A 260,255-nucleotide genomic window follows, 5' to 3' on the forward strand; every position below is an offset into this window, starting at 1 on the left:
GGGACATTACAGAATTGTGTTTTCTTTTTGCTAACAAAACAGTTGCTGGCAGTGTAAGCACTTTATGTAATCCACCATATACATAATTTGACCAACCTGTAGAAGTTCGAGATCGATCGGCCATCTGGGTCACAAGATAAACATGAAAAACCAATTACAAATTTTGCGTTGCATCGATGCCAAAACAAAAATGAATAAAACGCTTACTGAGCGATAAACTCAAAACGCGAACTTAGGTATTTCTCATCAAAATATGAAATTTCAGACAAAAATATTTCAATGGGTGTTTTCATCTATCATCATCATTAGACCGTGTAAGTTTTATGTAAATCTGTGATCTCCACGATTTGTGTTTCTTACCAACTCTGTAACGTTCCTTTAAGTATATGTTCATGTACTGAATAGGGTAGATGGCATTAGCTTTCGATCCGAACTGGACCTTATTTTTAAACGTTTATTTTTCGCTTTTCTTCTTGGACGTTTCATTGTACCAGCTGACAATAAATCATGTTCGATTTCAACAAATATAACTTTGCGTGGTGGGTGTGTTAGATTTATAAGTCTCTCTTTCTGTAATGTAACAACAACAACAACAACAAAAAGCCGACAATGTTTAAATAATAGGCCTTCTCCGAGCTTCCATTGATGAAAATTGCATTAAAGAGAATGATCGCCCCCCACTTTTTGAGCACAAAATACCACGATGAATCCAAAAGCGATAAAATTACTACTAATATTTATTGAGTCCAATATTCAACTATCATGTTGAGAACTTGCGTCTGTATATACAGAGAAGATAAAGGCACTGATAGCTTTCTGCTTATCTCGACAATCAGTGTGTGTTCAGTGGTCTTTGAGGAAGTCGCAGTATTAACAAGATGTATAACGGTTGTTTGGATTCGTTAAAATTATCAAAACGTCTTGTGTCAACTAAAATACAATTACAAAGGATGTTATTTTGTTTTGTTCCAACTGCAAAACTGATTTATGAACCGGGCACAATTTCGTCACCACATCCCTGTCGCAGTCAGCTCTACCAGAGGGGCGTGCTTAAAGTGTGTCATTGAACCACCTCATCAAATGACGGGTCTATTTTTAAAGGCAGTAAACACTATTGGTAATTGTCAAAGACTAGCCTTCACAGTTGGTGTATCTCACCATATGCATAAAATAACAAACCTGTGAAAATTTGAGCTCAATCGGTCATCGAACTTGCGAGATAATAATGAAAGAAAAAAAAAACACCCTTGTCACACGAAGATGTGTGCATTCAGATGGCATGATTTCGAGACCTCAAGTTCTAAATCTGGGGTCTCGAAATCAAATTCGTGGAAAATTACGTCTTTCTCGAAAACTACGTCGCTTCAGAGGGAGCCGTTTCTCACAATGTTTTATACTATCAACCTCTCCCCATTACTCGTCACCAATAAAGGTTTTATGATAATAATTAGTTTGAGTAATTACCAATAGTGTCCACTTCCTTTAAGCAAAATATATTGCATACAATTTTTGTTCTGGGCAAACATAGGCACGATACCAGTCAGAAATTATAGTTATGACACGGAAGTTTGGCTGATGAGATTATTCATGGGAAGCATACTGTTGTTGTGCTTTGCTTATTATTGTGTCCTCAATCAGCTTTCTGAAATTGAACCCAGGTTAAAGCCATTGAACCCTTTCGGTAAACAGTATTGTCCAAGGCCCACACTTCGTGTATCACAACTTATATATCAAATAACAAACCTGTGAAAATTTAGGCTCAATCGGTCATTGGAGTCGGGAGAAAATAACGGGAAAACACACCCTCGCCGTTTCGCCGTGTCATGACATGTGTTTAAAATAAATCCGTAATTCTCGACAACGAGAATTGATATTGTTTTACTGTTTTCTCAAAAAGTAAAGCATTTCATGGAATAATATTTCAAGAGAAGTCTTTCACCACTACCTTCTGTAAACCCTGTAAGTTATTTGTAAATCTGTGAACTTTTTTTTGTTTCTGTACCGAAAGGGTCCAATGGCTTTAAATGAACTCATCTCACTCAATCGTGTACTTGTTAGTGTGGTCTTTTGCGTAACAATGCTATAATATGCGTGAGATGGTATGATGGAACACTATACTGCTATTTTCTCCCATATAGCAGAACTTACATTTTGTTACCTGGGCCCAATTTCATAGAAGTGCTAAGCACAATAATTTGCTTAGCATGAGATTTCTTCCTTAATAAAAACAAGATTACCAACCAAATTTCCGTTTGTTGCATATTGCTTGTTACTGATTCAGCTGCTGAACATCACGTGAAAATTGGTTGGCAATCCTGTTTTTATCAAAGCAAACATTTCATGCTGAGCAAATTTTTGTGTTGAGCAGCTCTATGAAAATGTTACCTGGTGCACCCCTTGTTGAATAGCCTAAACAAAAATTAATGTAGAACCGCCCTCTAGATCACAGTCAACAAAGATTCCTGCATCATCGTCGGGTTTATCGAGCAGCTTCATTTAACCGTTTCGTGTTAATTGTTCTGTTGATCTATATTTTATAACATCTCAGAAATTCTACCTTAATGCGTTTTACAATATTGTGTCGTTTCAATATTTGGCTTAACAAATAAGAAGAAATGGCTCAAAACCAAGAAATCAAAGTCAACGAATTGTTCTTGAAAAGGGCAGCCATTTTAAGAGAGAGGTGACTTATACCAACCTATTAGAGATTCAAATTTGACAAAGACATCAGTTATAGCATGCATTAGAAAGATCGTAATTGTTAAACTTGTCGAATTCATATTGTGACAATAATATGAATCATTGAGATGAGACTCCTTCTCTTTAATGAACTTGCGGAATCAGACCAGTCTATTAATTGCCCACAATCTCGACTTGGTCATTAGTTAACCTACGTTGATTTGCATGAGAGATGAATGGCGTGATGTGTTAATTAACCACAAACTTAGACCAACATAAATCAAACTAAACACAAGTTTGAGATTATATTAATAGCTTTCGTTAAATTGTAACTGGAAATGTCGAGACTATTGCGGTTCGTCTGTGGGTACAGTATCGCCAAAATCAACAGTTGGTGAACCCTTCCTTTAAAGGAGCAACCCTACGAAAATTGAATAGATGAGCCACAAGCATGGGTGAAGTTTTTGTTACAAAGACACCAAATAAACAACAGATAATTGTTGAGCAACTATTTGCAGATCTTGTATTCGACAAATTCAACAACTTTTCATCATCGACACAGTGATTGTTAAGAATGATAATTAACATAACTAATACGTCACTGGTTCTAAACATAATGTTCCGATGGTCACAACACAAAACAAATGTTACCCAAGATTGCGGCTATTCATATGTTATTATTTGGTCTATATTTACAAAACTCACATACTATAGTAATTGTATCTTTATTTTTATATGGTTTATGTCAACTCGAATGCGGAACTGATATCGAAGGACACGATGTCCAAATTGTTTATAGAGGAACCATGATCGTGTTTATAAGAACATTGGTATCCCGTCACTCCAGGATCAGGAGACGTACTTGGTGTTTTTGGAATCAATCCAACTATACGATAAACTTAAAACAATGTTAATTATAATGTGTTGGCAGAGCAAGCAAGACAATTTTCCATATTTGGGGATGAGGGTGTTTCTTTATTTTAAGACAAGGACTGAGACTTGAAGTCACTTCTATTTTAATACTCCACCAGCAAGTCAATCATGGCGGGTTTGTTTCATGCACGACTCGGGTTCCTCGTCGTTCTTATTGGACTTGTTGAAGGTATGTTCATCTGACTAAAATTCAAAAGTATTTGTTGCTTGCTCTACCTTTCTTCTTGATAAGGAATACTTCGAAGTAACTTTTAAGGCAGTGGACACTATTGGTAATTGACTAGCCTTCACAGTTGGTGTATCTCAACATATGCATAAAATAATAAACCTGTGGAAATTTGAGCTCAATCGGTCAACGAACTTGCGAGATAATAATGAAAGAAAAAAACACCCATGTCACACGATTTTTTGTGTGTTTATGGTTGATTTCGAGACCCCAAGTTCTAAATTTGAGGTCTTGAAATCAAATTCGTGGAAAATTACTTCTTTCTCGAAAACTATGGCACTTCAGAGGGAGCCGTTTCTCACAATGTTTTATACCATCAACCTCTCCCTATTACTCGTCACCAAGAAAGGTTTTATGCTAATAATTATTTTGAGTAATTACCAATAGTGTCCACTGCCTTTAATTGTGGTTGACAACCATAAGCTTCTGTGAGCTCTGGTGGTTCTTAAAAGAACCAGAACTGAGAAACAGTTTCGGAATAACACTGCTGGTTTTCCAGCGGACAAACACACACATGCTTAAATCGCCCACTTGGTTTTCAGCAGTAGGCCATACTTGTTACTTTAGTTTTGTGTTTATACCTACACTGAGCCAAGCTTTAAGTCGTATTTTATTTACATGATAGTTTGTGCAGAACGTTGAAGCATGTTCAATGTATTTTCAACAAAACATTATTAGTGCAGTTTTCACGTTAACAAGATTCATTGTAATGCAAATGAACTTCATTTATTTTATCCCCAATGTATCCCCACGATAAGGCAAACTTGTCAATATAATACAAAATACTGTTGTTGTTGGTGTGTGTTTTTTTTTTGCGCGCATATCCGTCACACAGTGACGCTCTGGGCGCCTGCAAGGTTTGTGGGACTATACGTTAGACTTAGAAATGTAATCCTTGTTCAATAGCACCATGTAATGGTTTACAAAGTGTTTTGGCGCAATATGATGCCGATCATCAAACCAGGAACACCGGGCGAACCCCTTCCCTTTTCGATTAAAGTGCACTGAGTTTTATTTTAGGTGCGTAACAAAACACACGTGACTATTACGGCCTTAAGTCCCATCCGAAGGACGAAGCATCATGGCTAAGTGTCTTGCTTAATGACACAGGTGTCACGACTGGGACTCGAACCATGATATATTTCTAAGTCATGTTTTACAGAAGAAAACAAATGATTTTAAACAATATTGTATTGAGGGTTAGTTTATGATCTTGTGCGAAATCACATCAGCCTAAAATTGACAATTACAACACTCAACATGAGCAGCGATGTTCCTCTTAGCATTTCAGAAAGAATCGTTTCGGAGCAGGTTTTTGTTTATTTTCCATTTTGTTGTCTTCTTTACAACTATACTGAAGCTTACAGTCTTTGAGGTACTCTCGAAATTTGACATATTATTGTTATTCCAACGACTTGCAATAAATAAGTAAATACAAAATGAATAAAAAAAACAGAACATAGTAATTGTTATCGGTTAAGTCGTGCAATGAAACTAGTCATGGGGGAAATGTAAGAGAAAATAAAAGCCTGTCAACAATGGGTTTTACATTGAAATTAAATATGATCCAAACTAGTAACATGCTTTTACAGTTTCTTTAATATAATAATCATTCCACTGGCGATTTAAAACCTGTATAGTATTATCGTTATCGTCACACCAAGTTTGCCAATATAACCTTGTGCATCACAGTTTTTAGAAAGCTCTTACGTTAAACCTGTATTGTGAATCTCACATTGCAAAACAAAATATGTTAAAGGGACACACCGGCCGAATTGGGCTATTTGGGCTACAAAATAGACTAAGATATGACTTCAACGGTCTTCCAGGAATGAAGAAGAACAGTCCTTTTTTTGAGCATTTTAAGACAAAAACGCAGGTCGCGTGATTGTTCTAACCAAAAAGTGATACAAACAATCACGTGACCTTCCGGGCTAGTTTTACTTTCAGCCGTCTAAAAGTAACTTACTTAACCAAATTTAAATCTTTTTTTTTACAAAATTATTTACGAATAATTGACGAAAAAGATCATGTATTCAAATTATCGCTACAAAATGTAAATAATGGTGAAAAGTCTAACGTAAGATTCACATTCAAAGAGTGCGTGCATTGGAAGCTTGTTATGGCCGCTTTGGTTTTTTAAAATCATTTTTCGCTAAATACGTGACATTTTGATGATTTTTTTTACAGCAACCATCTATAAAAACATTATTTATGATTCTACACCCCTAAATTGCGTAAACGATGAGCCGGTGTGTCCCTTTAAATTGAACAAAATAATACAAAATAAACAAATGGGGTTTTGTTAAGCGACATGAAATTGGGCATAAATGGTTAGGTCTCTAGCAAAGTTGTTGTTTCTCGTTGCAAAACTGTGTAGAGATAGTCGTCAATGAGTGTTGTGGTAATATGAAGATGTCCCCCCTCCCCTTTTTATTGTACATTGGAAATACTATGTTAAATTTATTGTTCACAATTTTTATGAAAGGGAACGTTTGTTAAAATTTGTCTTCCATTTAGAACTGGCAACATTCACACTGTGAACCTGTTTTGTTTTAATTGATTGTCATATAAGGGCTATTCACGAGAATGATGGTCCACGGGCAGATTTGTTTCATTTGTGGTCAGTTCCACAGCGGCAGACAAAAAAATGTTTTCCGGCTTGGATAGGAAATTGGGTAGAAAATACTTTCCTGTATAAGCAGGAAAATGTAAAATGCACATGAAAAAGGGCCATAACAGCAACCCGCTGTGGGGCAGACTATACGTAAAAAAATCAAAAATCAGAATTCATCAATGCTTTAATAATGCGTGATTATAGCCCATGCGTGCTATCGGGTTTTACGTCGTATAAGCATAAGCAGACCAGTTTACAGTTTTTTATTGGCTTTTTATCAGAAGCAAGAGTGAAAAGACATCGCTTTGGAATAGATCGTGGATTTTTACCCCTGTCTTTTGCTGCTATTTCACCCGTCTATGTTGACCCCCTGTTTCCGTATAATACCGACCTGCTCCATGGAGGATTCAAAATTTACAAACCAAGTTTGACAAAACAAACTACTGTTTACATAGAGCTACCTCGATCGAGTGTGATGGTTAATTAAAAGTTGACAGATTTTACTCGAACCCAGGCTGGTCGACCATCAGGAACCAGCCTGGGGCCAACGTTAAAGGAACACGTTGCCTTGGATCGGACGAGTTTGTCTATAAAAAGCGTTTGCAACCGTTTGTTATGAAATGCACATGGTTAGAAAGATGTTTTAAAAGTAGAATACAATGATCCACACAAATTTGCCTCGAAATTCCGTGGTTTTCCTTTTACTTTGCGAACTAACACGGTCGGCCTTTTATGGGAGCATGATAGGAGTAACAAATTTAACTCGAACTTGCTCACGGTGATTGTGTGCATTATGTGAAAGATGGTTTTCAAGGATTCTCGCAGAGCCCTCTCACTGTTCAGCAGTGATCGACGCCCTTGCCGCGAGTAAAAAAAAAATGTGATGGACATGCTAGCTAAGTCCATTGCGAAGAATCAAACCGTTTTTCGTATTTTATATAGGTACTCTAGCTTTTTCAGACTTCACTGGCGTGACAATGTCAGATGCAGCCAACATGCGTACTTACATCGCTGGCTACATCATACTGGATACAGATACAAGACTTACTAATAATCAACTTGCATGGTCACAGGCAGTAGAAGGGGGCAAAGGAGTTGGTAATATTCAAGGATGGGAAGATGCTGATGAGCTCATGTCTGCATCGTTGCCGGACAATGCCAAGATGGAAATTAAAACATCGATGGACAGTCATAAAAGGAGTATCGGTGCTTTCAAGTGGAAGTTCGGTGCTGAATCAGTCACGATGGTCAGTTTGAACCACTCAGGTGAGAATTTAAAAAGAAATGTGTACAATTTGCTCAAATAATTGAATCACTATTATAAAAATTAGCTACCATGCCTGTCTATGCGAGCCTTGATGTATTTCAACCAAAATGTATTGACCATTATGAACGATTTTTTAAATAATTATCATCATTACTTATTTACTTATTTATTTATTATTATTTTTTTCTCCTTTTTTGTTTGCGTGCACGAAAGCAAAACTTAATGTATTGAAATAAAAATAAGCCCTTGTTTGAGTGGATTTTGTGAAAATACTTGAATTTGAATGCGCGTTAGTGAACATGAATGAGTTGTTGGCCGGTAAAACCTATAAAATAACCATTAGAAAAAATATGATGGATCAAATTTCACATTAGCATTCACTGATAACTGGTCAACAAATATCCTCAAATTTCGTTAATAATTTTGTTGAGAGGTCGCTTAACATCACAAGACCGGAATGCCATTTAAATGTGTTCTTTGATTACTTATGGTTGAGAGGACTTTGTCCGATTTTCCCTGTTTCCCTCCGCACTCACAAATACGTGGATCTTGAGCGAAATGAATTATCTTGTGTCATAGAGTGGCAGACTTCAATAGCTGCTTGCTGGATGATACGGCTGGAGTTGGTGACATTTAGGGACATTGGGTGCAGGAAAACTATTGTGAGCAAGTGAAAGCAATCATAATTATGCCCAAAGTTCTTGAATGAAAATAATTAAAATAATATCAGCGTTTGATAATGTTTCTCTACAGCTGTCCTTCAACCGACGATCTTAAGTAGAACGATTAACATTTATGAGTCTGTGACTATGGAGGTTGGCAGTTTAACGGGTAAATCCAATGAAACTCGCTGGAAGAAAGATGGTGAACGATTAACAACGGCAAATGGTGGCTTGACTTTCACTATCGAAAACGCACAAGAAAACGATGGTGGTGTGTACGAGTGTCATTTCATGCATCACCGTGGATATGGAGGACAAGCGATCATGAAGCTTAATGTCAGAGGTGAGAAATAACTAAATCTTATTTTGGCAATAAGACTTCTCGAACGGATTTGTTATTAAATCAACGTCATTCTACCATACATAATAAGATTTTAATTCAATTTAGTTCATTTTTAATCCAATCAACATTTAATTGTATTTACATATTGGTCAAAAAGGGAGAACAAACAAATCAAGTGCAATTATTTAAGTCAAAAACAGTCAAGAACAGATCAAGAATATAATTGATGAAAACAAAATGGACAAAATATTATTTAATGGATACGGGGCAAAAGATTACTTTGAAACGTCCAAGTTGATACGGTCGGTTGCACTTTTCTATTTTCTATTATCTATGAAGGCACGCAAGTTACGCACGTATTGCTTTTATATCAATCAATCAATCATTGGTAGATATTCTCTGTTGTGGTTGGTCAATGGTCTTATGATTAAGGATCAAACTTCTTGTTGGATAAAATAATATCAACTTGCATGTTCATGCAATTATAAAATGACTTCCTTCTTTTCATAGGATGCGCAAAAGACATGTGGGGTTCAGTATGTAATGAAGACTGTCCCATCTGTTTTAACGGCGGAGTTTGTGATGACGTCAGTGGTGAGTGTATTTGTGGCCCAGGTTTCAGCGGCACTTTCTGTGAGATATGTAAGTAGTCACCTGTTAATCTCTAAACCCCTTCCCATCCAAACGTGAGACGGCCCAGCTCAGTGACCTTCTGAGTAATTGTTCTTAACCTATTGCTGTGACGATTTGAAAACAATGAAACACTTTTAGTTTAGTTTTGTGTATTGTTACCTTTCTCTTGACCTTTATGTAGGCCTATTGTGCGTCAGTTTGCAGACTTCGTACTTGTTCACCTCACTCACTAAGAAAATGGGAAGAGTGTCACTCAGTAAATAGGAAAATGTTGCAACGTAAAAAAAAAGTTGCACTGACTTTATGTTGTTATCATTTTGTCTTACGCACAGTGCTTGGTCCTAACCGCTTTGGTCAGAATGGAAGCCTATGCTGTGATTCTGTGGGACTGCCTTCACGAGGTTCTACTTGTAGAGGAATGCTGTTCTGTTTACCAGATCCCTACGGTTGCAGCTGTGCCGCTGGGTACCAGGGACTTAACTGCAGCGAAGGTAACATTTGAGATTGCGTTTGGCTTTGTTTTGATAATTTTTACACGATCCCCCAGCTGAGTGTAGGTCCGTGTTGTGATTGAAACGGGGTGATTCTGGAAACTACATACAACAATGTGAGATCAATATTTGAAAAGTATTTCCTGCACTTATTTTCTCAGGGGAGTGTAAACGGTTCTTCGTATGGATACTCAAGTAAAATGGAAGTGTGCAGCGAGGCGATGGTGTCAGAGTGAAGACCGAGCCTGCTCAGTTCAGAGAATGATGGTGGCCGCTTGGCCCATCTGATTTATTTTTTATTTATTTTTTTGCAAAAGGAGTTTGTTACATTTTGTGTGGGTTTGACTCAATTAACTTGTACGTAGAGCTAAACAAAAATCGGACTTACAGTTTTAAGAACTATATGGCCTTTTTTAAAGTTCTGGACTATGCTTAGGTGTCACATGCGCCAGGGTCAATTGTATACAACCTATAGGGTCCGACAAAGTTTTATAAGCCAAGTGTGTCTTGATTTATTGTTGTTATAATTGAGTCCCGCAGAATGTGAAGACGGAACATTCGGAGTGAACTGTGCACAGACATGTCATTGCAGCGAGGGGAGTGACTGTAATAAAACAACAGGGCGGTGCACGGGCGGTTGTGCTACCGGCTACAGAGGCATCAACTGCCAAAGTGGTAACTTGAACATTAGTAGTTCCTTTGAAAAAGTTTTATTTCTCAACATACTTAGCTAATACTAAATCATTAGAACAGTTTTGGGAAGTCAGACCACACCCAAAGTGACATCCATATTTTAAATTGGGATTCGCTGGAATTGTATCTTGCAATGCATAACATCACCTTCTCGAAATGACATTTAAAATAACTGACGCCTGTGTTGAACTTCAATGCATGACACACGGAAGGTATTGTGACAGTTCTTACGGAAACATTAAATAATGTATTTGTTTATTTTTTATTTTTCAGGTTGTAGAACACCTGGCATGAATGGTTTACAATGCGCAACACAGTGCACAGGTCTGTGAATTGAACTTGCTTGATGAACAAAATGGGTTTTTCTGAAAAATAATGTACAGCCGTACCAAATGACACCATAATAACACGATTTCCAATGTTTCTTTCTCATTGATCGAAGTAGGCATATACTTTACTATTAAATTCGTGTTACCGGTATAAGTTTTAGCTATTATGAAGCGGTGTGAGCCTTGGGCCTTTTTAACAAAAGATGTTGGCACTCCAACTGCTTATCACCCATCATATACCCTCCATCTAAACTTCTTATAAGTTCTCATTACGTTTATAGACGTTTGAGTAATATCCCTACTTTAGATAACCCAAAGCAGCCCTCGCTAGAATACTCTCCAAGCCCTATGATATTATTGAGTTCTGCTTCATCTGTTTCTATCTACTGTACTCTTATTCAGAGTTGTTTAAGTATAACAGCTTAGTAACAATTATGTGTGGGCCAAAAATGTACTAAAGTCCCGATGACGTCATCGGTCGTCACATGTCAAGTATTTGATTTTGTTATTTTTCAATTATTAACGTGCGGTTCTTCTGAAAATCTGTGATAGAAATGTAGGAGTGTACCACTGTACTGACATTATGGTAGAGATGTTGTCATAAGGTAAACCAAAATGGTTTTTATTCGTGTACAAAGGCTGCGTTTTTCAACTTGTCACATTGCCACATCAGCACTTTAAAACCGTTGCGCTATTGATTGTTGTGCTACTTTATTATTCGAGGGTGTGAATAATAATTTAGAAAACATGTTTATCTTTGCCATTGATTAAATTTGGTTCCATAGCTCCATCAAGTGTTACTCTGTTTCGTGATGTAGCACCATCGACCTACCCAACTCAGATTCATCTGGCCTGGAAGTTTGTCAGCAATCTATGTGCAGTGGAACGTTACCAAATTGAATACGAATTGACCAATCAAGACCAGTGCAAGGAAATCCCCCCGCAACGAGTTAAAGTAACATCAGGTATTTCTCTCTTGAATTCTTGATTTGTAAAGCTTTGGCTGCTTAAAACTAAGTCTTTGTTCTTGTTTATGCAAGACATCAGAACACTAAATTAATGACAATTAATGGGGCAATGCAATAGGCAAAAGCCGACCACGATGTACATAGGCAGTTGGGAGTTTGTTTCTCGGGGTCTCGTCTTATTTTGTTTACTGTAAGGAGTGATCTTCAAGAGTAAAACAAAAAACAGTTTTCAAGACTCCCCTGCGGGGTTTTCATCAACTAAGTTGTAACCCCTGTTTACGTGCCTGACATGGCAAATAGAAGAACACGTGTTTAAATGCCTATGGTCAGATAAATTTAGAGAAAAAAAAATATAAACTTTGCCGAAGAGAGAAGCCGTAACAAATATAAACGTTTTGCAATTTTATGAACTCCCTCAAATGGAATAACTTGGTAAGTGTCTGGTACATTGATCTATTGAGTTTGTGTCTCTCTCGGTATGCATAGATTTATACGCAGAGAGTGTGATCATATCAAGCGACCTACTACTACCATTCTCTCGTTACACTGTGTACATCAAGGCTTGGAATGAGCATGGTGCTGGACCCGAAACCTCTATCCCAGTCATTACAGGGGAGAGTGGTGAGTCTAAAATCAATTAAAATCAAGAATGAAATGTTGTTTTCAAATAGTACTTGTATGCACATTGTGGATGAAATTGTATTTTTATGTTATACACGATTTCAACTCAGTCGATGACGTCTCATTGTACGGAAATCAATTTTACTCCTCATAAAACAATTGTCATTACGAATGTTGGTTTGCAAGACAGAAGGGAAATATACAAAAAAAAGGCTTCGAATTTGTAACAATATAACAATACAAAATAATGGTGTAGGTGGCTTCTTATAAAGCGCTCAGGTCCGTCATGCTGTGACGCTCATGGCGCTTCAACTATAATTACCCCTGGTCAATTGGCCTTAGCGAACAAAGCCAATCACTCACAAGAACAATCTCTGCCCTTACAGTATACCCATTTACCCCTAGGTGGAGAGAAGCATTTATAGTTAAGTTACGTTAAGTTAAGTTAAGTTAAGTGGCATGACCGGGATTCGAACCCACACTAATGCTGAACAGAAACACCGAGCTTGAAAAACCGGTGCTCTTATCCGAGGGAAAAGTTAAAATTTCAATGAAATAAAATGGTAGTTCGAGGGAAAGAATTACCATTAAAAGGGAACGTATTACATGGTTTATTTGTTTGTTTTTTCTCAAACCTGCCCATTTAGAAGCTCCCTGGAACAATACTAGTATCGTTTTATTTAGTTCCAGAAGTTGCTCCTGTTTTAAACCGCACTGATCCTTCAAGTAATAGCATCCAGGTATTCTGGGACCGTATTCCCTGTGGAAACAGACGCGGTACAATTACCTATTACGAGTGCAAAGTTGAAGATGATGCAAGGAGTGTGACCACTAAAAACGTCACTGCGGGAGCTGCAGCAGTTGAGTCAGTTACGTTTACTGGTCTTTCACCGTGCACGTCTTACACCGTGCAGGTCAGGGCTGGAGGAGGACCGTGGATGGAACCTGCACTTCTTAAGACGTCTGCTCAAGGTACTCAAACAAACTACAATGCAGCAGTTATCATAATGTTTCATGTTAACTTTTACCAGTGGTTTTTAAACCGTTCGTAAATCCTTATAAGTGTTAATAATCAAAACGACCTGAGAAAATTTAATTTCAAGGTTACTACCGCATAAATGACTCAAATGCTTTATACAATCGAAAGCTGTTGTAAGCATACTCCTATTACCGAGTAGGTTTTCAATGATGCCAATATTTTAAGAGTGGTTAGCAAACGTAGAGCCCTTTAACCAACCTGTTGACTGTGGCAACTCGTTATTATTGGCTTAAAGATCCCCAATTGGTATGGGGCAGGGGTATCGAGTATCCATAATATTTTTACGCGTTCACTTTTTCGAATAGTGCACTTGATATTATTTCAGCCAAAGCATTCCTGTTCTTCAAGCCTTTTTTAACAACTGGGTATGTAATATTGTAACTGTTGTAACAATTGATATTGTGATCAAGAGTTAAACCAAATTGTGTCTAACTACCAACACAGATTAACTTTCACGCTAAATTGATATACACATTTCTGTTTCGTATTTCAGAGCCAGTCATTGTTGTCGATCCGAAAGCAACTCCGTCACTTCCTACTGAAATACTTGTCACTTGGAGCTGGCAAGATCCCAATAACAACGATTGCATGGCAGATGAACTCCACATAGAGTATCAATTGAAGAATCAGTGAGTTAATTGAAATGTCATCATTGCACTACATGGACAATTAAAGGAACACGTTGCCTTGGATCGGTCGAGCTGGTCTTTGTAAAGCGTTTGTAACCGTTCTTTATAAAATGCATATGGGCAGAAAGATGTTATAAAAATAGAATACAATGATCCCCACAAACATGCCTCGAAATTGCGTGGTTTTTGTTTTACCTCGTTGACTAACACGGTCGGCCATTTATGTGAGTCAAATTGTTGATTCCCATAAATGGCTGACCGTGTTAGTTCGCATAGTAAAAGGGAAACCACGCAATTTCGAGGCAAACTTGTGTGGATCATTGTATTCTACTCAACCGTATGCATTTTATAGAAAACGGTTACAAACGCTTCTTATAGACCAACTCGTCCGATCCAAGGCAACGTGTTCCTTTAACATCACACAATTTGTAGTCCTGCAGCGAATCAGTTATTTGCATGTATATTTGCACATAAACGGTTTTCACGAACTAGTAGTCTGTGTAAACGAATCAGTAGTCTGCACGTGTTATAGTTGTCATTTTAATGAGCGAATATAGAATGCAATAGTCAAGTGGTTTAAAGCATTAACTTCAAGTTGTGGTGTTTTGGTCATTGCGGTGATGCATTAGGGCGTGGGTTCGAATCCCGGTCTTGAGACTTGTGTTATTGAGCAAGACAATTCACTATTCTAGTATTGCTTCTCTTCACCCATGAGTATAAAATGGGTGCTTTCGAGGGTAGAGATTGATATTGTGTTGGGAAAACGCCCTCGGAGCACGGCAGCCTAGGGCTGTTTACTTCCAGAAAGCTGGGAAAGATTAAGGATTGTTATTGGCTCAATGACCAGGGCACTAATGTAAAGCGCATTGATACGTTAAATGCGCTACATTGTTTTTATTATACATTGCTTTGATTTATTATTCAAACAGAATCATGACTTGAATACCTCGTCACGTTATTATTTGTTTAGTTTAACTTTCAAAGAATGTTCATGACCACCAGTGACCAATGCAATGGAAAAACACTTCCTCAAGACCGGCAAATGTGGCAGAGTGTCGACGTTTCGTCAACTCAGACGACCATCACTGGACTTGAACCATACTCCACCTACCGCGTGTACATCACGTCACTAAGTGCCGGTGAAGAACACGAAAGCTCAGTAAAAGTCACCACACTTGGAACTGGTACGTATTGATCTGCAGTAGGATGATCATGAGTATGACATATGGCCATTTGAGTGTGTCATCAGATGTGCTCACATTAGACTTACGAAAACAGTTTCAGTCTGCACTACACCTTTTCTTCACAAAGTCCACAATTCATAGAGCGGCTTAAGCAGAAACTATTTGGAACATATAAGCATACTGAGCAGGAAACCGGCCACAAGGTATCAGTCTACGTGGTAGTTTGGCTGGTAACCTAGTGTTTGCTATTAACATATTGGAAGCTAAATCGCAGGACTCAAATGTTTTGTTTTTACTTTTCTTCAGAGAGGAATACGTGTAACATTTCTCCGTATGCTGGATTATTGAAAAACAATGTCGTGTAGCGCTATTATTCGTAAGGATTTTTGTTTCCCCATTTTTTAAATTATGGTGTTTTGTCATTGAAATTGTGCTATCTTTGGTTTTTCAGAACCTAGTGGTCCCCCAACGGTTGTTACGCCCAGTGAAGTTACTGACACAGCGATATCTTTTTCTTGGGATCTACCAGAGTGTGGTCAGCGTCACGGCAACATAACAAAGTATAATTACACACTTCGTGGAGGTGAAGGCAGTGTGCCGAGAGAGGGCACCATCCAAAATACTTTGGTGGATATCGTAGACCTTGTGCCTTTAACATCGTACACCTTTACTGTGTCTGCTTTAAATGAGTTTGGTTCCGGGCCTGAAGCTTCAATAACAGTTCAAACATTAGGGAAGGGTAAGCAGATCTTACAAATTGAGTTGTTTTATCTTTATTACTGTTACATTATTATTGTGTATCGAAACATTTGGTTATGATTGCGGTTTTGTTCTTGTATGATGAACTGCTAGAATGTAATTGGAAAGTTATAATTCATTGACCAAACCAATAAACACTCTGTCTTTCTCTTCCCCTAACGTTCACAACTATGAAGTCTCGGGAAAAAAATAGGCCCGTCTCACTATGATTGTTTCAAACTCTCCGTACAGTAAACGGTGGCCGCGTTGGTAGTCTGTCAGGCGATTTGTTTTTGTATGTATTTATTTTATGTGTTTATTAATAGTTAATTGTTGGTAAACAATTTTGCCATGGCAAACCTCGGTCGAATTACAGAAAATTATACAAAGATTACACAATTTAAAAATAAGACACAATTACAAATGCGACATCGGTTTAGGGCGGGGAAATTTACATACAATAAAACAAAATTGTCTGAAAGATTTGTGAGCAATATTTGGTTAACAAAATAATCTGCTTGTCTGTTTGCCTCTTTATGGTGCGATAAATGGTGCGAAAAAAACATAATTACCATCAAAATGCCTACAGTTACAACCTCATCTCTCCTCATGATTATTTCCTCACTTGTTATTTTGTTGTGGTATTTTTTTGCGCCTTGGGAGCAAGAAGTGTTACGGACATTTCGAAGTGTGCTGGTTTCAACTTCATCAGGCTATTTTAATTTTTTTTTTTTCGATTATAATTTGAATATTCTACAGGCAAGGTTAACGGTGGTAACTCGGATTCTAGCGATGGCAACTCGGGTTCTAGCGATGACAACTCGGGTTCCAGTGACGGTAACTCGGGTTCTAGCAGTGGTGCAGTCGTGGGGGTAATTTTTACCCTTCTCGTCATCGTCGTGGCCGCTGTGTTGGTCGTTATTTTCATGTAAGATATATCAATGTAAAAACAATCTCCAGGTCATTGACCCAACGAAGGATCCATGTGCATGGCTATATAGTAACAATCACACACAAACAAAAAACGAAGGAATGTCTGCCAATGTGTATCACCTAATTTATCAAAATTGTGTTTCTCAATTTTACTACCAAATTATATGTTATATTGACTGTTTGATCCCACGACTTGTCGTTTTTAAACGAACTAATAAACATTGGTCTGCATTAAAGTTAAGTCAATCAATCAATTATAAATCCGTCAACAATCTGTTAAGGTGGTTCTTCCGTTTGTTGTTTAAATCAGTAGTTAACACGGTTATCAAATTTAACTTCATTTGAAAATCCAAGCAATTCCAAGCGGTTGTAAGAGTATGAACAACAGTATATCTAAATGAATTGTAGGAATGATTCAAGAGAAAGTGATTTCATAGAAATTATCACAATATTAAAGCAAAGCATGTTATATTTTTCAGGAGGAAACGGCAGCATAACCAGCAGAATAACAAGAGGCAATCTCAAACAGCACGTTTTTCTCACACTAGCTCAAGTGTCAAAGGTAAGTCAAGCATTCTGTTTTAGAAACCTCAATTCATCAGCAAATTTCCGCTGGCTTACAATTACATTAAATATAATTGTTAACTTTTCTTTTAGGATATTTCACATATAAATGGCCTACAGTACCAACCTCACCACTCGGATATTTCACGTTCTAGCACGGATGCCACTTTAACGAGTTCATGGTACTCCATGCAGCCCAAGTACAACAGTATAGTCTCTCAAAAACCATTAAATTTACTTCGAAACAAAGATCAAATCTTAGATGTACAGCCGAGTATACACAGCTTTAACTGCCATTAAGGTGATGTACTAGCTGTCTCCAGCACTTTACCAAATGGTTTAAAGTGGTTCATCGTCTTCTTTTAAAGATCGCCAGTTTTCTAAGAAATCTTTCGTTAGGGTTATTTTCAGAGTTGGTAAAAGGGAAATTATCACCAATTTCAGCTTGTTAATATACATTATGTTTTTGTTTTTTTTATAAGAAATAGGGGGTAATTATTTTATTTTATTATTATGTTGTTATCAAACCATAAGGGAAACTGACTGGGTAAATTTTGAAATGATTTTGGGGGTTAAACAAAGAATTGTTATTATGTTTTTGTCTAAAGTGGATCTTCAAAATGTCCAACCAACACTATCGTCAACGAAGATACATTCCGCTGGCGGTTCATTCGCCGAAACGTATAAGCCAAGTGCATCCCCAAGCGATTCAACAAGCAAGCCATCCAAATCAACAGAAACAGGCTCTCCAATCAACCATTCTACAGCTGACACATCTACCTCCACCAAGGCTCCAACCAAACCAAAACCTTACAATAAATCGCAACACAAAGTGCATGGTACTGCAAAGAGTGCATCTGCCGCCTTTACTTGGCCCGTCGCAATGGCGGAACTTGCGGGGTACATAAAGAGCCGGAAGACGGGGAAAATCAGCGGGTTCCAACAAGACTTCGAGGTTGGTAAACAATGATACTAGCAGCAGAATGGATACAAAAAATACAATCCTTTTTTTATTTAATGCACTAATTATTAACAAGTGAAGAATGTGTGGGGACATGATTTGAAACCTGCGAATGTTTCTGGTGTTTTCAATCAAAATGAGTATACATGACCTACTTATTTGTTGCAACGTTATATAAACGTGTATGTTAAGAAAAAAATAGGTTTTCGCGTTCTCAAAAGATGTGGTAATTAAAGGTTTGTGTGTGCCATAACTCTCCTCAGATTTCATCAAAGCAGTGATAATACTGCGCAAGTGCAAAGTGGTAAATTCGAAGACCCCTAAACAATTTTGGTTTTGTTTTTCTCTTTAAAAGACCTTTTCCACTGAGCCTACCAAACCTCAGGTTGTCGCCAAAAAGGACGAAAATAAGAAGAAGAACAGATATAACAATATCTTGCCCTGTAAGTATTGATTTGTCCATAAAACGAGGAACGGGTACTGATAGCAATGGTATAAGGTCACGGTTATGGTTGTGTCTGTCAACCGACGTTGACCGGCAGCATGTCCGAACCATTGTGTCTGACAAACCATTATTCCTAAACCCATTGTATCTGACCAATTGAACTCGACAAACCATAATGTTACAGTGTCATTGTTTTTTGGATACATCTTTTGGACATGGACGATTTACTGGACACTGGAGTTGCATGTAAACGGATAAAGACCCCTGACGAAACCCTAACCTTTAAAGCGGTAAGCCGTTCTTTTTGAAAAAGGCAAGTGTTCCTGTTGTCAAGTTATTGAGGACGATTAATATATCCATGTTTGGAGGCTTTTTAAAAAAGCTTTAAAAAGCTTGAACAGTTCCTATAAACATATTATGTAAACTTTGTTATGATTTGATTGTTTATATTGTTATGATTTGACTGTTTATATTCAAGATGACCACTCACGCGTTACTTTGGACATTCTTGATGGCGACCCCACCTCAGACTACATCAATGCAAACTATATTAACGTAAGTTGTGTCAAGGAAAGTCATGAAAGATACTTCAAATTATAAGAAGTAAATTTATAAAAATACTTTGTTTGATATATATGACTGATTTTTTCTTCTTCTCCGAATAGGGATACAAGAAAGAGTCAAAGTACATTGCCTGCCAGGGTAAGGACATTACATATCATTATTTATAAATGAAAACTACTTTTTATTTATTAATTTTGTTTCAAATGTATATAGACTTCACATAATAGCCTCGGTGACCCTCAAGGCGCTTTAACATTCGACTCTTAGTAAAAGTGGAAACCATAATAATATTGATACAGGAATTTTGAAAACAGAATATTTTTGTTAATTTTGTAAAGACCTATTATGTTAAGCTTTTCATAAACTGCTAAAAATGCACACAAACTGTGAAACATAGTTTCAAAGTTAGCACTAGTATCACAGGTGAAAGTAATATGTTGTTATTAATATAATATGCTAAATTTGCATCAGGGATAAAGACTATTCATTTTTTGCGTGTTTTCCCCCCTATACACCGATGTGTGTAAGCACTGTATACTCATTTCTTTCCCGAGTCATGTGAACAAAACCACAGGCATTATACTCGGTAGGATTCGAACCCACGACCCTTTCAATTATATTTGCAGTATATTGTATATCAATATAGTCTTACCTTACTTAAGACGCTGGGTACATATATCATGGCGTCCATAACAAATTGTTTCTGTTGTCCCCAATTTAACCGTTTCCAGGTCCCAATCAGACTTCGTTGAACGACATGTGGCGCATGATATGGCAGGAGCGAGTAGGGAAGATCGTCATGCTAACTAACATTATAGAAAAGGCAAAGGTTAGTCACGCTGGGTGTAGGTTATTTAAAGGCAGAGGACACTATTGGTACACGTAATGGGGAGGGGTGTATGGAATAAAACATTGTGAGAAACGGCTCCCTCTGAAGTGAAGTAGATTTCGAGAAAGAAGTTATTTTCCACGACTTTGATTTCGAGACCTCAGATTTAGAACATGAGGTCTCGAAATCAACCATCTAAACGCACACAACTTCGTGTGACAAGGGTGTTTTCTTCTTTCATTATTATCTCGCAACTTTGATGACCGATTGAGCTCAAATTTTCACAGGTTAGTTATTTTATGCAAATGTTGAGATACACCAACTGTGAAAGCTAGTATTTGACAATTACCAATAGTGTCCACTGCCTTTTATTTCAAATAGTCATTTTTGCCCAGACGTTTCAATTGTTAGCAGAAATCCAGTTTAATATCAGCAGAATGGAGAAAGTTGCAGCCACCAAGCAAAAAGGGGCACTCTCTTTTCACGTTTAAATTGTATGACGTTATGGATTTGGAAACAGTTTGATGGATACTCATATAGTATCTAATTGAACTAGTCTTCATCATATACATCTCAACCTAAAATGCAAAGTTGTATAATACAGACTTGTTTAATTGTTGCCCTTATGACAGCAGTGCAATATAGACAGTATATTGAGATATCAGTATTTACAACATGAGCTTAAATTACTACAATAAATTAACTGTGAAATAAATTAAATATTACACCACCGAATTGACTTGAAACGGGAGCCTTATAATTTCAAAAGGGGTTGTCAATACACATGATAAATAAAACAGGAGATTGGACTTTCTTGTTGATGCTATGGTTGTTACTAATGTTGTTTTTAGGAGAAGTGTGTTCAGTACTGGCCCGAGGAATATTCGCAAGATTATGGTGATTTCCTAGTCATAAAATCCGATGAGAAAGTCAGCCTGAATTTCGTTTTGCGGAGCTTTGACGTGTCGAGGGTATGATACACATTTCTTTGATTTGTGCAATCCCCCTGCAAAGTTTTCATTTTCATTCGAGAGTGATTTCACATGTTTTCTTTTAAAGGTTTCTGATACTTTTTCAAATTGTCCACAGATTTACATTAAACTTACAGGGTTTGAAGATAATGATGGTGAAGAGCTTCCCTTCAAATATTACTAACTAAGGTTGTGTAGTTTTTGAGAAATGAGTAAAACAAGTCACAAAATAGTTTTGGTTTCATGAGACCGAAACTATTTAAGCATGTAAAATCCCTTTAAGCAGTTATGATGTTAGGAAAAAGTACATAATACCCTTTAAAGGCAGTGGACAAAACTGGTATATTACTCAAAATAATTATTAGCATAAAACCTTTCTTGGTGACGAGTAATGGGGACAGGTTGATGGTATAAAACATTGTGAGAAACGGCTCCCTCTGAAGTGACATAGTTTCCGAGAAAGAAGTAATTTTCCACGAATTTGATTTCGAGACCTCAGATTTAGAACTTGAGGTCTCGAAATCAACCATCTAAACGCACACAACTTCGTGTGACAAGTGTGTTTTCTCTTTCATTATTATCTCGCAAGTTCGATGAGCGCGAATTTTCACAGGTTTGTTATTTTATGCATATGTTGAGATACACCCACTGTGAAGGCTATTCTTTGACAATTACCAATAGTGTCAACTGCATTTAAAAGTATATATCTAAAATAGTTATAATCAAAGAAAAAAACAAAATTGTTTTTATTCTATTTTTTATTTTATTTTTTCTGAAAGTCTGTTAATATTATAACAACTATACCCAACTTTATTTAAAGTTTTGTGGTGTGTGTTTATTTATTTTTTAGATAAGTGATCCTGATGGTGAATATCGCAAGATTGTCCAGTTTCACTACACTACATGGCCTGATATGAAGCCACCAGAGTCCTCGTCTCTATTGCAGTTTATCCGACAAGTTCAGATATCTGAAAGCTCGCAGGATGGACCAATCATAGTGCATTGCAGGTAGTGTTTTTGTTTTCAAATATTCATTGGTATCTGTCCTTGCACGCTTGAAAAGCACTGTAAAATCTTCAATGACTCTAAAATCACGGAACTGCTTTTGAACAGTATTATCTGGGTACTCGTTGAGAACTCACTCCGCGGCAGTGAAATTTGAGAGGTTCCCTGGATCCATGATAAGGTAGTAGTCCTGGCCGATTTCCTACCTTATGCCCAGGGTGGGTGTTAAAAAAGCTTTAGTTGATGTTTATTGCTAATATAAAATGTTTACTATTATTATTTGTTTTGTCATAGTGCTGGAGTTGGTCGTACAGGAACCTACATTGCCTTGGACGCCATGTTGGAACAGGCCCGGGCTGAAGGACAGGTTGATGTACTCAACTTTGTTCGCGAGATGAGAGACAAGCGATACTTGATGGTGCAGACACAGGTAAGATTTAAAACTCAATTCTTGATAAAGCTAATTGTTGAGAGATATTTTCATTGGGATATTATGACTACTACTTGGATGGATACAGTTCTTTCAATCCAAAAACAAGAAAGGGCAAAATAACTGCCTAGTTGCTTTTGGTCCAGAGTGGGAGTCTTTGGGACAGGGGTGACGATAGACTTGATTCAAGTCCCATTCTCGTGTGAGAGGTCCTTAAGCAAGTCACCCCAACGTACTTTAAAACAACACATAGCATCAGTACAGTGCGCGCTCGCCGTCAAAATGTGGTATCGAGAACAGGTTGTGAAAGCAGAGCATCACACAACAGTAGTTTCCTGGGGGTGGCACGGGCTTGGGACTGAGTCAAGTCTAGGGTGACGATTGCACAGCTTGATTGAGCTCAGAGAGAGACCGACAAATGAGAGAAACATTAACAATGTGACACAGGATTATTGGAATGTTTTGGTAGGTAGTTGATGGAGTGACCTTTGAGGTTCAGTAGACCTAATGCTTGTTGGTTGGCGATTATATTAAAAAGAATCATCTTGTATGTAGTGCCGATCTAGATTTTGCAATTACTTTGATGAATATTTCGGCAATCTCTTTTTCAACCCGACATATCCCCACATTTTCAGGCTCAGTTCAAGTTCATCTATGAGGCTTTGCTCGAGTCCAGCCTGTCCGAGAATACCGCCATCTCAGTGGATCGATTCCGGCAGGATTATGCCAAGCTGAAAAAGCGTGATAAGAAAACCGGAACAAATGGCATGGAAGACCAATTCCAGGTATGTTGCGTCAAACTGGTGGGAGCCACACTGCACACCAGCCAAAATAAGCCTATCCAAAACTAACAACTACGATGTCTTGTTGACTTTTTACAAATATAAACAATTTGAAATACGGTCTGAGTGTTTGAATGCTCAGGCTAAATATCGGGTAATTAGCCACAAGGGAAACTGGCAAAGCTTCTGACTGGGCACAACACCCTCGAACAAATGATGACAAAATAAGAAGACCTCCAACATTTGACTCGATCGTACAATTCGTAAAAACACCGGCACGTAAATAATAGTTTAAATAGTTCATCCCCAAATTATTTGTTTTAATCACAGAATCTGATTCTTGATTGTCAGACATATCAAAATGAAGCACTGTGCAGTGGTCTCCCACGACAAACTCCATCTAGAAGACGATCAGAGCATACTGATCGAAACGTCGAGTTAATCCAACGGTTCGTTTCAGAGCCACCCCAACTTATTTAGAGATTGTTATTACATGGTGTTACCGCAAACTCTTCTATATCTTATTTCCACCATGCAAAGTTTAAAATCCTACTTAAACTCCTTCTAATGATTTGATATTTCTGTAAACTTAAACTGTGTAATTTTGTTAAGACATTATACATTTTGGTCCTTTATGTTTTTTGTTTTATTTTATTTCAGATGTTAGAAACCTTCACAGCATCAATGGGTGATGATCAGTGCGCTGGGGCGAAGCACCCTGCTAACGTGGACAAAAACAGATTTCAGAAATGTGTTCCAAGTAGGTCCAACCTCATTAACTGATGCATGAAATTTGGCATGGTATATCTATCTTTCTATTGTTTACCCGTGAAAACAGCTCATTCTGAAGTACGAAAAAGAAGTAATTTTCCACGAATTTGATTTCGAGACCTCAGATTTAGAATTTGAGGTTTCGAAATCAACCATCTAAACGCACACAACTTCGTGTGACAAAGGTGTTTTTTTATTTCAGTATTATCTCGCAACTTTAACGACCAATTGGGCTCAAGTTTTCACAGGCATGATATATCCAACCTTATACATAAGCCTTTTTCGAAACTACGACTTCGGCTTTAGATTCGGCTTCAAGGCTACGTCCTCTCGTCTGATACCCTGGGCGCATTTACGCGAAGCACGCGCAAATTTTCAAACCAACCGCGGGGCCAGGCTAGCCTGAGCCGAATCCGAAGCCAAATCCAGTCGTTTGGAAAAGGGTACTAATATTCCATAAAAGGGAAGTCATTCTTTGTACAAAATATCAACACAACATTACAGTGGACAGAATCCCCCACTTGTTAATATCACAAGTAGCCTCAATGTATGTTTACATTATTTGTAATGAAGAGAGCAAAATTGTGAGAAAATTAACCCAAATCTACAATATTAACTTTGACGGTTAAAGGAACACGTTGCCTTGGATCGGACGAGTTGATCTATAAAAAGCGTTTTGTAACCATTTCTTATAAAATGCATATGGTTGGAAAGATGTTTTAAAAGTAGAATACAATGGTTCACACATATTTGTCTCGAAATTGTGTTGTTTTCCTTTAACTTTGCGAACTAACACGGTCGGCCATTTATGGGAGTCAAAAATTTGACTCCCATAAATGGCCGACCGTGTTTGACGACGAGGTAAGAGGGAAAACCACAAAATATGCATTTTATAACAAATGGTTACAAACGTTTTTCAAAGACCAACTCGACCGATCCAAGGCAACGTGTTCCTTTAAGTACATTAATATTCACCTACGGTGCAAATATGTTATAACAAAAACTTCTGAATGCAAACAATACAAACAAAAAAACGGTCTTATTTTTTTATGTTTACAGAGGACGGTACACGACCTTATCTGATGACAGAGGGTGACACAGGTAGTACAAACTACATCAATGCAACGTTCTTAGATGTAAGTTTTCTTGAGAAATCATTAAGTGATGAACTTTGTTATGAATACATTCCGTAAAACAAAAGACATCTATACGTCTGAAGAGAAACTTTGTCTCGATGCAAACTTAATGGAAATTTAATTTTACAGAAATCAAATTATTAAAAAAAAATTATGAGGCTATAGATCCTAGACCATGGAAACGTCTTTAAAAATGGATTTTCATAATTACAAAGATTCTAAAAGTTGATATTATGCGTAGCCGGCGCTGCATGCTTATTGTTGGGAGCACGTATTGTTTGTTTTACACAATGTTGTGTGTACATTTTTCGAAATGATTTCATAGTATAAATAAAGCGCTTTGTTGATGTCTCTTTTGGAATAGCGCTACATAAGCACTGTTTATGGTTGGGTTCACTTAATTTTTTTCACAATCACTAGGACTAACTAAGTCTTACTTGTCAATTGAGTAACATTGTGTGGTAAGTTTGAATTGTAACAGGCACTCATTTTGAAAGATGAATCGCACAAAATTGTAAATTGTTTATATATATGTATGTTTTTGTACAACAGGGGTCAAAAGGCAAGCACTCTTACATAGCCACCCAAGCTCCTCTCCCCTGTACGTTGGATGACATCTGGCGACTGGTGTTTGACTACAAATCATATTGCATTATCATGCTCAACTCCTTGGAATCGGTATGTAAATCGGGTTGACTTTGGGAAACAGCACAGAGCAACTTTGTTTTCTACTATTGATTGGCCTTAACTATAACAATGATTAAATTAATGTATTCTCACCCAAGACTGGTTTACTTCATCTGGACAGTGTTCTCCTGTTGCATCTGACCATAGTCTGACAAACTGTTTGAACTTCCCTCATCCCATGAAAAAAATATTCTCTTGAAAAAAAAAAAACAGTTGGATCTCATTGAAAAATTGAATGGGGTTCAAGTGATTCAATTGGATTTGTGTGGTATTTGGGTCATATTTAATGGGATCCACAGGGAGTCCCATTGGATCCCATTCAAAATATCGATGTGACTCAATGGGATTCAATAGGAATTGTTTTCCTCATCATGAAGTATAAAAAAAAAGTGTTGTATTGTCATAATGAGACTCATTGAATAACAAAATGTCCCCTCGATTCACTCAGCGAAATTAAAGTCCTGGCCGATTTCCGATCGCGCAAGAAAGTACTTCTTGAATAGGAATTTTTGTTTACCCAAAAAAGTCTCCCGAGTACCAAAATCTACCACTCGACACTAGCCTTATAGCAAGACACGTTCTCAAAAACTAGTCTACACAGAGAATATGGTGTTACCGCAATAAAGAGAAAGCCATTAGGGTCAGCTATTTTATTATGGTTTTTGAGGCATTGGTAATCTACAATATTATGGTTTTTGAGGCATTGGTAATCCACAATATTATGGTTTTTGAGGCATTGGTAATCCACAATATTATGGTTTTTGAGGCATTGGTAATCCGCAACATTATGGTTTTTGAGGCATTGGTAGACCACAATATTATGGTTTTTGAGGCATTGGTAATCCACAATATTATGGTTTTTGAGGCATTGGTAATCCACAATATTATGGTTTTTGAGGCATTTGTAATCCACAATATTATGGTTTTTGAGGCATTGGTAATCCACAATATTATGGTTTTTGAGGCATTTGTAATCCACAATATTATGGTTTTTGAGGCATTGGTAATCCACAGTGTTATGGTTTTTGAGGCATTGGTAATCCACAATTATTGTGGATTACCAATGCCTCAAAAAACCATAATATAGCTGACCCTAATGGCTTGCTCATGGGAGAGTGAGCTATTGTTTGGTAATCTCTGCTATAAAAAGGCATTCAAACAAACTATGGTTTATTTCATACCCATACTAACCTAATGAATTACACACTTTGTTATGGTAATTACATGTAGAATGTCCCCCAGTATTGGCCAGAGGAGGATACTGAAATCCAGGTGGGGCCTTTAACCGTCAAATTGAAGAGTGTGGATCAACAAACCGACGATATGATCGTGCGGCAGTTTACCATCTTCAAGAAGGTCAGTCACTTCTAAATATATTTCGACATGACAGTCAAACTCAATCCCAAATTCTTTCGACCTCACTCGTAGTCAATCTTACGAGTCCATAATGCATTCCTCCAATGCTGTTACACAAACCGAATTGAACCAATTGTATTTTTGAGTCGGATTTAAAGTATATTTTACTGTACACTCTCTTCTTGGAATATTGGTTTACCTTTAAAAGCTGAGCAGTGTATACATGCGATAAATTATTAAACAAGGGGAACTGTCCCTTAGTTCAGATAAACCATAAAATAAACAAATGATATTGAAATATTAGGAGCTTGTGTAGAATGAGGTGCCTGTGTAGAGTTACTGGGTTTCCGTAGGAGCAAATTTCGGTGCAACCCTTTGGATGAGTGGCAATATGACTATTGGATTTCTTGGTAACTTGAAGTGTTTTGTTATCAGAGTGAAGAGATGCAGACTGTATGCCACATCCAGTTCATGAAGTGGCCATCAGGGAAGGATATCCCAAGTTCACCACCCAGTCTACTCAAGGTGTTGGCTACAGTCAAGATGTGGGCCCAAGAGCACCCCGATGGACCACTTACTGTACAATGCATGTAAGTATCTACGAAAACCTGAGATACTTGTGTCATTTTTATCTATGTACTAAAAAAATGGGCTCGGCACTTCGTTTTGTGTTGCTCAGCAGAATCAATTCACTGGTTTGTTTCCCAAGAAGTTAAAATAAGACATACGCAAAGATTGGTCTAGATTGGAAACTTTACAGTTTTAATGGAGATAACATATTTTGGGGTTTGTTTAAACATTATGATGACTATAAATTAGTGTTGATTAGAGCTGTTGGTTTGATAAATTAAAAACTCTTGGTGCCAAAAAACGCCTGTTTATCGTTCAATGTTTTTGTTTTTTTAATAAGAGAGTTATAGGTATTTTGTATGTTGTGTTAATTATTTGAACAAAGAGGAAAGAGTCCATGTTAAAGGAACACGTTGCCTTGGATCGGTCGAGTTGGTCTTTGAAAAGCGTTTGTAACCGTTTTTTATAAAATGCATATGGGTAGAAAGATGTTGTAAAAGTAGAATACAATGATCCACACAAACATGCCTCAAAATTGCGTGGTTTTCCTTTTACCTTGTCGACTAACACGTCGGCCATTTATGGGGGTCAAAATTTTGACTCCCATAAATGGCCGACCATGTTAGTTCGCACAGTAGAAGGAAAACCACGCAATTTCGAGGCAAACTTGTGTGGATCATTGTATTCTACTTTTAAAACATCTTTCCAACCATATGCATTTTATAAAAAACGGTTACAAACGCTTTTGTTTTTACCAACTCGTCCGATCCAAGGCAACGTGTTCCTTTAATGTAGAGCTCAGAATTCAAAAACAATATGGCTAATAAAATAATCCCCCAAGTTTTGGCTTTTTATTTGTTAATTTTATTTTTTACAAAGATTACATAATATTATGTCGTAAAACTATTATCCTAAATGTTCCCATATTGGTCTTGCCTAGTGACGGAGAGGGTTGCAGTGGGACATTCTGCACCCTGGTCACCCTCTTAGATCGACTAGAGCAGGATGGGGTCATTGACGTCTTCCAGGCAGTTAAGAAACTCCGCTCAACTCGAGCTGGAATGGTCAAGACATTGGTGAGCTAATTTCTGTTTATGTTTTTATGTGTGCATGGTCCAGAAATAAATGATCAGCTAATAATTAAATAGGGTATCTTGAACTCTTATTTCAACGAACATCAAAATGTGAAGTACTTGAAATCATGTTCCCAATTCGCCGTGAATTGTAACTTGGAAACTTTCTTGATTGCATTAACATTCATATACAATATAATATAAAAAATATATATTTTTTCAGCATGTGGCACTTAACAATAGATCTCCATTACTCGTTACCAAAAGGAGGTTTTCATGTCAACAATTGTTTTGAGTAACTATGTATATTGTCCACTGCCTGTAACAATCGCCAATCATTGTCTGTACACACTGCGTGGGAATGTGATATCCGCATGACCAGAAACCAGAATGAGGCATGCCAGTGTGCCCAATGGCCCTGATAAGCTAATAATTTAAATCTGGTTAACTTGCAGGCGCAGTACCAACTATGTTATCAGCTCATCAAGTTACATCTCGACTCAGCATCATCTTCTTCCATCTACGAAAACCTGGGCCTACATCGTTAAAGCCATTGGACCCTTTCGGTTCAGAAAAAAAAAAAAAAAAAAAAAAAAAAGTTCACAGATTTACAAACAACTTACAGGGTTTACAGACGGCAAAGGTGAAAGACTTCTCTTGAAATATTATTCCATGAAATGCTTTACTTTTTGAGAAAACAGCAAAACAATATAAATTCTCTTTAACGAAAATTACGGATTTATTTTAAACACATGTCATGACACGACGAAACGCGCGGAAATAAGGGTGGGTTTTTCCGTTGTTTTCTCCCGACTCCGATGACCGATTGAGCCTAAATTTTCACATGTTTGTTATTTGATATAGAAGTTGTGGTACACAATGTGTGGGCCTTGGACAACACTGTTTACCGAAAGGGTCCAATGGCATTAAAACCCTTCTCACGCAGTGACACTTGTGTTCAAAGCAAGACACTTAACCATTGCTTCGTCTTCGGATGAGATGTAAAGCCGTTGGTCCCATGTGTTGTGTAGTGCATGTAAAAGAACCCAGTGCACCTATTGAATAGAGAATGGGTTCGCCCCGGTGTTCATGGCTGTGGCTGCTGTATGCGCTGTGGCACCTTGTTAACCCCTATAAGATGCTAAATAATTGGATCTCAGAATTCATCACTGTAATAAATCATCTTTCTGAAGTTTGTAATACTCAGCGCCTTGAGTACCTTGTTTGGTAGATACGTGCGCTATATAAGACTTCGATATTATTGTAATTATTATATACCAGTTTTCTTTACAATGTGCCCATAATTATATTGCACGGATCCTTTGTTTACCTTAAAAACCTAACCTTCAATAATTAAAATGCATCTCAATTCGGCATCATCTTCATCCATCTACGAAAACCTACATCGCCAAAAACCCTTCTCAGATGCACTATGTGAACGCATTTCCCTTAAATCGGTTTACTTTACAATGTGCCATAGATTGCACATACTCTTTGTTTGCAACAACAAAAAGAGACTGACTGCGAAATTCAAATTCGTAATGTCCACTTAAATTTAAGAGCTTTAAAGCTCAGTATTAAACAATTATATTAATACTGATATTTAGTTTAGTCGGAAATCTTTGCGTATACGGTGCCTTATTATTACAAGTATTTATTACTTATCTAAAGCAAACATAAGCAGAATTTAGGGCTATTGCTGCTCAAGATGTTATCATTAATTTATAAAATTCAGTAATCGTCCTCAGTCTTAGATAATGTTTTCTTTATTTTGTTGGCAGGGGATCGTTTAGACGTTTCTCGTCACAGGGCCCCTGTAGTAATAATATAAATTCTGAGGAATATTTAGAACTACTTCCCAAAATCCCGTTAATATTTGTATGGAAAATCCATAACTTTGTATTATTGATTAGTTTACTTGAAAACTTGTCAGGACAACTGAGGGTGCTGTGGCATAATGTCATTCTTTAGGGTGACACTTCCCTTTGTGCTGCGGAATTCTAGTTACCACATTTATATTTCTGACTGACATAATTTAAAATTTTTGCTCGTGAAAATGGAATTAATAATAATAGATGCACTATGTTTAGGATTATAGGAAAACACACTAGGGTGTCGGAAAATAGAAAAGTCGGACCATTGGGTTGTAAGCATTATTTAAAATTAAACTATAATAATATTTACAAATCAGTATAGTGAATTTTGATGTAAGGATAAACCATCGTGTTCAGTGTGTGCTAATTTGAACCCGATGAACATTAATTATCATCACAACAATCACCAGCTGTACGATAGTTTATTAAATAAGTTATTACTCAGAATAAACATGAAAGAAGCCAGTATCACTTTCACTATAGACGATGTGACCTATGTTTACACTCAAACCGCCCTCTGTTGAAAAAAAAACACTGTTTACGTCATGTTTCGCCGGGCAAAAAGACACGTAGTCATGGTAAGATTGCACACTTTCCAGCTGGTTGCCAAAACATAAAGGTTTTGCCCGGCGGTATGCGCGCGAATCATGTTATGGTTTTCGTGTGACGTCAGAGGTCACATCGTCTATTTAATATTGTTAAAATGATAAAGAAAAATTGTTTAAGCCTAACGTGTCATTTGAGTGATAATGTTGTTTATGTTGAACAATGGATAACAAACCCACCCCCTTTCTAGTGTAACTGTGTTTAGGGACAAAGTAAAACAAAATATCCCTCGTTTTGTTAAAGACACTGGACACAATACTGGTTGTTGCCAAAGACTAGTCTACACAGTTGGTGTATCTCAACATTATGCATAAAATAACAAACCTGTGAAAACTTGAGCTCAATCTGTTGTCGAAGTTGCGAGATATTAATGAATGAAAAAAAAACACCCTTGTCGCACGAAGTTGTGTGCTTTCAGATGCTTGATTTCGAGACCTCAAATTCTAAATCTGAGGTCTCGAAAAGTAAATTCGTGGAAAACTACTTCTTTCTCGAAAATTTAGTCACTTCAGATGGAGCTGTTTCTCACAATGTTTTATTATATCAACAGCAGCTCCCCATTACTCTTGATCAAGAAAGGTTTTATGATAATTATTTTGAGTAATTGCCAATAGTGTCCACTGCTTTTAAGCTTGGTTTGAGGAGCAACGGATAGCAAAAATAGTTATCCCTTTACTAAACAAAATTATTGCCACCTGATCCACATGGACTCTTAACGCATTTTTTCATTGATAGGTGTATGTATTTCTTTTCAAATGATAAAAGAAAAACTATTTTTATAGTAAGTTTTGCTGGTTTTATTCTATAGAATCGTAGATTTATACAATAAATAATTATCTGTGAAAATGTCATTAAACATTTTTTATTCACATTTTAAAGATTTCGCAAACATTCCCAAACAGGGTGGCTTTTGTGACTGTCCATCGGGAAACTTAAAGTCACCTGGAAGTGGTATTTTTTCAAAATAAAGCTTTTGTCAGTAATATAATGTGTTTTGATGAGTGGAACGTGAATAAACAGTTAACTAAGGTTTAAAAAAATCAGTTCTTATGTTATTTACAAATTTAAGAGTAGACCCCGACCCGAGAGGGCGCTGTTCGTGACGTCAATCGAGGTAGACTTTGCCTGTAATGCGTAGAGTAAACACAATTGCAAAGTACATGTACGGACCAAGTCGTGAGTTTGTACGTTTCAAAAAAAGATTTTTTTTTTTCCGGCAATGCCGACCAGGTGTATTGCTGCTGAATGCAGAAAAACACTTTTTGAAACGTACCAACTCACGACTTGGACGTATAATGTACTTTGCACGTGTGTTTACTATACGCATTGCAGGCAAAGTCTGCCTCGATTGACGTCACAAAAGGGGTAGGTGGAGTCAGCCCCCCAAACAACTTTATGTATTTTTTAAACATATAAATCGTGACAAACGATTACTAAAAAAAATGTTTTATTGTTCGTAAGCATATACTCTTATGTTTGAAAGAAAAAAAAATATGTCCAGGTGACTTTAAGCATAGGCCCCCTAATCCGTAATTTAATTACACAATTTGAAAAAAGCATCTGGCAGTAATATTTCTCAGATTGAATTTTTGAAAAGCAAAAATGATGTAATTTTCCATAGTTACCTACATTTTTCTCGATCTTCCAGACGGTTTGTGTCCCGCGGGTGCACTACACTAACCGTGCACTACACTAACCCCCCCCCCCTAGTAACCAGTGCTAAATGCAATTGTAAAAAACATACTCGACCACAATATTATTTAACGTCCCTCTTGAGAACCAATCATTATTTTTAGCCAACAAAACTTCAGATTTCTTTAAAATGTTGGGTAGGTCAGCCGTTTTGAATTGTTGCTATTTACCCATGAAAAACAACCCGAAGAAAATAAAAGAACGTGCTTTTTTCCAAACCGACTCGCTGCCAGTTTCCATAAGGCAGTCCCGCCATATTAAATCTACAAATATTTATAAAAATCTCACCTCAATGAGATGAAACCATAGTAGGTTGAAACACAGAGCCTCGGGTTGTGATACATTGTTGTAAATTGCATGACCCCAAAAAACGTTATTACTCCAAAGATTTTGATTAGGGCCTACACTAATGTATTATCATATATGAGCTTGGAGCAAGAATTGTTGCATTAAAGTGTGGCAGTGAGCACAGACATAAAGAACCCCAAGTTCTTATTATCTGTGGGCGTGAGTGCGGTTCATGGTTGAAAGCGCCCTCTCGTGTGGAAAAACGTCACACTGCCGTTTTTAGTCTGGTACTAAGCGAGCCGACTGACCATACATACCCCCATACACATACAAACGCTTAGTCGAAGAGTCCAGGAGTAAGACCCAACTCACAACAGTTCAAAGGTCACCAAGATGGCAGCTTCCATGGACACAAAAATGTTGGTGTTCGGTGGCTTGTGTTTTCTACTTGTTTTCTTGTTTCTCAGACTGGTAGTAGTGCTAAGAGGTCTCGGCAAACAAAGATGTATGACGCACAGTAATTTAAGACAACTAAAAATTATGATAATTACGGGATCAGGTAAGATTGACTCCTCCGTTTTGACAGGGATGTATACAAATATGTCAATGGAATACCTTCTGTGGACATTGTGTTTTGTGTGAGAAAACAAAATACCCATATTATATTATTAGGCACTGGACACTATATAATTAGGTAATTACTCAGAATAATTGTTGGCATAAAAACTTACTTGTTAGCGAGCAATGGGGAGTTTTTTTTGTTTGTAGTATGAAACATTCATTGTGAGAAACGGCTCCCTCTGAAGTAGCATAGTTTTTGAGAAGGAAGTAATTTCTCAGTAAAATACTTGAATTGATTTCGAGACCTCACACGCAAGGTCTCACAATCAAGCATGAAAGCACACAACTTTGTGTAACAAGGGTTTCTCTTCCATTATTATCTCGCAACGACCAATTGAGTTCAAATGTTCACAGGTTTGTTATTTTGTGCATATATGTTGAGATACACCAAGTGAGAAGACTGGTCTTTGACAACTACCAATAGTGTCCAATGTCTTAAACCTCTAAAACACATCACCAGCAATATGAAAACCCCATATCTTATCTACCAGTAAAATTCTGTTGGTTATTTACATTCCCAAATATTGCTTCCCCTTTCTGCTTCGATGAATGTGACATCATGGAGGAAGAAAATCAAATTATAAAGCTTAAAGACTTTTATTTATTTATTTATTTAGTTTTTTAACATAGAGACAAAAATTTAATAACAATAAATACTATGTTTGACCTTTTTACTTTAGGAGGACACACAACAGAGATTTTAAGGCTGATGGGAAGTCTGAGTGATGCCTACTCCCCTAGGATTTATATCCTCGCCGATACAGACAAACTGAGTGAGGAAAAAATCAAACATTTTGAGTCAGGAAGAAAAAAAGAGGGACGGAACTCACAGGTTAGTTGGAAATAGTTCAAAAGTAAATTGTTTAATAATTATGATATTGAACGATTAAATTTTAGAATTAATGACAAATGACGTATCAGTGTTTTTATCTAATTGATTTTTGTGAAGAGGGATCTTGACAAGTTTTAGCGGTAGAATTGTTTGCCAATGGCGCACTCCCTGAATGGTATGAAGTTTCTGCAGACTATTCTGCTTTAAGAAAATGTAGTTTCGCTCAAGTTGACTATTTACAGAGTTTACTTTGAATAGGGGGCCTATGATTTGTTGTTTTCCCAACAATTATGCAATGCAATGGGTAAGATTTATTATAGCTTTGCATAGTAGATGAAGTTAGTAAGAACAGCATGATACATGATGACACCATTGTACAAATACAAAGCTATTTCAACAAAGAAGCGGTGGCTATGGAAAAATAATATAAAAAATAAAGCTCAACATTTTGAACAGTAAAGGCTACATAAAAAGTTTTATTTCAAAAACAAAAACGTATTCTTCTGGTTAGCAAGCAAAGTGCAATCAATTAAAGCCATTGGACACCTTTCGGTACAGAAAAAAAAAGTTCACACATTACAAATAATTTACAGGGTTTACAGAAGGTAATGGTGAAAGACTTCTCTTGAAATATTATTCCATGAAATGCTTTACTTTTTGAGAAAACATTAAAACAATATCAATTCTCGATAGCAAAAATTACCGACTTATTTTAAACACATGTCATGACACGGCGAAACGTGCGGAAACAAGAGTGGGTTTCTCGTTATTTTGTCCCGACTCCGATGATCGATTGAGCCTAAATTTTCACAGGTTTGTTATTTTATATATAAGTTGTGATACACGAAGTGTGGGACTTGGACAATACTGTTTACCGAAAGTGTCCAATGGCTTTAAGTCTATTTTCGTGACACACCAAGCTGCTGATACAATTTGCCCTCAGGTCGTAGTCAGGTCAAGTTTAATGCGGAGGTATGTTTTCTAGCAATTAACAGCACATTGTAAACAATTACATGGTGCTATGTTAAAGGAGTAGGTCTCATAATTCAATATGTAGTCCCACACAAGATACCTTGCAGAAAATACAGTATGTTAAAGCGCCTTGAACGTCACTGAGTGACATATTATTATATGCGCACTATATAAGAAGCCACTATTATTGTTATTATTCTTAAACCCTAGTTCAGCCTGGAAAGGATACCTAGAAGTCGTGAAGTGAGGCAGTCTTACATCACAAGTGTGGCCTCGACGCTCTATGCCTCTCTCTATTCCTTCCCACTTGTCTTCAGACATTCCCCTGATTTGGTAAGTAAGGATTAGTGGTCCTTAAACCCGGTTCATAGTCCTGTGAATGCAATTGCAAAGCAAATTTTGACATGACTGGTCCGTTTTTGCTTTTTGCAGCAAACCAATTAAAACAGGTTTAGTGTGTCATTACTCTACCAACTGAGCTACATATTTAGCCCTTTGTTTGCAGTCTCTCCATTTTTGTTAATATCTTTGTCCGGGGTGCCAGTCAGAAGCCATGAAGCCAGTGGCTGCAGTTTAGCCAGGGATCACACCCAAGTTTACAATGAAACCTGAAAAGCGGCAGCCAGGGGATAACACTAAAGTTGATGCACTTTTACGCCTGGCTCTCTACCAAGTGAGCTATCTAGCCCTATGTTGGCAGTCTCCCCATATTCACAGTCTAAGGCTGAAGGTGTACAACTCTTAGAACAGTACGTCTACTGCCTCTAACACTCAAGAAAGCACACACCCCCTTTTAGTGTGTAAGTTGTGAAATGTGAAGTAGTTCTAATTTTCTGACACTTATAAACTCACATGTTGTTTACCCATGTGTGTCAATTGTCTTTTCCCGTAGATACTTTGCAATGGCCCCGGAACATGTATACCAATTTGTGCAGCTGGATTCACAATGAGGGTGAGTATCCTGATTTATAACAGAAGACATTTGTTTGTATTATTGAATGGTCTGAACTACAGTATGTTCAAATGATCAAAGTTGTCCAGACATTTTGTGAACCATCATTTTAGTGCCAACATCAGCAGATACTTTTTAAAGAGCCCCTTGATCATTTCAATATGCAATCTTTGCGAAACATACACCGTAACAACATCATGTGAAAATTTTATAAAATATGGTGGTTACATTTTACGCAAACTATTCAGAGAGGTAACTTCTCACTCAGATACTTTGAGCTGAGAAAGACTCTAGGCCCTGAAGCCTTTTTTGTTATTATTAAAGGCATCTGAGAGCACACACGATGCTTGAGCCCACATTTATACAGACTGGATACACATGTTGGCGTACATCAGGTGAGAATACTGGTCTTTGACAACTACCAAACATGTCTAGTGTTTTTGTTTCGTGTCTTTAAACTAAAAGATTCTAACTAAATTTTTGAAATGTCTTTTTCTGAAATGCAGTTCCTTGGGATGAAAGATGTTCAACAAGTGTACGTAGAGAGTGTGTGCAGAGTGCAAACAATGTCCCTGTCTGGTCGAATCATGTACCTCTTTGCTGATCATCTCTTAGTGCACTGGCAAAGTCTAAAGGAGAAGTACCCCAAATCAATCTATTTGGGACGAGTGGTTTAATAGTAAAGCTGAAATATTTAAAATAGGTTTGTTAAAGCCATTGGACCCTTTCGGTACAGAAAAAAAAAAAAAAAGTTCACAGATTTACAAATAACTTACAGGGTTTACAGAAGGTAGTGGTGAAATACTTCTCTTGAAATATTAGCCCATGAAATGCTTTACTTTTTGAGAAAACAGTAAAACAATATCAATTCTCGTTAACGAGAATTAAGGATTTATTTTAAACGCATGTCATGACATGGCGAAACGCGCGGATACAAGGGTGGGTTTTCCCGTTATTTTCTCCCGACTCCGATGACCGATTAAGCCCAAATTTTCACAGGTTTGTTATTTGATGTAGAAGTTGTGATACATGAAGTGTGGGCCTTGGACAATACTGTTTACCGAAAGGGTCCAATGGCTTTAAGAATGGTATATTGCTCAAAGCAATGATAACGTTGGTTTGAAACTTTGCATGGTGGAAGTATTTAAAAGAGATGGTTTGCAATTACACCATGTGGATATCTTTGATGGGTAGTGTTGGTTCTGTTCTGAACCACCGGTTCTTTTTCAGAACAAACACTAGTGTTACTGCAAACCTATTTTAATTAAAGCTATGATTGTAAAGTAATTAAAAGGGATTATGAAAGCAATAATAATAATGAAATAAATAAAAAGTGAAGAAAACAAAACTGTTTATCAAAGTAATCTGTGGTCAAGACGGGCATCAATATGCATTTGAGAAGGACTCTGCTAGACTTGAAAACAGGAAATAATACCACATTTTATAAAAATAACAAATTCATATGAAATATTGTTTTAGGATTGTTTCAAGTAAACAAAATAAACAACAAATGTTTTTGGAGCCAGGGCCCAGTTCCAAAGAATTGATTAAGCACAAAAAAAGACCCAAACCCTAAGCACTGAAGAATTGTTTTCAATACAATACAATACAATAAAACAACACAATAAACACTCGCTGATGTTATTACTGGTTCTTTACATAAATTGAAGTGGGTTTTTATCGGGATCAAAGATTTCGAAGACATTTATGCAAATAATTGTATAGAGTGCATTAAATTAAGGTCATCGCATAGACATGACATTGTGTTCAGTGAAAAGTCCAAAGTATTCCAATTTGAGGACAGCATTATCCCTTGTGTTTACCTTAGTTCAACTGCCCCCTCTTCTCTGGTAATATCATGTCATTAATAATTAAATTCCAATTTAAAGCGATAATCCATCAAGAGTTGCTTGAAGTTCCAACTGAAGATTTATTACGCTTTTAGTAATACTAGACTCGGCTCAAGTCGGGTCCGACCCTTGATCTGTAATGTGTACACATCCGACATGTACATTTGCTGTAATGCGGACGCCTGTTTAAAAATTTCGACTTGAGTGAAGACTATAACAAAAGCTTGCCTGTCTGTGTGTGGATTGTCCCGATCTTGGGTGTCCTATCCGTCAATTTTTCGCAAACGTTTTAAAGTGTTATAATTAATCGATTGTCAGATAAACGTTAATTATTGAAAATAAAGGTGCTAAAAAGATGTAAAAACGTGTCATTTGTCATCTATGTTTGTATGGTTAGCCATTAAAAATGACCCTCTGAATAATATTATACGGGTTACTTGTGTCTTCTGAGTCTCTTTCTCACTTCTGCTTTTAAGGCAGTGGACATTATTGGTAATTACTCAAAGTAATTATTGGCAAAAAACCTTTCTTAGTGACGAGTAATGGGGAGAGGTTGATGGTATAAAACATCGTGAGAAATGGCTCCCTCTGAAGTGACGTGGTTTTCGAGAAAGAAGTAATTTTCCATGAATTTGATTTCGAGACCTCTAGTTTAGAACTTGTCACACGAAGTTCTGTGCGTTTAGATGGTTGATTTCGAGACCTTAAGTTCAAACTTGAGGTCTCGAAATCAACCATCTATACGCACAGAACTTCGTGTGACATTGGTGTTTTTCTGTCATTATCTCGCAAGTTCGATGACCGATTGAGCTCAAATTTTCACAGGTTTGTTATTTTATGCATATGTTGAGATACAACAACTGTGAAGGCAATTTTTTGACAATTACCAATAGTGTCCACTGGCTTTAAAAAGTTTGTGCACTGAGTGTTAAGATTACTAACTGGACACTATTGGTAATAATAGTTGTCAAAGACCAGTCTTCTCACTTGCTGTATCTCAACATATGCATAAAATAACAATTTGAGCTCAATTGGTCCTCAAAATTGCGAGATAATAATGAAAGAAAGAACATCCTTGTCACACGAAGTTGGGTGCTTTCAGATGCTTGATTTCGAGGTCTCAAACAAAAACTTCTTTCTCGAAAACAACGTCACTTCAGAGGGAACCGTTTCTCACAATGATTTATACTATCAACCTCTCCCCATCACTCGTTACCAAGTAAGGTTTTATGCTGATACATGTACTTGTTTTGAGTATTTGCCAATAGTGTCCCTAATAGTAACCCTGACCCTGACCCTAACACAAACAAACGCTCACACATAAAGTGTGACCATGGTGGAAACTTCACTTGATATTTGCCTTTAAAGGCAGTCGACACTCTTGGTAATTACTCGAAATAATTATTAGCATAAAACCTTTCTTGGTGACGAGTAATGGGGAGAGGTTGGTGGTATAAAACATCGTGAGAAATGGCTCCCTCTGAAGTGCCAAAGTTTTCGAGAAAGAAGTAATTTTCCACGAATTTGATTTCGAGACCTCAGATTTAGAACTTGAGGTCTCGAAATCAACCATCTAAACGCACACAATTTCGTGTGACCTGGGTATTTTTTCTTTCATTATTATCTCGCAAGTTCTATGACCGATTGAGCTCAAATTTTCACAGGTTTGTTATTTTATGCATATGTTGAGATACACCAACTGTTCAGGCTAGTCTTTGACAATTACCAATAGTGTCCACTGCCTTTAAATATTGTTTGAAATGATATGGTTTTTGAGAAAAAATTAAAACAAACTAGTATTGGTCTTGCGAGTCGAACCCCAGATGCAGTGAAATTTTAGAAGATGGTTACCTATTGGATTTAAGAGACAAGGTTGGCGAACAAAAATGGTTAATCAGCGAGACGAGCAACGCATCACTCATTGTCCGATTGACAAGTCATTTCCTGAACTACTCGTCTCACAGCTAATGGGGTCGAATGTTCTTGTTAACATCAATATTGTCAGAAACGGAGGGTACCACTTTATTAATAGCCTACAGGCGCCTACACTAATGATAGGGGAGCTAATGGTAGCACTTCAAGACTATCTAAAAACACTGCATGAGCTTTCCAAGCAACAACTATACATGAAGTTTAAACAGACAGCACAAAAAAAATAGTTGAAAAAATCAAGCATCCCTAACAAAAAACAAACCCCCAAAATGGTTGGCGTGAGACATTTTGTAAGCCAGGCTGTGGTGTATTACCACTCTTAAATGAATTTGTTTTGCCAAAGGTACCAGCAGATCTCACAAAACAAGTCCCTTTTTATTCAGGAGTGTGATAACATTCATAATTATCTTCCTAATGTTTCTTTTTACGATGTCTTCTTACAGTTAACAAAAAGGTTAAATCGACAATAAGCTATCAAGATTTTCATTTCCCATCCAAAACCTTAACACATCCATGGCACGCTATTACGCTAATCTGATATGAATATTCATATCAAGCAAGCAATTGACTATCAACCAATAGGGAGCATCTCCTAAGGATGACGTGCTTCTGACGTCAGTCTTCTGCATCTGTTTCAATTTAACCCACGTTTCATCCCAATACAGTCCGTATTTAGTACATTCATTGTTGAGTTTATGCATGCAGTCTAATTCTACCTCCATGGTTTATGTTTGGTTTTATTTGACTCAAGCTTTGGGGAATTTTACAATTTTGAATTTTCGATACCAATTTTAACTCATGTATTTTTGGTGCCCACCACCACTCTACGCTGGGTGAATCTTGAATTGTTTTATAAGATAATAGGAACACGATGGGGAGCTTGGTGGCGATTTACTGGTTTGTGGTTTTCTTCATCACTTTGTCTGTGCATGGTTTTGCTTTCAACGTGACAGTTAAACCGACGAGCACTACATCGAACTCTAGGCCTACTCATGAGAATGACGGTAAGTCATGTGTAAATTATTTAGTGTATAATCGTGATATTATTACCGGGATCGGACATGTCGCGTCGCCAGTTGAAAATAGTATTTGGAAATTTTTATGCTAAACATTATTATTATTTTTTTTTCAGAAATGGGAAAGCCAGAAAAGTCATCCGAGCATAAACTCATGGTTTTCTTATCAACATCGCTTGGTGTTATGGTAGTCATCTGGATTACCACTCTTGGAATATGCCGGAGAAAATTGAGAACTCAAAGGTAAGCACTTTCGTCATTTTATATAATATTCAGCTGGGATGACAGAAAATGAAAAACGGTTCAATGAGGGTTGGTTGCAGTTTGTGGGGGTAGGGGGGGGGCCTGAATTTTCCCCCTGTGGTTCAGAATTACCCTCCTCAAAAAAAAAATGCCTGATTTTTTTTATTGAAGGATTTCCTTTTCTGAATCGAGTTAACCCATGGCAATCACCATAGCAGCGGTAAATGGTGTATAGAAAAAAAAAAAATATTTGTTGGGGCGCGTACTTGCCTGTGCCCCTCATGGATATGTCGCTGTGTTTAACCCTCGGCAAAGCCGGGGGAGACCAGCTTCATACTTTTGTAAAAAAAAAAAAAAAAAAATTTTGAACTACCCTAAAATATCACTCTTCCACTTTAGTGATTTATTGGTGCGGGTAACCTCAGAGGTTGACAAAGTGGGGGATGGCAGATTAGTCTGTTGATGTGCACGCAGTAATCCTATTGTCTAACCAATACAGCACCACAACTCCCCGTTATTATTCAGAATGATTCAATCTTTAGTGTGTGGGTCCAGGGAAACATCTATTCATCTTTTCTGACCATTAGTCTAAGATGTGTGCCCCCAAAACCCAGTTATTTACCCGTAATACAAATTTGCCTTCCGAATGTCCGAAGTTTGACACTATGCATGGTGTTACTATGTCTGTTATCCATGGTGTTTGGATACATGACCCAAATTGAGAAGGGAAATTGATAAACCCAAGGTGCAAATACTAGAACAGTTTACTGTTATTTGTTGTATTCAGGTATTACAGTTTGTATGCTGTAACACTAACTTGCTACTAATGCAATAAGATATACTATTGCAACAAGGGGGTTGATATATTTTTTTGGTTTTTACCCATATACACCGAGGTCTGTTAGCACTGTATATTCAGTACTTACCCGAGTTCTGTGAAATAAATACAGGCACATTACTCGGGTGGGATTCGAACCCACGACCTTTGCAATTCTAGAGCAGTGTTATAGAAAACAAGACGTCCACATAATAAAACAAAATATTGTTTGAAACCACCAGTCGTAACTGTCACTGCAAACATAGCGATAACGAAGGGTTCCGGTTACCCAGTCTACCGAGTACGGATGCACCACAACCTCCCAAGAGGCACATCCCTCCCCACCCATCACCCTCCCTAGATACCATCTCGGCAAGCCTTACTGTCTCCCAACAACCAACCACAGCGCCCTCCAACGGTGGCCAGGAGACCAATGGTAAGACAGTGGATATGATGTACGAGTACGTAGAACCTAAGACCGATAATTTCTACCTGGAGATTACGTCTTAGGCCAAGAAAATTATGTATTCTTTATTTCTCGTCAATTTCTCATCAACGTCTTTATGGGTGAAATTATTCATAGTTTATTTATTCCATTGTCAAACGTTAAATACAAACATGTTTCAATTGGTGTTTCTGCTGCATAATTTACGAGCTTAAAAATTACTGTGAGTCGGTAACTTTGTCCATCAAGACGCAACTGCTGCGAAAATATGGACCGAAGGAACTAAAATTTTTGTCAACCAATTTTAAGTACTCTATCCTAAAAAAAACAAAAAACTTAAAGATATAAAGATTAACTCAGAACGAAATCACTCAAAATAATTTGATTACTTATGTTTTTGTGTTTTAAGTATGAAGTTTTCCTCCCTATAATTTTGTTGAATTGAATCGGGAAAACTAGTTCCCCTCCCCCCTTCGATTTTTGAAGAACTGTTTTCCGCCGTTGGCTGCGCCCTACAAGGTTTCCAGCAAAGACCCACCCATCACATAGAACATTGCGGCATGTGTTTGTAAACTTACAAGTTAGGGCAGGATTGGGGCTGGGGTTGGGGTTAGTTTATGGTTGGAATTTCGGATTGGTGAATCCAATACTAAGAATTATATATAAAAGACAACTTACATTTTTCCAACTGGCAAGTATAATTCCAAGATGTTGAGATACACACCCGAGTCAAATGAATCTCGCTATAGCACAGCACGCGCGATGCAGACCGGCTTGACTTTCTTTACTAAGGAATGTGCGCGCAAATCGTTGTTGTCCACTGAATCGCTCAAGCATAGCTTATTTGCATATAGGTTGTAGGGAAGTAAATTAACATAATAATTTGCATAATAGCGCGTATTCTTCCCCTGGGGGCAAACATCTTTACAATTCTAGACTACCAGACTAAACTTAACAAATGGAACAATATCAAAAAGGGATAAGTTATCTTTGGCAAATTTGACATCACCGTTAATTGTTACTTTACCATTGAAGTTTTATCTTACTGTGTTAAGATCTTCTTGGAATGGGTGTTTGCAGCTGAATGATTGATTTTGAAAACCAATTCATTATTAGTTACCACCTGACATCACATTTACGCACAAAACGTAAACTGTTTGAATGTTAACACAATGACCCAAATAAATAACGTGGGAGTAGCCACAAAAATCACGAACACTCATACAAAGCAAGCCTTGTTTATTAAGTTAGCTTTAATTATTCCACGATGATTTTACTTAATATTGCATTAGTGCCTTCAAAATATGTATTATACAACTATTTAATAATTTATGTTATTGTTATGTATACAAATACCCAGTGAGTCATATTCAGATAATATTCCAGCATATACTTAGATGTAAACAAGTATGTACATTTTTTATTGGTAGTTACTTTTTAATTCATTTTCAAATAAATAGCTCTTAAGGTGTGAAAATTATGTACTTGTTAATTAAGTTTACTTTTATACTATTGGTTTACAACAAATTTGCGCATGATGAAACTAGCAATTCCAACATCTCTTAGAAATATTCCCGATGTGGCCTTTTACTTGACCCCCCCCCCCCCATCCAAGCCTCACCCCTTCCGCAACCACAATCTTCACGTGACCAGTACGCGTGATTGTATGGGTGCGTTCGTCATAGCTTCCTGGGTCGACCCCGGTGTGTGGCTGTTTATGTTCCCAGGACAAACATGGGTAATTATCCGCACACGTTTGTCTTGGAAAAAGACCCCGTCACACACCGGGGTCGACCCAGGGAAGCTAAACGAACGCACCCTATGTTTCACCTTTTATAAAATCATAATAACAATGAAAACAAAATAAAATCCACAATTATCAAAAACCTCTCGGATGTCTAAAGGAATCTTTTAAATCCTTTTGGAAATTGTAAAGGAATGTGTGCATACATTTTCAATATGAATCATTACTATCAATACTAGCCGCAGGTATATACTCAACTAGGATCTGGCCCCACGTTCACAAAGCAGCTTAAGCACAAACAAGATAACTAAATTGTGCTAACCAGAATATGCTTACCAGCCAATACCATTTCACATTATACTAGCTATACGTGGTTAATATTTTGCTAAGCAGGAAACTGATCCGCATTGTTTTTTTTTTTTCTTTTTTTTTTGTTTTTTTTTTTGCTGCTTAAAAAAAAGGCAGCTCTTTGAAATTTGACCCTGCAGGAAAGCTGTGGGGACCGTAGTCTTGGTGCAAGACATTATTAGCTGATTGGATACGCGACCTCAACTTCTAGTATAATGCAAAGTCATCACAGTTGGTCGGGGTGCATGGAAGTACGCTTACTTCAACTTGTCCCGAGACTAGAAGAAACCCCGCAGAATCATCAAGCAACACATGTGTTCAATAGCCATTCCCTTGCAGTCGTGTTAAGATATAGGCTATAGACCGTTATCACGCTGTCACCATCTTTGTCAGGTTCCATGTTTCCAATAACAGTAATGAATGCTAACATTCATTGCGCAGGGCACCAGATTATTATTTTGTCCAGCCTCAGTTTGGTTACAATGAGTTGGAATGGAGTAAAATCAAGATGACCACACAGTGATAAAATTATATAAAGTATAGCTGGTAATGTGCAAAACACTTAGTTTTGTGAATTATAGGCCTATCAATTTTACAACTGAAATCAAAATAAAACCGAATCACATTATAGCAATTTCTTTAAGAACGAATCAATGTTTTTTCTTACATTTAAAGTTAATTAAGTTATTATTATCTATTTTTTTGTCAATTAACGTTTGTTCTGTATTTTAATTTAATACCTCTGTGTGACGATAACTGTCAAACATTCCCCGAAGTATTTCAGCAATATTTGTGATTTAGCAACGCACACACGCAAGGAGAAAAGGTGTACTGGCGTTATCGCTAACACGTCAAGACTATTATTTGGCAACGTTTTTGCTCGAACCAGCAAGAATTATGTTCGATGTCGTGTTAAAGATGTGTAATTATGTTTGTCTTAGGAAAATTGTCATCACATCTTGGAGCAAATTCGAGTGTGTATATTTGTAGTCAACTATACTGACCAACATTAAAGTCACCTGGAAATAATGTTTTTTTTTCTTTCAAACATAAGAGTATATGCTTACGAACAATAAAACAATTTTTTTAGTAATTATTTGTCACGATTTATATGTTTAAAAAATATATAAAGTTGTTTGGGGGGCTGACTCCGCCTACCCCTTTTGTGACGTCAATCGAGGCAGACTTTGCCTGCAATGCGTATAGTAAACACACGTGCAAAGTACATGTACGTCCAAGTCGTGAGTTGGTAGATTTCAAAAAGTGTTTTCTGCATTCAGCAGCAATACACCTGGTCGGCATTGCCGGGAAAAAAAATTGTGTTTACTCTACGCATTACAGGCAAAGTCTGCCTCGATTGACGTCACGAACAGCGCCCTCTCGGGTCGGGGTCTACTCTTAAATTTGTAAATAACATAAGAACTGATTTTTTTAAACCTTAGTTACTGATTATTTACATTCCACTCATCAAAACATATATATTAGTGACAAAAGCTTTATTTTGAAAAAATACCACTTCCAGGTGACTTTAAGCCTACATGTACATGCCCAGTGATATCGGTACCACGGTATTTAAAGGCAGTGGACACTATCATGGTAATTACTCATAATAATTATTATCATAAAATCTTTCTTGATTACGAGTAATGGGGAGAGGTTAATAGTATAAAACATTGTGAGAAACAGCTCTCTCTGAAGTGACGTGGTTTTCGAGAAAGAAGTAATTTTCCACGAATTTGATTTCAGATGTAAAATGTGAGGTCTCGAAATCAAGCATCTGAAAGCACACAACTTCGTGTGACCATGGTGCGACAAGGGTGGGTTTTTTCCATTAATATTTCGCAACTTCGACACTGTCCTTCCTCTATGATTTAACACTCTACTTTTACATTTTCGCTATAGTGTCACTGGTTCCCTCTGCGTCTTTAATACACATGTTAGCAAGGAACATGCTATTGGGACCAGTGAAGAAACCATGGGCTCGAGGCTGGTTCCAAGTGGACGACCATAGTAGTCAACCATTGGTCGACCAGCCTGGGTTCGAGTCAAAATGGTTAACCTTTAATAGTTACCAGGGTGCACACTCGAACTTGCTCATATCACAATATCACATTCTGATGCAAGCATAGTTACCAATAGCCTCATTGTCAAGCCTCAATCTGTAGTAATGTGCACACTAATGAAACATGATTGGGCACCAGACTATCACTTCCAGCCTCAGCTTGGTTGAATGGAGTTATGGAAGAAAACCAAAAAGGCTGCATCGTGATGGAAGATACGACTAGTACACAGACTCCCCATCACACTTTTCATCAACTTCCAGTAACCGCCTCATGATATTCCTTAGTCTTGCCACGCCCTCCGAGCATCAGAAAAGCATAGTCCTTATCCTCAATGTTATCCACTTCATCCGGGACATTTCGATTTGGGGACCTAGCATTGACCCCTGAGGAACCGTCGCCGCTATTATTATGAACTTTGCTAAGCTTATCCAAAGGTACGGTTTTGTCTGAATGCTTAGTTCTGTTCTGTCGCACTGGGCCGTACTTTTCGCGATAGAGTTTCATAAAAGGTGAGTCCAAGTTTGACTGGTTGTAGATCTTGGATTTCCAGACGGGATGAAGGAACTTTATATTGTATTTCTGAGCCCAACGACCGAAGATGAATTTCTCGGTGACGAAAAGATGGCCGCTGGTCAGGCGTTCTTCACTCTTCATGTAGTAGCCACACTCGGTGCGCGTGTTGTTTCCCGTGTTGCCATAGTAATGGTATGGTGTAGCATCGTTTGGGTTTTCTCTGTATAAAAAAATAACACAATGTTTTACAAAATTGTTTTGGATAAATCAACCATTAAGTTTGTTATCATTCCTATTACAGTACGTTGAGAAACCAAAAACACAGACAAAGTCACAAAACCCGAAGAGAACCCCCCCCCCCCCCACCACCACCACCTTTCCTGGGAAAAACACACAAACAAACAAACAAACAAACAAACAAACAAACAAACAAACAAACAAACAAACAAACAAACAAACAAACAAACAAACAAACAAACAAACAAACAAACAAACAAACAAACAAACAAACAAACAAACAAACAAACAAACAAACAAACAAACAAACAAACAAACAAACAAACAAACAAACAAACAAACAAACAAACAAACAAACAAACAAACAAACAAACAAACAAACAAACAAACAAACAAACAAACAAACAAACAAACAAACAAACAAACAAACAAACAAACAAACAAACAAACAAACAAACAAACAAACAAACAAACAAACAAACAAACAAACAAACAAACAAACAAACAAACAAACAAACAAACAAACAAACAAACAAACAAACAAACAAACAAACAAACAAACAAACAAACAAACAAACAAACAAACAAACAAACAAACAAACAAACAAACAAACAAACAAACAAACAAACAAACAAACAAACAAACAAACAAACAAACAAACAAACGAAACAACAACAACACCAAAAACAAACGAAACAGCTATAAGTTTTAGTTCTATTTCGAATAAATATGGATTTGTCTCTATTTAGTGAGGTGCAAACCCTAGACTTGGTTCCAAGTCTGTGAGCGTGTGTTTCGGTGTCTGCATGACTGCCAATATCCATGAAGATTGCCTGAAATAGCGCCCCCTTGTGGCATTAAACCTATAAGTGATGTGATAAATTCATGGTTGACGCAGACAAAAGTAGCAACGAACTATCTAAGCAAATCCGACCGTAAAATCCCGTAAGTACACAGAAATCAATCTCCTGGAGAGAGTGACGCCAGTCTAATATTGAACCATCTCTTTACATGCAATTTCAGATTCTCCATCAATCATAATGTATTTTGTATTATTTCATCACGTCATCCTGAACTTAACCTGACAACAACAAAAACATAATTTTGATTGAGTAGCCTACGTAACGTTCCCATGGTTACCATGAGACTATGACGAGACTAATATTATCCAAACATCTTGAGCTACATACAAGAGAGCCATAACAACCGTGGTTACAAACAACACTCAATATATTACTGAGCCTATCCCAAAGTCATAATCATGAGAGATTTCTTAAAGATTATGTCTACGTCTCATCGAGCGATGGCATGTAGTGATTACATGGTCCCGGGGTATTATTCCTTGTGACCCGGGTGAGGAATTCATGGCGCCGTCCGTCCGTCTCGTTGTGGCTACCTCGGGCGGTTATTCCCTTCTCTAAGTTTGTTTGATTTTTTGATATCATTATATCAATATTATCCAACATAATTCACAATATTTTACTTTAAAAAATAATGTCTCACTGAACATGGAGAGCTTCAGGGGAATCCCAAGACCGAACGTGGGGTGATACATAATTATTTATTTTAATCCGACTTCCGATCGAGTCAAATGGCAAAAAAAATAATAATTAAATAAATAAACCGTACAATCTGGACATACTTATTGCAATAATGTTTTAATGTTAGTTTCATAATTATATTTAGTATGTTCTGGTATCGGGGGGGGGGGGGGGGCTAGAGTTCATTATCTCAAAGGCTTTGTAAAGTTTACAAATGATAGTCATAATGACTGTTATACGTGTTTAATATTAACTGTGTTGTATTTGCATTGTGCATGACACCTTCTGACGCTAATTTATCACAACACCTGACAACGTTTAATATCAGAGAATACAGGTTTTCTGGGTGATTGAGTTCAAGACGTATACACACTCCATATTCTGTGCTTATTTATGTTTGAATCATGGCCAGTTTTAATTTCCCCAGTGTGGGATAATAAAGTTCTTATCTTATCTTATCTTATTTTATCTTATCTTATTAAAGTGACTGTATACCTCTGGTAATTAATCCAAAAAATAATGACACCAAGAGGCTTAATGCATTGAGAGCTGTCGATGTTGGAAAACTGTGTTAAAAACGAGACCCCTTTGAAGTGTTGTAGTTTTAGAGAGAGGAGTAATTTTTCAGCAAAAACAAAAAAATGAAACTAAAAAAAGCTTCAGTCAAGAACCTCTTCTCAGGCATCTGAAACACAATTATATGCAGCATTGGTGTTTTCATCTTTTCTTGCAGCTTCGATTGAGTCAAAATGTTCACAGGGTTTGTTATTTAAGGCAATATGCTTTCACTTTTTTCTTGCAGCTTCGATGACAAGCAAATAGTAGTATTGAGTCAACATTTTAATATTTCTTTTTTTTTAGGCATGATAATGTTGGGGCACAGCAAGTGATCGGATACTGGTCTCTGACAATAATAAAACAACCAAAAGAAAACCCATCCTGTAACCATGGATGTGCTTACTAAACCAGAACAAACCATAGTGCACAGGATGTATTTCATTACCTATGACAATGCGTTTGTGCGCGTTCGCAGAGTGCCTTTTGATTCGCGTCATACTATCTGCAGGAACCACTGGCAAGTTCGCCACAGAATACAATTACAATTTTGAGATAGATCGGCCGTCTGGGTCACGACAGAATAGTGGGAAACCGATTGCATGACACTGATTAGAAAAAAAAGTACGCTCACTTAGCGATGATATCCAAACGGGAAATTTCGTCAAGTTAGAGATGCTTTCTAGATACTATCATCATCATAAGACCTTTTACGTTTTATGTAAATCTGTTATATTAGACGATTTTTGTTTTCGTACCAATGTAATGTTCCTTTAACCTGTCTGACCACATTCCATCAACCGTACTTAAAAAGAATTTTGGTTAACAAGAAGTGTGAATCATAGGATTTCACCCTGCACCGCATTCGCTTCATGCAACTACCACAGTGTCAGGATAGTGTTACACGGGGACACCATACTCTTTTCAATTATTCAGAATGGCTGAGACCTACATAGTCCGTTTCGTCTCGATTTATTTATTGACTAGTACTGTGTGACATGTTTCAAATTAACCAAGAGTGTACGACCTTTTCCTATTGCAACATTTTTGTTTGTGATGAGTCGGTAAATTTCTTGTGAGAGCTAATTTTATTTGAAGATTGTTCGTGTATGACACTAACAACCCGGCGTATAGGCCTACACTTATAATATTATCGACATAGGGTATCAAAGATACATCCAAAGCGAAGGAGTGAACTTTGAATAGACTGGCTCAGCCTCGTGGGATGAGGCCCACATTTAAATATTTGTGTATGCCTTTAGAGTCTGAAAAGATGTGTTTTAAATTATTTATTTGTTTTCCTTTTCAAAAATAGGATATCCAAAACGACACATCCGAACAGGCATATTAAAGGAACACGTTGCCTTGGATCAGTCGAGTTGGTATTTGAAAAGCGTTTATAGCCGTTTGTTATAAAATGCATATGGTTGGAAAGATGTTGTAAAAGTAGAACACAATGATCCACACAAGCATGCCTCGAAATTGCATGGTTTTCCTTTTACCTCGTCGACTAACACGGTCGGCCATTTATGGCAGTCAACATTTTGACTCCCATAAACGGCCGACCGCACAGTTTAATGAAAACCACGCAATTTTGAAGCAAACTTGTGTGGATAATTGTATTCAACTTTTAAAACATCTTTCCAACCATATGCATTTTATAACAACTGGTTACAAAACGCTTTTTATAGACCAACTCGTCCGATCCAAGGCAACGTGTTCCTTTAAAGATCCATTAAAGCGAAATGTGGGTGGAGCTTCGAATAGACTTGCACGGTTAATTTTGTGAGTTTGAAAAAAAAGATTTGATTTCTACAATTGAAGAATAAAACCTTAAACTTACAAGCAATAGTCGCCATATACCATCCCGTATACTGTGAGATCATCACACATGTCCAATGCTAATAGCATGGTGTGCCAACCAGTGGTCAACCACGTCTTAGCTTGGGTCCTGAAAAATTGATGAGAAACATTGGAGATAAGTATAACTGTGAAAATACTACATTCTGAATTTCTCATTCCCTGCTAATTAGACAAATACTGACATTAGTCACAAATTGTAAATGGGGGTGGAGGAGGGGGGAGGACACTCACACATAAAGACTAAAAATTATACAAAACGTACCGCTTGAGCTTTAGTGTACCACAACTACGTCAGATGCAATGAAGGGTACAAACTAATAATACAAGAAACAAACTTTACAATACAGTCTTGAAACAAGACTAACACTTGCCTGGTGATGCCTGTCTCGTTATGAAATACTTCATTGTTGTATCTCATCATGGCTAGAGTGTGCATGAAGAAACTAACATTCTTATACAGCTGAGAATAGTTCAGAATCAACCTATAGGCTGGATTCTTGTACACGTTGGTGTTGTACAACCACGCTATGATCACATTGTCAGACTTGGTCCTCTCGTACATAAAATGAACTTTCTGGTTGGACGGTTTGTTCTGGAAGGTGGGACGAAAGTTTGAATGGCCGACCACACGCACCGTGGTTCGTGAGCCAACATCGGCTTCAAACGCCCGCGTGGGGGCGTCGTTCATGCGAATGACGCACTCGGCAGCGTCTATGTCCTTTCCTGCATTTTTCCCCAAGAGCTGACCAGAGCTGGTGACGAGTGCGCATGTGCGACATCTGAGTTCAAATGGCTGATGGAAAAAATTAATAAAAAATATGGTTAATAATTTGGGTTGAACCAAGAAAAAAATTACTATATTTGGACTCGAACCAACGACCTCCGGATGACCGTGCCAGCGCTCTTATCTAGCCTTATGTTGGTGGTTTCCCTGGATCCACTGCAATTGGTCTATATGCCTTTGCATCCTAATGTGTGACTTTAGAAACGCTAGGTGGCAGCAGACTTCACGTAAATCTATTGGTGTCTGAAACAAGATTTGCATGCTCTTAACTACAACAACAAAGGGGAAATAAGTTTGCTGTCACCTAGTGGCCACCGAGCACAAGCTGTTCTACCCCCTTGATCTACGATTATCCTAAAACTGGTCCCCTGTCTTTATCCGCACGGGTAAAGACATGTACGTGTTTTGTTTAGGGGTGATGTGGGTGCAGGTGACCTCGGACCTTTTAAAACACAGTTAGAAAGCTTACTTTCGGTCGTCTGCATGCCTTGTGCACTGTGTAAAATACATGTATGTCTACTTGCATGAAATGTTGTTATGAATAGTAAGATGTGACTGTGTACAATGTCTCCATGTAAAATGAATGTAGGTGAAAGGTTATTGTGGACGGGGATTGACCTAGGCTAGAGGCCACTCTCTGGCGTTATTCTAGTCTTGGAGCAAGACGTTTTTCTTTTCCCTTTCACCGCCCCGTCCGTCCGGGGCGGTGAGTGGAGGTGAGTCGGTGCGGGTGCTGTCGTTGAATTGGCCGCGGTGTGACTGAAAGGGAAACGAGAAACGTCCTGCACCAAGACTAGAGTTATTCATGAGCCTCGAAGTGTGACGTCAGATGTCTGGCTACGATATCATTGGCTTACCTTATGATCTGGTACTGATATCGGCACCATCATTTGCTGTCTGTGCTTTTGAAATGTCTCATTCTTAGGAATCTTCCGTAAGAGGTGAGGGTAGCATCGTGGGAAGGGACAGGACAGTGGCCCACGGGCAAAGAAGGCAGCGCCCCCTTGCGACGCACCACCGCCAGTGGTGTCCACGTAGTAGTAGAAGAAGAAGCAGATGATGAAGGAGTAGAATGAGGCAAAGAAGAGCATGCTACATGGACCCTGGTGAGAATAAGGACATGGGTAGAAGACGTCTTAGAACAGTGGATGCAAGGAAAACAGAATTAACTTTAATCTTGGACTTATTCTCTGGCTTGTTAAAAACAGAGCGTGTCAAAACCAACACAAGTGAATTTTTCCCCAAAATGTGAAGAAAACAAAAATAATATCAACATCACATGTCAAGTGGTATTTGATCGTTTTAAACCACACATCTTATAAGAAGTCAGCTTAAAAGCTCAGTGAGTATTCATGGCGAGGAAAACAAACAATCAAAGTAAATTATTTAACCTGATTTCAATAAAAGCAGTTTGCTTCAAAAGTAAATCCATATTAGCCGGAGACGTTGTTACGAAAATGACCAGAACTAGCGGGATGCCGCGCTTCGCGCGGCACCCCGCTAGGATATAAAAATCCTTTACACAAATATTTCGAAATGTGGGTGAGGGTGTTATACGCCTCACTCAATATTTATGCATGGCGTCATAATTCTAACCCAAAATGAAGCTATTTCGCACGTCCACCACTACTTGCAGTGGCTGTACCCACCTCGTGTCACGTACCTTATGCATCTAGAAACTATAAGGCTCCCCCGTGAGCCTTATAGGGGTCTAATAAGTTGGGCCTCCCTAACGTTACACGTTTTTCAAATCAGCGTTGATAGGTGAAACTGACCGTTAGCCAGCAATAACTAAAGTTTCTTTTGTACTACACTACCAAAACTTTCTCCACACACTCAATATACATTCATAATGCTTGATTTCCTTTTTAAAAATTTCGTCAAAAATGACATTTTTACGTCCCACGATACATAGCGTTGCTACAGCACTATAAGTAAAGCGAGTTTTTGGAACATGCTGTGTGCCACAAATCTAATTTATCTACTGTTTTTTTTTCCTTTTTTTCGGGGGGGGGGCGGGGGCGGTAAGAGCGTAGGCCTCTTTTTAGTTTATTCTCATCTGAATTGGTCTTGTAAACTTTCTGGTCAATAGGCTGCATGTATAACGGGAGCACTTAACGTGAACGTCAAAAAAGTGTTTTGCAGGCAGAGATGCCAAGTCCAGAGGCCAGCTATGTGTGAGATTTTTCAAAGCTCAACCCCCATCCCCCCGGAAAAAAAATTGCCAGTTTAAGAAGGCCTTTTTAAATCGCCGCCCAACTTTTTTTTTTATCAATAAATAAAACAATGTGATTGTGGACAAAAGGTGTTTCAAAATGCATCAAAAACCTCCTCAGAATAATTAAAACTCACTTGAGGTACACAGGAGATGTTGATGGTTAATGTGGAGGTTCGATTGTGTCAGATTATATCCTTCCAAACTTGAAAAAAATAGACTAAAAATGATGTCCAAAATCAATCGCTCACTTCTTCTGCCTGTTGTGTCTTCGCTAGTGGAGCGCATTTCAACGAATTTGCTAAAAGAATCGGAACAAACTTGTGCGCAATAAGCGTTTTGCGCTCTGCCGAATTTGAGCTGAACCTACTGGATGAGCAAAAGCGTGCGCAATCTGCATATTTGCGCTCTGTTTGTACAAATTTTGTACAAAAAATGTCGTTAATTTTTTTTCCCCGATCTCGCCCCAATAATGGTTGATGTGCGTGTGAGCGTGAGACAGAGCCCAAATGCGTGAGTCTCACTCCTAATGCGTGAGACTTGGGAGGTCTGGTTTTTTTCTATTTTTTTATTGTCACTTTGGGCTTATTGCATCTCGCGAAATTTGAACGACAAACGACACAATTTCTGACCGCGTTCATGTTCACGCTGCTCTAGGAACAAACCTCCATACATCCCATATCTCTGGAACCCTATATCGTACAAACTAAATAAAAACGATAAACTCGTCCCCACTCCATTTTCTCTAACTTATTTCACTTTCAGAAAGCATGTCAAGTCATGTTTAAGGTTTGTTACGTCCAGTTTGGGTCAATAGACAAACTCCTAAAAATGTACCCCATTCAGCCGCACGAGGTCTCTTTTGTTAATATTATCTCCATGAGTAACCAACCCGACGGGCCGATGGCTAAATTAGGCTTCAAAATGGATTTGGCAAAATGTACATTCTGAGACCTGACCGACACACTGCTCTAACCAATTTTGTGAATGGACTTATTCAAAAGGAAACTTAATGTCGTTTTGCTTAACAACTTTGACCAAATGCAAAGCAAAGTTCTTTTTTTACAGCTTCAAAACATGCCTTTGACGTACGTGTATAAGTTTCACCATAGAGTAAGGAATGGTTTCACAATTCTACCTCCATGGTTAAACTCTGAAACTGCAACATTATACCTCCATGAACAGACCGTATTCTAAAACGTAATTCATGTACCCATTTGAGTTTACTGGCAAAAGGTCCAAGGTCGCCACCCACTGTCAACCTAAAGTGGTCCCACGGCGACCTTCTTCACCAAGCAACAGGTGGCCTGTCTCAAACCAGACAACACACCACTCACAATACACTGACCAGAATGGCTCTTTGTGTAAGGCCCCCCCCCCCCCTCCAACCCCAAAATGTTATTAATTGTAAAGTTCCCTTAGACACCTTCCAACCTATAGCCGGCCCTACCCAATGTTTCCAAATTATTAAGCTTCCGTTTGATCCCAACCTTGTTCATCATGATAATTCTCACGCCGTTTGGAAGTGAATGCTTTTTTATAAATATTATCCATTTAATCTTTTCAACAAATGAGTCACCCGCAGAAGGATTTCTAGTTAGTCTGATAACAACGTCGACCAGTGGTTGACACATGGTCGCCTGCGAAACATCAATCTACGGTACTTCATCCATTCAATGCAAATTCGGTCAAATTCGTGAGATTGTTTCGGGTTTGTCCTGGCACCCAGCCTCTTCAACCCTTTCGACCCTGCGCGACAATGAATGAACCAATCCGGAGAACCATGCTTAGTACAACACGAAAGTAACCTGACCAAAAAGGGCGGATCGAATGGCGGGTGGGCGGTCAAGGGGCAATGAATGAACCAATCCGGAGCACCATCTGCGAAACACTGTCCAGTGAGTCACCTGTCAGAAAGATTTCTAGGAAGTCTGGTAACAACATCGACCAGTGGTTGACGCACGGTCGCCGCCCAAACTTCCTCCAATCACATGACTTGTAAGTGCGAGTTTGGATCCGGGTTTTACAGACTTGCAACCCGACGTCTGAAACCACACAAACGTATTGAATTCCACACAAACAACCGTGTTGGATTCCACAAGGATGCCATACCACTGGACCTTCTAATTTTCAATCCAAGATGGCGCAGGTTACGCTTTTAATAGTATAGATACGCACAATATTGAGGTAGGGCGACCTGCCATTCAAACAGGTGATGTTGATTATTGTGTGACACAACCAGTATCTGGACATTCGTCTTGTAAGCTGTATGAAAGACTACTTGACCCTTAATCTTGGGGTTATTGACCTCGGGTTTGACCTTGCCATTGGCTGTGTTTGACAACGGAATGCCTGATGCGTAAACAGATCGATTTGGATTGTATCCATGGAAACGGTTTAGACCGAGACTTGATTTTATCATGAGAAGCGGTCGACATCTGCTTTGCTTGCAATTTCCACCATAAGTTGTATATCTGATAGATGGTCGTAAAGTGGAATTAGTAGTCTTGGTTCAAGGATGCGTAATATTACGTCAGCCTTGTTTCAAGATCAAACTCGACAATAGACCTATCCAGAAGGCTCCGCCCACGACGCACGTGTGAGCAAGAACACGTGGGGTTCTCCAATGCCTTTCTGCACAACTCTGCCGCGCGCACCAAGCATACGCGCACGCATGTCGGACCTTACGTTGGACCTTCGTCGCGCTGTGATTGATCAATACGCAATGGGGCGGAGCTTAATGGATCGGTCTAATTAGACTCGTCGATCGGCTATGTACAATGGTTGTGCATAAAGTACATTGTCCGTGGGCCTAGTGTTTTTGCTTTCGTTTTGAAACTAGCATCATCAGAGACAAGTTCCCTCGGAGAAAAAACACATTACTTTTTGATTAACATAAATTTCGGCAACAAATTGGGCCGGGGAACTTTGTGTAAACGTTTTATTGGCATTTTCGAAATATGAAATTATGATGGTATATCTCGAATAAAGTGAACTCTGGGTTTGGGGGATGCTCATGGCAATGCTCATTCATTTTCCCATCCATCGACTGACACCTGGAACTGGATCAGCTGTAAATGTCCCAAAAAGGATGGTACGTTTTAGGGACAGAATAATTTACTGAAAATGGGTGGAGTGAATGCTACTATTAAACTGCGAAACTACTCTTAAGTAGGCCTATTTGACATGGAAACTGGGTCAACAGGCTATCGCTATGCGTAAAATATTAATGTGGAAAGAGTTCTTTGATGGAATCACGGAAGTCTTTCCTCCATCCATGATCAAACATACTTGATGCATTTTTTTTTTTTGCCTGGGGTTTGGAGCTCGCTCTTAATGTGCAAACAGAACACTGGGAGGACTTGTACTTACGCAGCTTTTGCCGGTGAAGGGGTTTTTGAAGCACATAACTGCACCCCACTTCGTAGGGTCACCGTACAGGAACACTGACCGTGGTCATCGTAGTGGTTGGAGTGACGTGGACACCACGGTGCCATTAGGCTGTTATTGCCAGCAGGTTCGTATAACACTAGCAGAGGCAGGGTACCGTACACTTGGGGTCAGTTGAAATTAGTTCATCCGGGTTTAAGCAGAATGCGGTCAATGAAAAACCTGCAAAGGGAGAAAGACAACAATTAGTCATTATTGGTGGAATTGAACATAAAGTTGTTTTAATTGAGCGAATTTATGGTGGACTTGTTCATGAAATCAGGTCAAATGAGCGAATTGCGGGATAACATCAAGAAAGTGCCACGTCCCCTTTCTGTAAAAAGAAATAACATGTTGAATTAAAAACAGCCAAACGTTAAAGGGATACATTGCATCGGATCGGGAACCACACAATTTCGAATTGTGTGGATCATTTTAATTTTGCTCTTCTTTTAAAACATCTTTCTAACCATATGCATTTCATAGCAAACGGTTACAAAAACTTTTATAGACCAAATCGCCATATCCAAGGCAACGTGTCCCTTTAAATAGAGGAACAATGTTTCTGATCTATGATGATGATATAGACATTTTGTTTGTTCGGTCCATGTAAAATCCACAATTGGAAATGCTAAGGTAAACAATTTTCTCTCATTATGGTTAACATCAATTTGGTTGTGTATAACGCGCTAATTTTACCCAACGTTTATTATGAAAACAAACATTATATCAAGCAGGCATTATAAACCACTTCATATTCAATAGCAAGGTAATGGTAGAACATGGCAATTTATCAACTCAATTTACCATCTAATTAAACGTCAACCCAAGATACTCCCCCGGGGATTTAAAAGCGGCTCGAGATACCCCTCAGGGGATCTAAGAGCAACCTGAAATGCAAAACTAATGTCTATTGAATACGCACATTATTATGACATTGTACGGTGTATAATGTGATTGCATTCAGGTCGTAATTGCTAGGCGAGTACACATTCTGTCGTCTCCAACGGGGTTGATATATTCATAGATGAGGAAGGAAAATAGTCAGAAGGTCCGTGGAGGAGTACAGTTGCCTCTGGCCCTTTTCGCAGCCACGGCTTCGACTTTGGATTTGCCGGCTCAGGCTAGCTTTGCCCCGCGGTTGCTTTGACATCTGCGTGTGTTTTGCGTACGCGCTCAGGGCTTCAGACGAGAGAAAGGAGAGCCTGAATCCAAGTCCAAAGCCGAAACGGTGGTTCCGAAAATGGTTTATGTTTGCATCAAAGCACTCTTAGTCATACAACCAAATAGGCCTGCTCCCAGCATACAATCACAACACTTTGTCATCGCATTGTCGGTCAAATACACATCATGGTAAATTTACAGATAGTACATTGTTTGATAACTATCAGGGCCCAATTTCATAGAGCTGCTAAGCACAAAAATTTGCTTAGCATGAAATTTCTTTCTTGATAAAAAAAAAACAGGGTAACCAACCAAATCTCCATGCGTTGCATGTTGCCTTCGCATTGGTACAGCTGTTGTTTGCTTGCCCTGAAAATCAAGTGGACATTTGGTTGGCATTCCTGTTTTTTTATCAAGGGAGAAGTTTCATGCTAAACAAATTTGTGTGCTTAGCAGCGCTATGAAATTGGGCCAAGGTTGAGGGTGGTGTGTCTTAACCTAAAAGAACGAATCCTTCAGGGGAACATTGCACTCTGAAATGCTGTTCAGAGAACAACATTTTGTAAACCTTATTTACCAGATAAGAACTATAAATAATAGTAAACTTGTAGATACACTTCCCTTTTGAGGGAGTGTTGGCTCTGAAAAGAGCCGGTTTGGTCACGACGTTTCGAACAGTATAATCTGCTCGTCTTCAGAAGAAATTGGTTACCCTTCATAACTAAATAACTCTGAACGGTAATTGTTGTCTCGCGTGCCACGGCCATTTGTGTTCACATCCAAACTGTGGAACCACTCGACGGGAGGGAAGCCGGCATTTACATGTTGAAGAATGTACCTGTCAGAAAGAAATGCTATTAGGACCCGAAATAATTATGCAATGTAGCATGAACACCGAACAGCATACAGGTATAGGCTTTCCATGATATCACTTGTCAGATTGCAGAAGGCTATTAAACCGTTTTAATCAAGCGACCCATACCTTAAAGGAACACGTTGCCTTGGATCGGTCGAGTTGGTCTATAAAAAGCGTTTGAAACGCAGAATATAATGATCCACACGAGTATCACTCAAAACTGTACGGTTTTCTTTTTACGTCGCGAACTATCACGTCGGCCATTTATGGGAGTCAAAAATTTGACTCCCATAAATGGCCGATCGTGTTAGTCGACGAGGTAAAAAGAAAACCACGCAATTTAGAGGCATATTTGTGTAGATCATTGTATTCTACTTTTACAACATCTTTCTACCCATATGCATTTTATAACAAACGGTTACAGAACGCTTTTCAACGACCAACTCGACCGATCCAAGGCAACGTGTTCCTTTAATAGGGTCCCGTGGGCTTGGGATCAGTCTGATTGTGAAGTACACCAAGAGAGCCCATGGTCCACAGTGAACCGAACTGATGTAATTATAGCATAAGGGATGCATTGGAAAAAAAAAATATGATTTAATTTTACGCTGCATGAGGGACGATCCGGACGTCTTGTCAGTCATTATTGTTATGATAATTTGTACTTATTCGGATAAGAATCAATAGAAAAGTACATGTTGAAAATAAGTCCCAACTCCTAATAGAATGAGCGAGTCGGGGTAATAATATTATTTTATAAATAGGAGAGATGGGGAGGGCTGTGGCTGAGCAAATTGCATAATGGTTAAAAATATGAGAGCGGTTACGAGGCCCTGGATGCGACCTCTAGTGTTTTGATCAACAGTGTGTGGGTTCGAATCCCGGTGGTGACACCTGTGTTCTTGAGCAAGATACTTTATAATTGCTAAGACGGTCCCATGTGCTAGGATTGGTAGTGAAAACTTATTGTTGGGGAGTAGGGATTAACCCTGCAATGGATTTCACAAAGAGTTAGGACTAGTCTTATCTCGAGTTAGGACGAGATAATAGTCCTAACTTATGACTAGTTGTACGTTTTTGATATCTCTTTGGACTAGTCCTAAGTTAGGACTAGTCCTAACTCTTTGTGAAATCGACCCCAGTTGTGTCTGGTTCACATAACAAGCACCCTTGCGAGCTACAGTAGTATATAGTTAATTTACGAGGCATCCTTGGTTTCGTTGCAAGACTTTAAAGGATTTGGGTATCTTTTCAAAATGTCCATAGATTTACATAAAACTTACAGGGTTTGAAGATAATGATAGTGGAAAGCTTCCCTTCAAATATTACCTACTGAGGTGCTGTGGTTTTTGAGAAATTAGTAAAAAAATGTCATGAAAATACGTTTGTAAATGATTAAAATAATTTTCGTCTCGTGAGATGAAAACTATTTTCATGACATTGTTTTACCCATTTCCCAAAAACTACAGCAAGTAATATTTTCAGGGAAGCTTTCTACTATCATTATCTTCAAACTGTGTAAGTTTAGTGTAAATCTGGGGACATTGTGTTGTTTTTCCTACAAAAGTTACATATAAGACCCTCTAAACTGAATAAGAAAGCAGGGTAGACAACATCATTTTGTTTAGCTATTGAGGACCAAACTAGAACCCTTCGGAAAAAAAATAATATATCACCACAACTCTGATTCTCGAACGCATCTTATACATCACCCGCGTGTTAAAAGGGGATCTCCAGTAAATCACGACTCATCTAAAGCACCCTTCAAGCCTTCATTAGATTCCAAATCTCAACATCTCACCTTGTTCCCTCCTCAGGGTTTTCTGGGGGATAATCATTTGAATATTTTGGAAAGTCCTTGACGGTGGATCGTGTATGGATTACTATAAAAGTCAGCAGTTCTTCAAAAAATGTGGTCAATTCAAAGATACGGGAAAATTAGCTGTTGCAAACATATTACCAACCAAAAGGACCGATGATATAATTTCAGACAAAAAAGAAATAAGTTATTTGACCTGACGTTTCGATCCTAGCAGAGTCTTTGTCGAATTAGGCTAAATGACAACCTTCGAGAAAGGTCGAAACGTGAGGTCAATATAAAGAGATGTTACAAAAGCAGTTCGGAACACTGTGAGATTAACTTACTTACATAGCCTTTACTTTCTGGGGGAACATTTTTCACAGTACATAATGATTTTCCTAAACGGTTCAATGAGGAATCCAACCTACATCTCAATCTTCAACGTGAGACCCAATAGGTCTGCTCATACAATCACATCACTTTGTCATCGCATTGTTGGTCAAATATATACAACAATATGGTTAATGTACAGAGAGTAAGCCTATATTATTGTTTGATAATATCAGGTATGGGGAGATTTGTTCTAAAGTTTTTGCAATCTAAAGTAAAAATCCTTCAGAGGGAAATTGCACCCTGAAATATTAAATAGGGTTGCTCCAGCATAACATCTCATCTGTCGTAGACAAAGTTGGTCAATATACACAACGGTCAAGTTACAGAGAGCACAGGGACTGACGGTTCGCAGTACATAATTTTCTTTAAAGGCAGTGGACACTATTGGTAATTGTCGAAGACTAGTCTTCACAGTTGGTGTATCTCAACATATGCATAAAATAACAAATCTGTGAAAATTTGATCTCAATTAGTCATCAAACTTGCAAGATAGTAATGAAAGAAAAAACACCCATGTCACACGAAGTTGTGTGCATTTAGATGGTTGATTTCGAGACCTCTCAAGTTCTAAATCTGAGGTCTCGAAATCAAATTCGTGGAAAATTACTTCTTTCTCAAAAACTAAGGCACTTCAGAGGAAGCCATTTCTCACAATGTTTTATACTATCAACCTCTCCCCATTACTCGTCACCAAGAAAGGTTTTATGCTAATTATTTTGAGTAATTACCAATAGTGTCCACTGCCTTTAACGGGTCTTAACAAAAAATGCAAATGTAGTGTATTTTAGTTTTTTTGTACGGAGGCAACAAAGTCAGTCGCCTTCATGCCCCCTGGCCATTGCGTCCATGCCCCATGGTGGTTGCCTTGGTGCCCTTGAAGAAATGAACAATTTCCTCATAGAGTGCCCTTTTCAAGGAGCAAATGCATTTGTGCTCTTGTCCTTTCAAAGACGAAGCAAATCCAGGTTTTTATACATAAGACGCGATGTAATTTTTTCTTAGTGATACGTGACCAACTAGTCAGGTCATCGATCAAAGTGTGACTTCGTCTAAAGCTTCGTAAATTATGCACGAACGTAAGTTGATAAACTGACATGCAGTGATGTATGCGGGGCTTTGTTTGAACTTTTGACAATATCCTAGGTAAAGAAATTTAATAAATATATAAATACATAAGTAAACATGTAAATAAATGGATAAAGAAAAAAAAACAGATGTCAGCAAGTCGTCTTCATAGCTAAAAGATAGCTTTATCATTATGACGTTTAGTAAACAAATCCACTCTACAAACTCACGGTTCAGATTTTACCCGTATTTCGCGGGTAACCTCCAAAAGACAGTCCCAATCCTGGTGGCATATATCGCTTGCAAATGGCACGAGTGGTATAATTATTACGACATGTGAATTACTAATGCTATGTTTTTCACTCTAGCAATGTGCTCTCCAGTTCGAACTGCACACCGCAAAGTGTGGATTGATAACCGTCACACCATGGGGTGGTGTCACATAATATATACCCACTGGTAGAGAACACAAGTGTTGAATAACACAATGTATTTGTGTTGACAGCAATAGTTTTAAAGTCATTCAAAACGATTGTTAGCATTAAAAACGTACTTTTTTAGTACGAGCAATGGAGAGCTGTTGATAGTATACAACATTCTCACTAAAATAACTGAATTGATTTTGAGACCGTTGTTTAGGTCTCGAACTGAATGCGACAATGGTGTTTTCTTCCATTCTCGCAACTTCGTCGACCAATTGAGCTCAAATTTTTACAGGTTTGTTATTTTGTGCATATGTTGGGATACACCATTGAGATTACTGCTGTTCTTTGACAATTACCAAGCGTGTCCGTTTAAACACCATATGGTGTACATTTTAACACCCCAGTTTTTACAGTGCATACATATCAAGCTATATATTTTATCAGCAAAGCATCCCTAAAATCACACTTCAAAAATACTCCTCACCAATCTACTGTTTAGTTTTGCTTTCCTTTAAAGCCAGTGGACACTATTGGTAAACGTCAAAGACAAGTCTTCTCACTTAGTGTACCTCAACATATGCATAAAATAACCAACCTGTGAAAATTTGAGCTAAATTGGTCGGCGAAATTGCGAGATAATTATTAAAGAAAAAAACACCCTTGTCACACGAAGTTGTGTGCGTTTAGTTGGTTGATTTCGAGGCCTCAAATTCTAAACTTGAGGTCTCGAAATCAAATTCGTGGAAAATTACTTCTTCCTCGAAAACTATTCCACTTCAGAGGGAGTCGTTTCTCACAATGCTTTATACTACCAACCTCTCCCATTACTCGCTACCAAGTAAGGTCTTATGCTAATAATTGTTTTGAGTAATTACCAATAATGTCCACTGCCTTTAAAGTTTCACAGTAAACCATCTGAATGATTGATTGATTGAACACGACAAGGAATAAAGACAGTTGACAGATCGGTGGACTGCCGATGGGAAACAGGTGCAATGGGCCCCTTAAAGTTTTCCCATGATTTTATAAAACAATCATTGTATTAATCTGCCAATTGATTTAATTGGGAAAATGGATGGGGGTAAATTTGGCATGGCAGGGAAAGGGGGACGATTCCCGCACACGCTATATAGCTTTATGTATCTGATCTTCACAAAAGGCATATGTTGAGCCTGAAGATTGGGCATTTTAATCGGGACTTTTGGTTGTGGATATAGTAGTGGCACAATGCCTACTGTAAGTAGACAATTTCTACGGAGACAGGAGTGTACTTTTTAAGATTGACTTAAAGCCATTGGACACTTTCGGTAAACAGTATTGCCTAAGGCCCACACTTCGTGTATCACAACTTATAAAATAACAAACCTGAGTAGTATGTAAGGCGTATATGACCTCATTTTTGTAAGGAGGGTCATGACCCTCAGTCATGAGTGTCTTCGATCCACCCTAGCAGACTTTGGACCATCCCTTCAAGAGTGTGCGAGGCCAGTTAGCTAACCATTGTTAGCTGAGAACAATACAAACAACAACAAACGAACATTTAGAGCAGGTTCAGACACGATACGATCAAAACTTGGTAGACGACATCAACATTACTGGCCTCGCACACTCTTGAAGGGATGAGTTACTAACGACGGTTGTTTGCATCGAGAAATATCTTTTTAATTTCCTTTATCTCACCATGCTAGTTGATAATAATTAAAAACACATCAAGAACAAACAAACAAAACCAAATAAACAAACAAACAAACAAACAACCAAACAAACAAACAAACAAACAAACAAACAACCATTTTTCTAGACAAGTACACCCCTTACACATCAATCGAGCAACCCGGTCCAAAGTCTGCTAGGGTGGATCGAAGACCCTCATAACTGAGAGTCATGACCCTCCTTACAAAAAGGAGGTCATATACGCCTCACATACTACTAACCTGTGAAAATGTAGGCTCAATCGGTCATCGGAGTCAGGAGAAAATAACGGGAAAACCCACCCTTGTTTCCGCATGTTTCGCCGTGTCGCATGTTTTTAAAATAAATCCGTAATTCTCGCTATCGAGAATTGATAATTGAAAAAATTCTCAAAAAGTAAAGCATTTCATGGAATAATATTTCAAGAGAAGTCTTTCACCATTACCTTCTGTAAACCCTGTAAGTTAGTTGTAAATCTGACTGTGGACTTGTATTTATTTTTCTGTTCCGAAAGTGTATAATGGCTCTAAGAAGTTAGATCCAATTGGACAACGATTTGAAATCTAAAATTGTGAAATCCAATGCAACACGAAACAACATTTTAGTAAAATCTTCGACAGTGGAAATTCACGAAAAACGCATACATGCCAAATTCAATGCAAAACAATGAACATGTTCATGTTGAACCAAACTCAAAACCTAACAGCCTAACAAACCATAATAATAATAATATGCAATTACGACAACAAACCAAAAATCCACCCTAACCGGATTAATTTGCACCCGGATTAAGTATGATCCTAGCCACATTCAGAACAGAAGCATCGCCGTGCAATAAATATAATATCAACTCTGATCGTATCGTCCAAATCCGGAACAAGCCACATCGTTAGTTGTTATGTTGTGTTACATTATGCCATACATTTTACCAGGAACTATATTCCAGGATCTAGGTCATGTATAATGCGCACGGATTATGATATACGAACAGTGTCAAGTTTCTATTCACTATATTATAACCACGGAGGAAGAAAATTGTCTTCCTCCGTGGATCCGGGATCCGGTCCGTCACTCTCCGGAGATAAATTAGCCTCTACTCCGCTATACAAACATCGCCCTTATTTACCTTCATCTCTCACTCTGTCCACACACAGCAACCAAGAAGAATTCTTATCCGGGGGGAATCATGGTTTCATCAGCTTGAAAGAAAGAACCCACATCAACAAGAAAACTAAATCCATGCCTTCTGGATCGGAGCTACTTGACCAACTGCTGCGAGTGCGAGACTCTTTTAAAGAAAACAGACAGGCGTGCCAATCGCTTCGGGAAAACAGGTCCCTGCTCGATGCTCACACATTCTTTAAAAAGATGTTATTGAGCTTCTTATTGTTTTTAATATTTTTGTTTTCCAAAATTGCGATTTGATTTATTATCTTCCCGTTATTTGTGTGACCTTTCTCTCTGAGGAAATTACCCCCGTGAATAAATTTACTCAATCCCATGTTGTCTTTTGGTCTCAAGCTGGTTTGAAGCACAGCGTTGGTAAACATGACATGACGCTGAGTAAAGAATGATTAATTGTTGACCCCTGTTTGTTTGATACGTAGGTGGCGTTTAATGTGCATCAAAATGAAGCCTGGTAAATTCAAATCAACAACGAAAACATGAATCTGTTTGAGCAAACATACGCAACGCTGAAATGTTGTTCATGTGATATCGTCAAAAAAAAAAACATTTATATTTGTATTCTGTTATTCGAGGGAGATTAATCGAAAATCATAGTTTGTTTTCAAACGCAAAGATTACTCAAAAGTGTCAAAGCGTAGGGGACGTTCTATGTGCATCCATTTTATGAAGTCTCGTAAAATTCAAATCAGCAACCAAAACATGAAGCCCTTTGAACAAACATACGCAACACTGAAATTTTAGGTCATGTAACATCGTCAAAAAATAAAAAAACTTTTATTATTAGTCTACTATATGGCGGAGATTAATCGGAAATCACATTTTGTTTTAAAACGCAAAGGTTGGTCAAAGTTGAAAAAAGCAATATCCTGAGCTGTGTTTAAACACAGACAGAGACAGAGACAAACAAGCAAACGGCAAGGGACTGCATTATGTAGGCTGTGTTAACAACCTCTATCTCAGCCAATGTTTACGAACAGCCGTATTGTCTTAGTGCTTTATACAATGCTCGATACATAATGACTTTACCCCCGTCAGAACGACGAAGCAATTGATCTTGCTTAAGGACATGGGTGTCAAAGACCGGTGTCAGATGCAATTGTGTCCGCCATGCAATAATGTCCGCTCCGGACACTTTTGCATATGCAATCGTATCCGGGGTTATGCAAAAACCGTCCGGCGGACACGTACATGACTGTACATGTATGTAGCATGAATATTCACGTATTTTCTGATTACAGCGAATACCCAACGGCCGAACATTTCTCTAATCGTTGCGGTACCCGCTGCCAAAACATAGGATTCGAACTGCCTCTAGCTGCCGGGCAACCTCGGTAGTCTAGTTGATAAGACACTGCTCTAGAATTGCAAGGGTCGTGGGTTCGAATCCCACCCGAGTAACATGCCTGTGATCAGTGCTAACACACATCGGTGTATGGGTAAAAACCAAAATTAATATTCTTTATCCCCGATGCAAATTTAACATCTATTATATTTCTCATGTCATTCATGACATGCACTTAGCTTGTAAAAAAAATTGTTCCGTCGACCAAGGGCGTTTAATTTTTACTGCAAGGACGGTTTTGCACGGGGGCGGACTCAACTGCATATGCAAATGTGTCAGGGCGGACACAATTGCATTATGCAGCAGCGTCCGGGCGGACACGATTGCATTATGCAGAACCGTCCGGCGGACATTATTCCATATGCAATAATGTCCTCCGGTGGCATTGCATAGAGGACATAATTGCATGCGACACCGGCACTCGAACACACTCTGCTGATCAGGAAACACAAGAGCTCGAGTCGGTCACAACATACCACAAACACTTTTGGATTTTGTATTATTTGGTACAAAACTTTATATTCTTAATTTGAACCATGCCAGAAAATACTTCATATAGAGGAAAACAAAATGTGTACACATCACAAGGCAACACTTAACTGTGAACATTATTTAGGAAACGGGGTGTTCTATTAACACTCTAACCGTACGTGACTCGTATTTACTATTTTAGAGTTTCTTAAATTGGTTTAAACTTTTGTATTCTTATGACTAACATCAATATCACACTCAAACATGAACTAATTACAGTCCAAGATGTTTATAGTAAAAGTAAACATGCGAGTACTGCAAATAATCTCCTTTGAGTGAGTGTTGGCTCTGAAAAGAGCAAGTTTGGTCTCGAATTTGTTAACAGTAAACCATGCTCGTGTTCTTCCATTAACAACATGCGAAGCTTCAAACATCACTTGTTTAATATAACATGTCTCTTGGCGGTATTCTGCAAAGAAATGTGCACATCCATACTATGTATAACGTTCACATGCTCGATATTGAGATGGCACATTATTCACAAAGTTCAACCGGCCGATGATCAGACAGGCCTTAGGGCACCATTCAATGCACGTATAATGACACAATGCATCAAGAAGTAACCTTTACTGACATAGGCGCCATTTTGTTTGTCACCGCTCAACGCAAATCCATAACCTTTTACAAACCATAGCTTCCAGCAAAAATAGTCTGGTGTCCCTTCGAGAATGAAATTAGATTATCGCCAATTGTACACGGGGAGTCTGACTTAAATTGGGCAAGATGGGGTCTATAGCCTTGACGTCACATACTATGACGCGTCAGTATTCATACGGATTCACTTTATTATTGCAGCTTTCCTAATACGTAAAATTGCTGGTGAAAAATACCCAATTTCACACTGCTAAATTCCTATCATGGATGGCTGAGCAGCATGACATTATTTGATTGTCACTAGCTTTCTAGCAGCGTACCAGGGGACAACCAACAAGGGGCTCATGGATTGTTGCATAAAATGATACGATACCGCATTATGGGGACTTTGTATAACCTGGTCCTTGCTCTATGGTATAACATGAAAGTCTACAAAGTGGCTGTGTGTTGTTTGATTAAGGCACTGGGCATCAGTGTTCTTACTTGGTGTATCCATGTGTATCCAAACATTATACATGTATGTATAAAATAACAAATCTGTGAAATGTTTACTCAACTGGTAATCGAAGTTGTGAAAGAAGAAGCATCCTTTTTGCAAAAAGGCTTCAGGCCTGGCAACTTTCGGTAACCTTGATGAAGAAAACATCCCCCTTTAAGTTGGCCAGAAGTATAAACATTCCCCACCACCTCCGAGGATGGTGCACCCCCAATTTGTACATACCGTTGTTTGCTCATAATTCCCCGCCACTAAACCTGTTCACACCTGCAGTCAGTATACACAAAACTCCCACCCAAGTCACCCAAGGGCCAAAGAGCTGCGACATTCGTACCTAACACGACCCGCTCCACCTCATAAATCTATTTGTGCCATTCTTCTAGGAAAAGACAATATACGGACGCATGATTAAAAGTCATGGCACATTTTTTTCGGAAACTTGGTTGATTGTTGGTGTCAGTTTACATCGTTTTGGTGAAAACGTGTGTACCCATTTATGTGCCCCCCCCCCCCCACCATCTCCATTCGCCGCGCCCCCGTCAATTGACGCCACTGATCCCAAATCATCAAACAGGTAGCACATGTCACTGCTATTCAAAATGATTAAATTTAACCTTATCTTGTCGGACATTGCCTTGGGTAATACTAAATTACTATGCAGTTTTCATTATGGTGGGTTCTGAAAAAAAGAGCCGACGTTTTGACCAGTGGCCTGGTAGCCGTCAGCAAACTGAACTTGCCTTCAAAGTCATCAAATATACAATCAATAAAGCCAGTTTTTAAACGGTTTCTATCTTGGTCTGATCAGCACGTACTAAGTACAACATATAGCTTCTAATAGACGGGACGCTGATTTTACATCCTGAGGCAATTATTTGTAATGACTGTTGGGTTATGAAGCTTCACTGCATTTCAGAAAGACATAATAAACCAATGTATAATGGAGCTATATAATAATGCTAACCGCTGAAATGCAATATCATGCTAACAATAATATTGTACCGTCTGGTCAGTATACATAAAGATCAAAAGATCGTTACAATTTATGAATGCGTACACATTTTGTAAAACAAAAATCGTAACAATAATACTAAAACAATACCATATAAACCAGGAGCTCAAAAACATACAAAAGCAGTTTTACGAAATCCATACATATTGTTCCGAAGACTATAGTTCTGAGCAGAAGCCACATGCTATATAATGTGTGTCAAGGGAGTAATTTTACACTCAAAACAACTTGATTCGCAAACGATAAAACGGACTCAGAAGTGCAATTGCACTTCTGAGTCCGTGTTGTCACAAACCAGTAGACCGTGGGATGATCATCAAAAAGGGCTCTAGTTTTCGAGTTTTGTGGTCTACCCTCTGCAACTACCTGAATTTTTCCCCAGATGTTCTTATGGTAGTCCTGAATAACATGTGAAAGTCGTCAAGGGCAAAACTTGCACAGTAATGAGTTATTTTAATTAGAAAATAATTATAGAAAAATAGCGCCCTCTATTGGTCAAAACTGGAGAACTATGCACAAACTCTATGGGCAAATCACCAAGTGCACAAACGAATGGGGAAAATATACTGGCTTATTTATTTTGCTTTCATTTACAGGTTTTCAGCTCTTTTCTCCCAGATTAATTAATTATTTAACATCCCTGGACATCAATCATTTCCCCAATTGAGTTATTTCAATTGTTTCAAATTAATGTCACTAACAAACTTTCTGGGCCTCATTTTGGTCATTTACTAAGTTTTCAGAGCTTAGACAGGCCTTAATTAAATTGTAATCGATTGAATGAATGAACTTGACAAAAAAGGATATTGTTGACATTAAGATTTTTTTAATTTCTTCTCTTCATATCATAATGACACATTTCTAGTACAATACTCATTGTTATCATGATGAATTATGTTACTTTCTTGAAAAGGCCCTTTTAAATTCCCCCAAACAATTCAATTTAAAACAATAATAAATCCGTTTATGTGCCGTATAACCTATGCCTGGCGTATCCCCAAAAAGTCGACGTATTCTCACGTATCCACCTGTAACATACATAACTTCATTTTAAGTTAGTGATACGCTATCAATTCATTAGTCATACGCTTTGTATTCGTTCAGTACGCTATGGATGCGATTCTGGGAAGTTGGGCACTCTTGAACTTTTAAAATGCTCGAACTAGTTTCTGTAGGCCTATACGCCGGCATACGTTAAGGCGATACACCATGGTGTGACAGGGCCGTTAACAATTTCAAAGATATAAAGATTTTACAAAATTGAATGAAAATAATATAAATCTAGTTCCCAAACTGTCTTTCTGGTACCACAGTAACTGATGGGTTAATTCAATTCTCAAATATTGTTCCACATTTATTTTAAGGTTTATATTTTGGTAAGCCAAAAGCTTACTTTTTACACATTGTACTTGTGCAGAATTCTCTTCTTGTTTTTTCTACTTTTCTATTGAAAATGATGATTCAGACAACATTTTGTTTAAATTAGTTATCATCAGAATAAACATCCCCGTCCGAGTCCTTTGAAGCCACTCCGCAACTGGCACAAAAGCATAAGTCTGTGCAGGGGAAATTGATTTGTTGACAGGAACATCTGCTGTGTGATATTTTCCTTTACATACTTTCTTCTTCAATCTGCATGATACACTGTTCGGGGAGCACGTTCAGCTGAGGCGTTTCAGAATCACCAGTGTCAGAGCGTAGCAACCTTTTGATCGTGGTTCACCTTCAGTTGTCTCGTTGCTAATGGCATCACTATTCTCGCGTTCTGCAAGCGAATTATAAAAGCATACTCGATGACTGAACAGACAGTACACAAAATAAAAACAATTTGTAGGAAAAGCAAACATGTACAGTTTTGGTGAAGGTAGACCAACTCATTGTTCCTTAATTGTAGTACACATCCAATCCAAAGTTTATTTAGGCAGTATGAATTTCTCATATCCAAGTGGCATGCCCTCATACCCTAGTCAACTTGTGCCCAACTACTAAAGGTCAATCCATACAAAACGTATGATAAAGAGCACTGGAAAGCTTTTGATATAAAGAGGACATTTTTACCCAATACTTTGAACTTTTCATTATCTTGTAGCAAATTCTTGCAAAAATTTACTCAGATTTTATATATAGATTTTTTTATTTAATAGGGATACTGGTCCTGTTCACAAATACCAACAGTTAACCATATATTCATTTGAGTTTTTTCTCTCGTTTTCCTGAAAACAAAAGAAAAAAAGGTTAGAAGGTTACGCACAGTATTTCTTCTGGTGGACGAGAGTAATGAACAAGTTATTTTTTTTTACCTTCAACTTTTGTTCTTCTTTAGCTTTCTCAGATTAGTTTCTGCCTTTCTTTGTTTCTCCTACTACCTGCACGCTTCACTGTCAGCGAAAAGTGTTGATATACCACTAACCCAGAGCGGACATGTCATACTGAAAAGAAAAGAAATACAAATAAATGAGGCCCTAGTTTACTCATCTTATTTGAAAACAAAATTAGGCTTGTTCCCCTTAGTTTAAATACAAAATTTTAATTTTAATACCACATCTCAAAGAAATCTGGTTGTTTGCCTCTAGAATTTTAAGAATAAAGATGGGGATGTTATTTATTATTATTCAAGCATACTTCATCACGTGATTAGTATGGGGGTCTTGGGGTACGTGTATGTACCCTTGCCCTTCCTCCACTTCAGTGTTTAGTAAGTAAGGGCCAATTTAATTTTTCCTGAATCGTGTACATTTTTAATCGGCCTAGTGCATTGAATATTTAATGTTTTTTGATTTTTCATACTGTAGTCTGTACATGTAATTGTAATTACTAATTGTAACAGTGCATGTATGATACATACATCATATTCATACTATGAATATGATGTATGTTTTTTGTTATTAATTCAAGTATTAAGTAAATAACTAAAACCGATGTGTGTCATCATCATGATTCATCACCAAAATGTGTATCCTCATCATGTGATCGTGACTCTGATTTCGTTTCATATATTTGAGAGATCGGAGCATTTCATTTTGTTTAACTTCATGACTTGACAAAAAAAAAAAAAAAAAAAAAATGATTAACTGCTTTGCTTCGAATTGAAGCACAACTTATTCTGGAAAGAAATGTTGCCTAAATACCTTCAACTTCCACTAGTACATCCACGGTACTCCAACCAGCAGCTGCCGCTGTGCTTTCTGGTGAAATTGGATCGGAAGGTCTTGTCTTTTGTAGGTCGCTGTCATGTCATCATCCATGGCGTCCAAGCATACACATTTTCACATGTCATGATGATCATGATGTTTTTCCTAACCACTGCTGGGCCAACGAACTCCTGCCAGCGATAACTATTTTCCCGAACTAGCTCGGATTAAATTTATGTTGTTTTCATGTAACATAAAACGGGCCGATCTTCGCAACTTTCTTCCCTTCACACAGGACGAAGTTTCCTGAGAAGCGTAGACGACATCTTTCTGAAATCCTTCTCGAAACCACGGCTTCGGCTCCGCATGCTAGCTTGGCCCCGCGGTTGTTTTGGCAATTGTGCGTACTTTGCGTACGCGCTCAGTCAGGGCTTCAGACGAGATAAGGGAACCTGAAGCTGAATCCAACGCAGGCGCCGTCGTTTCGAAAAGGGCCACAAAACCACAGGACTTCGAAACAAGCTCTTTCATTGGTCCACACATCCGCATGCATGTCATATGCGCTATGATTGGCCGAGCTTATAAGTCATCTATTTTTTTGTTGCACGTTCAGCCATTTATTCTCGCTGTATTATTGTGCTTCATTTCGCGAATAAATCCATACTGTGCAAGTTTTGTGCTTGACGACTTTTTTTGGGTGGTAAGTTGAATTTTCTTCAAATTTTGAGACCAAATGTAAGTAGTTGTGTAGGGTAGAGCACTGAAAAGCAGAATTTGGAGCATCATCCCACGGTCTACAGGTTGACACAGTTTCCAGTCTACATAGTATCTACATACCGAGCAGCAGTACGGTGCACTTTGTAAGAAGTCAACTCTTGCTATTTCATCCATAATCGAATCAGTTAACAATATAGTTCATTCAAAAAGTCCACTCTCTGTTGTAAACATGCACAATTAAAATACGAAGCAATTTTCAAAGTGCTTACATTACCTCTGTTTGACATCACCACAGTGAAAGGAACGCATTCCGTCACTTCATCAGACCATTTTTTTCCTCCACGATCAGGCTGAGACCTAATTCCCAAGAGCCAAAGACAACTCGTTTTCTTATATGGAATGCTGACGATGCAATACATCAATTTGGCTTCTTGTCAGCTCTGCATAAAAGTAATTCGCCGTCTTTTATCGTCATCACATCAAAGTCACTATCACTTTAGAGACACCCAGCAATGCGTTTCCGTCCTCCCTCTACTTCAACAACCTTCCACTCACTCCATCTTGATTATCCGGTGCATGAGCTTCAAACCCAGACTCTCCCTTTCGCTATGATACTGGCTTCCCTCTCCAAACGCAAATCTGTAACATTATAGACTCGACTCGGGCGCTCGACTGCACACAGTCACTTGTCCAACCCACACAGTCACTTGTCCAACCCCCACCAGGAAGCAATCCACGATGACTTTTCAACGTGAGTACGGTTTTGACGGCAAAGACGGTCGTTTTTGTCACTCATTACTGTACCCAACAGCTGAGTGAGTCAGTGACGGCGAAAGACGGTGTTTTTTTTGTGTGTGGTTTTTTTTTTGAGAGAGAGATTGTTATTCTATACTAAACCCAACAGCTGAGTGGGTCCCCGCCCCTTGATCCTACATATCACCCGTCACAACTCGACCCCAACGACGTCTTAATTCAGGTTGTTTACTATATATAGGCTGACGTCTTGTTATGCTTTCAGTACCCGTCAGACCTTCGATTTACCGAAGCCTAAAGCCATGTCAAATTAAACAGAAAACAGACCCTTTCCCTTTACCGAGAGTAGAGCCGCGGTGAACCCCTTGCTCTCTGGTTTATCCTTAAAGTGTTCCAATTATCGTCCACTGTCACTTTCGCATCACTCGATGGGTAGGGTTAAAACCATCATTTCCAATTAAAAACTGCCTCAAGCCACAGAAGTTTATTTTTGTTTTCCTAAGTCACGGAATCCACAGCGAATTGGATTGGTGTTTATCTATTCCGGTGCTCATCCTGAAACGCGTGGACGCATACCGTTTGCCGTGAATCGCCGCTGAAACCCTGCCTAAAAACAACAGCTTTTGGTGTGACTTACGGCAGGCTGGAACCCCCGAAGTGAAGACTATTTGCACCCAGGCTGAGAACCGACGGTGTGTCGGCACGTTAGGACTCAGATTCTCTACTACTACGTAATGAATTATGTATTTTGTTCCGTTACTTCACGGCACTTTGGTCAGCACCGTAATGTAGTGAGATGAATTAAGTTGCATTCACACGAGGCGAGAGCGTAATACACTTTGCAGTTCGTGTATAGGCCACTTCTTTGAAAACGACCCTGTAGGCAAGGTGGCATTAGTAACCACCTCAATATTAAAGGGAAGTTGTTGGGGTGAGATTGAGGTTATGTAAGCTGAATTAATAATAATAATACATAATATTATGACTTGTAATGCGCACGTATCCACCCTGTTGGGTATTCAAGGCGCAGAACTGTGAACCCTGAACAAAACGCGGGACAAAAGATTCACTCACCGCTAGAAATTATCACATCGAAACCTTTCCAACATCGATATTCTCTTTATTGATTATACCAATGTCGAACTCAATTTTCTTACCGCTAGAAATGTGCCAACATCGATATGTTCTTAATGGATATACCAATGTCAACTTTAAAAGGTATGCCCTTTGCTCTAAATGCATTTCTCACTTCTATTTGTTTAGCTAATTGTCCACATAAAATTGTCTGTCTGCATCAACCTTTCTCAACATTGTTTTCTTCAATCTAATTCAATTGACCAACATTCTTATTGATATTTGAAAGAATGTCAACTAAAAAAACTATGGGATACGTTCAACCAACATGATAGACATGTGAGGCTACAAAATAAAGACAACTACTGACTGAATGGCAGCAAAGTGCCACACAGTTAAAGGAACACGTTGCCTTGGATCGGTCGAGTTGGTCTTTAAAAAGCGTTCTGTAACCGTTTGTTATAAAATGCATATGGGTAGAAAGATGTTTTAAAAGTAGAATACAATACAAGTCAAATTTTTGAAGTCAATAACTGGTCGACCGTGTTAGTTCGCGACGTAAAATGAAAACCGTGCAATTTTGAGTGATACTTTTGTGGATCATTATATTCTACTTTTAAAACATCTTTCTAACCATATGCATTTCATAACACACGTTTTCAAATGCTTTTTATGGACCAGCTTGTCCGATCCAAGGCAACGTGTTCCTTTAAACCCAAACATCCCACACACAAACAAGTGTGTCATACGCCAGCAACCGTGGACCCCCCGATTGTCCCTCTTTTATGTATACTATAACTGTTTTGCAACAGCTCCCATTGGTTTCGTACACGCTTTGTAACTGTGTACCTTTCCCGAACCGTGGCTCTTTCGTTCTAGGACCTCGGTTTGAATGTGTAATATACCTACTCACACCCGTACACACACAAACCTACATCTGCGATTCAGTTCATCATACAAAATCCAATCACGATCGGCATTTACAATGTCAAGATTGTAAAAATAAAATATAATTTAAACAAACATTGTTATATCCATTCCTTCAGTTGTATAATTCATCAAACCAAAAACCACATGGATGAGGGAACCAAAATCACACTGCACTCTCTGTTTAATATCACAGTAATATAATCCCCTTGTTGGTTTCCTTTTTAACATAATATGTAAAATCGTTTTACTCTGACTGTAAGTATAATTTATATAATTGCTCTTGTTTTCATCTTGAATACACATGACCATCACTGCGTAAAACAGCGCCGTTGTACTGAAGTTTAGGGAGAATAGTTCACCTAGATCGTAAACAATGGCTAGAATGCTCCTAATATGCACAAACAATGTTATATCAACCTTCAGTTGTATAATTACTCATCATTATTTCAACCCAAACCATGGAGAAATGAACCAAAAAACATACTGTATTCCCTGTTTTAATATCAGAATAATATTATTGAAGTAGGGGGTACTATAATTTACCTAGATCAGTAAACAAATAGCTAGAACGCGCGTAATCTACGGCTAGCGATATTCAGCACATCTCACAACTCATCTCAGACGGCGAGGCAGAAAGAAGACGAAGAAAAAAAAAACGGTGCCTTATTTTCCCTCCCGGAGCAGTATGAGCCAAATAGGAAGCTTGGCCCAGTGTTTTATTGATGACGTATTCCGGAAGACGGGATAAGAAATTTATGAAAATCCTTCTGTAGCCTATATACTACATACCCCCTGAGGCTCCGTTCGTGCCGTAGCTTTCAGATGCCCTGGCTCGGTAATTAATATAACCGCATGGAGGAAGGAATAAATACGTATGAGTTGGACGTTTACAGATTGCAGATACTTAAGAAATTACCAGATAGATAATGTGCAGAAGCAGAGCTGACTATGCGCAGTTGCACAGTTGGTGAGGAACATATTATGTAAAACGAGTAAGTATTTACAAGATAATGTGGATATCCACTTATGAAAACATTTCTAACGAATGACGACCTTTTCAAATGCATGGTTACATCATCATCTGCAAATTTCCATTGGCGACCACGGGTCGAATTACAGGAAAATATACCGAGAGTACACAATAAAATAAAAAAAAAACGCACAATAACAAAATTGAGACATCCAAATTTGTTTAGGAGAGAAACGATTGTCAATAAAAGAAAACGTTGGAAAAAAATAGTAAAAACATAGCGTGGATAAAAAATAAAGGCGCAGCCAAGTGATGAAACCTCTAGTAATTATGGCCCTACATTATGAACTAATCGAGTTTCCCCAAAAAAAAGATACTATGATCGTGTACACCTTTTTGCCCCCACATCCAAGCATCCATTCAGTTCAAACTAATGATTAGGACTCTGTACCTACACGACATAATGTAGTTCCCTTTTTGTGCAATAATTAGGACGATTGTGGCACATCACACCTCTGTATGATTTGAGTGGAGGAAAACAAAATGACACCACTGTGTAATCGGCGTGATCGGCGTGAGCAACAACAACAATGATGACAACAATAGAACGACAACGACGACGACGACGGCGACGACGACGACAACAACAACAACGACAACAACAACAACAGCAACAACAACAACAAATGTAAACAATCGTTTATCTTGTATTCCTCATAGTGGCCCTTTTGGTCTTTTGTTTGTTAATTTGTATCCAAAACAGCAACAATATCTCCAATATGTAGGCCAATATGTTTACACATTGCGCTTCATATAAGACTCTGATTAAAAACAAAGACTATCGAGACAAAATGTCAGGTTTAGCATAAGCCGCTCGCTCTAGACAGCATGTCAGTGACCCAGAGTGCTCCTCCGTCTTGCACCGTCTTGCACTCAGTAGATGTCTCCAAGCGATACTGTTCTCATCTGTTCTTAGCAACATACATCTTAAAGAGATTGCACTCCTCTGGAGAAGTCTTATACTGTGCAATTTAAAGGCACTGGATATAGTCACTATTGGTAATTGTCAAAGACCAGTATTCTCACTTGGTGTATCCCAAACATGACTGTGTATAAAATAACAAATCTGTGAAAAATTTTGCTCAGTTCGTTACCGAAGTTGTAGGAAAATAATTAAAGACAAAACACCCTCGTTGCACAAATTTGTGTTCTTTCAGATGCCTAACAAAAGGCTTCAGAACATGTATGACCAATAAATTAACATTTCTTATAATTTTTAATATTTAATAATTAGTATTAAACTTATTAAAAGGCATTAAAAAAAAAAAAAATACGATTTGAGTTGTGCTTTGAACGGTTTAATGTTATGTGAAGAGTTCCAAAGAAACATTTCAAAATGTGAAGGATATGTAAGCCCTTTTACGTCCAAACCTTTAAACCCCAAATATTTTGTGATAAAGTGTATTAAAAAGTACCCTTCAGTCTGCATCACGGGCGGTATTGATACAGAACAAAATCAGGTCCAGACTCGAGTCCCAAAGAAATTGACCAAATCACCATGGATTAATATTACTTTCGTCTCTCACGTCACCGCCAATTGGGAATTTCATGCCTATCGAAGGATGAAATTGACGCTCCTGAAAATTCAATGAACTGACCCAAGGTGCGAATAAAAATTGATGAAGACTGCCGCCGGGTCTTTTTAACCGAAATGGGTTTGAATTATAGACGGATTCAAACTAGATCTACCTCTCGTCGGATATATGAAATTGGTGTAATATCTCTCGTATCGAAATGATATAGGCCTAAGTCCGAAGCACGAGGAATTGTGGATTTCCCTTGTCATTTAAAGGAACCTTGCAGAATTGGTAAGAAAAAAACTCATCTGATATCACAGATTGAAACAAAACGTACACGGTCTAATTACCAAAACATCCCTTTTAAATATTTCTATATGAAATGTCATATTATTTTATGATAATTAAATAGAACTAGGTGTACCGATAACTGCACGTTTTAATAAAAAAAAGGGCCTTAATCGATGTCATGTCTAATCGGTTTTCACTATTTTCTCTTAACCGCATGGCTGATCGATATCAAACCAGGTTTTTCAGTTTATGGTGGATTACATTAAGTGCTTGCACTGCCATCAACTGTTTTGTTTGTAAACAAAAACAAATCTGTAGTGTTCCTTCAAATGCCACCAACTGACACAAAATCAACATCGGTGGGAGTTGGTTGGTTCTAAGAAAGTGGCTAGAGAAATACAGCTCAGTCAGACATTTTCGACAAAAATGCCACGTTCAAGTTTATAATCTAAGGTTGGTGTTTCCATGCACACGATAGGAGTTCTAGCTATGATCAAAGTTGTTATTGTCAATTCAATAATTTTGTTTAATTAATCGCTGCCAAAAATAAAAATGCATAAATTAATATCAAAACTTATCAAGACCCGAGTGGGTTTTTTTTTAGTTTTGTTTGTAACAATACTATAAATTTAGATTATTCATTCGAAAACTCGAGCTTAACACTTACTACTGTTACTAAACAAACATATCACAGCATTTAATAAATGCTTCATAGGAAAGACATATACGTATTTAAATCTGTTTAATACTTCGCAATAATTCGTAATATTGACAGCAACTATCTTTCTCATATTGCGTCTTAATTCGGTTGTTTTCGTTCAATATCCCACCGTGCAATGACGCTCTTAAATCATGGCAACTTTTTCTGTATCTAGGCCACGAGATAGACGAAATCCTGGCTGCCACACACACAGACGCATTACTCTACTTACGCCTAATATGGGGAAAGATGACTTTTTAGCCAGGGGCCTTTTCTCGACTAATTGGATTATATCACTCCGCGCTTCATCTTGGAGCGTTTTCCACACTATCATGGGGGCTGACGGAACCAGAGTAATGTTCACGACTTCATGCGGAGCGTGATTTTCTCACTGGTTAGGACCAATCAATATACCACGCATGCGCACTAATTGTGCCTAAAATCTAAGCTGTAACAACCAAGTGATTCAATAATTTCCCCGCGGTCCAGCAGCCCCCCCCCCCCATTTCAAGAGCTCGGTGACACGCCCATTGATTTCCAATGTATCGACTTAATTAAGGCTAGGGGCGAACACATGAAACACGTGACCTGTAAACCAGACTATACACCTATAGATACCCAAGTGGCTCACTCTCAAAAGTGACACGACATCGGTTTTTTAAACTCATGTATAAGTTGGTGAGTGAGCATGACATGGGTCCGAACCACTGTGCAAACACGTGCAGAAATACTTTTTTAGAAAAAGGATACCACTGGCTTGTTGTTGTTTTTTTCTAGTTTGGTATCAGCTTATTAAAGGGTACGTTGCCTTGGATCGGGCGAGTTGGTCTATAAAATCATAACGTTCAGTAGAAAGATGCTTCAAAGATAGACTATAACGATCCACACAAATATGCCTCAAAATTGCGTGGTTTTACTTATGTGTAGTGACCTAACACCGACACGCCATTTTGCGGAGTCATGTTTTTGACTCCATAAAATGGCCGCACGTCACAGTTTGCAATGTCCCTATAATTTCTTTGGTCAACCAACAAAACGAGTAGGTGTGAACAATCTGTTTGTGAAGATCTTATGATTCAAATAACATGCGCAGCTGTCCTCGAATCATACTGAACAGAACTATTTTGAGATTCATAATTTCCAGTACATTTACATCACTGAAAAGGTTTCAGATTTTAATCTTTCTGAAATTTAAGTCACAAACACAGTGGCACTGCACTTGTGTATTAAAGGCAGTGGACACTCCTGGTAATTGTCAAAGTCTAGCCTTCTCACATGGTGTATCTCATCATATGCATAAAATAACAAACCTGTGATAATTTGAGCTCAATCGGTCATCAAACTTGTGAGATAATAATGAAAGAAAAAAAAAACACGTCACACGAATTTGTGTGCGTTTAGATGGTTGATTTCGAGACCTCAAGTTCTAAACTTGAGGTCTCGAAATCAATTTCGTGGAAAACTACTTCTTCCTCCAAAACTATGGCACTTTAGAGGGAGCCGTTTCTCACAATGTTTTATACCATCAACTTCTTCCTATTATACGTCACCAAGAAAGGTTTTATGCTAATATAATTATTTTGAGTAATTACCAATAGTGTCCACTGCCTTTAAACGCTTATTTGTGGTTCAATTAACTTTATTTATTGTAATATTTAGAGACTCTGAATTATTATCAGTACATTTTTACATATCTGCAGGTATAACATTTCAATTGATTTTTGCTGATGAAGCATTTATTTTTGAGTAAATTAAAAAACACAGGGCACTGCACTTGGTAAAGGCTTACCATGTTCAGTATACTTTATCATTGTCATGTTTTGGAGACTGTAGTTATTTTTCAACACATTTTTACCTCACTGCAGCTATTTTTGGTTTAATATTGTAATCTTTCCGTTGAAGCACTTAAACCTGCGTAACAGACACGGGACACTGCACTCGTAAGGCTTATTTATAACACTCCTATGTTCAAGATATTTTATTTATTGTAACATTTTGCGAAGGGTTATTATTTCCAGTACATGTTTACATCACTGCAGCTATAACGCTTCAACGGATTCTAAACTCATGAAGCACTTATTTTCGAGTAAAAACACAGGGCACTGAACTCGTATAGTAAAAGCTTATTCATGTACACGACACCTTATTTATTGTATTAGAAGGGATGTATGCACTGTTATCAACTCCTCGCTCATGGACATTTTAATCAAATGAAAGCAAAAAAGTAATTCCTTATTGATTGTAGTTTGACTGTAGTTTGATTGATCAAATTCCAGCCCCCGCCCCCCCCCCCCTTAAAGTCAAACGGCACTCTCATATGAAAGTCAATGGGAAACATCTTTAAATATCAGTTGTGGGAGGACACCCCAAGGGTGAATGCAGAGTATTGGAAAAATTTTCAATGCAGGATTGTGGGTGTTACATCAAACAAATTATTGAACAGCAATCTGTAATAATTTCGATGTTTACTTTTGGTGACGTTGTTACGCCTACAGATCGTCCCGAGAAACAATTTGAATGGGAATTAAGTGTGAACAGTAAATAGTGTACTCGTTTACTTCTGATAAAAAGGCAAGAACATTGACGCTAATTAACGGGAAGCCTGTGTTTAGCTGGTGTCCATTACATGTTGTCAAAACTTCTGAGCTTACATTTTTATATATTGGATTTCATAGGTCTGTTCTCCTAAACACGTTTTGGTAATATTGTCAAAGACCAGTCTTCTCACTTATGCATTAAACAACAAACCTGTGTAAATTTGAACTCAATGGGCCAGATAAATAAAAACTAGCATTTGCTTTTACTATAGTCTTTTACTTAAATCCTTATAAATAAAAGTAAGGCTTAATATTGCTAGTAATTGGTCGAACTAGTAGGTAAAATCAATGCTTGAGGGACTCTTGTTATTGAGATATAAATAAAACCAACATTTTACTATTATCTGATAGTTTCACAAGATACTGGGCCGTATAAAGGCCAGCATTAACAAAATGTCGATAAGTTTAAGATCAGGCATGACAATTTGCTCAAATCTCTATAAATAACCTTTTATTGGAAAAACACCATTTACTTGAACGGATTAGTAAGTGGTCGGAGAAAAGCACAATAGCGGGGTATTCAGGAGTATAACAATAGAGGCATTGACTCATAGATCAATAGCGATTAACTGAAATGCAGGCAGGCAGTTTCCATTAGTGAAGTTGTTGATGGCGGCAGTGGCTATGAGGAAACAGCCTCTCCACGCCAGCGCTCCAGAGATTGGTTCTTTTAGAGCAATATTAAAGTACACAACAAATTTATAAGTAACATTTAAAGTTGGATCATTAGGCCAAGGTAAAAATAATCCTTAAATACTGACCCGATACCGAGCCATATATGCAACACTGTTGTGTAAGTAAAATCTCAAGCTCCTCATGCAGTAGCTTGTAAAAATATGGGTAATTGCTACATATGTTAGTAAAATGTCGTTTTTATTTATATGTCTATAAGTGAAAGGTAATCCAGCGAGCAAAATGTTCATGCCTGATATTTTACTTTTCAGTCTTCTTGCTAATGCTGAACCTTTAACTTGATAAGTAATTGCTAGTTTTTATTTATCCGGCCCAATGGGTCGTCAAAGTTGCGAGATAGTAATGAAAGAAAAAACAACCTAGTCACACGAAGTTGTGTGCTTTCAGATGCTTGATTTCGAGACCTCAAGTTCTAAATCTGAGTTCTCGAAATCATACTCGTGGAAAATTACTTCTTTCTGGAAAAGTACTCCACTACGGAGGGAGCCGTTTCTCGCACTGTTTTATATTACCAACCTCTCCCCATTACTCATTAATAAGCAAGTAAGGTTTTATACTAATAACTATTTTGAGTAATTACCAATAGCCTCTATTGTGCAAAATGTTATAACTGTCATCGAATAAACAAATATTTGCCAAGCTCATTTATTAATCCATTTGTTTTGTCTGCTTGTTTGTTTGGGTTTTTGTCTTAGGTTATGCATGCTTTCATATCTAGAATTATGTAGGCCTACGCATCAACCTTGCAGAGTGTTATATCCGACTGTATTATTAATGGGAACCACACTGCATTTTGATGCATGTTTCATGAAAGCTAATCACATGTTATGAATTGCATTGCAAGTGGGAAGGGTGCGTGTGTGTTGTAAAAACGGGGGGGGGGGCAGTGGCAGTAACCCCAACCAGGACTGGTTGTTGAACCGACTGTTGATGTATTTTTATTAGCTTTTATAACATCAATACAAATATGCTAACGTGTGATTATTATAATATGTAGGCCCCTAGTGCGTATGACATCGGTTGGACAACACGTAATTACGGCTGTAGTAGTTAGGGAAATGTTTGTTCATTTATTTGAAACTTATTATTTCAATATCCTTTTGCAGGTTTACATATACCAGCACAGGCCTTTGTGCTATTAAATGGTCATGTGTGTCTTGAAAGTGAGAATAAGGACAAATCTTACTTTCAAAAACTATACCTACAGTCATAGTAAAAAAAAAAAACATTAACAATTTTAACCTAAAAAAAAAAAAAAAAAAAAATATTAAAATGATCTTTAATTGACAATTTCAGTTACGTAACGGAGGTACATGTGTTTAAAGTGAAGGTACACGTTTGGTAATTACTAAACACAAATATTAACTTAAAAACTGACTTGGTAACGAGCATTGGAGAGATGTTGCTAGTATAAAACATTGTGTGAAACGACTCCCTCTGAAGTAACGTTTTTTTGTGGAGAAAGAGGTAATTTCTCACTAAAATAATAAAAGTCTTTTAAAAGCTAGAAGTCTTTTATTCCTATCTGAAAGCACATAAATTCGTCCAACAACGGTGTTTTTTTCTTTCATCATTTTCTCGCAACTTCGATGACCAAACACTGACAATATCTGGGTCAGGGTGACCTAGAAACTCAGTTCCTGTGTCAGTATACCCAAATCTCGGTCATTGCGACCCGAAACAGTCCTTACTATTTTTTTATCTACTTAAAAAAAAAACAAAAAAAAAAACGAGCTTATACAACAAAACCGGCGGTACCCAATATGTTCACACACAAGACAGTCAAAGATTGCTTACATCATCTACCCTCTCTTACCAAATTGTCAGTCTCCGACCATAGAGCAAGGACCAGAGCGGTCAAGTCATGAAAAATGGTTGATGCAACGTCTGAATAATTGAACCACGGTTAAATTAATTGGCGACTTGACAATTAAGTATACGGAAGATAACTGCTTCCACTGAGCATCTCTCCCATCACACGGGACGACAGACAAACAAGTTGATTCCCACAGAGGCGCTAAATCAAAGATGCATACTCACTCCCGAGCGAACATCGGCCCGCATCATCACGGGTCAGGGGGCACCTTATTGATTGACTTTTATTGACTTTGGTGTTCGAGGTTGCTCTGTTTCTTCTTCTTGCAGCCTTGCTGTGATTTCACATTGGATTGTGAGAGCGGAGCGCGCTAGATGTTTTCACTGAATACTAATCACACATGCATTAGTTGGCAATAAATTATATTATTTTGCATTACAAATGTACCAGATAAGATCGCACTTGTGGTATACAAGTGTTTTCGCCATCAGACCGAGATATGACAATGAGTGCTTCGGCCAAGATTCGCAGTTTGTTAAAAATATTATAGTGACCACCTGTGCCCAAGGCAAATAAAGACCCATGCACTATATTGATGTTTTGAAAAATGTAACGAAACAAAATCTGGATTTTTCAATAAAAGAAAATATGATACACTACGATGGAATACGAATAATATAGTAAGTGTTGTCTTGAGCAGGTTTATATTCAAGAGGTGTCGCGCTGTAGCGTTCCTTCAAAACACCTGCCTTTACACCCCTCGAAATAAATACATAATGAATTGAAATGACAAGCTAGTTCCAGTATTTTGCAAGTCTCGGACCCTCTCGCATCAGAGTGTGTAGAAATACGGTGTAACACTCGTTGGGTGAATGCGGTATTCATGTATTGTCTATTTTAGTCAACGGCAGGACCTTAAAATAGATGTGGCAAGTGCCGTTATAGGCTGGTCCCCAATAGACACTAAAAATCAATACTTATTTTGTCGTCTGACGCGACCGGAATCAGACTGGCAACATCGCGAGATACAGATGTAAAAGTGTGTGTACTTTGGATGAGTGCATGATTGGTTATAAACGAAAGAAAATGTAAGCCTCGATCTTAAAGCTCATTATATGTAAGGTTCAGCAGAATCAATCCAATGGAGAAACACTTCCATCTGAAACACTGTCAAAATGGAGCTTGCTATTATTTACTATAAATATAATTCGCAAAGCTAATTATATCGCTTGCACTTCCGAAACAACTGCGACCATAATTATGCAAACTTATGGGTAACAACCGATCAGAACACATTTAAAGGGTTGTATTATGGGTGTGATAACTGTTCACTGGAATTGATTTACTGTAAAAAATAACAACTACAGCAGCACCCCCCCCCCAAAAAAAAAAATAATAATAATAATAATAATAATAATAATAATAATAATAATAATAATAATAATAATAATAATAATAATAATAATAATAATAATAATAATAATAATAATAAAATAATTAAAAAAAAAAACCAAAAAACAACAACAACAGCAACACCAATTATAACTACAGCAAAAGCTTGTTGAAAACAGACAAGTCAACGGCGATGATTGGCGGAAAAAGCTGTGCCAAATGTATTAGTTTCGTTGAGTTTATATCTTCAGTTGAATACCCCACACAAAGAAAACATGTCTCTATAATTGTTGTATCTAAAAAATGAAATTACTATTTTGCGATATCTCAACACGCAAAACATGAAAAGTCAACAATTGTCATCGTCCAGGTAGCTCTATAACTATTTGTCCCGCAGCCTCATCAGATTGCAATACTCATTCGAAAGATCCCTGCTCGATCTTCTCAAGAGCAAGGCCATATGCTGCAGTAAGTCCTTGCTAAACCTTTGCAGTCGTTGCAAATGAAATACACTATACTCAGATAAGTATAAACAAAGCTCACTAATGAAACTGACGACTGGGGGATCACAAATATTGAATAAAATATCCAACGTATAATGTCACAAGAGCCCATGACAGTTACAACGTTGTCTTGGGAATTACTATAAGACAACTAGGTTGGACAACTGAATTACTTGTGCATTATTTGAAGTTGTTTAATTTATCTACAAGTTTACTTTTCATTTATTTATTTCCTTCTATCCTTACCTTATCGTCATTTCTACTTATTTATTTTAAATTTATGTTGTATTCTTATTATATATTTATTATTTGCTATTGGTTGTATAATTATCTGTTTTTTAATGCTTTTTGTACTACATTTATATTATGTTTAATCTATATTAATTTGATTGTGTACCCCAGATGTGGGGCAACAGATCTATGGATAATATGTATTTGCTGCTGTTGTCCCTTGCCCATCTCGGGGTATTATTGTCAATGTATTATGTTTTGTAATGTTATGGCAAATAAAATAATAATAATAATAATAACTAGGTTGACTGCGCCATAATATTCGAAATGTCACGCAGTGGTTGGTGATGCTTCCATTACCATTATTGGAAACTATGGCTGTATAATTTGTTTTAGAGAGTATTAAACGTAGATGAAGAGTATCACAAAATAGTTCGCCATCACCAGACACAACGTCATGCTGTGGTGTTTTCTGATGGCATTCCTTAAAGTGAAAAGGGGTGCGGTGCTTGCATGAAGAAGGGGGGTCCAATTGGATGTTTAATACGTCAGTCCGCTCCTGATGAACATTTTGGGTTTGTACTCCAAAAATGAATGGCCATAACAACTTACATGATAAGGAACACACACTGCAGCTGTTGGTAATTTTGTACAATTGTACAGTGTGTACAAATTTGAGAAACAATTCCCTTCCATAGAATGTGGTTTAGGTGTGAGTGGTTCCAAAACATTTTAATCTGAAAAAGATATCTGTTTGAAATTTTTCTCAGATTGTGTATTCCAATTACGGATGGATCACTTGCGAGGACTTATGTCCCGGATTTTCGGCGATATCTCGAAAATGTCACTTATATTAATGAACTACAAATTTTCACAGGTAAATTTTGCAATGGATATTTACAACTTCATTTTAAAGAGCAACTTTGTTCAACAGCTTTTAAACTGTGTACCCTATTGATATCAAGGACCTTAACAAAAGGGGATTCGGGTTGTTTTGACATAGTGAGTACGTCCTCTGTTGGTTTTCATGTAGAAAACCAATTTGGGACGTGGCTGGAAACAAAAGAACTCGTCCAAACTAATGGGGGAAAGAGAAAAGTTCTCGGTTTACTGGGTCGACAAACGTGGAATAGCCAGCAGAAGAGCAGAATCAATACCCTTTTGGTCGAGTGACCAGACTAAACAAACACAATCTCCCTGAACAACCACAAGAGAACCGACCAATATTTCTCGATCGCGGCACAGCTAGGCCTACACATCAAGTCTCTCCTGTGACTTAAAACTACTTACTGATATTGGCAACTTCAAATAATAATTGGCACCAATCAAGTTCTATCATGTTCGAACCTCACTCAATAATTACAGGAAGTAGCAAGGCCTCCTGGGTGTTGTCTTTGGCATGATGGTTTTAAAAGAGAGACTCCTCAAACATGGCGTCTCCGTCTCAGGGTTAAACCAAAAGAAACTTTATTGGAAATGCAAGCCACTGCCTCAGGAGGGTTTATAACAAAACATCAAAGTTGTATCTTGCTGCTGCATGTCTCAAATGATGTCAAGCGCCTCTGAATGTTGACTGAATCATCGTATTTGTAACCACTCACAGATACTGGCATCTTAAAAAAAAAATGCCACCAATCAAGTTCTGTCATTCTCTGACCTCACTCAATAATTACAGGAAGTAGCAAGGCCTCCTGGGTGTTTTCTTTGGCATGATGGTTATAAAGACACTGGACGCTATCGGTAATTGTCAAAGACCAATCTTCTCACTTTGTGTCTCTCAACATGCATAAAATAACAAACCTGTGAAAATTTGAGCTCAATTGGTGTTAGAAGTTGCGAGATAATAGTGACAGAAAAAACACCCTTGTCACACCTGTGACCTCAAAATCTAAATCTAACGTCTCGAAATCAAATTCGTGGAAAATTACTTCTTTCCCGAAAACTACGTTACTTCAGAGGGAGCCGTTTCTCACATTGTTTTATACTATCAACAGCTCTCCACTCATTACAAGTCATTTTTATGCTAACAAGGATTTTGAGTAATTACCAATAGTGTCCACTGCCTTTTTAAGAGAGACACTCCTCGAACCTGGCGTCTCCGTAATTTATCAGGGTTGAACAAGCTTTCTTGTAAATGAAAGCCACTACCTCGGGAGGGTTTAAAACAAACAAAATGTAAAGCTGGTTCTCGCTTGTGCGTCAAAATAATGTCCAACGTTGCAGAATTTTGACTGAATCCTCGTATTTTTACAGCAGCGCCTTTTTGTTATGAGCACCCCGAAAGATTCGCGCGATAAATACCGCGTGGTTGCCGACTTATTTTGCCTAAAGTTGACACGACGGCCAAGTCTTCCTGCTCTTGGCGTAAGGTTGTCCTATCTTGTTAATCAATCATGCAAAAGAGCTGAGGTTCAAAGAGAGCCCCTGAATCTGCTTCAAGATGCGGCACAGTATCGGTTACCCGTGCTCGTGGATGCAAGGGGGTTGGGAAATCATGCTGTGGAAAAAAAAAACGTGCAGTAGGTTTTCATCTGAAGCTCTCACGACGGAAAGATGTCAAATATTATGGATGAAACCTTAGTAAGATGAAATGTTTATAGGCTGTTTTTGTCATCATTTGGGGCCGGGGGTAGTAGTGCAGCAATCCACCCGAAGTACACAGTGCCATATCCTTCATTACTTGGTGTACATTACAGCATTAACAAGATGTTGTTTTTCAAAAGAGACTTCCGGGTTTTTTCCGGGTTTAGCCTTTAGATGCTGCCCGAAACCTTGACAAACACTTCATGATTGTTACCTGTAAATAATTCATTTAACTGTGTGCCCAAACGCGAAAGACATTTGTTTCGGGGTGTGATTTCACTCGTTAGTACTTATTTAAATGGATTGGGCTGGGATCGATTCCACAAAGAGCTCCGATTGATCTCAAAGATGTGTAATAGAGACACTTTGCCATGGATCAGGCGAGTCGGTCTATATGAAAACATCGTATAGCCCGTACCAAGCCAAGTTTAAAAACAAAAAGTAATAACTATTAAAGGTTTCTGTCAACAGATGAGCACTGTGCCATTTATATACTTGTTCATATTATGTTATGCCCAATGGTAATAAGAACAGTCCTTGCATACATTCATTCCTGCTCTCAACCCTCACATTCATTTATTTACTTCCGCAATCTTACTGTACTTTGTTTCCTCAATCAACTCTTAATTGGCGGGAACTCTTCCACTGCTGGGCTATTTTTAGAGACATTTGATTGCAATCCAGCTGATTGAAGTGAAGCGTGTGATAAAGCAACCTTCACTCCCAGGAAGAAATTTTGTTATGGAATGTTTCCGCTATTGCCAATACATGTACCTACCCACCATGCATTAAAAGGGAGTCAAAAGGAAATGCCAAACTATTAACAGCAATCAAAGTTTCCGGGAATAATTTTACGGTTAAAGTGTCAGTGCGAAGCATCAAGGTTGAACATCATTATAGTTATCAAAATGTGAACGTAATTGTGATTGTAACTGCTTATTATTGTTTCAAATGTGAACGTAACTGTGAACGTAACTGCTCATTATTGTTATCAAATGTGAACGTAACTGTGAACGTAACTGCTCATTATTGTTATCAAATGTGAACGTAACTGTGAACGTAACTGCTCATTATTTTTATCAAATGTGAACGTAACTGTGAACGTAACTGCTCATTATTGTTATCAAATGTGAACGTAACTGCTCATTATTTTTATCAAATGTGAACGTAACTGTGAACGTAACAGCTCATTAATGTTATTAAATGTGAACGTAAAATGTGCACGTTACTGCTCATTATTGTTATCAAATGTGAACGTAACTGTGAACGTAACGGCTCATTATTGTTATCAAATTTGAACGTAACTGCTGTGTATACTTGGGAGTGGGCTTCGTGGACAACTTCCCATGAAGTATTTATGAAGTAAATGTTTTAGTTCTTAAAGGAACACGTTGCCTTGGATCGGTCGAGTTGGTCTTTGAAAAGCGTTTGAAATCGTTTGTTACGAATTGCAAATAATTAGATAGATAATTTATAAGTAGAATATAATGATCCACACAAACATGCCTCAAAATTGCACGGTTTTCCTTATACGTCGCGAAGAAACACGGTCTGCCGTTTATGGGAGTCAACATTTTGACTCCCATAAATGGCCGACCGTGTTAGTGCGCGACGTAAAAGGAAAACCGTGCAATTTCGAGTGATACTTGTGTGGATTATTATATTCTACTTTTAAAATATCTTTCTAACCATATGTATTTCATAACAAACGGTTTCAACTGCTTTTAAAACACCAACTCGTCCGATCCAAGGCAACGTGTTCGTTTAAAAGAAATGAGCAAAACAATTTGTCCAAATAAAGAAATGTGGGATTTTTAAATGTTATTATTGGACTCGGACAATAGTTCAAACGGAAGAACTTCTTTTGAGGATTTGGTTATTGATATGAAGAAAACAAAGAGTGCTCTGTTCTTAATTTTAATTAGAATTATATCCATGATAATGTTGTTCTGTTTCTGTATATATAAGTGCTGCTTTCCCAAACGTGTTAATCATCCATGAACAAGAAAATTATATGATTGCTCAAACCAGTTTAAAACTGCCCTTCTATTTCTTATTATTGTTTTGATTTCTTTTTTGACAATACAAATCGAGTTGAAAAAATAAGAAAACAAGTGTTCAAATTGTTCTTGCAACCTATCCACACTCTGAAACTACAACCATCCAGCCAGAGTCACTGTTACTCCTTTCTGAAGCTACTTTTGCAGCAATCTTGTCCGTTTTGACAGTTTCTTTGCCCAATCCACATCAATCTATTTAAAGCTGTTTATTTGCTGAATTGGTTAAGAATATCATAATGTTATGAACATTGATGTGGCATTTCTTTACATCACGTGAAGTCATTATACCGTCAAACGCAAGGAATTGCATTCTGCAGTACACCCGTCATGTTGACCAATCTTCAAGAATACTGAAATTACTTTATTTAAATATTTTGTATAAGTGCAAGACGGAAATTTATTAAATTAAAACCATGACGTACCATTGTCATGTTTCCACTTAACGTCTCAATTCAACCTCGACATCCATTTTATAAATTGTTGATCTAAGATGTGGTTCCTAACAACTCGATTTATTTCAATTCAATGCAATTCAATAGAACATTTCATTCCACATTTGCATCATCCTAAAAGCCGAGGCTTGTGATGGATGTGCCCATTACAACAATACAAAACAACAAAATGTTAAATGTAAGTACTCGTCGCATCAGTCAGTAAGATACAGTGCTGTCATGTTTGATTACCTAAAAAAATAAGGCTGAGATACACGACAAATATTAATTTAGTTACATACCTCATGCACGCGTACCTTACATGACGAAATTGGCCAAAGTCCGCGTTATTATATCACACACGAAGCAAAAGCAGAAGTATCACAGATGCATTTTTGTACTTTGTTCGACAACTCCCCTGGTGCCGACAAGAAGTACGACAGTTCGACAGTATCTTGACCACTAGCCACTGTGAGCGGTTCACCATCCGTTCTGCTTGACCAGCATGATCTTAAGTGTGAGTTTGAGAACTGCTTTAGCGGAGGACGGTAGATGTTTAGACGCATCGAGTGCTCGTCTAAGATACCCAGTCTGTGTGAGACGGAGAGACAGTCAGCAGTAAATAGCATCTCTTTCAGCATGACATCTCATTATCACTCCCCCCAGAGTCTTCTAAGGAGTTGGGTGATGTGCATGATAAGACGCAATTCATTCTTAAGAAATGAAAACACAGTGTATTATTCAACCCCTTCTCATCTCACTCTACTCGATGTGTGTGTGTATTTTACGCCATTTCAATTCGGGGAGACGAGATGGTTATTATTACCTGATGTCCACCGAGAGTGGATCCCCTTGGCGAGTATAAGACGGGGGATAGCGACTGAGTGTGTGCGCATCCAACCAACGCGTCATCCCAAACAACACGACCTGAGCTCTCTCTCTCTTTCTCTCTCTCTCTCTCCGCGTTCACAAGACCGCGTTAAGCGAACGAGCGGCCAAGGCGCTCTCCAGAGGGGATCAATTCTGCGATCGTTAAAAATAGGTCTAGTAGGAGCCGTGTATATGCAGGTGTGTGTTGTCTATATAGGTTGGTTTATTCTCTCCATGCCTTACATCATTGGCTAGTAAGAGAGCGTCGTAACACCCTTACCTCCTTACCCCCCCCCCCTACCACCACCCGCCCCTCCCCCTCCAACTTTCCAACGCTGCCTAAATAATTGTACGTCACGTATTGTGCATTAGCGGTTATCAATACCTATTCTCAATAAACTAAACGGAGCCTTACTATTTTTTTTTATCTCAGCCTCGGTATGGGGAAATAATAGTTTGAATCTCCATAAAAACAAGTTCCAAACTAAAGTTCCATAAAATTATTGACCCTTCGTCAATGACCTGATGCTAGCAATGTAATCAAAGTTTAAGGTCTACACAGAAGGAACAGCACATTGAGTCGTAACGTCGTCTAATATCCCGAAGGGACAGATGCTTTCATGATTTAGGTGCAGTAAATTAATAAATATCGACTAAAACATTTTTATGAAACCTAATAAAAAATTATTTTGTGGAAACTTCGGGACACATGATCTGATTGTCCAATCATTTCAGCAGCACCACTGTTTATCTATCGTTGTTTTACAAGGATGTTTCATAAGATAATGTTACTACAAGTTGCATATTATTTCAAGTATTAATTTCAACTGATCTACAAATGGCAAACCATTTCAATGACAGTTAATAATAGTTAACTTGACATATGAATAGCAATCATCTAAAACATGCAACCAGTCAACCAAACAATAATTATGCGGCATTAGCTAGTAATGTTATGCATTATTATGATTTTAACATAAATAGCTCTCGATTACAAATAATTATTTGTATTTTTATGAAAATAGGTCACGAATGATGTTCCATCCTTTTTTCTTTTCTTTTTTTCTTCTTTTACATGTTGAGGAATACAGTTACTGTTCAGCAGCCAACAATGTTTAGTACAGTAGATCAAAATAGGCAGGTAGGCTACTACAGATCAAGAGAGGTCGATCAAAATTCCTCGAAGATGCTACAACAATGTTTATCTCCATCTTAATAAAACATCACTGTGGACTTTAAGTGTCCTTCTCACACCGGTTACAATGGAATAGAATGGATTTACTATTTAAAGATACGATCGATATGGGGGGATATGAATAGGTACAATGGAGGTATGAATAGGTACAATGGAGGTATGGATGGGTACAATGGAGGTATGAATGGGTACAATGAAACACAGGGGGGGTAATCAATAGGGTCTTAAAGATTAAACATGTTTCTTGTGTTCGCGGTGCGTGTGAGGGTTGATTTGGTTTTGTTAAGACGCTAGGCTAGATGGGGGGCACGTTGTCAACTCTGTCAAAAGTTTCTTTGTGGGAGTTTTTTTTTTTCTCAAAGAGAATGTGATACGGTGTCATTAAGACCCCGGGTTTATCAGCTATCGGTGGGGTAGAGTTCTAAATACTGCATGGTATGCTTACGGGAAAATAAAAGAGGGAAACAGGCACAAGAATAAACGCAGAGTGCTTATTATAGCTCCTAATTAAACATTCATTAATCGAGCCTAGAGGTAACACAGGGACCGCAGTGGCTGTTCACAAGGAACAAGCCAGAAGAAGTTCTTAATGGTGGAGTTAATAGAGAAACAACTAGACATTTTTGTTGACTACAAAAACTAGGTGTCCGTTTCTCACAATGTTTTACTATCAACCTATCCCTTATAACTTGTTACCGAGAAAGGTTTTATGCTAATAATTATTTTGAGTAATTATCAATAGTGTCCACTGCCTATGCAACAGCCCAATGCCGACATGTGGACGCTTTGTAAACCTTCAAATGGATTTGGTTTAATTTGCCGCCGAAAATGAGAAAAATTACAGTAATAGAGTAAGGACAGTATGTAAGGATGGTATGACAAGTGGTTTTCAGAAGAAAAATAATAGGCAGTATACTGCAGCATGTATACGCTAATACACTAAGGGGGGGGGGGTATGACACAAATCAAGGATTATTCCAAGTATGTCTATAGTTTCTTCATCAAATAAAATGTGTATGGAGCACATTATACTTTATTTCTGTTTCCGAAAATTAACGGCCGTCACTCGAGGTTTACAACATAATAATAATGCAGTTGGGGTCGATTTCACAAAGAGTTAGGACTAGTCCTAACTTAGGACTAGTCCTAAGAGATATCAAAAACATACAGCTAGTTCTAAGTTAGGACTAGTAACTCGTCCTAACTCAAGATAAGACTAGTCCTAACTCTTTGTGAAATCCACCCTTGGTCAGATAAATGAAAGAAACGTTCTCTCCTGCATGTTGGCGTCTTATCCAATCTGCATTAGTCATGTTCATTAATATTATAGTGCATTTTTTTTATTATAGGATAAACAGCGGGGGAGTTTGCATATTATGCCATTACAATCAATCCTCTCAGCCGTTGCACAAAACATCAATTATGTTTTTACCATTTTTCAGTTCCGCCCCTCCAATCCCATTCTATTAGGAACTTTAACATTTTATTTAAGTCTAGTAAATTTTATTACAACGCATGCTTCAAATGTCTATTGTGCTATTCATGCTTGCTTCAAAGAAACAAAATAATGTTTTTGTAGGCGGCTATGCGGCTGACTTCAGATTCTGAAATGTCTGCCGTTTTTCACTTAACACAAAAATGTTTTCTTTTTGTCGGTGGCTATTTACGGCTGATTTCAGAAAAAAATTCCGATCGGTTCAAGAGAACAATAAACCATAAGGGTAAATGCGAAAGTAAACGGCTGTTTCATGAGCCTCTTTAAAAGTCAGGAAGCAATTGATTGATCAGAACATCTCATGTTTCACCGTCGAGCTCTTTATAGGATGTCTTGACCTTTCGCTAATTGTTCATTGCGGGGTCAAATAATAATATTCCCTCTGCCTGTCTCCTTTCTCTTCTTGGGGGACAGAGGAACAGCACAGAGTTGAAATCGGAGGAGGGAAGACCGGGTAACTTGGGACGGGGGAATTGGGTCGTCTGTTTATGGAGAACATTGCTCAAAGAATAAATTTAAGATTGGTGTTAAAGGGATGTATGTTTGCTAATCTTTCTTAATTGATTGCTGGAAGCCTCGTATATCAGCGTTTAGTATAAAGAAAAAGCAGTTTCAAAATTATTTCACTTTGAAGTAATGTTGTAAAGTATAACAAGATTTTTATGCCCGATTTTTTTTTTAATTGAGAAGCGTTACTATACGGTAAAGCTTTTTAAATTGTGCATTCCTGGTAGAGATTATTCTTCGTTGAGCATTATTATTCGCTCCTGATTTGTGGCGGTATCTCAAAAACCTGACCATTATTTTGAAATAAAAATGTTTACATGGTTGTCTGATTGAATACATCTATACATATTTTTATATAGGATTGAATCAATCGAAAGGCTCCAAAAACCAAAAGTATTCAATGCATTCAAGCTACATCACCGTGTATTTACAATGTTGGGGAAAATCATAGAGCTGTTTACATTAACAAGAAAACGTACAGCAGCCAGCCGATTAATGGGAAGGGGGAACTCGTTGACTACATAGGCACTCCTTTTAGATCAAAAGGGAGCATGCACATATTAACATTTCCTGATTATTTCATGGTCATGAACTTGTTATCAAAGAGCAAGCATCTGCCAAGATTAGATCTCTTGAGAATGAAGTTAATTGTTGATAATTCAGAAGACAATAGCATGCCGCGAGCCTCTTTCGGAATTCCGCTCCACAAATTCACAACTCGCCCCGCCAAAGACACAGCATTACTTTTATTGAACAAACATTGAAGTATAAGTTCCCTGAATAAATTATGGTCCTGATTTTTTGATTGAGATGTAATTTACAGTATAGTTTTTATGTTGTGACGTATTGATTGGATAGTCTGGCCTATGCAATGAATACATCCACCTGTTGGTTCATCAGTGAATTAAAAATACAAATGTAGAAAGATTAACTAAATGATTAATCAAACGTCAAGTGGATCAGAGAATGAGCATCCACGTTACAAATCTAGGTTGGGGCTATCACTTCCAGCCTGTTAAATCATTGCATGACGTCACAGCGTTACCAATAATTGGTGTAAACGGTGGTTACCCGGTTATTGCTATACGCACTGCTTACAGACACTGGACACTATTGGTAATTGTCAACGACCATGACTTCTCACTTGTTTGATCTTAACATATGCATTAATTAACAAACCCGTGAAGATTTCAGCTCAAGTGGTCGTCGAAGTTGCGAGATAATAATGAAAGAAAAAACACCATTGTTACACGAAGTCGCGAGTGCTTTCTGATACTTGATTTCGAGAACTCAATTCTAAATCTGAGGTCTCGAAATCAAATTCGTGGAAAATTACTTCTTTCTCGAAAACTACGTTACTTCAGAGGGAGCCGTTTCTCATAATGTTTATACTATCAACAGCTCTCCATTACTTGTAACCAAGTAATATTGTATGCTAAACATTATTTTGAGCAATTACCAATAGTGTCCACTGCCTTTAAGTTTGATAAACAACTCAATGTTGTTTTAATGAGGAAGTGTCGGCGTCATAGGAAAATCTGTACTGGAGATTCTGTCTCCCTTATGGAAAATGTGACCCGCTCTGCAGAAAAAGGGTACTAAGGGCGATAATTATGCTAATTAACTTAAAAGGGGCGTTCAATGGTGAGATCCTGAAAATATTGTCAAACCATGATTTTGTCTTTCTTGGTGTATTGGCTTCTATTGCATAAATGCTTCCATATTTCGTTCACAGAAATATCATTTTTATTTATTGTTGTTGAAAAAAACAAAGGTTTTTGTATCAATTTTAGGTAACTTCCCTTAAATTTTGCTAGGTTTAAGATGCTGTATCTCTGAAGGCACTTTCTTTAAATTGTAAAATATGAACATGCAAATATCAGTATATCTCCAGAACGCAAAATGCCACAGGGTTCAAACATACACCAAAATAAAGCTTATAATAACAACAATTCAGCTGTGTTTGTAACTCAATTTACTTATTTTGTCTCTTGACATCCATTTTTGTAGAGCCGGTCACATATACATAGGCAGGAGGAGAAGGAGGATTCAAGAGAGGGCGCAATAACGATATACAACAATGTAACGCTGAGTAAATACTGCTGTGGTCGAATTAAGAGCGGTACGAACACACGTCTTCATTTAAAAACGCACCAGTAATGTTTCAGTCTTGATTAAAGGATAGCCGACAGAGGGCGCTACTGCTGACAAGCGTTGATCATGAGCCCCTACTCCAGATGGATTCTGGCTAGGTTGATATTACTTTTTCTTTACATCAAGTTTTTTCGAGGTCATTATTTTAGTAATTCTCCCCTTCACAGTTGACTTGTAATAATATGTCGACGCTGATGATGGTGACATAATTTAGTTCTATAGCCGAATCAAACGATCGAGTGTAAACACAGTGAACTTGGCTTCCATCATGATAATATTGTCGCAAACTAATGGCACACAAATTAATCCGTATTAAGCAATGAGCTAGAAGCATTGAAAAGCTATTGTGTTCATTTCAACCTTATTTACAAATAATCGCCTTACAAATTACATGCAGCCGTTAACCCTGCTTTAAGTGAGTTAGCCATGTTTTTATTTTGGGGCACAATTAGCGTATTTGTTAATTACTCCTGTCTTGAATGGAGTAGAAAGCCTTCCTTTCATGACTTCCTTCATTATACGTTTGAGAAACATAATGGAGAATTTGAGTTGCCTAGGTTATCGGGTTTATCTTCTACGTCCATATCAAGTGACACTGGTCCAAGGTTCCGGGGACTTCCCCATAGACATGTACTGCTGGAAAAATTGAAAATGACAGACAACAAGCTTGTCTGTCAACAGGTAGTACAGACTTGACTGTGCCAGCTGGCAAGCTTCACCAAAGCTTCCTAAGAGTTGTTTAATACTATGGTGGTCAGGGGTGGGTTGGGATGGGGGGGGGGGGCTGGGGTATTTTGTTTGACCTTTTGAATGGAGTGTCTGAAGAAAAAGGTCAATTATTGTGTTTATCCTCTTTTTGAATCGGGCATAAATGTGTTCGGTAAAGTAATGGGCTTTGAGTAACAAGATCTTTTTACTTGCCATCCTCCTTCCAACCCCCCAACCCCCCACACCTCAAAGGTGGTGGGGATGCTTAGAGTCCATTTATGCAACAGTGAATCCCCTGTTTTGGGTATATAGTGCATACCAGTGTATTAGTGTGCCATGTTTTTCCTGGCCTGCTTAAAGGGACACACCGGCTCACCGTTTACGCAATTTAGGGGTGAAGAATCATAAATAATGTTTGTATAGATGGTTGCTGTAAAAAAAAATCATCAAAATGTCACGTATTTAGCGAAAAATGATTTTAAAAAACCAAAGCGGCCATATAACAAGCTTCCGTTACACGGACTCTTTGAATGTAAATCTTACGTTAGATTTGTCACCATTATTTACATTTTGTAGCGATAATTTATTTTTATTTATTTATTTATTTATTTTAAATCTTTAGACATACACAATAGTTGCAAGTTGTACAGGGGCTGTCAAGGCTAAAACAAAAGTATAAAACTGTCATCAAAAGATGTGTAAAACCAGACCCCTGCCAACGATAAAAATATAATTATACAATATAAAAAGGTGATTGCACTGAAACATTTAAGAAAATCACACAATAGAAATCATTAAAACACAACAAAATCAGACTATAGAAAACAAAAAACTACACCCACATCAAAACACCGCAGCGATAAGAGGAAGGGACAACAATTGAAAATAATAAAAAACATAGAATGGACTAAAAAACCCCAGAAAAAATAAAATTGGCACAGAGTGCACCCTCACAGATTCATGCCAACCCACTGGGCCCGAGGACAATGATAGCAGAGAGCCTCCCCAAACACCCCCCAAAAAGCACAAAGACCCCTTAGACAATTAAAACCACTAGCACTTTTAACATACTAAAAATTCCCCCCTCAGCTTCATACGAAAGGACTTGTACCCCTCCAAAATCAAAAAATTCCTGGTATCCAAAGTGAGCTCAGAGAACATTTTAGGAAAGCGAACAATGGTAGAAAATTTATAAGCATCCGTCCTAGGTTTTAGGTGATGAAAAGTGAGCAATTCTGTGTGACGGGAGTTAACTTTAGACAGATTAGTTAAGTCATTCATAAAACTATACCGAGTGGACATCAACAGTTTTACAATAAAGCAAATGTTTAAAAAAATTCTTCTGTCAGACAGCAACATAAGACCCAGAGGCTTCAGTCTTTCTTGATAAGGCTGTTACATATATGTTTGCCGAAGTATCATCCTGCTGGCTCTGCGCTGTACCGATTCGATCGAATTGATGTGTTTTTTACGGTGAACCCACCAGACGGGTGAGCAGTAGTCTAAGATTGGCTGCACAAGAGTCTTGAACAAATGGAGCGATACGCACGAAGGACAGTTGCCAGAGATGAGGCGAATCAAACCAATCAGTCTATTACATTTTGAAGTAACAGCCTGCACTTGTAGATCCCAAGATAAGTTACTCTGGAATATACAGCCTAGAAGCTTGATGGAGTCCACACATTCCAGGGGGGAGTTTCCAAGATTGTATTCTGGTTTGCTCATACGTCGCCAAGTCAACCGTATCGATTTGCACTTGTCAGCATTTAAGCGCAAACAGTTCAATTTAGCCCAGTTAACTATAGTGTTTAGGGCCTTCTGAAGTAGAGAATCCGGCGCGTCAGTTGTAACATTTTTGAACAAAAATGTGTCATCTGCGTACTGTACAAGGTTTGAAGAAAGTTGAAGCTGAAGATCGTTCGCGTACAAAACAAAGAGCAGGGGGCCAAGTACAGAGCCCTGTGGCACTCCTGAACCGACCGGTAGCCAGTCTGAAGTAAAGCCTTTGTAGACAACTCGTTGCAGGCGGTTTGTTACAAACGACTCAATCCAGTCAAGAGCAGCACCCTTTATGTTGTAGCAAAGTTGGAGTTTCTTAACAAGAATATTGTGGCTTATAGTGTCAAACGCACGACTGAAATCTAAGGAGATTACATCCACTGCAGGTACCCGTGCGTCCAAAGCTTGAAGCCATCGAGAACTAGCTGACACCAATGCTGTAGAACAAGACCTCCCAGGAATGAACCCATGTTGCTGGTCAGCTACAAGTCCGTTGATTTGACAGTGGTCGAGAATTTGACGACACAAGATTTTTTCTAAAAGCTTGCAGATTATTGGAGTCAAAGAAACGGGTCTGTAATTGATCAAGTTGCTCTTTTCTCCTTTTTTGAAGACGGGCACTACATTAGCACGTTTCCACGCACTTGGAAGACAACCTGAAGCAAGAGTGTGGTTGTAAAAAGTTGTGAGAACAGGAACAATGGCTGGGGCAGCAAGTTTCAACATTTGGGCGCTAATACCATCAGGTCCATATGCTTTGTGTGCGGAAAGATTCCGAATCTCAGACGAAACTTGAGTTGAAGTGATGGAAAAACGTTCCAACGGGGGAAATTCCAACGTGGGAGAAGTGACACGGTCCTGGTCGGTGGATCCGGAGAAAAAACTGGCGAAAAGAGAGTTAAACTCATTTGCAATCCGAGATGGGTCACTTATATTTTCACCATTGATGAAATAAGAATTGGTAGATTGAGAAGATTTGCGTTTGGACTTCACAAAAGACCAGAAAGTTTTCCGATTATCTCTTTTCTTAAACAAATCAGTTACGAAGTCACTGTACGCCCTTTTGGAGAGATTGCGTACTTTGTTCCTTACAAGTTTAAATTGTTTCCAAGCTGTCTCAGTTCCACTTACACGAGCTCGTTTAAACAACCTTCGCTTCTCAAGGATGAGCCGATGAAGTTCCTCGGTGATCCAGGGCTTAGCTCTCTTGCTACCTTTTCGGACAGGAACACACTCCTTGACGCAATTGAGGAAGAAATCACTGAACGTATCCCAAGCATCGTTAATGTCGTTGTAGTCAATCACTCCCCAAGGAACTGCAGCTAGCAAAGTCTGGAAATGAACAAGGTCCGTTTTGTGGTATTGGAAGGTAATTTGAATACATGATCTTTTTCGTCAACTATTCGTAAATAATTTTGTAAAAAAAAGATTTAAATTTGGTTAAGTAAGTTACTTTTAGACGGCTGAAAGTAAAACTAGCCCGGAAGGTCACGTGATTGTTTGTACCACTTTTTGGTTAGAACAATCACGCGACCTGCGTTTTTGTATTAAAATGCTCAAAAACGGCTAAATTTGATGATTTTTTTAAGGACTGTTCTTCTTCATTCCTGGAAGACCGTTGAAGTCATATCTTAGTCTATTTTGTAGCCCAAATAGCCCAATTCGGCCGGTGTGTCCCTTTAACAGATAGTATTGTGTCTGCTTAGCGTGGAATGCAGGGTTAAGCAATGAGCTAGAAGCCTTGAAAAGCTATTGTGTTCATTTCAACCTTATTTACAAATAATCGCCTTACAAGTTACATGTAGCCGTTAACAAAAACACATTTATTGTTCCTTTATTCAAAGGGACTTACTTCTGAACAATTAATAATACAGAAAATAACACAATATCATTTGTACATAAACTTAAAGGAACACGTTGCCTTGGATCGGACGAGTTGGTCTATAAAAAGCGTTTGAAACCGTTTGTTATGAAATGCATATGGTTGGAAAGATGTTTTAAAAGTAGAATATAATGATCCACACAAGTATCACTCAACATTGCACGGTTTTCATTTTACGTCAACTTGACTCCCATAAATGGCCGACCGTGTTAGTCGACGAGGTAAAAAGAAAACCACGCAATTTCAAGGCATATTTGTGTAGGTCATTGTATTCTACTTTTACAACATCTTTCTAACCATATCGATTTTATAACAAACGGTTACAGAACGCTTTTCAAAGACCAACTCGACCGATCCCAGGCAACGTGTTCCTTTAAAGGAACACGTTGCCTTGGATCGGTCGAGTTGGTCTTTGAAAAGCGTTTGTAACCGTTTTTTATAAAATGCATATGGGTAGAAAGATGTTGTAAAAGTAGAATACAATGATCCACACAAACATGCCTCGAAATTGCGTGGTTTTCCTTTTACCTCGTCGACTAACACGTCGGCCATTTATGGGGGTCAAAATTTTGACTCCCATAAATGGCCGACCGTGTTAGTTCTCACAGTAGAAGGAAAACCACGCAATTTCGAGGCAAACTTGTGTGGATCATTGTATTCTACTTTTAAAACATCTTTCCAACCATATGCATTATATACAAAACGGTTACAAACGCTTTTGTTTTGACCAACTCGTCCGATCCAAGGCAACGTGTTCCTTTAAGAGTAATAGGCCTTCTATCTTTTGAAATTTGAAACCACAATTCTATAGGTAAAAATTTACTGCAAGAATCTTAAAAACTGTGGGATCTTTTCAGCAAACTCGGGCGGCGCTTCGATTATTCTGGGTGTGTTTGCTGCAAGAAGATTTGATTTATCACAGTGATGTATTTTAACCTTCATGTTCAGACTTTGACCCCATAACCATGGTTACATGCATGTTGGGGATTTACAGAGCCAAGAAACGTGTTTGCGTTATGTAGCGCATTATGACTTGCATTAAAGGCACCGGACACTCTTAAACAGAGGCAAGTGTCCTCACGTGGTGTATCCCAACATTAAAACATTACATTTTAACAAATCTGTCAAAATGTTAACTCATTGGTCATAAAAATTGTAAGAACAAAATTGTAAGAACAAAATTCAAGAAAAAAAACACCCTTGTTGCCCAAAATGTGTGTACTTTTTATTTATGACTAATGGTCTGGCCTAAAGCCTTTTAATTTGAGTAAGAAATTATCTCTGTCTCAAAAACTACGTTACTTCAGAGGGAGCCGTTTCTTACATTGTTTTATACTATCAACAGCTCTACATTGCTCGTTGACTAGAAAGTTTGTTTGATAACAATCATTTTTTAGTAAAATACCAATAGTGTGCTGTATCTTTAAGTTATTATAATATTATGTAGTGATGTGAAGTGTATAATACGGATGTACGAAGTGTTTGGGAGTGCCGGGCCCATATCAATGTTTGTAGAATCAGTAAAGCTAACAAACCATCTGATAACGCCACCAAACTCAAACACCTTTTTGCCAAATGCCGGACCTAGTACTCAGTCACCACTCGGCATGGACAGCCTAACATGAATGCCTCTTTCGGTTCGGCCAATATGTTACTTATAGGATGGAGGTAAAACTTTAAGTATTGCTGATCGAGAACATTATTTTTGAATAACTCAACATTCTTGACCCCCGAGTGGTGAACCATCGATGATAACGGGCCCAACCCCTGTGCCGGCTCGTGTAGTTCAGACTATATGGTTGCATAGATCATGCATAGGTCAATAACTTGCAATCATGAACATGAGTTTCAGTTTGTGAAATATTAATAAACATTGATTGCTTCTCGGAGTTTGGTTAAATTGCAGCTATGGTTCCTCGACGGAGTTTACGTGGTTTACTGACCATGGGTAAGTGTTTTCCTAAAGAATTACGAGTTTATGGGTTATGGAAGTACTTTGCAATAATCTTGAAAGTCGGTCTTGAAATCGCAGTCACGGGAATTGTTTCTTGAATTAATTTGCTGCACATGGCTTGCATATTGTATTGCTATGCCACCGTGTAGCTCCATGGTGCCACCATGTTCAGACTTCAGTCACAAAATGTACAACTTTTTTTGTTAAAATGCCCATGAAGTCAACCCACCGTGCACAGATCGTGGCCCAAGTATTCGGGATTCTCAAATAACAAACAGACAACAACCCCAACACGCCAGAGACAAACTTGAAGAACAAAACAATAAAACCATTATAATTAAAGTAAGTTAGATGCTTTGTTGTGTTACACAATAGTAGCATTATATTTATATTTAATGTTGTATTATTAATTGATTTTTGTTTAGCCTTTTATATATATAATCATATATAATCATTATCTAATAATTATGTCACAATAATTACATTCATAACTCCTGCATGTCACATTAGGAATTTATAATCATAGGGCTTAATTCTGAGCTTTATATCGGACAATATATAACCACTGAACCATGTAAAACCACGTCAACATTCATTCGCAATTTGAACGAACACCTGTTTTTTTTTTTGTTTTTTTTTTTTTTTTGGGGGGGGGCTAGTTGACAAACCAACTTAATTACGATTTGGTGTTAGTTTATCTGTTCCTGCAGCGGATTTCACCAAACGCTAGGATTTATCCTATCTCGAACATAGGAAGAGCATAGAGCACGTTAGTACGAGTAACCCTTTTTAACTTAGGAAGGGTTCAATGCGTCCTAACTTATATTACGGAATTTTAACTTGCCCCAAGTCCTAATGGTGATCCTGCAAGTTAGGAAGTTCGGTGAAATCGACGGCTGCGTCTGTTGTAGGAGTAAACGAAGAGAACTTGCGTGAGTTAAGGTTTGGTTGGACAAACAAAACACCTGTACAACTTGCTTCTTTGAATGGCTTTATCATGTTCCTTGCAATCAGCAAACAAAGATGACTAAGGTAATTCGGAACCGGATCTCGCCTTTGGCAATAAAGGTTATTTGCAAACAATCTGATTAAAGGTTGTTCTGGCTGCTTCAAGAGGGTCAAGTACAGGCTTACCATAGAAACGGACTGATTTGTAGACCAAACATACTACGCTGGCGGAGTTTTATCGCACAAAACCACTGCCCATCTCCCCCCCCCCCCCCCCCCCCCCACACACACACACCTTGTAGGATTGGGGTCTTATGGAATAGATGACAATGTAAGTTTATGGCGGATGTAAGTTGAATGGCACTTTACACACTATTGGTAATACTCAAAATATATATTAGCATAAAACTTACTTGGTATAACGAGCAACGGAGAGCTGTTGATAGTATAGTACAATGTGAGAACCACCTCTGAAGTAACGTAGTTTTTGAGACAGAGGCAATTTCTCACTGAATGAATAAAAAAAAACTTCTGGACGGAAGCCTTTTATTCCTATCTGATAGCACACTATTATATACAACCAGGGTGTTTTTTCTTCCGCAACTTCAATGACCAATTTATATGAGTCCAGATTTTCACAGGCTTGTCATTTTATGCATATGTTGAGATACACCAAGTGAGAATACTGGGCCCAATTTCATAGAGCTGCTTTACGGTCGATTTTGTGCTTAACGGGTGCACCTAGCAAGTGTTTCATTTCATAGCCTTGCTTAAGCAAGGTTTTTTTGCTTAAAACGGCGAGGCAAGCAAGCAAAAAGGGTCCTTAAAGCCCCATTGCTTAAGCACCCTGTTTAAGCGCCGGGCCCAGGGCCCAATTTCATAGAGCTGCTTAACGGTAAGCAAATGTTTTCGCTTAGCGTAGCAAAAATAATTGCTTAAAACCATTCGGATTACATGCTAAACGTACACGAGCTTAAGCACGTAAACAATCTGCGCGCGAAGATTTTATATCGTTTGCTTAAGCAAAACAGAAGAAGGCAGTGTATTTTGCACTGTGTGCATGGCCTAGGGCTGCTTAACGGTAAGCAAATATGTTGGCTTAACGTAGCAACAAAAATTGCTTAAGCGTAAACCTATTTCACCAGCGGTTGCTAGCTTAAGCACGTAAACAAACTGCGCGCGCAACATTTTAGATCGTTTGCTTAAGCGAAAAAGAAGAAGGTGCTGACAAAATGGCGAGCGAAATAAATGCGGAGTACACTCGAGTGGCGATAAAAAAAATTCTTCACCTTTTGTGTCTGATATGTATTATGTGTAATGGTTCAAAGTGCCCCTCGAAAGGTTTACACACTAACTTGAAAGTAAACAAGAAGATAATACATTGTACAGCATGATTCTGAAGCATTTTAGACACTCGTTTATTCGCTACACCTACCATACAAACGCACGTACAATCACCGCTGTGCCGGCACAATAACATCGTTTGCAATGAGTGTTGCAAAATGCACTGCCTTATTCTGTTTGCTTAAGCAAACGATTTAAAATCTCCGCGCGCAGATTGTTTACGTGCTTAAGCTCGTGTACGTTTAGCATGGAATCCGAATGGTTTTAAGCAATTATTTTTGCTACGTTAAGCGAAAAAAATTGCTTACCGTTAAGCAGCTCTATGAAATTGGGCCCTGGTCTTTACCAATCGTGCTCATGTGCCTTTGACCAATAACTGTTTCGGTTAGTGGTCAATGATTAACCAATAGCAAGCTCAACCGAAACAGTTAATTGGTTACACCGCGAAAAGATCGTATGAATTATGGTCGTTATGAGTTCAATTGCACAATTCACAAAATGTTAAGTATTATAAATAACCAGTGAATCAATACGCTGCACGCGTCAATTGGATACAAAGTCTTTAAAGGTCATTTTCACACGACAGCAGATTAGCGGGAGTCCCTTGCTTCACTAAAGCATGGACTGTTCAAAGTCCCTACATCTTCAATCTCAAATTTACCCCCAGTATTATGGTGAACCGTGTACAAACTTCCCCTGACAGCGCCCTCTGTTAAATCATCCCACTTCAGCCTATGCTGAGTTCCAATTACTTGGGACATGATATCTCTGGGGACAGATTTCCCGATGACACTCCGAGTGATGTTTGATCCGCACGAGAAACAATTATTACAAATAATAACATAAAAGCGTCCGAGGAAATAACTTAAAAATAACTTAAAAGTGAGGAACATAAAACGAAACCAGAGAACAACTCATCAGCTTAACAGGGTAGTTTTAACTATGAACAGATTTAGTAATAAAACTTAAATCATGATGATCCTCAAAACACGAAACTGTAACCAGATAAGGCGTTCCATATTATTAAATGATACACTTGATGGTTTGATCTTTGAGCCCATTATTTTGTTATACAACAAACTGGTTGACTTTAAAGTCACTGCGTGGTGGACAATGTGGTAATTACTAAAATAAAATAATGGTATAATGGTTGGTGTAAAAAAAAAGCTTACTCGGTAACGAGCAGTGGCGAGCTATTGATAGTCAGAACATTGAGAAACGGCTCCCTCTGGGTAACGAAGCTTTTGAGAAAACGGTAATATTTCACTCAATATTAAAATACTTCAGGTTTAAAGCCTGTTTTTTTTTTTCCATTTTTTTTTTTTTTTTTTTTTGCATCTGAAAGCACACAGTTATTTTGTGCAACCGGGGCTGTTCTTTCTTGCAAATTCGATGACAATTTGAGTCAAAATGTTCACAGATTTGATTTTGTTTGCATACAAATCCCAACATTGTTGGGATACACCAAGTGATGAGAATACTGGTCTTTGACAATTTTGACAAGGGTGTCAGATATCTTTAACTTTAATGGCAGTTTAAAGGAACACGTTGCCTTGGATCGGACGAGTTGGTCAAAACAAAAGCGTTTGTAACCGTTTTTTTAATAAAATGCGTATGGTTGGAAAGATGTTTTAAAAGTAGAATACAATGATCCACACAAGTTTGCCTCGAATATGCGTGGTTTTCCTTCTACTGTGCGAACTAACATGGTCGGCCATTTATGGGAGTCAAAATTTTGACCCCCATAAATGGCCGACGTGTTAGTCGACAAGGTAAAAGGAAAACCACGCAATTTCGAGGCATGTTTGTGTGGATCATTGTATTCTACTTTTACAACATCTTTCTACCCATATGCATTTTATAAAAAACGGTTACAAACGCTTTTCAAAGACCAACTCGACCGATCCAAGGCAACGTGTTCCTTTAATGTTGCAACATTAAACTGCCATTAAAGACAAGGCGCTCCATACTTGAACCAAGGACTTTGATCAGTGAAACCATTCGTCGCAATTCATGGATTACCACCAAGGCGTAAAGACTACACCGGATCGATACCTACGCCATACACAAAGTATAGCCTTTATTGTGTATCAGGAATAACTCTAATGATCAATAGTAACTGGTGCAGTGGGCTGCATGACAGTGAAACGAATACTTACAAGTGCATAATCGTCAACAACAACAACAACAACAACAACAACAACAACAACAACAGGAACATTCCTAGTTAAGGTTGTTCTATTTCCCTTGTTGGATGGTTTACCAATCGTCAAAGACGACATCTGGTGGATATAACTGGAAGTTTGCTCGTCGTTAAGCGCTATGTGTGGTGACTTGACTTATCATGACAGAAGGTATAGGTAATTTGTGTTTATAAGTTTGGAGCCATCTTTGTTTATCAAACTCAAATTGTAATGAGAGGTGAACATACCATAAGTAACAATCAATATGTTTATTAGAGGTTACATGCTGGGATAAATAATACTACATGTGTACAAAATGTATGGTGTTTTACCAAAACACTGATGTGTATTCCCTTTGTTCTTCAGGCAATTATCATGAGCGGCAACACGTGACTGGAGACAGGGAACATGGGTCCGGAGTGGCACAATTCGAATCCTTTTTTGTGAGTAATGTGTACTATTAATAATAATTATTATTATATATATTTAGACTGCGCATATCTGTCAATGAAGACTCCCAAGGCGCACAAAAAGGAATCGATCGGTAAGAACATAACATTATGGGTGCGTTAGTTCCCTGGGTTGACCCCGGTGTGTGGCGGGTTTTTTTTTCCAGGACGAACGTGGGTAATTATCTGCACACGGTTCGTCCTACAACAAAAAACCGCCACACACCGGGATCGACCTGGGGAAGCTAAACGAACGCACCCACAATAGTACATGCATAGGTAGTTTTTCTATTCTGACCCGCATACAATGCCCCCAAAAGATGTCGGATGTCGTACCATTGCCACCTCGTACCCTGGACACTTCGTATCTTCACTTCGTACCTTAATCAAATTGGTCACTTCATACCCGTGGTGGGGTACGAAGTGACCATCAGCGGAGTCACTTCGTACCCTCATTAAAATGTGTAGGTTTAATAAGTTAATGTGGTTGAGGTCTGGAGGCCTGACTGTAAACCGAGTCAAGATTCTTGAGCACAATGATACGACCAGAACTTTAGTTCGATAATACTTGAGTCAACTGAACGAAACTCTTTGGATTTGGATTTGGGGTCGAGTTGGTGACCCGGAGGAAAAATGGTGAAATTGGCACAAAATGTTCTGGTTGAATAAGGAAGGAACGAAAGGCCTACAGCTCTCATTGAAAACATAAATTTGAAAAGTGAGTCTGACTTTCATCGGGTAAAAGTTGGGACTAATCTCAGCTACATGACCTCCTTGATATAGGTATCTACCCGTCGAGAACATTCTGAGCTTATTTTGATGAATATTTGTAAGAGTTGGAGGGGTTTGTTACCAAAAGCCTCTCTGCCTGGTGCTTGTAGGCACTCCTGTGACCAATCAAGGTACTCAATGCGCCGAGTAGGTATACAAACTTAGATAGGTTATTAGGTTATATAAAGATAGGTTATTGCAGTGATGAATTCTGAGACCCAATTATGTAGCACTTTACAAGGGTTTTCAAGCCGCTACGGCGCATACAGCAGCCACAGCCAGGAACACCGGGCGAGCCCTTTCTCTTTTCGATAAGAGCACTGGGTGGGTTCTTTTACATGCGATACACAACACACGGAACCAACGGCTTTACGTCCCGTCCGATAGACGAAGTAAGTGTCTTGCTTAAGGACACAACTGTCACGGCTGGGGATTCGAACCCAGACTCAGCTGATCAGAAACACCATTCGGTGCTCTTAACCGCTCTCAATCTTAGAATTGACAAGCGATATATTTCGTTTCTGAACAACGTCACACTAAACTACTATTGGATTTACTTCTCTTTTCTCTTTCAGAAAGCTTATAAACTCCTGTGCCTGGTCCTAATGTATAGTGCGCTATGGACAACAATCTGTGTCGTCCTGGTCAATAGACACATACTCCCCAATTACGTTCGACAAACTGCGTATACTAATCACTGCGTACAGGCAGGGGAAGGTACTATATGCAGAGACGCACGGCTTAGTGGCAGCCCACAGGATGTGAACCCTACCACACCTACTTTGAAGACTGAGACTATAACCATCACGCCAACACCGAAACGTATTCCACAGAGATGGCTTGGACCTAAAGGATATGTCACACACGATAATAAAAGAGTGAGGCTAGCTTCTTATTCTAATTCACTTGTTAGGTGTTTGGGCCAACAGCCCGGAACACCTCTTATTTTTGTTAGTTTTTTGTTGATTTTATTGTTGATGTTGATGTTTTTGTTTTGCTTTTGTTGTTGTCATTGCTGTTGCTGCTGTTGTTGTTGTGTTTCTGTTTTGTCGCTATCATTGATGTTGTCGTTATCGTTGACGTTGTCGTTATCGTTGTCGTTGACGTTGTCGTTATCGTTGTCGTTGTCATCGACGTTGTTGTTGTCGTTGACGTTATCGTTGTCGTTGTCGTTGTCGTTGACGTTGTCGTTATCGTTGTCGTTGTCGTTGACGTTGTCGTTGTCGTTGACGTTATCGTTGTTGTCGTTGTCGTTGTCGTTGCATAACAATAACTAGTGTCATCATAACATAATTATATCAAATTTTCTATTTATAGTCGATAAAGAAGACGTGCGGCACCTGTGCAATCGTCAACAGTGCTGGTCGACTCATAGGATCCAAAGCCGGTCAGGACATCGATGAAGCGGACTGCGTCATCCGCATGAATGGCGCCCCCACGGCAACCTACGAAGCCGACGTGGGTACCAAGACAACATACAGGGTCATAGGTCACAGAAACTTTCCCAAGATGATGAAAACAATGAAGGAGAGGCGACACTACCTCGACGATGAGGCGACGAGGTCCGACCTTGTGGTCGTGTGGCATTACGGCGTCAACTGGAAGAAAAACTCCCCTGCAAGATGGAGCAAGGTGTTCTGTTCTATCTTTAAAAAGGCCACAGTCTACCTGGCGTCTGAGACGGCCATGAAACGAAACGAAGAAATGTTTTACGGAGAGCTTGACATCCAAAAGTAAGTTTTCACTTCGCGCGCAAACAACATTTCAGTTTTGTTTTTGTTTTAGGGTGAAAGTATTTGTTTGATCGTTTGTATGTTTCCCCCAATTGACCTGCTTATTAGTGTGTACATGTGATCGGCAGGTCGTAGACGACAGACGCAGTTATCGGACGTTCGATTTTTACACATTCGTGGTTTATTTAATAGAGGAAAACAGATTTAGCTTCAACAATTTCCAACAAGCTTCTTCATAAGTGTGGATCCATTAATAATTGTGAGGCTGTCAAATTATTGACTCATAATGAGTCTACGTGAACATGTATGGTAAATGAAGTTACACGCACTAAAATAAACAAAATAAACACGGAAACCTTGGGAAACTAGGCTAGCTTGTATCATTTCCAAATTGACACATTTTGTCTTATTTCCCACACTCTAGATCTAAGGTCAAAATATGGATGTCAACAGGCTGGGGAACGATGTTGTTTGCTCTTGATGTATGTGAAACCATCGATGTGTATGGGATGATCTATGAAGACTTCTGCAGGTAAAGTAGAAGAGCAAAGGTGGCTAAATCAGACAAGATAGCTGCAGTTTCATTGCTCATAAATACTGGTGCTGTTTCTGATACTGCTGCTGACATTGCTGCTTCTGCTGATGTTAGAGCTGCTGTAAATTGCTGCTGTTTATGCTGCTGCTGCTAGCTACGGTTACTCCTGCAGTTCATGTTGTTCAAGCTATTGGCGTTGCTGGTGTTGGTACTGCTGCTGTTATGTTGCTGTTTCTGACACGGATGTTTGTAGTGCTGTTGCTGGTGCATCTTATGTTGCTCATGTTACTGTTGCTTTTCTAATGTTGATGCTACTGTTGATGCTGCTGCTGCTGTTTTTATTGCAAAATTGCGTTTGGATTGGGCTGTGGTTTATTTATGTACATTATTCGTTATAATATTCCAAATATTTCGTGAGTCGGTTTCATGAGTTAGTCCTAACTTGACTAGTCCTAGGAGATTTTTAAAAACTTAAGGCTCGTCCTGAGTTGGATGAGCATTAAACTCGTCCTAACTCTAGATAAGATTAGTCTTAGGCTCTTTATGATATCATGGAGGTAGGTGAAATCCAACCAGACCAGGGCCCATTCATGACTCTGCTTACAGTAAGCACCTAATCGGCGCTTACCGAAGTAAAGAAGTGTGTGCTTATACGTCAAGCGTATTTCACGGGCTAGTGGGAATTATATGCTTAACCTACTCAGCTAGGAAGAAATTCGGTGCCTGCACGTAAGCGGAGAATGGTGATCGTATGCGCAAAATCCGACGGTAAGCAGAGCCATGAAATTTGACCCTGGTTTCCTCTCGTCAGTTCGCCAAACTAATTCACATTAACTAACCGAAAGTCACAGCCTCCTGTAATGATTGTGCTTTGTTTCGTCTTGTCCCAAACAGTGAACACCCGAATGACACCTACTCGTACCACTACTTTGACAAGGCCCGAACCGAGTGCAGCTACTACGTAAGCAGTGAACGACAAACACAAAAGGGTCATAAGTTTCTTACAGAGAAAGCTATATTCGCCAAGTGGGCCGCCATGTACGGCATTGTCTTCCACGAACCATCATGGGACGGTCACTTGAAGAATAGTGGCAATGACACTGTGGTGGACACACTGTTTAAGAGAACGTTTAGGGACTACGAAGAGCAACGGGAAAGTAACAGCACCAAGTCGTGACGAATGATAAAATGAACATCCATGCATGTGTTATTTCAATCTCGTTTTCAGGAAATTAAATGCAGCTACTACGCAAGCAGTGAACGACAAACACTAAATTGCTTCGTGTTTAACCTTCTTTTTAAATAAACGAGATTAAAAAGTTCGGCTGGCGCATCATGAGAAGACAATCAGCATTGTTGTTTACTGACTGTGACCGATAAGGTCACAATGTCCACCGAGACAGAAGTGTTGATCACGTAGAGCATGGGTTTTCTATTTTGTGAGCTGTGCGTCTATGATACTCTGTCTCATTTGAAGCAGGGGTTTTGTCACGTTGGTCTACCGTCGTCTTCCAGCCAAGGTGTGGTTGAACCTGGGCCCAATTTCATAGCGCTGCTAGGCACACAAATTTGCTTAGCATGAAATTCCTCCCTTTATAAAAACAGGAATGCCGACCAAATTTCCACGTGATTTTCAGGACTAGCAAACAACAGCTAAATACCAGTAAGAAGCAACATGCAAAGACTGGAAATTTGGATGGCATTCCTGTTTTTATCAAGGAACAAATGTCATGCTAAGCAAATGTTGGTGCTTAGCAGCGCTATGAAATTGGGTCATGGTTGAGATAGGGAGGGAGGAAAACCAAGATGGCCAGACCGTAATGAATGTCGGTTCAAAACTGTGTAGACGATTTACAATAATAATAATGATAGATAGACAGTTGGTTCTTGTTTTCCCCTTCTTTTTGCTTAAGAAAATGAATTATAATCATTAGTATGTTGATGTATAGCACGGCGAAATAATATGCCAAATCAGTCAAATTTGTTGCACGATTTTTCAAAAACTTTTTAAAACAATATAAATTGGTGACTCTTAGTCAGTAACACGAAAATCGAAAAGCTGTCATCATAATCCCCCAAAATTTGTTTTTTTAACAATTTGGTAATGTTACTCCAAATATGCATTGCCATTATCAACTCACATGGGATTGAGCGCATGGTGAGCTGTTGATATTATAAAACATTATCAGAAACCACTAACCTTTGAAAGAATGTTGCTATTTATAGAAGGGAGTACTTTTATCAAAATGGTTCTGAAAAAGGCTTCAGGCATGAAGCCTAATTTCTCCAAAGCACGCGAAGTATGATTTTTTTACTTCTTTTTTTCTAGCAACTTCGATGTCCAAATGAGCCCAACAGTCCAAATAATAAACCACAAGGGAAACTGACTGGGTACATTTTTAAATGATTTTTTTAGGATTGACCAAAGAAAAATTGACTAGAGCGGGATTTGAACCAACGACCTCCGGTTTAACGTGCCGGCGCTCTACCAACTGAGCTATCTAGCCCTATGTTGGTGGTCTCCCAATTTTGTCAATATCTTTGTTCGGGGGTGCCTGTCAGAAGCCATTAAACCGCAAACTGCCGTATAGCCAGGGATCACACCCGGGTAACGATACAACCTGAGAAGCGGCAGACAGGGGATCACCTTATTAATGCATTATATTGGGATACTCACAGAGAGGTTACTGGAAGGTCTTTGATATTATTATTAAACCCAAAACAATCACCTGCATGCATGCAATGGTAAGCAACTATAAATGTCAATGTGTTTTGGTATAGAGACCATTGTTCTTTCAATCGCCAACGTTTGAAACCGCAACCAGTAGCAACCTTGCGCCATGTTTGTACAAAGTCATAACTACAGTATTGTATGCACTATTTTAGGTAAATAAATTCAAAGTAAAGCTGACTCAAGTATAGAGATGTTTCGTCATTATCGCTCTTTTTTCCATGTCCGACTTAGCAAAACATTTACCTGATCTCCAATTTCCCTGTGTCGGTGTTGATGAAACGTGTTCAGTTGAAAATGATTGCAGTATCAAATAATAACATATTATTGTTAAAAAGGGATTTTTTTTATTTTTGGATGAGCAAAGCCCAAACTGCTAACCTACCACATTTTGGAAAAGTAAAAAAAAAAGAATTTTAGAGAATATACGTGATTTGTTTTTCATAATAGACTTGTTAAACATTATGTGAATGTTTTGTTTGTGATGTAGCATTGATCGCGATGGATGATTAAATACGTACATTGGGTCACGTACCATTCAAACGAATGTGCCTAGTACGATGGGGGGCGGGCGGGAGTAGTCTGGTTCCTTTTTGTTTAATGAGTATCTGCATCCACGGGTGGTGTTGGATACGGGAAACACGACCAAGATGGTGGCAGCATGAAAGGTCCGTAGCCTAGTGATAAGCGTACAGCCACTTGGGGGTCTTCCCTCATTGGGAGGGGGGGGGGGGGGGGCTTGTCACACCAAAGTCGCGCTGACTTGAGGCAATGCTTATAGCACAACCAACTTGCCACATCGCGTAATTTTTAGAGACATTCTTCGGTGTAGCTAAAAGCACGAGACACACAGTGCGAAAACTGTCTCGCCATTGTCACACCAAGGCAAGGCAGAGACCTTACTCCTTGGTCTTTACTAAGCTCTGAAACCAAGTGAAAAGGGAAATCTGATTGCTAGTTGGTTTGAAAAATTTGTTTTCTCTCTCTTTGATATGCCAAAGAGATACCTAGAAAACATGTTGCCTGCAATTATTATAATAGTTGCATGTATGCAAAGACATTTTTCTCCATGGTATAATACCATTAAAGATGAATTGAATTGAAAGACATGGCTCTAAGTATAACCTTAGAGCGAAGCTACCTCTTGGTCATAAATAAATACGGTAACTCAGGGGATTTCCATTGACCCAGCAACATGCACCAATACTACCTTCTGAATCTTATTTATTAAATGTAGAGCAAATACCGATGATTGGATCAAACGAAAACACCATCTAAACATAGGGCCGTGTATTTTTAAATGTCTACAGCTTTTTGTTTGTTCCTCTCTCTCTCAAGCAAAATCTGGTTGAATATTTGGACACCCTCTGGTTGGCACAGCAAACATCTCAACACACAAAAGATGATGTTGTGCCACGAGCGTCCAACAAGCCGGCGTAAAAAGAAAGATAAACATTTATTATGTAACAAGATTGCTGAAGACACCTAAGTGTGTCTTCATTGAGTTTCCACTGCTAGCTAAATTTGCCATCCGTCAGTCTGGGTGTTTCGCAGTAGCTTTGTGGTTTGACCATGGAGGTATAATGGTTTGACTTCGGGGTGCCAGGCCTAAGGACCATGGAGTGAGTTGCGTTGCCCGCAGTATTTTGTATAATCTGATGTCTGGTCAAAAGACTGGAATATTTTGTACAGCAGGAAACCTACAGAGAACTGATGGCCGAGTGTCTCAAAGATGGCTCGATTCAATTGTGTGAGTTTAAACTTTTATTAACAATTTCTTTAGCAACCGAAAACAAGAAGGGGGTCCGCCATTACATGGTTTCGATTATTGATGTTTAAACAATAATATAAGAACAGAGATAACCAAACCAAGGTTGTTTGCCTGATGTCTTTTTTGTCCGAATCCACACGGTTTGTGTTTTGACTCCCGGCTTAACTGTGTCAATTATTTTGAAAATGTATGCTTTCAGTATAGGGCATTAAACGGGCGAAGCCCAAAACTCCAAGCCCAAAACTGTTAATTTTTTCACAGTTCGCAAACTGGGCCAACATAACATTCATGCGCAACACATAAATTACAAAAAAAAGTATCCTGCTCTATAAATCATGAGAACAAACAATACAAACGTTCGATTAAATGTTAAATCAAAGTTAGGCTAAACTGAATTTGACCGAAAATGTTCAATCAAATTTATATTAATCATGCATTAATCATGCAGACTTTTTAACATATATGTACTTCATTTTAAGAGGAATTTAAAATGGGAATGCAGACAGTGTAACGAAAACATAAACATCAAGAAAGAGTCAGTGTCTCAAGACTTTTAGAAGAAGTCATGGAATGGGACCGGTAACTGACAGGAGACCGTATAACTATCTCCGTCCAACGTTCAAGACAAACTTAAAATATCACTTGTTCAAACAAGAGAACTCGCACAATCCTCAGTCCTAACTAAATGTGGTCTTGATCGTGAATCGCCATGAGCACCATATTTAGGAGGATACCGATGCTAAAAAGTAGTCTTTATTATTATAAGAAGCAATTGTATAAGTACTCTCTAAAATGTAAAAGAGTGAAAACACCACTCTTTACTTTTCGAGCTGTCCCTTACATGGCTCTTCAAAAAGAGTGGTGGTTATTTCACTCTTTTAGAGGGGTTTCACTCCATGACTGAGTGAAAAATCACTCAAAAAGATGCAAACTTCAATCTAAAAGAGCGGAAGACCACTCGAAAAAGAGTTGTCCTTCCTATGGCTCTTCAAAGAGTGATTTTTTTTTTCTATTTTACATTAAGAGAGCAGTGAGTATATTGACCCAGAAGGGTCAGGCGCTACGGGACACTGATCTGGGTCATGTCTGACCCAGCTCAGGTTTTTTGTCTTGTTTTAGAGTACATGGGGTTTAATATTGCAATGTTCCTTTTAATGTTCCTTTAGTTATTGTTGTCTTGCAGTCCATTATCAAGCTGTTCGGATCGTTGTGCTTCTACAGTGCAATCGTAACGCTCGTGATTGTCTCGTATTTTAAAACTGCTCAAGTCAACCAGAGGGTTTGGTGGACGTCGAACCATCTATCAACCACTAGACCCTTGCCAGGCGCTACCAAGTACATCCATCCGGACATCCGGAACGCCATCAGGAGCAGGCGGAACAAATGGAACCAATTGGATTACACGGAACAAAAAATAACTCTTTTGAATGACACCACGGAGTACAACATAACCAAGCACGTCATCAAGCCAGAACATTCGCCCGGACACAATGGGTATGTTACCTTCAAAGACAGAAAGGTAGGTGTGTTTTTTTTGGTTTTTTGTTTGTTTTTTTTTGTGGGGGGGGGAGGGGTGGGGGCACACGATTATTTCCTGACGCCCTTCTATTTCCTTCTTTCGATTAGATAATATTATCATGACAGGTATAAGAGTGACAAAGTAACAACGATTGTGTATAAAGTCAGGGGAATTATTATCGTCATAGACGTACCTGCTAGCAATGGTTTAATGTTTTCTTGGCCTAACATCTTCTCCCGATAAAGTTCTTTACCGCCCTCTATCGGTAAAGCTTCATATTTTAATATCATTTTTTTTTTTCACGGGGCAGAAACATACCCGATTTTAGCAGAGTGCTTTTAAAATGCAGCTTTCATATATGGCTTAAATTGCATAATACAAGCCATAGTTGCAACTACAGCAGAAACTGACTCCCAAATTCTCCTCACGCCTTTTCCAGCCACCACCAAAGCATGGGAATGGGGCTTCCCACTATGTGTACATTTCGAGTAGATCCTCAAAAAGAGTGTTTTTATTTTTCACTCTTTTATAGGGGTTTCACTCCAGGACAAACTGCAAATAGTGCACTCTTAGTTGTCACCATAGTGTCTGCCATATCTCAAAATAAGGCTAGTGGGGAAATCTTTCCCCCGGAGATTCTGTGTCCCCCATTATGGGTGGGAGGAGGTTGATTCGAAAGAGGGCGCTATCAAAAGAAGATGGTACACAATTCGCCATACGGGGGGACAGCATCTCCTGCCACACCCGACCCATTAAAGTTGACATTAGACTTCTTGTTTTTGGTTCTCCACACTTTGCAGCCAATATCCAAGCAATGCAGCTCCTGTGCAATCGTCAACAGCGCTGGTCGACTCATAGGATCCAAAGCTGGTGGCGTCATCGATGAAGCGGACTGCGTCATCCGTATGAATGCCGCCCCGACGGCAACCTACGAAGCCGACGTGGGTACCAGGACAACCTTCAGGGTCATGGGTCACCGTAACTTTCCCAAGATGATGGGATCTATGACAGACAGGAGTCGGTACCTGGAGGATAAGGCGACCTTGTCTGACATTGTAGTTGTCTGGCACTACCAGGTGGATTGGATTCAGAATTCTCCCTCTCGGTAATTTATTAGACTTTACAATAATTTTACAGTTCCTTTTATGTAGTTTTGTAGTATTTTTAAAGGTTTCACTTACAGGTAACAGCTGGTCATGGCCTAATTACATGTTGGTGGGCTTAAATTGGGAACATTATTTAATATCATTTTGCCTTTACATTTTGCTGTTCGGCGCTTTGAGGAATGTTGTATTCATAATGCGCTACAAATACTGTTTTATTATTATCAGGTGGTGCAAGACGTACGCTAGTATGTATCCTAACGCCGCTGTGTATCTAGCATCGGAAGACGTTATGAGACGAAACGAGATGATATTCTACAAGGAACTAAACGTCTCAAAGTAAGCTTCTAAATTAGTGTTAAATTGCAGAGGTCTTGGGTTCGAATCCCACCCGAGTGATATGCCTGTGATTTTTGTTTTTCAAAGAATGTATGTAAGTACCGAGTATACAGTGCTAACAGACATCGGTGTATTATTATGGGTAAAAACCAAAATGAATATTCTTTATCCTCGATGCAAATCATTTTAACATCTACTATGTCACACTGTATTGGTTTAAGAATGACATGGATGGGGCATAGTAACAGACGGGTAGTGTTGAATACAGTACTATATATGTTCAATAGCCAGTGTCACGGGAAAAATCTGTCCACCTGAGATTATTTTAATTGGAAATTAATATGGGCTGAAGGTGGGTGATTCGAAAGAGGGCGCTATCAGAAGTAGTTTGTACACAGTTTGCCGTAGGGGGGGGGGGGACATTATCTCCTGCCACGCGGGAGGTCGTGGGTTCGAATCCTCCCAACAAACCTCTGAAAACACAAATAAGTCACTCTTCATATGTTCTATGTTCAAACCATAGTACATCTTTCTCATTCTGCAATACTTTAGGTCGACAGTAAAAATATGGATGTCAACAGGCTGGGGAACGATGTTGTTTGCTCTTGATGTATGTGAAACCATCGAAGTGTATGGGATGATCTATGAAGACTTCTGCAGGTAATCTCAACACATAATACCCAGTTCATAAGAGTAAACCAGTAAATTATTGCCGTTGCCCTTGTTTTCTTTCGTTGTCAGTCCCGCATTCAAGCCGCACTCCCACCCCTTTTTCCTTTTTTTTTCTGAGGGATGGGTGATTTTGTAACTGAAGATTGTGTGGTTTATAACTGGAGGGACGGGACATTCTTTGTGGCAATACGGCTTTGTAGAGGTGCTGGTCACCCGTTCCTCCTTGCCACTTACTTGCTTGGTATTTTTAATCAAACTGTTTTCTTTATATCTTATCTATGCCATTGTAAAGCGTAGTTAAACTAAATCTAAAATGACGTCACAAGTCCAAACACCAACCCCAGTGAGGTCAATGGAGACATATCATTGGCTGAGTGTTGTGTGCGGCGCGTACATGTACCTACGTGCACCTTTCCATTGGTTGACTAAGTGTACCTTACCTAGTGTTTACACACAAAGTGTTTAATTTGTTTCTTGCCACCATGCCATGGAATATGTATCGGCAACCTTACTTGCTAGTGTCTCATGTCAAAAGGCTGGTTTTTACTTTCAAATGCCATTACTTGAAGTCAAACGTCTCAACTTTTCTTACTTACAAAAATTCCACAAAAAATGAAGCTAAATGTACGATTAATGTAGACCAAATACATCCTAGCCCAACAGGGAATGAACGTTCATAACCAAAGTTTCAAATCCTACTTGTTCATAACCTACTGTTTTTTGCCTATTTGTTTTTTTCCCATCTAGCAAGCACCCAAACGACACCTACTCCTACCACTACTTCGACAATGTACGCACGGAATGTGCTTACTACACAAAGAGCGAAAAGGGTACACAAACCGGCCACAAATTCCTCACTGAGAAAGCTGTTTTTGCCAAGTGGGCCGCCATGTACGGCATCGTCTTCCACGAACCATCATGGGATGGTCACCTGAAGGGGTACGACGAAAACACGGTGGTTGACACACTGTTTAAGAGAACGTTCAAGGAGTACGAACGGACCGGACGCCGACACCAGAAACAATCCCCGTTAATTGTCAAACGAAAAGTGAATCGTAAACAAAAGCCGGCGGTACTCCACAAGATCTTACGAGGCCACTAGAGGGCGCACTTTTGCTGATTGCAGACCTTTGAACTTGGCGAGAGGTGCCGCTTTTAATCACCGACAGTATATGCACGCGAAACTCTTATTATTTTGTTATTTTTATTTGAACGACAGAGAGGTGCAATTGGCATAATTCAAGCAGTACAATGATGCCCCTGCAACTAAAAACCGTTTGCAACAGCTATCAAGCAACGCTTGGTAACTCCTCTAGAAAAAGAAGGGGAAAAACATCCAGGTTTACTTACTTTAAAATGTAAGACTTTTTTAAATCTACCTTTCTTCGAGTGGCATTACGTGTTTTTTATTAACGAATAATTTTAACATCTTAACATGACAATCTTTAATAAAGTATGAAACAAAAACAAGTCTGATTTGTGTACTTTCACTTTTTTTATTTCAAACATTGTTTTAAAATAATAATAATAAGTTGTCAAACTCGTTTAAACTATCAAAAACGTGCATTGGCACTTTCTTAGAAATAAGCAACGTGGAATACACATTAGAGTTTAGTCGACCTTTAATGGCATTTTACTGGAATCAAAGGTCACACATTTAGCATAATGGCATGAGTGGTTAAATCAATCTTTGGTAAATAATTGCATCTTCAACATGTTTGCTGTCATTTTGAAGGCTCCATTTTCTTACTGAATTGACACCAACTTTAACTCCATCAACTTGATTTAATTGTAACTCCATCGAACACATCAAAACAGCAACCGGTGATTAGCCAATACCCCCAATGATATATCAATACCCCCCAACGTGAAAACTGGACAGTGAGCAAGCTTCATTACACATGAACTGCCATATAACTCAGATAGGTCACGTTAAAACTGTACACTGAGAAAGTTGCAACAGGGGCCGCTGTACGCCATCTCCAGTCCAAATGCATCAGAGCCCGAAATGAGAAGACTAGTGCGGCACCCTGTATTCGTTTTGGACACAAAATGACTTATAATCAGAACTCTCTAAGCCCCTTTTCGAAACCACGGCTTGTTTTTGCTCTGCGTACGTGCACACTGCACAGGGCTTCAGACGAACAAAACGGAGCCTGAAGCCGAAGCCGTGGATTCGAAAAGGGCATTTATTTTACGGCTCTTGGCTGTGTCAACGTGTCGCGGTTGTGGCAACGTTGCCAAGGCCTTTACTTCATCCATGCTTCAACCATGGTTCTCAAACCAACGGCGCAGTAGTAGCCGCTAAGTACATAGTCATATACAAATGTAAATACTCATCATTCTATGATAAACAATACAAGGAGAAAGTCAACCTTGCCTGTCGATACATCAAAACAGTTATTCACAATTATCAGTTATCTTGTTTTGTTTGCAAAAAGAGTTGACAGATTATCAAAAGCAACCACCATAAGCATGTAAATGAGTATTTAAAAACGAGCAATCGTAGTAACCGTAGTAACCGTTCTCCATGACTTTTTTACTTCCTTTAAAAAATATATATAAATAAAGCAAAAAAAACAACAAACGGGTGTACACGTTTGGACCCCCTAATACTTGATTATACTTATTCACGACTGAAATATTTGATTAAAAACGAACTATTGCGGAGTTTTACGGTGGTGTTAAACATGATTGTTTCAAAAAAAATTTGTTATCTGTTCCAGCATGCATTTCTCAAAAAAAAAAAAAAAAAAAAAATGTGTTAATCACTTAATAACAAGAAAATAATGATAAATACTACTCAAAGAGTTACTCATTCTGTTAAAAAAATTAGAACAAAGGTGAATCTCACTAAAGCTCTCTTAGAAAAATAACATTCAAGGTTTAATAGCCTAGTTAAGTTCCTTAGTTAATTATCGTCTTACAATCATAATAAGCAACCCATAAAGGAAAGCACACAGTTCAATACGAAGTAAACAATTTGCTCAAAGTCTCGTTTTAAAAACATTAATAATTTAAATTTTGTTCTGTTTAATTATAGGCCCAAATGACTCATCTCGAGAATAAAATACTGGCAAAAAATTGCAATGACTGTATCTTAAGCATCGTTTACTGTATGTGGATGTACCAAAACAATTGCATTTTGATTTGTTTGTTTTTGGAATAAACAACATTTATTTGATAAAAAAACGTACTTTATGAAAATAATAACCACAAAGTTTCAATGCCCCACTGGACTTGATTAACATCCAAGCAGAACTTCACCTTAACCTTTTAAAGGCACTGGACACTATTGGTAAAAAATCAAAAATAAATTGTCTTAAAAAAACTTACTTGGTAATGAGCATTGAGAGCATAGTGATAGTACAGAACAATGTGAGAAACGGCTCCCACTGAAGTAACGTTATTTTTTTTTAGAAAGAGGTTTAATTTCATACTCAAATAATGACACTCCAGCTTTAGTATTTTATTATGCATCTGGAAGCACATAAAGAGGGTGCTTTTCTTTCAATGTTTTCTTGCAACTTACAACTTCACAGAGTTGTTGTTTAATGAATACTTTTGGATACACCAAGTGAGAATAATGTTCTTTGACCAAACGTGTCCAGTAGAAGTAACAATTGCCTTTATAATAATGTAATTTTGAGTTGACATAGTGATTTCCTTGTAATATATATAATAACTGTTCAAAAGAATTTAACCCGAAAGACACAAGGTTTTCAATTACTCATTTCAGTAGTAAGTAAACATCACAACAACTAGTACAAACATCTCAGTCGAAAAAGGGCCAACAACGGAATTCACGTTCAAAAACAGTTTGTGTGAATTGGATCTGTGTACATTATTCGAAGTTTTCACCCAGGCGAGTAGGTCCAAGATTTTAAAACGCACTTTACAAAACAAAAAAGTGCAAAAACCCTTGTGATTTGAATGCTGATGATTCGAATGCTACATCAACAATGCATTGATAAAAAATAATATGATCAACCACTAAAATAAATACGTGTGCCCAAGAAAACACTTGCTACTGTAGTATAGCGCCCTCAACGACCTTAACAAGGAGACACTTAATGTTGCCATTATCATTGTTATGGCAACCGTCAAGTTACATTTTATAATACATTGCACATAACACATGATTGGGACAGTCACTAAGGCAAAACCACAATAATATCAAATGACCAGGACTGCTGTTTAAAATTTCAGAGGTTTATAGTGGTAGCAAACAGTATCAAAAACAGCATTGATTAATAAGAGTTGCTTTAAAGCCTTTAAAAATGGAGTTGTACTCTGTGGTGTATCAATCAAATGCTTCAACATGTCTGTTACCCTCATCGCGCCTAACCGATGGAATTTTTTGTCTGCACAACGAAATTGCCACTGCCGTAAAACGTTTTCAATGTGGAAATGTTTTTCTTCTTAATCGATTACAAAAGGGACTCCTTAAAAAATAATAGGAACATCTTTGAGGAGGGCAGTTCTAAACATAAGAAGCAAAAGCTAACCGAAGACAAGTATTAATTGTTTACCCCCCAAAAAAGACCACCGTTTTGTATTGTTTGGCTCGCGTATCCCAACATGAATATGCCTGTTAAAAAAAAAAAAAAACAATATTAAAACCTTCCTGTATTTCGTATTAGGAAATCGTGTACTTTTTGTTTTGGGTATCATGACTGGTTTATCGTTAAATAGGTCTCGTGATACTATTTTAAAATTTCTCCATTTATTTGTAGGAGAGGCCTCCTCACGAGGCTGTGAAATTGCTCAGGGGAGATCTGTTTTAAATCAAAACCAAATCAAGCCAACGGGTAAGGCATCTTCTTTCAAATTTTGTCTGTGATATCGCAAAGTGATAGCACCCTTGAAGATCAATCTAAATTGAGAACTATAACACAATTTTGAAAAGGTTTAACAATTTTATACATAAAGAATTATTCAATTCGTGAGATGTTTATAATTCTAATACTATTTTGATACTTTGATCTTAGAACAGTTATTTCTTAATTTCATTGTTCGTTTTCACTCGCATTTCACTAGCAAACAAGTTCATTATTCAATATTGCTAACACCTTAAGCAAAAAGTTTAAGGCAATGGCGTCATTAAAATTATGAAAACCTAAACGGAAAAGCCTACTGACGTCACCAACTTTTCATAAGGATTGACAATCATAAAACAATTACTTTAAAGGCAGACAACTTCTTAAGATATTAACATTACTGCTACTCCACCTTTCGAAACTGTTTTTATGGAAGGAATTGAATCCGTGAATCGCTGAAGTGAGCAAAAGGGACATCAGTTTTGTTGTAGATTTGTCACCGAGGCCACATTTACTGTTCAATGTTTTGTCAGTTTGCCTGTATTATAATGCTACACTAAGAAGATCTAATGTAGCCCAAAGGTCGCCAGCTGGTCCGCTGTGGAAAAGGTACAATCGAATCTTGGAAAAAACAACATTTGAGGGCCAGTCGAAAGGTTGCACACATGCATGTTCTAACACCCCGGTATGATCCCCATTTTTGCATTGACGTCATTCAGCATGAGGAATTATCGGAACATAGAGTGGTCACTGGCTAAATGCTTTATTTATGGCATTTTAGCAGATGTCTAGTTTGTTCTTAGAGGTAAACCGATGATAAAGAAAGTGTCACGCGCAGGATTGGCCAATGAACAACCTCAATGTTAGCCTGATAATCTGACGTCACACTTCGAGGCTCGTGAATAACGCCAGAGACCTGCCTACAAACCTGCGTGTACTTTCACCTTTGACCTACATTCATTTCACATAGAAATACACAATCAAATTATACGGGGGCGTGATAGGAGTTTACTGTTTGGGGCATAATGGAAAGCTCATGTCACTGTGCACGTTTATCCAATATAATCATTGTATCAAATATAATCGCTGGATCTAAATAGCAGGTACCTGTCTTTATCCTTGCGGGTAAAGACAGGGGTCAGTCTACCTCACTGTGACCTCTACATGAGGGCGCCCTACTCAAATGACGTCATATGCATAAAGTATATCCTAACCATAACACCAGAGTCTCATGGGGGGACTACCGGAAATTTGTCGGAACATGGGCTTTGGAAGTTTTGGAACATAGAGTAGTCACCAGTCGAAGGTAGCACATTTGGCATTTCAGCATGTTTTTGGCTAATTCGAATCTTACTGACGAGTAATTAACTGTATGTTAAAGTAAGTTGTCTTCATCGTTTATAATAAACACATCTCTCTTTAAAGTGCATTATCTAGGGACGGATACCTGATAATAAAATTCAATATAATAAAACAATACAGAGAAATATACAAATAATAATTACGATTGTCTTAATATCATGATTTGATCTTGGGTGATTTCTTCAACACCGGTACCTTCCGTCGTACAACCACCCTCTTGATGACTCGTTTGATCACCCTCCGATGCCGTACGATCGTCCTGTTGTTCCGCTTCGCCTCGTAGAACTTCTTCAAGAAGGGCGTCTCCAGAGCCGTGGTGTTGGGAGCTAATGCTGTGATGTTCCACCACGGCGAGTGGAAACTCATGTTGAACTTGTGGGCCCAGCGAGCGAAGACTGCCTTCTCTGTGATGAAGAGATGGCCACCGGTTAGTCGTTCCTCGCTGGTCTGATAGTATTTACATTCCACTTTACCGTCTGGGTCGTAGTAGTGGTACGGTGTGGTGTCGTTCGGATGGTCCCTGTAAAAGTTATCAAAGTTGTTATTAACAGTTACAGATGCTAGCGGTTGCAGATTCGTACTGAACATTTATTTTGAACTTTCAATAGCTATGTTTATAAATTAGAGACAATAAATTTTTAAAGTTGTTTAAGGAAATGCACTTTCTAATCCGTTTTGCAACGTACAAATAAGTTTTTCGTTTTGAAACAGCATCATCTGTCAAACAGCATCATCTGTCAAAAATTAGTTCAGATTTTGGTTCTAAACATCTGTTTCAACGAAAATCTGACATTGAAGCTTGAATACGTTTTCAGTAATACAAATACGCCTACCAAGCTAACCAGCTTTTTGTAACAGTACACATTTCTTCAGTTCATGTTTTTGTTTTAATAAAAACACGTGCAATAAATGCACGGTGAAGCAAAGGGACGCAAAGCAGAGCAATATGAACTTAACAATGCTCAAAAAAGAAGGGGAAAAAAGGCAACCCTATTTCTTATTCTGATTTATTTGATTTACTTGGACCACGCCAAAGATTGTTGTTACTTAATAACACGCCAACGCAAACTCCTCAACCCAACACGTCATTTCAAAAACACATTTTGTGTTTCTTAATGAGCCGCTTGACATTTGTCATTATTAGTACGTGATTTACGAAAGCTTCAGGCAACACAAAACAATGATATTCAACAAGGCATGTAACTAGATCAAGCCTTTATTAACAGACACCCTTGACTCTTGCTTTTATGAAAGGTAACACTCTATGGAGTTATGCCTAAGGCATTTTAAACATTTCATTTAGTCGACTCCCGTAAAAGCATCTTAAGTGTAGGCTTTGCATCGTAGATAAACTTGAAGCAGGCGCCACACCCTTTTTAATGAGGTTGGTTTTTATTTATAATAATAGTTCTCGATTTGAAGTATTCATGTGCTTGGCCTTGGGGCTCCAGGCTGGAATTCCGAAGTCGGAATTTATCAGCATCCATAGAGAGTCTAACGAACCCTGTCTGATCTAAGACAGGGATTAACTATAACCTAAATGCATAGCAAAGAATTCTCCAAAGAGTTCTCGAGTTCAAGTCTCACGAGTTTTGAGTTTCATTTTTTTTCGTATAGGTTTTACAGTCAGACATAAACTATTCATGTGTCTTGGCGAGTCTATTGAGTTGCGTAGTCTGAAAGAATCACCATCTCGTTAGACTTGATTCAAGTCCCGTTCTCGTGCGACTGTCCCACCTGTGTGGGGGAATGCAGAGCATCATAAAACAAACATTTCTGGTGATGGCACGGTATTTGGACTTGAGTCAAGTCTACCATCCCATAAGACCATATCAGTGTGAGAGGTTCAGTCACTCTCGCGCTTTACTATTGATAGCCTCTTTGAGGTATGGAAGGCACTATAGTATTATGTTTGAACTGAGTGTATACAGACAAATTTACCCAAACCTACTATTAGTGTCCACCATGCCTTAAAATCACTTAAGCACGCGATTCTGACAATAGTAAAACAAAGTTACTCGCGCCAGCATCGTGTATGTTTTACCAGAACCTTTATATTACGGTAGGTGTTTGGTTGAATAATCAGCAGTCGATTTCACCAAACTCTTCCTAACTTCAGGACGAGTTAACTGTCCTTATCCATACACGTATTGAACCCGTCCTGACTTAGGACGAGTTAGTCGTCCCGTGCTCCACATAAGATTAATCCTAGCGTTTCGTGAAATCGGCTGCAGGTATATTAATTACAATTGATTGTCGGAAATTATACTATCATCTTAAGATGGATGACCCTCATCCTAAGATGGATTCCTCCTGGAAATGGACAACTGTCAGGATGTTGCCATCCTGAAATACATCATCTCTGGAAGTCAACATCTTAATTTCACGGTGTCGAAATTCTACAAAAAACATATCTTGAAGACGACATTCTACCTTCAAGATGTCGTCATCCCCGGAGATAAATCATCTCAGGATGTCGTCATCTTACGTTAATGATGCCATCATCCCGCAGTAAATTATCCCAAGATCTTAATAAATCGGATGGTACTTCCAAAGCTCCGTACACACACGAGATTAATTAGGCCTGATCCTCTCACCCCTTTCCTGTACACAGTTCATTTCTATATATTTATTGTCTCATCAATTTTGTTTACTTATATGCGCTTTTGATTTTGTTACCTTTCTATGTCTTGATAAATTCTCATATATTGAATTATTTTCCAAAAAGAGTACGGAATAAACGCCATATTGAATTGGAATGAATTCAATTGGATTCAATTCTAGAAATTTATATGTGTGATAATCTCATTGTACTTTCCTTCTAAGTTTGTGTTGAATCGGTGAGTTAGCAAAAATGTTGGGTTAATTAGTCATCGAAGGAAGCCGTTTCTCATAATGTTTTGCTCCCCGTTGCTCATTTCTTTATGCTAACAATTGGTTGAGTAATTACCAATAGTGTCCAGTGCGTTTGATTAAATGAAGGACTGACTAGTACGTCTCACATATTCTAAAGATTTTCATTGAATGTCCCAGGATACAACTGTTACCAAAGTATTGTTTGACAAGGTCCATTCTCTATGGTTTGACAAACTGGTGCTCAATTTCAGAATTCCTGTCTACATAACTCAAATTGTTACATACGGACAACACATCTCACATGTTGATTAATATTATACGTCTGGGTTCATTCCTATGAAATACATGTGCAATGATCTCATTACTTATGAAACATTGCAACATATCACAGCCCGCTAGCGGTCATGGCTGTAACAGACAGACAGACATACATGGCTTCATAACGCATCGCTAAGTATACCCCCCCCCCCCCCCCACACACACCATTCGTGTGGTCTCCCCGGGAATTTAGCAATTACGACCGGCTGATTCACCAGCCAATTACCGTCCCGGCGAGAGATTCTTGTCGCATTACAAACTCACGGTTTCTTGGTCACCGCCATCTTCAGCTTAAAGGCACTGGACGCTATCGGTAATTACTCAAAATTATTGTTAGCATAGGAACTTACTAACAAGCAATGGGGAGCTGCTGATGGTACAAAACATTGTGATAAACAGCTCCCTTTAAAAGTAACGTACCTTGTTGAGAAAGAGGTAAATTCTCACGCAAATGTTTTTGTTTTGTTTTCAAACCTAAAGTATTTGTATGCAATCTATAAGAACACAAGTTAATGCAACGAGGGTGTTGTTTCTTGCATTGTTATGTTGTACTCTCGATGACCAACTGAGCCCAACAGGTTTGTTATTTTATGCATATGTTAAAGTGAGAATAATGGTCTCTGACAATTATTACCAAACGTGTCCAGCAGCAGATTTCACGAAAATCTAGGATTAATCCTATCTTGAGTTAGGACGAGTAACTCATTCTGAGTACTCGTAAGTTAGGATGGGTTCAATGTGTCCTAATCCGTCTGGGGATATGGAATTTAACTCGTCTTAAGATTAATCTAAAGTTAGAAAGAGTTTGGTGAAATCGACGGCAGTGCCTTTAACCTAATCCTGCCTGTTTGCTATATTGGATTGGATGTGCATGGTTGTTCGCACAGCTGCTCCAACATTGCACGTCCTCTTATTGTGAATGTCTAGGGAAAAAAGGGGGACTCCACGCGATGTGTTAATTGTGTTTTACGATCACGCAACACCGCTCCACAATTTATTTCCCGTCTTTTATACACTCTCTGCACCAGGATTTCTGTTTTGATTAAACACACACTTCAGTTCAGGTCAGATTTGTGCGAAACGTAAAACTCAGAAATCAATATTGCTATGAATTATGTATATTATTTTATCCTCAAGGCCAGCATCAGTTTAAGCTTATCTGAAAATTGAAACCAAACTGACGAAGTTCTCATTTCCGATGCATGAAACGCACACGATATTTGCATTTTATTTGTTGGATGAAGGTTCGAGTTTGAAATACAAAACGGCACCCTTTAGCCATATTATCCCCCTGGCTAAACAGATATACAAAAAACCAATGAATATGTAATTCTGTAGTCAGATTAACGATCTATATCAAACGATTGTAATATATTTAGTAATTTGACCTCCATGGCAAAGCGGAATACGAATACAAAGTATTTATAATATGATCGCTGATTGACGTTTCCCCAGTGCATGGATTAACCCTTCCCTTGTCGATGGATCTATACACTTTGGAATGCAGAAATCTTAAAGCCAGAATGCGACTCAAGTAACATGGTTGTATCCATCAGGATCAAATGTCATCAACTTAAAGCAAGTATGAGACTATTAATTTATGTCAAAAAATGGCATGAGTACAATTCAGTTTTGAAAATCAGGTTGCCCTGTTTCGAACCCTGTCGTTGACTAGAGCTTCACACTAAAAATTTAAAATAAATAAATAATAAAATAAAAAATAAAACAACTGAAATATTTGGAACTTCATTTCGATTAGTAACAATATTTTCAAGAATATTTGTTCGAGTTTTACCAAAGTATCGTTGCGAGAAACAAAACTGATGCGGAGAAAACAAAATAAAAGGTTTGTGATTTATGAAGTACGCTTTACACCGTCAGAGATGACGTCAGCAAACCCACACACAGCAGTGACAGTTCGTTACACACATAAAACTACATACAGCCATTACACAGATCCGGTTAAAATATGTATGCAAAAACCACAAATCAGACATAACATTAACGCACCCAATGATCACTAACTGACAGTGTTTTCCGTCTAAGACTTCGTTTATGACTTGATGGTTTTAAGGAAATAAAATCCACTAGGCTTTTGGTTTAAGTCCTTAAGCTTCGTTGGTATTAAGACGGTCCGGCTCCGGATCGCTATGAGCAATTTAGCAATGCGGCTCTCATTTATCAGTAAATTGTGTTTTCATCAAAGCGAGCAAGACAAGTGAAATAACGTCGTACAACCTGCAGGTTGTCGTACATGTAATCCAATAGTCATATTATTGCTACACATCCAATGGTTGCAACGAAAAATGTGCTCCAACGAAAATCGGCTGTACTCTAAAATCAGCTCTTTACATTACAATATCCCATGCTTTAAAGGGTCTAGGTACTTGCAGTAGGACTTTAATATGCACAACAAACAATGTCCAAATCCCACACAGTTTGAAGATTAAGATGTTAGAAAGTTCCTTTAAAACATTACTTGCTGAGGTGCTGTAGTTTTTGAGAGAAAAAAAAGTACAATTCACGAATATAATATTCGTCTCAGTAGACGAACATTATTTCAGCATGTAAAACCTATTTTCGTAACATTGTTTTACAAAAAAAAAAATTTACATCACCTCATCAACCAATATTTTAACGAAGTGTTTAACTATCTTTATCTTCACTCGGTGTAAGTTTAATGTAATTCATTTATCATACCCTGCTCAGCCTTTATAGATATGGGTTACCCAAAAAGGGACTGTACAGTAAGTTATACTTTAAATCCAACTCAAAATACAAATCATGCAAAGCGGTTTATATTGAGAGGATGGAAGGAATATAACATAGACTTATCAGATTGACTAGATGAGGGGGGTCGATGGACTTTGAGACTGAGTTTGACTTTCACGAGGGGTGCTGGGGGAAAGTGTATAAACAACGAGGACACACATCAGAGTGCAATGAGGTATTTACGTTGTTGTTTTAGATGGGTGTTTTGTCAGTGGACAAGGGCACCTTTTTGCAAAGGCAAACTCAACAGTAGGATCAATGCACGAGACGGTGTGGCCAGAACTAACGCACACACACACAGCTCTGTGTTGCAGTAACTGTGAAATCAGAACATAACAGAAAAGGGAAAACAAAGGGTCTCCGTAGGGGAACTCTAAAGACTGAGGGTACTCCGCAAGGAATTTTGTGTACTTAGTCTATAAAAGGTTCCTCAGTGAACAGGGACAAAGAAAAGAGCACGATGCCCACACAGGGATGGAACAAACAGAATGTGTGCGGACATCCCGTGTTTTGTGTACACCCAAGGACAATCGTATTCCTCTACAACAAACAACACTTTGTGGAAGTGTGTAAGTCCACATAGTTTCCAAGATAGTTTCTAAAGTCCCTATGATGTGGACTTCATTTGTTCTCGAGTCCACACTTCGCATGTTACATGTTTACTAATATGGGTACATGTATACAGGCCTATCAACCTAAGGAAGTAGATTTCTCAGTGTTTCCTACATCCTACATCGTACCTTATCTTGATTCAAAGAGAGTAACCATGCAAGACATCTCCAATACATTAACATCAATACATCACAGCGTCTGCTTCAAATCGACGCAAAGTCACTCTCTGAAATCACATTATCATACCATCTAACCCTGATTTCAGGATAGAACCACAGAAGTAGGTCGTGAGCCAACAATAACCATTTTCTTATTATCCTATACGATAAGATCACAGAATGATTTATCTCCTTCTCCCGGAACTGAAAGCAGACGCCCCCTTATTGTTTTTGATCTCTAGCTGATTGCCATCATTACCTGCAATAGTTCTCTTCAGCCAGTCCGTAGATGTCAATTTGATCACATACGTCAATGGCAAAGAGTAGCGTCATCCAACCCGTTGAGAGCCACGTGTTCGCCTCTTTCCTGTGTGGTGAGAAAGTATAGGTTGATAATGATGCATTCAGGATTTTCTGGCTGTGGCTTCGGGCTTTAAAGGAACACGTTGCCTTGGATCGGACGAGTTGGTTTTTGAAAAGCGTCTGTAACCGTTTGTTACAGGATGCAAAAATTATGGGTAGAAAGATGTTGTAAAAGTTGAACACAATGACCCACACAAACATGCCTCGACACTGCACGGTTTTCCTTTTACCTCGTCGACTAACACGGTCGGCCATTTATTGCCGACTGACCGTGTTAGTTCGCACAGTAAAAGGAAAACCACACAATTTCGAGGCAAATTTGCGTGGATTATTGTATTCTACTTTTAAAACATCTTTTCAACCATATGCATTTTATACAAAACGGTTACAAACGATTTTTTATAGGCCAACTCGCCCGATCCAACACAACGTGTTCGTATAAGTGAACTTTTCCTTAGCCAGGTTCATCACATGGGATCTTTTTAAACAGACTAAGGGGATTGTGTTGGTAATTTGAACCCACTGCTGATTTCAATCCTACATTTTTGTATACACCATAAAACTAATCTGTGCAAAATTCATTTCAAAAGGTGGTAGGGTTTTTGAGTTGCCGGAAATCTGCAGGAAGAATAATCAGCCATTGGAATAACCTGATAAGGGTTACTGTCAATAACGCTTCTCAGATGGTGGATAACGAGTGATATCTTTTCCATAACGGTAGTATGTCGAAGCGAAAAGTTTCTCAAAACGCATTGTACTATTCAAAGCTGCTGTAATTCTAACTAAGCACATTGTTATCGCTAACAATTTCGTATACAGACCCTTTCACAATACATTAACTCCGTTTCAGAACATTTCATTCATGAAAACACACATCACAAGCCGTTCGGGCTCAACAATATGTCCACAAAAAGCAAAAGTTCAAAAAATGCTTCAATGGTAGCTTTATGACCGTAAGTTAGAGGTAGGCACAGCTTACAGTCTGACTAAGGAATACTTACGTCGTTAAACCTGTCTCTACTTTAAACAGTTCGTCGGCCAGCTTCACTTTTTCTGGCGTTAGTAAGTACATTTCTACATTGGGAAAAGTCTTTGAGAAATTCTGTGCAATTTTGTAGTACACATTAGTTGCTTTGTCGACTTTGTCCGCCGAATAAAGCCACGGTATAATCACTTTATCCGGGCGCGACGACTGGTTGATGAATATTTCCTGTTGAAGTTCCCGGCTGGTGTTCAAGACCATCATATTGACGTGACCTATGACCCGTACAGTGGTCTTCGCTCCCACGTCATCCTCGTACCCAATGGTTGGCGATGAGTTCATACGGAATACACACTGTGCGGAATCGATCTCGCGACCCCTGGTTTTGTTTATGAGATGACCGGAGCTGGATACCACTGCGCACTGACTGCAACGCATTCGCAAACTCTGAAAACCAAAAACAAAACTACAATCATTATCAACATCAATGTATGTTGCAGCCGTTGTTTACATGATTGTTACTTTACCAGCTGCAATTATAGAAACAATTATCTTTCAGTTTTGTAATATTCTTCTATAATGGAAGTAAATAGACTTCTTAATGGTGTGACTTGTGGTTGTTTCAATTCAGCATTTAATCTGTTATTCGATGAGTTTATTAAACACTAATTGTATGTTGATTAAACTTGTTCGCAAAGTTTGTTTGTAGAAGCGTTCGTGAGAGCATTACCGTAAGTTTTTATTGTATCTACGAGATACAAAACTATCATTCAAACTAGGCCTAATTAAAACTTCTGTAAAATATGCTCAAAATTACTGTTTTCCACCTACAGTATGTAAATAGCTTAGCACAAAACGAGTTTAATTATTAGTGTTTAATAAAATGAGAAAAAAAAATTATAACAAATTAAAACAATTATTTGAATCAAATACAAAGAAATAATAGGAGCATCCTCATATTGGCTTGTATTGGCTTGTATTAAAAAGCCCGCCAATACAATACAACCTGACACAATAAACAAACATAATTTAACAATTGAACTTATTTGTTGACTATTATATAATGATAATAATAACAATATAATACAGATTCAAACAATGACAACAATATGCAAAATGACGATATGAATATTAAAATATAAAACACAACAGGTGGCTGCAGGGCAGAAAGGCATAAAGAAAGAAGGAAAGTTAAAACAAAGGTATGAAATCAACAGTCTTCATATAGTTCAATTCAATTCAATGTCACATTAAAATGTATGTATTTACAATACGAAAATACAGAAACATTTGGTCAGAAATAATGCAGTACCATACACACAAGAGTAATGTCCAATGAAAATCATATTGAAACAATTGCATAGTGATGTTAAAGCAAATAAGCCATTTCGAGGTATGATGGACACAATAGTTAGGTTTGAGTTAAGCAAACAGTGTACTCCTATGTCCACCATGTCCCCAAAAGACCGGTGGCATACAGCATAAATGTGTCTTTAAAAATGTTCAAATGTTTGTATAAATTTCTTGGGGAAATGTTTCTCTTTGCTTACCTCATTGGAATCAATCCGCTCATAACCGTCCACTATAGGAGGTACAGGGGGTTTCAAAGTGGCATTCTCAAAGTGTATAGTGGTCATATCCACTGTGTCAGTCACAGGGTACCTTAAATCATCCTCATCCTCAATTTCTTCCTCATCCTCCTCCTCAGATAGTGCTGTGTGCTCCTCCTTTACTACACGTTTCTCGTTTGTAACACGATGCGAGTAAGTGCCGTGGGCACTGGATGCGTTACGAGTTCTATTAGCCACAGCATCTGAGCCGGACGCCGAGTTCGATTTCTTTGGAATGTTGTCGTTACTTCTCGATGAATCTACAATTGAGTTGAGTAACTGTTGATTGTATGCTCCACTACCCGGCGGAACGGCGTCAGCTCCATGGCGGACACTGTCCGGAGTGTACCTAGGGTTCTCTTCTAGGATTCGTAATCTCTCTGCTTGTTGCCAACGCAAAGACAAGTCCCTGTTTCTGAGATAAACCTGGCCCGGTGGTTCCCGGACCTTGCTGTCTTGTCTGTTTATGATGGTTTGGTAGACTTTGAGGGATGGTCGCCATTCTGTGTAGGTGTAATACATGTAGCATGATGCCATGAGGATAAAGTACCAGAAACTCATCAACAGAATGTTGCGACGGCCCTGGAAGAGGGAAAGAGAAATAATCAATGTCATTTTTTAAAACTTTGTTTGTATATAATTTCGCCCCAAAACAAGAGGCGTAAAGCCACTCTCAATACGGGTCTACAAGAAGAGTAATTTATTCATCTGAAAATAGAATAGCTGAACATAGAAATTGATATTCCTCTTAAAACAGTCTAGGATGGAGGGAAACATGCACCAGGCAAGGAGTTCCAAAGAGATAAAGTACGTGGAATAAAGCCGTTGGAATGGCTCCTTGTTCGACGTCAGTAAATCATACTGTTTAACAATGTTAGTTAACAAAGTTCTATGTGTGGATGACGGTTTTTTCTCACGAAGGAGTCTCTGCATTGGTTTTACCAAACATCTGAACTTGATCACTAACTTTCAAACAACTCGTTTTAAACTTTGTTAACCTCAACTACGATCCAACTACGGCAGAACACACCAAGTTATGCTCGTGTTATATGTCCCAAGATTTGTTGGAATTCTAGAAAGATTTCGTCACAAGGGAGTCGTATAGATATATATTCAGAATTGGGTAAAATCAAGTATTTATTTAAGACCCGTATCTTATTCATAATGTATACACAGGGTGTCATATAACTCAGGATATCTTATTCAGAATCTGATATCCTTCACAGTATCCACTTTGAAGATTGCATTGCGCTTAAGGCCAGCGATTGTATTCAATAGCAATAGCGTTGACTTTACATTTGCGCGGGGAAACAATTTGTTTAATTTCAAAGAGAGCCTGGAGCATGGTTGCAACTCAGTATCGAAACACACCAGGCACCTGATGTGTTGCTATAATATTTCCCACGGTAGATTGTACCCTGAAGTACCATTTGGTAAATGCCATAGTCATGAATAACATAACAGTTACGAAAACAATATTTGTAATCGATATTCCAAATTGCTGGCCATCTTACAGCCGGGAAAACTTTGCTTTTAAAGATGGAACTACTGTGCATTGCTGTTTTTTGTTTTACTTCTGTACCAACTCAAATTTGTTTAATAAAATGTTTTACTTTTTTTTCCAGGAGGGTAGCAATTTTCTTTATTGATTACGTAATCAAAATTTATGTTTATAAATTGTCAATTCATCATGCTTTTTAAATCGCTGCATTTCTCTCCAATTTAGAATATTAGAATGGTCAAATATGTCACTTTCATTGAGACATGCGAGCTCAAATAGACCAACTGACTAACCTGCTAAAATTTAAAAGATATTGCCATGTTTCCTTCAAACTAAACAGTTCCATCTTCTCAAACAAACTGAAAGAACCCTAACCATGTTTTCATCCATCGTGAAAGTGTGAGACTTTTCGCTAAGATCACTCCTAGCTATTATATAGTGTGATGCACCAATACATTTAAGTAACCGGAATGCCTGACCCTCTTAACACTCCAGGCCCCAATTTTATAGACCATGTTTTATAGACCATGTGAACTTTGTTTACAAAAAGTGTGACCTGGTACATTCTTTGAGTATTCTGGCAGGCACAATACTGCACAGATGGGAAAGTTGACATTTGGTGTAATACTTTCCATATAAATCCAAGAATTATGAAAGTAAAAGCTGGACAAGTTTTGAGATGTGCCCTCTTTCATCATATTAAACGTTGATAAGAACTAGAAAGAGGGCAATCTCCATAAAATATTAGATTTTATGATTTCGTCCATTAGGCTGTGTACAAATCGTGCCTGCAGGAAGTCCAGGCTCTGTGGCTCTTTTGTGAACATAATATGATGTCACAGGTCACATCGTCTATGAAGCTGCTTTAAAGCACAAAAAGTAGCCAAGCACAATAAAATTATGCTTACCACAATAAGGTTACCAGCAATACAACGATGTCAAATGTACAATTTTCGACTGGTATCCTGCTTTAGTTTGCTCATATCAGAAACATAAGCACAACTCTCTTGCTTAAGCACCTCTATGAAATTGGGCCCCGCGGTAAAGTATGGCAGGTACTTTCAAACTGACACATAAAGCTCCTCCCCATATAGTACACTGCCACTAGCTTTAGCTTTGACGACCTCCTGCACATATCCGTGTATTGCGATAAATATAAGAGTGTAAGGCTCCCCCTTCGCATCGCCAAATCGATAACCCAGGGTTATATGAATGAACTCGCATCAATTAATCCCGGCACGATTCTAGAAACAGGTGGTTCGCGCAAACTCTACTATTTACTAACACTTTTTGCACTTCCCGTTTGCAACCATATATATCGATGGCAAATAAATCTTATTAGGAATATTTTTAACGGTCGAAATCCGGGGTTAGTTGGCAGGAATTCCAATCGATTGTTCACATATTAAATGTGGACTGTCACACATGCTGTCCATACCCAGTGGTGGATTCTTAGGCAGAAAAAAAATATCCAAGTGTGTAGAGACCCCCAAACCGCCAACAAGTGGCTTTTTTGTCTTCCTTTATATATAGAAATCGACGGCAGCTGCAACCAACATCACAGCCGCAGCTAATGAACCTAGTAAAAGCCACAGCCATCAACCCTAGTCACAGCCACATCTGAAAATGTGTCCAGTGCCTTTAATTAAAAAAATTCCGATTAATGACAAATTGCATGGGTAACCAATGGGAAAAGGGGTGTCAGCATATAACTTCAAATAGGGGGCCTATTAGTATTATATTATAAAGTTCCTATCAGTACCAACTAATCCTACAGGGAATTAATGTTTCAGGCATAAAAATACATTCAAAATGGAAAGACGGTATTTTGAAAACGTCCTTTGCTTATATAAATTGCCGCCAATCGAAATAAGCCTGATACGAACGTGCTGCCACAAAGTCGGTTTGCCAAAACAGCTTGCCGCAAAAAACGTGACCGCGTACGTTTAATTTGATTGAAAAGAATGAACCGTGTGTTTATTTAAAAAAGGAGGATGGCAATAAAATAAATTAACTCTCAAATTGAAGTTACGATGGCTCTCCTATAATAACTTAAAATGTTTACCTCTTCGACTATAAGACACGAATCAAATCAGGTAAATGCAGACAAGTTTTGGAGGAGGGTTTAGTTTGAGATTTAAAGGGAAGGTACACGTTTGGTAGTAACTCAAAACAAATAATTATTAACTGTGAAAGCACACAAATTCGTCCAACAAGGGTGCTTTTTCTTTCATCATTTTCTCGCAACTTCGATGACCGATTGAGCCCAAATGTTCATAGGCTTGTTATTTTTTGCTTATGATGGGATACACCAAGTGAGAACACTGGTCTTTGACAATTACCAAACGTGTACAGTGCCTTTAAAGGCACTGACTGGACACCTTGGGTAAACTTTAAAAAGTCTTCTTATACACTTGGTGCATCTCAACATAATTATGCATAAAATAACAAACCTATGCAAATTTGAACTCAATTGGTCGTCGAAGTTGCGAGAGAATAATTAAAGAAAATAAAAACACTCTTGTCATACATTTGTGTGCTTTCAGATGCCTTGCATTCGAGACCTAAAATACTTTTAGTGATAAATTACTTCTTTCTCAAAAGCTATACTCTACTTCAGAGGAAGCCGTTTCTCACATGTTTTTTATCAACAGCTCTCCTTTGCTCGTTACCAAGTAAGCTTTCACGCTTACAATTATTTTGAGTAATTACCAATAGTGTCAAGTACCTTAAAATACAAATACGGACGTTCCCCACCCATCAGGTAGATATTGTTGAATGCCCAGCATTAAGAGTTTTGACATTTTGATTTTCTATCCCCCCCCCCTATATATATATATATGTGTATATCGCTCTCTTTCCAATTTTCTTTATACTGTTTCTTCTCTCTTCGGTAAACAATTAGCCGGTGTATTTTTACTTTATTTTTTCTGATGTGTACAGTAGTTTGATAATTATGTTTTCAAATTGCAATGTTCCTTCGAACAACCTTGTCTGAAATTGGCGCATTACACTAAAAAAAGTATAATGACTATAATTATAAGAAATTAAATTAATTATATTTTCCCTTTCGTTACCGTGCACGAACGCTGACGCTTCAATCTCTGGCGCGATCTACACCCGAGAAAAAAATCCCTCAGTCCAGCAAATTTGTTTACGAACTGTCGGGCGTTCGGGGAGAGCAAAGCTCCAAATGGGTTCAAAATCCACGGAGCAAATTGGCAGCAGATGAGAAATGAAGAAGGAGTATATTCCTGCAGGGTTGATCCGGGGCAAATCGCCAAATCCGGCTAGATCCGGGATGAGACAAGCCAGGAGCAGCGTGTCAGTGGTGATATACTTCACTCCCCCCGGAGCGACAGTTCGACGTAATTATTATTAAACCATCCGTTTGGCTCTGCTATATAGCAGGGCAATAGATGGTAATAATATATTATTCGAAACTCCATCAAACAAAGATCTCCCTTTCGCGTTTTCTATCCGTCCTGCTGATTTATTATTACTTATTTGCTAATCTATTGCCACCCCGTGTGTTATTAAGCTACTTGGTTTCCCACATATATTATTGGCAATAAGAGCATGAGAAACACGGTACCCATTAACACAGACAGATATTTCCCGGTTTGAAAATGAAACCGGCCAGGGCATTTCGAAATGAAATCTAAGCTAAACAACTAGAATTGGAAGGGAATGTCGCTTAATTTAGTTCCATGGGCTTGCGGGCTGGCAAAGCAGTACCTTATATTAATCTAGTGTGGCAGGGGACCCCTCTTGGTGATATTCATAGAGTAGGAGGGAAGATGGCAACGAAAATAGATTGCGAGCCATATTCCCCTCGCCTAATCGGACAGAAATTGATTCGCTTCTCCCGCCGAATTGGACGAAGAAAAAGGGAGAGGAAAAACTATTCTCACTTTAATATTTTTTTGGTCCTTCTATATACGGTAATACTTTTTTTCCAATATGACACCAAGTTAAATATTCATGGACACATCTCTCGTTCCCGAGACAGCCTGACATTTCGTCTACTGCATCTTTAAGACATTCGAGCACGGTGTTTAAGCCGATCGTAACATGAGTCTCGTCGAGATGAGAATCTTCTTAGGGGAAATTACAAGGTCTGAAGCACTTTCGCTACTTTCAAATATATGAATATTATATCTATAATAGATGTTAAATTTGCATCGGGGATAAAGAATATTAATTTTGTGTTTTTTTACCCATACACCGATGTGTGTTAGCACTGTATACCCAGTACTTCCCCGAGTCCTGTGAAAAAAATAGCACAGGCATGTTACTCGGGTGGGATTCGAACCCACGACCCTTGCAATTCTAGAGCAGTGTCTTACCAACTAGACTACCGAGGTTGCCCGGCAGCTAGAGGCAGTTCGAATCCTATGTTTTGGCAGCGGGTACCGCAACGATATAATAGATGTTAAATTTGCATCGGGGATAAAGAATATTAATTTTTTTTTTTTTTTTACCCATACACCGATGTGTGTTAGCACTGTATACTCAGTACTCTCCCGAGTCCTGTGAAAAAATATCACAGGCATGTTACTCGGGTGGGATTCGAACCCACGACCCTTGCAATTCTAGAGCAGTGTCTTACCAACTAGACTACCGAGGTTGCCCGGCAGCTAGAGGCAGTTCGAATCCTATGTTTTGGCAGCGGGTACCGCAACGATATAATAGATGTTAAATTTATATCCTTCAAATGCCATTCCACTTTTCAAACAGAAATGCTTTTATGCACAGAGCTATTCTACGTCAGTAAAGTTGGGGGCATGGCTAAAGGCTCTTTTCGAAACCATGTTTTTTAACTGGGCTTGGGTTTCAGCAGGATGTTGTTTTGAACATACACTTTCAGTACTACGAGGCTTACAACAGGCGGATGTGGCATAAGCCTTAGCCTAAGAGAGTCCTAAGCCGGAGCTTAAGCCGTGGTTTCCAAAAAGCTATACCCAATGTCACTCCCCGAAGGCTTTGTGTATTATGTACAAGAAGATGAACATGCTGGAACAGAAAATCATTCTGAGACTAACCACTGGTACAGAAGGAATTCTAATGGACACCGAAGACCAAACTATCCCAAACCAAGGTCAAAGTTTCAACGGAAATCGCAGAATTTTAAGAATAAAGTAACATATAGTGGCATATTACACCACTATATACTGCAGTTTAAGCGTGGTATATAAGATACCATACTTTCACGGCACGTCATCCTCTGTCTGGCAATATTATTTAAACGGCCTAAATCGACTTGGTTTATAAGAGTCAGTTCAGGTAAATAGTTGACATACTTGCTCACGGTAAAAAAAATGAATTTTTTTTATACTTTGTTGGTGGAAGGGCCTTGGGGTGCAAGTAAACAAAATTGCATTTTCATTTCTATATATAGCCCGTTGCCATGGTTACGGCTCATTTTGTTTTTTGGCAATTTTAGGCCGATTTTGGGGTCTGAAAAACTGGTTTTTAGCTCATATTTACAACTCCACCCAACCAAAATGCAACATTATTTCAAAAAACCTTTTATATCACTACAAAGTATTATCCTTGGCCTTCCTTGAGAAAAAAATTATTGCTTTAAATAACACCCTTGTGCTATTTTTGCATTATGCATTACAGTATGTTTTTAGAACTTGCAAAATCAACATTTTTACCCTATTTTTGGACCCCAAAATGTCAACTTGCCAGGGGTCTCAGAAAATTTCCCTTTCAACTGTGATTAGGGCCAACAGTGGTCTTTCCATATCTGGTGTCAAAAACTCGGGCAATTGTATCCTGTTGTGACAGTACTGCCTCAAAACTAGACTTTTTTCCCCAAAACATGAAAAATTCCTTTTTAAGGGTCTTTTCACATAATATCGAAATACGTGTCCACGGTAAAAAAAAAAGAATATTTTTCATTTTTTTGTGGATGGTAGGATGGTAGGGACTTGGGGTCCAAATAAACAACATTTACATTTCAAATCATAATATAACACGTTGCCATGGTAACAGTTCATGTGTGTTTAGGCCACTTTAGGCTGATCTTGGGGTATGAAAAACTGTTTTTTTTAAGTTAATATTTACAACTCCACCCCACCAAAAAACAAAATTATTTCATAAAACCTTTTACATCACTACAAAGTATCATCCTTGGCTTTACTTGAGACAAAAAATAATTGCTATAAATTTCCCCCTTGTGCTATTTTTAGAACGTGCATAAGAGTATCTTTTTAGAACTTGCAAAATCAACATTTTTACCATATTTTTTGCCCTCAAAATTTCATTTTTTTCAGGGGTCTCAGAATATTTTTCTTTCGGTTTTGATCAGGGCCAAAATTTGTCTTTTTTATTTCTGGTAAGGAAAACTTGGCAAGTGTATCCTGATGTTAACAGTACTGTCTCAAAAATAGACTTTTTTCCTCAAACAGAAAAATGCATTTTGAATTGTTTTTTCTTCATATTGAATTTCTAACATTAAAAAGTAATAATTCTATCAATCTTGCAGCTTTTCCTTAGCACTAGTGGATTACCCAACATTGATCAGGAACTGTTGATGACCTTAATTTTACAATTTGCCCGGCCCAGCCCCAATCATATTTCTTGACATTGCATAAAACAATGTTTTGTGAATAGCGCCTCTTTTTGTGAAAGTGTTCCCTTTCGGTTGTTATTGGTGTTTTCATGTCTTCTGGGTAGAAACACTGTGTTTATTGTATCCTGTTGTGACTGATCATGCCTTAAGTATAGTAATTTTTTCAAAAACAATGCATGCTTGTTAAAAATCTGGCACTGTTTCCATGCCCTTTGAGTATTGAGTACAAAGTTTTTATTTAAACATAATGGTATCCAACCAAACCATAACCAATGCTTTGCCACTGAGAGTTCTTGATTTGGCTACTTTACCTATTGTACAGGTATGATTCCCATTGCAAGTAGAGTGCGATGAGCATTCTTTACAAGTTGTCTTTAATACAGGGCCTACTCTCCTTGGTCCCTGCCTGCTACCAAATGTAAAACTTTTCTTAGAGATAGAGATCATAAACAATGTAGTTTCTGTGCTTGCGGCAGATGGTTTGGAGCATCCAATCATGTCCAACACAAACGTGGGAAATTAAAAAGCCCGCTTAAAAGTGTTGGAAAAGTTTGCCAAGATCTTATTAAAAACAATGACACTAACGATTTGCAAGATGAGCGTAAGAGATTATTTAAAAGGAACACGTTGCCTGGGATCGGTTAAGTTGGTCTTTGAAATAAGTTTGTAATGGTTTGTTTTAAAATGCATGGTTAGAAAGATGTTTTTGAGTGATACTTGTGTGGATCATTATATTCTACTTTTAAAATATTTTTCTAATCATATGCATTTTTTAATAAACGTTTACAAACGCTTTTCAAATACCAACTCGACCGATCCAAGGCAACGTGTTCCTTTTAATGAAACAACATTGAAAGAAGTTGTAAAAACTTGCACCTGCTGAACATAAATAAGTAAGATGCATTTGCAGTGACAAAAGTCTATTCAGGCTAGTTTGATATTTTTTCCATTCACTATCTTACTAATTCATAATTATTATATATGTCTCTGAGAACGATCAACAAAAAACATTGAATTGTTTATCACGTTAAATAAACCAACTCTTTTATTGTTTGCAACAGTACAATTGAAAGGAACCCCACCATAGATGGGAGAACTGCTTACAGAAGGCCAAAGCAGGTGAATGGCCATTTAGCCCTTTAGTCCCTGCACCGCCCGAGTTTGCTATAATCCAATTTCTGAAGACTCTTGCAGTAAATTAATGGAACCATAGTTCAAATTTTAAAAGATAGCCATGGCTTAATGTGTATGCACAATTTTTTACCCTTTCGGTAATATTTGTATAAAAGTTCTCACGGGAACAATAAATGCCTCTCGTTAAACGGCTACGGTAATTTTTATGGCGAATATTTTTGTGCACGGATAAAGTGAGTTGATTAGCTTTTCAAGGCTTTTTTTCTGGCTCAATGCTCATACTGATTAAATGCGAAGGCGTAAATTTTTGACAATATCATAAATGATGAACAGTTTCCTGTTTACTAATGAGCGTTTTATTTTTCGTAAGAGCTAATATATTTCATCATCATTAGCTTCGACAAGTCAACTGTGAAGGGAGAATTAATAACGATCTATAACAACTAGATATATTAACAAATGCGTAGACCTACTAATGGCTATCGAGTTTTCTTTTGATGTTCCTTTTTTTCTACAAACACAAGCTAGCGAGGTTTCCTCGAACCGCATACAGTGTATCGCTATAATGCGGCTGGGCGGTACAGCGGCTAAATGGTTAGATACTTTGGATACAGTACTTGCTCACTTTTAGAGCCTCTTTGTTCTGATTGGGATGAAAATGTTTAGTTTGGTAGCGGGCAGGGGACCAAGAAGACTGTTATAAGGCCATGTAAAGACAAGAACAGTAAAGATTGCTCATCGCACTACTTCTCTTCTTGCAATGTGAATCATACCTGTACAACTAGGTAAAGTAGTTATGACAAAACAAGAACTCAGTGGCTTAAAGAGCATGGAAACAGTGCCATATTCTTTTAACAAGCATGCTCGTTTTTGTTTTTTATCAATTCAAACTAAGGGATAACTTCAAAATGCATTTTTATTGTTTTTGGAAAAATTACCATTTTGAGGCAGAAGTGTCACAACAGGATACAATAAACCAAAGGGTTTCTCCCCAGTAGACACGCAAACCATAATGATAGCCCATCAAAACAAAAAGGGAAATATACCGAGAACCAATAAAACATTAAAGACAGTACAAACTTTCTTGATGTGCAAGGGGAATTAAAAAATGTGACTTTCAAAAAAGAGGCGCTGTTCACAAAACTGTTATTTTATTTTATGCAATGTCAAGAAATATGATTGGGCCAGGGCCGGGGTGGGGCAAATTATAAGATTTAGGTCATCAACAAGTCCTGATCAATGTTTGGTAATGCACTAAACCTACAAAGTGCTTATAAAAAGCTGCCAGATTGATGGAATTATAGCTAACTCCTTCATGTTATAAATTCAAAATGAAGCAAATATTTCAAAATGTATTTCTCTATGTTTTCAGGGAAAAGGGTCTATTTTTGAGACAGTTCTGTTACATCAGGATACAATTGCCCGAGTTTTTCTTACCAGAAATAAAAAGACAAGTTATGGCCCTGATCAAAACCGAAAGGAAAATATTCTGAGACCCCTGAAAAAATGAAATTTTGAGGGCAAACAGTATGGTAAAAATAATGATTTTGCAAGCTCTAAAAACATACTGTAATGCACGTTCTTAAAATAGCACAAGGGTGAAATTTATAGCAATATGTTTTTGTCTCAAGTAAAGCCAAGGATGATACTTTGTAGTGATGTAAAAGGTTTTATGAAATATTTTTGTTTTTTGGTGGGGTGGAGTTGTAAATATTAACTTAAAAACCGGTTTTTCATTCCCCAATATCGGCCCAAAGTGGCCTAAACACAAATGAACTGTTACCATGGCAACGTGTTATATAATGATTTAAAATGTTAATGTTGTTTATTTGCACCCCAAGTCCCTACCATCCACAAAGTATAAGAAAAATATTCATTTTCTTTTACCATGGACACGTATGTCGACATTATGTGAAAAGACCCTTAAAAAGGCATTTTTCATGTTTTGGGGAAAAAGGTCTAGTTTTGAGGCAGTACTGGCCAACAGGATACAATTGCCCAAGTTTTTGACACCAGATATGGAAAGACCAATGTTGGCCCTAATCACAGACGAAAGGAAAATTTTCTGAGACCCCTGGCAAGTTGACATTTTGGGGTCCAAAAACAGGGTAAAAATGTCGATTTTGCAAGTTCTAAAAGCATACTGTAATGCATGATGCAAAAATAGCATAAGGGTGATATTTAAAGCAATAATTTTTTTTCTCAAGAAAGGCCAAGGATGATACTTTATAGTGATATAAAAAGTTTTTTGAATTAACATTGCATTTTGGTGGGGTGGAGTTGTAAATATGAGCTAAAAACCAGTTTTTCAGACCCCAAAATCGACCTAAAATGGCAAAAAATTAAAATGAGCCGTAACCATGGCAACGGGCTATATATAAAATTGAAAATGCAATTTTGTTTAGTTGCACCCCAAGGCCCTTCCACCCACAAAGTATAAAGACATTCATTTTTTGACCGTGAGCAACTATGTCAACTATTCACCTGAACTGACTCATAATAACTTCTATTTTAAGTAATACAAAAAAAAACTTACAATGTCTGCATTTACATAAATAATGTTCCATCGGATCTTAAAACACGTCCGTCCGTCGGCAGATTACATTCTTTCTCACGACCGGTGAGATTTTGATCCATAACGACTTGAGACAAGGCTAAATCCAAGCTTAATCTCTTGTCCATCACAACCAATGTATGGTTGGAACTATTCAGCAAACATTAAAGGAACACATTGCCTTGGATCGGTCGAGTTGGTCTTTGAAAAGCGTTTGTAACCGTCTGTTATAAAATGCATATGATTAGAAAGTTGTTTTTTTAAGTAGAATTTAAAGGAACACGTTGCCTTGGATCGGACGAGTTGGTCAAAACAAAAGCGTTTGTAACCGTTTTTTATAAAATGCATATGGTTGGAAAGATGTTTTAAAAGTAGAATACAATGATCCACACAAGTTTGCCTCGAAATTGCGTGGTTTTCCTTCTACTGTGCGACCTAACATGGTCGGCCATTTATGGGAGTCAAAATTTTGACCCCCATAAATGGCCGACGTGTTAGTCGACGAGGTAAAAGGAAAACCACGCAATTTCGGGGCATGTTTGTGTGGATCATTGTATTCTACTTTTACAACATCTTTCTACCCATATGCATTTTATAAAAAACGGTTACAAACGCTTTTCAAAGACCAACTCGACCGATCCAAGGCAACGTGTTCCTTTAATGATCAACGCAATTATTTCCTGTTACCTCGTCGACAAACACGGTCGGCCATTGATGGGGGTCAATAAATGCCATAAATGGCCGACCATAAATGGCCGACCGTGTTAGTTCGCAAAGTGAAAGGAAAACCACGCAATTTCGAGGCAAATGTGTGTGGATCACTGTATTCTACTTTTAAAACATCTTTCTAACCATATGCATTTTATAACAAACGGTTATAAATGCTTTTAAAATACCAACTCGACCGATCCAAGGTAACGTGTTCCTTTAAAGTCAGACACACGGGAGTTGGTGAATACAGCCAGAGTAGCACAGTCTTGCATAGGATAGGGCACTGGTGTGTACAATAGTACACGTTCATCCATTATTAAATGACATGTAACCATGAGGCTTTAAGATGTGACACGGGACATGCAAAGGATAACTGAGGCAAAACGTAAAACAGTTGCATGTCCATACAGCAAACAGTTGGCTAACGTCACAGTTAAAGGAACTGAACAAAGGTATCCAGTGCATTTGGTGTAAACACATGCATTGCATTTAATCTGTGAAAATTGGTCTTCGAAGTTGCAATGATGATACACAAAATTAATCCCTAAATAAACACAAACATGTATTTTAAAACTTGTATGCCCCAATCAACTCAAATTATTAGTCAAATGTTACACATTCCAAATGTTTCATTTTGAAATTTTAATTTTTTGCAGTGCATGTGTGACGATGAAGTAGAAAATGATGACTTGTATAACGTTCCACATTATTGGGATAAGAAACAATAATGACTTCATTCAGTGCATTGTATACACAAACCGCCACCTTGAATTATGTTAATTTTGTCGCGTCTGTCCCCCGACCGTCGGCTTACCTAGCCCCATTGTGTGGTCCACAAAATGTCTCTAAAATTGCATTATGCTTTGCTCCGTCCTTAAGATGGATGTTGACAAATCCTTCAAGATGTGTCTTTCATCCACTATTATCGAGTGTAACCGTCGCCTCTTTCAAATGGATGAATAACCCTTTGACAGAGTGTCTGGGGCAGGGGGGACTTCTTAAGAAATATAGGCAACCTGAATTGTTGAAAAGATTGTTTCATCTCGACTTGACATTGAAATCGTCTCATGTTTCACAGAGCTCAGGAAAGTACCGAGTAATATACAGTGCTAACAGTACACACATCGATGTGTATGGGTAAAACCAATATTAATATTCTTTATCCCCGATGCAAATTTCCATTCATTACATCGTCTCTTCTTTTCCATTGAAACAGATGCTGCACGGCCAACCTAACCTTCACTTAAGTTTTGAAGGAATCTTGAAATCCGCCTTTGAGGTGAGATACCTTGACTTATCAAATCATGAAATTAACATCGCAAGGGAAGAATATGCACTGACTGTGAATATGGTATTACAAGGTAGATATTTACTGTACAAACCTAAGTGAATGTCCAATATCCAATATCGATGTACAAGGTGGACATTCACTGTACAAACCTACGGGAATGTCCAATATCCAATACCGAAAAAGCAACATTGATATTCGCTGTACAAACCTACGGGAATGTCCAATATTCAATCTCGATGTACAGGGTGGACATTCACTGTACGAACCTACGGGAATTTCCAATATCCAATACCGAAAAAGCAACATTGATATTCGCTGTACAAAGCTATGTGAATGCCCAATGTCCAATACGGAAAAAAAAAACATTAATTTGATATTCGCTGTACAAACATAATTATGGGAATGTCCAATATATTAATAAGCAGCATTAATATTTTCCGTACAAACATAAAGGGAATGTCCAATACTCAATAAGCAACATTGATATTCGCTGTATACACAAACATGTGAATGTGCAATGTCCAATATCGAACTAACTCCATTAGCTAATGATGTAGGGCATGCATACACAGGCACCATATGCCCCAATGTCTGTTTCAGCGAGTACACATGCAATCAGCGGGTTTCTCTCCATAATGTTACACATCAATCAAGACAGGAAGCGCCATTTCTCAAGACCTTCGCCATAAATACACTACTCAGACATTGACTTTTAACGATGATTCAGATGATGGCTTGTCATTTAGGATACGACGTGTAGATGGTGTGCGTGATGACATTAACAAACGTGTAGATGGTGTTTTTAAGGTCGCGCCGTAACAACATTGATGGACATCATTTATATTATTTTTATGAGAGTCTTAATGAGAGTCTTAATAACATATCAAAATATTATCATTTGTGACTGTTTGATTTGCGCTAAGCAGAAATCTGTTGATAAGCTAAATGTCTGTCATGATAAGTCGCTTGCAAAGTGAAAATAATCATCTCAATTGTTTGGCAAATGATTCAAATTCAGGGCTGGGGTGGATTTCACAAAGGTAGTCCTAACTTAGGACTAGTCCTTAGCAATGCTAAGAGACAGGACCAGTCCTAAGTTAGGATGAGTTACTGGTCCTAACTTAGGACTGGTCCTATCTCTTAGTATTGCCTAGGACTAGTCCTAAGTTAGGACTACCTTTGTGAAATCCACCCCTGGTCTGATATCTCCACGTGGGCAACGAATGCGATTGTCTCCATCCCATGGTCATTGCCTCGGTGCCATTGAAATGCCCCGGTATAAATGAAGAATTCCTCACAGGGTGCCCTTTAAGTAGAAAATGCCTTGGTGCCCATATCATTTCTAAGACGAAGCACACATGCAGTCTGCACATGCCTGCGGAAATGCAGTGTAATACTTCTTCGAAACGCATTACACGATTCACCGAAAGACATCCAAACTCACTTCATTGCAATCCCGGTCAGGGTCAGAGCTGGTTTAAACATTGAAACATCCACAATAAACACACAACTAAAACACATTACCGTTTGAATTTTTTTCAAAATAAATCAGAAAAAAAATAATCAAACCCGAATCTCTCAATTATGAATCCGCCGCGCTGGAAGCGGCAGTGTTGTTATAGCATGAAAAAGAAACATTGCCATGTTTGTTTTACGCAGTCTTCAGCGCACCATCTTCAGAAAGAGTTACAAACATCTCCAGACAATCGATGGGACGTCTTCGAGAGCATCCGGCCGACGAAGTGCCCCCCCCCCCCCCAAACAGAGTCTCCCTCTTCGTTCACACAATAGTCATCTCCTTTCGTCGTGTCGGTGAACCGGGCAAAATTGTAAAAAATCTCTTTTCTTAAAAGCACTGTGGACAGTATTGGTATAAGAATTGTTATCATAAAAAAACTTGCTTGGTAAAAACGAGCAACGGAGAGCTGTTGGTATATAAAACATTGCCGGACCGGTATTATTATTTTTGAGAGAGAGAGGTATTTCTCACTTAAATAATAAAAGACTTCATCTGACCTGAAGCATTCTGTTAATATGCATCTAAAAGCACACACATAAGTGTAACAAGGGTGTTTTCCTTTCACTGTTCTCTTGCAAATTCGGGGACCAATCCGAATCAAAATTCACAGATTGTTTAATTGATGCATAGTCGAGATACACGGAGTGTGGATGCGGGTCTATTTGACAATATTACCGAACGTGTCCAGAGACCAAACCGGCTCTTCTCAGCGCCACCACTCACACAAAAGAGATTTACACATGGTTGTATACATGCACATTTACTATGTATAGGTTCTTCTACTGTAACCAGTGCCTTTAAGAATCGACCGACAGACTCACTCTTAATTTTGCGTCGCCTTTGGGCATGTACTCCTTTCGTCTTACGCCGCTTTCCCTTTTAGGCTAGCTGAAGAACTCCCAAGTTTATCTCTCCAATCTATTTTGATCGTTGAGACTTTTCAAAGCGTGGACGTACAGCAGGGATTTAGAAAATGTTCACATCCATTTTTTTATTATATATATACAAAATATGTTGACTGGCCTAGATATGTGGTGATTGAGACAACCAACGGGGAAAACATGTTGATGGAATGAACTGCTTTTTAGCAGGGGTTGAGAGCTGCCCGCCGGGTCTAGCTCGCTGATGGGAAAGCTCGGCAGAGACGCGTGGGTTTATGGCTTGCCGTTAAAGGGGGGATATGACCGCATTTGAATCACTCTCCAGTGTGTTACTGACAGGTGCGTATATGGAAGAGGAAAAAACAGGCCTGGGATACCTCTAAATTTATAAGTATCTATTAGCAATTGAGTACAAAATACCCTTTGATCGCTAAAATGACGTGTGAAACAAAGCTTTGGTCTACCCACTCATCTGACCAATGGCTTTACACGCCCACAACTCAACATTTAGGCAAATAAGTACACATTGAGACTTTGGAATGCTAAGTGGCAGCGCACCTACCAGGTAAATTTGCACTGTTTAGTCGCATCTACCAGGTAAATTTACATTGTATTGTCGTAGTTTATGAACACTGATATAGAGATCAGTGGTTCCGAACAAACGAAAATTAACGAGGACAGTTGATTTTATCAACCAAGTCTGCTGTCACCAAGCGTCCACATTGAGATTTTTCATAACAACAATCTCAAACAAACTGCCTGTTACCCTTATACAATTCGCTGTAATTCACTTAACCAATACCTGTATGAGAACACAAAGTGACCCAGGAGTGTGTGTTGACTGTCATCGTTATTTGATCTTGTACAAATTCAATTCTACCCTCCGTGTGTATGCCACTGAATAAAACCAGCCCACAAATTGAATATAACTGATACTTGTGCAGTAATTGGCATACATTCAACGAGCCAATTGAATGTAGGTCTCTAAATATAACGTTCAAGACCTGTCGGTTGTTGAAGACACCTTCGCGTGAAGCCCAGATTCTATTATGCCTTAATTCGATTTTCGTGGCCACTTTTGCTTTGCATGCAAATGGAGTGATTTTTCCTCAACTCTATGCGTACATCTAACCCTCACCACCCTAGCGAACAATTATTCTCCTGAAGACGATCAGAGCATCCCGATCGAAACGTAGATTCTTTTTAGACTCACAAGTCATCACGGTATACCCAAAACATGGTTTTACCTGTTATTTTTAACCGCATGGAGGTCAAATTCTAGTTTTCCCTCCATGGTTGACATACGTTGAGCCAAGAAAGAGGAAAAAACATAGTACCATCAAGTAGCCTTGACTCGAGTCGTTTCAACTTCAGTGTTTCATGATTGGTCACTCTATGGATACAGCCTCGACTCAAGTCGTTTCAATCTCAGTATTTGATGATTGAGTATACGCAGTCCTTGAGTTCTTACTGGTCATGTTGAAGAGCCTTGGGTAAGAACTACCATTAACGAAATATCTCTATCAGATACCATAATCCCATGAGGTCTGAAAGCTTCTTTTACATTATGAGTTGAAGTTTCACATTCAGATATAAACCACGCCCAAAGGTAAAAGTGAAGGAGACTGGGTGTATCGGATATACAACGTTGACCTTTAACCCAGTGGAAAGACGGTTGCTTATATCAAGTATGGGTCATGTAACCATGTTGGTAGACCTCCAAACCATGGATGTAGACCTCCATGGTGTAGACCTCCATGGTGTTACAAATAAGGGGTACACACAGTCAGCACAACACAATGAATACATTTCTCAGTTGCCATCTCACTTTCCCCCTCTCGCACTAAGCACCCCTCGATGGGGATGCATAATCCATCGCTAAGCCCGTGATCCAGCTAGCTCATCACTAGACTAGGATTATGGCCAGTCAACAATACTGATACTTAACATCCCTGCCTTGGGGATCGTCAACCCCCCCCCCCCCCCCCACCCACCACCCCTCCCGTCCATTCAGGCACAAACAAAGTCGAAAGGAACACAATCCCTTTACTGTCCCAAGCTATAATGCCAGGCCGGATACATCACGGGGCAACGGAGGCGATTGCCTCCATGCCCTTGAAATGCTCATGTGGAAATTGACAATATCCTCGTAGGGTGCCCTTTACCGAGGAGAAAATGCCTTGGTGCCCTTGCAAAAACGAATCATAATCATTCATGCATGCTGTACTGTCCCTTTAGCTAGAATCTTTCCACAGCAGATTTGTTTTGCATTAAAAGCAGGGTTATAATGTAACCAAGCCTGCATGGATTGTATAACCATGGAGGTAGAATGGTATAACATAATAATGACAGAGGAGACAGTGGTAAACCTCGCAGGTATTATTGCCGCTCAAACCAGGGCTCACTCAGACTCATTCATGACAACATGTAACAGTTTTGTAACCATGAAATCGCCCGTGATAATACAATGCATATCAGCGAACGATTTTCCTTGTACGGCAGAGCACAGTATTACACAAAGTGTGTCAGTTACTACTCATGATCACGATTCGCTACTCATTATTGGCATTCAGTGTGCACAAAATAAGTTCACTCTAAATTGTTTTGCTATGCAAAATTACTGGACGAAATCCTTTATGGTTATGTGGAAATTATCAATAACATAATGATAGGCATGGTGCCGCCTAACACAGTTAGTTGTCGTGGGACCGAGGTTGACAACCGATACATCTGAGTCCTGCCTATGAGTCTGCCTATGACGGCATGACTTGCTCTAAAGTCACGCTCATGACATCTCCCTTGTGTTTTCGTGTTCGCAATAACAATATTTTAATGCTGATTTGTAATAGAATCCACCAGACTAATATAGTCTTCGGTCAATGCGTGTCAGGGCATCCCATTCCACGGCACGAAAGAGACAAGCGGAAAGAGTGTATAATTATAATACAATGGTACACCAGCAGATAACGGGGATCAAAGAGCGCCTTGAGCAAATGCTACACAATGTTAACATCAAACCCAAACATATAATATAGGCATCGGTTAAAAGATTGGTTCCTGGAAGAGTAGTAGCTCCCATCAACACAGTCTATCCATCAAAATCTGAGGTTACGTTTTAAGGGATATCACCCCCCCCCCCCCCCTTAATAAAAAGGTTGGTTTTCTATCGGGGATTTTGAGCACGTTCATGATTAATATTTAATGCTGCAATGGTGATTTGACAGAGTTTCAATTCTCGCTACGGTCTCGAGCATTCGCGCGGGAGTACGCGAATCCTGCCCAGAAATCGAAATATGTTGTTTCAATTCATCACAATGAATTATAGCATAATCTGATCAACAGTCCATTCAGTATCTCGAATCACCCAGAGGAGACCGGACCGCGAGGTACAGTGATGTAAATTACAATATACCGTCCCCCGAAGATGTCAAAACGGAGCGTGCACGGTATGGATCCCTTCTTGGATGCGTTTACGCGGCATTTTTCCATTGTTTCACATCAAAGATGATGGTCAATGAAGTCATGGTCAATACCCTTGCATATGACGTCACAGGCCCAACCAATAAGTACGTTCGTTTAGCTTCCCTGGGTCGACCCCGGTTTGTGGCGTGTTTTTTTTCCTGGACAAACGTGTGCAGATAATTACCCACGTTCGTCCTGGAAAAAAAACCCGCCACACACCGGGGTTGACCCGGGGAAGCTAAACGCACGCACCCAATATTGAGATCATTGCCCAAACAGCGCCCACACAGAGCCAGGGGTCGACTTAAAAATTTTTCATTGGCTCACAACCTTACGAGGTAGTGATTATCTGGTTAAAGAATTAAATATCGGCTTGTTAGACAAATTAACGACAAATCCTAAAGAATCTGGTTGCCTCCTGTTAATGAAGAAAAACCACGTGAATGTATGGCATACGGCATACAGTGGTTATCAAACTCTCATGTCATGTTAACAGAGATACACATCTAGAGAATGAATAACGAGAATTGTGTCCTTCCTAACATGAAATAACCTCTTCCAAGCAAATCTGATTGCGAATGGACACTATAAGGAGCCGCCCAATCATCCTTGATACTTCATTATAAGTGTATTTCCAAAAAAAGTCTTATCGTTATACGAAACCTTCAACGCCCGCCCTCGGGTTTTCTGAACTGGTTCACTTCTACAATTCGTTCGTGTGCAAAAGAAATTATCACGGGGGAACTGGACATGGAACTTGGCATCAGACCACACCTCTGCACGGACTCGGAAGAAAATACAAAACACCAAACGTATAGCCAATGCTAAATGAAGGTTAGCCGTAGTAAGTCGGTGCTACATTTAGGTGTTGGGCTACTTTAAGTGCCCCTTTTTTTCTTTTTCTTTTTTTTAAGGAGTGCCCCCTGAAAAGACAAGCATAATATCCCATAGGGAAAACTATAGAGCTTGTTTCAACAGACCATTCCACGAAAAAAAAAAAAACATCAAACGCTGTTTGATCCCCATTTGCTAAACTCACTCACGACTCTACCACGTGACCAGAAGCAGCCCATGAACACTGGAAGTACTTGAGTGTTCTGTGAAGAGCCCTCAAACAAGCGCTTCTATCTTTGATATATTTTGGAGGGAATGAGGCAGTTTGAACATTCCCAAGGGTCATTTACCACCTCGTCGTTTTCTTGCCCCTGAAACGTAAAGGGGTTGGTTGTGTGTGGTGAGCGGGAAATGGGTCTCAACACTTGACGTTTATACCCAACGGGGGAAGGAGGTGGCAAGACTAGGCCCTTAACCTGGCTATGTCGATCAACGAGGGGTGTGAGACCTAATTATTTGTGACTGGAGTGGAGGAGAGAAGAAAAAAGGTTCTTATCTTTGTTGCGACTATGTTTGAGACGCTGCCATCATTAGATATAAATATAGGAAAGGATAGTTAAAGACACTGGACACTATTGGTGATTGTCAAAAACCAGTCTTCTCACTTGCTGTATCTCAACATATGAATAAAATAACAAACCTGTGAAAATTTGAGCTCAATACTAATGAAAGAAAAATCACCCTTGTCACATGAAGTTGTGTGCCGTCAGATGCTTTATTTCGAGACCTCAAACTCTAAATCTGCGGTCTAGAAATCAAATTCGTGGAAAATTACTTTCTCGAAAACTACTCCACTTCAGAGGGAGCCGTTTCTCACAATGTTTTATATTACCAACCTCCCCTTTACTCGATACCAAGTAGGATTTTATGCTAACAATTACTTTGAGTAATTACCAATAGTGTCCACTGCCTTTCAACGAAGTTGCCTTCCAAATTTAAGCTATTTTTATCAAGATCGGTTCCCTTTGAAGAAGGGTGCAGCCATGACCCTTAACCACAAAGAACGACAAATGGAGTTTCATCCATATGATCAGCATAACGAATAACGGATTTATTTTAAACACATGTCACGACACGGCGACACGTGTGGAAACAAGGGTGGGTTTTCCCGTTATTTTCTCCCGACTCCGGTGACCGATTGAGTCTAAATTTTCACAGGTTTGTTATTTCATATTATAAGTTGTGATACACTTAGTGTGGGCCTTTAGACAATACTATTTACCGATTTTGTGTGATTGCTTTAACAAACTTGTGTACAGTTGAACTTGATTCATCATCGACGTTTTAAGAGAACAATGAAAGAAAGAAAAAACACCCTTGTTGCAGAATGTATTCTTTCAGATACATACATAGAAATTCAGGCCCGAAGTATTTTAATATTTGAGTGAAACATTACCTTTTTCTCAAAAACTATACATTTATTTCGAGGGAGCCGTTTTCACAATGTTTTATACTATCAACAGCTCTAAATTTCTTGTTACCAACTAAGTGTTTATGCTAACAACTACTTTGAGTAATTACCAATAGTGTCCAGTGCCTCTATAGGGAGTTTACACTTTTGGTAATTATTCACAAGCTAATGACCTCAAACACTTGTTTGTTGAAAAGCAATGGAGAGCTGTTGACACTATCAAACAGTGTTAGAAACGACTCACCCTGAAGTAATGATGTTTGAGGGAAGGAGGTGATTTTTCACCAAAGTATTTGAGTCTGAGAAAGGCTTCAGGCGTGAATCCTTTCCCAGACATCTAAAAACACATAATTCTATGCAACAAGGATACTTTTTGTTTTCATGTTTTCCTTGCAACCTCGACGACTGTCACGACTCAGCCCAAATTTCCACAGGTTTGTTATTTTAAGCATCTTGGGATACACAACACTTTGTGGTCTGGTGGTCTTTTGACAAAGGTACTTTGCCTCTAAGTTTTAACTTTAAGATGGAGTGTCTAAAAGGTCTTCAGATGAATTAAATCCCGATGGAGGAGACAAAAGAGTCGGGGACCAGACCTCATTATATTCTATAAACGAGAGGCGAGATCTAATTAACGTTGAGACAAGTGGGAATATAGAGTTTGTATTAGCGATGTTTACCTAAAAATTCGTGCTGAACAAAATCACCGCAGATACAACAAAACGGTAAATTGCACGACAATACATAGTCATTGTTTCATATAATTCAAGTAAAAAAAAAACGGTTTTCTCGAAGGCCTTCTGCAAAACGTTTAAATTCAGACCATTTTGACGCGGGGGAAATTTACATAAAGGCCGTTTGTAAATCGATCCTTCGATGCAATGAAGGTTCGAAGTCGCCACCGTTACGGTTGTCTTCTTCCGTAAAGTAATTTGATTGTAATGCAGATTTCTATAAAGTTGGGAAGACATCGATTTAGATTAAGCAATCGTAAAGGGTTGTGGTCCGGATTTCAGCCATGACTATTTTAAAGTTTTGTGATGTTTATGGTTATTATTGATTTATCAGTAATTCATGTATATCGAAACAATTTTAAATGCTCCTTTAGGGCGATTGGTTAACTGCTCAGCTGCAAGGTGCATTTTCTTTTCTACTATCGCGCTAAAAGTTTTTCAACATTTATGGAAACAATTTTCACGAAAAGGTACAATTTGGGCATGTATACCCTCTCACTCTAAAACGCTAAAATAAGGACAAATATCAAGGCCCCACAGCAAAAACAAAATGTTTCTAAAGGACTCAATTTTTATAAACACCGGTTATGATAATCATCGATAAAATTCACATGGCGCTTTTTGCTCAACAAAATTTATAAAATTTATACGATTTATGACTTGATTTCACAAAAAAAAAACGATATCCTGCATTCAATATCTTCTTCTCTAACAAATGGCTAAAACCCATTGTAGTGGTTCGAGCAGTTCGCTCATAATATTGCGTGATGGATGATGATTCCATTTCCTCCACAGCATCTCCATCTAAAAGGTTTAATGTACTACACATCTCATCAGTCATCGTAAAAAAATATCCTTAATTGAAACAGAACTGCGCCAACTCACACAAGAAATATGAAAAGTACCATAAAAAAACAGAGAAAATTGTCTTAAACTTACCCATAGCTTAATGTGGCAGCAACCCAATCTCATCTTTGATACAAGAAATCGTCCACAGAAGAGGCAAAGCCGATACCCCCGAGTCTGTTCTGAAGACACACAACGGGGCTGCAACGCTCCAACTCTAATAAACTGCACGACACGCGTCTGCTTCGCCTTCTCTTCCCGTTGCACGCCAAATGGAGGTACCAAAGCTACATCTACTGAAGATAGCACGGTACGGTGGTGATTAAATGGATCACTTAACGCCCGTCACCTGTCCACTCACCTCGCTGTAAAAGAAGACGGGTTAGAGTAGAGAGTCAATTTCACATCCAATTCCTGTAGGCACCGTCCCTCATGATCTTCACTGACAGGTGCGAATATATTATTAATACAGGTGTCTGATGCAAAATGAAAATTTGTAGAGACAATGCTGAATAATCTTATTTTATTGTATTTTTTTCTCGTGTAAATGTCAATCTGTTGTCAATCCCCAGATGTTCTATTCATTAAGTGTAGCTATATTAAGAAATTACAAAGTACACCCAGTACAGTTACCATTTAAAAGATATCCACACAGTTTTGATTGGTTTATACAAATCACTGACGGAGGTTTTGCATCGAGGTGCTTTTTCTTTGCAAGCGTAGTTTAAGTAACTGCGATTGGCTTGTTTGTATGCAAACCAGCCTGTGGCCAATATGATGAAGTTATTGTGCATTTCGAAACAAACACGGAATTGTCATTGTAGCCGGAAATCGAAATGAGATATTTCGCAACAAAATGACAACATGTAAAAATGTCAATCAGCACCCAAGGGCGATTGCATGATGGTTGGTTTTGTAAAATAGAACTACAGTTTGTGCTTCAGGTACGATAGATTGTGTAAATGCACCATGGTGAATGCCTTTTCATCTAAGCTTCAATGACACTCTTCGGTGTTAGCCTGTTTCTGCAGTTTACCATTGGTGTAGTGTTATTATTTTATTTATTTATTTATTTATTTTGGTTAATTTTCGTGTTGGAGTAAACTTATTGCCACTGAAGTTTTTTTTATATTAAACACACACACATACACAGCACGTGCAACAACATGACAAACACCACCAGGTTAATAAGAACAATTGTGACTATGTTTGTCAATGGTTTTGGAGTTTTGAAGCATCAGCATAGAGCGAATACAATGTCTTCGAGTGCGCATATAGTTCCACAATTCCTCTCATTTAAAAACATTCAATATTGTATATACATATATAAATTACATTAAAATGTGTAACAATTTATAACACTACACAAAACAATGCTTCTCACGGAAGTTAGTTATAGTCCAAATTAAAATTAATTAAATGTCGAAATAAATCATTACCAATCAAATGACCTCTTCATAAAAAGCATAAACAAAAGTTGTTTATTTTTAGAGCACGGGGGGGGGGGGGGGGGGGTAACAAAAGCACACAATTATCTTACAAGTGACATTGAGGTAAAGACAAGGTCTGACGTACATTAATTAAAACCTAGCTTAAAGGCACCTTCGGTAATTAACGAGAACCGGTATTTATTCTCACTTAGTGTATCCCAATATGCATAAATAACAAACCTGTGAACATTTTGACTCAATTGGTCATTGAAATTGCTGCAAGAGAATATAAAGAGACAAAACGCCCTTGTTGCACTACTTTGTGTGCTTTCAGATATATAATAAAAGGCTTCAGCTGAAGGTTTTTATTTTTATTTTGGTTATATTTGAGTGCGAAGTAACCTCTTTCTCAAAAAGTTATTTCAGAGAGAGCCGTTTCTCACAATGTGTTGCTATATCAACAGCTCTCCATTACTCGTTCGTTACCAAGTAAGTTTGTATGCTAATAATTATTTTTGAGTAATAATCAATAGTGTCCAGCGCCTTTAAAGGAACACGTTGCCTTGGATCGGTCGAGTTGGTTTTTGAAAAGCGTTTGTAACCGTTTTTTATAAAATGCATATGGGTAGAAAGATGTTGTAAAAGTAGAATACAATGATCCACACAAACATGCCTCGAAATTGCGTGGTTTTCCTTTTACCTTGTCGACTAACACATCGGCCATTTATGGGGGTCAAAATTTTGACTCCCATAAATGGCCGACCATGTTAGTTCGCACAGTAGAAGGAAAACCACGCAATTTCGAGGCAAACTTGTGTGGATCATTGTATTCTACTTTTAAAACATCTTTCCAACCATATGCATTTTATAAAAAACGGTTACAAACGCTTTTGTTTTGACCAACTCGTCCGATCCAAGGCAACGTGTTCCTTTAATGCACAGTTTACCACAATAATCAACAAAAGAAACGAATGATATACAAAAAGACCTATGTGAAACGTATGGTGGCCCCGAAGGGACATCGCATAACGCAAACGTGTGCGCACACGTATGCAATGTCGTGAAACAAATCGCGAATGTATGCGCACACGTATACAATATCGTGAAACAATTCGCGAATATGTGCACACACGTATGCAATGTCGTGAAACAATTCGCGAATATGTGCGCACACGTATGCAATGTCGTGAAACAAATCGTGAATATGTGCGCACACGAGTGCGATTTGTTTTGCAATGTCGTGAATTTTATTGCATACCATGTTGCATACCATTAGGATGATGTCATAGTTGTGGATAATTTGTTACCGATCTAGGGAGTACTGTGGCGCTACAGCAGGCTCCCTCTGTAAAGCATGTGTATACCCAGGAACTTGGCACCAGGTCAAGGACGACCACACGCCTCGCTTGCCTCACAACAAAGACTACTGCTGCAATGACTACCGCTTATCTCACTGTTGGAAAGAAACCCCCCAGATCATTAGACATTTTATTCAAAGGTATGCAACATGGTATGCAATAAAATTCACGACATCGCAAATAATATTCGCAGACGTGTGCGCACATATTCGCGAATTGTTTCACGACATTGCATACGTGTGCGCACATATTTGCGAATTGTTTCACGACATTGCATACGTGTGCGCACATATTCGCGAATTGTTTCACGACATTGCATTCGTGTGCGCACATATTTGCGAATTGTTTCACGACATTGCATACGTGTGCGCACATATTTGCGAATTGTTTCACGACATTGCATACGTGTGCGCACATATTCGCGAATTGTTTCACGACATTGCATTCGTGTGCGCACATATTTGCGAATTGTTTCACGACATTGCATACGTATGCGCACACGTTTGCGATATGCGATGTCCCTTCAGGGCCACCATAGAAACGGCATGTCGATTGTCGACTCGATCAATTAGAGTATAACGGAAAGACCTACTCGTATAAATACACAGCGGGCAAGCTTCTCTATTAGTTGTTCAAACAAGTCCTGCTTCACATTAATTTCGCGTTTGCATAGAAGAGACTGATTTGATGTCGCTGCTGTCTTTCCTTGAAGCATACGTTAACGGCAGTGGACTCTAATGGTAATTACTCAAAATAATTATTAGCATAAAACTTTACTTGTTAACGAGTAATGGGAAGAGGTTGATAGTATAAAACCTTGTGAGAAACGGCTCCCTCTGAAGTGGAGTAGTTTTCGAGAATGAAAAATTTTTCTACGAATTTGATTTCGAGACCTCAGGTTTAGAATTTGAGGTCTTGAACAGTCGTGTGACAAGGTTGTGTTTTATCTTTCTTTATTATCTTGCAACTTCGACGACCAACTGAGCTCAAATTTTTACAGGTTTGTTATTTTATGCGTATGTTGAGATACAGCAAGTGAGAAAACTGGTCTTTAACTGCAGTTACCAATATAGTGTTCAGGGTATTTAAGGCTCTGTATAGAAAACAACCGGACGACATATTTTGTAGGGCAACTTGGGTTTGACTTGGGAATGGGACTTGAACCAACCACCCTAAGGAATAACGTACCGGCGCTCTACTTAGCAAGATTTGTCTGCGTTAAGCGACTTCAGGTGCTTACAGGCTTTATGCAATTAGGACAAGATGATGATGGGTGTATAACACTGCGGTCGAGTGGTCAGTGTGAAGTTTGGGGTTCGACTCCCAATAGAGTCGATTCCCTGGGCAGGACACTTAACTTAAATGGCTTGGTCTGAGATGGTAAACGATGCATGCTTTCACGAGTATTGCGGGCGCTTTTAAAGAGTGCATGATGCTAATAATATGGAGACTTAACCTGGATGTGTGTGGTTCATTTAGCAGGCTTTCTAGCGGACATAATTTATGTACAGGTACAGGCAAAGCAGTGCATGATACGCACTGCGATCTCTACATTTGTTTCACCCTAACCTCAACAACAGTCTTAACTAATAACGTGTTTCAGTTTCCAAAGCGCATAAAACACAGCCATCACTGGATCCCAAGGCGCTGTGCAAATAGAAACATTATCTTAACAAGGAGGAATCAATCCTTAATATTAACAAAACTGTCCATAAAATCGATCACTGTTAATATGGGAAGACCATAACACATTTCAAAAGGTTAACAAAATAAGATGAGCAACATACCAATATCATGAGGTTAACAAAACAAAGTGACATTGCCACTTTATTATTTGCAACGTAACCTTTTTTTGTTTTACTGCATAAAGTCTTGCATTGTTCGAGAGTTGATTTTATACATAATCACATACAGCTCTGGTTGTATGCTGTTTAAGATACACTGCTCGTCTTACACCGAATGGTAAGTTGAAATTATAAACTATACTTGATAATGAGTATGATGAAATATGAGCACCTCACATCCATGTTACCTCACCTGCAACTATGATACCTTACCCGGTACACATGAATTAATCGAATGAATGTATATTCTTCACAAAGCTCAATCTGTATCAAGGTTCAGCACAGCAAAGTACAGCTTTGGATTACATCCCAAAAGCAACGCCTTCTGAGAGGGCTTTTCCCAACAGCAACGTTGTCCCGCATCTAGCCAGCTGGTCACCGCAGCTCGCCCGAGCATCAAAAACAAGACACAAGCCCGCCAGCTTAATGGCCGTCGACAGTTTCTTATAACACTGTCAAATTAACTGGATGGCATGCATCCATTTATCAGTAAAAGCTTAACTGGTCCGACGAGCGTGCTTTGTCCCCATGGCAAACAACATTATTACCATCAACAAGTTCACGGTTGCGTTGCTTTCAGCCATGTCGTGTTTTGAATGATAATAAATTACCTACTGACAATTGATGTATGGGTAGTTAAGAAGCTTACAGTGATGAATAATGTCATTGTGACTCCTATATTAAGGTACACAGCCATTCAGTGGTATTGTCGGAGGAACACGTTGCCTTGGGTCGGTCGAGTTGGTCTAAATTTTTGACTCTCATATATGGCCAACCGTGTTAGTTCGCAAAGTAAAAGAAAAACCACGCAATTTTGAAGCAAATTTGTGTGGATCATTGTATTCTACTTTTAATTATCTTTTTATATACCAACTCGACCGAACCAAGGCAACGTGTTCCTTTAAGATCCACTGTGATTTTGGATGATATATAAACCATAGAGGATAAACCACCATGCACAGCCAGCCTGTATTTTTGTGAATGCATACTAAGGTGGTTTTGATCAACTATGCCGGCCTGCAATTTCATCACTCGGTGAATGTATACATATTTGTATTAATACATAGAACACAGTCAACCCTCCTACTGTCTGACCATTCAATATCACCCAATGTAGCTTTAAAGACAATGGACACTATTGGTAATTGTCAAAGACTAGCCTGAACAGTTGGTGTATCTCAACATATGCATAAAATAACAAACCTGTGAAAATTTGAGCTCAATCGGTCGTCGAAGTTGCAAGATAATAATGAAAGAAAAAACACCCTTGTCACACGAAGTTGTGTGCGTTTAGATGGTTGATTTTGAGACCTCAAGTTCTAAATCTGAAGTCTCGAAATCAAATTCGTGGAAAATTACTACTTTCTCGAAAACTATGGCACTTCAGAGCGAGCCGTTTCCCACATATTTTTATACCATCAACCTCTCCCTGCTACTCGTCACAGAAAGGTTCTATGCTAATAATTATTTTGAGTAATTACCAATAGTGTCCACTGCCTTTAAATGACCAATCGAAGAATGTCAGTAATATGACACCATGTCATACATCACACAGCAAACTGTACACTTTCACTGTGCACATAACAGTGGCGATCACTATATAAAACACATACAACTGGAATAAATCAAACGGTTACTTAAAGGCGGTGGACACTATTGGTGATTACTCAAAATAATTGTTAGCATAACACTTTACTTGGTAACGAATAATGGGAGAGGTTGATAGTGTAAAACATGGTGAGAAACGGCTTCCTCTGAAGTAACGTAGTTTTCGAGAGAGAAGTAATTTTCCACGAATTTGATTTCGAGACCTCATAATTAGATTTTGAGGTCCCGAAATCAAGCGTCTGAAAGCACACAACTTCGTGTGAAAATTGTGTTTTTTCTTCCATTACAATTTCACAACTTTGATGACCAACTGAGCTCAAATTGTCACAGGTTTGTTATTTAAAACATATGTTGAGATACACCAAGTGAGAAGACTAGTCTTTGACAGTTACCAATAGTGTCCAGTGTCTTTAACTCACCTGCTAAATGTATACCACGAGTAGAAGCTTGAATACCGAGGTCCGATCTGAAGTAATTCTATTTAATGATGACAACTGTGTGACTTATCTTGATAAACTGAAATGTGTTCCAGTGAACAACACGAGCATACTCATTCTGAGAAGTATTTCTCATCAGTTTGGTCAATGGGCATGTCCGTAAAATCCCAGTAAATACTGCCGGGATTTTTACAAGTGCAATATTTGGAGAGACGCCCTATTTTAACAAAGACCTGAAGTTTGAGAACAATTTGTTTAAGCAATGCCTACACTGTTAAGTCTGTGTATACAGTTTTGGACCCTGAACATTATATACACAATTGTGTGTTATTGCAAATAATATGACAAAATAATAGCTCTTAAAAAGGTTTACAAACATATGCATTACACAAAGCCGTTCAGCCTCGACCGCCAAAACAACGATTGGTAACGTCATCAAAACGTCATACGAGGTTATAATTATAATAAGGACACGATTTGAATAATTAAAATAAACCACCCTTCAAATTTTACACATGAAAACATTAAAGCATGGTCACATATTGTTGTGTTTTGCGGATGTTTTGTTTGAAATTTTGTGTCGGTTTTGTCAAGGTTTTGGTTCGTCAGTTTTGCTTATTGCTTTCTGCTGCAAACAGTGATTAAAAAAAAAACAAAAAACTGTAATACTTTCAAAATAATTCAAATAAACAAAATGATATGAACATCTAATGATGATGATGATAGTGGAAAACGTCCCATGAAATATTTATGTCTGAAATTTTGTATTTTGATGCGAAAAAAAAAAAAAATGGCCGATCGATCTGTGGTTTGTCAGTTGATGTAAAATTTACCTAAAGTGCTTACACTGCCAGCATGACTGACTACCAGCAACTGTTTTATTAGCTAACAAATAATTTTGTATAGTTCCATTATATTTTATAAGTAGGGAGTTTTCTTACAATTTAGATACCCGGATATAATCTCACGTGGGTCAAGAATGAAGCGGGAGGATGCACGGTGATCGCGGTGTACCTATATTAAGCTGTATATCTTCTACTTTTGTTCTGCCCCCTAATTTGACCGATTTTTTTGTAATTTTGCACTCGAGTGTTGCCATGCATCTGAAGTGGACGTGCTTTATATTTCCCGTGTACTCGATACGCTGTGCTTACATGTACATGGTTCCTTAGATACCCGGTGATGATCTCAAGTGGGTCAAAAATGAAGCGGGAAGATTCTACTTTTGTTTCAGCCCCCTAATTTGACAGCATTTTTGTAATATCGCACTCGAGTGCTGCCATGCATCTGAAGTGGACGTGCTTTATATTTTCCGTGTACTCGACGCTGTGCCTACACGTACATTGTACCAACTGTTTCGTTGTGTAAACTTAACCCACATAGATCAATGATTAACCATAACACAAGCAGACTGAAACCGAAACGGAACCAATATTGTCACTTAAAACCACCAAGTCCTTCATTCTGCATTTTTTGTGTGTTAATATTCATTGAACTACACCAACATTAAATAGGCACAATAAACAATTACAAACAAACGACTGACAATTGTCACAGATATTTTAAAAGTAGAATACAACATCGGTGCATATGGGTAAAAACCAAAAACTAATAGAATACAATGATCCACACAAAATTGCTTCGAAATTGCGTGGTTTTCCTTTTACTTTGCGAACGAACACGGTCGGTCATAAATGGCCGACTGTGTTAGTCAACGAGGTACTGGTAAAGGGAAAACCGTGCAATTTCGAGGCATGTTTGTGTGGATCATTGTATTCTAATTTTAAAATATCTTTCTAGCCATATGCATTTTATAGCAAACGGTTACAAACGCTTTTCACAGACCAACTCGACCGATCCAAGGCAACATGGTCCTTTAACGCACTGTACATGTTTATATAACTCAAAATAATTGTTAGCATACAAACTTGCTTGGTAACGAGTTATGACAAGCTGTTGATAGTATAACATAATGTTGTAATAAACCAATGAAACTACTGGTCTTTGACAATTACCAAAAGTGTCCATTGCTTTAAATGCAATTCGCGAGAAGAAGAAAAAACTCTCAGAGAAAAGTTGCTCCCTATAAGGAACATGTGCACCTACTGTCGCATCATTTTTAATGTAACTTTTTTTTTTCTTGTGTGTACCGACAATCTAAAATCCACACAAAAGATTTCTCAAACGTCCAATACACTTAACTTGAAGGTATTTTCCCTGGGTAGTTTTCCACCGCAGGAATCATAAATTTATTTCAACAAAACCATCTGCCACTTCTCTCTGATTTCCCCCGGCGTGGGGTTCGGGAACTGCCTCCCATTTTCTCCGTCCTATGTATCTTCGTCACCAAAAAAACATATAATTTAAAACAAAATGTATGTTGTTAATGCAGAGCCACGGATGCAGGAAGCTACTACTTTCTGCGCAGTACGCCCCTTCCATAAATTTGGAATGAGCAAAACGACATCGAGTGGAAGGCAGTTCGTTAAAGGGGCGAACCTTTGATTTAGAACGAATAGTGTTTCAATTATCCGTTATACGAGTAAAGCATTGCTGTAGTGTATTGCGAGTTAAGTTCGCTTTATAACGAGTAAAAGATCACTTTATAACGAGTAAGGATCACTTTATAACGAGTAAGGATCACTTTATAACGAGTAAGGATCGCTTTATAATGAGTGAAAGGTTGGTTTATAACAAGCAAAAGGTAGCTTTGCAAACGAGTAAAAGATCACTTTATAACGAGTAAAAGATCACTTTGTAACGATTAAGGATCGCCTTATAACGAGTAAAAGGTTGATTTGTAACGAGTAAAAGGTAGCTTTGTAAACGAGTAAAGGATCACTTTAATGAGTAAAAGGTTGGTTTATATACGAGAAAATGTTGTTTTATTACTAAAATGGTGTGCGTTCTGGTCAAGTTTGATCGCAAGCTGGACTAGCATGCACCTCATTCAACAGTTTGCGTTTGCGCAATTATTGGTTAGTTGCGAAAAGGTCTTATGAACCACACACAGCCTTACAAACGGAGTTTCTATTTTGCAGCGCTACGGCTACCTTAATCATTTCCAGGGCCACGCAATAGATGTCCTGTACTTGGCATCAGTGTGAGGAAGTATGCAAGATGTTATCAACAACATTCCCTTGGCATTGATAATCAATTGGAAAACTTAACTCTTGCGTGACGCCAGAGTGGCTGTACTTTTTTGGGTATAGTGGATGAGGCTAACCATTAACTCTAGCTTACGTCGGGCCTACATCTAACAATGTTAAAACGAAAAAAAAAAGAAAAAAAAAAAAAAGACCGCTATTAAAATCCCTGTTAAACAATACAGTTTACCACTACCGGCAATGGGCAGTTTAAAGGCAGTGGACACTATTGGTAGTTACTCAAAATAATTATTGACATAAAACCTTTCTTGGTGACGAGTAATGGGGAGAGGTTGATGGTTAAAAATATTGTGAGAAACGACTCCCTCTGAAGTGCCATAGTTTACGAGAAAGAAGTAATTTTCCACGAATTTGATTTCCAGACCTCAGATTTAGAACATGAGGTCTCGAAATCAACCATCTAAACGCACACAACTTCGTGTGACAAGGGTTATTTTTCTTTCATTATTATCTCGCAACTTCGATGAACGATTGAGCTCAAATTTTCACAGGTTTGTTACTTTATGCATATGTTGAGATACTAAAACTGTGAAGGCTAGTCTTTGACAATTACCAATAGTGTCCACTGCCTTAAAACAAGTTTCACGGTGAATTTCAACGATGGGTACAGCGTCTTCATACAGAACCCAATTTAAATACCGCGTTCGTATTGGTTTCTTTGGCTACGGCTACGTCACTGGATCGCCATGTCATGCAATTATTATTAAGCATAATATGACGTCCTAAGCAATACCCTTTACAACACTGCAACAGTCGTAGCCGAAGCCGCCCATTCGGATACGGCCAAAATTAACAATAATTGGTTGATGATGCATTTTCCCGCCGACGACGCCACAGTGAACATTCTATCCATGCAAAAACCAACACCCCAAAATACAACCCTAACACCACAGTCTGTTAGTCATTACTAAAGCAAGTTGTTTCCCCCCAAGAACATGTCCTGAATCCTCACTAGGGACCAGGCATGCCGAATCTTCATGCAGTACTCACGCTAAATCACATTTCTTCCCGCTCCTTTCTGTTTTGGCGGGAACTTCACCGTGAATAAAGTGTCCGGTATCACGGGCGGGCAGGCAGCTGGAATCCCTTCAGCATTCTCAGGGGGGCTTTACAATACTCAATATTGAATATAACCCATGTGTACTTGATATAAAACCGTTGTAGGGTAAAGGCGAATCCAATCGCACAAAACCCGTGGATGCGCGAACGCGAATCAATTTTTCTCAAAACGGCTCTCAGCGAATCCCGAATTGATATAGCAGGGCTTTACGGAAGTATAATTAAAATATCATCGTACCATGTTCAAGAACCAAAGTCCTACTCGCAACCCCCCCCCCCCCCCCCAATACAGCAGCCATTTATAGCAAATCAAAATACTCTTCAATAATGGTTCAAAACAACCGCAAGTAATGCAAATCATGGTGTGGTTTACACGTCATGAGATTGTGACCTCTGACCAGTAGGCATGTATTTGAAGCAATCATAACCAGGAGCAATGCAACGGTGGCCCCTAGAAACCATCCACAAGTTGCAACATTTCCACAATATAAAACGTGCATGTTATACAAGTCATGTGATTGTGACCTCTGACCTGTAGACATGCCGTCTCAAATCTGAAGCAATTGTACTCAGAAGCAACGTGACAAAACCCATGATGTTACTCGCGTCATTCCCCTTATTAAATGAACATCCATAAGTTGTAACATGCCCACAGTAAAAACATTGATAGAGTACAACCCCCAGGACAGTGGCCCGTCAAGTACTTGCACTTAGTGTTGAACAAAAGTCTGATGCTGCACATCAAGACGAATTCAATTTGGTCTCATATTAAGACGCATGGGGAATCCGTACTCATTAATGTAGCTCGGCCCCTTCCTTAATTGAGTACATCAACATTCATTTCCTTTTGCCTGTAATAACACTATAAAGGCTATATGGCTAAAAACCACTGGGTCTTCCTGTTTCTCCAATGCTAGCTACGTTTAAATAAACAGTAATAAACTTGATAACTGAATTGAAAGCAATACAAGGGGATGTCACCTACAGTAATTAAAATGGGTGTGAACAACTGTTTCGTAGGTCCGTTGATCATTTCCAAATTCTTGGCAAAGAACTGATGTTCTGCTCAGTGTACACACCGACTGCTTGGTGCATAAAGAAAAAAAAGTAGTAAAAAAAGCGTTGCTTCGTCATGATCACAGACTGATTCACAGTAGGCCGGGCAGCTGCTAAACATGGGATATACCTTTACGCACATGACGTCATTTTTTTTTTAAGGGGGGGGGGGGGGGGACATTTTTTAGGCTGGCAGTTCTGAGTCTGACCAGCAGAAGAAAAACAATTGTGAACCACGCGAACAAACGTGTGTGTTTTCAATATTGCTGGATGACGTCAATGCGTACGGTCTTTTAAGATACGAAGCAGAGTAAGAGAGAGGGCGTGCGCGTACAAAAACTGCACGGGCCCGATTGGATTATGTCGACACATCCCCTTTAACCTCAAGTTCATAAACGCCCCTCGTTGTTCGGAAGAGACCTTGATGTTACTCAATTACCTCAAAAGCTTTACACGAAGGCTGCTCTCAAAATTACACCTAAGTTATATTGAACCTTGCTGTAATAGACCTCTTTCTGTATCACCCTTTCACCGGGCATTGTGTTCCAGCAAATATTCCCGACATTTAAAATACAAGTTTTCCTTTCCCGCGAGAGCAACTTAGAAAGGGTCCCTTGCTAAATTGTAGCAAGGTTGTTTTACAAAATGTGTGAAAATACAAAATATCTTTGAGTGGCCATCAGGGTCCCTTGTAAAATCTTCGCCCAACATAACACAGTCCGAAATTCAATACATACCTTCCAGAGGTCTGTTTAGAAAACAAACTCGAGTTCTCCATTTCAATGAGAATCCTGCAAGAATAATGTAATACCCATGTTGCAGTATGATACGTCTTTAAAGTAGTAGCCCTGATAATAAACTTGAATACACATTACTCTATTGCACATACTGAAGGTTGATGAGATCATTAAATTCTCACTAGATACGGCAACAATTCGAGCTCTCCATTTTCAACAACAAAAAAACTTGCAAGATCTCCGAAATACCCACGTTCTGCTCTTCTATAAACATGAATACACATTACTCTCTGTTTGCACATGTTGAAGGTTGGACGCAGTGGACATGACATCATTTATTCTAACCCATTCCATAGTCTAGATAAGACAACAAATCGAGCTCTCCATTTACAACAAAAAGCCTGTAAGACCTCCGAAATACCCAGGTTTAATACAGTACATCTTTAGAGTAGCCCTGCTATGCTATTAACTGGAATACACATTACTCTCTGTTTGCAAATGTTGAAAGGTTGGATGCAGTGGACATGACATCATTTATTCTAACCCATTCCATAGTCTAGATAAGACAACAAATCGAGCTCTCCATTTACAACAAAAAGCCTGTAAGACCTCCGAAATACCCAGGTTTGTACAGTACATCTTTAGAGTAGCCCTGCAATGCTAATTAACTGGAATACACATTACTGTCGTCTGTTTGCACATGTTGAAAGGTTGGACGCAGTGGAAATGATATCATTTATTCTAACCCATTTCATCGGCCTATAGATAAGGCAACAAATCGAGCTCTCCATTTACAACAAAAAGCCTGTAAGACCTCCGAAATACCCAGGTTTAATACAGTACATCTTTAGAGTAGCCCTGCTATGCTATTAACTGGAATACACATTACTGTCGTCTGTTTGCACATGTTGAAAGGTTGGACGCAGTGGAAATGATATCATTTATTCTAACCCATTTCATCGGCCTATAGATATGGCAACAAATCGAGCTCTCCTTTTACAACTAAAAGCCTGCAAGACCTCCGAAATACCCACGTTACAGTACATCTTTAAAGTAGCCCCGCTCTGCTTTAAACTGAATTACACATTACTCTCTGTTTGCACATGAAAGGTTGGATGCAGTGGAAATGGGATCATCTCTTATCCATTCCAGCCAGTGCCCAATTTCATAGAGCTGCTAAGCACACAAAAAATGCTTAGCATGAAATGTTTGCCTTGATAAAAACAGTATTACCAACCAAAACCAAAACAACAGCTGAATACCAGTAAAGCAATATGCAACAACTGGAAATTTGGTTGGTAATCCTGTTTTTATCAAGGAAGACGTGTCATGCAAATCTTTGAAATTGGGCCCTGGTTGCGCTTGAGTTCCAACCTCAAGGAAAGATACAAACAAATATTGATATATACTCCAAACGATGCTCGACCGATAACATTCACAATAATCACGACCTAGATATGTCATGTCTGATCACCTTTTGATGATGATAAGACCTACATACAGGGACGTAGCTAGACCGATTTTATTTTTAGTGGTGGACAATAAATCAAACTGTTCCAAGTCCACTTTAAGGGCGAGCGGATCACCAACATAATTCATGTTTAGTTATGTGTGGGGCCATTGTTGCTAAAGTGCAAGCTTCGGGCTTGATTCCTGCAGGTTTCAAAACCGTTCATGTTGTATAACTCAAGTAATATGGCATTTTGACTACATGTGGATTTTTTTTTTCTCTGTGAAATAAGTTTCCTCATAATATCATTAGCTGTGTCTCAGATCCAGTGCACATTATTTGGATATATTCTTAATCAATCTGTTCCTGCATGTGACACAATTGTGCTCCTCGGAGTGCTGGGTTGAAGAATTGTGAAACCTGGGCAAGAATTGTGAAACCTGGGCAAGAATTGTGAAACCTGGGCAAGAATTGTGAAACCTGGGCAAGAATTGTGAAACCTGGGCAAGAATTGTGAAACCTGGGCAAGAATTGTGAAACCTGGGCAAGAAATGTGAAACCTGGGCAAGAATTGTGAAACCTGGGCAAGAATTGTGAATCCTGGGCAAGAATTGTGAAACCTGGGCAAGAATTGTGAAACCTGGGCAAGAATTGTGAAACCTGGGCAAGAATTGTGAAACCTGGGCAAGAATTGTGAAACCTGGGCAAGAAATGTGAAACCTGGGCAAGAATTGTGAAACCTGGGCAAGAATTGTGAATCCTGGGCAAGATATGTGAATCCTGGGCAGGCAGACCAAACAACGCCCGCTGTGGCTTTACATTGCCATACAGGTATTGTTTTTCTTCCTAAATTATACCCGAACAGGTTGATAACCTGTAAGCACAAAAATGTGCTAAAATTGAAATTTCATCCTTGATAAAAACAAGATTACCAACCACATTTTAATTTGTTGCATATTGCTTTTTTGTGGCATTCAGCTGTTGCTTGCTTATCCTGAAAATCACGTATGAAATTTGTGGCTGGTAATCCTGTTTTTATTAAGGAAGAAATTTCATGCTAAGCAAATTTTGGTGCTTACAGGCTTTATGAAATTGGGCCCTGTTTAAACATATTGGTACTTTACTAAGGCAATGGGGACAACGCTCCTTGTCTTGCATCGGTACCCTTCAAACGTTCCAGCAGAAATTGAAAGTTTCCTCATCGGTGCCTTTTATTGCGTAGAAAAAAAACCCCGCATTATCTTCTTTTTTCCTAATGCATATTTTCTCTTCCCCAAACAAGGCTGAAAGCCACTCTCTGTAATGGGCTATGAGAATAAATCATTTTAGATGGATGTAATTAATGGGGGCTGATGAAAGTGAGGAACTGATAAAGGGGGAGACAGTCTAGGTTAGAGTGGATGGGACAACGCACCAACCAGGGGTTCCAAAGAGAACAAAGCTACATAATGGAATGGATCTCTGTTCTGCATCTCAGCAACAAAGTAATATAAAAAGCACACCAGTATTATATGGTGTGCTTACGAAATATCATAAATGACATTTTTATTATAGTTTATAACATTTGGGAAAAGATATAATGTATAGGCCATTACAATTTACCCCATTCTTCATTTTTGTAGACAATATGTTAAAGGAACACGTTGCCTTGGATCGCTCGAGTTGGTCTTTGAAAAGTGTTTGTAACCGTTTCTTATAAAATGCATATGATAAGAAAGATATTTTAAAAGTAGAACATAAGGATCCACACAAGTATCACCCGGATATGCGTGGTTTTCCTTTTACCTCGTTGACAAACACGGTCGGCTATTTATGGGAGTCAAATTTTGGACTCCAATAAATGGCCGACAGTGTTAATTCGCAAAGTAAAAGGAAAATCACACAATTTCGAGGCAAATTTGTGTGGATCAATGTATTCTATTATAAAATCATCTTCCTAACCATATGCATTTTATAACAAACGGTTACAAACGCTTTTCAAAGACCAACTCGACCGATCCAAGGCAACGTGTTCCTTTAAATCATTCCTTGTAATATTGCTACAGTAACGGTAGTAATTAAAACGTAGACTGACTGCGCAAGACAACAACACAAATCAAAATAATGGGTTGACCCGAGGTTTCGGTTGGATTATTAAATATTAACTGTAAGTTAATCATAAAATAAATGGACTGTGACCATCGTTAACTCGAAATAGTGAGATTCCATAATGAAGTGTGTTGAAGACTCTACCTAGTATTATAAATATGGAAGTCTTCGCTGCGTGGTGCATGTGCAAGCTTCAGACACTGCAAGGATATGACACAGCTTGTCTTGTTGATATTAAAGACATTGGACACTTTAGGAACAGGAAAAAAAAGTTCACAGATTTACAAATAATTTACAGGGTTTACAGAAGGTAATGGTGAAAGACTTCTCTTGAAATATTATTCCATGAAATGCTTACTTTTTGGGAAAATTAAAACAAGTATCAATTATGGATTAATTATGGATTTATTTTAAACAAACGTCATGACACGGCGAAACGTGCGGAAACAAGGGTGTGTTTTCCCGCTATTTTGTCCCGACTCCGATGACCGATTGAGCCTAAATTTTCACAGGTTTGTTATTTTATATATAAGTTGTGATACACGAAGTGTGGACCTTTGGACTGTTTAAAGGCTTTAAAGGCAGTGGACACTATTTGTATTTGTCAAAGACTAGTCGTCTCACTTGGTGTATCTCAACATATGCATAAAATAACGAAGTTGCGAAATGTGAATAAAAAAAATAAAAAATAAAAACCTGGCACACGAAGTGCTTTCAGATGCTTGATTTCGATACCTCAAATACTAAATCTGAGGTCACGAAATCAAACTCGTGGAAAATTACTTCTTTCTCGAAAACTGCTTACTTCAGAGGGAGTCGTTTCTCACGGTGTTTTATATTTTAAACAGCTCCCCATTACTCGTCACCCAAAAAAGTAGGGTTTTATGCTAGAAATCATTTTGGGTAATTACCAATAGTGTCCACTGCATTTAAAGCCATTGGACACTTTCGGTTAACAGTATTGTCCAAGTCCCATGCACACTTCGTGTATCACAACTTATAATATATAAAATAACAAACCTGTGAAAATTTAGGCTCAATCGGTCATCGGAGTCGGGAGAAAATAACGGGAAAACCCACATACCTTGGTTTCCGCACGTTTCGCCGTGTCATGACATGTGTTTAAAATAAATCCGTAATTCTCGCTATCGAGAATTGAAATTGTTTTAATGTTTTCTCAAAAAGTAAAGCATTTCATGGGATAATATTTCAAGAGAAGTCGTTCACCATTACCTTCTGTAAACCCTGTAAATTGTTTGAAAACGTGTGAACTTTTTTTTTTCCTGTACCGAAAGTGTCCAATAGCTTTAATGGCACTTGGCAATTATGTATTGGTAACTGCTGTACAAACAATATTTGCTAGCATAACAAAATTACTCGGTAACGAGCAATGGAGGTCTGTTGGTAGTATAAAGGGAGTTTTTGAGATAAAGGTAATTTCCCACTCAAAAGTTATTATTAAACGTACATCTTCCCATGTGCGACGTGTTTTTCTATACACGAAATCAATACCAGCAAATCAGATGACACGGGCAGGAATTTCAATACAGAACGGTTCACTATACAAGTGTTAGTTTTTACTACACCCCTCGTCAAGGTCAAGACAAATCAACAGCCAATAAAATCAACAAAATCACTCATTGCTTTCACTTGTCAACTCCATCATGCATGACTATGTATAAATGGTTATAACACATAAGATGCAATATCACAAAATAGTAATAGTGGCAAATGCAATTTGGTTCGCGTGAGAAAACTTTCCTGAAATTGACAGTTTTTATTAGAATTTAGAAACAAACAAACAACTCTATGCACACGTTAGATGCAGATTACATTAAGAGAGTATATGTTGATTAAACTTGTGTAAAGAAGACGATTGTTCATCAGTCGTCATGATGTTGGATGTCCAAGCCTACACCCTGCCACCTCAAATCAAAATGTGACTTTATTTGGTTTATTTTGTTCAGAGAATATAATAATAATAATAATAATAATAATAATAATAATAATAATAATAATAATAATAATAATAATAATAACAATAATAATAATAATAATAATAATAATAATAATAATAATAATAATAATAATAATAATAATAATAATAATAATAATAATAATAACAACAGGTATTTAGAAACGCTCCCCATAGAAAAATATATCACAGCGCTTATCAGATATTCTGTAAACAGGATATTTTTTATTCTAGAAACTCTGTATTGAGGATTTTGGCTTTGGTGATGCTTCTGTTTGGCTAGAATGTTGCCCCTTATTTAACGTTGTAAAACTAAACTTAACTTGTTCATTTTGTAGGCCTATATTTATATTTTATTTTATTTTAAGTATAGGGAGACACTGCAACTCCTACATGTATTTTAGTATTCCAATATTTGATCATGTTAACTGGAAAATTTGATAAAGAACGCATTGTAGAAATACGATATAAGTTAAATAATACACTTCAATGAAGATTTCTTTCCAAGGAAAGAGGATACATATTGCATTTCATTCCTCCATTCTCGCACGCAGTGCTCTGATAACTTGATAAGTGTGCCCTTGGCCCCATTTCAAGCCGTAACTATTTTCATAGCACAAAACGGTTGGCCCCATTTCAAGTCACTACAATTTCCTTGCACAAAAGCGGTTCGCTCAGCCGAAGAAATGGATTACCGGCGAGAGTATCGTATATAGGTGTATACGCTCAGTTATTGGTCCCCTGCTGATGTGTGCTTAGCAGTGTTTGTTTTGCTTACTCCATATGAAATTGAACACGGGTATTGGCACAGAGTAGTACCAGAGTGGAAGCCCCCCCCCCCCCCCCCCCACCATCACCCAACCTAAAACAATCTTCCCCTCTTGTGCAAACCCACCCAAACAAAAATATAAAATAAAAATCCCCCACACAGAATTTGCTTCATTCTCAGAACGAAAATGCGCAGCGACGCAGCGATTATTATTCCGCTGTCTTGTCCAATTGATGCAATTATTTTAAATACTATTTTCACAAGCACTCGCCCAAAATGCCAAAAGAGCCGTCAGTTGAAATAAAAAACAAAAACCTACGGCACAGCAAAGACAGAGAGAAAAAAAACAACTTATCTCACTGAAATACAAAAATTGTTTGTATTACCGTCAAGTCGGACCCTCCCAGTGGGTAGTTCATTCGATTTGTCCGCCGTGTCACTGTTCCACCATCATGAAAATCGAACCAGGTTTCCAAAATGATTCTCCTAACGACTGCAAATTTTGCCATCAGTCAGACGACACGCTAGCCGTACTGTATATGCAATGCCACACGTGTACTGAAAAGGTGAAATTATGTATTCTGAGCAGACACGACAGCGTTTGTCAAACATTGAATCCCTCTTTGTCAGTATTTGAAACGGGCAAACCTCTCTGTGTATTTAGTCATGCCACTCAAGAACACAGCAGAAGCCTTTGAGGTGACATGGTTTGGTTAAGACGGGGGCCGCAGCCATAGCTACTTCTTATTGTATACATTGGTTACCATCAACAACAACATCTCACGCGCAACAGAGATAAAGAGCCTCTATTTGCCTACATCGTGTATTGCTAAACCCCCGTGAGCAGGGAATACAGGGGACTTAGACAAGGCTTCAGCCAAGAATGGCTTCTGAGTTCATCATCTTGGGTCCGTTCTTTTGACAACCTTCACTATTATTTTTGTCTCCAGCACCACACCATAGAAAAAGCCTACGCGTACTTCAAGGAGATGGTGTTGATGTTGGCGGTTGAGACGAAACGTGTCGTTTTTACACAACATGAAAAAACTCTCCCTCTCTCTGCATAGTTTGTATTGGATTCGAATGTGGACTGCCTTCAATTGCCTGTCCAAACACGGAGCTAGTGTTTCGCTAAAAGAAGAACGCAAGGCCACTTGACCCCCCCCCCCCCCCCCCAAGCAATGAGTGGACTGGTTAAACTGAACAAAGGCCAAACAAATCACAGTAAAATAGTTAGTGAGCTCAATAGTACGTACAATCTATTGACACGTAACATGGAATGATAGTTGACAAAACATCTTTTTAAAGACCCTTTACAACAGGTTAATATTTGTAACTCATCGCCATGATAACCATAAACACCGTAGTCAAAACTATTAGTCGCAACAATGCACTAACTGTACTGACTTCATATTGCAGAAACCTAAAAACCATGGAGAATTTGACAGCTTTCGACATCCATAATAATAATATATTGTTCGAGAGTAAATAGTGGAAAGACATTGAACAATGATACTCATCTCTTAGCATAAACACATTGTCCTTCTCATTATTACAACAACCGAAATCATTCACAGTTTCCAGAGAGGTTTTTTTCTTAAATACGACTGCATTAAATTAATTTCACTGGGAAATATTTCACATAACAAAAATTGTTCTTTCATGAACGTCATAATATGCAGAAGGCTTTCAGACGATGGTGAGTTAATCTCGAAATCAAATTCGTGGAAAATTACTTCTTTCTCGAAAACTATTGCACTCCAGAGGGAGCCGTTTCTCACAATGTTTTATACCATCAACCGCTCCCAATTACTCGTCACCAAGAAAGGTTTTATGCTAATAATTATTTTGAGTAATTACCAATAGTGTCCATCACTGCCTTTAATCCTTATCAATCTCGAAGAGTACTTTGTAAAGGCAAAGTAGGTCTCTACACATTTTTTTTGTTTGACAGCTCGCTTGTTTTAATGTTATATTAATGTTTAGATGCACACAATCGAACTAACATCAGAAAATTTCATTAAAAAAAAATGATGAAAATTTTATGTATGTCCACGCATATAGCAACGCTTCTCATGTTCAATTTTTTTTTGTACCGAACCACGTTTCTCAAAATGCTGTATCAAGCGCTGCCGTATGGCTTCTAACCAACGTATTTTATTGCCAATAATTTGAAACGTGATTACAAAAACATAATACCTTCCCTTTAATATTGCTGCATGGGGAGGTTACCAATTACATGACAACTTCCCCTAGGGGCCTATACAGGAATTTCAGAATAACACGTGGAGGTCAATGCCTTGGCTGCTATGAATGTGGGGCCTCGTGGGATTTTTCGAATAAATGATAAGAAAATCTGCCGCGTTTTTCACCCCCCCCCCCCCCACCAAAAAAAAAATAATAATAATAAAATAAAAAATAGATGCCAGTCTTATGAACAGAAAGTTATGACGGTTTGTTTTTAAAATGCAATCACACATAAACTTAAAAGTCAATTTAAATAATTACCCCACAAGTTAAAGACGGACAAACTTAATTGGTATAGAGCACTGGAGAATTGATGGTTATGAAACAAACGACATGCCCCTTTAAAACAATGTAGTTATAGAAACAGTGATAATTTTTCACCTAAATATCCGAGTCTGAATGAGGCTTCGGATATTAAAGGGTAGGTCTATATGTACTTTTTCCTAACAAAAAACACAATGTCCACAGATTTACATTAAACTTACACAGTTTGAAGATTATGATAGTAGAAAGCTTCCCTTGAAATTTTACTTACTGAGGTGCTGTACTACAGCACCTCAGTAAGTAAAATTTTTGAGAAATGATTAAAAGTAATAATTTTCGTCTCAGTTTTAGCATGTGAAAACGTATTAACCAGTTATGCTATGGTTTTGGTATAATATCATAACTGGTTAAGGGGATTTTACATGCTAAAATAATTTTGGTCTCATGAGACGAAAATTATTTTGTGACTTAGTGACTCATTTCTCAAAAACTACACAACCTTAGTTAGTAATATTTGAAGGGAAGCTTTCCACTATCATTATCTTCAAACCCTGTAAGTTTATTGTAAATCTGTGGACATTTTGAAAAAGTACCCAAATCCTTTAAAGGAACACGTTGCCTTGGATAGGTCGAGTGGTCTTTGAAAAAGCATTTGTAACCGTAAGTTATAAAATGCATATGGTTCGAAAGATGTTTTAAAAGTAGAATACAATGATCCACACAAATTTGCCTCGAAATTGCTTACTTTTCCCTTTACTTTGCGAACTAACACGGTCGGCCATTTATGGGAATCAAAAATTTGACTCCCATAAATGGCCGCCCGTGTTTGTCGACGAGGTAAAAGGAAAACCACGCAATTTCGAGTGATATATGTGTGTGGATCATTATATTCTACTTTTAAAATATCTTCCTCATCATATGCATTTAATAACAAACAGTTACAAACACTTTTTAAAGACCAACTCGACAGATTCAAGGCAACGTGTTCCTTTAAGCTCTTTTAAGGCAAATGCAAGGACAAAACATCTTAAAGCCAGTGGACACTATTGGTAAATGTCAAAGACTAGTCTTCACAGTTGGTGTATCTCAACATATGCATAACATAACAAACCTGTACAAATTTGAGCTCAATCGGTCGTCGAAGTTGCGAGATATTAATGAAAGAAAAAAACACCCTTGTCACACGAAGTTGCGTGCTTTCTGATGCTTGATTTCGAGACCTCAAGTTCTAAACTTGACGTCTCGAAATCAAATTCGTGGAAAATTACTTCTTTCTCGAAAACTACGTCATTCAGAGGGAGCCGTTTCTCACATTGTCTTATACTATCAACCTCTCCCCATTACTCGTTACCAAGTGAGGTTTTATGATGATAGTTATTTTGAGTAATTACCAATAATAGTGTCCACTGCCTTTAAAATATACATTGGAATGCTCTTTCTTTCATTATTTTCTGAAAACTTTGAGGACCAATTGGGCCCAACTTTTCACAGGTTTGTTATCTCATGCCTTGAATACACCAAGCGGTAATACGGTCAATCATCGTGTATACCAGGGAGGTAGATTACAATAACTTTTTTGGAAATGAATACATATTTTACAACCTGCCTGCTGGGCCAGGACAGCGACTGCAACGAAGTTAACAAAATATTTATACAAAATGTTAAAAGGGGCACACAATCCCTTGCAAAACTGATGTCATTCACTCAGTGACATGTAAGATAAGAATGCCTCCCATTTTGAAAGCCACTCTCCAGTGACAAGTACGTGAAATGCTTTCCATCCAACTGTTTATCGCCCTATCGTATTCTCCAGTTTAACCAACTTCGAAATCGAATTGAAGTTATTTGCTCCCGTGGTTATGGGAAATCGTGTTGTCGAAAGTTTAAAGTGGAAGGGTGTGGTGCAACCATGGACGGAACTTTAAAGCCATTGGACACTTTCGGTAAACAGTATTGTCCAAAGGCCCACACTTCGTGTATCACAACTTATATATAAAATAACAAGCCCGTGAAAATTTAGGCTCAATCGGTCATCGGCGTCGGGAGAAAATAACGGGAAAACCCACCTTTGTTTGCCGCACGTTTCGCCGTGTCCTGACAATGACATGTGTTTACTATAATCCGTAATTCTCGTTGTCGAGAATTGATAATTGTTTTGATGTTTTCTCAAAAGGTAAAGCTTTTCATGGAATGATATTTCAAGAGAAGTCTTTAACCATTACTTTCTGTACACCCTGTAAGTTATTTGTAAATCTGTGAACTTGTATTGTTTTTTTCTGTTCCGAAAGTGTATAAGGGCGTTCAGAAAAAAAATGATACGAATTACATTCAATAATGATCATCTTTGGCTAGTATTCTTTGATTTCAGAGTCATGCTGATCTCTTTGGTTGAATCCAATGGAACCACGTATAGCGCAGATACAAACTTTACCAAAAGTTAAATAATGCAAACAATCAATTTGGTTTGCGGATACAGACTAAATTGCTACAATGGTATTCTTGAAACAAGAGCAAATCTAACTTCAAGAAAAACATCTGTTGTGTCACTCTAAGAAATTTGTTCTATAATTAGATTATATTTGGAGAAAATATAACTAATAAATGCTGCAAACTGCCTACCCAACGGTCCAGTCCGTTAAAGGAACACGTTGCCTTGGATCGGTCGAGTTGGTCTTTGAAAAGCGTTTGTAACCGTTTTTTATAAAATGCATATGGGTAGAAAGATGTTGTAAAAGTAGAATACAATCATCCACACAAACATGCCTCGAAATTGCGTGGTTTTCCTTTTACCTCGTCGACTAACACGTCGGCCATTTATGGGGGTCAAAATTTTGACTCCCATAAATGGCCGACGGTGTTAGTTCGCACAATAGAAGGAAAACCACGCAATTTCGAGGCAAACTTGTGTGGATCATTGTATTCTATTTTTAAAACATCTTTCCAACCATATGCATTATATAAAAAACTGTTACGAACGCTTTTGTTTTGACCAACTCGTCCGATCCAAGGCAACGTGTTCCTTTAAGTAGAATTACAAAAGGTAAGTTGAGGGTGAGACGTTCCGACCACATCGTCCTCTTTCTCGAAGAGGATAAAATGAAGACTCTCCTATCAAGGGTCGAAACGTCAGGCCAAACTTTTTTTGCAAGATTTTGGGGAATGACACAAACTATTTCTTTGAATAAGAATGTTTTCTTACGTCAAGACTATCATTCTTGTGCAGTGTACGATACCTCGCTGTGTAAATTGTCAAACTGCCCGTTTATTTGTCTACTGTCACAGAGTAGATTACAGAGATTCTGGGGCATGTCTGATCAGGATTCGCCGTGATGCTGCTGGGTGTCTCAGCAAGTTTACATAACAAGTTACGCTTTTTAAAGTAGATTTGCTCTTGCTGTAAAAATATGGTAATATAATACAGATTCGCCATAATCTGACAGGCAAACAAGCTACCTGCAGTTATAATAAAACAATTCAATACACATTTTACAGTAATATAATAATAATAATAATAATAATAGTAAAAATTTATATAGCGCCATATCCATCGAAAACAATGCTCCATGGCGCTAATACAGAGAAACATTAAAAATTTAGATAATCAGCAAAAACAACAAGATATAAAAATAAGTTCAAAATCAAGCGAACAATGACAAGCAATTAAAGAAATTAACAATAAACAATGGAAAAGTATAAAATATACAATAGTATGCACAATTTAAAACTGCAAAGAGATTGTACAAACAGACCAGCTGTGACCCAATAAAATTGTAAAATGAGACATTCACTAAAACTCCAGGGAAATGATAATTAATTACAGAATGGAAAATAATATAAATGCTATGTGGATGCAAACAACGTTTTGAACAAACAACTATTCCTGGTTTTCAACCACTATAAAGCAAAGTGTATCTTGGAGTCGTAAGATTGTAATAAAACAAGCGTAGATATAGGTCTATAAAATAAAGCGAAATGTGATAATTTTGTTTCAAAAGTGGATTCGTTTTTGAGATAATGCCGGTGTCAGATGCAAATGTGTCCGCCATGCAATACTGTCCGCTCCGGACACTTTTGCATATGCAATCGTGTACGGGGTTATGCAAAAACCGTCCGTCGGACATGTACATGACTGTACATGTACATGTATGTGCGCGCGTAAGCAAGCGTGCATGCACTGAACCTATATATACGTAATATGCAACATGAAAATTCACGTATTATGGCAGCGAATACCCAACGGCCGAACATTTCCCATGTCATTCATGACATGCACTTAGCTTGTAAAAAAAGTAAGTTTTTATTGCCATTTCTTTTCAGAGTCATTACCAAACATATATATAGGCCCTATACAGACTCTTTAAAACCTATGTTCGAACACACGATTCCATGCATCACAGTGGTCACTGAATTAGATGCGATACCGTAATTTATACTTCCCCAATCAAATAATCAGATCAAGTTGTTACATCCGAAGCTTTATTTGAAAAACACATACTTTTAACCATCGTGAAACAGCTAAACTTGACTTACCATGGACGTACATGTTACTCTGTTAACAGTGTATCGTGTATGTGACACTAATGATTAGCACAAACTGTTGTATTATAACCCACTCTGGACGCGAAGCCCGTAATACCTAAGCCTTATCCACCGTACAGCCCGGTTTCATTGCTTAAAGACACTGGACACTATTGGGTAATTGTCTTAGACCAGTCGTCTCACTTGGTGTACCTCAACATATGCATAAAATAACAAACCTGTGAAAATTTGGTCGTCGGAGTTGCGAGATAACTATAAAAGTAAAATCACCCTTGTCACACGAATGTGAGGGGGTGTGCTTTCAGATGCTTGATTTCGAGACCTCAAAATTATAAACTTGAGGTCTCTAAATCAAATTCGTGGGAAACTACTTCTTTCTCGAAAACTACGTCACTTCAGAGGGAGCCGTTTCTCACGTTTTTTCAACCACTCCCCATTACTCGTTACTAAATGAGGTTTTATGCTAATAATTATTTTGAGTAATTCCCAATAGAGTCCACTGTCTTTAACTTCCCATCATCAGTAAACAAACTTGTCTCCTTTCCTCTCTGTAACTCACAACGTAATCGTACAGCCCATGGCTACATCAATCTAAATGTGTCAATGTTTAAGTTTGCAGGGTGTTTTTCATCGCAGTTATTTACAAATACATTTTGTTTGACATTTCCTGCAGTTTATACAGTCCAAATATGAGTACGGACATTTTTGCATATTAGTTTCGTCGACAAAGGATTGAAACTTATACCACCACTACACGTGTCAATATTTAAGAAAGGTGGTCGGGGATAACAACAGCTTAAACATTTTTCAAACTTTTTTATATCTCTTTTCCAGAACCAAAGTGCACACAGTGTGTGTGCCAAACCATAGAGCTAGCAAACTATGACCTCATAAGTCCCGATCCCATTTTATATTTATAAGCACATGTTATGAGTAAGATTCTATTCTTATCAAATGAAAGTATAATTACAGACGCTTTTAAAGGCAGTGGACACTATTGGTAATTACTCAAAATAATCATCAGCATAAAACCTCATTAAAATAGGTAACCAGTAATGTGGAGAGGTTGATATTATAAAACATTGTGAGAAACGGCTCACTCTGAATGACGTAGTTTTCAAGAAAGAAGTAATTTTCCACGAATTTGATATCGATACCTCAAGTTTAGAATTTGATGTCTCGAGCTCAAGCATCTGAAAGCACAAGGGTGTTTTTTTTTCTTTTATAGTTAGTTATCTCGCAACTCCGACGAACAATCGAGCTCAAATTTTCACAGGTTTGTTATGTTATGCATATGTTGAGATACACTAAGTAAGAAGACTGGTCTTTGACAATTACCAATAGTGTACAGTGCCTTTAAGGGACAATTAAATAGTTTACGCAATTTGGAGAGAAAAAAGGTTTGTGGTTTGTGTATTTTGTTTTATATTTTGTGTTTGAGGGAAGGTGCCTCCCCCTCCCCCACGTTCTTTGCTTTCTTCCCATTTTGTGTACGCTCATTATATACCGCTTAATTTGATTGCTACAAGTTGAATGCTGATTCGAAAGCAATGTCATTTGTGTGGGGACGCAAAGCTCCTCTGTAATGTGGGTATATTTTATCGGACCTATAATTTCGCTAGTCTCTGGAGGATTGGGGACTGTTGTAAAAATACTGTTTATCCAGTGGGCTCTCAGATTGAAGCTAATAAAATATTTATTGGACAATCTTATCCTATACTTTGCCTTAAAGGGTTTTCAACTTACTGTTTAGTAGTGTTTTATCCCATCTTTTCGATTGGAGCTCTTGATAAGAATATCATTTCGATATGCCAGAAGAAGGCAGAAGAACTTTGGATTATTATTGCGACCTAATTCCCACTCATATACAGTCAGAGTCAATAAATATTAAGGGTGGTAAACACACTACTGGAAACTAACTGCAGTCAGTTAAATTCGCCTGGGGTTATAATACACAACAATCAGATTCAGACAAAACTGTCTTTCTTCAGATCATTTCAGAAAGTGTCTTAATAAAAGAGGACAGCTGTGTGTGTCAGAGTGACTTGGATTGTGGACGACTGCATCAACGATCGTTTTGAGGCTCTCGGGCTGGAGGAGACGATGTTGTCGAGTGATCCATCAATGTGTCAGGGAATGAAATCAAACAATATAGGGAGAACCCAAAATGTAAGTTTAATATTAAAGGAACACGTTGCCTTGGATCGGTCGAGATGGTCTTTGAAAAGCGTTTGTATTAATTTGCTATAACATGCATATGATTAGAAAGATATTTTAAAAGTAGAATATAACGATCCACACAAGTATCACCCGAAGTTGCGTGGTTTTCCTTTTACCTCGTCGACAAACACGGTCGGCCATTTATGGGAGTCAAATTGTTGACTCCCATAAATGGCCGACCGTGGTGATAGTTCGCAAAGTAAAAGGAAAACCACGCAATATCGAGGCCAATGTGTGTGGATCATTGTATTCTACTTTTAAAACATCTTTCTAACCATATGCATTTTATAACAAACGGTTACAAGCGCTTTTCAAAGACCAACTCGACCTATCCAAGGCAACGTGTTCCTTTAAGATAGTCATTGTGTTGGGTTAACCCCTTGGCATTAATATTTCAAGTTGCTTGAGGTTTACCCCTACGAGTTGACAACGACGGATGGTTTGAGCATGGGGGTGGAATTTCTACCTCTATGGTTTGAGTAAGCCAGATGAACAGGTATTTCTAATAATGTTGTAAAGCCCCGCCCTTAACCTATACATGTACCGCGAAAAACTATAACACAATATTGCATCCCGTCCAAGTCAACGCGGATTTTTTTATTTTCTCCTTCATTTTTGTAAGAATTTGTTCTCTCTCTTTTTTTTCTCTTTTTTTTTTTTTAACAGCTTTCAATAATTTTTGTAAGAAGTCCTTTTTCTTATTTATGCCGGAATATAATTCTATTTTGAGCGTAATCATTATTAATATAAACCACAAAAGATTTATTTATAAGTGTTAATAAAAAAATTGTACAATTTAATAGTTTTGAATTTTTGTTTTGTATATTTTGAGGTAATTTGGTATAAAACCGAAAGGGAATGAAATGGAAATATCATCCCAATGTAGGAAGAAGAAATGTAATATTAGTTTAAAACCGAAAGGGAATGAAATGGAAATATCATCCCAATGTAGGAAGAAGAAATGTAATATTAGTTTAAATAAAAAAATAACACCACAATAATAATCAAGTTCACATAAAATTCGGTCATTAATGTTGTCGTTGACAATGACCATGGTTAGCTATGGACAGGGTTGAAAGACGGAAATAACCGAAGGAAATATAATCAAAATCTCAGCATAATAGAGTATCAAAAATAAAGAGAACGATTATTTTGGCCAAGAGCCAATGACCATCGTGGGAGGGGAAAAGGTTTTTCGATCTGCATTGACGTTTTCTCTCATTATATACCCCATTGCGTTCATTACTTATTGATGTTACTGTTTGCATTGCTCAACAATTAACAAATCAATCGCCTTGTTGCGCTGGGTGTGTATGTGAGGGGTGTTAATTGCACGCTTGGATGGGTGACGTAAATGGGTAGAATGTCAATTTACAATGTACTTGGAAATCAATACTACGGTCAACAAAAAACTTAACTGTTGCAAACTAATGCTTGAATGGTAGGCTACTACAGGTGTCTTCCTTATGTAATTCTAAATTCACGAGAGAACTCCAGTGTGCGTAACATGAATCATAAAGAGTAGGCCCACATGTTCTTTAATAAATAATGGATTTTCGAACGCGAACTTTACTCATTTATTTAGAAAGAGCCAAATTGCATCAATCTATTATTCACCACTTATTCTAAACATATACAATGTAGTCCAAACATTGTCGGGTTGAGTTACGCATTACGCTAGAATCAAGGACTTCAGTGGGTTTTGTGTATCGTGGCCAGCTCTCAGTAAGTCGATTACTGCATGGACATAACGTAAAATAGTGTCCTTCCTCTATTAATGATTAAATGTATGTCCATTTAACATGAGTGAGCACTTCCTTGAGAATACTTAAAGGAACATTAATGCAGAACTGGAAAGACAAACAAAGAGGTGAAGATCACAGATTTACATAAAACTTACACAGTCTATAACGATTATGATAGTTAAAACAAAAAAACATCCCTTAAAATATTTCCGTCTGAATTGCTTATTTATTGAGAAATAAATAAAACGAATTTCCCGTTTGGAGATGTATCGCTCAGTGAGCGTTTTATTCATGTTGTGGGTTTTTTCCGCATCGATGTCATGAAAAAATGTGCGATCGTTTTTGTATGGCCGATTGATCTCAAACTTCACAGGTTTGTCAGTTCATGAATATAAAACATATATGGTGAATTAAATAAAGTGAATACACTGCCATCAACTTTTTTGTAAGCAAAAACCAATTCTTTAAAGTGTTATGTTTCTTTAATATTGCCAACTTAAATATTGAAAACTACTATTTGCAAATTCAGACTCCGTTCCGCGTTTGACTTAAAGGGACACGTTGCCTTGGATCGGTCGAGTTGGTCTTTGAAAAGCGTTTGTAACCGTTTGTTATAAAATGCATATGGGGAGAAAGATGTTGTAAAAGTAGAATACAATGATCCACACAAACATGCCTCGAAATTGCGTGGTTTTCCTTTTACCTCGTCGACTAACACGTCGGCCATTTATTGGGGTCAAAATTTTGACTCCCATAAATGGCTGACCGTGTTAGTTCGCACAGTAGAAGAAAAACCACGCAATTTCGAGGCAAACTTGTGTGGATCATTGTATTCTACTTTTAAAACATCTTTCCAACCATATGCATTATATAAAAAACGGTTACAAACGCTTTTGTTTTGACCAACTCGTCCGTTCCAAGGCAACGTGTTCCTTTAACTGCTGCTCGTAAGGGTGAGTTTGTCAACCGGATGGTAGCCGCTTTGCTCGGTAGGGAATATGCACCAAAACAGGATGCACCTATTGTAACCACCGAGGATAAGAAACAAAGATAGATGAACACCTGTTTTGGAAACGGCTGCAGGGACAATTGTTTTATATCAATTTACATTCCAAGGAATGCAGATAAATATTTAGCCCTAAACCTACAAACAATCCAGTTTGTTGTATGAAAGGTCGCTGTAGGCCCGTACTAAGTTACATATTATTATTCTGCAAACTCAAACAACAAAATACACAGTTACACCATTTGATTTTTTTTTTTTTTTTTTTCGATTAAAAATAGGGAATCCTTAAGTGCAGATAAAGTACTCCTTAAAGGAACACGTTGCCATGGATCGGACGAGTTTGTCTATAAAAAGCGTTTGTAACCCTTTTTTTTTTTTTAAATGCATATGGTTGGATAGATGTTTTAAAAATAGAATTCAATGATCCACACAAGTTTGCCTCGAAATTGCGTGGTTTTCCTTTTACTGTGCGAACTAACACGGTCGGCCATTTATGGGAGTCCAAAACTTGACTCCCATAAATGGCCGACCGTGTTAGTCGACGAAGTAAAAGGAAAACCGTGCAATTTCGAGGCCTGTTTGTATGGATCATCGTATTCTACTTTTACAACATCTTTCTACCCATATGCATTTTATAAAAAAAAAACGGTTACAAATGCTTTTCAAAGACTAACTCGACCGATCCAAGGCAACGTGTTCCTTTAAGTGCATCGAACAAAAAGTTGCACCGCCCCAAATCAAACGTTTCATTCTCAAGTGCATTCCCCCGTGGTCGATTGGGTTTAGCCAAGGCTAGCGTCAACCACTTCACTTCAAAATCATGATTTAGCAGGTTGTTCATTTCAACGGTTTAGCATTTTTGGTGATGCATTCTTACAGGGTGCCTGTAAGAGGCCGATCTAACTCCGTATATATAATGCATGGGAAAGAGAGGTGACGAATTTCCAAAGGCTATGGAATTTAGAAGTCGTGATGATGAATACCTGAGCCGTTTAAAGGAACACGTTGCCTTGGATCAGTCGAGTTGGTCTTTGAAAATCGTTCTGTAACCGTTTGTTGTAAAATGTATATGGTTAGAAAGATATTGTAAAAGTAGAATACAATGATCTACACAAATATGCCTCGAAACTGCGTGGTTTTCTTTTTACCCTGTCGACTAACACGGGTCGGCCATTATGGGAGTCAAAATTTTGACTCCAATAAATGGCCGACCGTGATAGTTCGCGACGTAAAAGGAAAACCGTGCAGTTTCGAGTGATACTTGTGTGGATCATTATATTCTACTTTTAAAACATCTTTCTAACCATATACATTTCATAACAAACGGTTTCAAACGCTTTTAATAGACCAACTCGACCGATCCAAGGCAACGTTTCCTTTAACTTAACCTTTGGCGCTATACCCCGAATGCCCAAGAATGGGCGAACACTACACCTGTGACTTGTGACGCGACCAGTTTAACCTTTGTGACCCACGTTGGGTCGGGGTCACAAGGTGTTGGCACACAATAGCTTGGTACGTTGGACATGATCCCAAGGGTCCTTAAAGGAGCAGTTTGGGGTGATGATGTAAACAATGATTCCTGAACAAGAAACAAGACCGATGCCATTGCCATGAGTGTTTCTAAAATTGCAAGACTTTTGCACCCAACTCTACTCTTATTTTATGATCTGCAAAGTGAGCTGATTTCATGACACCAAATACTTCTTCATAATGTTCAACTCAACTTTAAAACTAGTGTTTCCTCTTTTGAATTTGTAGGGTAATTCAGTTACTTTTTGAACTTCCAACCTGAATAAACCCATACAAAAAATACAGTGGTAATTTCAAATGTAAAACAAATTGTATTATTTGGTTACTGCCACAATTTATTATTCTCCCAGAAAACTGCTATACTGAATGTATCTTCAAACATTCTATCCTCCAAACGAGAAACCATCCAGCCAAACTGTACATTACCATTAACAAGAAAAAGCTTTGAAAAAAAACAATGAAAAAAGGGCATCCTCCAAAAACAGTCAGTAAAGGGCAATAACGCCTCATCACTAAGTGTATGCTCCTAAACACTTCAATGGAATTACAAAATGTCTTTTATTTTAGTTTCTGAATCAAAACTCTCTGCATCAATAATGCTAATTGCAACAAAGCATGTAGCCAAGTTGTCTGACACCCAACAAGCATAATGGAATTTACATGTGAATAAGCCAAGATTTCAGGGTCTAAAATTACGTTCTGGTTGCTTTGTTTACAATGGACACTTGATATTACCTGGAGTCGTTATTTAATTAACTGAGGAGTAATGTTGTAACATGGTAGACTTGGCTTGGCCGAGGAGATTTATTTCACTTTTTCTTACATTGAGCGTTGAGTTACTTCACACCTCTCAGTAATGCACACTCTTTCAATGCCAGTGAGTGACGGGTCACCACAACATTATTAAAAATTATAATGTGTGCGCTTGTGCATAATTAGGTTTATTGCATTGTTGTTTTGTTTGTATGTACTTTTTGTGGGGCGTGGGAGTTACAGGACTTTTAAGTTTTATTTGAAACACAAAATTACTGTTGCCTTTTAAACTACTTTCCTGTGAACGGTCTTATAAAAAGCCTTAGAAAACTCTGGACATTTTAGAAAGCACTCACATACTAAACAGAATATAGTCCTATACGTAAGGATTTTATGTATAATTTTAACCAAGAGAAAGTATTCTCTCAAAATCATCAAGTGTTTACCCAAATATAAAAAATAAAAAAATGTTTTTAATCATTATTCAACTCTACTTTTAAGACAGTCTTCCTTTGCAATACAATGGCAAGTGCATCTTGTGTGGACTTAATACTGGAACACTGAAAATGGAATGCAGGAAAGTGTCACTCACAACCCTCAAAAAATCTTAAGGAATTTTGACAATTCAAATGGAACATACCAACACCAGCAGTCAAACGTTTGAAGTGACCAGAAATTCACTTCAGTACATGGTTATACTGAGAGGGGGTCGCTAGCTCACCCAAAGTCAAAATCATTGTGTATCTGACGTTTTCTTATATAGTATCCAGTCCGTTTGAGCATTCGTGTACACACAACTAGTGTGTTTCTTTTTATTGTAATCCTAGTAGTACTCAAGAGTTTACTGGACTCGGTGAGCCCTCGTAAATGGTAAATAGTACGACTCCACGAGTAGTTACCCATGATAGAGGAAGGAAGAGGTATGAAGTTGCAATTGAGTGACAGTGACAGTAGGCCCCGCAGCACTGTCTTAACCGTGGCGGTAGAAATGTCTGCCTTCATGGTCGACTGTGTTTATATTTTAGCTCTGAACTACGTTAGCTACACAAACACAGAGATTGTAAAACGTCACATCTTGCGAGCTGTCTTTCTTCTGTTTTCTATCTTAATTACTTATTTACTGTGCTGCCCCTTTATGATCAACCCGAATATTAACACAGCCCATACACAAAACGTACAATGCGTACAAACAGCAACGGCACACACTAATACAGCGTACAGTAGCACCACCATGCAGGAAGAAAATAGCACACACTAGACTGCCGTAAGCTCCATGTGTGTGAGTCACTTTTTGTTCAAGACATTTTGGTCTTTGAATGAATTAAGGGAAATCCTGTCTTACTCACCGAGTGTTGTCTCAACATTGTGTGGTAGAAATGCTTCGTCTAACTGCGTAACTAACGTCACATTACGAAGTATCACAGCTTGGGAGTTATTCATTTGAAGGAACTCCGGAGATGTCCACATTCTAGCAGCAGTCCACACTCAGAAATTAACCACTACTGATTGTTGTTGATATTTCTACAACCCCCTTCCTTCAAGACACGCGAGAAGTTGGAGCGCATGCATGGACATGTTTAAACTATTGGTGGCGCTATACTAAAAAGTTGTAAAAAAAATAACATTGATTATCATGTCAATGGTGATGAGTAACTAAATAGAGCATGCGATGCGTGTGAAACACTGTGAGAGGACACTCTCTTCACGATTGACCCCACTGCTGCGAATAAATCAATAACATTGTTTTTACTTCGACCAGAAACAGGTAAAATTGATACACTTTCATTTGTTTTATTTGGATGTCGGTTTTAACGTGTACCCTGTCCCCTGTCTAAAAATGTATTTCGGTTTGTATGCTTGTGTTAATGATGCACGTACAATCAGTTAACCAGTTATGATATGGTATACTTTTTGGGGTTGTACATGTATGACTAGTGACAGTGTGGCAGCTAGAGCTCAGGTATTAAACTCAAGCAGAAATATCAAGAGTAGACAAGTAGACAAAATCACCGAACTGTGTTTTTTTCAGAATGTCTTTGTTTACTTTGTCATTCGGAAACAGATTAATGCTATTTTAACTAAACTTGTGATTCACCATGGCATGTTCACGTGTGTTAATGTTCAGTTTTTACATACAAAACAGTTGCTGATTAAGCCATGTCAAGTACAAAAGAAGCTCCGCTATCTGGGGAAGATTCAATTGATATGGTAAGTTATTAAGACTTTTTATTTTATAACAAATTTAGCAAACTAATTTGCTTTCTGATGTGTCAGTGTCATGCATGTCATGTGTTGTTCACCGATCATTTTGTTAATAGTCATTAGTCTGTTTTACTGAACAAAGATTAAAGAGAAGTGAATTTCCTGGAATTCTGCGCCTCGGAATAGGGTCTTGTACACTAGATAGATGGCGCATTATAAATGCATTATTATTATTATTATTATTACTAATAATAATGAAGGAAAATCTACTTGTACGCAGAAGTGTTGGAAGCAGCACATCACACAAAAATAATTGAAGTGAAACAAAGGTTTTTATATATTTAAACTTTCTTTTTTGTACTTATTTTTTTATTTATTTTTTTATACAAAAACATGAGCTTTGTTCTTGTATATGGACAATGCAGTTTTATCCCCGATGTAGTAATATGGGCAATGCAGTTTTTCCTTAGAAAATGTTCACTTGTTAAAGAACTATAATAAACTTGCACTAAAACATTCCAGAAATTATTCTGGAGCCATCATGCACAAAGTAAAATGTCACAGAAACTAATAATTTTGCTTGAAGAATGGAAATTGGCCACAATTCACAGACTCTTCCTTCAACCTGTTCTATACGTCGTTCCATAATTTGTTTACAGGCTGATACTGAGGAGATTGATGTCGTCTCCATGGATACCAAGTCAGGTGATGAGGTCAAAGTTGAAGTCACTACTCCCGACCGTACCTCTCCCATCCCCCTGGCCGAGCCCCTAGGGGAGCCGGCCACACCCCAGGACACAGACCCACAGTGTTACTGTGATCAACCCAAGGCGGGTCTGATGTTGAAATGTGACATGTGTAAGAGGATGTTTCACATGGGTAGGTACTGGGTATAAACTGGGGACCTGTAGGGTCTGGTGGGGTAGGTACCGTGTATAAACTGGGGACCTGTAGGTTCCCTGGTGGGGTAGGTAACGGGTATAAACTGGGGACCTGTAGGGTCCCTGGTGGGGTAGGTACTGGGTATAAACTGGGGACCTGTAGGGTCCCTGGTGGGGTAGGTACTGGGTATAAACTGGGGACCTGTAGGGTCCCTGGTGGGGTAGGTACTGGGTATAAACTGGGGACCTGTAGGGTCCCTGGTGGGGTAGGTACCGGGTATAAACTGGGGACCTGTAGGGTCCCTGGTGGGGTAGGTAACGGGTATAAACTTGGGACCTGTAGGGTCCCTGGTGGGGTAAGTACTGGGTATAAACTGGGGACCTGTAGGTTCCCTGGTGGGGTAGGTACCGCGTATAAACTGGGGACCTGTAGGGTCCCTGGTGGGGTAGGTACTGGGTATAAACTGGGGACCTGTAGGGTCCCTGGTGGGGTAGGTACTGGGTATAAACTGGGGACCTGTAGGGTCCCTGGTGGGGTAGGTACTGGGTATAAACTGGGGACCTGTAGGGTCCCTGGTGGGGTAGGTACCGGGTATAAACTGGGGACCTGTAGGGTCTGGTGGGGTAGGTACCGGGTATAAACTGGGGACCTGTAGGGTCTGGTGGGGTAGGTACCGGGTATAAACTAGGGACCTGTAGGTTCCCTGGTGGGGTAGGTAACGAGTATAAACTTGGGACCTGTAGGGTCTTGTGGGGTAGGTACCGGGTATAAACTGTGGACCTGTAGGTTCCCTGGTGGGGTAGGTAACGGGTATAAACTTGGGACCTGTAGGGTCTGGTGGGGTAGGTACCGGGTATAAACTGTTGACCTGTAGGGTCTGGTGGGGTAGGTACTGGTTCCTCGATTTTGATTTGGAGACCTCAGAATTAGATTTTGAGGTCTCGAAATGAAGCATCTGAAAGCACACAACTTCATTTGAAAAGGGTGTTTTCTCTTTCATTATATCTCGCAACATCAAGGACCAATTGAGCTCAATTTTTACAGGTTTGTTATTTTATGCAAATGTTGAGATACACCAAGTGAGAAGATCTGGTCTTTGACAATTACCAATAGTGTCCGCTGGCCAATTGCTAGTTAAAACACAGAAGGACCAGTGCAAGTTCGGTGCAAGTAGTCCAACTGGCTAATTCAGTTCAGTGTTGAAACACCCTTGTAACAAAGTGACAAACCTGACAGTCCAATGAATAGACAAGCTAACTGGTCCCGCTGGCTAGTCAATGAACAAACTTAAGGGTAAACCCTGCAATGGGACTAGCAGTACGAACAAAAGAGGAGCAATTGGAGGTCCTCCATTACAGGTGTTAGTATGGAGGACCTGATGAGCCCAATCTCATGGCTAAGCTTACCATTTATAAGCAAGGAATGTGCGCCGATCGAATCAAATAATTCCACATTTACGTCAAGCAAATATCGTGGGTTAGCAGAGTACATTTTTCCGTAGGTCATTGGTTAAAGTCTCGCTCCAATCAATCTGTCTTTGTTCAAACCCAAAATTATACAGTCTGACACCATCTATAACTTCTCACCAGTGTTTATAACTATTCATGCTTCTCTGCACTTATAGTTTGTCTCAAGACGGGTAATCCAAGCATCTTAGATGGTGATATATTCTACACACTGAGATGTGAAGGATGCAGTCACACACATGAAGAAGTAGTGACTAGGATGAAGCTCACATGGTAAGCAAGATCGAGATTGCGTTCGTTCTTTGTTGGTGGCATTTTCCCCTTTAAAAAGGAAAAAAGTAATAATCGTAATTTGGGAGGCTACACGTTACTCTTTTTGACTTTCAGCTGAGAAACCGAATTTTATTGAAAGTTGCTCAACGTGTTTAAGCATCAGCCAAGCAAGGGTGCCATTGGCAACCAGCGATCAAGTTGGAAAGAAGTACATTATGTTCTACCACTAAGGCTCCTAGTGAATGATACTCATATCTACATCCTTACAGACTGTGAAGGGGGTAACCCTGTTTCAGCCCTAGGAGTAGGTGGCTCCTAGTGGATGATACCCATGCCTACATCCTTACGGACTGTAAAGGGGGTAACCCTGTTTCAGCCCCATGAGTACGTGGCTCCTAGTGGATGATACCCATGCCTACATCCTTACGGACTGTAAAGGGGGTAACCCTGTTTCAGCCCCATGAGTACGTGGCTCCTAGTGGATGATACCCATGCCTACATCCTTACAGACTGTAAAGGGGGTAACCCTGTTTCAGCCCCAGGAGTACGTGGCTCCTAGTGGATGATACCCATGCCTACATCCTTACAGACTGTAAAGGGGGTAACCCTGTTTCAGCCCCAGGAGTAGGTGGCTCCTAGTGGATGATACCCATGCCTACATCCTTAGGGACTGTGAAGGGGGTAACCCTGTTTCAGCCCTAGGAGTAGGTGGCTCCTAGTGGATGATACCCATGCCTACATCCTTACAGACTGTAAAGGGGGTAACCCTGTTTCAGCCCCAGGAGTATGTGGCTCCTAGTGGATGATACCCATGCCTACATCCTTACAGACTGTAAAGGGTGGGTAACCCTGTTTCAGCCCCAGGAGTATGTGGCTCCTAGTGGATGATACCCATGCCTACATCCTTACAGACTGTAAAGGGGGTAACCCTGTTTCAGCCCCAGGAGTTGGTGGCAACATGCCCCTGGTGGCAGTTGATTTTGGTTAATAGCCCAAATCAGTTAAGTGTAGCCCTTAACTTGAAGCGGTCTTCTGGCCTTTTGATGTTGGGCGATCTCTCGTAAAATAAAGTATACAATAAAACATGACCACGGAGGGGGCCATAGAAAACCCCTCGTACATACCATAGCAGAGAACCAATGCGCAACTCTACTCACATCAAGTCCTTCCATTTCTGCTTACGGTGTAACTTGGAAATCTTACTGCTGAATACTTTGTCCCCCAATGGGAAATTCATATGGGCTGGCCGGCTGGAGAAGGATGACTCAAAATTAGTTTGTACACAGTTTGCCAGATGGGGGAACAGAATATCTGTGGGGAAAGAGTCTCCTTCCACAGCAGTACTGATTATAAGTGTCGGTCTTATCATCATAATGGTGTCTTTCTTTGTTTTGTTCAGGCAGCAGGTTGTTATCTTGGCACTGTACAATCTGAGTCTCAAGAAAAGTGGAAGGAAAGGATTCTTCCGCTGGAAAGAAGACATCTGTGAATTTATTTCCCAACATTGGACGTTGATATTTGGCAACAGGTAGTTTTAAATCAATATGGTGCTTTAGTTATGTTATTTTTTAACCATACATCGATGAGTGGTAACTAATGTACACTTGATGCTTTACAAAGTCCATACAAAGTTCTGTTTCGTAGGTATATCAATGACTGTAGTCAGTACATGGATGGGAGACCATTCCTTGATTTGCACGGTTTGTTTGCGATAAAGTTAACAAAGTTGACTGTGGTCAGCTGTTTTATAATTAACATTCTAAGGAGGAGGATAGTTGTAGCACTAACAAGTCTTATGACACAAGTGTTTGAAAAAGACTAAATACATACAAAATGCTAAGCTTTTGTAGCAACAGCTGTTCGATCAGATGAAACAAAGGAGACAAGCCAAGTACTATATATTATACAAGAAGATTACGGGAAATGAATTCAATTACAAAGGCTTATGTAGAAGTGATTCTAAAACCACATAAATTTCTCCATGCATTTTTCTTCATCAGTAAAGCCAAGACGCAGACGTGGCACGGCACAGTCGCTGGCGTCCTCTCTGTCAGTAACAAGACCCTCTTCAAGTCTGGGGTGACCGAGTTTGGAGAGGCCGGCTGGTGGGCCTTGATAGAGACCAAACCCCCTGAGCTGAGACCTGAGATTCCTGGTGAGGACAACAGCACCTTAACGTTGTTCCAGATAGAAAGATATACAATATTTGGTGGTCTTTGTTCATGTTGTTGGGGGAAGATAGAGTAGGGCTTGAAATTAACACTTGACCAGTGATTGTGGCATCAGACGTTGATTTCACCAAACATATCTTCCTAACTGAGGTTTAATCTTAAGACTTAGGACAAGTTAAGTTCCTTATCCAAAGACGTAGGATGCATTGAACCCATCTAAGTAGGAGGGGTTTCTCATCCTGACTAATACGGATAGGATTAATCCTAGCGTTTCGTGAAATCAGCAGCAGGCCATTAAGCTTATGCCCAAACAAGTCTGTTATAAATAATATCTCACTTCATTTTGAATTTGAACTGATAAGTATAAAAGCCTTTTAATTCCGTGGAGTACTGAAGTATTTCAAAAAAAAAAAAAAAGGGTAAATCTTCCCTCGGTGCTTAATCCAAACACAGCTATTCTAGTATCTCAATCTTGTGCTTTTATCCTGCCAAAGTTTTGTCTTTGTAACTAATCTACTTTTGATGTACTTGAAAACGATTTGATGGCCCAATGATCAACTGTTTTGACTTGGTCAAACTCGTAGAAGATGGTTAAAATAAATTTTCTATAAAAAAAAAACATTTTTTCAAAAAACAATCTGGGTATTTTTATGGGGACGCTATATCAAAAAAGTTTGTTTAATATTTCCTTGTAGGGTATGTACTGATAAATTTAGAAATACTTTTGTCTCTCACCATTTCACCCTTTTTGTGGATGAACTACTCCAGCTGGTTTCGGCAAGCAGTTTGGAGGAGGTAGGAAGGCTAAAGTGCCATTTGAACCTACCATTAAGGTGGAGGGGTTGAGGAACAGGAAAAGGGGCACATCGGTGGAGTCTGCGATTGAGTTGAAAGAGAAGCGATCCAGAACACAGGTGATCAACATGTATATTATTATCATTACTTATTTTTATTATAATGTTATTCAGCCATCATAACCAGAGCAACAAAATTGAAGGCCTATATCCCGCTTGAATATACTTGGTACCGCTCCACCTCAGCCCGTCTTTCCAGTGCTGCTGCTTTGAGTTCGGTGGTATCACAACTTACCATTCTTGGATGTTGTCTAATATAGTAATAAAAATAATAGTAAAGACTTGTAATGAGCACATATCCATAAAACAGACACTACAAAATTAGTCCTTGAAAACCTATGATAAAAGATAAAGTTTTTAAAATGTTGTGGTACAAAGGAAAGATCTAAGATAAAGTGGTAGAGAGTTCCAGATGCGTGGCTACCAAGTTGCGAGTGAGGAACTCGATTATGTTGGATTTGTGTATTGAATGTTTCTTCATTCATGTCATTATTTGATTTCAGGAAGCTAAAGACATCCGCAAGGCCAAGCAGGCAACTGCAAGTGAAGAACAAATCAAGAAAGTGAAGCCTCAACGAGAGATTGACCTGGATGATAGTAGTATGGACAGCTTTGGCAGTGAGGTACGTCAACACCTGGATGAGAAAAGAAACCTCTTTGATGCTAAGCGCTCAGTGACTGGTTTGAGTTTTAGATGTTGGACGCTATATAAATCCTGCTTATCAGTTTTTAAAATATTTTTAAGCAACTTGCACCAGGGAATCTGTCGCAATCAATGAACATATACATCACTTGCCCCCAATTGCCACCTACTCCTGGGGCTGTATGTAACAGGGTTCGACAGGTTGCAGGTATGGGTATCATTTACTAGGAGACTGGCTGGTAGAGCAGAACGCACTACCTTTATATGACATTCAAGACTTTTTACAAAGCAATTATTTTAAAGTGTCTTTCTCAAAGATACAAGTGTCATTACCAGGATTTGAACCCACACTCTGCCGTTAATAATATTGTAGTTTAGGACTGGGGAACTACATGTACATTTTGCAGGCCGGCCATGTTTTGGTTACTAACTTTCTTCTACTTGTGAGAGATGATTGCAAGATGAAGAAGTTTGTTTTTTCAAGCTGTGGCAATTTTTCAACTTTTGTTGTAGAGTTTTGGACTACCTCCATCCGTTCCTGATTCTCCATCTGTCCTGAGCCTGTTAGGAGGCGATAACAGCTCCGACTTTCTTCTTTCTAACCTCCTCAACGAGAGTGATCTTACTCCAGCCGGTAAGAATCCAGTATCGTGACTTATTGTTATTGTAGACCAAACAGGATAGTGTAGTGATGTATAGTATTATGTTGTAGACATTACATATTGAATAATAAAGTCACCCAAGCGTGTCAGTGGCTGGACTGTGCGAGCGAGCCAGCCACGAGGTAGTCTTGAGTCAGCTGTTAACCGAGTAAGACGTTCGTCCTCTACACCTTTATTCAGCCGAGACTCGGGGCCCAACCCATAGCCAAGCGCTATATTACAAGAGTCAGAACACAATAGCTTGGCATTTTTTTCTCCTGAAGACGAGCAGAGTATGCTGTTCAAAAAATTGGGACCAAAGTGCCTCTTTTCAGAGCCAACACTCCCTCAAAAGAGAATTAATGCATGGTTGTACCCGCAAATTTACTATTTATTTATAGTTCAGTCTTATCCTTCACACCATGCTAAGCTTCAAACATCACTTCTTAACTTCTAATTTGTGTAGATCAATCAGGAAAGTCTGAACACGATCCTGGGGCTGATTTCACAAAGATCTAAGATTGATCGTAACTGCAAGTCAATCGTAGTTGCTAAGTAAAACGTGATGTCACAATATAAATCACTATGAAAATTTGTCTTGCGATGAATTTTATTGCTTTGTGAAATTGGCCGCTGGCATTTATCAGGGCGTGAATAACCCGTTAGTCTACTGACTGGCCAGGGTAATTTTAGCATTTGGCCAGTGACCCTAACATGTGTGTACCGAGTAATTTCAATTAGCGCCCTTATAGAGTTGATACATGTAATTCATCATCTTCCAATAAGACGAGTAAGTTATAACAGGTGAGCCTTTATTATTTCGATATCAATATTGAACCCATGCGAAATCTCACCGTTGCCGTTCTAACCCTTCTCTACAGAGACTATCCCTAGCGCTCTGATGGCCGGCGACGAAGAGGATTTCGTTCCTCCATCAAAAGGCATCCCTCTCTTTAGGATTCCGACCCCGGTCCTTGGGAGCCAGTGTAGCAACAGCTCCTCGTGTCTTGAGAAAGAGGGCGACAACGAGAAGGAGAGTGCTAAAACTGTCATGGGTGACACCAGGGCGGAAACGGTTACAAAGGTCATGACCCGCAGGTCAAAGGTTATTGAGGCCGTTGCGGATGATAAGCCAGAGGAAGGACCAAAGTAAGTTGAATATATTGATCAGGGCACAATTTCATAGAGCTGCTTAAAGGCACATTACAGAATTGGTTTTTGCTAACGAAACAGTTGCTGGCAGTGTGAGCACTTTATGTAATCCACCATATACATAAACTGACAAACCTGTAGCAGGTAGAAGTTTGAGATCAATCGGCCATCTGGGTCACAAGAGAAAAGTGAAAAACCGATTACAAATTTTGCATTGCATTGATGCCAAAATAAAAATGAACAAAACGCTCACTGAGCGATAAACTCCAAAAGCGAAGTTGGATTATTTATTTCTCATCAAATATGACATTTCAGACAGAAATATTTCAAGGGATGTTTTCAACTATCATCATCATTAGACCGTGTAAGTTTTATGTAAATCTGTGATCTTCACAATTTTTGTTTCTTACCATTTGTGTAATGTTCCTTTTAACGCTGAGCAAGTTTTTTGTGCTAACTGTAGCAGAAAAGTTTGGTTAAGCACAAGCGTCTTTCACAGTTAGCAAGAAAATTAGGGGGCCATATTGCGTGTTTTGTGAATTTGTATTGTGTTGTCATTCATCTTTGTGCAGTAAGCACTGGAAGGTTAGCTTGCCTTTTCTTGTGCGTACAGTTAGCAGCGCTATGAAATGGAAATCTTACAATGAGCACAAAATTTGCCATTCAGCAGCTTGATGAAATTGGGCCCTTGTTGTCACCGGGGTACCAAATTCAAAACCAACCAACCTTCAATATTAGTTTACAAGTCAGCAGGGAGAACTATTCTTAAAACAAAGTTGGGGATTGTTTAAGGATTAGGAACCTTAAAGCCATTGGACCCTTTCGGTACAGAAAAAAAAAAAAAAGTTCACAGATTTACAAATAATTTACAGGGTTTACAGAAGGTAATGGTGAAAGACTTCTCTTGAAATATTAGTCCATGAAATGCTTTACTTTTTGAGAAAACGGTAAAACAATATAAATTCTCGTTAACGATAATTACGGATTTGTTATAAACACATGTCATGACACGGCAAAACGCGCGAAAACAGGAGTGGGTTTTCCCGTTATTTTCTCCCGACTCCGATGTCCGATTGAGCCTAAATTTCCACAGGATTGTTATTTTATATATAAGTTGTGATACACGAAGTGTGGGACTTGGACAATACTGTTTACCGAAAGTGTATAATGGCTTTAACAAGCTATAGAGGTATTTGTAAACACCCTCACAGTCACAAACCAAAATACATGGCAGGTTATGAATAATTTGTCAGACTAGAGTAGGTAACATTAGCAACACACTCAATGATATGTCGCCCTCTATTGACAGCTGCACCACATAATACAGCCTTTTCCAGTGGGATTTTTTGGGGGGAAGAGGTATGTCAGCTTTAAAAAAGCTTGCAGCTTGTGGCCCAATTTTCACAATTAAGGTCTATGTGACACTGCCATCAAATCAGGCAGTTGCATTTTTATCGGAAGGCTAAAATGAGGACACAACATTCATGATCAGAAGTAGTCAATTGGAAAGAAGACATGAACAGTAGAGAGAGTAAGGGACATAGTGTTAGCCAGAGGGGTGTCTGGGTGTCTTTTGGACACCCTGTTTTTAATTTGGACACCCTGTTTCATCTGTCATTTACATGTAAACTTATTGTAAGTGAACAATTTGGACACCCAGTTTTAAAATTTCCAGCAAATTTGGACACTCTTTTACCAAATTCTGGCTAAAACCTTGGTAAGGGACAGAAAGCACACAGAAAAAGCAAGGGATGATCAAAGGATGAACAATGAAGGAGAAATTTAATGGCAGGGTGGGGATAGAGTGAAGCAACTGGTCAAAGGCAGTGGACACTTGGTAATTACTCAAAATAATAATTAGCACAAAACCTTACTTGGTAACGAGTAATGGGGAGAGGTTGATAGTATCAAACATTGTGAGAAACGGCTCCCTCTGAAGTGGAGTAGTTTTTTGAGAAAGAAGTTTATTTCCATGAATTTGATTTTGAGACCTCTCAGAATTAGATTTTGAGGTTTTGAAATCAAGCATCTGAAAGCACACAACTTCGTGTGACAAGGGTGTGTTTTCTTTCATTATTATCTCGCAACTTCGATGACCACTGAAGCTCAAATTTTCACAGGTTTTTTTACTTTATGCATATATATGTTGAGATACACCAAGTGAGAAGACTGGTCGTTGACAATTACCAATAGTGTCCAGTGTTTTTAACCACAAGAGGTTAGAAACACAAAAGAGAAACTAAAAACCTGGGAAGAGAGGGCGAAAAGAAGAATTAATAAATCAATCGCAGGAACCATCTCTCTGCCCTCCAGTTACCAATTTACTCCTGGGTGTAGAGAAGCAATTACATCTCGTTTGCAATAACTTAGCAACAACAAAGTGTTGTGAACAGGCATGTGAACAGGATTCGAACCTACACCCTGGTGATTCTACTAGAACTGAAGTGCATTGCACTAGACTACTCAGACACATAACACTACTGTAAAGCTATGTAGTTAACAAAAAAGTGTGTAACATTTGTATGACTATCACCTCAACTTGTAAACAACATACCAGAAAAGGTTACTCAACCTTTTCGATTGAGACCTACTTTTGAAAGGTAATATTTCTCAGCAGTTGAAAAGAGACTTTGGTTAAAAGTTATGAATCGTTCTGTTTATGCGATATGATGCCTGGCCACCCGGTGCTTTTATCAAACTGTGAAGTTGGAATGCACTCGGTTTTATCCTTGGCAGGAGATCCTTTGCCAGATGTCCAGATTGATGTAAACTTGGCTCAAACTCAAGATGCCATTTTAAAATAAAATTCTGCTCGAACACTTCCCTGATTATGTGTGAGTCGTATTCAACCCTATCAGGTACACTAGGATACCAGTCAAGGACACTTGTATTGGAATTTACCCACCGAAACCTGATCCAGTGTAGATTAGGAACAAAAAGTGTGTCTTAATGTTTTTCAGAGTTTTATGACTAGACCAGCTGCTTAAAAGGTTTCAAACCTTCACATTTCAAAACTATCTGAGTTTTATCACCCCCCCAAAAAAAAATATATGAAAAAATGATGCGTTCAAAAAGTTACTTTTACATTTGCCGATCTCTTTCTAAAGATACTTCATAATTGCGAGGGGTGGAGAGGAGTGTTATTAGGGCCGCGCCTAAGTTAACATTGGGTGCGGTTGTTTAGCTTCCCTGGGTCGTCTCCGGTCTGCCCTGGTACATTCGAATAGCTTTGCTGGGGCTCACCTGGGTCAGCCCCTTGTGGAATGGGTCACTTGGGGGTGATCTGAGGTGCATGCTGTCCTCACCAGAGGGCGAGTGTGATCCTTCGATTAGCTCTTGTCAGGGGCTCACCCGGGGAAGCACTGCGAGGTAGACCCAGGGAAGCTAAACAAACGCACCCAATATTGACAAAATCTGTATGCATTTAGTAACCAAACCCTTTTGTTATGCTCAGATTTTTACCAATGAGCGTTTACGAAGAGAAGCAGCTACTGAGAGTGATCGAAGCCTGCCCTCAAGCTGTCGATAAGGATCCAATCGCAAGACGACTTAGACGGAAACTTCTTGTGCGGCAGGTATAAATTATATTAAGTATAAGCCAATCAGAGGCTGTTATTGCTGAAAAAAAAATCCGCTTCTGAAAGATTGCTTTGTCAGTGGTTGCTCAAAGTTGGCAATACAAAAGTCTTTCCATTTGTGGTGTGTCGTGGCTGAGCGGTTATGAGCACCAGACTCAAACTCTGGTGTTTCTGATCCTGAAAGATTGCTTTGTCAGTGGTTGCTCAAAGTTGACAATGCAAAGTCTTCCCATTTGTGGTGTGTCATGGCCGAGCGGTTAGTAGCACCAAACTTAATCGCTGGTGTTTCTGATCCTGAAAGATTGTTTTGTCAGTGGTTGCTCAAAGTTGGCAATGCAAAAGTCTTTCCATTTGTGGTGTGTCGTGGCCGAGCGGTTATGAGCACCGGACTCAGGCTCTGGTGTTTCTGATCAGCAGAGTGTGGGTTCGTGTCCTGAGTAGTGGCACATGTGTCCCTGAGCAAGATACATACATAGTTGCTGTGTCCGTTGGATGGGAAACTAAGCCATAGGTCCAATGTTGGATTGGTAGTGCACGCAAAAGAACCCGAAACACAAGGTGGAAGAGGTAGGCTTGTGAGTTACAGTGCACCTTTTTTTTCACAAAGTTCAACTCATTTCAAACTTCACCTTTTCAGGAGAAACGAGAGCGAGGGCTTCCTCTGTTTGACCTGGATGCAACCATGCAGCAAATTCTCCAGAAGGCCACAGGTATAAGGTCATCAGAGGTCTCTGACCTCATTCTTAGTCAGAGCCCCCTACGCCACCTCAGTCCGTCCAAGGTGTCCTCAAGTATGGACAGTGGAGACTATAGGATTCTAGACCGATTTCAGGTAAACTTGTTCATTGCTTAGCAGGAGACCATGGTGTATTTCCCTTTTTAATTAATTTTGATGGTGTAATATAATAATGTTTTTAACTTATTACAGTTTTTGTACTGAGTGAGGGTCTCCATGGAGACCAGTGCTGGGTTTTTACCCTCGTTAAAGATGATGTAAATAAATAAATAAAATTCCCAATCACCAGAATAGACCTTTCTATTGCAATGTCACAATCCAAGTTTTTGCCAACCGAGTTTGGAAAACTATAGAATGTCACAAAGTGCAAAAACAAAAACAGTTTTTAACAATGTTACACAGATATTACAAAAATAGTGTTGAATTTGTGGAAAACAAAGTAAACAATTATGGGAGGTATTTTATTTAATTGAAAGTTTGCAGAAAACGTTGAATTTGGTTAAAGCCATTGGACCCTTTCGGTACAGAAAAAAAAAAAAAAGTTCACAGATTTACAAATAATTTACAGGGTTTACAGAAGGTAATGGTGAAAGACTTCTCTTGAAATATTAGTCCATGAAATGCTTTACTTTTTGAGAAAACGGTAAAACAATATAAATTACGGATTTGTTATAAACACATGTCATGACACGGCGAAACGCGCGAAAACAGGAGTGGGTTTTCCCGTTATTTTCTCCCGACTCTGATGTCCGATTGAGCCTAAATTTCCACAGGATTGTTATTTTATATATAAGTTGTGATACACGAAGTGTGGGACATGGACAATACTGTGTACCGAAAGTGTATAATGGCTTTAAAACAATAATTATGTTAACGCGTTCGAAAGTTTTACTACATTCCGCCGTCCATGCCATTCAGCGCGGTGTGTTTACCATTAATGGCAAAGTCTAAAACAAAATTGTATTTTATTTTAATGGAGCCAGTTCTTACATAATGCAAAGTTCTCAAGCAGCCATATCCTGTTGATGGTAAAGTGTGGCTTAATCTGTAAACTACGGCCACTCTTATTACAGTCTCGCTTCAACACTCAAAGAAAGTGCAGTGACCTAGTTTTCTTTGACATACACTTCGACATAATGGAGTTGTCATCCACCGGTGTCTTTTCAGAAACAACACTCTTCAAAGAGATTTACACATGGTTCTACCGCAAACCTCGCCTGACTATACAATGTACTCCCACCTTCAAAGTTTCAAATCCGACATGTACTTTGAAAAGATTTGGTTTAGTACAAATGGAGCTTAAAGCTTACATCATTGGAGCCGGTAATTGCAAAAAGCCTGAGTACGTGACCCGCTGGCACACTGCGTACGTGCATCTGCAAACGTAGGCCATAGACACAAACGCAGACAAACAACAAATTAAGCCAACAATACCATTCTGTAGATTAATCCGTCTAGACTACCAAGATTTGTTTGATAAGATTTAGTCAGCTATCAAGTTCTCCTGAGGAATTCTAAGGATTACTCAATGGTATTTCTTCCAGTGGTCTATGTCCCGAAATCAAAAAGATTATGGGGTGATCGAGCATTTGCTTCCGCCGACCCTTGCTTGTGGTACAAACTTCTCAACTCAGTGAAGACATGTGGGACTGTTGATTATTTCACCTCATGACACATCATTTTAAATAACTTTTCTTATTTTCAGTACCTTGAGGTTGCGTAATATAAATGTCTTTATTATTATTTTTATATTTTGTAGATGCCCAATATCTCCTTGCGGCCCCAAAAGCGCCACCACACAACTTTCCGCGCCAGGCTGGTGGGATGTGACGAGAAAGCTATGTTCCAGAGTATTATTTCACCCTACACTTCAAGGTAGATGTGGGTTCCATTGACTATGGCCATGCCTGTTGTTGTTGTTGTTGGGTTATTTTTTTTTTTTTTAATTGGGGGGGGGGGAAGTGTGGGGGGCTGTTGTTTGTACATGGGATGCAGACATTGTTTAGTATCAAAAATAGTTGTATTTCATTGAAAAACAAAACTAAACGGTCATTTATTTATTTCTTCATTTTTTGGGGTGTTATTAATAATTACACATAGAATGATCAGGGATCAGGTTGGCATAGTGGTTTCTGTCATTGCCTTCCACCTCTGTGGACCTCGGTTCAAATTCCACTTAAGACCAGCGCCTCATATGTGGTGTCCCCTACCTGAGCACAGTTTTGTAAAACTGTTTTAACAAAACAAAAAATAATGCTTCAGACAATTTCACACTATTAAGCAGAATATGAGTCGGGTACCAGTCCCAACAGTCAGCTGATTACCTGATTCTTCTCAGCAAGATTGATTTGTGCTTAGCAAGGTCAAGTTCTTGTGCTTACAGACTTTAATTACAAGGGTGTCCCCCTTAGGGTTTTATCCTCCACAGTTAAATACTAAGCATTTCTTCATTTTTCTTCTACACTTGTATCTTCAGACCTATTGATTAAAATGGGTTAATGATCAATACCAACAGTGGTTCAAATGATAAATAAATACAAATATAAAGATGCAAATCTTGTGTGAACCCCAATGTCAAAGTTATCATCATGGAGCAAGACCAAGTTTTTTTATCAGGGTTGGGAACGATAACCAAAATCTCAACCACCTGGCTCTTTCCAAGAATACTTTCAGCTATCAGCAGTGCCAGATGAAAAGGTCTCATTCCCCTCCAGTTGCCATGTCAAGGCAGGCATGCAATAACGATCATTCTCTTTTCTTATTTCTCAATATTATAATTACACAAGCGCAAGTTTGATATGGGACGCAGTCATGCTATACTTTTAAGCATTCCATAAGACACGTGTGTGATATCGTATTTGTTTTCATGCAAACTTCAAGCAATGCATGTGACGCAAACTCGTTAACCATGTTAACATTGACTAACTTCTGATAGACCCCTTGCATAATGCTAAACGCTACACTGTCATGCACATTTTCATCCACACAAAATGGCTATCGTCCAAGCATTTGCGTACTTTGACCTCAGTGAGGTCGCATTTTGATCGTGTGTTGTCACATGCAAGATGTCTATAAGCTGTACGTTTTGTGTATACATGTAGCTTAATAAACGGGCAAATCGCAGAGTTGGAACACACAATATGCTGGGTGTGATATTGACCATTCAATATAAGTTTATTTATCACACTCCTTGTTAGCTATGGATTGACTAATCAGAATTGAATGTTCAAGCTTGCATGTTGACAACTAGTTTTACATAATAATTTTGCGTAGTTCTTACATAGTCATTTATCGCACCTGATGGGCGTCTAAAAGCACTTAGTAGTTTTGTTTTGGGGTTTTTTTCATTTTGAAGTTTGAGACCTAGTTCATATAAATAGTACCAGCCACCATGTATGGTGGCTGGTGCTATTTTATAGTGGTTTGCAAACAAAGTGTTAAAAAGCAAGACAGTTCTCCAAGAACAGAAGACAGTTCTCTAATGTCTAAGAACAAACTCTACCTGGCAAGTAGATACACACATGGTGTTACCGCAAACCAAATACGTATTGATACCTCACCATGCAATGCCTCAAATCCCATACAAAGTGTTACAGTTATAATATGCAGCCAATCAAACCAGGACCACTGGGGCGAACCATTCATTACACACAGGACCAACAGCCGATCCGAAGGACAGAGCAATGGCTTTCTTTTAAAGGACACAAGTGTCACAACAAGGACTTGAACCAACACTCTGCAGATTAGAAACACCAGAGCTTGATTTTGGTGCTCTTTACCGCTTGGCCACGACACTTAGAGGAGCAAGCCACCTCCATCTTGTTTGACCTCTGAGTGCACTTTATATAAATGTCATTTAGTGTTGTTTAAAGGCACCGGGGCCAATATCACAAAAAGCTAAGATTGATCTTAACTGCAAATCAATTGTAGTGGCTAAGTAAAGTGTGGTGTCACATTACAAATCACTGTGGTAAAACTGACAATTTGTCTTACGATGAATTTTATTGCTTTGAGAAATCGAGCCCTAAACACCTTTGGTAACTGCCAAAGACCAGTATTCTCAACAAATCTGTGAAATTTGGACTGTTATGTCAATATTGCTCATCGAAGTTGAAATACAATAATGAAAGAAAAAAACAACCCTCTAGTTGCACAAATTTGTGTGCTTTCAGATGCCTTAGAAAAGAATTCAGGCCTGAAGTCTTTCAAAGTTTGAGTGAAAATTACCTCTTTCTCAAAAAATACATTACTTCAGATAGAGCTGTTTCTCAAAATGATTTATACTATCAACAGCTCTCCATTGCTCGTTACCAAGTAAGTTTTTATGCCAACAACTATTTTGAGTAATTACTAAAAGTGTCCAGTGTCTTTAATGTTATTATTCAATCTGACTGCTACCGTACGATCTTCGTCCTCGATACAGAGTACTTAAGCCCTTCATCAGACGAGATTACGAATCCCAACCACTGAAGCTACGACTCATGAAAGAGATAACCCATCACCCAAGGCACCAGAGTGATCCTGAGTTTCTCCCTAGACCCCTGGCATCGATCGACTACTGCTACCTCCGACCCCAACACATTCCAGCAGTTAATGGTCTGTGTAGAGAGTTCTTCTGGCCGGGAATCGATCGTAAGTTTAGTTTAACAAAGAGGGCTAAATGTATGTCCTATACTATAATTACAGGCCTGGAATTACATGCAGGCTAGGAGGCCATGGGCTTCAATGCCCCCTGGTCGTGGCCTTGGTGCCCCTTCAGAATGTTCCAATTGACTTTGAAGATTGTCCAATGGAAGTGCCCTTTGCAAAATGAAAATGACCTTGCACATGGCCTTCAGTGCCCCTGGTCGTGGCCTTGGTGCCCCTTCAGAATGTTCCAATTGACTTTGAAGATTGTCCAATGGAAGTGCCCTTTGCAAAATGAAAATGACCTTGCACATGGCCTTCAGTGCCCCTGGTCGTGGCCTTGGTGCCCCTTCAGAATTTTCCCATTGACTTTGAAGATTGTCCAATGGAAGTGCCCTTTGCAAAATGAAAATGACCTTGCCCTTTCACAAAGACAAAATTCCAGGCCTGCTTGTTATCTATTTCTGGTAATGAACCCTAGGATGCCTCATAAAGAAACTTGATAACTGTATGTAGCTCATCACAAGACTGAGGAAACCGTAAACAAGGGTGCTTGCTAACACCAAGAAACACTTGGGTTAACCCCTACTCATTGTCGAGTGTTCAGTTTTATATGTAGGGTTACATTGTACACTATTATTATTATATATTTCTGGTAATGAACCTAAGGATGCCTCATAAAGGAACTTGATAACTGTAGCTCACAAGCCGGCAGGAAGCATGTAAACCAGGGTACTTGCTACAGTATATGAACCAGAAATAAAGGGGCATGTCTACGCATTCAAACCGAGAATTTTAACAAAAGGGATCCAGGAAAAGGTTTCACCGCGGACGTCCTCGATTCGATTTTGTGTACAAAACCAATGGGGACGGTTAAAAAAAAATTATGTCCAAAGAGAAGTCCTCGGTTGACACCATAAACACAGCTGTGAGAGTTCACCCCTACTCTTCCTCAATAAGTGTTCCGGCACTAGCAATCCTTGTACATAGGGCTTACAGATTATGTCTCATCTGAATGATTTAAAGCCATACCGGTAAAATATCTTGCTCAAGGGAACAAGTACCACGATAGGAACTCGACCTCAAACTCTACTGATCCAAAACAACACAGCTTGAGTCCAGTGCTCTTAACCTCTCAGCCAAGACACACATTCATGATTGGATTTAGTCAAGTTTAGTTCCTAGAGTCCAATGCGCCATATTTTTGGCCTGTGACGGCGCTCTCAAACATATTTGTATCACTTCTTGGGGTATATTCATTCATACCAAAAACAGTTGTTAAAAGACTGAATTACATACAGACATCTAATCCATCACGGACAATAAGACCTTTAAAGGAGCCAATACAACCCACCTCTAAAGCAACTATAAACTACGGAGCACAGGTGACGCAATACTAGTAATAATACTATTGAGGGCGCCTTCACGAGGTCCAAAGTATGGATCATTGTTCCTTTTTTTGTTTCTTCCTTCTATATCTTTTTACCAATTTTTTAAATTATTTTTTACAGTATCCGAATGCCTTCAGTACCCCGACTTTAGCGTGGTGGTACTCTATCGTAAAGTAGTTATTGGGTTTGGATTCATGGTGCCAGACATCAAGTTCAACGAGGCCTACATATCATTCTTGTTTGTTCATCCAGAGTGGAGAGATGCTGGGATTGGGACGTTCATGGTGTATCATCTCATACAGGTGAGTTTTGACAGTAAAGTTGAAAAAAAAAAAAATTACTGGGATTTGGGACGTTCATGGTGTATCATGTTTTTTGCAGTATTTTCAGTAAAGCGATGGACACTATTTTCAATTACTCAACATAATTGTTAGCATAAAAACTTATTTTGTAACGAGTAATGGAGAGCTGGTGATGTTATTAAAACATGTTGAGAAACGGCTCCCCCTAAAGTAGTGTTTTTGACAATGTTTGAGGAGGAGGTTTTTTCTCACTTCTGTATAGCAACCTCCAGATGAGCAGACCCTGCTATCATTGTGGCATACACATTCATTTAGAGTTGTGTACTGTGTTCGTAACTACGCAATTTTAAGCTTGCTTTGAATCTTGTGACATAGCCAATGTCTCTATAGTCAGTGGAATTTAAATTTGATCGTTCACTTGTGGCACAAAATTGTCAAATTGCTTATTTTAATAATAATAATAATAATAATAATAATGCATTTATAATGCGCCATCTATCTAGTGTACAAGACCCTATTCCGAGGCGCAGAACAAAAAACAATACATTCAACAAAAAAGAAATGTAGAACATAATACAAAATTATATTTTCTAGACTAATATTTCCCCCAGAAATACTGCTTTCAGGAAAATAGCAACTAATCAACAAAATCACCCTTGCATTATTTCAATTGCCCCAATCATGCCAATCAAATTAAGCCTGATATCCTGACAAAATAGATTTGTTTGTTTTTCAGACCTGTATGGGGAAGGATGTTACCCTTCATGTATCAGCGACAAACTCAGCCATGCTGCTCTATCAGAAGTTTGGTTTTAAACCAGAGGAGTTTGTCTTGGATTTCTATGAGAAGTACTACCCACAGGAGAGTCAAGAATGTAGACATGCTTTCTTCTTGAGGCTACGCCGGTAGTGATCAGTCTTAGGACCATTATAAAACTGAACATTCTTGTAATCAACTTTTTGTGAAACGACTGTTCCGAGTCCTACATTACAGCACAAACTTCTTTAGTAGTAGTGATCAGTCTTCGTAAATTTCTTCAGTAGCGGTCAGTCTTCTGACCATTGCAAAACTGGACATTTTATAATGAAAGTTTCATCACACAACTGTTTTGAGGCCGACATGTTACAGCACAAAACTCTTCAGTAGTGATCAGTCTTCTGACCATTGCAAAACTGCACATTTTTTATAATCAACTTTACGTCATACAACTGTTTTCAGGCCGACATGTTACAGCACAAAACTCTTTAGTAGTGATTCGTGTTTAGACCATTAAAAAACTGGACCATTTGAAATAAACTTTTCGTCACACAACTGTTTTGAGGCCTACATGTTACAGCGCAAAGCTCATTGGTAGAAAGACAACAGTAAAGAAAAAAATGTGCTAGTTATGTTGATGAGAAAATACATCATACAGACGCACCTTGGTAGCAAGCTACATGTACACACATAAACACAGGCATAAATCTTCTTGGAAAAAGTTCAAGTTGAGAAGTTTAGGTTATTTTGAACTGGAGCGTATATAATTGACTTATTATACCCGGCTGATGTGTAGTAAGCACTGTATACACGTACTCGGTATTCTCCAGAGTTCTGTAAACATCCACAGGTAAATCACTCAAGTGGGATTCAAACCCACAACCTTTGGATTGCCATAGCAGACATTTAACCAATAGACCACCGGGCTAGCCAGATGGCTTGAGACAGTTCAAATTCGATGTGCTAGCAGAGGGTACCACAACAAACAACTAACTAGATATAAATTTTGCATCACGGATGAAAGTTGTTTTTTACCCCCCCCCCCCCCCCCCCCGACATCGAGGGTAATGATAGCACTGTATACTCGCTACTCTCTCCCGAGTTCAGTGAGAAAAATCAAAATGCAAAGCTAAAGTGTACTTGAACAAGACACATGGCTATCATTGCTTCTCATCACCCAGGAGTAAATGGGTACCTGTTAGGGTAGAGATTATTGATTAGGTGACGACCTGTGCGCAATTTTGCTGCCGGTGTTGCATACTCCTAAGGAGTCGAGATAGTTCAAACATGCAGAAGGACCCCGAAACAGGAGAATTAAAAGTGCAAGAAAAGGCACTTTGAAACAAGGTTTAAAAGCATCTGTTAATATTTGCTCGGTTATTGTGATTTGATGTCGGAAGAAAAAAATAAAGAAACAATGTTAAAAATGTTTATTGTTTAAATCACTTGTTTTTATTGCTTGTTGAAAGTACAATGTTGTCATGGTGTGGCCATCCTGCGTTTCATTTCAGTATACCAATACAGTTAGACGTATCACATGAACGAAAAAAAGAATGAGAGTGGACCAGTTGATCTTTGACTTGATGCGTCTTTTGAGAGCACACTCTGCTTAGTCTCCAACACAGTATGGATCAACTGCAGGACTTATTCAAATTAATATGCAAAATATTTTTATATTTTTAAGTCACACTTCAAGGGGTTATGATCGAGCAAGGCTTTCTGGGAAAGAACCAAAAATGGCGCAGCAAGTTCATACACCACTGGGAACGAGGTTGCAGTTTATCAAAAGCAAGGCTTGAACATGTTGAAAGACACTAGTCTGGTGCATTGTTTAAAAACTATTATCGAATGTTAACACAATAAAGGATGGCAGCATCAAGACTGTTGGATCCATAAATGAAGTGTAACATTTGATTACTGGTACTTTTGTTTTAATAAAGTCTGTGAAAAGAGAGTACAGATATCACAATTGAAGAAAATCAGTTGTCCGTCTGTTATGTTAAAGGCAGTGTACTACACTATTAGTAACTGTCAAAGACTAGCCTTCACAGTTCTTCATTGAACTTGCGAGATTATAATGAAAGAAGAAAACACCCTTGTCACATTAAGTTGTGTGCGTTTAGATGGTAGATTTCAAGACCTCAAGTTCTAAACTTGAGGTCTTGAAATCAAATTTGTGGAAAATTACTTCTTTCTCGAAAACTATGGCACTTTAAAGGGAGCTGTTTCTCACAATGTGTTATACCATCAACCTCTCCCCATTACTCGTCACCAAGAAAGATTTTATGCTAATAATTATTTTGAGTAATTACATGTACCAATAGTGTCCACCGCCTTTAACTAAAATAATCAACAAATATCAGAGCTTCTGAAATTCGCTTGTAATTTCATTACATACAAAAGATAGTATATAAAATTCTTCTTAGTTAACATTTTTAATTTAACATTTTAAATATAAAAAAAGTTCAAGGATCCCTATACCATTTGGAAGTTGTATAGGTCAAGACAATTATTAATATCCAGCATAGCTGTTATTTGAGTTTTAAAAATGGTGGAAGGGGTCAAAGACTACACATGATATTTTAATTTGCAAACCCCAAACATGAATAGAGTTAGTCTTGATTCAATACGCTATGATCAACTTCTTGTGATCGATCGATGATTAAGCTATTAGGGACTGTATTTAAAAACAGACTGGCACATTGAATCAAGACTATATAAGCCCAGCAAAAGGAATATGAAATTTAACAATAATTAACAGAATTTAAAATATAGGCCCTACACCCTTTAATTTATACAATATAAAAACAATTTTCAAAAAATGGCAGGATTACCCATAAATAATTAACTTTCTTATAAACAGTATACACTAGAGATAGCTCTTAGTGCCAACGATGGCAAACAAGCTCAGTTCATACTACATGCAAGTTTCAAAAGTGAAAAAAAAAAATGTCCTTGCGACACAATATGAGTAAGGTTAAAGTCATAGTTTCGTTTGTTATTGCCAGGGCTAATATTAAACCAAAAAAAATGGGGCTTGTAGCTCAAAAGTGAAATACATGTTAGAGAAATTGAACATTTGAACTGTTTTAGCTTGAGCAAGCAACTAAGCGCAGATTTATCTCATTTGTTTTATGGATAAGTATTTCTCAATTTATAAACATACTTTTAAAGGTTTTTTTTCAGACTGAATTGATGTTTCAACACATCTGGACTTGAGTTTACTGGTCTGATCCTAAAATCACTGTCCTCTTGCCTGTAGTCCAGAGTAAAATTTGAGCTTTGATTGGATCTGAACTGAGGTTATTGTTGGCCGATGGTTTAAACTGTTCCCACCCCCAGATAGAGTTTTAGTTTAGGTTTTAACCACAGGTTTTGTCTACAGTAGAAAATCAAAGAAAGTAAATCACAGAAATTTTAAGGGCAATAAATACTTGTAGAGATGAGAATAAAGTGTGATACTGCAGAGGGTTCCATTGAAAAGCAAAGCTTGTAGACAATGGTCACAAGAAATGCATGTAGAGTGCACTGAGCCAAGAATATGAAACAAAAGAGATAACGGCAGAAGAGTCTGCGATCACACCAATGGAAGGCCTATTCACAACACTCATGTTGCTTACAACAACAAAAATTTTAAAAGACACAAACCCAATTTTTTGGATGCCTCACGGAAAGTTACACTTAAAGGCCGTGGACACTATTGGTAATTGTCAAAGTCTAGCCTTCACAGTTGGTGTATCTCAACATATGCATAAAATAAGAAACCTGTGGAAATTTGAGCTCAATTGGTCGTCAAACTTGCGAGATAATAATAAAAGAAAAAAACACCATTGTCACATGAAGTTGTGTGCGTTTAGATGGTTGATTTTGAGACCTCAAGTTCTAAATCTGAGGTCTCGAAATCAAATTCGTGGAAAATTACTTCTTTCTCGAAAACTATGGCACTTCAGAGGGAGCCGTTTCTCACAATGTTTTATACCATCAACCTCTCCCCATTACACGTCACCAAGAAAGGTTTTATGCTAATAATTATTTTGAGTAATTACCAATAGTGTCCAATGCCTTTAAAGCCCATAGACAAACGCGCATACTGGAAACCATAAGCGCGAAACTCTGTGGTAAGCAGAGCCATGGAATTGGGCCCTGATGTTAACATACATGTAACAAAAAAAGTCAGCAGGAATTGCATTTGATTTTCATTTTAAATTCCTTGTCCCATAGGTAATGACAAATACATAGGCCTAAGAAGCATGATATTTGCTCCCTTTGTACAGAAACAAAAGCAGTATTGACTGCAAGACTCAGAAAAAAAAATGTTGACCTAATTATTGCATATGTTATTCCGGCCTCTACATGTAGTCTCGCATATGAGTGGAATACAGAAAACTATAGCTCTTTTGTTGCCATATCCAATCAGGCTGAAGGCCAAGTTGTATATGGGGTGCAAACACGCTTTATTTTTCTGTAGCAAACTTAGTAACGGGTTTTAACTGTGAAAAACATGATACATGTAAAGCTCAAAATAGCGCAATGCATAGAGTTGGAACATGGTTTTACATGTATATGAGCCACGATGCAAGTTCACTCTTGTTTCTATGGATAGACCAATCCGAATAGAGGATTCAAGTTAAAACATGATTTTAAAGCAGCCCTATGATATTGGGCCCTGGCCTGTAGTCATTTAGTTTCTGTTGACCTTTGACATGGTGCAACCATCTTGTTTTACTGGCTAATATTGCTTATCATACCTAGTTGTCACTGCAACCATTACCGTAAACATTCATTATTGCTTTTGATACAACTTGTTCAAGATATTTGCAATGACATTTGTATAAAAACTTGAACCTAAATGCTGCATTGCGTAGTTCCATGCTCCACTGGTTATTGGATAGCTTGGGAAGATAGAAGGCCTAACCCCTTATCTTACACTGTGGTTTTTACATCTGACCCACATCTTAACACTATCTTGGCACACAAGCAACAACCAGTTTTTTAAATAAACCCAAAATAAACTTCTAAAGTCAACAACATGTACATGTACCACACCCTGTGAATGTTATCAAATAAAAAGAGTACAGTTTCAACAAGAGAAAAGTCTGAACTGGCAAGAAAGAAAGTTCCAGTTATGTGATTTCTCATGTGTTTTTTTTTTCCCCTGATTTCAAGATTTCCACAAAATCACCTTGCGCCTTCAAATTGTTTTGAAAGAATGTAAATCAATCACCAAAGGGAGAAAGAAGTAGACCACACTGTGTCCACACCTGGAGGTTTGGCATTTTTGGTGATGCATCGAGAGACTATAATAAACCTCTGGGAGTTTCTGGGCATAGGATTAAGTTAGACACGGGGACACCACACAGGCCCGCAAGATATTTTCAGGAAAAAAAAAAAAAAAAAAAAAAAAACACTTAATAAAGGCAGTGGACACTATTGGTAATTACTCAAAATAATTACTAGCATAAAACCTTTCTTGGTAATGAGTAAGGGGGAGAGGTTGATGATATAAAACATTGTGAGAAACAGCTCCATCTAAAGTGCCATAGTTTTCGAGAAAGAAGTAATTTTCCACAAATTTGATTTCGAGACCTCAGATTTAGAACTTGAGGTCTTGAAATCAACCATCTAAACGCACACAACTTCGTGTGACAAGGGTGTTTTTTCCTTTCTCTATTATCTCGCAAGTTCGATGACCTATTGAACTAAAATTTTCACAAGTTTGTTATTTTATGCACATGTTGAGATACACCAACTGTGAAGGCTAGTCTTTGACAATTACCAATAGTGTCCACTACCTTTAAGACTGTTCTGAATGGCCCGTTGATTGACACATTGTTCACTGTTAAACACATTAAGATTTTAATTTACTTCGGTTTGAACTTTGGGCTTAAATAAAAAAGGGCTGCCTGGATCCAAAGTCTTCCTCCGTCGATGTCGAACTTTCATCTCCATCATTTGCTGTATCTTCCTGCACATAGACCCTGTCTGTGGACGATCGTTGTTCTGTCACTGAATGAAGTTGTTTCCTTTCTTCCTTGCTTTTATGCCTTTTATGTTTCTTGTGCTTTTTGTGTTTGTGCCTAGTAAGGCTTGACGACACCGACAGTACATCGGTACTGCTACTGGATCTTTCATACCTGTCCGCTAGTGTTCTCTTTTTCCGACTTATGACCATGGTGAGAGGTAGGAGTGAATGTTTAGAATCGTCAGCACGTCTGCTCTTTGTTCTCTCTCTACCATTTTCAGAGTCGCTGGTTTTGTGTTTTCGGGAGATTGCTGGGTTAAGATGATGACTGTGTGTATGTTCTTCTCTAACAGCTTCCCTTCTTGAAGGATGCTCGAAATGGTTTCCATACTCTGAAACGGCATTCTTCTGGCTCTTGTTCCTCCAAAGTAATTCCCAGCACTCCCTAGTGTCGGCAGACAACGTCTCCTCGTGATGCGATCCTCGTCCGACACCAGAAGCTTCTTGAGAATTTCTGTTAACATATTTGTGTTTTGAGCTGCCTCTGGAGTGTGACGAACTAGAGGAATCTTTCCTGCTGTTAGTCTGCTCTCTACTTCTATCTCCATCCACTTCTCTAAAAGTATGGAGGGACTTGGATTTTGACCTTGATTTTCTTTCATGTAGATGTGACGACCTTTCCTGGTGTTTTACAGCATGGTTTGACTGAGAGCTATGACTCTTTGAGGACGTAGCGGAATCCCTGTGTCTATGATGTTTGCGGTCTTTATGTTTTCTCTTGTTTGAATGTCTGTGAGTTTCTTCATCGTGGCCGTTCTCGACAGACTGGCTGCGATGTTTAGATGACCCTTGAGTGTCTGGACTACCTTCAGGGTCCTGGATATGTTTCTTCTTCTGGTGTCGTTTACCGCCCTGTTTCGTCCGTCTTACATCAGTGTGCTCCTCTTCAGTGCTAGAGGACACAACGATCACAAACTCTGGGGTGCGTTCCTCGTACGGTTTGAGGACTTCGACGATTTCAATTTCACTGTCATCGTCGGTGATTAGACTTGGGAAAGAAGTTGGCTCTGTTTTCACATCAACTGGTGGATTGGAAAAGAATCCTGATGGGCCAGGTTGCTCTGGATCCGGTAGGATGGAAGGCGGCTCAGGGTTGTGAGTACTTGATAAGTCTAATGCCTCAACTTGTTCACTTGCTGCTCGTGAGGTATTGGAGGAGGTGCTGTCTGACCTTAAGAGGCTACTCAAGGTGGGGACTTCGATGACTTCATCTTCTGATGATACACTGATTACATCAATATCTGAGCTGCCTTGAAGGCCAAACTGTGGCAGTTGTGACGTTGTTTGGTTTGTCTGTTGGGTAGATGTAAAGTCATACTGAGCGATCCGATCATACGTGTTCATATCATAAGGGGATCGCGCAAAGCTGACCAGCTCGTGGATAAAATGCTCCGTTTGGCCATACAGGAAGGGTCGCAACTGTTCATGGAACTCCTCAGTTTGAAGGTGTACATTTGGAAGCAGAGATAAAATGTACTGAGTCATGAAGGTCACATGGTCCTCTCCAGTGAACAGTACGCCAAGATCTCGTCTCAGCCACGGCACCAAGCGATGGGTTATGGCAGGATTCCTGCTGAAGAAATCAGTGGAGATATCGCGGTACAGAGTATAGGGATTAGATCCCATGTGCCTGGCCCACAGGTTGGCTCTATAGATGAGACGACGACGCTCCTCAGAAGCAGCTTGTATGTGAATCTGGTAAGAACTTTGGTAGCGTCTGCTTAGAGCACGATTACGACGCCAAGTCAACTCAGTCCTGTGCTCCTCGGTCATTGTTGTAGAGTACCTGAACCGCCTCCCACGTCGATCCGACCCAAACGAACCATTGTCGGTCGGTTTCAGATGATACTGATCGTAGACATCGTTCGACACCACATTGTGTATGATAGACTTGAACGTTGTCTTGCACAGTGGACAAGTTGCTTTGATTTTTGACCACTCGAGCAGACAGACGAAACAGAAAGTGTGAAAGCAGGCGTCTGTGAAGGCTTTATTGTTGACCTTTCCAAGGCAGATTGAGCAGTCAGAATCAGGCGTACCACTACGGGATGATGAGCCATCGCTCTTGAGGGTTGGCGACAGCCGTTCTGGGGTCACTTCTGGGCTTGCCATCCTGGATCTAATGAGAAAAAGAACACAAATTTCAAAGTTATTATTTCTGTAATGTTGGAGCTGTTTTAACTTCATAGGAGATTGTTGATAAATAAAATTATTGTTGATGTGAACAAATATTACACCTTAGGCCTAAGTAATAGTATTAACAAATTGAAAGCAGCAACTTCCGTTAAGGATTTTATTTATTTTTACAAACTCTGTTTTTTTTTATTTTTTTCCCTGTCATATCAACAAGAAAGTCATGATTAGTTTTTTCAAAATGGGGGCGAGGCTACGATCATTAAGAAGAAAATAAAAGATTTATATTATTCTGGGTTATTCATTAATTAACAGAAAAATTAAACAAGAAGCCAAAAGGAAGGCCAACAATTTTACAAAATAATTACAGAAGAATAAAAGATAAAGGGTATAAAAGTGCAAGCATTCATCAAATACACAAAAAAAGGTAACAAATTACTACAAACAAACTACACTAAGTCTGAGCAACGGTTTAAACTTTGGTTGAAAATTCAAAGAAAGGCAAGCAAAGACTAACTAACACTATTCTAAAATTTGTAAAACAACAAACAATTACATTGCCTGTAAAACAATCAACATTTCATCATGACCAATATACATCATGTACAGTAGTTTCTTTCAAAATCACTGTATGGCAGACAATATTAATTTTGTACATGATGACCAATAAATTCAATTTATCAGGTTAATAGCAACAACAAATATGAATTAATAATGTAGGATAATAGTAACCATATGAAAATTGTTACACAAACAAATACATAAAAATAAGCAAAAATCAACATTTCATCATGACCACAATATACAGTAGTGAGTTTTTTTTTCGAAATCACTGTATGTCAGACACCAATAATTTGGTGCATGATGAACAATAAATTCAATTGATCAAGCAACGACAAATATATGAATCAATAATGTAGGATAATAGTTTACCAGATGAAAAATGTTATACAAACAAATACATCAAAATTAGCAAATGTATGATGAAGAGAAAGAGACAGGAAAGTTCTGCAGAAAAAGGAGGATGTGGCCAATACATCACATGTTATGTAACGTATTAATCATTTCAGAATAAGTCTACATGTAATGAATACATGTATACACAACACAACAAGCAAAGGCACTTGCCCAGCCCAATTAAAGCCTTATCTTGCAAGACTCGGGTGGGGATGGGGGTCTAGAACTACATTATGAGGTTCGTTCCTCTATCGTCTTCATGGAGACAATTAGCGGAACCAACCTCATCATAGTTCTAGGTATTAGGATGGGGGAGGGCACCCACTGAACCCCTGGTTATGGGGAACGTCTTCAGTACTCAACAGCAGCACTGCCTGCCACTCTACCTACATGTGGTAGGCACTAGCACTAAACACATAGCAGCGGCACTAGTAAATGCGATAATTTTCACATGTTTAATTGGGTAACATAAAACAATCGAACAGTTCCAAGTACAAAGTTAAACTTTGCCTTTTGTTAAAGCTTACACAGTAACACTATTCTGTATTAATTCAGCTATACAGAAATTTTATTTAATTTAATCAATAAGGTTTATCGCAAATTTTTCCGCTGTTGAGCCCACACAAAGATTATTATAGGCCATGCGCGCGCAACAGAGCATGACAACATACACAGCATCAGTAGCAAATGCCCCATCTGCCTACCTATAATAATGCATTACGGGGGATTTACGGTTCTGAATCGCAATGAACCTTTTATGGGGATGACAACAAAAACAACGTACTTGTTTTGAATGATCTGATGATTTACTCATTAATATGATTTATAATAAAAATTAAACGAGAAATGTGTGTTCTATTTCTACATCATGATGTAGAAATATCATGGGATAACTTTCCGTACTATGGCGCCACCACTTTTTCACTTAATTTTTTTCAAAAAGGAATAGGCCTAGGCCTATCTCATTGACATTGATTGAGGAAAATTAGATACTTTCATATTTAATGAAAAAGTGGTGGCGCCATACGGAAATTTTCCCCCAAAAGCCCCGACTCGTCGGTCGTGTAGTTGGTAGAAATACTTATAGGAGGATCTGGGAATGGACAGCCATCCAAACAGCGAATAGTAAACACCCACCCATAGCATAGTCCAACACCATGCACAGAATAGTGCAAGGGGCCGGGTCTGTCAGGTGATAGCACATCAGAGAGTCGAGTTGACTCAACAGGAACTATCGTTAGTTCGGGCGTATATTTTATCAATAAATCTAATATTTTCGTGACCAATTTGTCCATCTACTTAATAAACAATATCTATGGTTTACTTACCACGACAAATAATAAAAAACTTCGCAGGAATTTAAGGATTTTTATTCATTTTGTGTCTCAATGACGTATCTCTTGAGCGCTTGATGACTTGACTGATTACACAAACGAATTGAGATTACGCAACTTGCCAAGTCCTTTGTGTGCAATTCTTAGCGAAATAACACACGAGATAGCCTTTTTGTAACGCACAAACGACTAGGTAACAAGTTTGATCTGGTGCTGGACTCGGTGTCGCTATACTGTGCTACGTTTTGTTTTGTTGCTCAGACTAATCACTCTGCTCTCTCATTCTAAAACTAAAACCTTTTGTGATTGGCTCCAAGATTGAAAAAGTGTTTTCTAAAGCCAACCACAATTGTCGTTACATCGGATCGGTTTTCTTGGTATTGTTTACAATCGTACAGCAACATTGTCGTTTCGACGACTGTGAATTAAATACAAGAAGGAGCCTAGTTAACTTAAGTTAGCGAGCTTCATGTGATTTGTTTAAAGTGGATTGTGTTTTACTTTTCAACATGACCCTTTGTAGGAAAAAAACAGCAGAAATAATTGTTTCTGTGGTAAGTAGACCAAATTGACAATCACAATGCATTAAATGATATTTGTTTTGACAAATCACATTTTTAATAGGCCCTATTTATTGTTGTACGATTTGTAGTTTTATAAATAACATTCGAAATTGAATGTAAATGTACTATAGCAGCAATGTAATATCATTTGTTTGATATTGGTCGTAGTCATACATGTCATAAGTAGGACTAGTTAGTGGTCAGAGGGAGTCCCGATTATCCTCTTTTTTTCTAAAATTTTTCAATAAAGGAATATAATTTATAATTCTCAGGGCCCAATTTCATAGAGCTGCTTAAGCACAAAATTTTGCTTAAGCAAAAAAATCATTGCTTAGTAAAATCAGATTACCTGCCAAGACTCCACTCAATTGTTATGCTATGTAAACAACAGCTAAATACCAGTCACAAGCAATGCATATGGCATTAAACTTTGGCCAGTAACATGTGTAAAATAAGCGAGCTATTTTCGTGCTTAAGCAAATTTTTTGCTTAAGCAGCTCTATGAAATTGGCCCCAGTTCACTGAAAAGTGAACTTGGGCAAACCATCATGGATAGTCTTGCTCTAAGACCATTGGTGTTGCGCGGTCACACACGATCAATGTTCTGATCTCTGCACGGCAAAAACTGTACACGCTTCGTAATAACCGAACGCTAGTGGGCGCTCTGTTTCTCTGATTATGATCTCACCATGACAATGGTGAGATCATGGTGAGAGAGATCCGAAAAATCAGAGAAACAGAGCGCCCGCTAGCGTTCGATCATTACAAAGCGTGTACAGTTTTTGCCTAGCATAGATCAGAACGTTGATTGTGTGTGACCGCGCAACACCAATGGTCTTGGAGCAAGATGATGATGGAGTCCATGATGGAGTGGGCAAACCGGGACCCTGTCACCAGTCATTATTGTCTGTGCCAGTGTCAGTCACTACTTACACACACTACAGTCTACACACACACACACCTCCATAACTATTAAAAATGGTATTATATGAGGTCCATGCAGTGGAACTAGACCCAGTTACTGGGGCACTGTATTTCTTTTTCTTTTTTCTTTGAAACTTGTCATTATCGATTGTACGCCCCATAATGAATGCGGATCTTCGAAAAAAAAAAAGGGAGTAGGCCAACATTGCCCCAGTAACTGGGTCTACAGCAGAATGAACCTCCCAAGCAGAGTCTTTCTTGAAGGCTACATGTACATGTAAATGACAAAACAAACAAACAATTTATTTTATTTTAAAAACTGTTTTCTGAGAAACATAAAGATATAACAATTGAACTTATTTCATTTGTATTTTAAAACTATCTGCAGGTTATATTTGGTGTAGTCCTGATAGCATGGGGCCACGTCATCTATGCAGGCCGAGTTGCTGCCCTCAGAGTCTACCCACAGTTGGCTCTACCACCTCCTTGAACGTCTCGAACATTCTGAGATACCTCCATGGATGCTTTTCCGAAGACTATTCGTTGAAGAATGTTGGAACGAAAAAACTGCACAACATAATATGATGCCGAAAGCTGTGGGAAAAGAATGAGATGGTCTCTCTGGGAGAGAATGTAGTTGGTGTTTAACAAACACTCAACCTTATGGGACTCAACAATTGGGCTACGCAGTCAGCTACAATGTACATGTACCTGAAACCCACATCACCAGGCCAGATACTAACATGACAGAGGCGATTGCTTCCATGCCCAATGGTTATGCCTTGCTGCCATTGAAATGCTCCAGTAGAAGTTTATAATTTCCACATAGGGTGCCCTTTACCAAAGAAAAAATGCCTTGGTGCCCTTGCCCTTTACAAAAACGAAGCACACAGGCTTTTAGAGAAACACTTAGCTTTTGAAATGTTGGTGTTTGTGATCACATATTATTTGTTGTTTTCAACAACTGCAACCTGGAAAGAAAACTAGCAACAGCTCAACACACCATGGAAAGAAGCATTTAATAAATATCGCGTACAAGGACAGAAAAGCAAACTGATAGAAACAGACTGAAATTTCAGGACATCTCAGGAACAGTGAAAAGGAGGAAATGAAGCTTGGCAGGACACATTGACGCAGAGCAGGGGATAATAGTTGGAGCTTAGCAACCAATGCATGGATGCCTTATTATGGGGATAAAATGGAATAGAGGACACCGGACCAGAGGAAAAGATGGAGAGACAAACTGCAACCAAACTGGCTGACTGGGGGACAGTCAATCCTATTGGAGATGCTGAGGCTTTCATCTTCCAGTGGATTGATACAGGCTGAAAAATAAAAAAACAAAAGAGTTTAATGTTGAACCGCCATGTTGGAAAAGCAGAAGGTTAAAAAATAGTATCATTAACTATTTTCAGATTGATAATGGCTTTCAAGATCCAATAGATGGATATCACAAGTTCACAACGATGAAAAACAGCTGAAAGGTGCATGCGTCTACTGCGCGCCTAACACGACTCTCGGCCAATGATAGCCCCTAACGCTTGCACCTTTCATCAACGATGGTGCCCAAAGGGTCTTTATTACTTTCACCACCTCTATTTCGAAAGCCATCAGGGCTTCAATTATGTGTCAGTCACAGTTCAACCATTTGGTTTGAAATTGAACATGTTGAATAAGATTCAAACCAAGATCATGATGTTTTCACTCACTGATAGCACTCGGACTTGATGTTCTTTCCGATAAATAATGCCAGGTGATGATCATCCTTGTGGTTCAAACCTAACGGGGTCGACCGTCCACTCAATTTGAAACCATAGAATTCTGAGGAAGATAATGTGAAAATGTCTTAATGTCAAAGGTGTGTGGTCTAAATCTTTATCAAGAAATCTACACCTTTGTTATCAATGTGAAAGAACAGGTGTCATTTAGTTTGGGGTGGTCAACTGAAAACAAGCCCTTGTCCATTGATAACAGAAAGTCCAAACCTTAAAATGTTTTAAACAATTATTATTCATCTGCTTGATCAGTTCTTTCCCACCAAGATACAAACTGTGTCAAAGATAGTGCTACATGTACCTGGGCCCAATTTCATAGAGTTGCTTAGCACAAAAATGTGCTTAGCATAAAATGTCTTCATTGACAAAAACAAGATTACCAACCAAATTTCCACATGTTTTTTAGAGTTAGCAAACAATAGCTGGATACCAGTAATTAGCAATATGCAACAAAAAGAAACTTGTTTGGTAAGCCAATGAAGCAATTTCATGCTAAGCAAATGTTTGTACTTAGCAGCTCTATGAAATTGGGACCAGATCTGTTGCTCCAAGTATCTTGGACAATAAATCTAGGAAATGGGGCAAGCATCGGAAGGGAAATGTGCAAAAGGAGGTGTGGGGTGGCACAGATTAAGTAGCCAGGCTTTGGGACAGTCTACAAGATGAGAGTTTGGAGTGTTTGAAATTGTACTTGCAAGATTGTAGGGTATGAGAAAGGAGACTTTATATCTCACATTCAAGAATGGAATAAAAACCCATAAGTTGTTTCCTCTGCTTATGTGTTTGCTGGTTCCCACCAGGGCCCAATTTCATAGAGCTGCTAAGCACAAACAAATAACATAGCATGAAATTTCTTCCTTGATAAAAACAGGATTACCAACCAAATTTCTGGGTGATTTTTGGAATAAGTAAACACCAGCTCAGTAACAAGCATAATATTTGGAAATTTGGTTGGTAATCATGTTTTTATCAATTAAGGATGAAATTTAATGCTAAGCAAATTATGTGCTTAGCAGCTCTATGAAATAGGCCCAGGGTATTTTCGTGTAGTAGGCACCGGAAGGTTAGCATGACTGGTCGTGTGCTTACGGTTATCAGCACTGTGAAATAGAAAAAGCACAGTAAGCACAAAATCGGCCGCTAAGCAGCGCTATGAAAACGGGCCCAGATGTCACCTTAGTTTTGTTTGTTAATTTGTGCCAGAAGTGTCGCTATTTGACAGACATGGCGCACTACAAGTTTCCATAGTTCTTAGTAAAACTTCTTGTACAAAATAAAACATGTACTATGAATAACACACCCCCTTTTAATTGTGTTGAGGATAGTCGGGCGTTACTTCCGTATTGGGTATGGTAACGTTTTTTGGCGAGACCCCTCTGTCAATTCAATCTTGATCTATCACCGGCGCCCAAATTAATAAAGCTGTAGCAGCTACCCGAGCAAAATGTTTTTAACGAAAATGGTATTTCACCTTGTTTATAATGCACTTGTTGACCATTTTAGTGTAATTTTGATATGTGTACACTTCTGTACTTTTTGTAATTGTCGATCAGGCCCTAACCTACATGTTTTGAAAAACTAAAACACTTCCGCCGTTGAGAGCACGCGTCAAAGTTCAATGCCGCTGACGTCATTGTGGGAGTTTGCTTTGTTATACCCCACGCTGCAAACAAAGCGGCTTTACAAATTGGAGCTCCCAACTATGACGTTTTGAGAGTGATTACGTAACAGAGCTATTCGCATAAGGGTATACAAAGTTATTGTGTGTTTTTTTTTACACCATTAACATTTATTTATAATCATATGACTCGATTTCCTTATTCATTGAAAACCTTTTAAATGAAATTCAGCAAAGTTCATGACTTTACATTTTCGTTCAAGCATGTCTTTCAGGCATTGGACGATATTAGTAACTACTCAAGAAATAGCTGTTTGTGCATAATAACTTACTTGGTAACTGTGATCCACCAAAAACATTGTGAGAAACGGCTCCCTCTGACGTGAGATAGGCACAGTGGCAATACTCTTCCGATTGCTTGTTTAACTGTAAACAAGAAGAAAACAAATTCCGTATAAACCTAAAACAATTTACAAGTATGGTGGGTGTAGGTAAACGATTGTCACGTCGTCCCCAGATTGTGCAAAGCCAGAACCGGCCAGTCTTCATCACCAGCCAATCGCCCCCACCCCCCTGCCAGCACACAAAGATAGCACCCCATGCCAAGTGTCATGACATTAACTGCCTTTAATTAATTACTTGTATGACCTTAAAACCATTAATTACAGCCAAGGTGTAAATTTCAAGCTACGGGCGCAGCCGACGAAGTGAACGACAATTAAACGCCCACCAGCGAGCATACACTATTCACGATCGATCACTGACGTCTGATTGTAAGTTTTGCCATAGACACGTTGTCTTCGTCGGCCCATTATTTCATAAAGCCTTGAGCACAAAAATTTGCTGAGCACAGAATAAATACTTAGCATAGACAGGTAATCAGCCAAACTTACTTTAAAGGAACACGTTGCCTTGGATCGGACGAGTACATCTTTTAAAAGCGTTTGTAACCGTTTGTTATAAACTGCATATGGTTGGAAAGATGTTTTAAAAGTAGAATACAACGATCCACTCAAATTTGCCTCAAAAATGCGTGGTTTTCCTTTAACTGTGCGAACTAACACGGTCGGCCATTAATTATGGGAATCAAAAATTTGACTCTCACAAATGGCCGACCGTGTTAGTCGACGAGGTAAAAGGAAAACCGTGCAATTTCGAGGCAAGTTTGTGTGGATCATTGTATTCAAATTTTTACATCTTTCTACCCATATGCATTTTATAACAAACGGTTACAAACGCTTTTAAAAGATCAACTCGACCGACCCAAGGCAACGTGTTCCTTTAAGTTTGCGTTGTCGTGATGCCCCACTCAATGTCTGCTTCATCGAAAAAAAAATCCAAGCAGTATTTTCTGCTTAAAGGTACTGAACACGTTTGGTATTTTACTATTAGCAACAAAAAGAAGAGAGGGGGGGGGGGGGGAAGTGCAACTGCTGCATAACAACTGCAACTGTAAACGACGGTTTAGTGACTAAATTGACCTCCGAGCACCGTCGTATTCTTTTTCTGCAAATTAAGTCAATTTTGTGTGCAACACGATTGGATTTAAGCCGAAATTAAAAAATAAGTATTTGTATTCAAACGAAATAAATTAAAGATGTTATTTGACGGCAAACACTGAGCACTCAAACAGCGGAACTACACCGGGTTACGCGATCTGTTACTTTAGGGGTGACAACATAACAGAGCGGATAAAATTTCATTTGAAGATTGAAAAAAGGGTTAGGTCAATATTCACCGATCGTATAAGTTCAGGGGATGCTGTTTGGCCATTAATGGGTAATAGTACAGGAGTATTGATGGTGGACCCTCGGGGGGAAAAGAGCCCCATGTATAGGGGCTGACCGGTATAAAAATGTACAGGCCTATTTTAAATAGGTTTCTACTTCAGGCTAGTTTTTATTTTGAAGGTCAGTCAGTAAACTGCAGAGTGGCTGTAACACCAGCATGAATTACACTCATTTCGCAGTAATTATCATGAAAACTAATGTAGCGCCCCCTCTTGGTGTGATTTTACGCCACCGACGCAGCCTCGTTACACCGTGTAGTTTGCTTTCTGAGTGTTGTCCCCGTGGTGTTACTCTATGGTGCTACGAATCACTTTTTGTGTTTTAAAACTATGACAAAAAATACCAACAAATATAAACTTTTATTTCCCGCCCAACTCACAGGGACAAAGATGGGACATGGAGGTGGGTTTGTGGTTGAACTTTGTCACATAATCCAGTAGATACTCGTACACCGTCTTTCCAGTAGCAGTCACTGAAATTTCGGTGCTGTGGGTGCATGGTGACTGCTCTATATTCCGACACCCCTATGTTCCGACACCCCTATGTTCCGACACCCCTATGTTCCGACACCCTTATGTTCCGACAACTCAACCTATATTCCGACACCCCTATGTTCCGACACCTCTATATTCCGACACCCCTATGTTCCGACACCCTTATATTACAACGACCCAAACACCCCTATGTTCCGACACCCCTATGTTCCGACAACCTGTACCAATATTTTGTGTTAGCCATTTTTTTTAAAGAAAAACGGTGTGACTTGAAGAAACTACACATGTTCGCAATTTAGTTCACGAACGTACCGGTATAACCTATCTTTAATATGTAGTCCCACAAAGGAGTTTAATTTGTATAACAAGATTCTGCTATTACAAATATTCGGTTTCTTTAGAAGAGGACTGAGTAATGGAGGGGGTGGTAGGACTGAATTATTTATTGTTATTAATTGTTAACAAATTATTATGATTATTATTATTATTTAAAAAAAATTGTGGTGGGGGGGGGGTCAAAGGAAAGAAATTACACATCGGCGCAATAAACGCAGGAGAGGGTTGGAATTTTTATTAATTGACGCCCATGAAATGTTATCAACACGGACACGCACCTAACAATAGCAAAGTACCGAGTATTTTATTGCCAGCTACCTCGGGGAGCCATACTCATGTGTATAACCACCACAAACAAAATTAAATGCATGCGTGATTCCATCACTTTTTAAAATAGTACAAATTCATTTTATGAATGTTCAAACCTAATCCCGGTCGAAAATTACTGGGAAACCTTGCGTAATACAAGTTGTGTTTTTGTTATTGATCAACTGAGTAATAATGTGCGGGAACAACTTGTCGGAACACAGGGGTGTCGGAACATAGGGGTGTCGGAACATAGGGGTGTCGGAATATAGGGGTGTCGGAATATAGGTTCAGTTGTCGGAACATAGGGGTGTCGGAATATAGGTGTGTCGGAATATAGGGGTGTCGGAACATAGGGGTGTCGGAATATAGGCTGAGTTGTCGGAACATAAGGGTGTCGGAACATAGGGGTGTCGGAATATAGGTGTGTAACCTGGGTGCATATTCGATTCCGGTAAAATAGCAGGTTTGATTTTGTAGGACATTTTTGAAACCTTGCTTTCGGGCTAAACGGATCAAAGAAGGACGGACTCCTTTGGGATCAGGAAAAATCCATAATGCCACCTACCTCACAAGTCTACCCAAACTCCATCCCCCGCTTTTTTTATTTAAGGCATTTTGCAACATGTGCAAACACCAATATACGTCACAAATATGGCAATATCGGGCTGACCTTTTCTTCTTGTTTGTGTTTCTTCAAAGCTGTCAGACCCCCCCCCCCCCCCCCCCCCTCTGCGACACCTTCCTAAGTTCTGACACAGTAGGAAATCTTATGATGCGGTCACTTTTTGTTTGGCCCTGTAAACATTTTAAACATATCGTCTTGATGAGCTAAAGTGTTAAAAGTGTTTTGCTTTGTGTAGGCCGATTTTTTTTTTTTTCTGAAAGCCGCAGAGAGTAACGACGCCTACTTGCTAGAAAATACATTGGATTGAGTGAGTTAATTGTCACGGTTTATCGGTGGGGTTGGTGATTCAAACTCAATTAAGAAGATACTTGACTGAGGGCGGGGAAGTCAATTATTTATGGGATGACTCTCAATTAAAGGAACACGTTGCCTTGGATCGGACGAGTTGGTCAAAACAAAAGCGTTTGTAACTGTTTTTTTATAAAATGCATATGGTTGGAAAGAAGTTTAAAAAGTAGAATACAATAATCCACACAAGTTTGCCTCGAAATTGCGTGGTTTTCCTTCTACTGTGCGAACTAACACGGTCGGCCATTTATGGGAGTCAAAATTTTGACCCCCCATAAATGGCCGACGTGTTAGTTCGACGAGGTAAAAGGAAAACCACGCAATTTCGAGGCATGTTTGTGTGGATCATAGTATACTACTTTTACAACATCTTCCTACCCATATGCGTTTTATAAAAAAACGGTTACAAATGCTTTTAAAAGACCAATCCAAGGCAACGTGTTCCTTTAAGATCCTTTCATGCAAACACAACTTTCTCCCACTCACACTCGCATACATCCTTAAAGGCACCAGCGTTCCTACTTGGTGTATCCCAACATTATGCACCACATGATAAATTTGTGAACATTTTGACAGTCAATATTATTGGTCATTAAAGTTGCAAGCGAGTAATGACAAAAAAATGGCCTTTATTGCACAAAATAATCTTGTTTTTGTTGTGCCCTCAGCTGTTGGCTAAATTATTAATAAAATACTCCAGGCCTGAAGTTGAGTAAGAAAACATTTACCTCTTTCTCAAAAACTACGATATTTTGGAGGGAGTTGCAGTGTGTCTCATGTTGTAAGTTAATGACAGCTTATTAACAGTTATTAACAGCTCTACCGTTTCTCGTTACCAAGTAAGTTTGTATGCAAATAAATATTTTGAGTAATTACCAAAAAAGTCCAGTGCCTTTGAAGATCATTGTAGTTCCAGGCCTGCGTTTCACGTATGTCAATTTTTGTCAGAAAGTCTTTGAAAGCACTTTGTGGTGACCGGCATTGGGGCGGGGGGAGGGGGGCGTGTGGGGGGGGGGCGGGGCATGTAAACGGGGGCTATACATTGTACTTTCTTACAAACTCCATATCTTTTAGTCTCCAATTCATACAAACCACATAATGTGCTTTGGTTCATCTTTGTAACCAATTGCATCAAACAGAATAGGGCTGTGGGTATGATTTTCTACGAACGAGGACACATTAATTATCTTTATACTGACAGGTGTTTGAATTGCGGTTACCAATGAACTCAGTAAACTTACCGGCCCTTAAAGGAAATGTACCAAATATCACAATCAACCATTTTATAGGTATTGTTACAAGTGTAACTTTGTCTGAACTCCTAAAATAATTTCAAGGATTTGAAAACAAATTGCAAGGGAATCACATTTTATGTTATGGACAGGTGTCATCAAGTGCAGTAAGTTCTTAGACCTTTCTATTTCGTGTATTATTTTTCTTATTAATTTGTATTTACTTTTATTCAAATAATTGTTACATCTATATAGTTACTTATATAAATATATTTGTGATCTTGATTCTTGTAATTGTTTATTTATTTATTTATTTATTTATTTAGAGGCCAGCTGTTCTCGCGTAAACATTATTTACAATTAATGTAAAATAATGTGTACGAACTGGACAACAACGAGATTTTACATCGGGATGAAACCACCCCTCATAATCTATAAGTGTGAGTGTGTCTTCCAATTTGATTATCAATTTTGATTAGTTTAATGATCTATTAATTCAGTGTAGGTTGGTTACGCTTTTAACATCCCGTATAAAAATGCCACATGCCCATTATAAGCAAAATCGCAACGTTTCAGGCTGTTCCTCAGAGGCAAGCAAAAATATTTTACAGTCATCAGTTTTGCGGACACTGTCGAGTATTTTTTTCATTATAACTATATATAAGTAAGCATTCATATTGTTGATTTTGTTTTTAGGCCTACATTTTGTGTTAGTAGTGCACTACTATACTGGTGATGTATATCTCCTTTAAGCAATATCATACGGTCATATAAAGTTGAAGAATTTCATTTCTGCCACACTTTAATTGATTGATGTCGAAAAGGCACTCGAGGCGAATAGTTGTGGTTTCACGGTAAGCGAAATGAACCCCATTTTCGGCGGGGAAAACTCAACCTGTGCAAACGCAAACTTCCGTTGGGGGGTTATGCACACACTGCAAGCTCTACTATAACATTTCGATCGACCCGCCCTAGATTTGAGAATATTATTAAAACCCAAGTTAACGAAATCTCTCGGGTGAGTTTGAATCAAGACCAATTAAGCCATTGTACTCCTTTCGTAATAAATGAAAGTTACTGCTCTGCAAACTATCGTAAAATTGCCTTTATTTATTGGTACATCTTCATATGTGTATATTACAAAGAGATAGGGACCCACCCTGTGTTTTGCGAGCCTTTTTGAGATATTAAATGGTGTAGTTCGGTCAGGATGAGCACAAAACACATAACCCAAAACCAAAAAGTGCCCTCGTATTAAAAAAACACTATATCTCAAAAATGTAAAATTTTGCACAGCGATACGACTGTAACCCTCACCCAGTTGCGGAACAAGTTCAAGGGTAGATAGAGTAAAAAGAAGATCAATTGTTCACATGTCTTGCTTCATAATGAGTCAATACAAAAACAAATGGCACAATAACATTTTTTCTAACTAAACGTATATACTGTGTAGATTGAGAACGATTTACCAATGGCCGAGTATTGATTGCAAGTCTGAAGCATACAAGAAACATAATCACTATCAATGGTAACCTGACCACTCATCTTAAAGACAGTGGACACTATTGGTAAATACTCAATATAATTATTGGCATAAAACCTTACTTGGTAACGAGTAATGGGGAGAGGTTGATAGCATAAAACATTGTGAGAAATGGCTCCCTCTGAAGTAACGTAGTTTTCGTGAAAGAAGTAATTTTCCACGAATTTGATTTCAAGACCTCAGAATTAGAATTTGAAGTCTCGAAATCAAGCATCTAAAAGCACACAACTTCGTGTGACAGGGATGTTTTTTCTTTCATAGTTATCTCGCAACTTTGACGACCGATTGAGCTCAAATTTTCACAGGTGTGTTATTTTATGCATATATTATGTTGAGATACACCAAGTGAGAAGACTAGTCTTTGACAATTACCAATAGTGTCCAGTGTCGAAGATGAATCTTAGTTCCAGGCCTATTTGAAATCCAGCTCAGATCTTATTTGCAATTTCCACAATTTCGTTTAAGAAAAGAACATCACACCAGCTTTTGGCAGGCATATTTGTTTACTTCGTTATATATTTACTTTTAATATATATTTACTAGTTTCAAGATAGACCTATTAAAAAAAATCTCGAAATCAAGTTCCTTTAATAGACCATGTATCATTTTTTTTTTTTTTTTTTTTTTCTCGATTCGGAGCCTTTCAGGAAATGTTATAACAATACGGCCACTGGCAGCACCTTTCCCATGATGTCTCTGTATTTTGTAGGTCATTTAGTCATTTAGTACAGACGACTACTGGGTAACCCCTCCCGATCATAGGCCGTGATTCAGTCGACTGGGCCGGCCGATCCCTGTCTGCCATGAACCGCAAACTCAAACGCAGCGTTGCGGAAAACCCATTCACTGTTCCCAGTCAACAACAATAAATTGTTACAAAAATAACTCACGAAATAGCTTTGTTCTCCTTGATGGAGCGGTTGGTGGATGCACCAGTGCCACACCAAAGGGTTTCTGTGTCATTGAACAAGTCGCCTAAAATATTTTAATAGTATATCATTGCGTGGTTTGAATAACAATATTATTCGGTTTAGTAGGTTGTTTCCACGACTGTTTTATATAGAAAGTATTCAACTTAAATGTTAAATTTAATCCAGTTTCGCCCTTGTTTTCCAAGAATGCAAGTTTGCAACATTCCAATCGCATAATGTGTCTAGTAAAGGTTGACATTTCTTTGTAAACTAGAAATGAATTATGATACTCTACTCAATTGAAATGTTCTGTACGTGTCAGCTTGTCTATAAGCTGTCATAGTTGACAAGACTGTGTGTTCTGCGTACACGCAGCGAAGGACAAGATGATAAGTTATCAATGCGAATGGCAACCCGTTACCCTTTTTCAGTTGTCACACATTGTATTAGTCCTTACTATAAAGTAGTCGTCCCAGCCAAGCTCTATACCTTCCGCCGGGTAGTTAAAAGCAGGACGATTCTTTTCAGAACTGATAAGTCTGATAAATATACTCAACGGTGGGCCATAGAATATTATTAAGACAGTTCTATAAAAAGAACAAACTCTACCTCCCCACATGGTGTTACCGCAAACCAAAAAATATTGATACCTCACCATGCAATGCCTCAAATCCTGTTCACTTTGAAATTGATTCGAACTGAACAAAATAAGGAGACCAAGGCGATTTCATAAAGCAAACAAATTGTCATAGTATTACCATGAGTGTCCGTCCATAAGATTGGAATCATAACTGGCAGGTGCTTCTCCCCGGACCTGGACGTTACCAATTTGTTTGAAGTTCACTTTTGTTTTACCTTTACCAAAATATGTACTCGTACTGTCACTGACTATTTTTTAGTGTTTTTAATTACTGTGATTTTTGCAACATTGAATAAACGTGCTATGACTGATGATTTGTACTGTGACATCACACTTTAAACCTACTAGTTACTTCGATTGATTTAAAGTAAAGGTGATCAATGTCAGCTCTTTGTGAAGTTGGCCATATACTGTTTCCACTTCCAGCCTCGGTTTGGATCGCTTTGTTCGAATGGGAGGAAACCAATATGGCGGCACCCTCTGATGAACCCCCATGCACAATTCTATACGGAAATAATACTGTCCTTATGCTCAGATTCGTTTCTATATCACCATGACGTTTTCGGACACAAGTTAAGATAAAAAAAACACCTGCCACCAAAAAAACCCACAAATAATATATTTATATATACATGAACAAAGGTTGCATCAAGACAATGTAGTTCGGTTTTCTTTCATGATTTCCCTACGCATATTGATTCCAATATTGTTGAAACAACCTCGCCTCTGCACCTTCTTAAAGGTCAGAATTTACTTGATTTGTTTGAAGAGCATTCGCAAGAAGCACTTGTAATGTAAAACACCTAATGGTTGTGATTGACTGTACTCTTCTGTGCTTCACTACGATTATCTTTGCACATAAAGATATTGTTTTACCATAATCTACAAGATGGAACTGTAAGACGATTCCCGGGAGACAGCCAAACCGCATTGACAGATGGATTTTCTTTTTAAAAAACCTCTGTTTTCGTTTGTCTATTGCAAAATTAAAAATAAACGGACTCCTTTGTAAGGTTGATGTTTAGGTCTTAACCGCAAAATCATTTTCCAAACACGACATTTAAAGATGAGCACAGATGATGAAATCTTTAGATCAATAAACAAAATGGGAGGATTTATGTTTCTTCCTACGTTTTGAGTACTCGAATCGTAGGAGTGTATTGCTTAAAGGTACTGGACACCTTTGCTAAACAAATGTCAAACCAGTAAATTCTCACTTGGTGTATCCTCACATCCTAGGCATTAACAAAACTGTAAAAATGTTGACTAAAGTGGTCATTGAAGTTGCAAGAGAATGATGCAAGGAAAAACGCCCTTGTGGTACAAGTTGGTGGGCTTTCAGATGCTTAATAAAAGGCTTCAGGTCTGAAGTATTTTAAGTTGAGTGAGAAATTATACCCCTTCTCTCAAAAACTACGTTACTTCATAGGGAACCGTTTCTCATAATGTTGTGTACTATCAATATCTGTCAATTGCTCACAAATAGTTTTTTTTTATGCTAACAAATTATTTTGAGTAATATTACCAAGTGTGTGTAGTACCTTTAAGAGCAGTGGACACTATTGGTAATTACTTTAAAAAAAAACTTACTTGGAAATAAGAAATGGTGAGATGTTAGTAGTATAAAACATTGTTAGAAACGGCTCCCTCTGAAGTAATTAAGTTTTCAAGAAAGGAGTAATTTTCCACGAATTTGATTTCGAAACCTCAGATTTAGAATTGGAGGTCTCGAAATCAAGCATCTAAATGCACACAACTTCATGTGACAATGGTCTGTTTTTCCGTGCCTTTTTATCATGCAGCTTCAACGACTGATTGAGCTGAAATTTTCATAGGTTTGTTATTTTATGCATATGTTGAGATACACCAACTGAGAAGACTAGTTTTTTGACAATTACCAATAGTGTGCAGTACCTTTAAGTCCACACTGGATTATTTTCTGATGTCTTTGTGGGTGTTGGTGCACTACAAAGAGGGACATCTGACGGATGCACTCCAACTCTGTTAACAAATCGTGGCCAAAGATGTCATGTAAGATGACACTACACAAAGCAGGTATTTCGCTGCTACGATCCCTCGAAATAGATCATAACACAATGTGACGTTTACGGATGGTGCTTCTGTATTACGCAAAATTTTGGTATAATATTTCTTGGGCTGAATAGTTGTTTGTTTTTTTTGCTTCGGTACATTGTAAGTAATATTTTATGTGTAAACTGAAAATCTGTGTTTGTTGTCTGTTCACATTATATAAAACATGTGTAAACTGTATTATTTTGTTTGTTGTATGTTCATTTCTTGTAAAGTCGTACCCGAAGGGTGTCAATTTGTTTGTTTGTCTTTATGGTCATTATTTATACAATCTTTTAAAGAGATTTGAAAAATAAAAGCCCCCCCCCCCCTCCCCCATACAAAATAGCTTAATATTGGGTGCGCACTGCTGATAAGTTAAAGTACGATTCTTGTAAGACCAGATCAGCCCTCAAAATGAGAAACTTTATTTGAGAGAGAATATTATGGCCACACCATAAAAGATGTACAATTATGCCCGGCTTGCATTAACTTTACGATAGTTTTACGCGGAAGGTCTACCATGCTGGGCCCAATTTTATAAAGCTGTTTACCGGTAAGCAACTTTTCCTCAAATAGGCAGACATTTTCTTATCAGTAAGCAGCGCTATGAAATGGAAATTGCGCAGTAAGCGCAAAGTCGGCTGCTATAAGAAGCTCTATATGAATTAGACTTTTGGCTTGATTTCTTATTCCTGCACGGTTTCACAAAGCAAAAAAAAGACCAGCCTTCACAGTTGGTGTATCTCATCAACATATGCATAAAAATAACAAACCTGTGAAAGTTTGAGCTCATCGGTCATCGAACTAACGAGATAATAATGTAAGAAAAAAAACACCCTTGTCACACGAAGTTGTGTGCGTTTAGATGGTCGATTTCAAGACCTCAAGTCTTAAATAAGGTCTCGAAATCAGATTCGTGGAAAAATTACTTCTTATTCGAAAACCATGGCACTTCAGAGGGAGCCGTTTCTCACAACGTGTTATACCATCAACCTCTCCCCATTACTCGTCACCAAGAAAGGTTTTATGCTTATAATTCGTTTGAGTAATTACCAATAGTGTCCACTGCCTCTAAAGTTGCTATGTCAGATTTTTAGCCCCAAACATTAAAAAATAGATTTTTTGAGCGAATTGTACTTCAAAGAGTATCACCCGAAAAAAGTTTAACTTTTACTTTTATTGGTCAGGAACCATGACACAAATTGGTCACGTGATATATTGTCGGGATCCCGACCCAAACTAATTTTGAGCACTTTATTTCACTGCTACTAATAATTGGCGGACTTTTTCGAGCAATGGCTCAAATGAAAAGCTTGCAACTTTCTCTACCCCCATCAAAGTACCTATTGAATTCTAAATAAACAATTTTGGGTCAAATCGGCCAAAAATCTGACATAGCATTTTTAATCCTATCTCGAGTTAGGACGAGTAACCCGTCCTAAGTAGGATGGGTTCAATGCGTCCTACGGACGGATACGGGACTTAACTCATCCTTTAAGTCCTAAGGTTAATTCTAAGTTAGGAAGAGTTTGGTGAACTCGACGGCTTGGTCGGTTGCACACTCACAGTTCTAGTGCATGACGTGCGCGTGACGAGCGCGTGACACTCGCATGGCATGCAATAGAACAGGCACGTCATCTGATAAGGGTCATAGCTTCTTGCGAACCAGTCACGTATACCCCACAAGCTCTATATGGTTCACTGTATACATAAGAGCAACGATGGTTTGTGTTTTCATTACGTAAGAGAGAATCATAATTAGTTGTCTAGTCCATACTCGACTTGACTCGAATAGACTTGTCCATTGTTAATAAACAAGAGCGCCGGTTGGCATGGCCGCCGGCCGAATGTTGGCAAAACATTAAATCGTGTTAAAATGTTCTGTAACGATTCATAAGCCAAAATATCTCTTATGATTTGTTGATTTGTTTTTCAAAAAAATCAACTTATTTTTGGAAATTAATACGTGACTCTTTTCATGGTGACGTCAGAGCACCTTTGGTCAGCCCCACGTGACCCGCTTGTGGATAGGGTGAGGGAGGTCAAATGTGGGAGGTCAAACGTCAAACTACACGCCGGTTTCTGAAGCCGGTCTCTGGCGTTTTTCACGAGCCTCAAAGAATGACGTCAGACGAATCAGGCTATGACCAATTGATCCTAAATGTTCAGGTTTGTTAATTTATGCATATGTTGAGACACACCAAGTGAGAAGACTGGTCTTTGATAATTGGCAAAGGTGTACGTGCGTTTGATCGATATTACCTTTAAGTGGTGAGCGTTTCGGGTATGAATCGTCGTCAGCTGGTAACGGGGGGAATACTCGTAACTACCGCCTGACATTCATGGCAAGGTGAGGATTGTTACCCCAAAACCACCAGGGATTTGCGGTGGTTGCGTACATACAGGGTCGAAAGTGCCAGCTATAACCGTGTCCCGCACGGACGTCGTAAAGAGTGACACTGGTGACCTGAACCCTCGTACAAGATCATGACTGTGAGACTGTTTTAAACATACTCATGTGATTTTGCATCCAAAGTTTATCCTGTAGCACTGACTGCTGCGGTTGGTAGCCTGTAGAAGTTGCCTCGTGTGACGATACCAATGTCATTGTCACTAGGGGCAACTTGGAGGCAACCAACTGCAGTCAGTGGCGGGACACTGCAGCCAGTGCTTATAGAAGCACATGGGCAATATTATTTCAAACAATGTTTTACGTTCCTCAAGAATAAGCCAACAAGTCAATTTGTGTGTATGAGCAAATCAAGAGCTGCTTCAGCATAACATGCTTACCAGGATAAGGTTACCAGCCAAAAATACCATGTGACACGCACAACTTCTGACTGGTCTGCACATTTTGTGCTAAGCACACAACTTGTAAGCAAAGTTTTCTATTGAAACGGCTCAATGTATTTGGGCACCCGGTTCGATGATCCGAACCGGAGTGATAGCTGACACAATCGACCACTATACCGCAGCTACGTGTATATACACCGTCATGACGTAGGGACAACGTCACTCGACTAATTGCTCACGTGACTGTTGTTTAGACGCAGTCTACACCCTCTGAAGGGCTAATTGGTGCGTGTTTGCCGAAGCAATTCAAAGAGAGCTCAAAGGTCCAGTTTTCAAAACAAGACATCAATCTACGTAAAGCAATTATCAAACATTGACAGCACGGTATAGAGTAAGGATCTGGTCATTTATGGGTGCGTTCGTTTAGCTTCCCTGGGTCGACCTCGGTGTGTGGCGTGTTTTTTTCCAGGACGAACGTGGGTAATTATCTGCACACGTTCGTCCTGGAAAAAGAAAACGCCACACACCGGGGTCGACCCGGGGAAGCTTATCGAACGCACCCATTATGTGCAGCAAGGAAGATTCGGTAACGTGGAGTCGATTTCACAAAGAGTTGTGACTAGCCCTTAAATTGAAAACTTAAGGAGTTCCTAACCGGGTGGAGTAAATCGTCCTAACTCGAGATAAGATTAGTTTTAACACTTACGTTTTATACATCCTAATTCCTACTTTAAAATGTGCATAATTATTGTTTCCAAAGTGTTGACCCTGTTTTTACGTTCACTATAGATGGGAATATACGTTAAACAAAGTCAGCCAATATTAAGTAGGGCACATCTGTGACCCAATATGGCGCTTGCCTTATTTATACCCTGGAGACGAGGATGACAAAGATAGATCCCGTCTTCCAGAAAATACCGTGCCATCACGCAGACATCAGTCATGCACCGTATAATACGGCTTACTTCACCGGTCTACAGCACAGAGCGTAAAATGGCTTGTGACGTCGTCAAGGGCGTGGCTTTAAACTTAGGCGGTGTAGTTTTACTAGCTGTGTTGGGTACACGTATAACTTTCTTCAGTGATGATTGACCCGATTCACCTGATGACGTCATTATTTTACTAATTTTGGTTGCGTAGCTTTGTGAGTAAGTGTCCCCGTAATGCGCACTTTTCGGCCACGTGGTGCCTATTAACACAGTCTTGACTCACTAAATGGCAAGTGTAAAGTTTCAAAAGCGCACGACAAAACTTCCGCACATTTCTTATAATGCACTTCAAACCTATAATTTGATTTGCTGCTCATGGGTGTGGTAAATATAACACTGTCTTAAATTACTTACAATGACCTCCCAACTTACTTTCATACAATGACCATGACAAAGCATTCTGTACACATTTGATATCCATACAAAGAATGTTAATTCCATCGAAAAACCCATAAACAAACCCATTTATCCAAATATTTCTTTTGAGCCTAGCAACGCGTGGGTGGATGACTGGGTGCAAAGCCCAGCTCGACCGGACATGGCTTCCCGGTATGTCTATAGGTATAACCAGAAGCCACTCACGCCCCCGTGTCTACGGGTCCTAACACCGATCACCTCCCGGGGCTAACGTGACACAGAGACGGTGACCACACACGACATAATGGGGTGCGTTTTTGCAATCGTAACCAATAACTGTTCGGTTGAAAGGGGCATTGGTTAATGTTTTGTTGTGCTAGCTTTTGTTGGGCCCAGCTTTTTGTAATTTGGCAGTTTTATTAAATTGGGCTCAGTTTGTACAGTGGCATAGCTATTGGGTTTGGGGAGGGGAGGGGAAGGGGGGCAACGTGCAAGACGTGCACGATTGCCAAATCCACAATATTGTTTCAAATAAAACTTAGTTTTTCCGCAGTAGAGTGATATCCACTCCTTGAAAATAGAGGTAGGCGGATACCGCTCTACGCCGTCACTCAAACCTAAGCCTACGATTACTTCCAATAATTCAAACTTATAACGTTACAAGATTTCCCAAAAGACAAATGAGTTAACGATCCCCCGCCATTGTGGCAATGAAATCGAGAACACTGTGTTTCAATTTTTATTAGGTGCCAAACCAATAATGGCAGGCAAATAAGTGCAACAAGTGTCATCATAGGAACAGGGTACCCCCCCCCCCCCCCCCCAACAAAGGCGACAGCAGCAGGGCGGGTGTGCAAGTCAGCAAGTCGGATATTGAAAAACAAAACAAACAACAATTACAGAGAATGACCCACAACCTGTGAAAAAGGTCGCGCGGTAAAAAATACTTGACGGAGATAGTCATCATCAAACTGATCAGACGATAAAGTGACCATCAACGCGCCAAAATTCACGATAATTATTTACACAACTATTATCAACTGGGAGATAGTAGATCTATTTTTAACGGCGATTGGAAACTATCGGTGCTTATAATCGGTTTGAGATACACCAAGCATGCTTGACCACCGAGTGCAAATACCAATGGCACGCCCTATGTCCAGTATACATAATGTTTGTATAAAAATTCTACCTTATAAAAATAACAAACAGTGGGCGAGGCTACTTTAATTAACAAGCCAAAGTTCAAACTCTGACCAGTAGATATTAGACTCGTCTTTCGATATGAAAGCAGCTGGTTTTCTCATGATAGCAGCTTGGGGGAAGAAAAATCGATGAAACGAGGCTGTGATTGTGGTGAGAGAGATTCGTGAAAACATAATGAAATTAATTATTTCTGTCAGGTGGAAAAACAATACCACAAAAGTCAAAGTTCTGTTCTTGAAATGTCAGGGATAATGATGGATATGTTTTGTAATGTTTAAAATAAAGACAATCGGGGGTGGATTTTGTTTTGGTCGATTAGTTGTCATTTATTTTAACCTTTAAGGGTTTGCGTTTGGCTTAAGAGATAATAAACAATGAATTTATAGAAAGAGTAAAAAAGTTTCAATATCAGTGACTTGTTGAGAAAATTTGGTTACTTATGGACAAAATTGAAAAAAACCCAAAAAATTCATGTTTATATATATATATATATATTTGTCACGGATTTATCGGGTCTTTATGGATTAAGGTTATTAATAACTATAAGCTGTGGCTATTTTTAGTCGTCACCTACTTTTTTTGCCTGAACTTTACTCCAAACAAAAGTAAATAAACAAACAAGTAACGTTGGGAATCAAAGATGATTCAGCAAAACAAGCGCTGTAGTTTGATTGTATGGAAATTAGTATTCTATCAATTAAAGATTTTTGTATATTGATGATAATGATTTTTCTCGTGGCTATCAAATCACGATTAGACAGAATGAAGACCATCGCGCGTGTTAAAGAACTAGGTCGAATTCAAATTCCATTATACAGCCAAGTAGGCTAAGGCATTTTGCTATACCATCTTCAACCAATCTTATGGAACATTAAGCGTAGATTTGACCTCGAAATGCCTCATAGATTCAACCTCTAGATTGCCTCATAGATTCAACCTCAAGAATGCCTCATAGATTCAACCTCTAGATTGCCTCATAGATTCAACCTCAAGAATGCCTCTAAGATTCAACCCAAAGAATGCATCATAGATCCAACCCAAAGAATGCATCATAGATCCAACCCAAAGAATGCATCATAGATCCAACCCAAAGAATGCATCATAGATCCAACCCAAAGAATGCATCATAGATCCAACCCAAAGAATGCATCATAGATCCAACCCAAAGAATGCATCATAGATTTAAACCCAAGAAAGTCTCATAGATTCAACCTCGAGAGTGCCTCATAGATTCAACCTCAAGAATGCCTCATAGATTCAACCTCGAGAAAGCCTCTAAGATCCAACCCCAAGAATGCCTCATAGATTCAACCCAAAGAATGCATCATAGATTTAAACCCAAGAAAGTCTCATAGATTCAACCTCGAGAGTGCCTCTAAGATTCAACCTCAAGAATGCCTCATAGATTCAACCCAAAGAATGCATCATAGATTTAAACCCAAGAAAGTCTCATAGATTCAACCTCGAGAGTGCCTCATAGATTCAACCTCAAGAATGCCTCATAGATTCAACCTCGAGAAAGCCTCTAAGATCCAACCCCAAGAATGCCTCATAGATTCAACCCAAAGAAGGCATCATAGATTTAAACCCAAGAAAGTCTCATAGATTCAACCTCGAGAGTGCCTCATAGATTCAACCTCAAGAATGCCTCATAGATTCAACCTCGAGAAAGCCTCTAAGATCCAACCCCAAGAATGCCTCATAGATCCAACCCAAAGAATGCCTCATAGATTCAACCCCAAGAATGCCTCATAGATTTAACCCCAAGAATGCCTCAAGAATGGCTCATAGATCCAACCTCAAGAATGCCTCATAGATTCAACCTCGAAAATGCCTCATAGATTCAACCTCAAGAATGCCTCATAGATTCAACCTCGAGAATGCTTCTAAGATCCAACCTCAAGAATGCCTCATAGATCCAACCCAAAGAATGCATCATAGATTGAACACCAAGAAAGTCTCATAGATTCAACCTCGAAAATGCCTCATAGATTCAACCTCAAGAATGCCTCATAGATTCAACCTCGAAAATGCCTCTAAGATCCAACACCAAGAATGCCTCATAGATCCAACCCAAAGAATGCCTCATAGATTCAACCCCAAGAATGCCTCATAGATTTAACCCCAAGAATGCCTCAAGAATGGCTCATAGACTCTACCTTGAGACCGCCTCATAGATCCAACCTCAAGAATGCCTCATAGATTCAACCCCTAAAAATGCCTCATAGATCCAACCCCAAGAATGCCTCATAGATTCAACCTCAATAATGCCTCATAGATTCAACCTCAAGAATGCCTCATAAATTCAACCTCAAGAATGCCTCATAGATTCAACCTCGAGAATGCCTCATAGATTCAACCTCGAGAATGCCTCATAGAATCAACCTCGAGAATGCCTCATAGATTCAACCTCGAGAATGCCTCATTGATTCAACCTCAAGAATGCCTCATAGATTCAACCTCGAGAATGCCTCTAAGATCCAACACCAAGAATGCCTCTAAGATCCAACACCAAGAATGCCTCATAGATCCAACCCAAAGAATGCCTCATAGATTTAACCCCAAGAATGCCTCAAGAATGGCTCATAGATTCTACCTCGAGAATGCCTCATAGATCCAACCTCAAGAATGCCTCATAGATTTAACCCCCAAGAATGCCTCATAGATCCAACCCCAAGAATGCCTCATAGATCCAACCCAAAGAATGCCTCATAGATTCAACCTCAAGAATGCCTCATAAATTCAACCTCAAGAATGCCTCATAGATTCAACCTCGAGAATGCCTCATAGATTCAACCTCGAGAATGCCTCATAGAATCAACCTCGAGAATGCCTCATAGATTCAACCTCGAGAATGCCTCATAGATTCAACCTCGAGAATGCCTCGTAGAATCAACCTCAAGAATGCCTCATAGATTCAACCTCTAGAATGCCTCATAAATTCAACCTCAAGAATGCCTCATAGATTCAACCTCTAGAATGCCTCATAGAATCAACCACAAGAATGCCTCCCAGATCCAACCTCGAGAATACCTCACAGATTCAACCTGAAAAATGCCACATAGATTCAACTTCAAGAATGCCTCATATATAAATTAAAATTATAACAAATCGATGAGATTAAATAAATTGATTTTAATAAAGAAATTAAAACAAATTTTTAAAGTTTACAACTACACTTAAAAAATCGATCAGTTTACAGGCAAAGTTAAAACTATGGTTCCGTAAACTTTGCGCATTCTTGTTTACGGATTTTTTTTTTTTCATTTACGGCGAAAACGGTATTTTTTTAACGGAATTAACACAAAAATAATTCCCTATTTAATTACGAACATTTCCTGTAGAGTGTCATTAAGACTATTTCCGTTTGACGAGACGTCAAACCCCCGAAGTACGTTCAGTTTCGGTTTTAAACATGCGTGGAAATTGACCGATGACTTGTTTTTGCCCCCTCTGGTTGGTAGGCAACCGCAGACGCCAAAGTGTAATGAACACCGGGGCACTAAACAAATCCACCTCCACTCCGCAACCGGCTCACCGCTTCACCCAGTGCCCCACAATGTGACCACAATACCCAGTTCTCCATTCACAATGGAGGGAGGAACCCGCCTTTCCGCTCGTTAAAAAACTCATGTTTTATTTGGCCCGTTTTATTGAACTATTAAAAAACTACCTAAGTTGTAACAGCGTATATAAACGTATTCTAACCCCGGTAGCGTAATCAGATCTCGCCTCGACTTAAAAACAGTTGGTTTATTTTGTTATACTGCTTTATCCGCGACTACTGTGTATTGGAACAATACAACACCCGACCGATATTGACCGGGCATCATTCGTAATGACGTCAGTTTGATTGATTACGTCCGCGCGTGTGGCATTAACACACAACATATTTCGCAAGAACAATTTGTATAAGTAATTCTCTGCACATTCCAGTTATCAGACTGAGTACTTGAGGGCGTTTTGTGAGCTTTCAATTCCGGATGAAAGGAACAAAATATGAATGATCGGATGTCTACCGTTTCCATGGCGGGTTTTGGATGCTTCATTGATGCTTAGAAATGACAGGCAGTGCGCGCCGTGTGAGTCACGTGGGCTTACAAAGTTGTCAGCTGAAGCAAAGGGTTCTTTGTGATTGGTCAATATTCGGCCAACCATCAACGAGGACTGGTAACCGCAATAACTGTAAGGGGCCACGTCATGGTGACTTTGAAAATAAACTTTGGATGGAGTGACAGGGTCCTGAATAGCGGTGCGCTGCTTTAAACCAGTTCCCTCGCAGCTTGACGGGGTAGTCTGTCAGCGCAAACTCCGGCCGTGTCTCGTCCCAGCACACTGGTCTCGTCTTTAATGTTGCCGTACGATCTGCTTGTTAACGGATATGAGGAATATGGGGTCCGCTACCAAAGAGCCGCACACAATACTGATCCCATTGCTCTGTACGATGCTGTTATGCATGGAGCTTACCACAAGCATGCCGTCATCCCATCTTATACCCGTCCACCATGGAGGTAACGGTACGGAATCAGAGAGAAGTGGTAGTAAACATGAAGCTCGCATCGAGGCGATTAAGAAGTCCATCCTGGCCTCGCTGAATATGACTGAGCCTCCTTCGCCTGAAGTTCTCGCCCGGGCCTGGGCTAAAGTTACTCCCGAGTGGATGGAAGAAGCCCGGAGTCTCTACGAAAAGACAGTCAGATTATACCAAGGTGCCAAAACAGTCTTCCCAAAGAGGGAGGACCACCATCAAACAGAAAAACAGAGGAGGGTGCATCAATTTCACACTACCGGTATGTAAACTTTATATTCATCTCAGCTGATTAATATTACTGTCTCCCTAGTTGGTCGATACATTTAACTGTGCCATTTGGTCAGGGCTTGTCAAATTATGTAATAATCCTCAAAAAAGAGGGTACTGTAATTTCTGTGTAAATTTATGTTTCGATAGGAAATCCCTTTCCCCTTTTAAATAATCAAAATGCGTCTTACTGTCCTGATTTAGAATGTCCCTATAATTATCACTGACTTATACATACATTGGCCATATTAAAAGCAATTTTACTATATTTCCAAATAATTATGATAAAGTGGGGCAACAAATATTGTTATCCCATGGGAGTTACATAGTAAGGGGCATGACGTCAATATGGTTTGCTTGAGTAAGACTTTAAAACGTTTTAGCAAATCTTATGAAAGTTGGTAAATCTTATGATTCGAGAAGCGCTTGTTGTTCCATGAAAGTTAAGGCACTGGACCAATATTATCATTTGTTGTTTCCCAACATCTGCATAAAATAACAGATCTGTGACAATTTTGACTCAACTGGTCATCGAAGTTGCAAGAGAATAATGAAAGAAAATACACTGTTTCGCAATTTGTGTGCTTTCTGATTCCCAATAAAAGACTTCAGACCTGAAGTTTTTGTAATATTTTGAGTGAGAGTTTACCTCTTTATCAAAAACTACGTTACTTCGAAGAGGAAGCCGGTTTTTTTTTAATAAATATTTTACACTATCAAACGGCTCTTTATTGCATGTTAACCACTAGATTTGTTTGCCAGCAATTCTTTTGAGTAATAACCATTAGTGTGCGGTGCCTTTAAAGGTAGTGAATATTAACTAGATACACTGTTCGAGAATCGCGTATTGTCTTAAGAACGATAAGTAGAGTCGTCCAATATCTCTGTTTGAATTGCTTCAAATGAAGCTAGAGTTGCAACATCAGTTTGGCGGACATTGCGATGTGAACCTTGTCGTTACAAGCCACGGACACGTTTGGTAATTGCCAAAGACCGTTATTCTCACTTGAAAATAACACGAAAGATCTTTTTAAAAACTTACTAATTTGGTCATTGATGTTGCAAGAGAATAATGACAGAAAAAAAAACACAAATTGTGTGTTTTCATCTGTCTTAAAAAGGCTTCAAGTTGAAGTCTTGTATATCAGATTCAAATACTTTATTGAGAGCTTACCTCTTTCTATACTACGTTACTTCAGATGGAGCCGTTTCTCACAGTGTCTTATAATATCAGCAGCTCCCATTGCTTGTTACCAAGTAAGTTTTTATGCTAACCAATATTTTGAGTAATTACCAACAATGTCCAGTGTCTCTAGGCACGGTATTAGATAGAGATATATTACAGGGATGCGTGTAAATAATGCCACTACCTAAAGTTGAACTTACCGGGGTCATTTTTTGAGGTGTCTCCGGCCACCAGGAACAATGCTAGCAGAAACTAACTTTATGATAATTGAACTATTGCATTATTAAGATAGCTGAAATACTTCAAAAGTTCAAGTACAACAAATTTTAGATTACGTTTATCTTACAACAAAGTACAGAATTGGCATATCGCACGTGGCGAGAATTGTTGTAACCCGGCCTCGATTTATCGTAAAGCGCATTGCGAAAGATTTGTTCATGCCCTTCGTAATCGCATCATATTATTTTATCAACCTTCGGCTCCAGGGATAGGGTGACACCATTATTGCTTTAGACATGACTTAAACTACGGACAATGGAAATAATAGTAAGGGATCCGCCAGATATGTTTTTGTTCATTTTATTCTTAGCATTTATGAGTTTTTGAATATTATTATTTATATCTCTTTTGTTTTCAATGTATGGCTGTTAAAGGGGCACTTCTTTCTTATGAGGGTGTTTATTGATTTTTGCCTTTTCCCTGACGGCCTGTGTGCATTTAAATGTATTGTCCATTTAAAATAAGAAAATTAAAATAAGAAAATGTTATTTTTTGATGTATTTATTTATTTATTAATTACCATTCCTTTGTTATTTTATGAGTTTATTCACAGAATTTAGAGGGTGTTTCGAATGTTACGTATTGAATTGGGATGTTTTATTTTGTTTTGATTTTTTTTTTTTTCTTTTTTTTTTCTTCTATTATAATTTGTATTTGTTGGTTGCTTACTTTTTACTTGTCTATCTTGTGGTGTAAAGCACACCCTTAAATACTACAGACCTTAGACCTTAAAAATCTTTCTGACAGTAAACTGAAAAGTCCCGCAGCAAACGATCCAAAAGCCACCCAAATTGATCACGAAAAAGTGAACGCGATGAAAACATTATCTGAGTTCAATAATCAGTTAAGCTGCTTCAACTCGACGTTTTGGTGTTGCTGAATGTTCGAACCAAATCGATGAACAGCGAGGGCAAGATTACCTGCTTTAAATTTGTCACCATGATAACGCAAAAATTGTGCGTTTTTATGTCAATAGATTTGTGCAAACACATTTTCAAATTATAACTTAGATATTACCTCATAGCCATACCATACAGCAAGGACCAGACAAAGGTTAGTTCAAGACATTTGGGGATAATTATGATAGTTCTATTTACATAACCTAAAACCAGACGGAAGTATAGAGATAAATTGAGTATTATAACGATAACGATATGATATGGCCGGAAAAGCGAATTGTCCAGGGATTTTATAACATTCTATGGACTTTTTGTAAGATAACAATTATCTTTCCATTGCAGTTGAATGCAACAGGCCCTTTCTCTTCTTTTCGTTTTATTTTATTTTTTAATTTATTTTTAGTATAAAAACACATTCTTTTAACAATGTTACAATCAGAAGCCATCCAGGGAAAGGTAAAAGTATTTTGAAAAAAAGTGTGTGAAAACTTGGGTTGAAGCCGTTTTGTAATTCAGGAGAAAAAAAGGTGAAACACCACGCACAGTTTTTAGCATGTAAACATTAGTTTTGGTTGGAACAACTGAATTCACCTGTTGCTTTTTTAAAAGGTTTCAAGATTCTCAGAAAACATGGCTCGACGTATGAAATTTCTAATCAGCTTTCATACTAAAATTAAACAATAGTTGTTTAATCCTTACTAATCCGGTATAATACGTTAAGATTAAAGGCAGTGGACACTATTGGTAATTACTCAAAATAATTATTAGCATAAAAACCTTACTTGGTAACGAGTTACGGTAATAAAAAAACAGGATTACAGAACCCAATTTCCACGTGATTTTTAGGATAAGCAGACAGTTTTCCTTTGTCAAGGAAGAAGTATTATGCTAAGCAAATCTTTGTGCTTAGCAGCTCCATGAAATTGGGCCCCGGTAACAGAGCTACCATGAGACCGCTCTTATAACAGCGTGTCTAATTGAGTCGCTGCACTGTCCGATGGACTAGTTACAATCTAAAAGTTTACACAGTTCAAATAAGAATTTGTCCTTTTATACTGTTCTGCTGCCCTAGAGTAGCTGGAAAAACCGGGGTTCTACTTAAGTTCCGATAAGAACCTGTCCTTCTGTGTATTTACATGGTATAATTTTACTACTTTGGAGTACACTGGAAATACGTGAAGATTGTGTGAAGATTGTATTAAGATTGCATTCAACCAAATCGCCTGATATGGCGAAACCGTTTTCAAGGAGGACAATTCAAAATGTGAAAATTTACTCGAACAATTTACATTTCAACGAAGTATTCTTTGTTTTCAATTATGGGGGGTTGGGGGGGGGGGTCGATACTCTGTAAATGTATATTAGTCGATACCGCGATGGTCGCTATACATGTATAAAGTCTTGTCCGAGTTATGTATGGGACATTATGAGGGCGCCCTTCTAAAATGCATGAACCGTTTTTTTGGCGCTTGGTACGGTTGTTTCTAAGCGTACATTCGTTATTTTCCGACCTGAAAGGTATGCGGGAACCTCGTTTGAATTATGAGACCGACTCATTTTACATAGCACCATGTAATGGTTTACAAGGTGCTGTGGCGAAACATGCTGCCAATCTAACCAGGAACACCGGGACGAACCCCTTTCCGATAAATCTACTGGGTTAATTTACGTATGTTACACAACACACGGGACCAACAGCTTTACGTCCCATCAGAAGGACAACGCATCATGGTTTAAGTGTCTTGTTTACTGACATAGGTGTCGGACTCGATAGCAGGGAAACAATTAACTTCTGTTTACTAACTATATTTTGATTTGTTTGTTTATTACTAGATTCGAATCGAAACAATCTGCTTGTTTTTGTTTTATTCTAATAATTTGATTTGTTATTTTAATTTATAGGTTCGTTACGGGAAACAATCCACTTCGACCACTTCTCGAAGCCAGTCACGTTGTTTTTCAGCAGTCGCACGAGACAGTCCGGCGAGGTCATCGACGGTAAACTCAAGCTCTATTTGGATGCTGCTACCTCACGCCCTCTTCGCCATTCAAAGAAGAGGGTGGAATGTTCTGTGTACCTCCGTAATGGAGGCGTGGACGGGGGCCACAAGCTCCTGGACACCCGGACGCTCTCCCTGCGCTCAACCGGCTGGAAAACGTTTCACATAACGGAGGCCGTGAGATCGTGGTTGAACAATCACCCGAACGGCACAGAGCTTGCCCTAGTCGTAGTCGTCAGTGGTCACTCTGCGGACAAAGTGTTCCAATTAGACCAGGGTTTCATTGGTGGGTCATCGGGGCTGATGCTGCCTAACCATCCACGAGTAGAGATACTTTATGAAGAAGATTATGACTCGCGGCGTAGGGACAGGAGGCAATCGGAGGCAGTACGGGATCCGTATACGTGCACCGACAGCGACAATGAAGAGAAGTGTTGCCGCTACGCGAAGACGGTGACGTTCCGGGAGCTCGGATGGCACCGCTGGATATGCTTCCCGACATCGTTCGTTTCGTACGAGTGCTCGGGGACGTGCCCCAAGAATCATCGAGTTGCAACCGAGTACTCAAGAATCAAGAGCCTTATGCACGACCTCGACCCCACAGACTGGGGCCCTCCGTGCTGTGCACCCACAAAACTTAGCCCTCTCTGGCTCATGATGTTTAACTCTACGGGGGACCTTGAATTTATTGAGCAACCAGACATGATTGTTGATGAATGCAAATGCTTATGAAAGCAAATAAACCTCGTAGTTAGATAACTAACCTTCTGTTTCATTGATTAATCAAGGGGAATCCCCTATTGTTGGTTGCAGGGTAGGGCAGGCAAGCCCTCCAATCCTCACTGGTACATTTATTTATAGAAAAGTGTTTTACGAAGTTATACTTAGTTTTCAGGATCAATCAGGATGTAACCTTTGACCTGTCAAATTGTTGCCTGAACCCATTCCCTTGTTGTAAAAGACTATGTCCAAATTAACCGAGTAGGCCTTGGCTGTGGTAGTGGTTTGAGTTGAGCATAGCACAATGGTACTGTTTACTATTTAATGCTGTGCAATCTGCAGACACCCGCACCAGATAACACCAGGGCTCACCCCTTAACACACGGGGCCAACCACTTTACGTCCCGTCCGAAGGACGGTTTAAAAAGTATCTTGCTCAAGGACACAAGACAGTGTCAAAACCAAGACTCGAACTCACACTCCATTGATCAGAAACACCATAGCTTGTGAATGTTCACTCACAAAACCAAGACTCGAACCCACACTCTATCGATCATAAACATTGGAGCTTGTGAATGTTCCGTCACAACACGCCAATAATTGAGTATTGAGGCCTGACACACTTTTTAAAGGGAAGGTACACGTTTGGTAATTACTCAAAACAAATATTATCATAAAAACTTACTTGGTAACAAGTATTGGAGAGCTGTTGATAGTATAAAACATTGTGAGAAACGGCTCTCTCTGAAGTAGCATAGGTTTTGAGAAAGAGGTAATTTCTCACTAAAAAAATAAAAGACTTCTAGCTAGAAGTCTTTTATTCCTATCTGGAGCACACAAATTCGTCCAACAAGGGTGTTTTTTCTTGCATCATTTTCTCCCAACTCCGATGACCAATTGAGCTCAAATTTTCACAGGCTTTTCATTTTATGCTTATGTTGGAATACACCAAGTGAAAAGACTGGTCCTTGACTATTACTAAACGTGTACCTTTCCTTTAAGGCCTGTGACGTCATTCAGATACATCAAGGGACATTATTTATTACACTTCCATACCCTCAATGAACTGGTTGCCTGTAATTTGCATTACTTGCTTTCACTTGGGTCAAAGGTTAGGGTTATAGGTTGATTTATAGACGTGACGAGATAAAGCACGTTTTGTCGGTAGACTATTCTGAAATAGTAATAAATAACAACAAGTACCGAATGTTCGGCAGGAATGTTCTTTCACTAGATTATGAAAAATCATTAATACACCTCTGTACAAGAACTGCTCAAAAAAAAAAAAAAAAAGTTTCAATTTCTTAAAACGAAAAATTAATTTATATTTGTGGATAATGTCATTTCATCGAATGATTTGTATGGCTCACCATTTCATAGGGCTCCTCGATGTCAAGGAGACTCATCTTAGACTAAGACTCATCTTAAGATAAGCTGTCAGTGTAAAGTGATTTGTAATGTGACATACCACATCCACTATTATTGATCCACAGTTAAGTGGACATGTTTCCTTGGATCGGGCGAGTTGGCCTATGAAAACCATTTGTAACCGTTTTGTTATGAAAAGCATGGTAAGAAAGATGTTGTAAAAGTAGAATATTCAAAATATAGTCACAATTTTGATTCCTCCAAATAGCGTGCCGTGTTAGTTCACGACGTAAAAGGAAACCATGCGGTTCCCGGACATTATTGGTGTGGATCATTATAAACACAAATATAAACATCTTTCTAGCCATGTACTTCATAACAAAACGGTTGCAAACGCTTTTCATTGACCAACTCGCCCGATCCGAGGCAACATGTCCCTTTAAAATCAATTTTAACTCTTTGTGAAATCGGCCCTGCTCACCCAAGTATCGCAGAGGTGGAAATCGATTATTGATTATGTTGTCGATGCATCATTCCAGTTACTATTTATATTAATATACTAATATTACTCACTTTTTTTTTCTTCTTTCCTGTACACAATTCCAAGCGTACTTGGTGGGTCGCGGTTTTTTATTTATTTTATTTAAAGCTAAGTTATTTATGTGTTTGTACTCTATGAATAATATATGCATGAAATGCAACTAATATACTATATGGTGTTTACAAAATAATATGTCACAAAATGCTTGATTCAACAGTCAGTGCATAATGAGGAACATTTAAACCAATATTTATTGCACAGTGAATAGCAGTAAGAAATGCGTAACTAACGTCACTAAGGTATAAGTTATAAGGTAATTATTGTTGGTGCTCGTTTTATCTTGGACCTATAAACATAGTATATATTTTGATGGTCATAGATAAATGTGTGTGTTACTATTCTAAAATAACAATATATGTTTTACGAGGAGATATTCATAATATCATTCATAGTTAGCACGTGTGTAAACACGCAACTTTGTAGTATAGTGTAACAGTATAGTGTAGTTTAATATTGTTATTTATTGCAACTATTCTTGGAGACATAACCATCATTATTCAACATTACTTAAAGGGGCACTGTCGACGTGGTCTGTGACCAAACATAAACGGGAGACTTTTGGGACGCTTGGTGGCAGCAGACTTTCCAGGTAAAATCCATTGTTCTCGGTCATGTGCGCACGCTCAGAACTACGTAAACAATGGTAATTTACCTGGTAAGTCTGCTGCCACCTAGCGTCCCAAAGTCTCCCATTCTGAACGCTCATTTTGTTTCTGCACATGCGCGCGTGATAACAATGACGGCGCCCTTTTAAGCTTTCGTTTGTGATGCGCGTGCGTGTGGTTACTGGATGAGAGATCATTTTTTTTTCAATGTCCAGCTAGCCACAAGCAGACTATGATCCCGGCGACAGTGCCCCTTTAAGGTTGACAAATTAGATTAAGAGT

General features: G+C 38.6%; 9 protein-coding genes and 1 long non-coding RNA gene across 14 annotated transcripts in view; 6 read left to right on the top strand and 4 right to left on the bottom strand.

Annotated features, from left to right (window-relative positions):
• The first annotated feature begins 3,721 nt into the window (after window positions 1-3,721).
• Window positions 3,722-29,698, top strand: LOC139945884 (uncharacterized). The gene is made up of 31 exons (XM_071943387.1): window positions 3,722-3,781; window positions 7,398-7,721; window positions 8,476-8,727; window positions 9,238-9,369; window positions 9,693-9,851; window positions 10,392-10,526; window positions 10,818-10,868; window positions 11,659-11,838; window positions 12,328-12,462; window positions 13,147-13,434; window positions 13,995-14,130; window positions 15,133-15,314; window positions 15,766-16,053; window positions 16,812-16,980; window positions 17,465-17,547; window positions 18,158-18,504; window positions 18,866-18,953; window positions 19,434-19,510; window positions 19,621-19,657; window positions 20,251-20,348; window positions 21,200-21,319; window positions 22,170-22,327; window positions 22,619-22,754; window positions 23,390-23,539; window positions 24,197-24,296; window positions 25,367-25,443; window positions 25,996-26,121; window positions 27,361-27,486; window positions 27,922-28,076; window positions 28,997-29,132; window positions 29,585-29,698. The coding sequence occupies exons 2-31, from the start codon at window positions 7,433-7,435 to the stop codon at window positions 29,675-29,677; spliced, it is 4,503 nt and encodes a 1,500-aa protein (XP_071799488.1). The 5' UTR covers window positions 3,722-3,781; window positions 7,398-7,432; the 3' UTR covers window positions 29,678-29,698.
• A 4,284-nt stretch (window positions 29,699-33,982) lies between these two features.
• Window positions 33,983-39,159, top strand: LOC139946038 (UDP-N-acetylglucosamine transferase subunit ALG14-like). Its single transcript, XM_071943621.1, has 5 exons — window positions 33,983-34,148; window positions 34,891-35,042; window positions 36,225-36,347; window positions 36,907-36,966; window positions 37,473-39,159. The coding sequence occupies exons 1-5, from the start codon at window positions 33,983-33,985 to the stop codon at window positions 37,641-37,643; spliced, it is 672 nt and encodes a 223-aa protein (XP_071799722.1). The 3' UTR covers window positions 37,644-39,159.
• A 6,322-nt stretch (window positions 39,160-45,481) lies between these two features.
• On the bottom strand, window positions 45,482-94,513 carry LOC139946423 (alpha-N-acetyl-neuraminyl-2,3-beta-galactosyl-1,3-N-acetyl-galactosaminide alpha-2,6-sialyltransferase-like). 3 transcript variants are annotated; one of them, XM_071944062.1, is made up of 6 exons: window positions 93,873-94,513; window positions 58,506-58,745; window positions 53,776-54,021; window positions 52,506-52,927; window positions 52,115-52,222; window positions 45,482-48,157 (listed from the first exon to the last, which is right to left on the bottom strand). In XM_071944062.1, the coding sequence occupies exons 2-6, from the start codon at window positions 58,539-58,541 to the stop codon at window positions 47,674-47,676; spliced, it is 1,296 nt and encodes a 431-aa protein (XP_071800163.1). In that variant the 5' UTR covers window positions 58,542-58,745; window positions 93,873-94,513; the 3' UTR covers window positions 45,482-47,673. The 3 variants fall into 3 exon arrangements, with proteins under 3 accessions (XP_071800163.1, XP_071800165.1, XP_071800164.1); XM_071944064.1 differs by lacking the exon at window positions 93,873-94,513 and adding an exon at window positions 75,244-75,552; XM_071944063.1 differs by lacking the exon at window positions 93,873-94,513 and adding an exon at window positions 67,085-67,350.
• On the bottom strand, window positions 71,926-75,042 carry LOC139946559 (uncharacterized). Its single transcript, XR_011787263.1, has 3 exons — window positions 74,250-75,042; window positions 73,422-73,550; window positions 71,926-72,886 (listed from the first exon to the last, which is right to left on the bottom strand). It is a non-coding gene; the product is annotated as an uncharacterized lncRNA (long non-coding RNA).
• Window positions 94,514-105,728: 11,215 nt separating the features above from the next.
• On the top strand, window positions 105,729-116,988 carry LOC139946518 (alpha-N-acetyl-neuraminyl-2,3-beta-galactosyl-1,3-N-acetyl-galactosaminide alpha-2,6-sialyltransferase-like). Of its 2 annotated transcripts, none has more exons than XM_071944203.1 (6): window positions 105,729-106,108; window positions 110,956-111,032; window positions 112,385-112,687; window positions 113,127-113,542; window positions 113,967-114,074; window positions 114,972-116,988. In XM_071944203.1, the coding sequence occupies exons 1-6, from the start codon at window positions 106,069-106,071 to the stop codon at window positions 115,252-115,254; spliced, it is 1,227 nt and encodes a 408-aa protein (XP_071800304.1). In that variant the 5' UTR covers window positions 105,729-106,068; the 3' UTR covers window positions 115,255-116,988. The 2 variants fall into 2 exon arrangements, with proteins under 2 accessions (XP_071800304.1, XP_071800305.1); XM_071944204.1 differs by lacking the exon at window positions 105,729-106,108 and adding an exon at window positions 110,442-110,760.
• Window positions 116,989-117,566: 578 nt separating this feature from the next.
• LOC139946152 (alpha-N-acetyl-neuraminyl-2,3-beta-galactosyl-1,3-N-acetyl-galactosaminide alpha-2,6-sialyltransferase-like) lies at window positions 117,567-123,646 on the top strand. Its single transcript, XM_071943772.1, has 6 exons — window positions 117,567-118,558; window positions 119,763-120,098; window positions 120,899-121,203; window positions 121,430-121,540; window positions 122,093-122,200; window positions 122,960-123,646. Exons 1-6 carry the CDS (start codon window positions 118,541-118,543, stop codon window positions 123,312-123,314), a joined length of 1,233 nt encoding a protein of 410 aa, XP_071799873.1. The 5' UTR covers window positions 117,567-118,540; the 3' UTR covers window positions 123,315-123,646.
• A 1,430-nt stretch (window positions 123,647-125,076) lies between these two features.
• Window positions 125,077-196,387, bottom strand: LOC139946163 (uncharacterized). 2 transcript variants are annotated; one of them, XM_071943783.1, is made up of 6 exons: window positions 196,218-196,387; window positions 161,680-161,951; window positions 138,006-138,647; window positions 136,475-136,902; window positions 135,370-135,477; window positions 125,077-128,914 (listed from the first exon to the last, which is right to left on the bottom strand). In XM_071943783.1, the coding sequence occupies exons 2-6, from the start codon at window positions 161,710-161,712 to the stop codon at window positions 128,551-128,553; spliced, it is 1,575 nt and encodes a 524-aa protein (XP_071799884.1). In that variant the 5' UTR covers window positions 161,713-161,951; window positions 196,218-196,387; the 3' UTR covers window positions 125,077-128,550. The 2 variants fall into 2 exon arrangements, with proteins under 2 accessions (XP_071799884.1, XP_071799885.1); XM_071943784.1 differs by lacking the exon at window positions 196,218-196,387 and adding an exon at window positions 180,951-181,076.
• A 136-nt stretch (window positions 196,388-196,523) lies between these two features.
• LOC139945865 (cysteine-rich protein 2-binding protein-like) lies at window positions 196,524-221,932 on the top strand. The gene is made up of 16 exons (XM_071943363.1): window positions 196,524-196,636; window positions 197,015-197,079; window positions 197,733-197,952; window positions 199,580-199,694; window positions 201,094-201,222; window positions 201,695-201,849; window positions 202,634-202,779; window positions 203,223-203,342; window positions 203,876-203,996; window positions 204,885-205,152; window positions 208,610-208,730; window positions 209,371-209,565; window positions 211,229-211,344; window positions 213,893-214,101; window positions 215,607-215,788; window positions 216,525-221,932. Exons 2-16 carry the CDS (start codon window positions 197,029-197,031, stop codon window positions 216,696-216,698), a joined length of 2,322 nt encoding a protein of 773 aa, XP_071799464.1. The 5' UTR covers window positions 196,524-196,636; window positions 197,015-197,028; the 3' UTR covers window positions 216,699-221,932.
• A 166-nt stretch (window positions 221,933-222,098) lies between these two features.
• Window positions 222,099-227,090, bottom strand: LOC139945866 (uncharacterized). The gene is made up of 2 exons (XM_071943364.1): window positions 226,986-227,090; window positions 222,099-224,686 (listed from the first exon to the last, which is right to left on the bottom strand). Exon 2 carries the CDS (start codon window positions 224,677-224,679, stop codon window positions 222,430-222,432), a length of 2,250 nt encoding a protein of 749 aa, XP_071799465.1. The 5' UTR covers window positions 224,680-224,686; window positions 226,986-227,090; the 3' UTR covers window positions 222,099-222,429.
• Window positions 227,091-251,753: 24,663 nt separating this feature from the next.
• Window positions 251,754-260,255, top strand: part of LOC139946535 (transforming growth factor beta-1 proprotein-like) — a 9,112-nt gene continuing 610 nt past the window's right edge. Inside the window, exons 1-2 of the mRNA XM_071944230.1 lie at window positions 251,754-252,307; window positions 256,582-260,255. The exon at window positions 256,582-260,255 is cut by the window's right edge and continues 610 nt beyond it. Coding sequence (XP_071800331.1) covers window positions 251,899-252,307; window positions 256,582-257,411 — 1,239 coding nt within the window. The 5' untranslated portion in view covers window positions 251,754-251,898 and the 3' untranslated portion in view covers window positions 257,412-260,255. The remainder of the gene's footprint in view (window positions 252,308-256,581) is intronic.

Source organism: Asterias amurensis, chromosome 13, assembly GCF_032118995.1.
Source record: "Asterias amurensis chromosome 13, ASM3211899v1".
NCBI lineage: Eukaryota > Metazoa > Echinodermata > Asteroidea > Forcipulatida > Asteriidae > Asterias > Asterias amurensis.

Bases quoted from the DNA above. Each gene is read 5' to 3' on its own strand.
- LOC139945865 (XM_071943363.1), top strand. From the start codon at position 197,029: ATGTCAAGTACAAAAGAAGCTCCGCTATCTGGGGAAGATTCAATTGAT. The intron at 203,343-203,875 runs GTACGTCAACAC...CTTTTGTTGTAG, and splicing joins TGGACAGCTTTGGCAGTGAG to AGTTTTGGACTACCTCCATC. The intron at 215,789-216,524 runs GTGAGTTTTGAC...TTTGTTTTTCAG, and splicing joins TGGTGTATCATCTCATACAG to ACCTGTATGGGGAAGGATGT.
- LOC139945866 (XM_071943364.1), bottom strand. From the start codon at position 224,679: ATGGCAAGCCCAGAAGTGACCCCAGAACGGCTGTCGCCAACCCTCAAG.
- LOC139946163 (XM_071943783.1), bottom strand. From the start codon at position 161,712: ATGAGATTGGGTTGCTGCCACATTAAGCTATGG. The intron at 136,903-138,005 runs GTAAGCAAAGAG...TTTGGTTTTCAG, and splicing joins AGCGGATTGATTCCAATGAG to AGTTTGCGAATGCGTTGCAG. The intron at 135,478-136,474 runs GTAAGTATTCCT...CTCACCACACAG, and splicing joins GTAGAGACAGGTTTAACGAC to GAAAGAGGCGAACACGTGGC.
- LOC139946038 (XM_071943621.1), top strand. From the start codon at position 33,983: ATGGCAGCTTCCATGGACACAAAAATGTTGGTGTTCGGTGGCTTGTGT. The intron at 34,149-34,890 runs GTAAGATTGACT...TTTTTACTTTAG, and splicing joins TATGATAATTACGGGATCAG to GAGGACACACAACAGAGATT. The intron at 36,967-37,472 runs GTGAGTATCCTG...TCTGAAATGCAG, and splicing joins CAGCTGGATTCACAATGAGG to TTCCTTGGGATGAAAGATGT.
- LOC139946152 (XM_071943772.1), top strand. The intron at 120,099-120,898 runs GTAGGTGTGTTT...CACACTTTGCAG, and splicing joins TTACCTTCAAAGACAGAAAG to CCAATATCCAAGCAATGCAG. The intron at 121,541-122,092 runs GTAAGCTTCTAA...GCAATACTTTAG, and splicing joins AAGGAACTAAACGTCTCAAA to GTCGACAGTAAAAATATGGA.
- LOC139945884 (XM_071943387.1), top strand. From the start codon at position 7,433: ATGTCAGATGCAGCCAACATGCGTACTTACATCGCTGGCTACATCATA. The intron at 9,852-10,391 runs GTAACATTTGAG...TGAGTCCCGCAG, and splicing joins GGGACTTAACTGCAGCGAAG to AATGTGAAGACGGAACATTC. The intron at 23,540-24,196 runs GTATGTTGCGTC...ATTTTATTTCAG, and splicing joins GCATGGAAGACCAATTCCAG to ATGTTAGAAACCTTCACAGC.
- LOC139946518 (XM_071944203.1), top strand. From the start codon at position 106,069: ATGGTTCCTCGACGGAGTTTACGTGGTTTACTGACCATGG. The intron at 106,109-110,955 runs GTAAGTGTTTTC...TTTGTTCTTCAG, and splicing joins ACGTGGTTTACTGACCATGG to GCAATTATCATGAGCGGCAA. The intron at 111,033-112,384 runs GTGAGTAATGTG...TTTCTCTTTCAG, and splicing joins CACAATTCGAATCCTTTTTT to AAAGCTTATAAACTCCTGTG.
- LOC139946423 (XM_071944062.1), bottom strand. From the start codon at position 58,541: ATGTGCTTCAAAAACCCCTTCACCGGCAAAAGCTGC. The intron at 52,928-53,775 runs GTAAGCCAATGA...TTTTTCCATCAG, and splicing joins TATCAGTACCAGATCATAAG to CCATTTGAACTCAGATGTCG. The intron at 52,223-52,505 runs GCAAGTGTTAGT...TCAATTTTTCAG, and splicing joins AACGAGACAGGCATCACCAG to GACCCAAGCTAAGACGTGGT.